The sequence below is a fragment of the Hemitrygon akajei genome, chromosome 2 (assembly GCF_048418815.1).
Source record: "Hemitrygon akajei chromosome 2, sHemAka1.3, whole genome shotgun sequence".
NCBI classification, from domain to species: Eukaryota; Metazoa; Chordata; class Chondrichthyes; order Myliobatiformes; family Dasyatidae; genus Hemitrygon; species Hemitrygon akajei.
In genome coordinates, this window is record NC_133125.1 from 185238706 (window position 1) to 185527063 (window position 288358).

Genomic DNA, 288358 nt, shown 5'->3' on the forward strand with positions numbered 1-288358 from the left:
TCTGCTATGGCCTAATTAAGGTACCGCTTTTTTTTGGCCTTTACTTAAATTTTTAAGCCATTTACAAGCTTATTGATCTGGTCAGTTAGAATGCGAGGATTCTCTTTTTTGGTTTGTACTGATAGATAGATAGATACTTTATTCATCCCCATGGGGAAATTCAACTTTTTTTCCAATGTCCCATACACTTGTTGTAGCAAAACTAATTACATACAATACTTAACTCAGTAAAAAAATATGATATGCATCTAAATCACTATCTCAAAAAGCATTAATAATAGCTTTTAAAAAGTTCTTAAGTCCTGGCGGTTGAATTGTAAAGCCTAATGGCATTGGGGATTATTGACCTCTTCATCCTGTCTGAGGAGCATTGCATCGATAGTAACCTGTCGCTGAAACTGCTTCTCTGTCTCTGGATGGTGCTATGTACAGGATGTTCAGAGTTTTCCATAATTGACCGTAGCCTACTCAGCGCCCTTCGCTCAGCTACCGATGTTAAACTCTCCAGTACTTTGCCCACAACAGAGCCCGCCTTCCTTACCAGCTTATTAAGACGTGAGGCATCCCTCTTCTTAATGCTTCCTCCCCAACACGCCACCACAAAGAAGAGGGCGCTCTCCACAACTGACCTATAGAACATCTTCAGCATCTCACTACAGACATTGAATGACGCCAACCTTCTAAGGAAGTACAGTCGACTCTGTGCCTTCCTGCACAAGGCATCTGTGTTGGCAGTCCAGTCTAGCTTCTCGTCTAACTGTACTCCCAGATACTTGTAGGTCTTAACCTGCTCCACACATTCTCCATTAATGATCACTGACTCCATATGAGGCCTAGATCTCCTAAAGTCCACCACCATCTCCTTGGTCTTGGTGATATTGAGACGCAGGTAGTTTGAGTTGCACCATATCACAAAGTCCTGTATCAGTTTCCTATACTCCTCCACCTGTCCATTCCTGACACACCCCACTGTGGGTATTTTTAGTATTTGTAGATTAACATTTCTGTTCCCTTTTGGGATTCTGCTTTTTTTATTTTGATGAACCTACTTAGTAGATGTTTTGGTGTTTGATTTTTTTTTGAATGAAGTTGCACTCGCTCTCTCCTTTTTTTACATTTTAGTATGTCATCCTGCTTTCTTCTTCCCATAAGACCTTATTTTCTTGCTGTGTCATTTTCAATCGTTTATGCGTGAAAATAACCAACAACATGAATTGGCATTTGCTTTCTGCTTTTTCTGAAATATTAGTATTTTAGTACTATGTTTTATGAATTCAACTTTTTTTTAAATCGCGGTAGTTTTTTTCTTGTTCTCTTTTTTGATAATTTTCTTCATATACTTTTTGGATTATGTGTGGCTTTTCTTTAAGAACTTTTATCTTTTGGGCTGCCATCAGGAGAGATGGGGGTAGATTTAACTTTAGCTTATCTCTTGGCCAATCTCTGGCCTATTTCCAGGTCTTTGTGGGTGGGGGGGAGGTGAGTATTTCTTTTTTTAGATTAGATATTTTCACCTGGGCTACCTATCCGATGTGTCGTAACTTACGGTTCCTCCTTGAACCTTTCTTCCTCTTCTAGGTTCATTAGTTTGTATTCTGGTTAACTCTTTACATACCATTTTACTGGTTTTACTATGATGATAATATTATTAATTTTTTTCGTGGAAAACAAACGGTTTAAACCATCCGATTAAATGGAATTTTTAAAAATGTATTCCATAGGAAGAATGCTCATATTAGCTTTGCAGAAGAAACTCATGTGAGGAAAGAGGATTCTTTCCTCACATTCTTTTAGGTTTTGGAAAGACCAACAATACCATTCAAATTCTGAGGCTAAAGTGAAGGGATATAGATTCTTCAATTTCATTTGTTCACTATGAAACGATTTTCTATCCGAATGGTAGATTTTTGTTAATTAATGGCCTTCTCTGTAACAAGAAAGTGGTTATGCATAATGTTTATGCTCCAAGTGTTGCCTACCCTGAATTTTTTAAACACTTATTCACATCCCTTCCCAATTAAATGATTATATGTTGATAATGGGTGGAGACTTTAATAGCTGTTTAAATCCTTCAATGGATAGACCTAAGTCTATTCAGGCACTTCCGAATAAATCGGCTACCTTTATTAATTCCTTTATGTTTGATTTTGTTATTTCAGAAATTTGGAGGTTTTAACATCCAAAGGATAAAGAGTTTTCATTCTTTTCCCATGTATACCACAGTTATTCTAGAATTGTCTACTTTTTTTAATTGACTCCCGTTTAATTCCCTCTGTCACTGACTGCAATTACAATTCCATTGCCATCTCTGACCATGCACCCCTGAAACTTTCTATTAAGTTAATGGATACCCCATCTAGCTTTGGACAATGGCGATTCAATTCTGTATTACTACAGGACTCGGACTTTGGGAATTTCATTAAGGAACAGATTGATTTCTTCTCTTCAACAAACTCTATGGAAGAAATTTCCAGTGGGGTTCTATGGGATACTTTTAAAGAATACATCCACGGGCAGATTATCTCATATTCTGCTGGACTGAATAAAATGAATTAATAAAGAGATTTGTATGTTGGTTGATCAGATTAAAACAATTGACAAGAAATATTGTATTGCTCCTAGTCAGGGAATTTATGAATAGAGGGTCGAACTTCAAATGGAGCATAGTTTATTTTTAACATCCTTGATTGAAAATCATTTATGCATGGTGATAAATCTGGTAAACTATTGGCTAGTCAATTGAAATCTGCTTCAGTTAAACGTAAGATTATTAAAATTCATAAACAAGATGGAACTATGACGGTTGAACATGATGAGATAAACAAATATTTTCAATAATTTTACACCATATATCAATCAGAATTTCCTGATGACCCCACTCTAATGCATGAATTCTTAAGGAAATTGAATGTTCCAAAATTGCCACCTAACGAACATTTAGTATCAGATGCTCCTATTATGGAACAAGAAATAAAAGATGCTATTTCTTCGATGAATTCGGGTAAAGCACCTGGGCCAGATGGCTATACAGTAGAATTTTTAAAATCCTTCTCAGCTATACTTTCTGCCTGGTTATGTAGAATCTTTAAGGATGCATTATTTATAGGTAAATTACCACAGTCTTTTTATGGTGCTGTAGCGGTGTGCTACACGCAGCGCTAAAATAACGACACGGAGTCAGTAAACTGCAGTCAAAGATAAAGTTTATTCCAACTTCACAGTCCTGCTTTAAAGCCTCCCTCCCCCTCCGGATGCCTCGAGAGGCACGTACTGACACCGCCTCAGGCTTTCTCCCTTTGTTCCGGACCTAGCCTTTGTGCCTGCATGCTGGCTAATTGTCAGCCGGTTCGAGTGTGCTAGTAATTGGGTCACCACAGTGCCTCTATTTCCTTAATTCTTCAAAAAGATAAAGATCTCACTGAATGAGCATCATATAGGCCTATATCCTTTTTGAATGTGGATTCTAAGATCTTTTCTAAAATATTGGCAACTAGATTGGAGAATTAAGTGCCTCAAATTATTTCGGTTGATCAGACCAGATATATTAAAAACCGATATTCGTCCTTTAGTATTAGGAGGTTAATGAATATTGTTCATACTCCCTCATCTAGAACTCCAGAATGTGTCATCTCATTGGATGCCAAGAAAGCATTCAATAGAGTTAAATGACCTCACATATTTAGAATGCTTGAGAAATTTAATTTTAGCCTGCAATTTATATCTTGGATTAAATTGATTTATATATATCCCTATGGTTTTGGTACTTACCAATGATATAAGATTGTGGTGACCCACTTCCCAGCGCACTCGAACTGGCTCACAAATCGGCGCGCACCGGCATTGCCAGTCCCAAAAAGGGCGCCAAGTCTGCTTCACCAGCAAGGGGAAAAACCTGCACGTGGGACGGGACTGTGAATACGTGCCCCCTACAGTATTCTCGCCCGGGGAGGGCGGGATCAGTAAGGCTTTAAAGCGAGGCCGTGAAGTTCGAATAAATCTCTTTTGCAACTGCAGCTCAACGACTGCGTGTCGTTATTTCAGCGCTGCGTGTAGCACACATGCTACAATTGGTGACCCCGACGGCCCAAATGATATTTGAGCCGAAGATGAACGACGCCGCATCTGTTCATGCAGTTTCATTAAAACTGCCAAGCTTCTGGACGCTGCGACCTCACCTATGGTTCCAGCAAGCAGAAGCCCAATTCCACATTCGGCAGATAACCTCGGAAGACACACGTTACTACTATGTGGTGTGCTCCCTCGACCAGGAAACAACGGCCCAGGTTGAGGAGTTCATACAGTCTCACCCAGCGGACGGTAAATACATGGAATTCAAAGCCCTGCTCATAAGGATTTTTGGACTCTCACGGCGCGAGCGAGCTGCCCGCTTACTGCACCTGGATGGTTTGGGGGACAGACCGCCATCGGCTTTGATGAACGAGATGCTGTCCCTGGCCGGAGAGCACAAGCCCTGCCTCACGTTTGAGCAGGCATTCCTGGAGCAGCTGCCCAAGGACACACGCCTGCTGCTGTCCAACGTGGATTTCAGCGACCCCCGGAAGGTGGCAGCCCGGGCGGACTTGCTGTGGAAAGCCAAGAAGGAGAGTGGGGCATCCGTCGCACAGATCACCAGGCCATGCTCCCAGCAGCAGACAAGACCAGACCCAGCAGCAGAGCCCACTAACCCCAGAGGGAGGTGTGAGGAGACCAACGAACAATGGTGCTTCTACCACCAGTGGTGGGGCACAGCAGCCCGCCGCTGTAGCCCGCCCTGCAAGTTCCTGGGAAACGCCAAGGCTGGCCATCAGGATAGCCTCCTGTATGTGTGGGACAAGCGGTCGGGATGCCGCTTTTTGGTCGACACCGGAGCCGAGATCAGCGTTTTACCTCCGACGAGTTATGACACACGCAACAGGGCACCGGGTCCCACCCTGAGGGCCACGAATGGCAGCACAATAAGGACCTACGGCACCCTTACGGTGCGGCTACAGTTCGGCTCCAGCCAGTTCACGTGGGACTTCACATTGGCCACAGTAGCCCAACCACTCCTCATTCGACAGATAACTTCGGATGACACACATTACTACTACGTGGTAAGCTCCCTCAACCAGGAAACAGCAGCCCAGGTTGAGGAGTTCATACAGTCTCACCCAGCGGACGGCAAATACACGGAATTCAAAGCCCTGCTCATAAGGACTTTCAGACTCTCACGGTGCGAGCAAGCTGCCTGCTTACTGCACCTGAATGGTTTGAGAGACAGACCGCCATTGGCTTTGATGAACGAGATGCTGTCCCTGGCCAGAGGACACAAGCCCTAACGTGTGTCCTCTGAGGTTATCTGCTGAATGTGGAATTGGGCTTCTGCTTGCTGGAACCATAGGTGAGGTCGCAGCGTCCAGAAGCTTGGCAGTTTTAACGAAACTGCATGAACAGATGTGACGTCGTTCATCCTTGGCCCAAATATCGTTTGGGGCATCGGGGTCACCAATTGTAGCAGTGTGCTACATGCAGCGCTGAAATAATGACACGTAGTCGATGAGCTGCAGTTGCAAAAAAGATTTATTCGAACTTCGTGGCCTCGCTTTAAAGCCTTCCTGATCCCGCCCTCCCCGGGCGGGAATGCTGTAGGGGGCGCGTATTCACAGTTCCGTCCCGCACGCGGGCTTTTCCCCTTGCTGGTGAAGCTGACTTGGCGCCCTTTTTGCGACCGGCCTCAATGCCGGCGCGCGCTGATTTGTGAGCCGGTTCGAGTGCGCTGGGAAGTGGGTCGCCACACCGCTCCAAATCTCCTTTTTTCCAGTTGTTTCGTGGCACTAGGCAAGGCCTTCCTCTAAGCCCATTGTTATTTGATATTGCCCTGGAACCTTTAGCTATCACTATTCATGACTCAACTCCTATACTTGGCATTTCCCATGGGAATGTGATACATAAGTTATCATTATATGCAAATGATTTGTTACTATAGATTTTGAATCCTGAGAAATCTATTCCTGCTCTAATATCCCTGCTCGCTCAGTTTAGTAACTTTTCTGGTTACAAACTGAATCTTCATAAGAGTGAACCTTTCCCTTTAAATATGCAAGTTCCAATTTACAGACATTTACCATTTAGATTGGTAATGGATCACTTTACTTATCTAGGTGTTAACGTTATGAAAAAAAAAGAATTTATTTAACGTCAATGTTTTACCTTTAATAGACCAGGTCAAACAATCACTTATTAAATGGTCCTCACTGTCTATATCACTGATTGGTCAAATTAATGCTTAGATGATTATTTTACCTAAATTTTTATATCTTTTCCAAGCGATACCAATCTTTATTCCCAAATCCTTTTTTGATACTATTGACTCTAAAATTTTGTCTTATATATGGCAGAATAAAAATCCTAGGTTAAGTTTAAAAAGTACTTTCAGAAACCCAAAAAGAACAGTGGCCTGGCACTGTCGAATTTAAGATTTTATTATTGGGCAATTAATATTAGATATTTAATATTTTGGACACAAGATGTTGATATTAATGTCAGTCCACAATGGGTTAACCTTGAATGTAATTCTGCACAAGGATTTTCATTAGTTTCCATCGTAGGGACTTCGCTTCACTTTGTTCTTTCTAAATTGAATAAACAAATGAATAATCCAATAATTAAACATACATTATGAATATGGTTTCAGTTTCGTAAATCTTTTGGCTTGAATAAATTTATTTTATCAAGTCCTATTATATCTAATTTTTTCTTTCAACCCTCTTTAATGGATCAAGCCTTTTTGGTATGGAAAATGAAGGGTATAATATGTTTTCGTGATTTATTTTTGGATAACTGTTTCATGTCTTTTGAACAGTTGTCTAACAAATATAATTTGCCCAGATCCCATTGTTTTTAGGTATTTTCAGATCAGATTTTTTGAATATGATGTTACCTACTTTTCTGATTTCATAACCAACCGATATCACAGAAAATTTTTTAGGCTTAAACCCTTATCAAATGGGTTTAATAGCAATCATTTATGATATGATTATGAAAATATAGTCAGATATATCCAATAAAATTAAAAATGAATGGGAGAAGGAATTTCAACTTCCTTTACCTATAGAGAAATGGGAGAAAATTTTTCAGTTAGTTAACTTTTCTTCCATTTGTGTGAAACATACGTTGATTCAATTTAAAGTGGTGCACAGGGCTCAAATGTCTGAAGATAAATTCGTTTGTTTTTACGCTCATGTAAATCCGATCTGCAATAGATGTCATTCTGAGACAGCCTCTTTGACTCCTATGTTTTGGTCTTGCCCTTTTTTGGAAAAATATTGGAAAGAGATTTTTGATACATTCTCTACAGTTTTTCACATTGATTTGCAACCTCACCCTATCACTGAAGTTTTTGGTTTGCCAATGATTGATCTGCCCTCTTCAGCTCGGCGGATGATTGCATTTGCTGCTTTCATGGTTAGAAGATCTATTTTATTGAATTGGAAAGAGGTGAATCCTCCAAATACTTCTCCATGGTTTTCCCAAACCATATCCTGTTTAAACTTAGAAAAAAATTAGAAGTGGTACTTTTGACCCCTTGGTTAAATTTGAAGGAACTTGGAGGCCATTTATCCAATACTTTCATAGAATGTAATTTGACCTTTTCCAATTCCTTTATATTATTTATCAATTTGATTAGAGGAGTGGAGTTGATGACATTAATGATTTTATCTGATATAACAGAATAGTCCAGCTTTGTTTAGTTTAGTTTTAGTTCTGTTTTGTTTAGTTTACTTTGTTTTTAATTTTTCAATTTGGGTTATTTTTCCATCTTTTTATTTCCTTGTATCTTGCCTATATTAAGAGTTTGTGAGGTCAATTATATAGGTGTTACCTATAGTTTCTACTCAAAAGTATTAATTGTCAGCAATGTAATCCCACTCCCTTTGTACTTTTATGACCACTATGTACTTGTCTAGAAAAATTCAATAAAAAGTTTGAAAAAGAAAAGAAAGTAGAGCAGTGGGCTAAGCACATACCCCTGAGGTGCACCAGTATTGATTGTCAGCAAAGAAGATATGTTATCACCAATCGGCACAGATTGTGGTCTTCCGGTTAGGAAATCAGGGTTCCAATTGCAGAGGGAGGTACAGAGAACCAGGTTCTGCAACTTTTGCTTCAGGATTGTGGGAATGATGGTATTAAATGCTGAACTACAGTTGGTGAACAGCATCCTGACATTGGTGTTTGTGTTGTCTAGGTGGTCTAAAGCTGCGTGAAGAGCCATGGAGATTGCGTCTGCCGTTGACCTATTGTGATGATAGGCAAATTGCAATGGGTCCAGGTCCTTGCTGATGCAGGAGTTCAGTCTAGTCATAACCAACCTCTCAAAGCATTTCATCACTGTAGATGTGAGTGTTTCCGGATGATGGTCGTTAAGGCAGCCCACAATATTTATTTTGGCACTGGTATAATTGTTGGCCTTTTGAAGCAAGTGGGAACTTCTGCCCATAGCAGTGGGAGGTTGAAAATGTCCTTGAATAATACCACTAGTTGTTTGGCACAGGTTTTCAAAGCCTTACCAGGTACTCCATCAGGACCTACTGCTTTGCAAGGGTTCACTTTCTTTAAAGATAGTCTAATGTTGGCCTCGGAGACAGAGATCACAGGGACATCAGGTGCAGCAGGGATCTTTACAGCTGTAGTTGTGTTCTCCCTTTCAAAGCGTGCATAGAAGACAATGAGTTCATCTGGTAGTGAAACATCGCTGCCATTCATACTACTGGGTTTTGCTTTGTAGGAAGTAATGTCTTGCCAGAGTTGCCGTGCATCTGATATCACCTCCAACCTCGTTCAAAATTGTCCTTTTGCCATTGAAATAGCCCCCCACATATCATATCTAGTTTTCTGGTACAGGCCTGGGTTGCCAGACTTGAATGCCACAGATTAGGCCTTCAGCAGACGATGTACCTCCTGGTTCATCCATGGCTTTTGGTTTGGGAATGTACAGTAAGTCTTTGTGGGCACACACCCATCCACACAGGTTTTAATGAAGCTGGTAACAACTGCAGCATACTCATCCAGGTTCAAAGATGAATCCCTGAACACAGCCCAGTCCACTGATTCAAAGCAGTCCTGTAGGTGCTCCTGTGCTTCCCTTGTCCAAACCTTCTAGGTCCTCACTACTGGTGCTGCAGTTTTCAGTCTCTGCCTATACTCAGGGAGTAGAAGTAAAGCCAGGTGATCAGACTTCCTGAAGTGAGGACGTGGAATAGCATGGTAGGCATCCTTGAAGGTGGTGTAACAGTGGTCCAGTGTGTTGTTTCCTCTGGTATTGCAAGTGGTTTTTTCAGACTGCCCTTGTTAAATTCTCCTAAAATGATGGTGTAGGCGTTAGGGTGTGCTGTTTCGTGCATGTTGATCCCTTTGCTCAGATCATCTAAAGCCTGATTGACATTGGCCTGAGGTGGAATGTAAACTGCTACCAGAATGACCCCAGAGAACTCCCGTGGTAGGTAAACAGAACGGCACTTTATTGCTAGATATTCCAGATCTGGTGAGCAGAATTAGGACGGCACTGATATATTTGTGCACCAAGAAGAGCTGATCATGAGGCATACTCCTCCACCTCTGCTTTTGAGAGACTCTATAGATCTATCCTGATGGTGTACAGTAAACCCGTCGATCTGAATTGCTGTATCCAGTGCGGAAGGGTTAACCAGGATTCCGTGAAAGAAAGGACAGACGCAGTCCTAATGTCCCTTTGATTCTGCACCCTGGCTCTGAGATCAATTTTAGTCACCAGAGACTGCACGTTCGCCAGCAAGACCATTGGTATAGAGAGTTTAAAAACCAGTTTCTTTAAACACACTTGTAATCCTGATCTTCGACTATGCTTTCTCCAAGGTTTTCTCCGTGGGCTCTTCCAACCACAGACTGGGTTGTTTCCATCGGTTTTAAGCATTAGTATGTTTAAATGCATTAAGACATCTTTGTTGACTGTTCTGACTTTGGAAGCAGTTGTGGTTTTTTAGCTGTAACAGGCTGAAATGGGAATATTTATTTCATTGAGAGTACTGCTGCTATTCGAGTCACACCTAGGCGCCCCAGAAGTACTCCACGTCCATGGTGGTTTGTCTCTGGAGAACATTTGCTGCTTTGCAGTCAAAGCTCCTTGCTTTAAAACAATTCTTATCAGTTCAAATGTTATGTTTCCATCTTGTTAGCATGAGGTCATCTGACCCACCTGACTCACCTTCTTATTGCCTCTAATCCAGGGCTACAACCAGCATTGATCTGTGGCTATTGCTCTGAGCCTTGTGGCATTTCATCTATATAACTCTTGACTGGTTCAAACCAGGTGACCCAGGCACTGAGCCTCCTCCTGCTCCTTCTGCAAGCCACCACCTTACATGATAAATAGCTGCTTGTCTGAGAATGGCGTCAGATTTAGCTGGTCATTAGCAGAAAGCGCCTTGTGTCCACATTTCATTGCTCTGATTAAATTATCCCAGAGCAAGAAATCAGTTCAAACAATTCACAAAATGAAGGCTGCAAGGACAGTCTCTCAAAGTGGCTGCCTCCATTCCTGATCACTGATTGTCACCCTCTCTGGCCAAAAACACTCATAATCAACTCCTACAGAATCAGACAGTCAGAAAGAGCACCCTTAGCACCTCAAGAGCATAACTGCAGGTGGAGAAACAACTTGTTCAAAGTTCAAAATAAAATTTATTTTCAGAGTACATACATGTCACCACATACAACCCTGAGATTCTTTTACTGTGAGCATTCCTAACAAATCTATAAAACGGTAACTGTAAACAGGAAAAATAAACAACAAACTGTGCAAATTATATAAATAGATAACAATAAATAATGAGCATGAAGTAACAAGATAAAGTCCTTAAATTGAGATGCTGGTTGAGGGAACACCAGAAGTAAAATGAGTGTAGTTAACACCTGTTCAAGAGTCTGATGCTTGGGGAGCAGTAACTGTTCTTGAACCTGGTGGTGTGAGTCCTGAGGCACTTGTACCTTCGTCCTGATGGCAGTAGCAAGAATAGAGCATGGCCTGAGAGTTGAGAATCTTTGATTATGGATGCTGTTTTTCTATGGCAGTGTTTCATGTAGATGTGCTTAGTGGTTGGGAGGGTATTACCCATGATGTCCTGGATTGAATCCACTACTTCTGTAGGATTTTCCAGTCAAAGGCATTGATATTCCCATACCAGGCCAGTCAGCCAGTCAGCAACCCTTCTCATCACACATCTGTAGAAGTTTGCCAAGGTTTTTGATGACATGCCAGATCTGCATAGACCCCTGAGAAAGTACAGATGTTGTGCTTTCTTCCCAATCATGTTTCTATGATGCATCCAGGACAGGTCCTCTGAGATAGTGACACCAAGGAATATAAGGTTACTGACCTTTTCCACCTCTGATCCTCCAATGATTACTGGCTCATGGACCTCTGGTTTCTCTCTCCTGAACTTACCAATCAGTTCCGTGGTCTTATTGACATTGAGTAAGAGGTTGTTGTTATTACACCACTCAGCCAAGTTTTCTATCTACCTCCTGTATGTGGATTCATCATCAGCAAATGTGGAGCTGTACTTAGCAACACAGTCATAGGTGTAAAGTGAGTAGAGCAGGGGGCTAAGCTCATATCCCTGTAGTGCTCTGTGCTGATAGAGATTGAGGAGGAGTTGTTTTTTTCCAGTCTGAACTAACTGGGGTCTACAAGTGAGGGAATCCAGGATCCAACTACACAAGGGGGTATTGAGGCCCAGGTCTTGGAGTTTACTGATTAGTTTTGAGGAGATGATGGTGTTAAATGCTGAACTGTAATTGATACAGAGCATTCTGATGTATGCACCTTTGCTGTCCAGATGTTCCAAGGTTGTTTGAAGAACCAATGAGATACTGTAGATCTGTTGCATCAGTCAGAGAATTGGAGCGGATCTAAGTTGCCACTCAGATAGAAGCGACTGAGTGGCAACTTGTATGCTTCAACACCAGCCTCTCCAAACATTTCATCCCTGTTGATGTAAGTGCTACTGGACAATTGTCATTGAGACAGGTTACCACACTCTTCTTTGGCACTGGTACAATTGAAGCCTGCTTGAAGCGTGTTGATACCACACACTGGCAGAGTGAGAGGTTAAAGATATCCATGAATACACCAGCCAGTTGATCAGCACAGGTCTTCTGTACTCGGGTAGCTACTCCTTCCAGACTGGATGCTTTTCTTGGATTCACTCTCTTGAAGGGAGTCCACATGTTGTTTTCAGATACTGAGACCAAAGTGCACGGCTTGTGCGCTTACTGTGGAGCTGCTGAGCTCTGATGCATCAAGTGTCCACTGTGCTCAGAAAATGGCATCACCAGGTAGAGACAAGGGGCATTCTGTATGATGAGCTCTCTCCAGCCCCTCAATCCAGCACCATAGCCCAACTCTCTCTGTCCTTCTCTGCACCATGATGGTTCTGCACACACAGGAGGCTCTGGTGCATTCTGTGCAGCAGGCAACTTTCTGGACTGGACTCTGTGTGTGCTGCTTGGACAGTTTACTGAACATTTGTCTCTCCCCTTTTGCATCACGGCCATTGACGAATATGCATCAGGATCTGAGATGGTCAAAGCGTCCACGTGGCCTGCACACAGGAGCTCTGGAAAATACCAGGAGTTCATCCATTTCCTCTTTGTTAATTAATCCACTACTCTCATCTTAGGTTATCCCTGGGTCTCCACGCATGATCCTCACTTCACCTGGTCATCTGGTTCACTGGTGAATTTGGGACCCACCTGCCTGCAACCTCAGGTCCTTTTACCCTATAAACCTGTGGTGATGGAGAAAAACTTTGCTCTCACCAAACTCCCTCAGGAATTCCACGACTTAGCCAGTTTTTACAGTAAAAGGGAGGCTAGCACTCTGCCACATCACAGATCACATGACTGCATGATCTACCTCCTCACGAGCAGCACCTCTTTCCAAGGTCATTTGTTCTCTGTCTACCCTCCTGAGAACCAAGCCATGAATGATTACATCGCTGAAGTGCTATAGCAAGGTTTCATTCGACCATCCTAGCCCTCAGCTGGAGCATGATTCTACTTTGTGACCCTCTGATGGGTCACGGTGATAATGACAGGAATAAACTGGTTCTCTAAGGTGCCTCACATCATTACCCTCCCCAAAATTCCATCAGCTGCTGAGACGGCAGACCTAGTTCCCCATACGTAGCACACCTCCACGTTTTCCTTCAGGACATTGCGTCAGACCAGAATCCACAATTTGTCTCCCAATTCTGTTGAGCCTTTTGCTCCCTCCTCCACACCTCAATGAGTTTGTCTTCTGGCTATCATTCCCAGACCAACGGTCAGTCAGAAATAGACAATCAGCAAACGAAGAAGTTTCTGTGACGCTTTGCCACATCTAACCCTTCCAGAGAAGTATTATCTGCTCTGGGACAAACCATCCCACAATCTATACACCTCCACTGCCACAGGTAAGTCACCATTTGAAGTGCTCCCTGGCTACCAAACCTATTGTTTCCTGTGGAGGATCCAATGGTGGAGGTCCTAGTGCTAGTGCTATGGTTCACCAATGTTGGAAGGCGTAGAAGAGGACACAGAGCTAGCTGTCAATTGTGCATATTGCTACTATGCTACCATGCCATCAGTTCCCAGCCAGACTACTCTGGGTTGTGGACTGCTTCTGGCTATCCACTCGAGAACCAACCCTGTACACCATCTCCTGCAGCTCTCACCCCAGTTCATTAGTCGCTTAAAGATAGTCCATCACATCTAGCCAGTCACTTACCATCTCCAGCCCCACAGATCACACCTAACTTCCGCATGTCCTGCCTCAAGCCCATTGTCCTGCCTCAAGCCCATTGTCCATGGACTACTTAATGTATCTGAGTCTGCACTTCCAGATCAAAGGATGGTGGATGATGGTCCACTGTACAGGGTATTTTGGACAGGGTATGCAGAACCTGGTCAAATAGGAAGAGTGCAGCCCAGAGGAAAGGTCTTGTGTTCTGACCAGTTTCATCTTGGTTTCAATGCACATGGAGGAGTTCCACTGGATCCATTTGGATCATCCTGTGCTTTTGGGTGTCAGCCAGAGGAGGGTGTCCTGTCAGGGCTGCACAGATATGCATCTTTCTGTTTTAATCCAGTCAACAGGTGACACCTGCCACTTATTTCCAACTCATCACCTGCAGCCTATTTAAACCCAGCTTTTATCCACAATCCTTGTTCGCTCATACAAACCAGATGCTCCTAGCCTTCTGTGGCTTTGTCATGTTGAGTTCCAGTTGTTTCTTGTTATTTTGCAGTTTATTATTAAAGTGATCACAACCGACTAAATTGTCTCAGCTGCTCTGCATTTGGGTCAAGTTCCTGACAGTCTCAGGGGTTGGTGGTAACTTTCTTGGGAAGTTGCATGATTACATCTTGAGTGTGTCTCTGCAGAGAGGGAAAGTGAAGGTCAAGTTTATTGTCATATGTACAAAAATAGATTAGCACAGGGGCAATGAAAAACTTGCAGTAAGAACATAAGAAATAGAAGCAGGAGTAGGCCATCTGGCCCGTCGAGCCTGCTCAGCCATTCAATAAGATCATGGCTGATCTGGCCATGGACATCCCAGGCAAGTGACATAAGCATCATTCACAAGTAAAGTGTAAGATAAACATGCTTTTTAACAGGGTGAACATAATTAGAACAGAAGAAAAGAACATTACAGGAAAAAGTCCATTTAGTGTTAGTTATAAAGTGACATTATTAAAAGATTAGAGGTCACTCATGAAAACTGGTGCACAGGAATTTCTTCTCACAGAAGGTAGTGATTCTCTGGAATACACTATCCCACAGAGTGCTGGAGACTGTATCATTTATGGTATTTAGAAAAGGAAGTAGATAATTTTCTGAATAATCAGAGAAATTGAGGAATATAAGGAAATGGCAGATGAGTCCTGGGGCATATCAGCTGTGGTTTAATTGAATGACGGCTTGTTTGAAGAGCTGACTTTACTTTTTTGTTTTGTAATTTTTTTTGTTGTAATGGTTGTTTTTTTTTCCGGTAAAAGTAGTTCAGTTTAATTGATGTTTATGTTAATGCTTCTGAGATGATCTGTGATGCTTCTGTTCATAATTCTATTTCTCATTGCACATGTCCGTACATTCACTTGTGTGCATGACAATAATGGGTGGGAATAAAGAGTGTGGATAAAGGTAAGAGAAATCAAAGGGCAGAGAACACCCCCCGGTAAACAAGATGGAATGGTGGAGCAGACTTGATGGGATGAATGGCCTCATTCTGCTCCTCTGTGTTATTCCAGGAAGTTCTCAGGGAACCAGCACATGCATGAAAACCACTTGTGTCTGTTGCCAGTTGCCACAGAGAACTTTCAAACAGAATCTCTGCCTTGTAGTGTGGTCACTTTTTCAGTGTTTGGAAAGGAGTCTGTGCTGACTTGGCTGAAATGAGGAGGAGCTTTGTGAAGTATTTAGCCTAGATAAGTTGGATAAATACAGGTGAAGAAGAGATGCTGGGAAATTAAGGTTGGTGATTGTAAATGGGTTGGAAAGTCAGTGGAGCAAGTGAACAGTTGAGGAGCAGAGGGCCATTCTCCAAGATCTCAAACTTGGTGACTGTAAAATATCCTTCTTTCTTTTGCACCATTCCTTACCCAAATTGATTGATTTCCTGTCAGATTTCTTTTTTTTGTAATTTATTTTTTTGTTGAAGTTCATCATCAAACAAACATTTCCATAAGATGTATTTCAGACATTGTACATTTATGTCATATAATTATATATATCACAAATCTCCACAAAGTATTTATCTGGGGTATACACTTATAGAAAAGAGTGGAAAGAAAAAAACAAGCAAAAGGAAAGAACTATGTACAAGTAGGGAGTGATCTTTATTTTAACAACATATTCATTAATTTGTGAGAATAAAATCAGGCCTATGGGGTGTTATGTCATTAAACCATTTTTCCCAGTATGAATCAAATTGTTCCAGCTTATGATTAACAGATGCTGTTATCTTCTCCATTTTGTAAATGTCCATTGTAATTTCCATCCATGTATTTAAAGTTGGGCTCACCTGTGATAACCATTTCCTAGTAAAGGTCTTTTTACCAGCCACCAACAGTATATTCATTAAATATTTATCTCTTTTCAACCATTCTTGAGGTATATATCCAAAATATATGGTCTTACTTTCTAAGGGTATTTCACATTTAAAGATGTCTTGTAGGGCATTGTGTATCCCCCTCCAATAGTTTTTGATAACAGGACAGTCCCAAAAAATATGATAATGATTTGCATTTTGATTTCTACAATTTCTCCAGCAAACAGGGAGGTTACTATCATAATGGGATTTCTGAGAGGGTGGAATAAAATATCTTATCAAGTTTTTCCATCCAAACTCCCTCCATTTCTGTGAACTGGTACACTTCCATTGATATCTCTATATTGTTGTCCATTCTTCCTCAGATGTAATTATCCCTCCTTCCTTCTCCCATTTTGTTTTAATGTATGAAGTCGAATGTGTTTTAAGATTTGACAACCCCTCATACATGCTTGAAATGATTCTACTACCATTATCTGAATTATATGCTTTTCTAGAGAGCTCTATCAAGCATGTATTTGCCTTGGTTACATTTTTAAGCGTCTTATTAACATATTGTTGCATCTGTAAATACCCATAAGACTACAGGGAATTAGGAAGGAAGTTGAAAAGCAGGAAGTTGAAAATACTACCTCAAGGGTAGTAATCTTGGGATTACTGCCTGTGCCACGCAACAGTGAGAATAGGAATAGAATGAGGTGGAGGATAAATGTGTGGTTGAGGGATTGGAGCAGGGGGCAGGGATTCAGTTTTCTGGGTCATTGAGACCTCTTTTGGGGCAGGTGTGACATGTACAAAAAGGACGGGTTGCACTTGAATCCCAGGGGGACCAATATCCTGGCGGGCAGGTTTGAATGAGCTGTTGGGGAGGGTTTAAACTAGTTTGGCAGGGTGTTGGGAATCAAAATGTGAGTGCAGGGATGATGGTAGAAGGACAAGGGCATGATGCTAAGAATTCTGAGTTGATAAGGAAGGACAGGCAGGGGACAGAACATAATTGTAGCCAGCTAAAGGGGTTGAAATGTTTCCATTTCAATGCTAGGAGTATTAGGAACAAGGAGGACGAACTTCGAGCATGGATTAGTATGTGGAACTACGATGTTGTGGCCGTTACTGAAACTTGGTTGGAGGAAGGGCAGGATTGGATGATGCAGGTCCCAGGGTTCAGGTGTTTTAAAAGGAATAGGATGGGAGGTAGAAAAGGGGTTGGGGGAGTGGCATTGCTGGTCAGGGATAGTATCACGGCTATAGAAAGGGAGGATGCTGCAGAAGGAGTGTCCACGGAGTCAGTCTGGGTGGAAGTCTTAAATAGGAAGGGGTCAATCACTGTGCTGGGAGTAATCTCTGAGCCCCCAAATAGCCCTTGAGACACCGAGGAGCAGATAAGCAGGCAGATTTTAGAATGGTGCTGGAAATACAGGGTTGTAGTTATGGGTGATTTCACCTTCCCTTCTATTGACTGGCACCTCCTGAGTACAAGGGGGATAAATGGGGCTGAATTTGTCAGGTGTGTTCAATAAGGATGTGGACCGGCTGATGAGAGGAGAGGCTACACTGGATCTAGTTCTGGATAATGAACCTGGTCAGGTGACAGACCTCTTGGTGGGGGAGCATTTTGGTGAGAGTGACCACAACTCCCTTAGCTTCAGCATAGCTATGGAAAGGGATAAAATCAGACGAAATGGTAAAGTGCTTAACTGGGAAAGGGTTAACTTTGAAGGGATGAGGCAGGAGCTAGCGAGAGTAAATTGGAAACAGATGTTCAAAGGGGAAAGCACAGAAGTAATTTGGGAGAAGTTTAGGGACCACTTGAGCTGGGTTCAGGATAGGGTTGTCCCACTGAGGCAAGGAAAAAATGGTAGGAAAAGGGAACCATGGCTGACGAAACATGTGAGGCAACTCGTCAAGAGGAAAAAGGAAGCATATGTTAGATATAAGAAGTAGGAAGGGCTTATGAGAAATATAAGGTAGCCAGGAAGGAGCTAAAGAAAGGACTTAGGAGAGCTCGAAAGGGGCATGAGAAGGCCTTGGCATGTAGGATTAAGGAGAAACCCAAGGCATTCTATGCGTATGTGAAGAATAGGAGGATGACGAGAACGAAGGTGGGACTGCTGAAGGATAAAGAGGGCAACATGTGCCTGGAAGCGGAGGAGGTTGGGGAGGTCCTAAATGAATACTTTGCTTCAGTATTCACAAGTGAAAAGGATCTTGATCTGGATGAGATCAAAGTAGAGCGGGCCTGTGTGCTGGACAATGTGGAGATTAAGGAAGAAGAAGTGCTGGATCTTCTTAAAAACATCAAGATTGATAAATCCCCAGGGCCGGATATGATACACCCCAGGTTGTTGTGGGAATTGAGAGAAGAGATTGCAGGAGCATTAGCAATGATCTTTGAATCCTCTTTTGCTGCAGGGGAAGTGCTGGAGGACTGGAGAATGGCAAATGTAGTTCCCCTGTTTAAAAAAGGTAATAGGGAGAAACCTGGGAATTATAGACCGGTGAGTCTTACATCGGTGGTATGCAAACCACTGGAAAGGATTCTTAAGGATAGGATCTATGAGCATTTGGAGAAGTACAGTCTACTCTTGGATAGTCAACATGGCTTTGGGAAAGGAAGATCGTGCCTCACGAGCCTGATTGAGTTTTTTGAAGAGGTAACAAAAGAAATTGATGAGGGTAGGGCAGTGGATGTGGTCTACACGGACTTTAGCAAAGCATTTGACAAGGTCCCTCATGAGATACTCATCCAGAAAGTCATGAGGCATGGGATGTGGAACCTTGGCTGTTTGGATAAAAAAATTGGCTTAAAGGAAGAAAGCAGAGGGTAGTTTTGGAAGTAAAGTATTCTGCCTGGAGGTCCGTGACTAGTGGAGTGCCTTAGGGATCTGTCCTGGGACCCCTGCTATTTGTGATTTTTGTAAATGACCTAGATGTAGAGACAGAAGAATGGGTGAGTAAGTTTGAAGGTGACACGAAGATTGGAGGAGTTGTGGATGGAGCTGTAGGTTGTTGAAGGTTACAAGAGGATATAGACAGGCTGCAGAGTTGGGCAGATAAATGGCAGATGGAGTTCAATCCGGACAAGTGTGAAGTAATGCATTTTGGAAGGACAAACCAGAAGACTGAATACAGGATTAATGGTCAGTTGCTTAAGAGTGTGGATGAACAAAGGGACTTTGGGGTTCAAATCCATACATCCCTCAATGTTGCTGCACAGTTTGATAGGGTAGTTAAGAAGGCCTATGGGATGATAGGCTTCATTAACAAGGGGATTGAGTTCAAGAGTAGAGAGGTCATGTTGCAACTCTACAAATCTCTGGTGAGACCGCACTTAGAGTTTTGTGTTCAATTCTGGTCACCTCATTATAGGAAGGATATGGAAGCTATGGAGAGGGTGCAGAGGAGATTTACCAGGATGTTGTACGGTTTGGAGAACAAGTCATATGAAGCATGGATAGCAGAGCTGGGACTTTTCTCTTTGGAGCGTAGAAGAATGAGAGGGGACTTGATAAAGGTCTACAAGATTATGAGAAGCATACATAGGGTGGATAGTGAGTACCTGTTTCCCAGGGCATCAATAGCAAACACCAGAGGGCATGTGTACAAAATTAAGGGAGGGAAGTTTAGGGGAGACATCAGAGGTAAGTTACATAGAGGGTTGTGAGTGCCTGGAATGACTTGCCAGGGATGGTGGTGAAGACTGAAACATTAGGGTTATTTAAGAGCCTCTTGGACAGGCACATGGATGAAAGAAAAATGGAGGGTTATGGGGTAGTGTGGGTTTAGTACTTTTTTTAAGGACTATATGGGTCAGCACAACATGGAGGGCTGAAGGGTCTGTACTGTGCTGTAGTGTTCTATGGTTCTCTGGTCTCTGGACTGTGGGAGGAAATCAGAGCACCTGGAAGAATTCCACGCAGTCACAGGAAGAATGTACAAATCCTCTGACAGACAGCGGCCAGAATTGAACCTGTGTCGCTGGTACTGTTAAGATTTTGTGAACCACAGCACTAGCATGCTGCCCCTACGTCAGTCAGGCAAAAAAATGAGTGAGGTAGTGTTCATGGGTTCAATGTCCATTCAGATATCTGATGGCAGAGGCGAAGAAACTGTTCCTGAATTGTTGAGTGTGTGCCTTCAAGCTCCCATACTCCTTTCCTGATGGTAGCAATAACAAGAAGGCATGTCCTGGATGATGGGGGTCCTTAACGACTGAGCTGAGCAGTGTGCTAAGCACTGTAGTCAAGAAACAACATCCTGACATAAGTATTAGTATTGTCCAGGTGATCAAGGCTGCAGATCAACTTGCCCTACACAGCTTGGTCTTGAAACTGAAGTAAATTGTCCAATAATATCTGTTCACGTAATATTTCTCCTGTGCTGTAGTTGTCTCACTTTCACCCACTCTACAGTTTAAATGATTATACTTTCTATTTATTTATTTCAGCTGAAAGGGAAGAAGTGGTTGGTGTTCTTGGTTCAACAGTTTTACTGGATCCTGAGATCACCATTGATTCCAGCAGTAATGAAATCCTTTGGACTTTCAAAGCCAGCAACAAAATCCATGATGTTATTTTGAAGCACATCTCAGGTGTCGCCACATTGGAACCAAGTGAACAGTTCAAAGGCCGTTTACAATTCAACGCTTTGAGTGGTGCACTGACGATAAGCAGATTAAATGCACATGACCAAGGAAATTACACCTTCACTGTTGATGGGAAAGAGTTGAAAATAATGAAATTGCTTGTTATTGGTAAGAAGTTTCAGATATTTGTGATGTGTGTGATTTATTAATGGCAGAATCTGCTGTAGAAACTATGATCTGTGATTTTCATTTCCATCAAAGTCTAAGTAAGATAATCTCTGTTGTGACTCATCAACTGAGTCATCGGAGAGACGTTGAAGCTGGTGATATAAAAACAGCAGAATTTCTGCAGAGAATCTGATTCTCCTCTCATCACACACAGTCTTACATTTTTTAAACAGAAATGCAACTATAGATGAATAACCACAATTTCAATTGCTGTAATTACCTACCAACCTCTAACATTTTGAATACTTTAAGAATTTGTAGAGTTACATATTTTCAATAGTAGTATATCCCAGCCAGTAGAATCCTTTTCAGACTCTGGTGCCTGGGCTGAAAGCTTCTGAGCACAAACTCCAGACACTCAAAATACATCTCTTTTGTTAAAATGCTGAAGGATGGTTCTCTGAATACAGAACTGGCCAGAATATTAACTAACAAAACAGACCTGTCCTGAGAAACATAGAAACTAGGTGCAGGATAGACCGTTCGGCCCTTCGAGCCTGCACCGCCATTCAGTATGATCATGGCTGATCATCCAACTCAGAACCCTGTACCTGCTTTCTCTCCATACCCCCTGATCCCTTTAGCCACTAGTGCCATATCTAACTTCCTCTTAAATATAGCCAATGAACCAGCCTCAGCTGTTTCCTGTGGCAGAGAATTCCACAGATTCACCACTCTCTGTGTGAAGAAGTTTCTCCTCATCTCGGTCCTAAAGGGCTTCCCCTTTATCCTTAAACTGTGACCCCTCATTCTGGACTTCCCCAACATCAGAAACAATCTTCCTACATCTAGCCTATCCAATCCCTATAGAATTTTATACGTTTCAATAAGATCCCCCCTCAATCTTCTAAATCCTAGTGAGTATAAACCTAGTCGATCCAGTCTTTCTTCATATGAAAGTCCTGCCATCCCAGGAATCAATCTGGTGAACCTACTTTGTACTCCCTCTATGGCAAGAATGTCTTTCCTCAGATTAGGGGACCAAAACTGCACACAATACTCTAGGTGTGCTTTGTAGAACTGTAGTAGAACCTCCCTGCTCCTGTACTCAAATCCTTTTGCTATGAATGCCAACATACCATTTGCCTTTTTCACCGCCTGCTGTACCTGCATGCCCACCTTCAATGACTGGTGTACAATGACACCCAGGTCTCGTTGCACCTCCACTTTTCCTCATCGGCCACCATTCAGATAATAATCTGTTTTCCTGTTCTTGCAACCAAAGTTGATAACCTCACATTTATCCACATTAAAATGCATCTGCCATGAATTTGCCCACTCACCTAACCTATCCAAGTCACCCTGCATCCTCTTAGCATCTTCCTCACAGCTAACACTACCGCCCAGCTTCATGTCATCCGCAAACTTGGAGATGCTGCATTTAATTCCCTCGTCTAAATCATTAATATATATTGTAAACAACTGGGTTCCCAGCACTGAGCCTTGCGGTACCCCACTAGTCACTACCTGCCATTCTGAGCTATGCATCATGACAGGGATACACTTTAACATTGTGGTAATGCAGACAATGGTTTCTAAACTACTTTCCTGATCACATCTTGAGATCTTAAATGGCGACCAATCAACATGAGCGTTCATGTATTGTCTTTCCCTGGTGCAGAAACAGAATGTCCCAAAAGCTCCAAAACCTGGGCCTCAGAACCTATCTCTGCAACTGGATTCTTGACTTTCTCACTGGGAGACCAGTCACCGTGGATCAGATGTAACATCTCCACCTTACTGACAATCAACACCAGCACCCTTCGAAGACTGCATGCTTAACCCACTACTCTACTCTCTCCACACCACCTCTGTTTGGCTAGGCACTGCTCAAGCTCCATCTGTAAATTTGCAGGTGACACAACAAATGTTGGCAGAATTTGAGATGATGACTAGGTAGCGTACAAGATTGAGATAGGTTAACTGGTTGAATGGTGTGACAACAACAATCTTACACTCAACATAGGACAGACCAAGGAATTGATTGTGGACTTCAGGAAGGCAAAATCAAGGGAGATCAAGCCCAGTCCTCATCAAGGGATCAGCTGTGGAATGGGTAAGCAGTTTCAAGTTCCTGTGTGTCAACACCACTGAAGATCTGTCCTGGCCCTACATATTGATGCAATTACAAAGGGGCACAACAGCAGCTATCTTTCTTTATGAGTTTGTGGAGTCTTGGTATGTCATCAAAGTCTGACGCAAATTTCTACAAATGTATGTGGAGAGCATTTTAAATGGTTGCATCACCTTCTGGTATGGAGGGGCCCAGGATCAGAAAAAGCAGCAGAATGTTGGAAACTCAGCCAGCTTCATCATGGGCACCAACTCAGTATCAACGACACCTTAAAAGGAGAAAGCTAAAGAAAAGTATAAGAATGGAGAGCCCCTGATGCCCTCCCCACAGTTCATCAAATCATACTTTAATTTATTTACTGAGGATATCATTTCACAGCTTTAATAATGGTATCCATCATTAAGGAGTCCCATCATCCAAGTCATGCCCTCTTCTCATTGCTACCATCAAGGAGGAGGTACAGGAGTCTGAAGACACACACTCAGCATTTCAGGAACAGCTTCTTCCCCTTTGGCATTACATTTATCAATGGACAATGAACCTATGAAGTCATTCTCACTTTATTTTGCTCTCTTTTTGCACTATTTATTTAATTTATTTTGGAGCCAATAAGAGTTTAACTTGCTGAGTAGAAGTGGATTGTCATCCTGATTGGAAAAACATCTTAACACCTCTTTCCAGCAATCAACGCCCAGTTAGAACGTCTGCACCTACCAGGGCCTTGAGGCAAAGGATATCTATTGTGTCCAAGACTTCACTGGTAATGATTTTCCTGTCGTCACATTCCAGTCCACAGTGGGATGGCAGAAGTTGCTGCAGGATTTCCGAGAGAAGGGGGATGAGGCACCGTTGTCACTGAACTTCAATTGTGAAAGTTTTCACCTTCCTTGCCCATTATGTCGAGGGCCAGGAAACTGTGTGGACATGAAAGATGTGTTTGGGATCTGGACAAGCAACTGACAGGTGAAGGTCAAGATTAGGATGGATGTGAATGGCTCCATCATCCACCCTCTCTCAGCCTTCACCATTGGAGGGAACCATAGTTAAATAGCGAAGCTGGTCAACCAAGGCTGTGCTGTAACAGTAACAAGTCTGGTCATGTCACAGCCCAAAGCAGTGCAGTGATCTGGAAGGCCACCAGACAAGAAGGCCACCAGACTAAGGGCTGCCAGGAGGTAAAATGCTATAATCTATGTGGAAAGGCAGGCCACCTCAGTGAAGTCAGACCAAAACATGCTGGTACTAAGGCACAGGTAATAAAACTGGGAGCTGTCACTGCAAATGCCCAGACAAATTTCATTGTGCCCAGCACCAGCACAGACGAATGAGGAGTCCGTGGAGGAGAGGAGGGAAGAGGGACAAGAAGAAGAATAGCAGATGTGACGAGGAAGAAATCTCAGAAGACATCATCCAAAAGACAATGGGTTGCTGACAATAAAAAGAATGGGATGGAAAGGGCAGGGAAGCAAACGGATACCAATGATCTCTCTGACGCAGGATGAAATAAGTGCAGGAAATCAGTGACCAGGCAGAGGAAGCACCAAACAGGAGAGGAAAAGGCAGAAAGTGGAACCATGGATGAGGAAGGAATTCTGCTGACCACTCACCAGACCCGGGACACTGAGGGTAGCACACAGACCATAAGCCCCCGGCTCCAAGAGAGTGGGAGTAACACAGTGCCTTGGAAACACCAGTTCTGGGAGCTGTACAATAACTTCTGACTCCCAGGCTCAGCAGATTTGGAGCCATCACCCCTCCCCTCCAGCTCCAGGAGTCCAGGAGCAGACCAATGTCCAGCACACCACAGCTCAGAGAGGTAGAGGGTGTGGGTTGACCAGTGTAGGATGGTGGAAAGTGAGCAGTGACTGCCTTACCCACAGGCACAGCACCAGCATTGTCACACTGGTAGGAGGATCATCCTCAGTTCCTGAGCCCACAGTGTGGCAACTCACCAAGTCCATGGGCGTGACAGCTCAGGCTGAGTGACCTGGACATGAAATGTGATTCAAGAACTAATCATAGATGTAAAATTGGCATTATTGAATGTGATCAATGTAAAGAGAATCATGTGATGCGTCAACACCTTACAATAACTGGTTAAATTCAAGGCCGATATGACTTTTTATACAGGAGTGTGGGCTAACATATTCTGCAACTACCAGAGTTGGTTGTGATGGTGGCCCCATGGTCTGTCGGTGTGGTTGGGGGCAACAATTGTCATCCTTCTGGCTGGGAATTCTGTTACAGGGTGACAACTTCTCAATCACCCAAGTCAGAGAGGTGGTTGGGGTGTGGCTCCTTGTGGCATACATAATGTACTGAAACACTCTGCTCTGGTTAATTAACACGTACACCTCACCTGTGCGGAGCGAGCGGCTGGCCATCCTCGAGCCGCACCCACCACTGCCGGTGACGTCACAGCTGGTCATTCTGGTTGGTGACATCATCGATGCAGCTGGTAGTGCCGACAACAGGCTGGACAGCACCTCCAGATTCCTGATGGAAACAGTTAAAATAGACAAGCTGCTCAATGCCTTCAGCACCCCTTCAGAAGGATGGACTGGTTTACTGACTGAGTTGTACTCCGCTACGTGGGACTGATGGGCCCAAACCTGCTGGGAGTGTACAATGCAATACTTCCAGCTGGCAGCATGTCAGACTCCATGAGGAAGGGCATCATTCCTCTCATACAAGCAAAAGGGGCAAAGGGATGACATCAGAAACTTCCTCAGGAGTTGGCAAAGATTTGGCATCACATCTAAAACTCTGACAAACCACTGTAGATGTGTGGTGGAGGGAATATTGACTGGTTGTGTCACAGTCTGGTATGGAAACACCAAAGGCTTTGAATGGAAAACCCTCCAGAAAGTATCGGACATGGTCCAGTCCATCGTCACTGATAAAGCCCTCCCAGCCATTGAGCATATCTACACTGAGTGCTGTACAGAAAGTAGCATTCATCATCAGGGACTCCCGCCACCCAGGTTGTGCCCTCTTCTCACTGCTGTCATCAGGAGGAATTACAGGAGCCTCAGGACTCACACCACCAGGTTCAGGAATAATTATTACCCCTCAGCCATCACCAGGCTCTTGAAACAAAGGGGATGATGTCACTCACCTTCACTTGCCCCATCATTGTAATGTTCCCACAACCAATGGACTCGCTTTCAAGGACTGTTCATCTCATGTTCTTGATATTTATTGCTTATTTATTACTATTATTATTTTTGTAGTTGCACAGTTTGTTGTCTTTTGCACATTGGATGGGGGTGGTCATTCTTTGATTCATTTGTGTTTCTTGTAGTTACTGTGAATGCCCACAAGAAAATAGATCTTATTTTTGTATATAGTTCCATATGTGTACTTTGATAATAAATTTACATTGTATTTTGAACTTTGAATAATTGTTTGGAATGGACTGACATGGTAAAAAATAAAAATTGAGGCTTGGGGACGACACTCCCTTTTGATATCTGGGAAGAACCTGGTCAGCAAGTGTGAGGTTCTCTCAGAGCAGCCGTAGTTGGTGCAAGTGTTGCCCATGGCCCGCTCCTCCAGCTTGAGAATCACCCGAGCTGTTTTCAGGTTCATCTGGGGGTCCGAGATGGAGTGGGTCAGATGCAGATCACAATGCACAAATCCCTGTACAACGGGAGCAAAAGTGTACCCAATGTGTCCCTCACCCTGATGACCAACTTCATGTGTGGCTGTATCAGACTGTGTGTGGAACCTAAATACGTGGGCACCAGGTACCACTACGTGCTGAGGTTCTGCCTGTCCCCTGTGTTGCCAAGGTGTTGAAACAGAGAGAGGTTTCTGAAAAGGGGATGAATGAACCCCAGAGGAATCTGAAGGTGAGGCAATTCAACTTTCTGAGAGATGGAGAAAAGAGAAATTTGAAGCCAGTGAATTGCCAGTTTTGGAGCCAGTGTAGATCAGAAGCACCAGGATCTGGCTTGTTTGGGTACAGTGTGAGAGTGTCGGATCAGTCAAAGTTGATGAGGGGTTTGAGGTGGGAGGTTGGACCAGAAAGAATTTTCACAGAGTGGCACAAGAGTGTCACAATATCTATTCAGTAGTATTTTCTCATTTGCTGTAGTTTCACAAAGCTCTCTGTTTAAGTGTTTCACAGCCACCACATTTTAAATAAGTACAAATATTTTTTATTAACAGATAAAGTTAAAGAAGAGGTTGGTCTCCTTGGCTCATCAGTTTTACTGGATCCTGAACTCAAAGTTGATCCCAGCAAGAGTGAAATAATTTGGACCTTCATCAGCAGAAGCATTTTGCATCATGTCCCAGGTCACAGCTTAGTGGAACCGAGTGACCAGTTCAAGTTTCGTCTGCACTTTAATACTTCTAATGGTGCTCTGACTGTGAATGGAGCAGAACATGGTGACCAAGGAGATTACACCTTCATTGTGGATGGACAAGAACTGAGAATAATTCAACTGCGCCTCCTTGGTAGGTAGCTTCATGTTTCATAGAATGTAGAGCAGTACAACACAGTTCAGCCCATTTGGCCCACAATGTTATGCTGACCTTTAAACCTATTCCAAGATAAATCTAACCCTTCCCTCCCATGTAGACATCCATTTTTCTTTCATCCGTGTGTTTATTCATGATGTGATTGGGTAACGAATTCACCATATGTTTTGCAGTTGTATTTTCCATTTGAGGCTAAGTTGGGCACCTCACCCGATAGAATAAACAATGAGGTGTCAGATATTGAATGCAGCCGTCATTCAACCCCCATCACTGTGATGTACCTGTCATCCCAGGGAGGAGCCCGTTCGGGATTTGATCCAACATTCATTGCTGCACTGATGGGATGAGAGAAGAAGAACTGTTTGTCAAACCTGAGGCTTGGGTTTTCTGTTGGAGAGAACAGAAGGAAATGGTTGTGAAGTGAAAGTGTGGATGGATGGAAAAGGTGGAGAAATGGAAAAAGTAGCAAGAGAAGGGATGGGAGGGGAGGGAGGTACAAAATGCATCAGATTAGTGTGGGAAATGGGGAAAGGGGCCTGACGTGTTGATGGCAGAAACTTCAATAACAATGATAATAATTATGAGAACTTCATTTATCGAGCACTTTTCACACAGATGATGCAGTTCAAAGTGCTTTGCAATGGGATAAAAGTACAAACATGAAAAAGAAACATACAAATAAAAGACAAAATGATGTTTGTTAAAAGCAAGGTTAAATAAATAGATTTTAAGCTATTCTTTTAAAACAACTGAGTCTGAATCCCTTACAGTTTTCGGTATTGAATTCCACTGTTTAGGAGTGTAGTTCAAGAAAGCTGACCTGCCTATTTTCTTCTGAGGGAGGTTTTTTATTTCATTTTAAGAGACTGATGGAAGAAAACCTGAGAGCCCGAGCAGGATTATGAAAGTGATTCTGTGACGTACTCTGGTCACAAACCATTAAGAGTTTTAAAAACAGGGAAGACAACATTAATATTAATTTAAAAAGATACAGAAAGCTCTTGGACCTGCCAAATTCCACCCCACCAAATTTTTATTGGCGTGCTTATGTGGGATAAAGCCATTCTCTGCACTATGAGGTCAGCAATGTATTGAAATAAACTTTTCCATTCTGTTTGATAATTCCAGCTACTGAGATAAGGACTAGAATTTTGTGAAACTGACCAGGGAGGAAGATGGAGGATATAAAAAGAATTAAGATTGGTGTCTCTGTTTATGTTTTTGAAATCCATACAATGCTCACAATGATCACATTTATCTTGTTGTTTAAACCCTGCTTCTGACATAATCATTCGGTCCCTGGAGAAGGTGATCAAAGAGAAATATTTTGAGCCTAGATGATAAAAAGGCAACAAACCTGAGAACGTTTTCTGAAATAACAAGAGCAGAATCTTATTGAAAAGACTGAGATGTCAGGGTAACGATGTTCCCTGTGCAGATGGGTCACTGGTCGGTCAAAATGCACTAATGGAGTGTGAGGGAGGGGGTAATTCCACAGCTTATGACATGTACATCTACATGTCTTTTCCACTAACGAGTTTGATGTGGGTTGTTCCAAGAACACTCATCACACTATCAGGGTGACTGAGGACACCCCGTTCAGAGAGAGGTTGTGGCGACTGGCCCCTGCAGAGGTGGAGGACGTTTGGCAGCATTTTCTTTAAGTTGAAAGAAGCTGGGGTCATCACCGAGTCCTAAAGCCCCTCTGTGTCCCCAGTGGTAGTGGCCTGAAAGGAGAATAGGAAAGATAGATAGATAGATAGATAGATACTTTATTCATCCCCATGGGGAAATTCAACTTTTTTCCAATGTCCCATACACTTGTTGTAGCAAAACTAATTACATACAATACTTAACTCAGTAAAAAAATATGATATGCATCTAAATCACTATCTCAAAAAGCATTAATAATAGCTTTTAAAAAGTTCTTAAGTCCTGGCGGTAGAATTGTAAAGCCTAATGGCATTGGGGAGTATTGACCTCTTCATCCTGTCTGAGGAGCATTGCATCGATAGTAACCTGTCGCTGAAACTGCTTCTCTGTCTCTGGATGGTGCTATGTAGAGGATGTTCAGAGTTATCCATAATTGACCATAGCCTACTCAGCGCCCTTCGCTCAGCTACCGATGTTAAACTCTCCAGTACTTTGCCCACGACAGAGCCCGCCTTCCTTACCAGCTTATTAAGATGTGAGGCGTCCCTCTTCTTAATGCTTCCTCCCCAACACGCCACCACAAAGAAGAGGGCGCTCTCCACAACTGACCTATAGAACATCTTCAGCATCTCACTACAGACATTGAATGACGCCAACCTTCTTAGGAAGTACAGTCGACTCTGTACCTTCCTGCACAAGGCATCTGTGTTGGCAGTCCAGTCTAGCTTCTCGTCTAACTGTACTCCCAGATACTTGTAGGTCTTAACCTGCTCCACACATTCTCCATTAATGATCACTGGCTCCATATGAGGCCTAGATCTCCTAAAGTCCACCACCATCTCCTTGGTCTTGGTGATATTGAGACGCAGGTAGTTTGAGTTGCACCATATCACAAAGTCCTGTTTCAGTTTCCTATACTCCTCCTCCTGTCCATTCCTGACACACCCCACTATGGCCGTGTCATCAGCGAACTTCTGCACATGGCAGGACTCCGAGTTATATTGGAAGTCTGATGTGTACAGGGTGAACAGGACCGGAGAGAGTACGGTTCCCTGCGGCGCCCCTGTGCTGCTGACCACTGTGTCAGACCTACAGTCTCCCAACCGCACATACTGAGGTCTATCTGTCAAGTAGTCCACTATCCAATCCACCATGTGAGAGTCTACTCCCATCTCCGTTAGTTTGTGCCTTAAGATCTTGGGCTGGATGGTGTTAAAGGCACTAGAGAAGTCAAGGAATGTAATCCTCACAGCACACAAAGTACGGATGTGTGTGGACTGTAGGACTCTGAACAGGCCCACCGTCCCTGACCAGTTTACGGTCCTGAGGATCAAAGACATGCTGGCCTGTCTGAGTGGTGCAAAATGGTTCCGTGTCCTGGACTTGAGGAGTGGAGCCACGTGAGTGAGGCTGTCAAAGAGAAGATGGCATTTATATGTCCCCGGGATTCTTCCAGCTTGAAAGGATGCCCCAGGGCATATCGGGAGCCCCTGAAACCTTCCAGCTGGTTATGGAGAAGACAGTGGGGGATATGAATTTGCCTGAGGTATTAGTGAATCTGGATGACCTCATAGTGTTTGGGTCCACCTTGGAAGAACATGTAGCAAGGCTACTGAAAGTACTGGGCTGCCTGAAAGCTGAAGGGTTAAAGGGTTTTCCCTGGACAAGTGTCAGTTCTGCAAGATGCCTGTTAGCTCTGTTGGGCACATAGTCTCACGGGATGAAATAGCTACAAATCCGGCTAAAACAGAGGCGGTGGCCTCCTGGCCAAAGCCCCCAGATGTGCAACTGTGAGTGCTCTGCGCTCATTCTTTGGGTTCTGTGGTAACTATCGGAGGTTCATGAAGGGCTACCTGGAAGTGAGTCACCCTTTGATTCAGCTTCTGTGGGGTTACCCTGCCTTGGAGAAGAAAGGGAGGGGGAAAAAAGGACAGGAGGGTGGAGAGTATCTTAGCCCTTTGGACTGAGGTGGGATGCAAAATGTGATGTGTCCTGAAGGAGATGCTGAGATGCAGTACCTCTGCTGGCTTTTGCGGACCCCTGATTGCCATGTGTACTGCAAACAGATGCCAGCTGAGAGGGCTTGAGGGGCATCCTGTATCAGGATAAGGGCACCGGGCTGAGACCCGTTCAGCCGAAGTCTGTCACTCTCCAAGAAAATCTATCCCATCCATAAGTTGGAGTTTCTGGCGTTGAAATGAGCTGTGGTGGATAAGCTGAGTGACTACCTCTGTGGTGCCAAGTTTGAGGTGAGGACGGACAATAATTCCCCAACTTGTATCCTGACCTCAGCGAAATTGGATGCCACAGGCCATCGGTGGTTAACGGCATTGTCTGCCTATGATTTCAGCCTGAAGTACCGATTGGGAGGCAGGAACATTAATGCTGATGCTTTGTCCCGATGTATACATGAAGGGCTGGACAGGGATGAAGAGTGGGAGAGCCATGTGTAAGTTTGCCATCACCGTGAAGGCAGAGGGAAAGAAGGGGCAGGATCAAGTGGTGCGTCAATTGGGAGCTTCTGATGATGCCATTCCACAAATCTACTGTAACCTGACTGCTCTGAAGACAAATCAGCTGCCGGAATTGAGTTCTGGGGAAGTGGCAGCTGCTCAGTGAGATGACCCGGACATCAGTATCATTTGGTCAGCAGTCAAAAAGGGAGATGTGGCTCAGGCGGAGAAGACGAAACACGCCGTGGTGCCTCCATTACTAAGAGAATGGCCCCGGTTAGAGTTGCGGAACCAGATCCTATACTGCATCACATCACCTCCAGACCGACCTCCGCCTTCCCAGCTGGTTCTGCTGAAGCAGTATCAGAGGATTGTGTTGAAGACACTTCATGATGATTCTGGATATTTTGGGGTTGAAAAGACCTATGGATTGCTCAGAGACTGGTATTTCTGGCCCCTAATGAAGCTGGAGGTCGAAGAATACTGCAAGTCATGCATTTGATGCATACGGCGGAAGACACTGCCTACGCGGGCAGCTCCCTTGTCCCACTTGCAGAGTGTAGGGCCTCTGGACCTGGTGTGTATGGATTTCCTGTCCATAGAACCCAATGGTAGCAACACAGCAAATGTCTTAGTCATGATGGACCACTACACCAGATATGCACAAGCTTTCCCTACCAAGGGCCAGAGGGTGTCCGCAGTGGCCAAAGTGTTATGGGAGAAAAATTTCATTTATTTTGCCCTCCCCAGGTGGATACATAGTGACCAGGGACAAGATTTTGAGAGCAGGCTCATCCATGATTTACTGGACATTCCTGAAGTCGAGAAGTCGAGGGCCACTCCTTATTATCTGCAGGGTGATCCTCAGCCCAGAGGTTTAACCAGACCTTGCTAGACATGCTCTCAGATCAGCAGGAAGAGCAGGTAGAGTCAACATATTGGACATCTGGTCCACAGTTACAACTATACCTGAAATGAAGCTACTGGGTACTTGCCATTCTATCTGGTGTTTGCGTGTGAAGTTGCCCATTGACCTTTGTTTTGGGAGTGACAAGGACGACTTGCTACCGAAGACTTATCTGAAATATGTGTCTGATATGAGAAAGGAGCTGTAAAGGGCTTAAGGGTTGTGGCTGCCAGGCAGAATCAAGGAAATAAGAAGAGTTATGATCAAAAGGTAAGGTTCTCCCAACTCCTGCCGAGAAACCGAGTCCTCATAAGGAATTTGGGGCTACTTGGGAAGCATCAGTTGGCTGACCGCTGGGCGGCTACGCCCTATGCGGTGGAGAGTCAGATGTGAAACCAGAGGATGGGAATGGGGCTGTTAAAATTCTCCATCGGAACCAACTTCGGCCTTTGTGACAAGAGGTGCAGGTTGACCCAGAGCCCAACCTGGAGCCTACACCTAGTAAGAGGACTCTGCAGTGATGCGGGGCGACTGCACGACCAACAGCAGGCTAGGTTAGGCTGAACCCCACCACTGAGACAGATATTGATACAGAGGATGAGGATCTGGAGATGTGGTATACGTTGCCTTTTGCTAACTCCCCACTGATTGAGAAAGAGACCCCCAACCCTTCTCCCACTGAGTCAGGTGAAATCGGTGGAGGTATCTCTGGACAGCCTGGGTTGCAGCAAGACCCTGCAAGGGATGAAGTGGGGCTTAGCCAAGGGACAGAGGGGTCTGAGTTGCAGGTGGGCATGAGGGATAGACCGGGGAGGCCTTGACAGGTAGACCAGAAGTATCTCCAGTAGTGCCAGAACATGAAAAGGTAGATGAGGTCTCACAGAGTCAGGAGACAACTGGATAGGTTGGCCTACGTAGCACTGGGGGAACAGAGTGTGGCCCCTACCGCTTTGGGGAGCTATGTCACTGCCTTTTACACCTGGGTTGGACTTTGTGTTTTGCAGGAAGTGTTGGTGAATAATCTCAACATCATGAGGACATGACTAAATTTGATGGGGAAAGTGTAACAGCCTGGGAAAGGTTTCACTGCTAATGCAATGGTTTCTCTGTAGCAGCAGTGTTTGAGTTATGACTAGAGATAACGGGGGCTTTGGAATGTGCAGCATCCAATGAGCGGAGTGGTTTTTCTTTCTTGTGTGTCCGAGAGTGAGGGATTCGCGGGTTTTTGTTCAGCAGTAGTTGGAGAGAGAAGATGCCAGGACAGGAAAGTCTTAGACTGCAGGACGGAGTGGACTTGGAATGGTCGGGAGTTGCCGACACTCGGGGGACATCAATGGAGAATGAACGGATGGGGAAAACTGAGCTCCAACATGTGCATTGATTCATTAAAATGGGCCCTTTTTCTTTTTGTTTTCTTTACTAAACCTATAGTCAAATTGAGAATTATATAGCTCAATCGTTTAATTGCACATGCGTACTGTTCGTTATTTTGTGGTACTGATTTGTAATGGGAACACATCACGCAACATCCACACAAACAAGATTTCTCAGGTTTGGATGCGCCAGAGGCTGTCTTCCCCTAGACTAGCACCACTGGCCAAACCTGAGAGTTACAGGAAGAATGGGCAAAGATGTGGCAGATGGAATACAGTGTTGTGAAATGCATTTTGGCAAAAGGAACAATAGTCTGGACTATTATCTAAATAGGGAAAAGGTTCAAACATTAGAGGTGCAGAGTCCTTCTGCAAGACTCCCAGAAGATTAATTTACAGTTTGAGTCGGGTAAAGAAGGCAAATGCATTGTTGGCATTTGTTTCAAGAGGAATCGAATATAAAAGCAAGGAGTTAATGCCGAGGCTTTATAAGACACAAGTCAGGTTGCACTTGGAGTATTGTCAACAGTTTTGGGCTCCATATCTCAGAAAGGATGTGTTGTCCTTGGATAGAGTCCAAAGGAGGTTTATGAGGATGATTCTGGGAATGAAGGGGTTTACATATGAGAGTGTTTGGCAGCTTTGGTCCAGTGCTCACTGGAATTTAGAAGAGTGTGGTCGTGGGGGGGGGGGGGGATCTCATTGAAATCTATTGAAAGTTAAAAGGACTAGATAGGGTGGATGTAGAGAGGATGTTTCCTCTGGTGGGGGTATCCAGAACTAGAGGTCACAATCTCAAAATTGAGGGGTGATCCTTTAGAACAGAGGTAAGGAGGATTTTTTTCTTTTAGCCAGAGAATATTAAGTCTGCAGTGAAGGCCAAGTCCGTGGGTATATTTAAGGCGGAAGGTGATCGGTTCCTGATTGGTCAGGGTATCAAAGGATAGGGCGAGCAGGCAGGCTTATGGGGTTGAGTGGGATCTGGGATCAGCCAGATCTGGGATGGCAGAGCAGAGAGGATGGGCTGAATGGGTTAATTCTGCTCCTATGTCTTATGGATACAGTCTGGGGCACCCTAGTGAAGAATGCTTTGCACTGTGGTCTGCAGTGGGCTAGTGGTCCGACACTGATCGGGATTCAACTGAAGACTACTGGACTCCTGGTCTGATGTTCAATATTGAGTGTGTTGTCTGCTTGTTTTTATCTGTTTGCGCAATCTGTTCTTCTTCGCACATTGGATGCTTGATGTTTTCTTGAACAGGTTCCATAGTGTTTCTTTGTTGTGTGACAGCCTGCAGGATGATGAATCTCAGAGTTGTACTCTGTATACACACATTGATCATAAAGGTACTTTGAGTCTTTGAATCTTTGAACTTGGTGGTGTGGGTCCTGAGGCTCCTGTACCACCTTCCTGATGGCAACAGCGAGAAGAAATAGTGGGGACCTTGATGATGGACGCTACTTTCCTTCAATAGCACACATTGTAGATTTTCTCAGTAATGGGGAGGGCTTCACTCATGTTGGACTGGGTCATATACATTGCTTTTTGTAGGATTTTCCATACAAGCGCATTGGTGTTTCCATTTGCTCTTGGCCAGTCAGTCAATATGCTCGCCAAAGCACATCTCTAGAAGTTTGTCAAAGTTTCAGATGACATGCTGAGTCTTCGCAAGCTTCTAAGAAATTAGAGGCACTGTTATGCTTTCTTTGTCTTTTACCCTGTCTTTAAACTTCCCTTGTCACCCACGGAGGCCTCATCTCCTTTTAAGCGTACTTCTTCATCTACGGGATATACCTATCTGACACCTGCCAAATTGCACCCAGAAGCTCCAGCCTTTGATGTTCTGCTGCTGTCCCAGATGGTGTCCTCTTCCAACCAACTTTGGCCTGTTTTTCTCTCAGGCCTCTGTAATTCCCTTTATTCCACTGCAATCGTGATATAGTTTCACCCTCTCAAACTGCAGAGTGAATTCTGTCATAGTATGATCACTGCCTCCCAAGAGTTCCTTTAACTTAAGCTCTCTAATCACATTTTCTTCATACACAACACCCATTCTAGAATTACCTGTCCCCTAGTGGGATCAACCATAAGTTGTTCTAAAAAGCTATCTCATATGCATTCTACAGATTCCCTCTCTTGGGATCCAGCACAAACCCGATTTTCCTACTCTGCCTACATATTGCAATCCCCCATGACTATTGTAACATTGCCCTTATTACAGTATTTTTCTGTTTTCCCCTTGAAATTTAAATACTACATCTTTTCTATTGTTTGCAGTCCTGTATGTAACTTCCATCTGGGTCTTTTTACCTTTGTAGTCTTTTCACTCTACCCACAAGGATTCTACCTCTTTAAATCCTATGTCACCTTTTTCTGATGATTTGATTTCATTCTTTTATCAACTGAGCCACCTCACTCACTCTGCTTACCTGCCTGTCCCTTCGATGCAAGGTGTATCCTTGGATGTTCAGCTCACAGCTATGACCTTCTTTCAGCCACATCTCAGTGATGACCACAAACTTGTATCTGCCAGTCTCTATCTGCATGACAAGATTATCTGCCTCATTCCGTATATTGTGTGTATTCAAATATGTCATCATCAGTCTTGTATTCATCACCCTTTTTGATTTTTTCCCCCATGGTACACTTCACCTCATCCCACTGACTGGAATTTTGCCCCATCCTCTGCCTGTCTTTCCTGCAGTTCGAGCAAACCTGACCACAGGGATATTGATCCCCCTTGGTTTCAGGTGCAAACTGATATTTTTCTACAGGTCATACCTTCCCCAGAAGAGGTCCCAATGATCCAGAAATCTGAAACCCTGACCACTTCCTGAGCCATTCATTCATCTGTACCATCATCCTATTCCTGCTCTGACTGGCACGTCTATGAACTTGCAAATGAACATCTAAAGCAGAGATGAAACAGTTTTGAGTTTTTGCTTCCACAGCTCTGAAGAAGATGGTTTGGAATCTTTGAATATTTTTCAGTCAGAGATAGACCGATCCTGGATAAGCAACAAGGTGAAAGGTTAACGTGGGAAATGGGAATATCTATCATCAGGTTAGTTGTGATCTTGTGCGATCGCAGAGCAGGGTTGAGGGGTTAAATGGATATTATTTCCATTGTTGTGTATGTATCTGATGTGTAGAACCGACTGTGCTTTCGTTCCTTTGTACGTATCTGGTGCAATGTCACATGGTAAAATTATGTTCTACATCAAGATAGGAATATCATGGTTTCATATTCTCTCCTTTAGATGAGCTGTCAGAAGGTTCCATATTTACCAACATCGAATCACTGGGTTCCACGGTCGAGCTCACCTGTGAAGTCTTTGGAGATTTGAATGTGTATCATTGGCAAAAGAATGGAGGGGAAATCTCCCAGCGTCACCAACTAACAGATGAAAACAGAACACTTGTTATCCCAAGTGCTTCATCTGAAGACTGTGGAGTGTACACCTGCATCACAACCAATCCTGTCAGCTCCATCCAGACAAACTACACCTTAATGTTGCGAGGTAAGCTTCATTTATGAATGACATTTTGCAGTTAACATTCAGACCATATTGGTGGGCTATTGAATGCAGTCGATGCAAATCAGTGTTGCAGCAGAGAGAGGCAAAAGCTGAATTAATTGGGTTCACAGAATCCCAGAATAGTTATTGTAGAGATGGAAGTCATTCGGTTTTTATAAATGGATTGGTTCTCTCAGAGAGCAATTATTGAGTCTTACTGTTCTGTTCAATTCGCACAGCTCTATCAATTTTCTCTTTCAGCTAATTATTTAGCCCACTTAAGAAGTTACTATTGAATATCCCTTCACAATTCCTACACACACACACTTGATCTTAGCCAAAAGGCCGAGAAGCGATCCTCCTTCACAATTCCTGATAATGAATTCTAGGTCCTATCCAACTGTTGTGTATTAAAAAAATCCCCAAGGTATTTTTTGTTCATCTCCCACTCTCGACTAGTTTTAGAAAGTTTCACAATGATTTTCTTCCTCTTTATATTTCTATCCATGAAGGCAAAGATCCTAACTTTGTTACTTCCTTAACCTTTTCTACAAATCTCCTGTTGGTGTAACCCTTTTGGAATTGATTCCTTGAGTTTGTATGCTCTTCTCGTTCTTCCTACTCTTGGGATGGATCAATCGGCAGATAATGCACTTCACCGATCAATGAGAACAAACTGCCCACATGTGCATTTGTGTAGCAGCCCCTGACATCAGGTGGAAAGTAGCACCAGAGTGTGTGGTGACACTTGCAGGCTGCCCTGCCCTCAGCACATCCTCAGCTTGTGTTGGTTGTTAATGCAAACAATACATTTCATTGTATGTTGTGATGTACATCTGATAAATAAATGAACCTGAATAATCCATTCTTGACTGGTATAATGATGCATTGTGATTAATGATTCTCAGAGTAGAGTCAGTTGGTGTCGGCCTGGGTCACAGATCGGTGAGATTAGACCGGGGTTGGAACATTCCCTTCTCGGCAGGAAATTATGGAACATTATGGTGGTTGCATCATTCATTATCCACTGCCCGTTAGATGTTTAATGATTTGAATTTAATTTTAATTTCAGGATTTTCCCTCAAGGATGTTGCAATGTTTGCTGTATTGACTGCAGGACAGGTGATTTCTGTACCAGCTCTTCATTCAGCGATGTTACCGGACCAGTGGAGGTGGAAAACCCTCGGAGGTATCTGTCATTGATTAATTTGCTCTTGCATGAACTTTCCAGTAAACATGAATGAACTTTATCTTAAACAAAGGAAAATGTGGATAATCAATTCACCATCGACAACTCCCCTCCCCCCACTTCCCCTCTGTCCCTGTGACCTGTGGGGTGAAATTGCCCATTCTTCCCAGTTTTGAGGTGCTTTGCAGTGAAACAGTCCTGGAGTCACCTCTGACCAAACTGCAGAAGATATTTGGGAGAAGTGGCCATGAGAGGAGCCGTCTTCATTCACTTGTTTTTGCTGCATTGTGTTGTCTCATCTCACTGTGTCACCAAGTCTGTTTAGAGGTGGGACTGAGGGAAAGATGCCCTTTCATCCTGATGGTGGCTGTGCCTTTGGAAACAGGGGCTCATTCACACAGAGGGCAGAGTTGTGAAGGGAGTTCTACTCCCCATCTCGTGTCAGGGGGTTTGAGCAGTTGTCTCTCAGACCTGCTGGTGAGCTACAGTACATGTGGCTCTTTCGTTCAGACTCGGTGGCAATTTCTCCTGGGTGTTTGCAAAAGTTTCTTTTGAGAAAACCTTTCATTCCTATGCATTTTGCCACATGGGACATCTCTGTCTCCCAAAACCAAAGAAGTTGCAACACCCGCTTTATTACCTCATTTTTCACCATTCCTGGCACACATATAACCCCTCCAGGTAAAGCAGTGAGTGACTTGTACTTCCAATTCTGTGTCCTCACAGCAGTTTCCTGCACATTGGAGAAGCCATTACAGATTGTATGGCTGTGTTGCAGAACACCAAGGATAGCAGTGAGCTTCAAGGTGCTTATCACTTTAGTTTTTCTCTCTGATTTCCCCATTATTAGAAGATAGAACACACAAATCTACCGTACATAACAGGCCCTTTGGCCCACAATGTGGTGCCAACCATGTAACTTCCTCTAGAAACTGCCTAGAATTTCCTTAGTGCATAGCCCTCTATTTTTTGAGCTCTGTGTGTCACCACAGTTCAGATATGGCCCAAGTGCAGAGTGAGAGACACCGAAAAGATCGATAGTTCACAGAATTTAATACGAACAGTGTTAAAGGGAAAATAAAACAATAAACGCTGGACCAAAGCAGGGCCGTTAACTAAAACTCTCAAAGAAAAATGAAGCATACACTGTGGCTGAAAAGACCATATAAACATTAAACGAATACCGTTAGTCTTCAGAATCATTGATTTGAAAGTCCAATATCTCAGGGAAGGCCGAATGCAAAACAGCAGCAAAGCGTTGTTATGCTCTGTCCAAGTCTCGACAGGCACTACGACGACAAGAATGGAGTTAAATACTAACATGATTAAATAATAATTATGTGACACATGCAAACTCACAAGCACAATTGCTGAATTCGTAGTTGTGACAGGGCCTCCCTCTCTAGGCGCAGCCCCTGAGGCGCCACAGACCTGTGTCTGCTGGAAGTCCCTGATCAGTGACTTGTCCAAGATGTTCTTCACTGGGATCCAAGTATGTTCTTCTGGGCCGTACCGTTCCCAGTCCACAAGGTACTGGACCTTACCACGTACCCGGTGAGATTCCAGGAGGCGCCGCACATTATAGATAAAGGAACCATCTACCAGGCAGGGAGGAGGGGGAAGTGGGGTGACTGGGGCCAGGGGAGAGGTAGTAACTGGCTTGAGCTGGGGAACATGGAATACTAGATGGATCTTCAGTGATGCTGACAGATGCAATATATAGGGCACCTTTCTGACGGCCTTTTCCACTACAAATGGTCCCACATACTGCGGTGCCAATTTCCAGTTATAAACTTTCAGGGGAAGATCCCTTGATGCCAACCAGACCACCTCTCCTGGCTTGAATGGCCTTACCTGTCGACTGAATCGATCAGCCTGCTGGGAAGGCACAGAGAAGCCCTGGCTCGTCTCCAGGTACACTTGTAGCCTGGATCAGCTGTTCAGCAGCAGGAACTCCTTCGTCGATCTCCTGATCAGGGAAGAGTGGGGGCTGGAATCCCTTCTGACATTCAAAGGGAGACAGACCGGTGGAGGACGACTGGAGGTTATTGTCGGCAATCTCTGCCCAAACCAATTGGGAGCTCCAGGACGTGGGGTTGGAAGAGGCAAGAGAGCGTAGGGTTATCTCCAACTCCTGGTTCACTCTCTCAGTCTGGCCATTAGATTGGGGGTGGAAGCCAGACGAGAGGCTGGCGATGGCTCCTACTAGAGAGCAGAAAGCCTTCCAAAAGTGAGAAGTGAACTGTGATCCACGGTCAGAGACTATGTCTTGAGGGAAGCCATGGAGCCTGAACACATGTTGAACCATGAGTGTGACAGTCTCATGAGCTGGTAGGAGCTTGGGGAGGGCAATGAAGTGGGCAGCCTTGAAAAATCGATCCACAACAACCAAAATGGTGCTGTTCCCATTAGACAGGGGCAGATCAGTGATGAAATCTACTGAGAGGTGGGACCAGGGGCGGTGGGGCACAGGCAGTGGACATAACAGACACGGAGGATGCTGGCGTGATGTCTTGTTCCGATGGCAGGTGGGACAGGCAGATACAAAGTCGTCGACATCCTGGGACATAGATGGCCACCAAAATTGTCTCTTTATAAACTCCTGAGTCCGTTGAATTCCTAGATGACCAGCCAGATCCCATTCCAACACTTTGGAATACCCCACAGCAGGGACAAACAGCTGGCTGGGAGGTCCCCCATCCAGGCTTGGATCTGATTGTTGGTTGGCCCTCACCTCTGCCTCCATTCACCAGTTCACCGGAGAAGCGATACACAAGCGAGGAAGAATGAGCTCCGAATTGGCGTTTTCCTCAGACTCTTCGAACTGCTGGGAGACAGCGTCGGCTTTTGTATTCTTGCTGCCGGGATGATAAGTGAGGACAAAATTGAAATGTGTGAAGAAGAGCCCAACAGGCTTGGCGAGAATTGAGTCTCTTATCATACTGAATATAGGAAAGGTTCTTGAGATCTGTCCAGATCAAGTATGGATGCTTTGCCCCCTCCATCCAGCATCACCATTCCTCCAGGGCCTCCTTGACAGCCAGAAGCTCCCAGTTTCCAATGTCGTAATTCCTTTTGGACGGAGTCAAGCGACAGGAAGGAAAAGCACAAGGATGCAGCAGGCAATCCGCAGACGAGTGCTGACAGAGGACAGCTCCAGTGCCTACACTGGATGCATCTACCTTGACAATGAATGGCTGAGATGGGTCTGGCTGTTGCAGCAGTGGGGCAGTGGTGAAACGTCACGTTAGCTCGGAAAATGCTTGGTTAGCATCATCCATCCAATAGAATCCTGCCAAGGTCTTCTTGGTGAGTGCATTCATGGGAGCCACAATAGAGCCGAAATTCCAGATGAAGCAGCAATAAAAGTTCGCATGAAGCGCTGTACCTGTTTGACTGTAGATGGTTTGGGCCACCCTGCAATTGCCTGAACTTTACTAGGGTCCATTTGAACCTGGATGGGGTAAGTATATGGCCCAAGAAATGACACCTGGTCTTTATTGAAATCACATTTTTCAGGCTTGGCGTACAGGTTATTTTCAAGAAGGCATCTGAGTGCTCTCTGGACATGCTGGACGTGCTCCTGATGAGAACGGGAATAGACAAGGATGTCCTCTAAATACCCAAACATAAACTGGTCCAACATGTCCCTGAGCACATCGTTAACCAAGGCCTGGAATACAGTAGGAACGTTAGGAAGACCAAAAGGCATCACCAGGTATTCATAGTGGCTATTGGAGGTGCTGCAAGCCATTTTCCACTCATCCACTTCTCTTATGCAAATCAGATTGTAAGCATTGGGCAGATCAATTTTGGAAAAGATTGTTGCTTCCTGGAGATGTTCAAAAGCAGAGGCCAGCCAGGGAAGAGGTTTCACAGTGTTGTTGTACAGGGGCCAATAATCGATGCAGGGATGGAGCTTGCCATCTCTCTTGCTCACAAAAAAGAAGAGAGGGAAAAGAGTCGGTCCGGGGAGAACAAGTGCCAACGAGGAGGTCCATGACACAGTCATATGGCTGGTGTGGGGGCAGGGTGGTGGCCTTTTTCTTTCATCAAGGATACCTGCATATTTAGCCAGAATCCCAGACAGGTCCACAGCCTTAGCTGACACAGGAGGGGATTCATGGTGTAGTGTTCTCGTGCAGGTGTAGAAACTCTGAACTAAACACCGAGTTAAACCATAGTCAATGAAGCAGGATCGCAGTTACATTAACCGTTTACTGTTCACTCCTCCACATTAACATATGATGAAAACTTGATAAAACAATACAAAATATATACAGTATTTGTTTTCTTCTTGGCATCACATTTACATCATAAACATTTGTAAAAGTAAAACTGCAACAAACTATATTACATTAAAGTACAACATACAGTCAGATTCTACCTATGCCATCAACTTTAAATACACTTCAACACGAACTATCCAGCAACACTTTCAATAACACAAGAAAATAAACTTTATCAACCGTCGTTCCTTTTAACAGAATCAGCATTAACATTTTTACTCCAACATATCGATTATCTTATGAACTTACGGCGTTGCTTCTATGATGTTAGTGCGTAGAATGAAACTTTTCTCGCGCTGATCCTGCACACACAAGTCCCCCGCCTTCCCGTCTCTCCAAACCGGTATTTACCCACAAGACGCGGTGAAACCGGGTGTGACGTCATCGCATGCCGCGATACAATACAGATAATGAATTTACTTTCAACAATCTTAACTTTAACTAGAAAATAATTACAAACAAATTACTAAAGCGAAAATGTAATAAAGCTGAACAAATGCCTTAAGGGCAACACACATGGGATGGAGCTTGAGCTGGACTCAGACAGGTAGAAAGGTATGCCGGTCCCCACTCTTGGAGTGCCTTCAGAGATCAATAGATCCATGGGTTATGTCGGGATTACCAAGGAAGAGCAGTACCAGTGACAGTTCAGGTGAATTAACCAGATAGAAAGATATTTCATCATGATGGTTGCTTTCAAGCACCAGTCAGAGAGGTTGGATGGAAAGGTGGATCTGGCCGAGCCCCAAAGGTCAACCATCCAGCACCTTGATGTTGATCTTTTCTCTTAATTCCTGAGTTGGAGCTCCCCATCTTTGAGTGAGAGAGATGTCCATAAGATTCCCAGCTGCACCGGAGTCAGTAAGCGCCTTAAGTTCATGGATCTGAGACCTCCACGACAAGGAAGCTGAGAGCATTACAGAATCAGGGGAAGCTGACTGAAGAGAGAACCGACCCATCAGGATTCCCCTCCCTGCTGACAGGTAATCTCTTTCACTGGACGCTTGGAACAAGCGGCCCGGAAGTGTTTCGGATCACCACAGTAAAGGCAGGAACCTGTCATCCAGCACTGCTCTCGTTCCTCCTGAGACAGGTGTATGCACCCCACTTGTATAGGCTCCTCTGTGGGCTGGGTGTTGAGGGAGGGGAACAGGGTGAGGAAAGACGGTGATCAGGTGAGGGACGGGGAGGGGGCAAGGAAAGACAGTAATCTGGCGGCGCGTAGGAAGTTTGAAACATTCTTTCCCTGCACCACTCAATTACCTGGTCATCAACTCGAATAGCCAGATTAATGTGGTCATCCAGACTATCCTGCTCGTCCTGGAGAGCGATTTCATGCCGGACCCCTGCATTCAGCCCACCTTGGAAGGCAGTGATGAGGGATCTTTCATTCCATCCCATCTCTAATGCAAGGGTACAGAATTTGACTACATAGACTCTCACAGTTCCTCTGCCTTGGTGCAGGTCCAAGAGTCAGTGAGCAGTCTCCTGACCCCGTACTAGAAGATCAAAAACCCTCCTTAACTCCGCCACAAAATGTCAGAATGACCGGGCCATGGAGTAGCTTTGCTCCCGTAAAGTGTTGAATAGGCTGAGTGGAGGACCATCAAGAAGATTGACCATGTATGCCAATTTTCGTGCATCATCACCAAAACATCCAGGCTGAGCTTGGAATGCCAGCTCGCATTGAGAAATAAAATTCCTGCAACCATCAGAATCAGCAGAATATCTGCCTGGTGGTAAAATACTCGGTTCTTGAACGATCATGTGAGTTGTCTCTGTTCTGGGTGCAGGAGTGGGAGCATTAGTAGTAGAGATTGTCGGGGCAGCAGAAAAGGAGGACATGTGAGATGCTGGGAGCGGGACTGAAGCGGCCTGAAGCTGCTGAATTGAGCTGGTGAGAACGTTAATGGCTGTCAGCTGATGCTGGCTGTTCACAGTAAGTTCGTGGATAATGTCCGTGAGTGCGGACCTGACTCCAATTGTCTGTGGTGAGCTGTTGTACAGCTGCAGCTAGGGACAACACCTGTTCCTCCAAGTGAGACTGGCTTGTTGGCATGAGGTTGTCTGCCTCATTGCCTCCATAACTTCACTGAGAACAGATTCCATTGCCTGTAGCTGATCTCCTACCTGACCAGTGATTCTCACAGCCAAGTTCAACTGTTCTCTCTCTGCTGGGCCCATCTTTCTGGTCAAGACGTGCTGTCACCATGGTTCGGATATGGCCCAAGTGCAGAGTGAGAGACACTGAAGCAAGTTGGTAGTTCACAGAATTTAATACAAACAGTGTTAAAGGGAAAAGAAAACAATAAATGCTAAGCCAAAACAGGGCTGATAGCTAAAACTCTCAAAGGAAAACGAAGCCTACACTGTGACTCAAAAGAACATTTAAACATTAAACGAATACTGCTAGTCTTCGGAGTCATTGATTTGAAAGTCCAATATCTGAAGGAAGGCCGAATACAAAACAGCAGCAAAGCATTGCTATGCTCTGTCCAAGTCTCAACAAGCATTATGATGGCAAGAATGGAGTTAAATACTGTCATGATTAAATAATAATTACCTGACGTGCAAATTCACAAGCACAATTGCCGTATCTACTGCACTGCCGAATCCGTGGTTGTGACACCGTGTACCTAAGAAGCACTTAAAATACCCTATTGTATCTGCTTCCACCACTGCTGCTGGTAGTGTATTCCACGCACCCACCACTTTCTGTGTGAGAAACTTGCCCCTGACATCCCCTCGGTACCTATTTTCAAGCACCTTAAAACTAGGCCCCCTCAGGTTAGCTAGTTTAGTTCTGGGAAAAAGTGTCTGGTTATCCACATGACAATGCCCCTCATCAACTTATACGCCTCAATCAGGTCACCTCTCATCCATCATCGCTCCAAGGAGAAAAGGCCAGGTTCACTCAACCCATTCTCATAAGATATGCCATCCAATCCAGGCAAATTCCTTGTAAATCTCCTCTGTACTCTCTCTATAGTGTCCACATCCTTCCTGCAATGAGGTGACTAGAACTGAGCACAGTATTCAAGTTAGGTCTGACCAAGGTCTTATATAGCTGTGACATTACCTCATGGCTCTTGAACTCAATCCCAATTGATGAATGCCAACACACCATACACCTTAACAACACTGTCAACCTGTGCAGCAGCTTTGAGTGTCCTATGGATATGAGCCACAAAATCTCTCAAAACCTCCACATTGCAAGAGTCTTACTGTTAATATTATATCTGTCTTCAAATTTGATCTACTTAAATGAAACACTTCACACATACCTGCATTGAAGTCCATCTGCCACTTCTCAGCCCAATTGTGCATCCTATCGATGTCCCACTGTTATCTCTGACAACTCTCAAGACTATCCATAACACTCCAACCTTTGTATCATCATCAGACTTACTAAAACACCCTTCCTCTTCTTTCTCCGGGACATTTATAAAAATCACAAAGAGGAGGGATCCCAGAACAGATCCCTGCGGAACACCACTGGTCACTGACCTCCATGCAGAATATGAACCATCTACAACCACCCTTTGCTTTCTGTGGGCAAGCCAGTTCTGGATCCACAAAGCAAGGTCTCCTTAGATCCCATGCTCCTTGCTTTCTGAAGGAGCCTTGCATGGGGAACCTTAATAAATGCCTTATTGAAATCCATATATACTACATCCACTGCTCTACCTTCATCAATGAGAATTCAGTCAGGCTCGTTAGACATGACCTGCCCTTGACAAAGCCATGCTGACTATCCTGAATCAGATTATGTCTCTCCAAATGCTCATAAATCCTGCCTCTCAGGATCTTTTCCAACAACTTAGCCACCACTGAAGTCAGACTCACTGGTCTATAAATTACTGGGTTATCTCTACTCCCTTTCTTGAACAATTGAACAACATTAGTAATCCTTCAATCCTCCAGAACCTCTCCTATCCCCATTGATGATGCAAAAATCATCACAAGAGGCTCAGCAATCTCCTCCCTCACTTCCCACTGTAGTCTCGGGTATGTCTCATCCAGTCCTGGTGACTTATCCATCTTGATGCCTTCTAAAAGCTCCAGCACATCCTCTTCTTTCTTAAAGTCTATATGCTCAAGCAGTTCAGTCTGCTATAAGTCATCCCCACAATTACCAAGGTCTTTTCCCCTGGAATACAGAAGTAAAGTACCTCCACTACCTCCTCCGACTCCACATGTTTCCACTATCATACTTGATTGGTCCTATTCTCACATGACTCATCATCTTGCTCTTCACATACTTGTAGAATGCCTTGGGGTTTTCCTTAATCCTGCTCACCAAGGCCTTTTCATGGTCCCTTCTGGCTCTCCTAGTTCCATTTTTAAACTCCTTCCTTGCAACCTTGTCATTTTCTAGAGCTCTAACAGTACCTAGTTTTGTGAATCTTTGTAAGCTTTTCTTTTCTACTTAACTAGATTTTTCTATATCCTTTGTACACCAAGGTTCTTGAACAATGCCATCCTTTCCCTGCCTCAATGGAACATACCCATGCAGAACACCATGCAGATGTCCCATGAATATTTGCCACGTTTCTGCCATGCATTTCCTTGAGAACATCTGCTCCCAATTTATGCTCCCAAGTCCCTGCCTAATAGCTTCATATTTCCCCCTACTTCAATTAAATGTTTTCCCAAATTGTCTGCTCCTATCCCTCTCCAGCACTATGATGAAAGAGATAGAATTGTGGTCACTACCTCCAAAATGCTCATCCCATCAAGAGATCTGACACCTGATCAGGTTCATTTCCCAATACCAGATCAAGCACAGTCCCTCCTCTAGTTGGCATATCTACGTATTGTGTCAGGAAACGTTGCTGAACCCACCTAACAAATTCCACCCCATCTAAACCCCTTGCGCTAAGGAGATGCCAATCAATATTAGGAAAGTTAAAATCTCCCATCACAACAACCATATTATTATTTCACTGTTCCAGAATCCGCCTCCGTATCTGCTCCTTGATATCCGTGTTACTATTGGGGATCTATAAAAAAGCACCCAGTAGAATTATTACCCCTTTCCTGTTTCTGACTTCCACCCACGCTGGCTCAGTAGACCATCCCTCCATGACTTCCTCCATTTCTGTAGTTGTGATACTATCCCTGATTAGCAATGCCACACCCCCACTTTTTTTGTCTACTTCCCTGTTCTTTTTAAAACATCCAAAGCTTGGCACACTCAGAAGCCATTCCTGGTCCTGAGACATCCAAGTCTCTGTAAAGGCCACAACGTCATAGTTCCACTTAATGATCCATGCTCTAAGTTCACCCGCCTTGTTTATGAAACTCCTTGCAAAAAAAGGAGACACATCTCAAACCATCAGGCTGAGTGCATCTTTGTTCTAACATCTGCCTGTGCTTCCTCACTATTTCCCTACAAGCTGTTTCTCCTTGTATTCCAACCTCCCCATCCTCTCACGCCCCTGCAAATCTAGATTAAACCCTCCCCAATGGCATTAGCAAACATCGCTAACAGGATATTGGTCCCCCTTTGACTCAAGTGCAACACGTCCTTTTTGTCACACCTGCCCCAGAAGAGGTGCCAATGATCGAAAAATCTGAATCCCTGCCCCCTGTTCTAATCTTTCAGCCACACATCTATCCTCCACCTCATTTTATTCCTATACTCAGTGCTGAGTAGCACAGGCAGCAATCCTGAGGTTACAGCATTTGAGGTCCTGCTTCTCAGCTTCTTTGCTAACTCTCTGTATTCTGCTTTCAAGACCTCCACCCTTTTTCTACCCGATGTTGTTGGTACCAATATGTATCACGACATCTGACTGCTCACCCTCCCTTACGGATATTGTGGATGCATTCAGAAACATCGTGAACCCTGGCACCTGGGAGGCAATCTACCATCCTTGTTTGTGCGCACAGAATCATCTTTCTGTCCCCCTAACTATGGAGTCCCCTATTACAGCTGTCATCCTCTTCCATTCCTACCCTTCTGAGCCACAGGGCCAGACTCAGTGCCAGAGGCATGGCCACTATTGCTTACCACAGGTAGGTTACCCCCCACCCCCCAACAGCACCCAAAATGGAGTACTTATTGTTAAAGGGGACAGCCACAGGGGTGCTCTCCACTACCTGATATCCTCCCTTCCCTCTCCTGACGGTCACCCACTTATCTGTGTCCTGTGGCCCTGGGGTAAATACCTGCCTATAGCTCCTTATTAACTCCTCACTCTCCCTAACAAGCCGAAAGTCATTGAGCTCCAGCTCCAGTTCACATAACTTGGTCTTTAAGGAGCTGCAGCTCAATGCACCTCGCACAGATGTGGCCATCAGGAAGTCTGGAAGTCTCCCGGATAACCCACATTTGGTACCCAGAACAGAAAACTGGCCTCACAGTCATACCAACTATTCTTGTTAGAGGGAAAAAAAAGTAACCTACCTCATCCAGGCCCATCCTCGCCACGGCTCCGATGAGCCAAAGCCCTTCTACTCTGACTTGTACTACTCTGATGACCACTCCTTCCATGACTGCTCCACTAGACAGTGTCTCTCTTTCATTTCGGGGCTTTCTCAGCATCCTTGCGCGTTGTTGAGCTACTGTGTCTGTGCACTTCTCCCCGACCTGGGCAAAGCTCTCTCTCTCTTTGAATTGATTGGTCCACTACTAATACTTCCTGCAGTTCCACCAAAATCTACTGAGGAGCAGTATTTCTTATTCCACATTGAGTCCCAAGAGCTGCAATAATGAATTCATCAATTTCAGATAACCAGCCATTGCAGTTTATGTTCGAACTGACCACTTCTGATACAAGATTAGAGTGTGTAACCATAACTCTGTTTTCCATTCTCCAGAGATGCAGAAATGGAAATCTAGAATTCTTTTTTATTCCAAATTTCCAGCAACTGCAGTGTATCGTACACCGTTGTTTTTCTTTCTCTCTTGTAATTCTCAGGATTTCTCTCACTCTTCTCTGTGACTAGAAGCATCAAATCTCTGCACAAATGCTGCTTCTACTGCTGAGTACCTCCAGCATTTTCTCTGATACACTCAGTGACCACTTTATCAGCTCCCTCCTGTACCTAATAAAGTGGCCACTGAGTGTGTGTTCATGGTCTTCTGCTGCTGTAGCCCATCCACTTCAAGGCTCGATATGTTGTCTGTCAAAGGTGTTCTTCTGCACACCACTGTTGTAACACGTGGTTATTTGAGTTATTGTCAGCTTCCTGTCAGCTTGATACAGTCTGGCAATCCACCTCCAACCTCTCTCATTAACAAAATGTTTTTGCCCACAGAACTGTCGCTCTTTTTTATTTCCATTTTGGACCATCCTCTGTAAACTCTACAGACTGTTATGCATGAAAATCTCAGTAGATCAGCAGTTTCTGCAGGTTCAAACCACCACATCTGGCACCAACAATCATTCCACAGTCAAAGTCACTCATTTCTGCCCCATTCTAGTGTTTGGTCTGAACAACAATTGAACCCCATGACAATGTTTGAATGCTATTATACATTGAGTTGCTCCCACATGATTGGCTGATTAGATATTCACATTAACGAGCAGGTGTACAGGTGTACCTAATAAAGTGGCCACTGAGCGGATTTCAGATTCTCAACACGTGGGGTTTTCCAGTCACTATATTGTTTTGGACACATTGTGTTCAGCTCCAGTCACCAGGCAACCGGATGGATTTGAATGACCAGACAGTGATGTTGCCATGGCTGAGCTGCAGGATTTTGCTTTTATTTAAATCCAAGGAGGTGACGATGGGAGATTTCAAAGTAGGAGGATCAATATCTGAGGAGAAGGAACCATTAACAATGTCAGTTAACATTTGCCCTGGAAGAGAAGTTGGCAGTGAAGAGGATCAATTGAACAAGAAGGAGCAGGTTTAGAACGGGGATGGTACATCAAAGTTCAAAGTACATTTCTTATCAAAGTATGTGTACGATATACAACATTGAGATCCGTCTCCTTACAGGCAGCCACAAAACAAGGACACACAATAGAACCCATTAAAAAGAGATTGTCAAACACCCGATGTGTAGAAAAAAATACAAACAATAAAATTAAACAGATAACATTCAGAACTGAAGTTGATGAAAGTGAGTCCACAGACACGAAGCCTGACACAGACACACGGTGGCTTTGTAGAGAAACTGAAATTAGAACTGAGATGGGATAGAATCCAGTGAGAGAGAGATGCAATTTCAACACCAGGGCAACAGGAACATTTGGGAACATTGATCCAGTGGGCAAAGGGATGGGAGGGAACCACAGAGACAGGTGGACAGTCTCAGTCACACCCATCGATGGGCATCGAACGTGTTGTTGGAAGCAAAATTACAGAGACAAGAGCAAATCAGGGATTATCCTTGCACTTCAGGTTAATCTTTGAACAAATAATTTAGTGATGGGGAGGAAGACTGATGATGCTGAATCAGGTGCAGCTGGATCTGATGGTTTAGAACAGAATGGCGCTGAGTAGGCTACGGTCAATAATGGAAAACTCTGAACATCCTCTACATAGCACCATCCAGAGACAGAGAAGCAGTTTCAGCGACAGGTTACTATCGATGCAATGCTCCTCAGACAGGATGAAGAGGTCAATACTCCCCAATGCCATTAGGCTTTACAATTCAACCGCCAGGACTTAAGAACTTTTTAAAAGCTATTATTAATGCTTTTTGAGATAGTGATTTAGATGCATATCATATTTTTTACTGAGTTAAGTATTGTATGTAATTAGTTTTGCTACAACAAGTGTATGGGACATTGGAAAAAAAAGTTGAATTTCCCCATGGGGATGAATAAAGTATCTATCTATCTATCTATCTATCTATCTATCTAGTTCTCACCAAGGACATTTACTGTTATGTCTTTTACATTTGGGGGAGATGAGATGGAGGATTTGCCATTGGTAATAACTGGGGTGAGAGAGTAACGGTTAAAGTGGGGTCAACGGTGGGATTGTGATTGCTTCCTGGGGAGCTAGCATTGATTAATGTCCAGAATGACCTCCGGCATCATAATCAGTCTGCATTTATTGTTAACGGCTTTCATATTCTTTTTTTATTTCTCCACAGGACGTCAGGGAGATGCATTTTATTTTCTAATCCTGTGGATCTGTAATACTTTGTCACTTACCGCCCTATACATTGCATTAATTTATTGGATTGTGGTTGAAGGTACGTGACCAATACTCTTATCATTCACAATTGTTTAATTCAAAATTCTTTAATGTAGTTTGCTTAAACACAAATGTTAAGGAGAACAAAATAATTCTAGAATGATGCAGCTAAATAATACAATTTAAATAATAATAATATTCACATCAGAACCCATGGTACTGAGGTGGAAACGGATCAACCCTAATCCTGAGGGGCTGCTGATGTGCCGGATTTGATTGAGGTTTAATTGTGTTCATACAATGATATCACAGTGTCAGCACACAGAGACCAGTAGTTTATTGTCTCTGGGTTAGTTTCCTGGAGTCTCTACCCAGTTCCCATCATGAGAGATTCCAGTGGGATGCTCAATATCAGCCTCTCAGGACAAGCTGAGGGGAGTAACTACAGGACCCACATCCCCCAAACCAGTGCGAGGGAAGTGTGGCATTTTCAGAAGTCTGGTCTTGGCCATTTAAACAAGTGATGGGGACTTCAGATGGTGTTACTGAGGCTACATTTACTCACTGAGAGGAGACCATGGCAGGTAGTCAGGAGCATCTCCAAGTTCCAGTCTAATGACACTGCAGTTTCCCGACAGGAGGATGTTGCACAGGAAATGACATCACCAGTGTTCCGGATGTGGAAACCCCATTAGGGTGTGAGGATGACCACTGTACACAGCACATTATTGAATTTCTGTGGAGAGCATTTCCACTCTGGAAAAAGTAAATCCCAACTGTAAAATACTGAATCAAAATGGTGCTTTGTAAGGAAATTTCTGTGGTAACGTTTCTCAGTCCCAACGTATGGAAATCGCTTCCATCTACCATTAATATCTTGAAAACTCCAATTACACCTGAGTAAACGGCAGGGAATGCAGTCCTGGTCTGTGTAATCTCTGATAATTTAACACTCCAGTACACCTCTGCCTTTGGATGAGACATGAAACCAAGGGACCATTTATGTTCCCTGGGAGAATGTAACGGATCACCTGGTGCTATTTCCTAAAGAGAAACAAAGTTCTCACTAGTATCCAAGAAAATAATTCTCCCAAGCAGCATCACTAAAGCAGATTTAGCTTGGTTGTCAGAGGCAGAGGTGGCAATGGATGACAAATAGTGTACTGCAGTGATTGGTGCCCTGTCCCCTGTTGTTTGTCATTGACGTTAACGATTGGGACAACAATGTAGGTGACATGATCAGTAAATCCACGGACAACAGCAAAATTGGTGTGATAGTGGACAGTGAAGAAAGTTGTCTAAGTATAGAACAAGACCAAGATCATCTGTGTAATTGGGCATAGGAATGGGAGATGGTAATTAACTTAGGACAAGTACATAGTTCCCTGGAAGTGGTGACACAGACAGACAGGATTGTAAAGAAGGTGCGTGGTGTGCTTGCCTTCATCGGTAGGGCATCAAGTACAAGGTTGAGACATCACGTTACAACTGTACTATCTTTAGTCAGGCCACACCTAACATTCCAACTACAAACATCTGGAGTGATGGAACTGGTGACAGTGACTGACATGTCTGAGTGTTCGATGAATGCCATGTACAGCTTTCTCTTCTCTGATGGACTGTTGACCACATCATGAAATAAGGGTAATTAGGTTGCAATCATGTAGAATGCCTCTGCTGAGAAATTTCCACCAGTGAAGAATTGGCATCGAGCTCCAGTTATGAACAGCAGATGCTACGGAAACTGGTCAGAATTGGAATGCATATTTCAGCAACTTTCCATGAAATTTATGTGGATGTTGGAAGAAAGGAACTATGGACCTTAATGAACTCCTTAAGGTCTGGCCATTGAAACCAGAAGGAGCAGCCAGTGCAGAAATTGGCAGCAGGTGACATATAAAGACTGGGCCGGAAACCCACATGGAAAATAGAGTGGGTACCATGAATTATTCACTCTGGCCTGGCACTGCAGTTCATTGTCTTGCTAATCTACTACAGGGTCTGATGGTATAGGTCTGGGTCACAGGTTAGCATACTGGGTGGGAATTGGCATGTTCCCTTCACTGGGACATCAGTGTAAGAGTTTGGTTGTTGCAACCACTGGAAGTTCTCTTGACATTTCTTTGGAGATTTGTTCCACGTTTGTTTATTTGATTTATTTTTAATTGCAGGCCTTTCCCCAATGGACTTTGTAGTGATTGGTGTGATGATCATTGGACAGCAGCTTTCTTCACTTTATACCAGAGCACTTCTGTATGTGAGGAAGATAAGGGAATTACTGAAAGGTATCTGTCATTGTTTAATACACGTGGGTATAAATTTGCAAGCAAGTGAAATGTGACATATTTTCAAAAAGAAAAAGAAATCAAGTTAAATCTTCTCTGAATTATCAACACCCTGTGCCAACTCCTGTCCTGTCCATTCCTCTACATTTGGGTGAAGTTGTCCTGTTCATTCCAGTTAGGAGCTGATGTTTTGCAGTGACATAGAATGTCTGGAAGTATTTGGGAATTGTCTCTGAACTGACTCCAGAGAGTCTTTAATAGAAAGGACCCTGAGAGGAGCTGACTCAATTCATTTGTGTTTCACATTGCGTTGAACTTCAATGTAACACAAAATCAGTTTGGAGCTGAGGATCGAGGGAAAGGCTCCCCCCATGATCCAGACAGTGGCAATGTTGGGAATGGGTAGGACACTTGTGTCTCACTTGGATACTTACAAGAACATTTTCATTCAAAAGCAGCTTTCAACTCTGTGGCTTTTACCCCCAAGTTCTTTTTCAGCTTATAAAACATCAAAGTTCAAAATATTGTTATTCCTTCCTCATGTCCTCATTCAGGAACTTCCTGGACAAGCCCACTTCACAAATAAACTTTCAACACAGATTATATTTCAAGATTTAGTAGCAAAATCTCCAGCTACTGGCATTAATATAATGAAAAGTACTGTGACACTTCAGAGGCAAATTGCAAAATAATATGTCGGCAAGTCACAGGGAACAATAATGATGCCGGTGACCCTGGACTGAACATAGAGTTCGGTTTGAAAGGAGGAGCACAAGTGCAGAGTTTCAGACAGGGAAACTCAGAGTTTGGTCTTTGTGTAAATCAAAGCACACACACCAGTGGTGGAGAGATGAATATCAGGAGTTCACAGGAGGAGAGAGCTTGAGAAGTGCAGAAATTTCAAATGCATCTGGATTAAACCGTTGCAGAACAGGGTCAGGGAAAATGAGGTATAAAGATTTAATGGGTTCTGAGAGCACAGATGAGATTTTAATCATTAGGCATGATAACAGGACACCTAAAACAAACATCCCTGAATCAGCAAAGATCAACATGGTTTAGTGAGAGGGATATCATGTTTGATCTATTTATTGGCCTCTTTTTACAGTGATAATATGCTGTGGGTAAAGGTGGATCAAATGCGTTTAGATTTCCAGTGAACGTTTACTATGGTGTCATATCAAAGGTTATTGTAGAAAATGTAAATTATGGTGCAGAATGTTGGCTGACAAACAAAAAGAAGGCAGTCAGCATAAATGGGTCATTTTTGGTTAGAAACATAGAAATATAGAAAACGTACAGCACGATAGAGGCCCTTCAGCTCACAAAGCTGTGCCGAACATGTCCTTACCTTAGAAATTACCTAGGTTTACCCATAGCCCATTACCCATACAGATACCCATAATTACCCATAGCCCTCTATTTTTCTAAGCTCCATTTACCATTGGAAAGCTGAGCCTACTGGGCCTGAACACCTCCCTCTGCAACTGGATCCTAGACTTGCTGACTGGGAGACCTCAGTCAGTCCGGATCGGGAGCAGCATCTCCAACACCATCACACTGAGCACGGGGGCTCCCCAGGGCTGCGTGCTCAGTCCACTGCTGTTCACTCTGCTGACCCACGACTGTGCTGCAACACACAGCTCAAACCATATCATCAAGTTCACCGATGACACGACCGTGGTGGGTCTCATCAGCAAGAACGACGAGTCAGCTTACAGAGAGGAGGTGCAATGACTAACGGACTGGTGCAGAGCCAACAACCTGTTTCTTAATGTGAACAAAACAAAAGAGATGGTTGTTGACTTCAGGACGGCACGGAGCGACCACTCCCCGCTGAACATCGACAGCTCCTCGGTAGAGATCGTTAAGAGCACCAAATTTATTGGTGTTCATCTGACAGAGAATCTCACCTGGTCCCTCAAGACCAGCTCCATAGCAAAGAAAGCCCAGCAGCCTCTCTACTTTCTGCGAAGGCTGAGGAAAGTCCATCTCCCACCCCCCATCCTCATCGCATTCTACAGGGGTTGTATTGAGAGTATCCTGAGCAGCTGCATCACTGCCTGGTTCGGAAATTGCACCATCTCGGATCGCAAGACCCTGCAGCGGATAGTGAGGTCAGCTGAGAAGATCATCGGGGTCTCTCTTCCTGCCATCACGGACATTTACACTACACGCTGCATCTGAAAAGGAAACAGCATTATGAAGGATCCCATGCACCCCTCATACAATCTCTTCTCCCTCCTGCCATCTGGGAAAAGGCTCCGAAGCATTCGGGCTCTCATGACCAGACAATGTAACAGTTTCTTCCCCCAAGCTATCAGACTCCTCAGTACCCGAATTCTGGACTGACACCTTGCCCTATTGTCCAGTTTATTATTTATTGTAATGCCTGCACTGTTTTTGTGCACTTTATGCAGTCCTGTGTAGGTCTGTAGTGTAGCTTTATCTGTGTTGTTTTCTTTTACGTAGTTCAGTCTAGTTTTTGTACTGTGTCGTGTAACATCATGGTCCTGAAAAACGTTGTCTCACTTTTACTATGTACTGTACCAGCAGTTATGGTCAAAATGACAATAGAAGTGACTTGACTTGACTTGACCTGACCTATCCAGGAGTCTCTTAAAAGACCGTATCACTTCCGCCTCCACCACCACCACCGGCAGCCCACTCCACGCACTCATCACTCTCTGCGTAAAAAAAAAACTTAATCCTGACATCTCCTCTGTACTAACATCCTGTTGTCAGGATGGAAAAGTGGATGCCATTGTGTTTAGTTCTGGGTACACAGATTTTTATAATTTTCTGTAATGTTCTTGCTGAGGCAAATGAAGTTTCCAATGATATGGTGGTTAAATTTGACACCAGCATGAAGAGGAAAGTAAATTGTGATATTCAGGTTTGCAGTTTCCAAAGGGATAGAGTCATGAGAATGGGCAAATCATCTGACAAATGGAGTGTAAGGTGGCAGAATGTGGAATTGTTCATTTTGTCAGGGAAAACGAAGGAGTGTATTATTGAAATGGGGAGAGGCTGCAGATGCAGAGGGAGCTGGGTTCACTGGGTATCTTTAGCAACTGGGACAATTTCAGCTTCAGCAAGTAATCAGAGAAGGTATCAGAATGTCACATTTATTGTAGAGTGAACTGACTATACAAGAGTTAAAATTATCTTCGGTTAAATAGGACACGTTCTAGTTTATTGTCATCTGACTGTACATAATACAACCAAACAAAACAACATTCCTTCAGACCACGGTGCATCCATAAAACACATCTCACTGCATAGAAAACAAAATATTACCACAAATACATTAATAAAACATAATTCAGAGTGCATGTAGTGTGCAGCACAGGTAAACAGTAAACAGCTTGCTGAGGGGGAGCAGTTTCAAGTTGCTGGGTGTCAACATCTCTGAGGATCTATCCTGGCCCAACATCTTGATACAATTACAAAGAAGGCATGACAGCGGCTATATTTCCTGAGGAACTTGAGGACAGCTGGGATGTCACCAAAGACACTCACAACTTCCTACAGATGCACTGTGAAGAGCTTTCTAACTGGTTGCATCACCGTCTGGTGTGAGGGTCACTGTACAGGATCGGAATAAGCTGCAGAAAGTTGTAAACTCAGTCAGCTCCATCATGGGCACCAGCCTTTCCAGCATCCAGGACACCTTAAAAAGGCAATGCCTCAGAAAGTTGGCATCAATCATTAAGGCCCCACCCCCCATCATTCAGGATATGTCCTCTTCTCATTGATAAGATCAAGGAAGAGGTAGAGGAGCCTGAAGACACACACTCAATGTTCCAGCTCTGACATGACAGTTCTGTCAGCCTTGTGTTCCCCTGATTTGGAATACCCAGCAGTCAAATGCTATCCCTTCTTTTTACCTCGGGAGTTCTCCTCTGTAATCCTTACCACAGCCTATATACCAGCAACGGCCAACTGTAATCACGTAATCATGACACTGCATGATGTCTCCTGCAAACTAGAAACAGCCCATTCCAAATCATTTCAAATGATAGAGATTTCAACAAGGCTTGTTTGAAGAAAAGCCTGCCAATGACATCCAGCATACTACCTGTATCACCAGAAGTCCCAAAATACTAGACCACTGCTGCACTGAGATAAGAAATGCCTACTGTTCCTTGCCCAGACCACTATTTGATAATCATATCACTTGGCTATACTTCTCCCATCTGCATACAGACAGCGGCTACAAAAGCAAAGCTCCAGAGATTAGAACAGCAAAGAGTTTGTCATGGGAGACTGAGGAGCGTTTATGGGATTACTCTGAAGCAGTAAAATGGGCCATGTTCAAGCGCTCATCTAGCGATCTGAATGAAAACACCATGGTTGTAATGGACTTTTGTGAATCAGCTGTAGATGAGTGTGTCTCCACAAAATCATTCAGAGTAGTCACAAGCAATCATTCAGTCACAAGCTCTGGATGAACCATGAGATCCAAAATTTGCTGAGGGCCAGATCAAAAGCATTCACGTCTGGAGACCAAGAAAGCAACACGAAGGACAGATATGATCTCTGAAAGTCATTTCACAGGCTAAGTTGAAGTTCCAAACCAAACTTCAATCAACGATACGATTCTCGACAGCTGTGGCAGTGTTTGAATGTTATCACCTCTATAAAGTTAAATCAAGTGACATGGGAGACAACAAAGCTTCACTTCCAGATGAGCTCAATGTTTTCTCTGCTCATGTTGACCATCAGAACATGGAGGAAACATCGCAAACTCCCACATCCCCCGATGATTTGAAGTGCGGTTTGTCTTCTGGAGGGTGAATCCCAGGAAAGCGTCTGGACTGGGTAACTGGCCACGTACTAAAGACCTGTGCTGATCAACTGTCTGGTGTGCTCACTGAGACCTTTAACCGCTTGCTTCGGCAGTGTGTGGTACATCAAGCAGGCTTCAATTATATTGGGGTGTTCAGGAAGAGCGTGGTAACCTGGTTCACTGACTGTCGCCCAGTTACACTGAGGTACATCGACAGTGATGACGTGTTTTGACAGGTTGGTGATGAAACATATCAGCTCCTGCCTGAGAGGTGACTTGGATCCTCTCCAATTTGCATCCGGAGCAACAGGTCTACAGCAGATGCCACCTCATTGGCTCCTCACTTAATCCTGGAACATCTGGACAGCCAAATGCATACATCAGAATGGTTATAAGAACAAAGAACAATACAGCACAGTACAGGCCATTTGGCCCACAATGTTGTGCCGACCCTTAAACACTGCCTCCCATATAATCCTCCACCTTAAATTCCACCATATACCTGTCTAGTAGTCTTTTAAATTTCACTAGTGTATCTGCCTCCACCACTGACTCAGGCAGTGCTTTCCACGCACCAACCACTCTCTGAGTAAAAAACCTTCCTCTAATATCCCCCTTGAACTTTCCTCCCCTTACCTTAAAGCCATGTCCTCTTGTACTGAGCAGTGGTGCCCTGGGGAAGAGGCGCTGGCTGTCCACTCTATCTGTTCCTCTTAATGTCTTGTGTACCTCTATCATGTCTCCTCTCATCCTCCTTCTCTCCAAAGAGTAAAGCCCTAGCTCCCTTAATATCTGATCATAATGCATACTCTGTAATCCAGGCAGTATCCTGGTAAATCTCCTCTGTACCCTTTCCAATGCTTCCACATCCTTCCTATACTGAGGCAACCAGAACTGGAGACAGTACTCCAAGTGTGGCCTAACCAGAGTTTTATAGAGCTGCATCATTACCGCGCAACTCTTAAACTCTATCCCTCGACTTATGAAAGCTAACACTCCATAAGCTTTCTTAACTACAGCTGTATTATTAACTACAGCTCAGCATTCAGTACCATCATCCTCTCAAATCTAATCAGTAAGCTACAAGACCTTGGCCTCACCCTGTGCAATTGGATCCTGAATTTCCTCACTTCTAAATTCCAGTCAGTTCAGGTTGGCAACAACATCTCCTCGACGACCTCCATCAGCACAGGTGACCACAGGGCTGTGAGCTTAGACCCTGCTCTACTTGCTTTACACTTATGACTGTGTGGCTGAGCACAGTTCCAATGCCACATTCAGGTTTTCTGACAACACCACTGTCACAGGCCAAATCAATGAATCTCAGGGCTGTATATGCTGATATTTATGTACTTTGAAAATAAAGTTGACTTTGAACTTTGAACAGTTGGCACTCTGTCAAGACCCTCAGGATTTTCACGTAGAACAGTACAGCACAGGAACCGGCCCTGAGGCAGAGTGTCTGTGCTGAACATGATACCAAATCAAACTCATCCCTTCTGTCTGAACACAATCCATATCCCTCCATTCCCTGCAGATTCTTCTGCCTGAACACGATCCATATCCCTCCATCCCCTGCAGATTCTTCTGCCTGATCATGATCCATATCCCTCCATCCCCTGCAGATTCTTCTGCCTGAACACGATCCATATCCCTCCATCCCCTGCAGATTCTTCTGCCTGAACACGATCCATATCCCTCCATCCCCTGCAGATTCTTCTGCCTGAACACGATCCATATCCCTCCATCCCCTGCAGATTCTTCTGCCTGAACACGATCCAAATTCCTCCATCCCCTGCAGATTCTTCTGTCTGAACACGATCCATATCCCTCCATCCCCTGCAGATTCTTCTGCCTGAACACGATCCATATCCCTCCATCCCCTGCAGATTCTTCTGTCTGAACACGATCCATATCCCTCCATCCCCTGCAGATTCTTCTGCCTGAACATGATCCAAATTCCTCCATTCCCTGCAGATTCTTCTGCCTGAACACGATCCATATCCCTCCATCCCCTGCAGATTCTTCTGCCTGAACATGATCCAAATTCCTCCATTCCCTGCAGATTCTTCTGCCTGAACACGATCCATATCCCTCCATCCCCTGCAGATTCTTCTGCCTGAACATGATCCAAATTCCTCCATCCCCTGCAGACTCTTCTGCCTGAACACGATCCATATCCCTCCATCCCCTGCAGATTCTTCTGCCTGAACACGATCCATATCCCTCCATCCCCTGCAGATTCTTCTGTCTGAACACCATCCATATCCCTCCATCCCCTGCAGATTCTTCTGCCTGAACATGATCCAAATTCCTCCATCCCCTGCAGATTCTTCTGAATGCCTTTTAAATGCCTTCCCCACCTCTGGCAGCCCGCTTCAGACACTTGGCACTCTGTAAAATAATTTGCGCTGGACATCTCCTTTAAACTTTTACCCATGGGAAAAAGACTGACTGTCTACCCTATCTATTCCTCTCATAATTTTATAAACTTCTGTCAGGTATCCCCCCACACCACTCAGCCTCTGACACTCCATGTTTACCCAACCTCGCTTTGTAGCTCATACCCACTAAACCAGGCAGCATCTTTGTAAAACTTTACTGCACCCTCTCTGAAGCCTCCACAGCCTTCCTACAACTGTGCAAAAAAAAAATGCACACAATATCTGTACAATGTCTGCAACTCTGCCAATATTCCTTTTGTCATCAGAAAAGTTACCATCTAAATTTCCATCCAAGTCACTTCTGCATTACAAACAACAGAGGTCCCAGCACAGATACCTACAAAACACCACGAGTCACAGACCCCCACCCAGAATAACAACTATACTGAAGAGCGTGGCCTCACTCTTCCCGTGGTTGACCCTGGACCCGATGCCAACTCAGACTGGTTGCAGGTGCTAATCAATCTGCAATCTGATCGTGAGTCTGAGCAGAAGATGACGACAACATCCTTGTACATAAACACCTCAATGCCGAGCAAAATCACCCCTGTTATGCTCTTCTTCGTCATCCTGATGGATTCAGCAAAACTTTTTTATGCAGCCCACAAACAGGAGATTCGGCAACTTTCTGATGGAGAAGCTGTCTGTTTCCTAACATTGATTGGGACTGCATTACATGTGGAGCAGATGGGTAACATTTCTGATTCCATCCCTAAAACCCACTTTGGAGCAGCACGAGATATTCCTGCCAGGTACAGCACAGGATCACCTGTCTCAACCCGACTTGACCCAGTTAGTGATGGCCTTGAAGAGGACCTTATAATCAATGGAGAAAGTGATCTCCAATTTCTGATGTCCTCCCTCTCCCTCTCCTGCCTGTTGATGAGGATAACATTACTCTTCCTCATGTATTCAGACCTGCTGCCAGTCAGAACCAGAGCGTTCTACACTTCAAGCAGGTCCAGACCCATCCAGTCCTACAGAGCCGAGTACAACTGAGACAGTAACCTGTCACTTCTGGGACTTTTATTTCAGCAAAGGAAGAGATGGAGCCAGTCAATTCCTCCAGGGACATCAGTTCATCCAGTCTTTCTTGCCTGCTGTTGTCTAAGACCTCTGTTCTAGAGAACAGGACATTCTGGGAGGCTGTGCTATCTGTGCCCTTTCTGTCATACAAATGAACCACTTTGAATGCATTAATCTATTCTCTTCAATAAGGAGTCCATTGTAGATTGCAGTGATCCAGATGTGGCTTCACAGGTAATCCAAACGTGGCTTCATATGACTCCATTAGAAGCTGCAGGGCCAGACAACAGACCTTAAGGGGTGCAGAGGGATCATCCAGCCTAGCTAACACAGGTCTTAACAGACATCTTTAACATCTCTCTGAAACAGTTCACTGTCCCTGCAGGTTTCCAGGCAGCCACCATCATTTCAGTGTCCGAGAGAGACAGTAATTGGCCGAATTGATTACCACTCAGTGGCATTGACCTCAACAATCATGAAGTGCTTTGAGCAGCTGGTAATGGATCGTATGAAATCCCACCTTCCAGCTACATTGGACCCTTCCCAGTTCACCCACCACTCAAACCACTCATGTCAGAGAGTTAACCATGAAACACACACCTTCTCCTTTTGCCTTCCCCGAGTCAGCAGTTGGGTCCATTCTGTGAATCGTGAATCCCTCTGGTCTGTCTGCTGCATCCGGCGTGTCTGGAGAAAGCCATGTTTCCATAAAGCATACAATTGAGCCGACTCTCAGCTGCCTCTGATGCAGCAGTCTTGCCCTCAGATCCGTGATTTTGTTCTCCAGTGACGGCACATTTGCCAACAGGATGCCGGGTAGAGGAGGCCTCATCCCCCTGTGTTTCAGCCTGGCTTGGATTCCCCTCTCCTGCCTCACTTTTGGTAAAGGCGATGAGCATTGATAGTGTGGATAGTCAGAGGCTTTTTCCCAGGGAAGAAATGGTTGCCACAAGAGGACACAGGTTTAAGGTGCTGGGGAGGAGGTACAGAGGAGATGTCAGGGGTAAGTTTTTTACTCAGGGAGTGGTGAGTGCGTGGAATGGGCTGCCGGCAATGGTAGTGGAGGCAGGTATGATAGGGTCTTTTAAGAGACTTTTTGGATAGGTACATGGAGCTTAGAAAAATAGAGGGCTATGGAGAATCTAGTAATTTCTAAGGTAGGGACATGTTCGTCACAACTTTGTGGGCTGAAGGGCCTGTATTGTGCTGTAGGTTTTCTATGTTTCTAACCAAAAATGATCCATTTAACAAAAGCAGCCCAGCAGCATCAGAGAATACCTGAATCAGCTGCTAAACAACAAACAATGGCAGGATTTCAGTCTCACCTCCGATGCCATGTTTTCATTAAAACGCTACAGCACACTGTATATGTACTTCAATTTTTTTTGGTTTTATTTAAGGTATAAAGCAATCAGCATTGTAAACTTGTTCTGGTGTTAGATTATCATTAATGACGATTTTCACAAACTTATCACTGAATCTCTCTGCTGCTTCGTGATCAGAAGATGCTTTATTATTAGAGATAGTCAGCTTGGCTTTGAGCGTGATAGTTCATGTGTAACTAATACTTTAAGAGCTTTTTGAGGAAGGTACCAGGAGAATGGGTGAAGGCAAGGCAGTGGATGTGGTCTACGTGGACTTTAGCAAGGCTTTTGACCTGGTCCCACTTGGGAGGTTGGTCAGGAAGGTTCAGTCTCTTGGCTTTGAATTTGTCGGAACCTCTCCCTAGTACCCGGGCCCCACTGCCAGTGATCACTGCGGGCCTAGATTTAGCTGCCGTAGAAGCCATTCTCGACCTCTCCAATTTGGCTCAGTGCTTAGAGTGATCCCTCCTCATACCCCGGTTAGCTGGATGGGCATCAGAACTCCTCTGTCCCGTCTCCTTCCTTCAAATCGTTCACTCCACGCAGCACGGCCCCAGCTCCAGCAGCGTTCCAGCAGGGCACATCCGGTGAATTCGCTTTGCCTTCACTCGCTTCATCATCGCTTGCAGAGGTGGTTTACCACAATTTATTGAAAATAAAGTGTTAGTAATAATGGTTTTAACCAAATTTCTTTGCTTACAAACTAGTAATAAGTTATCACATGCCTTCTGTAGTGCCATCTTAAACTGGAAGGTTGAAAGGTCGAAAGTGTAAGGTGAAAGTTTAAGAGGAAACTTGTTAGTTCATAGGTTTGTCCGAGACTGCAATGAAGTGCCAGGGCAAGTGGTGCATGAGAGGTCAATTTCAATGTTTAAGGGAAGTTCGGATAGGTACATGGATGGGAGGGATATGAGGGCTCTGGTCCGATGCAGGTCGATGGGAGTAGGCAGTTTAAATGGTTCAGCATAGACTAGATGGGACAAAGGGCCTGTTTCTGTGCTGTACTTTTCTATGACTCTGTAGGTCCTGGCAACATCCTTACACAAGTCTCCTGTGCACACTTTCCAGCTGATGGCATCTCTCCTGTAGGACGGTGACCAAAACTGTTTTACTACTGTAACAGGACAGGGAACCCAGACATTCAAACATCAAATTTCCCACTGACTTAGGAGATGCCAACAAGGATTTGTAACGAGGAAAGGTAGGCTGGTGATGGAGAAACTCAATTACAATGACAGTGGGAATCTTGAAGTTGGGTGTGGTGTTGGAGAGTGGTTAGTGGTTGGTCTATGAGAGGGGTAATGTTGGAGGTTTAATAGTCGGAAGATCAGTCCAGTCAAGTTTGTTCACATTCAGTGCTGGAAGGGAAATTCGTAATGAATGGAAGGTATGCTTCATGGGTAAGTTTAATGTGAGGAAGTAGTGGGACTGAGATAAAATTTCATGGTGGGGCAACAAGGACAAAGAGAAAGGAGAGAGGCTGATGAATAGTCTGACCCACAAGTCTCCATGGAGACAGGAGACTGATGACACTGGGATCAGGAACAGAAAACAAGTTGCTGGAGGAACTCGGTGGGTCAGCAGCATCTGTGAAGGTAAAGGGGTTGCACACACAAAATGGCCCTGCCGAAGGGTTTCGGCCCGAAACATCGACTCTGCTTTTTCCTGCCTGGCCTCCGAGCTCCTCCAGCATTTTGTGTGTATTCCTCGGATTTCCAGCATCTGCAGATTTTCTCTTGTCTGAGGTAAAGGGGTTGTGAACATTTCAGGTTGAGACCTGATGCAGCTTGTTTTATTTTTACACAAACATTCACGGTTTGGTTCATATTGTTGAAAAACATATTTGATTTGTTGTTAAGCACAGATGTTGCCTAATAATATGTTTTACTATATGTTAAGGATTTTTTCCTTTTTTTTAACTGGACAGCTGGTTTTTTTCTGGTAGTGGGTTTAGATTTTTTGTATAATAAAATTATTATTTTCAATTTTATGTTTAAATTTAATCTATATAGATCGGGGGTAATTATACCTCATCTGTGATTTCAATATATTGTAGTCGATATATTATATATCTTATATATTATATGCCTTACTGTACCCTGTATTCTTTTATGTAAGAAATTAATAAAAGTATTGAAAAAGAAAGAAAAACATCAAGGTGATGACCTGGGGGATAACTTTGGATTCTAGTTCATCTTTAAACTGTCAGAGGGCAAGAGCTGAATGTTGTGGTGGTTGGTTAAACCAGTTTATAAGACAATGTGTTCGGGGCTGTTAATCTTGAGTTTATAGTGATGGAAGTTGTGCCAATGGGCAGAGTCTCAGGTGAATAAGTTATAGTTATAATGGGGAAAGGGGATTTGGTGACGTAAAGAGGGTTTGATTCAACACCTCAGTAACTCTTGAGATGCGGACTATAAGGTTGAGAATTTGAAACTGCGTTTGTGAGGAATTTGAGAAAAAATATCTTTTTCAGTAATGTGGGGTCTGAAGAGGGTGGGAACTTTGGTGGCTGCAAATAAGAAACCAACTCCCCATCTCTATCTTGAGAGCAATTGGAAATGAACTAAAACCACTACAAGAGAGGTGTCCTTGGATCGTGTGCACTGCTCACCACTGGATGTCCTGGACAACCTCTCCCCTTATCTGTATTAAATATCCCAGCATTTGGACAGTTCAGCCTGTACCCTTGAGCTGTTTAGTTTCAATGTTGGAATAAGCCACTGCCTGATGCTGTGAGCAGCTGTTCCAGTCTTCGGCATCAGAACAGGATTCACAGTCAAACAGTGGAACCTCAGTGTTACAGCTGGGGTTGGTTTTTGTTAACACTGGCAACTTGATGTCAGTCTCAGCCCTTGAGGTCATGAGGGAATACAGCAGAGAATATCGACAGTGGGCTGTTGCCTTATCTGCTGGACATGTCCAGAGGGAAGCTGCAGTCTATCCGTTTCCACATTCACAGTCACTGATTGAGGGTTTATCTAAGTTATCAAATGTAAAACAAATCCTGGTAGCAGCCACAAACTGTGTTTTGTGTCTCTCTGAGCTCCCCATTTGCTGCAGTGGTGAGTGAACTCCTGAACCTCCTTCAATCCAAAGCTCTGACATCTGATCCATTTCAGAGTTGTTTGGGTTGCTTGATGTTTAGGACATGCAATATCATCACCAATCGAAACAACCTGAGTCAAGCTCTGTTACCGGGACATTTGTCCATTGATGCATGTGTTACATCATTTATGTTGTGTGGTTATCAAATGTTGTAAATTTCTTTTTATTTTTGAAAAGGTTCTCAGATGATCACAATTTGGTTGAAGTTCAAAGCCATCTGTGATATTGTCCTCTTCAATTGTTTCATCATTGCCTGGATTGTCAGCAGTTCAATTTTAGGTATGTGGTCAACTTGTATGAAAATGATGAACTCAGTTCTCTGCTGGGTGGTTGGAATGCATTGAGTATCTCAGTCAGTACATTGTAAGATGCTTTATCAGGACCACCAGCATCTGCAGTCCTCAGCCCCACAACTGGGTGCAGGGAAACCTGCTGGAGGTTCAGACAGTAATGGCCAAACATCAACAGTTCAGAACCACCAGAAACACAGCACAGGTCAGTTGAACACATACAGGTCAGATAAATCACTGGAGGGCACACAGTTAAACCGGACTGAGTGATGGAACTTCCAGAAAATATTTAATGAAACGCCTGATATTTCATATCATATCATATCATATCAGTCCCTGACATCATAAAATCCCAAGGAAGGGAAGGTATGGCGATAATTTGTGGCTGCTGGAATTCGCAGGAGGTGACCAATTGCATCCACAAGATCTGTGTGGAGGCTGTAACTTTTACAGAATCTGGGGCTTGTTCCTTGGGGATTAGACAGCTAAGAAGAGATATGATTAGAGCTTTGAAGATATTAGTGCTGAGTGATCTCCTGATCTCAAAATGTCCTTATACATTGCTCCATGTCCTTCTCCCTGATGAATACGATGCAAAGTATTCGTTCTGTACCTCACCTCCATCCTCTGACTCCAGGCACACATACACTCTTTTAATCTTGAGTGGTCTTACACACTCCCTCATTTTCCTCTTACGTCTAAAGTATGTATTAAATGTGTTAGGTTTCTCTTTACTCCTACTTGCTAATGACATTTCATGGCCTCTTTTAGCCGACCTTATCCCCTCCTGCAGCCTCCAGCCTCAGGGATCCTGTCTGATCTTTCCTTCCTAAATTGGACCTTTCCAGACTGCAAATTTTGTTGTTTATTCTGCATTTTCGGTGTTTGATGGTGTTTTGTTTTTAATAGGCTCCACTGGGTTTCTTTGTTTTGTGGCTGCCTGTTAGGAGATGATCTCAAAGTTCTATGTACTATACATACTTTGATAACAAATATACTTTGAACATTGATTTTTTTGAAATCTTAAATTAGCTTATTTTCTTTTTGACTAAATTCAAAACCCTCTGTCATCCAAGGTTCCATTACCCTGCCATCCTTGTCCTTTCTCCTGACTGGAACGTGCCAGTCCTGAGCTCTGATCATCTGGTCTTTAAACAACTGTCACATCATATGTGAACTTGTCCAATAACAGCTGCTCACAACTAACTTCCCCTAGCTCCTCTTTGTTAATGTCATCATTTGCCTTCACCCAAGTTCATACTTACCCACCAGATCCAGACTTATAAATAATTATAACTTAAAAGGTAAGTAGTTGTGAACACGAAAGCCAAAACGGCCTCCTATAAAAAAACAGTCACCTGTCCGGGCTCATTTCCCGTAACAAGGGTCAGTATGGTCCCTCCTCTGCTGGGTAAATCATGTACTGTTTCAAGAAACATTCCTGAATGTACTGAAGAAACTCTGTTCCATTTAATCCTCCTGTATGAAGAAAATTTAGTCTATGATGGGGAAGTTAAAGTCACTCACTGTTGCTTTCACATCTTTTTATAATCTGTCTGAGTATCTGTTCTTCCGTCTCTTGGTGACTATTGGAGGACTCATTGTGTAAGTAAAGATGGTGCCAGTGAGGCACAGTGATGCAGCAAACAAAACTACTAACTGTTCTATTAACTTCCCCAAGCTCCTCTCCAATTATGTGATAATTTGACTTCACTCAAGTTCATACATTTCCACAAGGTTCAGTGGATAAGCCCTCCAATGTTTCCTCTCTGAGTGCAGCTGTGACCCTCTCCCTGAGTATTAATGCAGACCATCCACTACTTTTACATCCCTTTCTATCTCAACTCAAACATCCAAACTCAGGAATGTTGAGCTACTGGGTCTGCCCCTCTTACTATCAAGTCCTGTAACAAACACAACACCAGAATTCCATGTACTGATCCAGGCTCTAAGTTCTTCAGCTGTACACATAAGACAAACTTCAGTCCATCAACCCCTCTGTGTTCATCATCCTGGCCATGTCTGTCCCTTTGCATAGACTTGCTCATCATAACATCTACCTTCCCCTCAACCCCTCCACTTACTGCCCTGCTATACTGTTTCCTCTCAACCCCACACACCCTAATTTATACCAAATTCAGTTTGAGACTGGTGTTTTGTTTGACTATTGGGAATTGCTTTCCCTGAAAGGAAATGCATGTTATTGTTTGTTAATTTAGTTGTGATAATACCACTTTGTGTGTTGAGTGTGAGCTATATGTACTGTGTTGTGCCGCTTGGTCCAGGGGAACATTGTTTTGTTTGCTGGTATACATGTACATGATTGAATGACCATAAACTTGAACTTAAACTTGGAAACACTGTCATGTTCACTAAGGAAATTGGACTCATTGCTGTGAGCACTGATCACCCTGTTTTTTGGACAGGATTTCCATGTTGGGGGTGTGTGGTAAAATCATTCCTTGTGTCACACCCTCCTACAGGGAACTGCATGGTAATTGTACCACACTGGGCAGTCCCAGAACCAGTGGGTTTTACCATCACTGCTCCTGCAGCTGTTAATTACCGACCTTTATCTTCAAGGCTCCCAAAGACCCTGACAGCAACTGTAGATTCTGCTGGTGCTGATTTCTGTTTCTTCTCCCCTCCAACCTCACAGACTCCTCATTGACTCTGCTGATGCCATCTCTTTCAGTTTGACTATTTGAGTGAGTGGGATGCAGATTTCCCAGATGTGTGTCTAGATCTGGGTGAATCTGGGTCCAACCCCCACAAAATCCCATTAAGTTTGGAGTGTAGAGTTGGGACATGATCCCATTGAAGAGCTTGAGGGGGTGAATTGTCAACTTCAGTTCCAGTACTCTGAGTATCTTCAGTAAAATCTGAATAAGCTGAGAATGCTCAGCAGGTCAGGCAGCATCTGGGGAGAAAGAGAGTAAATGTTTTAAATTGATGAGCTTCAATCAGACTGGGAAAACTTAAAATGTGAAAATCACTTCAGTGCTGAGAAAGGTGAGAGGAGCAGAGCAAAGGACAGTGTGTGATAGTTGAGAGATCAAGCGGACATTTGGAAATTAGTATCAGCCTGGCTGGTAATTGTAGCCCCAGTAACACAGTGATCTCTGTGAGTCTCAATGTCCATCATTTAATAACAGTGTTATAATGACTCACATACATTGACATCACAATGACGTCACAGTGTCAGCTGACGTTTGAGGCAGAAGTTTATTGTTTCTGGGTTCACATCGTCAAGCCCCAACCCAGCATCATCATGAGAATAGGAGGGGTTTCAGTGAGAGGCTCACCATCACCCTGTGAGGGCAGACAGATGAGGAATAACTGTGTCTTTAGTGCTGAGCAACTCTGAATGCTCACTTTCAGAGACTTCCACTTTTGGATAAGACCATAAGATATAGGAGCAGAATTAGGCCATTTAGCCCATCATGTCTGCTCCATTATTTCATCATGGCTGATCCAATTTTATTTGCAGCCAAAATCATCTGCTTTCTTCCTGTGTCCCTTCATGCCCTGACCAATCAAAAATCTGTCAACCTCTGCCTTTAATATACACAAAGGCATGGACTCCATAGTTGCTTGTGGCAAAGAATTCCACAGATTCACCACTCTCTGGCTAAAGAGGTTCCTCCTCATCTCCATTCTAAAAAGACAGCCTCTACTCTGAGGCTGTGTCCTCTGGCCTTAGACTCTCCCACCTGAGGAAACATCCTCTCTACATCCACCCTTTTCACCATTCGATAGGTTTCAATCAGGTCGCCCCTCATTCTTCTGAATGCTGGTGAAATCCAGTCCAGAGCTGTCAAACACTCTTCATATGACAAGCTATTCAATACTGGAATCATTTTCATGAACCTCCTTTGAACTTTCTCCAGTTTCAGCAGATCCCTTCTCAGATAAGTGGCCCAAACCTGTTCACAATACTCCAAGTGAGGCCTTACCAGTGCTATATAAAGCCTCAACATTACATCCTTGCTTTTAGTCAAGTCACTTTTATTGTCATTTTGACCATAACTGCTGGTACAGTACATAGTAAAAATGAGACAACGTTTTTCAGGACCATGGTGTTACATGACACAGTACAAAACCTAGACTGAACTACGTAATAAAGAAAACACTGAGAAAGCTATACTAGACTACAGACCTACACTGGACACAAAAACAGTGCAGGCATTACAATAAATAAGAAACAGGACAATAGGGCAAGGTGTTAGTCCAGGATTTGGGTATTGATGAGTCTGATAGCTTGGGGGAAGATACTGTTACATAGTCTGGTCGTGAGAGCCCAAATGCTTCGGAGCCTTTTCCCAGACAACAGGAAGGAGAAGAGATTGTATGAGGGGTGCATGGGGTCCTTCATAATGCTGTTCCCTTTGCGGATGTAGCATGTAGTGTAAATGTCCGTGATGACGGGAAGAGAGACCCCGATGATCTTCTCAGCTGACCTCACTATCCGCTGCAGGGTCTTGTAATCTGAGATGGTGCAATTTCCGAACCAGACAGTGATGCAGCTGCTCAGGATACTCTCAATACAACCCCTGTAGAATGTGATGAGGAATGGGGGGTGGGTGGAAGATGGACTTTCCTCAGCCTTTGCAGAAAGTAGAGACGCTGCTGGGCTTTCTTTGCTATGGAGCTGGTGTTGAGGGACCAGCTGAGATTCTCTGTCAGGTGAACACCAAGAAATTTGGTACTCTTAACGATCTCTACCGAGGAACCGTCGATGTTCAGCAGGGAGTGGTCGCTCCGTGCCCTCCTGAAGTCAACAACCATCTCTTTTGTTTTGTTCACATTAAGAGACAGGTTGTTGACTCTGCACCAGTCCATTAGCTGCTGCACCTCCCCTCTGTAAGCTGACTCGTCGTTTTTGCTAATGAGACCCACCACGGTCGTGTCATCGGTGAACTTGATGATATGGTTCGAGCTGTGTGTTGCAGCACAGTCGTGGGTCTCTTTTTGGTGCTCTTTTAGTCCTATATTTTAGTCCTCTTGAAATGAATATGAACATCGCAATAGCCTTTCTCACCACAGACTCAACCTATAAATTAACATTTAGGGAATCCTGACGAGGACTCCCAAGTCCCTTTGCACCTCCGGTTTTTGTATTTTCCCTTCATTTTGAAAACAGCCAAACCTTTTATGTCATCTGGCACACAAAGTATTCCATCTGAAATTCCTTTGCCCATTCTCCCAAGTTTGTCCTGTTTAAGTCTTTCTGTAGCCTCTCTATTTCCTCAAAACTACCTGCCCCTCCACCTATAACGTATCATTTGCAAACTTTGCAACAAAGATATCAATTCCGTCATCCAAATCTTTTTCTGGGAAGATAGAAGTGTTCTCTTGGTGTTATTTCCATAAGAGTGAAAAAGTTCTTGTCAGTTTTGGAAGAATTAATTCTGTGAACCAGCATCACCCAAACAGCCTGTCTGGTTTCTATCCCATACTGTTTGTTCAGTCTTTCTCAGTTCAGACTGGATACCTCATTCCCTCCAGCACGGTCTGCACTGAAAGTACTTCACTGGCTGAGACTTGCTCCTGGACCAGAGAGGGGTGAAAGGTGCAGTATTATTGGAGGTTCTTTTTTGAGTTGGAAAAAAATAATTGTGCCCACACACGCACAAACTGGCTGACTTTTTTAAAACAAATATGGGGTTTCATTGACTACATATTGAGAACACGAGAAACAGCCAAAAACACAATCCTGTTCCCAGCAATTTGCAACATGAGTCCCTGATATTAGACAAAAAGTAACTGGTGACAATGAGCATTATGCATCAAATAGCCATATGCACATCTATGTTCCCTCCAAAAAACATCATTGTCTCTTTGAATGTACCCCTACCACATCACTGATATCAGCCAGAAATCCCTCTTACAAAAGTAATAGGAAAAATTACTTGACGAAGTGTGGAATGGAGCCAGTAAGCAATTGCATCGACTCACCCCTGCAAGGGTTAATGACTGGCCTCGGTTATCAGTGGTAGCTGAGGCAGAAACTAATGACTTGAGATTGTTACGTACCATGTAATGGGTTAAAAAGGACCAGCAGAAATGGACACTCCTGTCGTCTGAGTCTTCCATTATAAACTATTTTATTAGTAACGATGTGATAAAGTAATATAAAACAAGATAAGGTAAACAGGTTAGCAGAGTATATGCATATATAAGTGAGTAAGTAAAGTTCCCAAGCTTCTCCCAGCTCAGGTGATTAGGTGATAGAGTCTTACAGTGGTATGGTAAGTAATCAGTTCTGGAATTTGATTTGATTAGAGTTGGAGAGGAAGTTGTTTTGTCTTCCCAGTGCCGATCCTCCATGTCGTTCTCCTGCTCCCGATACTTACAGTCACCAACTTGTGACCACAAAAAGAGGAATGCCGGTTTTCCACAGTAAGCTATCAACCCAGGTGAGGGTTAAACACACTGATAACTCCCCACCGGTCACTCCTTTGTCCACACCGTGAGCAAAAACCCCACCCTTGTCGTGGGCACACAAAGCTCACCGGTGTCTTCCTTGCCTCTGGCGTCGTGTGTCTCTGGTGTGTCTGATTAAAAAGCCAACTGACCTTGTATATGTCTCACAAGTGCTGAACACGAGCTGTCCATCATATAGCTCCGCCTTTCAGTTTCCAAGGCAACTCACAGACTTTCTGTTGCTCTCTCTCCCTGCTGAAATAGCACACAAGCTGTTTGCTCCCTCACTATCTTTTTAAAGGAACAGTCCACTTTAGAATAATCCTTCAGATCTTGTTACAAGATGAACTGAGATTGAAATTGGGTGATTCACTGACTTTCCAGTGAAACTTGGGACAGCTCCATAACCAGTTGTTGTGGATGTCAGGAGAGTCAAACCATGGACAATGTGGGATGTCTGGCTGCAGTGTCGTGCACTCCTCAAGGTGTGGCCATTGGAACACCAGAAGATGCAGCCAGTGAATTGAATTTCATTGACTTTATTACATACATCCTTCATAGATATGAGGAGTAAAAATATTTAAGTTACATCTTTGTCTAAATGTGCAATGTATAATTATAGTAATTTATAATAAATATTTTGTACAACAGGGTAGTCAATATAACATTGAAATACAATTGTATCAGCATGAATTAATCAGTCTGATGGCCTGGTGGACGAAGCTGTCCCAGAGTCTGTTGGTCCTGGCTTTTATACTGCAGTACCGTTTCCCGGATGGTAGCAGCTGGAACAGTTCATGGTTCCAGTTCAGCATTCAACACAATCATTCCTCAGCACCTGATTGGAAAGCTGAAACTACTGGGCCTGAACACCACCCTCTGCAACTGGATCCTAGACTTCCTGACTGGGAGACCTCAGTCAGTCCGGATCGGGAGCAGCATCTCCAACACCATCACACTGAGCACGGGGGCCCCCCAGGGCTGTGTGCTCAGTCCACTGTTGTTCACTCTGCTGACCCATGACTGTGCAGCAATATACAGCTCGAATCTCATCATCAAGTTGGCTGATAACACGACCGTGGTGGGTCTCATCAGCAAGAACGATGAATTAGCATACAGAGAGGAGGTGCAGCAGCTAACAGACTGGTGCAGAGCCAACAACCTGTCTCTGAATGTGAACAAAACAAAAGAGATGGATGTTGACTTCAGGAGAGCATGGAGCGACCACTCCCCATTGAACATCGATGGCTCCTCTGTTGAGACCATTAAGAGCACCAAATTTCTTGGTGTTCACCTGGTGGAGAAACTCACCTGGTCCCTCAACACCAGTTCCATAGCCAAGAAAGCCCAGCAGCGTCTCTACTTTCTGCGAAGGCTGAGAAAAGTCCATCTCCCACTCCCCATCCTCACCACATTCTACAGAGGATGTATTGAGAGCATCCTGAACAGCTGCATCACTGCCTGGTTCGGGAATTGCACCATCTCGGATCGCAAGACCCTGCAGCAGATAGTGAGGTCAGCTGAGAAGGTCATCAGGGTCTCTCTTCCCGCTATTACATTTACACCACACGCTGCACCTGCAAAGCTAACAGCATTGTGAAGGACCCCACACATCCCTCAGACAAACTCTTCTCCCTCCTGCCATCTGGCAAAAGATGCCGAAGCATTCGGGCTCTCACGACCAGGCTGTGTAACAGTTTCTTCCCCCAAGCTATCAGACTCCTCAACACCCAGAGTCTGAACTGACATCTTCATCATTTATTATTATATTGTAATTTGTCCTCCACTGTGCCTATTGTCTTGTTTATTATTTATTGTACTGCCCTGCACTGTTTTGTGCACGTTATGTAGTCCTGTGCAGGTCTGTAGTCTAGTGCAGTCTTTATGTTGTTTTACGTAGTCTAGTGTAGCCTTGTGCTGTCTCACAGAGTCTAGTGTAGTTTTTTGTTGTTTCATGTAGCACCAGGGTCCTGGAGGAATGTTGTTTCATTTTTACTGTGTAGTGTACCAGCAGTTTACGGTCAAAATGACAATAAACTTGACTTGACTTGGTTGGGGTGACTCGTGTCCCCAATGATCCTTAGGGCCTTTTTTACATGCCTATCTTTGTAAATGTCCAGAATAGTGGTAAGTTCACATCTGCAGTTGCGCTGGGCTATCCGCACCACTCTCTGCAGAGTCCTGCGATTGAGGGAAGTACAGTTCCCATACCAGGCAGTGATTCAGCCAGTCAACATCTAACCCAATGATTCTGGGGAACAGCTTTAAGTTCATTGGCATAAACATCACTGAGGATCTCACGGGGTCTGTACATACCGGCTGTGTGGTGAAAAATGCACAACAGCACTTCTTTCACCTCAGACTATTGAAGAAGTTTGGTATGGGCCCACAAGTCCTAAGATCTTTCTACAGTGGCACAATTGAGAGCATCTTGTACTTCCCTCAATCGCAGGACTCTTCAGAGAGCAGTGCTAACAGTCCAGTGCATCTGTAGATGTGAACTTCCCACTATTCAGGACATTTACAAAGACAGGTGTGCAAAAAGGGCCAAAGGATCATTGGGGATCTGAGTCACCCCAGTCACAAACTGTTCCAGCTGCTACCATCCGGGAAACGGTACCACAGCATAAAAGCCAGGACCAACAGGCACCGGGACAACTTCTTCGACCAGGCCATCTGACTCAACTGTATTTCTATGTTATATTGACTATCCTGTTGTACATAATATTTATTATAAATTGCCATAACTGCACACTACACATTTCAATGGAGACGTGACGTAAAGATTTTTACTCCTCCTGTATATGAAGGATATAAGTAATAATGTCAACATTTCCTACCCGGTGGAGATAAGTTTAATGGTTTGTTTAAGAGTTGTTTCGTTTATTTCTCTGGTGAATTATTACATGTTTACTTATTTGACTTTATTTTTTTAATTACAGGCCGTTCCACCACGGGAATAGTTACTATCATCTTGTCAATCGTACTGCCAGTTGTGTTCATTTTAATTCTGGTGGGTCGGTCCATAAAAATGGATTTGCATAAAGGTATCAGCCATTGTATTTTTACAGTTGTATATCAACTCCAGTCATATGTACAATTAATTTTAGGCTAATTTTTATCAAAACAATGGAAAAGAAAAAACGGAATAATCATCACCCCCACTGACCCATCTGGATTCCTGTGACCTGTGGGATGAAATTGTCCGACATTTTTCCCAGTTATGAAATTCTGATTTACAGTGTAACCACAGCTGGAATGATTCTGGAGTCATCTCTGATCTGACTCCAGAGGGTCTTTAGAAAAAGTAGTTTGGAGAGGAACGTGTCTCAGCTCACTGGTGTTTGATCATGGTGTTGTCAAATTTCAGCATCATATCAGGTTGGTGTAAAAGATCCCATTGATAGTGAGGGGAGTGAGTGAGTGTTTGGGGCCTTTCTCATCCTTGATACAGTTGGGTGTGGGAAGGCCTCTCCTGCAGGCTGTCAGTAAACCTTGCTTGGAAATTTGCATCAATTTTGTTTTCAACAGTATCTTCTAATGAATGAATGCAAGGGAACACCACCTTCTCCCTCTTCCTCCTCAAGTTATAAACCATTCAAAATATTGACATTTCTTCTTCCTGACCTAATTCTTGCCAGTCCTGAGTAAGTTCACTTTGAGAATAAATTAACCACGCAGATTATAGTTATCCAAGAACAGTACCAGTAGCTACTGGTGTTTGTAGTGTAAATGTTCTCTGCTGATTCACAGACTAATTACCAAATGAAGTCTGTCTCCGAGAGACAGGAATCAGGAAAAGGACCGATGTCCCCAGGTTTGGTCAGGGAGTTGTGTATTAAAGAAGAGTTTAATGGATCAGGGAGGGATAGAGAGCTTTATTGGGGGTAAATTGAAGATAAGGAACAAGACAGCTCAAAGCACAAAGTGATGACGATCAGGTTGTCTCAGGTGGACAGGAGGAAACGGATGCAGAAATACAGAAACTTGTAGACTGAGAGAGACGGGGAGTGAAATGTAAAGTCAGAGGGGTCTGAAAGAACAGATCAGCATTTTAATATTGAGCCATTGTCTGAGGGAGAACCATGTGGGACAGTAAACTGGGTACATTACCATCACCAGGGAAGAGGTACTGAGCACATTGTCAGAGCTTCCATCTGCCGAGTGTTACAAATGCAGCAGCAATGAATATGAAACTGAGACAGGGTTTAAAACAAACTCCAAGATTTATTAACCTCTGCACAATACTTAGAAAAGTAAACAAACTAGCTAAACCGGAGGTTAAGCATTATGCAGCTATCTCGAACAAACAGGCAAACTTAGAAATAAACACGAGGAAATCTGCAGATGCTGGAAATTCACACAACACACACAAAATGCTGGTGGAAACTTAGAAACTGTTCTTAACGAGTTCTCATCCAAGCACAGACTTAAAGTGATAAATTCAAAAGTCCGTGAGATTTTTACAGTCTTTGAGGAGAGACTTTACTGCAGCAACAATTCCTCCGAAGAAAATGATGAATCTATCGATTCCACAGCTGGGAGGTACCTTGTTCGCAGAAATCCCGAGGAAATAAAAGGAACTGACTTTTTGTCTGGAGGGTGGTCACTGCACAAACCTTCCCGACCTTGCAGGGGTTTCACTCAAAATGTGCATGCCACAATTCTTGAACAAAGTCAAAAGAAAAAGGTCGATCATTCCCAAGACGCTGAACACCATTAACTTTATCCAATCCTTTGAACTCGGATAACTCCGGTAATGCCTTCACTCTCTGATACTGGACTGTAAGGAAAAAATAAACGTGCAACAAATGAAAACTGGCAGCGATTGCCGAAACTGCCAGCAACAACATTACACAAAAATAAAAATGAGAACTGCGTCACAAACTGCGGCTTGGTTTAAATGTGGTTTGGAACATGCCATCATGTGACATAACACCACCCCACGGTCATAAGACAATTACATCATCCCACTCACAAGACCATTAGATCATCCCACTGTCACGTGTTCAAACTGTGGGTACGTAACATGAGTCCGAGTTCGAGATGGACTTCATCCTGGGGTGTAAGAGAACAAGCTGGAGATGCAGTTTATGAATCAGCATTAAGTTTCTCAAGTTCTCTTGATTGGGAGAATACTCCATTAGATTTGAAATCCATTTGACACTCCTCAGCCCTCTTCCCTAATTGGTCGAAATCCACCTGCATCACACGATAACCTACTTCACTACCAACAGCATCTAATTTTGTGTCATCCACAAACTTAATGATCAAGCCTTGTGCATTTGTATACAAATCACTGATAAAAATACCAAATAAAAAAATCCCAACACTGATATCTACATCACACCACTAATCACCAGCTTCTATAATGGAAAACAATTTTCAACCACTGCCCTCTGCTTTCTTCCTCTGAGCCATTTTTGAATCCCCCTGGAAGCCCCTGGATTCATGTCAGGATCATGTTAAAATAGATAACATTCAATTTCCTATCTACCCTTTTGCTTAGTTCTTCAAAAAAAAAACTGAACAATTAATCAAACGTGACTTCCTGTATATAAAGCTATGATGTCTCCTCCTAATCAGATTTTGTCTAATCAAATCCTGGTAGATCCTGTCCATCAGAATTCCCTCCAGTAACTTCCCCACTGTTGATATCAGGCTGTAGTTCCATGGCTTGTCCTTGCTGCCCCTCTTAAGCAACAGACCAACACCCAGCATCACCATGAGAACAACAGAGGTTCCAGTAGGAGGCTTCAGGGTAAATGGACAGGGAATATCTGTGGCTTTACCAGCATCACCCACATTCCCAGAACCAGTGCTGAGGAAGTTTTTCACGTTGAGAGATCTCCACTTTTGGATGACTCACTCAACCAGAGTCCTATTTGCTTTCTTTGGGAAGGTGTAAATGATCCTTCAGTGTTATTTCCAACAGAGCAAAGGATTTCTCCCCCGTATTGGAAATCAATAATTCTGTTAACTAACGTCACAAAGCCAGCTTTTACATGACTGTTTGTTCAGCCTTACTCAGTACAAACTGAGTCTCATTCCCTCCAACAGTGACTGCACTTAAAGTACTTCACTGTCTGGACCAGAGACTGGTAAAAGATGCTGTGAGATTACAGGTTCTGTTTCTCACGTGGAGAAGTTCACTCTGCCCCCGCTCACAGGAGTTGGCTGAATTTTTCAGTTCCTGTGTGATGTCATTGAAACAATATGAAGAATGTAAAGAGCTGTCAGACACACTCCTGTTCCTGGCACGATGCAATATCAGACCCTGATATCTGAAATAAAGTAGCTGGTGACAATAAGTGTGATGTGCAGGTGTCAGTCAGCTGTCTGGGCATCAACCTGCCCTTCACAAGGAGACTTTCTCTCCTCGAATGTGCCCCTGACCAGATTGTGGATATCAGCCTGAGCTCCTCTGGCTAAATGAGTGGGAGAACTTCTGTGACAAGGTGTGGAATCGAGCCAGAGTTGGAGTGGCTTTCCAGTGTAATTGTGGGACATCTCCATAAGAGTTGTTGTGGACATTGGGAGAATCAAATCCTGGATCATGTGGGTGCTGGTCACAGTGCAGTGAACTCCTAAAGGAGTGGCCATTGCAACACTCGGAGCAGCTGGTGCAGAATGTTTGCAGGAGGTGCTCGGGAAAGTTTGGACAACCGATCAGGATTGTTAATTCCCTGTTCTAGGTTGGAACAATAGTTAAGCATCTTGTTTTCCCACCTTCGAGAACATGCAGTCAATTGATTTAGAGTTTTGAATTTTTTTTCACTTGCAGGTGATTATATCAAGGACACATTAATTGATGCCTTGCAGTTTGTTGGCCTGATGTTGCCATTGGTGAATTTTATGATAATGGTGTACTTGGTGCACAAGCAGAATATTGCTGAAGGTATGTGTCTTTGTGTAATTTGCCTTTGTGTATAAGCTCCGGTCATCTTTCCAAGTAATTTATGACTAATTTTAACAAAGACATTAATGAAATGAAAAACTTGAAAAATCATCCCCACCCCATCACAGACACCACCCTTCTGACTCACTGTGACCTGTGGAATGAAACTGCATCATTTTCCACACAGTTGTGAAGTGTTGGTTCACAGTGATACCATCTCTTACCTGACTCCAGAGGGATCTTTAGAAGTCGGCTTGAGAGGAAGCTATCTCAGCTGTCTGGTGTTTGACACGTGCTGTTGTTCAACTTCAAAATGAAATCAGCTGAGGAATGAGGGACAGAATCCCCTTTATCCCAGTGATGGTGAGGTGTTTGCATGATAGGTATACCTCTGACCCTCGATAGAATTCAGTGTTGGGAGGCCTCTCACCGATCTTTCCTGGATATTTGCAATAGTTTTGTTTTCAACAGCACCTTCCAGACAGTCAGCACAAGGGAACACATTCCCCCTCTTCCTCTCCAAGTTGTAAACTATCCAGGGTTCAAAATATTGGCATTCCTTCCTCATGGCCGAATTCAAGCAAGTCCTGGCTAGGTTCACTTTGAGATCTACTTCATTATACAGACTAAAGTTGTCCAAGAATAGAATCAATGTTTGTACAGTAAACGCCCTCGGCTGTTTCACAGGCAAATTACCAAATGAAGTCTGTCACCAAGCCAAGTAAAGCAAGATGAGGGCAGATGACCCCAGGCTTGGTCAGACAGTGGGGTATCAGAGAAAATCTTGAAGGATTAAGGAAAGTTGGTGAGCTTTAGTGGGGTAAATTCAGAGATAAATAACAATTTGCTGAAAGCTCAAAGATCAAGCTTGCTGAGAAGGAGAGGATTAGAACAGAAATATAAAGGTTTATAGACTGCAGAGAGGAAGAGAAGAAGCAAGTTGTAAAGTCAAAGAGGTTTCTGAAAGTATTGATGGGCATTGAGCTGTAATCTGAGTGAGAACCAGTGTAGGGCAACAAATCTGAGAAAATGATAATCACCAGGGAAGAAATACTGAGTCAGTTGTTGGAGCTGCCATCTGACAAGTTGGATATCCAGATGGACTTCATCCTGGGGTCTGAAAGAGGCAGCTAATGACATACTTCCTGCAGCAATTTAAATGTTCTCCCTATTATGAAAAGCTTCCATTAAATTGGACAGTATCAATCATGAATGCTTTCTGCAAATGTAACACCCTGGAAAAGGTTTCACTGCTAATGTAATGATCTTCCTGTAGAAGCCGTGTTTGGGTTATGGTTAGAGATAACGGGTGATTTGGAATTTGAGCCTTCCAATGAGGGGAATTTGTTTTCGTGCTGTGTGCCTGACACTGAGGTGGTCTGGGTCTTTTGTTCGGCAGCTGATGCAGAGAAAAGATGCCAGAATGGAGAGGATAAAGACTCCAGAAAGGAGAGGACTTTGAGTAAGGCCGGGAATCGCCAAAGCCAGGAGAAATCGATGGAGAATGAGCGAAAGGAAAACCGTGAGCTCCAACTTATGCACATTAGACTGTTTCATTAAAATGGGCCCTTTCCTTTTTGTTTTTCTTTACTAACCATTTAGTCAAATTAACAATTATAAAGCTTAATAGTTTAATTACATATGGTGTACTGTCTGTTAGTTTGTGGTACTGATTTGTAACAGGGTTACAAATCACAAACAGGAGTTTGCCCTCAATTTCAAACACAAAGTATACTGCAGATGCTGTGGTCAAATCAAGATGTACAAAAAAGCTGGATGAACTCAGCAGGTCAGGCTGAAGTCCTGACAAAGGGTCTCGGCCCAAAACATTGACTGCTCCTTTCAACAGATGCTGCCCAACCTGCTGAGTTCATCCAGCTTTTTTGTATGCCCTCAATTTCACATGTTTGGTGGGGGCAAAGATTGTCTTCCCTAGACTTTCATTTTAAAATCTATTTTATTAATGTATTTTTGTTCATCTTCAATAACAATTAAGTCAATATGTCATATATACAATAAAGAATTAAATTAGCAAATAACTGATTAACAAAGCTAAGCAATATATCAATAATAATAAGAGAAAATAAAGTGTTAAGAATATTTTTTTGAAAGAAAAAGGAGAAAAAAACGAACCCCTACTAACTTTAAAAAAAACCCTAATAACTGAGAAAAAAAAAAAATAAATAAAAACATTGGGAGCACAACCCTGGAGCTATACATTGTACAAGCTTCGATAGAAAAAAATTATCAAACCGCCAACTCAAATCCACTTAAAAAAAATTGGAAGGAAACCATATTAATTAACTCAAATCAAATGATAGTAGTGGGCGAATGAACCCCACCTTTTCTCAAAATCAAATCGAGGATCGAAAGTTCAACTTCTGATTTTCTCCAAACTAAAACTTAACAGCACCTGAGAGAACCATTGTATCAAAGTAGGAGCAGAAATTTCTTTCCATTTCAACAAAATAGCCCTTCTGGCCAATGATGTAACAAATGCAATTGCATGTTGGTTAATAGAGAAATACCATGAATATATTGAGGGACTATACCAAATAAAACTGTCAATTTATTAGGTTGTAAACTAATTTTTAAAACTTCAGAAATTGTAGAGAAAATAGAATTCCAAACATATTTTATTACAGAACATGACCAAAACATATGTGTCAATGTAGCTGTCTCGGTTTTACATTTATCACACTGACTATCAACATTAGAAAACATTTTAGACAGTCTCTCCTTTGTTAAATAGTAAAGATGTACAATTTTAAATTGAATTAGAGAGTGACTGGCACAGATCGATAAAGGGTTAACCAAAAATCCGCAACCTATCTTCTGTTATCAGGGTCATGTTAAGCTCTCTCTCCCAATCTCACTTAATCTTAAGTGAAGGGTAATTGTGCTATTGTAACAATAAATTATAAATTTTTCCAATAAACACTTCACTAAAAGATTCATTTTTAAAATAGTACCTAACAGGTTAGAATCTTGTATATATGGACAATTACTTAAGTATTTTTGTAAGAAGTGTCTGACCTGAAGATATTGCAGGAAATGTGAATATGAGAGAGAGTATTTAGTTACTAATTTCTCAAAAGACATCAATTGGCCATCCTGGAACAGATCCATGAAGGAATAAACCCCTTTATTCCTCCACAAAAGAAAAGTGGGATCACTTAATAAAGGTTTAAATAAATAAGTTTGATAAATTAAACTAAAAAGTTTAAATATTTTAAGATAAAAAATGTTATGAAACTGGAACCGAATTCGTAATGACTGCTTAATCACCGGATATGAATTTAAAGTAGTAATTTTGGCCAGTTGTACAGGTAAAGAAGCTCCTAATAATGAGGTTAAGTGAAACTGTTTCACAGCATTCAATTCCAAATCAGCCCAAGGCAGTCGTTCATCTCTATCAGCCCATTATAACGAAAAACACCTATAACGTATATTGACAGCCCAATAATACATTCTTAAATTAGGCAAAGCAAGACCTCCATCTTTTCTTAATTTTTATAAGTGATATTTAACAATTCTTGGTCTTTTATTATTCCAAACAAATGATGAAATAATAGTCAACCTGATTGAGAAACTTAGTTTAAAAAAAGGGATATTTTGAAATACATATAAAAATTTTGGTAAAATCATCATTTTAACTGCATGAATTTGGCTGACTACCAACAGTGTAAGTAGATTCCATCTACAAAATAATTGCTTCATAAAATCCACTAAAGCAACCAAAATAGCTTCATAAAGGTCTTTATGATTGTTAGTAATAATGATACCTAAATATTTAAATGAGTCCGTAACTCTAAAAGGAATGTCATCATATATAGAAGCAAAATCATTTAGGAGAAATAATTCACTTTTATGAAGGTTTACTTTATATCCTAAAAACTTTCCAAAATCGTTTAATAGTTTCAATAAACTAGGAATGGATTCTTTGTGATTTGAAATATAAACTAAGAGATCGACAGCATAAAGAGAGATCTTATGAACAGTCCCATTTATGAAAATGCCATGAATATAGTAATAGGGCTTTTATATATCATTCTAATCCACCTATTAAAATTAATACCAAAGCCAGATTTCTCTAAAACACTAAATAAGTATTTCCATTCAACTCTGTCAAATGCCTTTTCAGCATCAAGAGAGACAACACATTGGGGAGTCTTAGAAAAGGATGAATATATAACATTTAACAGTCTCCAAACATTAGAGAAAGAATAACGTCCTTTACAAAACCTGTTGGATCTTGAGAGATAATTTTAACTAGGGGATTCTCCAGCTAATTAGCCATTATTTTTGAGAGAATTTTAGCATCCACATTTAATAATAAACTAAGTCTATATGAAGCACTGTCAGTAGAATCTTTAACTTTCTTGAGAATTAAAGACATAGAAGCTTCATAAAATGTGGGAGGTAACTCACAAAAAAGAATCTTTAAGCATTTCCAACATATATGGAGAGAGCAATTTTTCAAATTTTTTATAAAATCCTACAGAATAACCATCCAGTCCAGATTGCATTGAAAAAATACCTTTCTGAAATTCGCTTTCAATAATAGGAGCATCAAGAATTTGTTGATCTTCAACAGAAATTCCAGGAAAATCGATCTTTTGTAAAAAGGCATTCATTTTAGAGGAATCAACTGGAAACTGAGATTTATAAAGTTCAATATAAAATTTTTGACAATTTTAATTAATATCTTCATAATTACATGCTAAAGTACCATCTCCCTTATGAATTTTTAAAATTTGTCTTTTAGCTCTAGCAGATTTTAATTGAGATGCTAATAGCTTATTATTTTTATCTCCAAAGACATAAAATTGACTTTTCAATTTAAGCAAATTTCTTTCAATAGGATAAGTTAATAATAAATCATATTGTGATTGGAGTTCAACTCTTTGTTTGAATAAATCAATGTTAGGAGAGATTGCATAAATATTATCCAAGTTTTTAATTTGTTTGGAAATCTTAACTAACTCTGTTTTTGTCTGCTTCTTAAGCTTAGCTGAATAGGAGATTATTTGACCGCGCAAATATGGTCTTCCCTAGACTTACACAGCCCACAGAACCTGGGAGTTACAATTGTGGGGATATCATTCAGCATTGATTTCTTTGGCTGCTGTGTGATTGCCCTGAGCATTGAACCAGTGGGTGGTTTGTTTAAGTCTGTGCTAAACTATTGTCCGGAAAAGTGATAATGATACGTGGGTATGGATGCTGCCAGGTTTGAGTGGTAGAGTGCATCCACGGAGTTACTGGTAATGAATGCGTGTGTGTTAAGTGCAGTATGTATTCCTGATGAATTGTTATTTCAACTTTTAAGTACTTTTAATGCTGTAGGGAAAGTTACGATTGTGGGACAGAGATCTGATAAAATGGCAAGCACAGACACTGTTTTAGTTCAGACTAGTGCTGACGTAATGGCAGTGGGACTGCCTGGTACTATTGGGGCCCAGGAGAGGGGAGCTGTAGAGTGTCCATACTTTCCGGGAGGAGAAGAGTGCAGGGCAGCGGGCTGAATTCTAAGTTGCGTCTCCTGTAGCTGGGGGTGGAGACTTTAAAGACAGTGTTCTCTCATTTCTGAGGTGTGAGGGGAAGGAGTGTTCAGATTTGGCATGTCTAATGACTCCCCAGTGAAGAGTATTGGCAAGGGTGATGTGTGGGAGCATCGGTGGGTGTCAGACTTGGCAAAAAGATGGGGTGGAATGCAGAGACAGATGAATTGAGAGACAAATATAATCCTCAGTACTGGAATGATGGGTAACATTTCGAGGGGTTGATCTGGTTGGCAGACTGAAGGAGAGCGGCTGCAGACACAGATGTATGATCTCAATCACAACCATTATGGCATCATGATAAGTTGCTGCAAAGTTAAAGGATGGAACTAAGGCATTATTTTTATATTCAGGATGATCTTTCAATGGGCAATTTGGCCGAGATTAGAACCCGGGGTGATGTTCAATAGGAGACAGCCAGATCTGCTGTTAGTTCAGACAATTTTCAGGCAGATTAGATCTCTCAAACTTGAGTGACTGGAGCTGGAAGATGTGTCAATGGGGAATGACTTGGGTGAGAGAGATTTGAACAGGGTGGGAATATGGGAAGGGTGCAAAACAAGAGGTCAACTCAGCACCACTTTCTCAAGAGCAACTGAACATGAACAATAAATACATGACCCAACGGCAACACCTGAATGAATCACAATTAGGATTATGTAACCAACCATATAACAATTACAGCATGGAAACAGGCCATTTCGGACCTTCTAGTCCATGCCAAACACTTACTCTCACATAGTCCCACCGACCTGCACTCAGCCCATTACCCTCCATTCCTTTCCTGTCTTTATACCTATCCAATTTTACTTAAAATGACAATATCGAACCTGTCTCAACTACTTCTACTGGAAGCTCGTTCCACACAGCTACAACTCTCTAAGTAAAGAAATTCCCCCTCGTGTTACCCCTAAACTTGTGCCCCTAACTCTCAACTCATGTCCTCTTGTTTGAATCTCCCCTACTCTCGATGGAAAAAGCCTATCCACGTCAACTCTATCTATCCCCTCATAATTTTAAATACCTCTATCAAGTCCCCCCTCAACCTTCTACGCTCCAAAGAATAAAGACGTAACTTGTTCAACCTTTCTCTGTAACTTAGGTGCTGAAACCCAGGTAACATTCTAGTAAATCTTCTCTGTACTCTCTCTATTTTGTTGACATCTTTCCTATAACACAGTGACCAGAACTGTGCACAATACTGCAAATTTCTCCGACAAATGCCTTGTACAATTTTAACATTACATCCCAACTCCCATACTCAATGCTCTGATTTATAAAGGCCAGCATACCAAAAGCTTTCTTCACCACCCTATCCACATGAGATTCCACCTTCAGGGAACTATGTACCATTATTCCTAGATCACTCTGTTCTACTGCATTCCTCAATGCCCTACAATTTACCATGTATGTCCTACTTTGATTATTCCTACCAAAATGTAGCACCTCACACTTATCAGCATTAAACTCCATCTGCCATCGTTCAGCCCACTCTTCTAACTGGCCTAAATCTCTCTGCAAGCTTTGAAAACCTACTTCATTATCCACAATACCACCTACCTTAGTATCATCTGCATACTTACTAATCCAATTTACCACCCCATCATCCAGATCATTAATGTATATGACAAACGACATTGGACCTAATACAGATCCCTGACGTGTACCACTAGTCACCGGCCTCCAACCTGACTAACAGTTATCCACCACTGCTCTGTGGCATTTCCCATCCAGCCACTGTTGAATCCATTTTACTACTTCCATATTAATACCTAAAGATTGACCCTTCCTAACTAAACTTCCATGCGGAAGCTTTTCAAAGCCCTTACTGAAGTCCATATAGACCACAATCACTGCTTTACCCTAATCAACTTTCCTAGTAACCTCTTCAAAAACTTCAATAAGATTTGTCAAACATGACATTCCATGCACAAATCCATGTTGACTAATCCTAGTCAGACCCTGTCTATCCAGATAATTATATATACCATCTCTAAGAATTAATTAATTAATTCCATTAATTAATCCACCACTGATGTCAAACTTACAGGCCTATAATTGCTAGGTTTACTCTTAGAATCCTTTTTATACAATGGAACAACATGAGTAATACGCCAATCCTCCGGCACCATCCCTGTTTCTAATGACATTTGAAATATTTCTGTCAGACCCCTTGCTATTTCTACACTAACTTCCCTCAAGTTCCTAGGGAATATCCTGTCAGGACCTGGAGATTTATCCACTTTTATATTCCTTAAAAGCGCCAGTACTTCCTCCTCTTTAATCATCATAGTTTCCATAACTTCCCTTCTTGTTTCCCTTACGTTATGCAATTCAATATCCTTCTCCTTAGTGAATACTGAAGAAACGAAATTGTTCAAAATCTCCCCCATCTCTTTTGGCTCCACACATAGCTGTCCACTCTGATCCTCTAAGGGACCAATTTTATCCCTCACTATCCTTTTGCTATTAATATAACTGTAGAAATCTTTTGGATTTATTTTCACCTTACTTGCCAAAGCAACCTTGTATCTTCCTTTAGCTTTTCTAATTTCTTTCTTAAGATTCTTTTTACATTCTTTGTATTCCTCAAGCACCTCACTTACTCCATGCTGCCTATATTTATTGTTGTTGCCTCTCTTTTTCTGAACCAAGTTTCCAATATTCCTTGAAAACAATGGCTCTCTCAAACTTTTAAGCTTTCGGTTCAACCTAACAGGAACATAAAGGTTCTGTACCCTCAAAATCTCAGCTTTAAATTACCTCCATTTCTCTATTACATCCTTCCCATAAAACAAATTGTCCCAATCTGCTCCTTCTAAATCCTTTCATATCTCCTCAAAGTTAGCCTTTCTCCAATCAAAAATCTCAACCCTGGGTCCATTCCTATCCTTCTCCATAATTATATTGAAACTAATGGCATTGTGATCACTGGACACAAAGTGCTCCCCAACACATACCTCCCTCACCTGACCTATCTCATTCCGTAACAGGAGATCCAACACTGCCCCTTCTCTAGTTGGTGCCTCTATGTATTGCTGCAAAAAACTATCCTGCACACATTTTACAAACTCCAAGCCATCCATCCCTTTTACCAAATGGGCTTCCCAGTCTATGTGTGGAAAATTAAAATCTCCCACAATCACAACCCTGTGCTGACTACAAATATCTGCTATCTCCTTACAAATTTGCTCTTCCAATTCTCGCTCCCCATTAGGTAGTCTATAATGCACCCCTATAAGTGTTACTACACCTTTCCCATTCCTCAATTCCACCCAAATAGTCTCCCTAGACGAGCCCTCTAACCTATCCTGCCAGAGCACTGCTGTAATATTTTCTCTGACAAGCAATGCAACACCTCCCCCTCTTGTCCCTCCAATTCTATCACACCTGAAGCAACGAAATCCAGGAATATTTAGTTGCCAATCACACCCCTTCTGCAACCATGTTTCACTAATAGCTACAACATCATATTTCCAGGTATTAATCCATGCTCTAAGCTCATCCACCCTTCTTATATTACTCTTAGCTTTAAAATAAATCACTGACATATCGAGTGAAATTTGTCGATTTGTGGAAGCAGTACAGGACAAGACATAAAAATTGCTTTGAGTTATAAAAATAAATACAGACAGACAGACAGACATACTTTATTGATCCCGAGGGAAATTGGGTTTCGTTACAGTTGCACCAACCAAGAATAGAGTAGAAATATAGCAAAATAAAACCCGAAATAATTAAATAAACAGCGGAAGATGAATTAAAGGAGACACTGGATGAAGGCGAGGAATCCCGAGGATCTAAATCACCAATTAACAGTGATTCTCCCCAGCATCATCTGCCCACATCCACATAAAATGTTCCAGCATGTGGACTGTTCAGCCTGCAACCTCATGGAGTTCAGTTTTCAATTTGAACCAGAACACTGTCCGATGCCATTGAACAGCTGGAAACAGTGATGTTGTGATTCTCTGCATCAGAACAGGCTGTACTGTCAGACATGGAACTCAGTCACTGGCAAAATGTTTAATTGCAGTCCTCCAGGTCACTGGGATAATTCAGCAGAACTGATTTACAGTGGCCTGATATCCCATCCACTGGATGTACACACGGACAAACTACAGAGTACCTGTCATTTCCACATGTGATGCCTGTGGGTCAGTAAGTTATCAAATGTAGTGTTTCCAGAGGGAACCAGAAGATGCTTTTGGTCCCCCCCTGGTCTCTCCACTTGTTGCCAGTGTGTGAGAGCTCTCTGAACCTCCTTCAGTCCAATGCTTGAATGTCTGGTCCAGTTCTGAGCTGGTTGATTGCCTCATGTTCGGACACTGAATATCACAATGAACCTGACCAAGCCCGGGTTCATCTCTGTTCACTGCAGCACTTCATTGATGCAAGTTTTGAATAAGTTGTGTAGATTGTAACTCAGGGGGATTACTACCATCAGGGAGGAGGCTCAGGAGCCTAAAGACACACATTCAATGATTTAGGGACAGCTTCTTCCCCTTCTCAGCTTGCTCCTGCCCCACTGAACTCATTCCTGCATATCTGGACACTGTCTTATCCCCCCTTGTTCATTCTCTTCCTACCTATGTTCGTGACACTTCTCACGCTTTGAATTTTTTCAATGCTTTTAATGCTTTTAAGGCCCCCACCGCCTTATTTTCACCATGGACGTCCAGTCCCTATATACCTCCATCCCCCACCCGGACGGTCTCAAAGCTCTTCGCTTCTTTTTGGATTCCAGATGTAACCCCCTGGGTCACCTCAGGCTCGCTCAGCTCGTTCTCGTCTAGGGGGAGCAGCCTTCGGCCCCGCCAAACTGGGTAATCAGCTGGTGTGGATGCTGTGTGATGTCCCCGCCTCGCCAAAGAACAAACAGGACACCATATGCGATTAAATGATTACAGTTTATAAAGATTACTATAACTGATTAATAACCATACAGTATATATGAAGGAAATGAAAATAAAGAAAAGGCGCCAGACTTATCAAAGTCCAAACCACTTCGTGCACAACTGTTGGAGCTCAATTACTGAAGTCTTCTGGCCACCATTCGATCCCCTCCGAACTCCTCGACTCGCAGCTTAGGACCACCCGAAGTGGTCAACCAAGCACATCTATCTTCGTCTCCTCTCCTCGGGGTACCTCCTGACCTTGGACCCCTGCTTGGGGTCCATTCCTCACCCAGTTTACAGCATCACGTCGTCCCTCTCTCACCCCCTAGCGCCGATCTCCCCAAAAGTCCGCCAACAATAGCTTACGGACTCAGAAGAAAGAACAACATTAATCCCAATTGGTTTACAAAGGAATACAATTTTCGTTATCAGTAAATTTTAACCCAAGCAAGCTTCCAGCACTCTCTCGCAACAAAGAAGCATTCCTTCTTTTAACAAAACAAAGAAGCCATTTTGATTACATACACAGTAACAAAGAAAAAGAAGAAACCCCCTTTAAACAGACCTAACCAAGTCTCCCCTACCACCACTCTCCTCCATCTAGCGGAATTAGTTCTTAATCTCAATAACTTCTCCTTTGGCTCCTCCCACTTCCTCCAAACCAAGGGTGTAGCCATGGGCACCCGCATGGGTCCCAGTTATGCCTGCCTTTTTGTTGGCTTTGTGGAACAGTCCATGTTCCAATTCTATACGGGTATCAATCCCCCTCTTCTCCTTCGCTACATCGACGACTGCATTGGCGCTGCCTCCTGCACACATGCTGAGCTTGTTGACTTCATTAACTTTGCCTCCAACTTTCACCCTGCCCTCAAATTTACCTGGTCCATTTCTGAGACCTCCCTCCCCTTTCTTGATCTTTCTGTCTCCATCTCTGGAGATGGCTTATCTGCTGATATCTACAATAAGCCTACAGACTCTCACAGCTACCTGGACTATTCCTCTTCCCACCCTGTTTCTTGCAAAAATGCTATCCCCTTCTCACAGTTCCTCCGTCTCCGCCGCATCTGCTCTTAGGATGAGGCTTTTCATTCCAGGACGAAGGAGATGTCTTCCTTTTTTAAACAAAGGGGCTTCCCTTCGTCCACCATCAACTCTGCTCTCAAACGCATCTCTCCCATTTTCTGCACATCTGCCCTCACCCCATCCACCCGCCACCCCACTCGGGATAGGGTTCCCCTTGTCCTCACCTACCACCCCACCAGCCTCCAGGTCCAACGTATAATTCTCCGTAACTTCCGCCACCTCCAACGGGATCCCTCTACCAAACACATCTTTCCCTCCCCCCACTTTCTGCTTTCCGCAGGGATCGCTCCCTACGCGACTCCCTTGTCCACTCGTCCTCCACCATCCCTTCCCACCAATCTCCCTCCTGGCACCTGCCCTTACACTTCCTCCCTCACCACCATTCAGGGCCCCAGACAGTCCTTCCAGGTGAGGCGACACTTCACCTGTGAGTCGGCTGGTGTGGTATACTGCGTCTGGTGCTCCCGGTGTGGCCTTTTATATATTGGTGAGACCCGACGCAGACTGGGAGACAGTTTCACTGAGCACCTACGCTCGGTCCACCAGAGAAAGCAGGATCTCCCAGTGGCCACACATTTTAATTCCATGTCCCATTCCCATTCTGATATGTCTGTCCATGGCCTCCTCTACTGTCAAGATGAAGCCACACTCAGGTTGGAGGAACAACACCTTATATACCGGCTGGGTAGCCTCCAACCTGATGGCATGAACATTGACTTCTCTAACTTCCGTTAATGCCCCTCCTGCCCTTCTTACCCCATCCCTGACATATTTAGTTGTTTTTTTTCTCTTTCTCTCCGCCCTGTTCTCCATCTCCCTCTGGTACCCCCCCACTTTCTTTCTCCCGAGGCCTCCCGTCCCATGATCCTTTCCCTTCTCCAGCTCTGTATCACTTTGGCCAATCACCTTTCCAGCTTTTGGCTTCATCCCACCCCCTCCGGTCTTCTCCTATCATTTCACATTTCCCCCTCCCCCCACTACTTTCAAATCTCTTAGTATCTCTCTTTTCAGTTAGTCCTGACGAAGTGTCTCAGCCCGAAACATTGACAGTGCTTCTCCTATAGATGCTGCCTGGCCTGCTGTGTTCCACCAGCATTCTGTGTGTGTTGTTTGAATTTCCAGCATCCGTAGATTTCCTCGTGTTTGTTCTTCACCTCTGTCATCAGATTTCTGAACGGTCCATGAACCCATGAAGATGACCTCACTATTTTTGCTCTCTTTTTCACAACTACATATATCTCACAGTAATTTATAGTATATTTTATTTATTGCCCTGTACTATTGGCACAAAACAACAAATTTCATGACATATCTCAGTGACAATAAATCTGATTCTGAATTCTAATTCTGAGGATTTCAAATGGTTTTAATTTCTTTTTTTTTAGAATTGGTGTTCTTCCAAACAGGTATCTTTAATCTGGTATTCTTACTTGGCATGTCTGTCACCACTTCAATTGAAGGTAAGTGCTTGAACATTATTCTGTATTTACATGATATGATGGACTTGTTACTGAGCAGACTGATAGAATTAAGTGTCTCTGTCAGAACATTGTGAGCTGCTTTATCTTGATCACAAACAGATACAGTTCTTGTCCCTTCAGCTGAGGACTGGGAAACCTGCTGGAGGTTTGAAATATCTGAATTTCCATTTTAGTTTAAATCTCTGTTCAGAACAACTGGCCACACAAAATTTCAGACAATTACACACAAGTCATGGAAAGTGAGATTATATTTCTGAACATTAATCTCATTCTTGTCCACAGAACCTCCTTTCTGTACCCTAACTAATGAATCCCCTATCCCTACAGTTCACCCCTTCTCCCTCCTTCCCTCCTGAGTTACAGAGCCAGACTCAGTGCCAGAGACCTGACCGCTGTGTCTTTCCTCTGCTAGGTCATCCCCCCCAACAGTATCCAAGTGGTGTACCTGTTGTTGATGGGGATGGCCACAGTGGTACTCTGCACTGGCTGTTTAATCCCTTTCCCTGTCCTGACTGTCACCAAATTTCCCGTGTTCTCCACCTTGAGTGTAACTACTTCTCTCTATGTCCTATCTGTCAACCCCTCAGCCTCCCGAATGATCCAAAGTTCTTCCAATTCCAGCATCAACTCCGTAACTCAGAGTGTTAGAAGCTGCAGCTGGAATCATTTCTCACAGGTATAATCACCAGGGACACTTGAGGTCTCCCTGCCTTCCAACATCCCACAAGAGGAGCATTCTACTATCCTGCCTGGCATCTCTACTGTTCCTAACTGAGCAATGATAAAGAACAAAATAAAATGTTGTGGGAGAAGAAAACTCTGTCTACAGCTTTTTTTGCCCTCTTTCACTCTAGCCTTGAAGAGCTAAAGCCTCAAAATCTCCACTCTCTGACCACTCCAATGATGGTCGGTCCACTGGCCAGTTACCTTACTCTAATTTGTTCTTGTCAATCAATCCTGAATGCTGATGTGGCACTGCCCAAAGCACGGAACTACCATGAGACACTGCCTTCTCTGCACAATGGGTGAACGGGAGTGAACTATGTCTTCTCAGGCTTCCAGTCTCTCCGATAGGGCACCGCGCAAACGATTATCAAAACGTCATTCTCCCTATTCTGAGAGTGTCTAGGACCTGCAATATTAACTCTGTTTCACCTTCCACAGATGCTACCCAAACTGCTGAGTGCTTCCAACATTTTTATTTTTTATTAAACGCAGAGCTGACAGATTCTATGTACTTTGTAGTAAATATCTAAAAGCACCAGTGATCCAATACCCATGGGAGAGCAGAGTTTCTAATTATTGATTAATATAATGTAACAAACGGATATTGAAATTCATCTAAACTGGAGGAAAAGCAAGTTCCAATGAGGAAATTCAGACTGTACAATAGGATATTTATATATTCATTGAGTGGGTGACAACTCAGCACATGGAGTTTAATACAAGAAAGTGTGAGGTGGGGCCCTTGAGTAAGAGGAATCAGACTGTAATGTCAATGGAGAGGAATTGTAAATGAGTGACTTGCAGAGAGATCACCTTGTAAAGGAATCACAAAAGATTCAGAGCATTAAATAATTAGGAATAGGAGTGTTATATTAGCCTTAGTTGCAATGGATTTGGAGTTTAGAGATGGGGAAGTATTTTTATCGTTGTGGAGAGCATTGGAGAGTCCACTTGGTACTGTGCACAGTTCTGGTCCTCTTGTTTAAGAACAATTGCACGAACACAGCAGGCAGTCCAGGACTGGTCCATAAGGGTAATTCCTGGGATGAATGGCTTTTCCCACCACAAGCAGTTGGGAAGTATTTAAAGAAGAGATGGATAAATATTTGAAAGATTGGGGAATTCGGGAATGTGTGGGACTGGGACAGAAGAGGAGATGGGGCCTGAGGCAGATCAGCTCCAATTTTATTGAATGGTGGGGCAGGTTTAAGGAGCTGAGTGACCGACTCCCCTCTTATTTTCTTGTGTTTATTATCTTCTTGCAAAAGAACAATGGATTGTGGTCCTTAACACAAGAGATTCTGCAGATACTGGAAATCCAGAGAAACTCACACAAAATGCAGGAAGAACTCAGCAGGTCTGGCAGCATCTATGCAAAGGAATTAAGAGTTGATGTTTCAGTTAACCCTTCATCAGGACCAGATAGAAATGGGAAAGAGCCAGAATAAGACGGGGGTGACGGAAAGGAGTACAAGTTAGACAGGGAGTACAAAGGAGTAAAAGTGATAGGTGAAGCCATGAGAGGAGGAAAGTAGATGAGTGGGGGAGGGGTAAAGTGAGAAGCTGGAAGGTGATAGATGGAAAAGGCAAATGGCTGAAGAAGGAATCCAATCGGAGGGGAAAGTAGTCCATGAGAGGAAGAGGAGGAGGGCACCAGAGGGAAGTGATAGACTGGTAAGGAGAAGAAATAAGAGACGAGCCAGAATGGGGGGGGGGGGCGGTGTGGTGGGATGGAAGAAGAGAAAAGGAGGAGGGGGAGAAATTGCCAGAAGCTAAAGAAATTGATGTTCACGCCATCAGGTTGGAGACAGTATGAACATTAATTTCTCCAGCTTCTGATTATGTACTCATCAAGACTTGGCCATCTGAACACCAGAAGGAGCGCCCAGTGTAGCAGGTAACAGGGAAATACTGACTGGGAAGAGAGACTAAGTCAGTTTATTCATGGCCGGTGTAACAAATCAGTGGCTTGTTCACCCAGCACAGCCGGTAGAGTCAGTCGGTGCAGACCAGAAGTCAAGGTTGACAAGACTGGGCAGTGATGAGCACATCTCTTCCCTGCAGGAGATAAGGGGAACAAATTGGTTGTGGCAACAATTGGCAGCTCTCCTGCTCATTTTTCTGGTGTATTGTTGCATGTTTGCCGACTTGAATTTATTTGTAATTGCAGGTTTTTACAGCAAGGACACTGTCACATTTGTTACGTCAATCACAATGGTGGTGTTGTTTCCAGTGGTTTTTATTGCATTTCTGATTCTCTGGTGGGAAGTATTTTGGTACAAAGGTAATTATTATTATTATTATTGTTATTATTATTATTATCATCATCATCATCATCATTATTTACACTTGTGTTTAAACTTCAGGAATTTCTCCAAAGAAAATGCAGTTAATTTTAAAAGAAAAATCTCCCCCACCATTCTGGGTCCCTGAGACATGAGGGATGAAATTCCCCTGTATTTTTGCCCAGTTGTGGAGTGGTGTTTCACGGTGACACCACTGCTGGAACAATTCTGGAAACATCTCTGACCTGGTGTCAGAGATAGTACTTGAGGGTAAAATGTCTCAACACAATTGTGGTACACACATTATGTTGTCAAAGGTGATGTGTCTTGTGATGTAGAGGTGAGTAGTGCACGCATTTTGCTCCTCCGTGGAGAGAGTAAAGAGCACCAAGTTTCTGAGAATGCACAAAATTGATGATCTTACCTGGTCTGTTAACACCATTTCTTCGGTCAAGAAAGCACAGCAGCATCTCCATTCCTTGAGGAGATTGAGATTGATAACCAATTTTTACAGGACTACCATTGAGAGTGTCCTGACCAGCTGGATGACTGTTTGGTACAGGAACTGCAAGGCATCTGACCGCAAGTCCCTAGATAGAATAGCGAGTCTCACTTTCACCAATGAGAGGTGTCTATCCGGAGTGTTACATACGCAGGGCACTTAGCATTCTCAGTGATCCCTCCCATCTATCCAACAATCTTTTTGATACCCTACCATCAGGAAAGAGGTACCGTAGCATTAGGACCAGAACTGTTAGGATGAGAAACAGTTTCTTCGCCCAGTCCATAAGACTATTGAACTTCCTGACACCACCCAGGTCTCATCATGTATCGAGCACCAGTAGTGCTAAACTGTTTACTTTTTACTTGTATCACATATGTACCTTGATATTTGTTAATTTATCTGTGGTAATATTGCCTTATGTGTTATGTGTGTGAGTTATACGTACTGTATTGTGCACCTTTGTCTGGTGGAAAGGTGTTTCATTTGGCAGTATACACGTATACAGTTGAAATAAAATAAAGTTGATCTTGAACTTGAAAGTTGCCCCTTAATCCTGATGAAGGGGAGGTGAGAGAGTGGTAAAGCCCCTCCTCATGACATGGATTTTAGCAAAAGTTTAAGTTCCTCATGGCATACTCAAGAAACTAAATGACCATGGGATCCAAGAAAAGATGGTGTTGGAATAAAAATTGGTTGAGAGGGAGGAAGCAAACAGTGAGGATCAATGGGAGTTTCAGTGTCTGGAGGGCCATGTGTGGTGAGTTAAGCAGGGCTCAGTAACAGGTCCCTTGTTGTTTAAGGTTCATGTCAATGATTTGAACTTGAATTGAGGAACACGATCAGGAAGTTTCCTGTTGATCACAATATCAGCAGTTTGGTTGACTGGAAAGAAGAAAGGTCTGGGTCACAGGAAGTTATCACTGGTCTCCATGGATACACAAAAGAGGAAATGGAATTCAGTCTGGAAATGTTTACAGCAGTGCTTTTGGGGAGAGCAAACTAGGCATAGAAACAAACAGTAAACAGACGACTAACGCATGGAGAGGAACTGACAACTCTCAATGTTCACGTGCACAGATCCCAGAAAGGAGCAAGTTGGGTGGAAAAAGTAAAGAAGCCTCACTGTTTACTCTCGTTGGCCAGTGTAGAATACAAAATTACGTTCATGTAGCAGAACCATATGAAGCTTATTATTTAGGCTACATCTGGAGCAGTGCATGCAGTTCTGGTCACCACTCTGCAGAAAGGATCTGATTGTACTAAACAAGGTGCAGTGGAGAGTTATGACAATGTTACCGGGGCTGGAGAACTCTAGGTATGAGGAGAGGCAGTCCAGGCTGAGGTTAGCCATGAAGCAAATGAGACTGAAATGTATGAAAATGGATCATTCGATGTGGATAGCCATGATTGCCTAAGTGTGTAATGCGCAAGGCACGTGAAGAAGAAGGAGCACTGTGTGTAATAATGGTCTCACAGATATTGGAAGAATGTCTTGAAAATGGAGAGGGTGCAATAAAGTTTCTGATGATATTACGAGGACTGGTGGGGTTGGGTTATAAGAAGAGGCTGGATAGACTAGGATATTTATTCCTGTACAGTAGAGGCAAAGAGATGAGAGAGATTCAAGAATAATAAATTCACGAGGAGCACAGATAAGTGAATTGCTAAAATCTTTTCCTCAGGGTAAGAGAGTCCAGTACTAGAGGGCATAGGTTTAAAGTGAGAGGAGAAAGGTATAAAAATGACCTGAGGAACAACTTGTTTTACACAGACATGGTGATGAACTGCCAGAGATTGAGAGATACAGAAGTTACAATATTTAGAAGGCTTTTGAACAATTACATACAGAGGCAAGGTTTAGAGAGATGTGGGCCAAACACAGGTGAGGTCACTTTGAGAACCCTCTGGGGTGAAGTGCCATTTTCCATAGCTGTGTAGCTCTGACTCTGTTTCAATTAGCAGAAAGATTAAAGAAGAATTCAAATTTTTTGACCCATTGCTGTGAGACATGGAGCTGGAAGCATAAACCACCAGGGAAGGACAGGAGCACAGTTAGTCGAGATGGTGTCTCACAACTCCAGTGACCTGGGTTCAATCCTGACCTCTCGTCCTGTCCACATGGAGATTATCCACTTTCCCATGACTGCCTGGGTTTCCTCCCATATCCCAGAAAGGTGGGTTGCTAGGTTACCTGGTTTCTGTCAATTGCAGTAGCATATGTATGTGGATGTGGAGAGAAATGGTTTCAAGAAGTAATCAGGAATGGACAGCTGCGTGAACTGGAATAGATGGGCTGAATGGCCTCCTTCCATGTGGTAAGGAAAGTGGGGTCTTGCCTTTTGTTTTGTGCACAGAGCTGGTGATGGGAGATGTGAAAGGGTGAGGAACAATACCTGAGGAGAGGGAACTATTAGCAATGGCATTAACATTGGAACCAGGAGAGGAGGTTGGTGATGAACAGGATCTAACAGAAGGAGGGTTGAGCATGAAAAATAAATGGATAGAATCCAGACTCAATGCAATTTCAACACCAGGGCATCGAGGGACATTTGGGAGGGTTGGTCCAGTGTGCAAAGGGAAGTAGGGAAACTACAGGGGCAGATGCACAGTCTGAATCCCAGACATTCATGGGTTCAGTGCACATTGTTAGAATATTTCAGCATGGTGAATTGTGGGAACAGTGGTGAATTAGGGGTTCTCTTTGCATTTCTGCATAGTCTTTGAATAAACAATTGGTGAAGGAGAGCAGGACCTGATGATGCTGAATAGGGTGCAGCCAGATCTGACGATAGGGGTTTAAAGCCATTTTTCACTCAGGACACACCTCCACACTTGCATTTCTCATTTGAGGGAGGCTGTACCACAGCAGACACTCAGATGAGGGATTAATGTAGGTTTTCATAAATAAAATGAAGTGAGGCATTTTATGTTTAATGAAACCCGTAACACATTTTATTGAGCTCCCAAAGCAACACATAAAAATGTACTAGAACTCTTTACATAACAATGTCATCTCATCAGACCAGCCTCTTAAAGTGAAACCCCAACTCAATGTCGATGGTTCTGAATTATGTACATTTCTGCCAATCACGTTACCCTACACAGGCCCCTCTGGAATTAACTAAAACCAGCATTGTGAGCCTGTCTGAAGCTCGGATCAGCAGCCCGGCTCGGGTCCTGTGCTCGTCCAGAGGTGATGGCAGGGGCTTGGCAGTGGAATACTCCAAATCTCGGTGGGCTGGTTTAAGGCGATCTTCTGAAATATGTTCAGGTTTATCCCTCTTATCAATGATGAAAGTCTTTTCCCTCTGTTCCAAAATGCAGAATGGGCCATCGTAAGGGACCCTAAGGGGATGTTGGTTTACATCATGGCAGATGAAAACAAACAAGGTGGAATGTAGGTCAACAGGAAACCAAGAGTGATTTATTTTGTAGCCTGGGAAAAATACACAGTCAGGACAACAAATACCTTTTCGGGTCTTTCATTACTTTATTTGTTTCAGATATTTTAATGCAGAAAGAGGGTATCAAAATAAAAACAACAAAATTAATTTAAAGAAATGCACAGTTCCTGCTGTTACAATCTCAGCCTAACGTTGGTCCACACACTTGTGTGTCAACTAGTTACAGATGCAGTATGAAAATCCAGAACATCAATGCCATATCTGCACAAGGTGTGTCGAGCTGTAGTTACTATGGGTCCGAGTTAGGTAACTGGAGATCCAGCTCGATGACCTTCGCCTGGTCAGGGAGAGCGAGGAGGTGATAGAAAAGAGTTATAGGCAGGTGGTCACACCGGGACCACGGGACACAGACAAGTGGGTCATAGTCAGGAGAGGGAAGGGGAAGAGTCAGGTACTAGAGAGTACCCCTGTGGCTGTACCCCTTGACAATAAGTAGTCCTGTTTGAGTACCATTGAGTACCATTGGGGGAAGCAGCAGTGACCGTGCCTCTGGCACAGAGTCCAGCCCTGTGGCTCAGAAGGGTAGGAAAAGGAAGAGGAAGGCAGTAGTGATAAGGGACTCGGTAGTTAGGGGGTCAGACAGGCGATTCTGTGGACGCAGGAAAGAAACTCAGATGGTAGTTTGCCTCCCAGGTGCCAGGGTCCGGGATGTTTCTGATCGCGTCCAAGATATCCTGCAGTGGGAGGGAGAACAGCCAAAGGTTGTGGTACATATTGGTACCAATGACATAGGTAGGAAAAGGGAAGATGTCCTGAAAAAAGAGTACAGAGATTTAGGAAGGAAGTTCAGAAGCTCAGGATTACTGTCTGTGCCATGCAACAGTGAGAATAGGAATAGAATGAGGTGGAGGATATGGGTAGGAAAAGGGAAGAGGTCCTGAAAAAAGCCTACAGGGAGTTATGAAGGAAGTTGAGAAGCCGGACAGCAAAGGTAGTAATCTCAGGATTACTGCCTGTGCCACGCGACAGTGAGAATAGGAATAGAATGAGGTGGAGGATAAATGCGTGGCTGAGGGATTGGAGCGGGGGCAAGGATTCAGATTTCTGGATCACTGGGACCTCTTTTGGGGCACCTGTGACCTGTACAAAAAGGACGGGTTGCACTTGAATCCCAGGGGGACTAATATCCTGGCGGGGAGGTTTGCTAAGGCTACTGGAGAAATTTAAGCTAGAATTGCTGGGGGGTGGGAACTGAACTGAAGAGCCTGGGGAAGAGGAGGTTGGCTCACAAATAGAGAAAGCTTGTAGACAGTGCGAGAGGGAGGATAGGCAGGTGATAGAGAAGGGACACGCTCAGACAGAAGGTTTGAGATGTGTCTATTTTAATGCAAGGAGTGTTGTGAACAAAGCAGATGAGCCTAGGGTGTGGATCAGTACTTGGAGCTATGATGTGGTGGCCATTACAGCGACTTGGATGGCTCAGGGACAGGACTGGTTACTTCAAGTGCCGGGTTTTAGATGTTTCAGAAAGGACAGGGAGGGAGACAAAAGAGGTGGGAGTGAGGCACTATTGATCAGAGATAGTGTCACGGCTGCAGAAAAGGTGGCTGCCATTGAGAGATTGTCTACGGAGTCTCTGTGGGTGGAGGTTAGAAACAAGAGGGGGTCAATAACTTTACTGGGTGTTTTTTATAGGCCGCCCAATAGTAACAGTGATAACAAGGAACAGTGAGGGAAACAGATCCTGGATAGGTGTAATAATAATAGAGTTGTTGTAATGGAAGATTTTAATTTCCCAAATATCGATTCGCATCTCCCTACGGCAAGGGGTTTAGATGAGGTGGAGTTTGTTAGGTGTGTTCAGGAAGGTATCTTGACACAGTATCTAGATAGAGAGGCTGTACTTGATTTGGAATTGGGAAATGAACCTGGTCAGGTGTCAGATCTCTCAGTGTGAGTGCATTTTGGAGATAGTGATCATAATTCTATCTCCTTTACAATAGCATTGGAGAGAGATAGGAACAGACAAGTTAAAAAAGTGTTTAATTGGATTAAGTGGAATTTTGAGGCTATCAGGCAGGAAATCGGAAGCTTAAATTGGGAAGAGATGTTCTCAGGGTAAGTATGGAAGAAATGTGGCAAATATTCAGGGGATATTTGTGTGGATTTCTACATAGGTATGTTCCAATGAGACAGGGAAGTTATGGTAGGGTACAGGAACCGTGGTGTACAAAGGCTGTAATAAGTCTAGTCAAGAAGGAAAAAGCTTACAAAAGGTTCAGAGAGCTAGGTAATGTTAGAGATCTAGAAGATTATAAGGCTAATAGGAAAGAGCTTAAGAAGGAAATTAGGAGAGCCAGAAGGGGCCATGAGAAGGCCTTCACAGGCAGGATTCAGGAAAACCCCAAGGCATTCTACAAGTATATTAAGAGTAAGAGGATAAGCCGTGAAAGAATAGGACCCATCAAGTGTGACAGTAGGAAAGTATATATGGTACTGGAGGGAATAGCAGAGGTATTTAATGAATACTTTACTTCAGTATTCACTATGGAAAAGTATCTTGGTGATTGTAGTGATGACTTGCAGCGGACTGAAAAGCTTGAGCATGTAGATATTAAGAAAGAGGATGTGCTGGAGCTTTTGAAAAGCATCAAGTTGGATAAGTCGCCGGGACCTGATGAGGTGCACCCAGGCTAATGTGGAAGGTGAGGGAGGAGATTGCTGAGCCTCTAGTGATGATCTTTTGCATCATCAATGGGTTCGGGAGAGTTTCCGGAGGATTGGAGGGTTGTAAATGTTGTTCCTTTATTCAAGAAAGGGAGTAGAGATAGCCCAGGAAATTATAGACCAGTGAGTCTTACCTCAGTGCTTGGTAAGTTGATAGAGAAGATCCTGAGAGGCAGGATTTAGGAAGATTTGGAGAGGTATAATATGATTAGGAATAGTCTGCATGGCCTTGTCAAGGGCAGGTCGTGCCTTACGAGCCGATTCAATTTTTTGAGGATGTGACTAAACACATTGACGAAGGAAGAGCAGTAGATGGAGTGTATATGGATTTTAGCAAGGCACTTAATAAGATACCCCATGCAAGGCTTATTGAGAAAGTGAGGAGGCATGGGATCCAGGGGGCCATTGCTTTGTGGATCCAGAACTGGCTTCCCACAGAAGGCAAGTGGTTGTAGACGGGTCATATTCTGCATGATGGTCGGTGACCCCTACTCTTTGTGATTTTTATAAATGACCTGGATGATGAAGTGGAGGGATGGGTTAGTAAGTTTGCTGATGACACAAAGGTTGAAGGTGTTGTTGATAGTGTGGAGGGCTGCCAGAGGTCACAGCGGGACATTGATACGATGCAAAACTGGGCTGAGAAGTGGCAGATGGAGTTCAACCCAGATAAGTGTGAAGTGGTTCATTTTGGTTGGTTAAATATGATAGCAGAATATAGTATTAATATTAAGAGTCTTGGCAGTGTGCAGGATCAGAGGGATATTGGGGACAAAGTCCAAAGAATGCTCACAGCAGCTGCACAGGTTGACTGTGCTTAAGAAAGCATACGGTGTATTGGCCTTCATCAATCTTGGAATTGAATTTAGAGGTAATGTTGCAGCTATATAGAACCCTGGTCAGACCCCACTTGGAGTACTGTGCTCAGTTCTGGTCACCTCACTACAGGAAGGATGTGGAAGCCATAGATAGTGTGCAGAGGAGATTTACAAGGATGTTGCCTGGATTGGGGAGCATGCCATATGAGAATAGGTTGAGTGAACTCAGCCTTTTCTCCTTGGAGCAATGGAGGATGAGAGGTGACCTGATAGAGGTGTATAAGATGATGAGAGGCATTGATCGTGTGGATAGTCAGAGGCTTTTTTCCAGGGCTGAAATGGTTGCCACAAGATGACACAGGTTTAAGGTGCTGGGGAGTAGGTACAGATGAGATGTCAGGGGTAAGTTTTTTACTCAGAGAGTGGTGACTGTGTGGAATGGGTTGCCGTCAACGGTGGTGGAGGCGGATACGATAGGGTCCTTTAAGAGACTTTTGGGTAGGTACATGGAGCTTAGAAAAATAGAGGGTTATGGGTAAGCCTAGTAATTTCTAAGGTAGGGGCATGTTCGTCACAACTTAGTGGGCCAAAGGGCCTGTATTGTGCTGTAGGTTTTCTATGTTTCTGTGTTTCTAATATACAAAACCAATACAGTAGTGGCAATTCTGAAAAAACAATACAAACAACATTAGAATCGCACCAACACAAAACCTTGTACATAAGATCAAAATGTGAATAAATACGTCTCATCTTAATGAAGATCTATACTCACTTTGGCACACACGTGCTTAACTTCCAAGCATGTATAGGCTGGACCCTGAAACAAATTCTCATCGCTCACACTACTCAGGTAATAAGGAACTTCACACAACCACAGCAGTCAAAGAGCATGGGAATAACTACAGGACCACGCCATAGAGGGGGGGGGGGGGTTAATTGGCTCAGGTAACATCTTATGGTCACAACCAACATCTCCAGTGGCCTTCCTAGCCACAATGGTAACTACAGTTTCAGCAGGTATGTGCTCAGTATCTTTTCCTGATACTCGGACGACGGCTTTCTTTTCAGTAGTTCGCATCTGCACTTTCTGGAAATCATCTCTCCAGCCAGAATCCAACTTTCCTTCTAGAGTCGTGTCAAATCCTGCGTAGACAAGTTGACAAGTTGTCTACATTGGCATATAATGTTCATGCCTACAATGCATGGGACGGGTTGTTCAGTGTTAACAGGATCCCTGAATACTAGAAAGCCACAATTGGGTATTTTCATGCCCATCACTTGAACCTCCAGCTCTAGATGCCCAAGGTAAGGAATATCAAGACTGTCAGTGGCTGTTAACCTAAGCCAGCCGGCAGTGGACAACATTTCCTCATCCTCTCCATTCAAGTGTTCTCGAAGGAACTGCTCAGTCACGGTGCTCACTTGACTACCTGTGTCCAACAGACAACGGACAGAGACACCTGATATCTTAAGCTCAATGACAGTACATGGTCCTATGGCACATTGCAGCAACTGGTCACAGGATGGCTGTACATTATCTATGAGGTTGCCCCAAATTGCCCGACTCACAACAACTTGAGGGCTGGAAGATGCCGGCTGTACATCCCTCGCACTTCACTTCTGTGGGCAATTCTTGACCAAATGCCCCCCTCACCTGACACTTGAAACATACTGGTTGCCCATCCTCTGTGAATCTAGGCTGCAACTTGGGTCTACTGCTAATTGCATATGCAACACCTCTCTGTACGGTAAGATCTTTCACTGCTTGAGTCAATTCACTAGTGGCTTTGCCCTGCTCTGCAACTACTTTAAGGACATTGCCTAGAGTAACAGATTTGGATTCCTGAGCTTTCGGAGGGGAGCACTGTGCCTGGCTACTGACACACTTTGACTTTACAATCTTTTCATTTCCTGACGACCCTAAAAACCACAGATGAGCCTCCTCTTGCACTCCTAACTTTGAGGACCCAGGGTTATTCCGCACAAATCAGTGGAGCTCCCTTCCAGGGGAAGGATCTCTGATCCCATCTATAAATTGATCTCCGAGCACCACCCTTTCATTGGCCAGAGCATCAGGGGAACAGTTCAGTTGAAAGTTAAGAGCTTAGGCTAGGGCATGTGAAAACTCTATGTCTTCACCCTCACACTGTTTGTGACTATAGAAGCTATGCAACAGCTGGTGTGCACTATGCTTGTCTCTGAAAGCCTCCCTGAGACAGGTGAACAAGTCATCAGCCTGATCATCACTGCACATCAGTGCTTCTTCTAGAGCTGCACCCCTGAGCAGTGACATAACAAAATCATACTGATCCTGGTCAGTCTAATTTCCAGCATGAAGTACACAATCAATTTCTTCAATAAAGTCATCAGCAGACCTCCCATCTTTCTCAGCATCCCCCGTAAATGGAGCGATGTGTCTTTCCCTTGGAATGTATACATAGGACCTTTTGCTTAATTTATCAACAGTTGCCATGGCTTCCTCATGCTGACCATGCATCTCTCTAATTTGTTCATTGAAATCAGGTTCAGTTTGCTCATCCTCTGAATGTAACGTTATGAAAACTCAAGTCTTTAAAAAGTCTCTGTGACAAGCCTGGAAAAGGGGTTGCTGACATCTCCTGCAGAAAACACGATGACTTCACGGCCGCAGTTGCTCTGGATCACCGTCACAGTTCTACATCCTGGCTTCAGTCCCTGATGTCCCAACCCGGCATCAAGACTCTACCATGGTCTCCACGTGACACCGCCTCACGGGAACGACTGTCCTGTCCTTCACCACTACCCTATTATGTATTGTATATTGTACTGCATACAAACATCAAAAACCCTCTAAACTGGCTTGGAATTACCCCACTGCTGCTACCAAATTTTGTAGCCTGGGAAGAACACACACTCAGAACAACAAATACTTTTTCAAGTCTTTAATTCCTTTATCTATTTGAGATTTTTGAATGCAGAAAGAAACTATCAAAAGCTTAACTTTGGTCCACACACTTGTGTATCAATTAGTTATGTATGCAGTATGAAAATAAATAAAACAAAATATACAGAACCAATACAGTAGTTGCAAACACCAGAGGGCATATGTACAAAATTAAGGGAGGGAAGTTTAGGAGAGACATCAGGGGTAAGTTTTTTTACACAGAGGGTTGTGCGTGCCTGGAATGACTTACCAGGGATGGTGGTGGAGGCTAAAAAAGTGGTGGTGGGGTATTTAAGAGCCTCTTGGACAAGCACATGGATGAAAGAAAAATGGAGGGTTATTGGGGTAGTGTGGGTTTAGTACTTTTTTTTAAAGGATTATATGGGTCGGCACAACATGGAGGGCTGAAGGGCCTGTATTGTGCTGTAGTGTTCTATGGTTCTATGGTTAGTGGCAATTAGAAAAAACAATACAAACAACATTAGAATTCCACCAACCTGTACCTTGTACACAACATCAAGCATATGGATAAATACATGACATTTTACCTAAGAGGTATACTCACATTGGCGCACAAGTGCTTAACATCCAATCACGTACAGTCTAGACCAGCCTTTCTCAAAGTTTTTGCTCTGGAGGAACCCTTGAAATAGTTTTCAGGTCTCAGTGATCTCCTGATAAAAAATATTATATCTAGAGCTCACGGTACATTAGTATGCTCAGTAAGTTGTAGATATAACAATCCAAAAATAATTGTCAATGCTCTTTTGAGTAGAGAATGAATTTTTTAGCCAATCTTTCTTGAAAAAACAGGCAGTTAAGCTTAGCTTACCATTCTTGAAATTAAACTCTGTCATAAATTTTAAAAGTTCATAAGGCAAACAACAAATTTCTGCAGATGATTGGTAAAGGGTCTGGTTGTGTTGAGGAAAAAGGAAGGCTGCAGAAGGACTTAGACAGATGAGAATGGGCAAGAGAGTGGCAAATGAAACACAATGTTGGAAAATGCATGGTCAAGCACTTTGGTAGTAGAAATAAATGTGCTGGGACAAAGTCCAAAAATCTGAGATGCAAAGGCACTTGGGAATCCTTGTGCAGAACACCCTAAAGTTTACCTTGCAGTTTGAGTCAGTGGTGAGGAAGACAAATGCAATGTTAACATTCATTTCAGGAGGATTAAAATATAAGAGCAGGGATGTGATGCTGAGGCTTTATAAGGCACTGGGGAGGCCTCACCTTGAGTATTGTGAACAGTTCTGGGCTCATCTGAGAAAAGATGTGCTGGAATTTGAGAGGGTTCAAAGGAGGTTCACAAGGATGATTTCAGGAATGTCAGGGTTATCCTATGAGGAATGTTTGATAGCTCTGGGCCTGTACTCGCTAGAATTTAGAAGGATTTCAAATTTTGAAAGGCCTAAACAGAGTAGATGTGGAAAGGATATTTCCCATGGTGGGGAAGTCTAGAACAAGCGGGCACAACCTAGGGTAGAGGGACATCCATTTGAAACAGAGATGCGGAGAAATTTCTTTGGCCAGAAAATGATAAATTTGTGGAATTTGTTAACACAGGCAGCTGTGGAGGCCAGGTCACTGGTTGTATTTGAGGTAGAAATTGATAGGTTGTTGATTGGCATTAAAGTTTACAGGCATAAGGCCAGGGAGTGGGACTGTGGAGGGGTAAAAAAGAATTATCTATGATTGAATGTCAGAGTAGACTCAATGGGCCAAATAGCATAATTCTGCTCCTATCTTTTATGGTCTTGTAGCCTTCTAAACAATAATTACTGAACCCATCAGTCTGAATGAATTAAAAACTCTGGGTGAAGGAAAAGTGTCCCTTGGATCTTATGATGGACAATCCCTCAGACATGTATCACTGGTTACCAATGGACTTCCTGGACAACCACTATCCTTATCCATGTTAAATGTCTCAGCATTTGGACAGTTTAGTCTGCACTCACATTGAGTTCAGTTTTTTCTTGGACCAGAACACTGTTTGAAGCCTTGAACATCTGGGTGTGGTGATGGTTCAGTCCTCAACAACAGAACAGGCTTCACAGTGGAACTTCAGTGCTGTAGCTGGGGCTGGGTATTGTCACCACAGGCAGGACCACATCAACTGTAACCTTCACCATCTCTAGAATAATACAAAGCTGATTTGCAGTGGATTGTTACCTCATCTGCTGGATATGTACACAGGGAGACTGCAGTGTATCTGCCAATTCTGCATGTGCAGACACTCGATAAGGGAGTACAGAAGTTATCAAATATGCGTTTGTTTGGGTTTATCTGTTGTTTCCTGGATTCTCTGCTTGCTGCCAGTGTGAGAGAGATCCCTGGACTTTCTTCAGATTTCTGCTCCATTTCTGAACTGGTTGGGTTTCCTTCTGTTTAGGAAGCCTGACTGACTCAGGATCAATCTTCATTACCAAGAACATGTTGTAAATCGATGCTTATGTGAAATAATTTGTATAGATCTGTTACTATGGCTTTCAAACTGATTAATTTTCATTTATCCAAAGAGGGTGATAGATTGAGAAGATGGATGACTGCCTATAATATTGGTTTTCTCATTGTCATCATCATTGTTACAATTTCCTGGATGGCGTTTAAAGGTATGTGCTCAAATGTTATTCTGTATTTTCATGTAAATGATGAACTCGGTTCTCTGGAGTTTGGTTGGAACGAAGTGAGTTTCTCAGTCAGGATGTTGTGAACTGCTTTACCAGGACCACCAGCACCTGAAGTCCTCAGTCCCACAGCTGAAGTCCTTTCCCACAGGGGGATCTGCTGGAGGTTTAGACCTTAATGGCATTTCACTGATGCTCATGGAACTAAAGGCAAAATGTTGACCTGAACACACAGTTGCCTCAATGGGACAAGGCAGAGTGTGGGGATAATTTGCATGAGATCTGTGTTTGGATTACTACTTGTCTCAGATTGACGGAGGAACGACAAGTTGCATGACGAAATTTCCCAATGAAGCAAGGAGAAGTGGTAGCAGCTTTTTGGTCAACAGGGATTAATAGATGGGAATGAGCAACACCAGGGCTAAATGCCACTCCACAGCCAGACAAATTCATGTGGGCATCAGGATTCTGACAAGTCTTTAATAGATCTTGGAGACACAGAGGAATTATGTGTCTCAAATCACAGGAAGGAGAAATTGGTCTTTAAGAATTCTGGTGTAAGTTTGCTGAGCAGAATTTGCAGAAACTAGGGCTGTGCTGAATGAATCTGAGACAGCCAAAGGGTGAAGTAGTTAAATTTTACAAGAAGTCAGATTTTACAAGAAGAAGAGCTTTGACTAGCAGCCAATCCAGACATCAGAAGTTTGGAGAGGAGGGGACATCAATCTGGTTCATTTCTTGAGGATAAAAGGCAGCAGTGTGTCACAGTCTGAGGACCAGCCACCAATCAGCATTTAGGATTGATCAGTAAGAGTAAGTTAAAGAAAGGCTGGGGCAAGCACAGTGTCCATCATCTCAGTGGACATCGTCAGAGTGGTGATCATAAGACTTTAGCTCTTCAAAGGGAGGCTTCATTCAGAGAAAGCAATGAAAAGTCAACCTTATTTTTTTCCCTTCTCTTCTTTATATATGTCCAGTTAGAACAGTAGAGATGTTATATTAGAAATGCAATATTAGCATTTATTTCGGGAGTACTACAATAGAAAAACAAGGATGTAATGTTGAAACTTTATGAAGCACTGATGAGTACTGTGAGCAGGTTTGGGCCTCATATCTTAGAAAGGATGTGCTGAATCTGGAGAAATCAGAGCATTGAGTACAGAAGTTGGGATGTAATGTTAAAATTGTACAAGGCATTGGTAAGGCCAAATTTGGAATATTGTGTACAGTTCTGGTCACCGAATTATAGGAAAGATATCAATAAATTAGAGAGAGTGCAGAGACGATTTACTAGGATGTTACCAGGGTTTCAGCACTTAAGTTACAGAGAAAGGTTGAACAAGTTAGGTCTCTATTCATTGGAGCGTAGAAGGTTGAGGGGGGATTTGATCGAGGTATTTAAAATGTTGAGAGGGATAGATAGAGTTGACGTGAATAGGCTGTTTCCATTGAGAGTAGGGGAGATTCAAACGAGAGGACATGATTTGAGAGTTAGGGGGCAAAAGTTTAAGGGAAACACGAGGGGGTATTTCTTTACTCAGAGAGTGATAGCTGTGTGGAATGAGCTTCCTGTAGAAGTAGTAGAGGCCAGATCAGTTGTGTCATTTAAGGTAAAATTGGATAGGTATATGGATAGGAAAGGAGTGGAGGGTTATGGGCTGAGTGCGGGTAGGTGGGACTAGGTGAGATTAAGAGTTCGGCACGGACTAGGAGGGCCGGAATGGCCTGTTTCCGTGCTGTGATTGTTATATGGTTATATGGAGATTCATGGAAATAATTCCAGGATTGAATAGCTTGTCATATAAAGAACATTTGATGGCTCCAGGTCTGTATTCACTGGAATTCAGAAGAATGAGAGGTGACCTCATTGAAACCTATCGAATGGTGAAAGGCCTTGATGTAGTGGATGTGGAGAGGATGTTTCCTATGGTCAGAGAGTTGAAGACCAGAGAACACAGCCTCAGAATAGAGGGGCATCCTTTTAGAATGGAAATGAGGAGGAATTTCTTCAGACAGAGAGTGGTGAATCTGTGGAATTCTTTGCCACAGGCAGCTGTGGAGGCCAAGTCTTACGTATGGCATATTTAAGGAAGAGGTTGATAGATTCTTGATTGGTCAGAGCATGAAGGGATACAGGGAGAAGGCAGAGATTGAGGCCGAGGGGAAAATTGTATCAGCCAATATGAAATGGCAAAGCATACTCGATGGGCCAAATGCCTAATTCTGCTCTTATATCTTATGGTCTTACTAAAAGGTCACGGGGAGACAGAGAGCCCTGCTGCTGCTTGAGACTGGAACTGGGAAACTTAGGCAGGAAATTTAATTACAGAACATTGGATTGTTCCAGTATTTTACAACAAGGAATCCATTTTCCTGAGGTGAAAAAGGAGTAACACACACTGTACAAATGTAACTGGGTACTGTGGGTGCCAGTTACCCTCATGCCCCATCATTTTCATGTCCTGCCACGTGCAGAAGTTCGCTGATGACACGGCCATAGTGGGGTGTGTCAGGAATGGACAGGAGGAGGAGTATAGGAAACTGATACAGGACTTTGTGATATGGTGCAACTCAAACTACCTGCATCTCAATATCACCAAGACCAAGGAGATGGTGGTGGACTTTAGGAGATCTAGGCCTCATATGGAGCCAGTGATCATTAATGGAGAACGTGTGGAGCAGGTTAAGACCTACAAGTATTTGGGAGTACAGTTAGACGAGAAGCTAGACTGGACTGCCAACACAGATGCCTTGTGCAGGAAGGCACAAAGTCGACTGTACTTCCTTAGAAGGTTGGCGTCATTCAATGTCTGTAGTGAGATGCTGAGGATGTTCTATAGGTCAGTTGTGGAGAGTGCCCTCTTCTTTGTGGTGGCGTGTTGGGGAGGAAGCATTAAGAAGAGGGACGCCTCACGTCTTAATAAGCTGGTAAGGAAGGCGGGCTCTGTCGTGGGCAAAGTACTGGAGAGTTTAACATCGGTAGCTGAGCGAAGGGCGCTGAGTAGGCTACGGTCAATTATGGAAAACTCTGAACATCCTCTACATAGCACCATCCAGAGACAGAGAAGCAGTTTCAGCGACAGGTTACTATCGATGCAATGCTCCTCAGACAGGATGAAGAGGTCAATACTCCCCAATGCCATTAGGCTTTACAATTCAACCGCCAGGACTTTTTAAAAGCTATTATTAATGCTTTTTGAGATAGTGATTTAGATGCATATCATATTTTTTACTGAGTTAAGTATTGTATGTAATTAGTTTTGCTACAACAAGTGTATGGGACATTGGAAAAAAGTTGAATTTCCCCATGGGGATGAATAAAGTATCTATCTATCTATCTATCTAGGGGCACGTGATGTCATTCCCTGTGCAACACCCCCCTCTAGTGGAACCGCTGGGTAATTGCATCATGTGTTTTTTTTGGCCACCCCTGTAACAGTTGGCTTCACTACGACTTGTGTTGGCGTGTGGCATCGGTCTAGTGATCTGAAGGTCACTGGTTTGAGCCTCAGCTGAGGCAGCATGTTGTATCCTTGAGCAAGGCACTTAACAACTAATTGCTGTGCGACGACACCAGTGCGAAGCTGCTTGGGTCCTAGTGCATTTCCCTTGGACAACATCAGTGGAGAGGGGAAGGCTTGCAGCTTGGGCAACTGCCAGTCTCCCAAGGAGCAAATCCATGGTCTCGCAAGACTAACGGATGCCTTTACACGGCAGCTCTGAACTGGGACACCTGCAGCTATTAACTATTGACCTTCATCCCTCAGGGCTCCCAAACACCCTGACAACAACCATTTGTTGTGGTCGTGGTACATATTGGTATAAACAACATATGTAGGAAAAGGGAGGAGGTCCTGAAAACAGACTACAGGGAGTTAGGAAGGAAGTTGAGAAGCAGGACCGCAAAGGTAGCAATCTCGGGATTACTGCCTGTGCCACGTGACAGTGAGTATAGGAATAGAATGAGGTGGAGGATAAATGTGTGGCTGAGGGAGTGGAGCAGGGGGCAGGGATTCAGTTTTCAGGTTCATTGGGGCCTCTTTCGGGGCAGGTGAGACCTGTACAAAAAGGATGGGTTGCACTTGAATCCCAGGGGGACCAATATCCTGGTGAGGAGGTTTGCTAAGGCTGTTGGGGAGAGTTTAAACTAGAATTGCTGGGGGGTGGGAACTAAACTGAAGAGATGGAGGAAGGGGCAGTTGACTCACAAATAGAGAAAGCTTACAGACAGTGCGAGAGGGAGGATAGGCAGGTGATAGAGAAGAGACATGCTCAGACCGATGGTTTGAGATGTGTCTATTTTAATGCAAGGAGTATTATGAACTAAGTGGATGAGCTTAGAGCATAGATACTGGAAGTACTTGGAGCTATGATGTTGTGGCCATTACAGAGACTTGGGCTACGTCCACACTACACCGGATAAATCCTAACTGAAGCTTTTTCTCTTTGTTTTGACCTTCCATCCACACTAAAACAGCATTTTAGTCCACCAAAAATGGAGCTTTTCTAAAATGCTCTCCAGGACCTGTAATGTTGAAAACGCTGGATTGGCCGGAGCAGTGTGGATGGGGTAACTGGAGAAATCTAAAAATGCTGTCATAACGTGCCGGAACAGATTTTGACGGCAGCGCGCCATTTCATTGTTTTCTTGAATGCAACCTAACAATTTCAGAACAGACGGCAATGAGACTGAAGCCAGAAGTGTTAGAAACCTACTCACCAAATACTTTGACCCATAACTTACTGAATAAATAAGTATACTCACTTTGCCCTGTTTTCTGTCCTTGCTCATATGAAGGTGGTTTACCTATTTATGCAAGTACTTCTCTGACAATAGATATGTAACAGCCTAATGTAACATTGTATGGAAATACAAGATAATACTGATGCAGACAAGTTTTATACATTTAACAAGGGTCTTTATTAATGCAACAGGGTTGGTCAGTTTTTCAATGTTCATCGTCAGCCGGGTCATACTGTCCGTGAACTCCCTGTCGGTTGCTTCCATACACACCAGTACTTTTTTTTAGTTTAAAGTCCTCCTGTGTGAGAGCCAACAGCTGTCTGTCATTTAAGTTTATCTAGTCTGTAACTGAACAACTGCGCACCAACACTTTCACGGCGAGTTTCGACACAAAACATGCCACTTGTTTTTGGTAGATGTGTCCTACGCATGCGCAGGAGAAGATTCACTGAAATATCAGTTTCAACGTGGAGAGAGATATTTTTAAAAATGCATAGTGTGCCTATCATTTTTACGCGAAACTGGCGTTTTCAAAATTATCCGGTCTAGTGTGGATGTAGCCTCGGATGACTCAGGGGCAGAAATAGTTACTGAGAGTGCCAGGCTATAGATGTTTCAGAAAAGACAGGGAGGGAGGCAAAAGTGGTGGGGACGTGGTAATGAAGATCGGAGATAGTGTCACAGCTGCAGAAAAGGAGGAGGTGATGGAGGGATTGTCTATGGAGTCTCTGTGGGTAGAAGTTAGGAACAGCAAGTGGTCAATAACTCCACTGGGTGTTTTTTATAGACCACCTAATAGTAACAGGGACATTGAGGAGCAGGTAGGGAGACAAATTCTGGAAAGTTGTAATAATAACAGTGCTGTCGCGGTGGGAGATTTTAATTTCCCAGATGTTGATTGGCATCTTCCTTAAGCAAGGGGTTTAGATGCCGTGGAGGTTGTTAGGTGTGTTCAGGAAGGTTTCTTGTCACAATATGTAGATAAGCCTACAAGAGGAAAAGCTGTACTTGATTTGGTATTGGGAAATGAACCTGGTCAGGTGTCAGAACTCTCAGTGGGAGAGCATTTTGGAGATAGTGATAACAGTTCTATCTCCTTTACCTTATGAGGCAATCAGACAAGAAATTGGAAGCATAAATTGGAAACAGATGTTCTCAGGGTAATGTATGGGAGAAATGTGGCAAATGGTCAGGGGATGTTTGTGTGGTATGTTCCACTGAGGGTATGGGAACCGTGGTGTACAATGGCTGTCGTAAATCTAGTCAAGAAGGAAAGAGCTTACGAAAAGTTCAAAAAACTAGGTAATGATGGAGATCTTGAAGATAATAAGGCTGGCAGGATGGAGTTTAAGAATGAAATTAGGAGAGCCAAAGGGAGCCATGACAGGATTAAGGAAAACCCCAAGGCATTATACAAGCATTTGAAGAGCAAGATGATAAGATGTGAGAGAATAGAACCAATCAAGTGTGACAGTCGAAAAGTGTGTATGGAACTGGAAGAGATAGCAGAGGTACTTAGTGAATACTTGGCTTCAGTATTCACTTCGGTAAAGGATCTTGGTAATTGTAGGGATGACTTGCAGCGGACTGAAAAGCTTGAGCATGTAGATATTAAGAAAGAGGATGTGGAGGAGCTTTTGGAAAGCATCAAGTTGGATACATCACCGAGACCAGATGAGGTGTATCCCAGGCTACTGTGGGAGGCGAGGGAGGAGATTGCTGAGCCTCCAGCAATGATCTTTGCATTATCAGTGGGGATAGGAGAAGTTCCGGAGGATTGGAGGGTTGCGGATGTTGTTCCCTTATTCAAGAAAGGGAGAAGAGATAGCCCAGGAAATTATAGACCAGTGAGTCTTACTTCAGTGGTTGTTATGTTGATAGAAAAAATCCTGAGAGGCAGGAATTATGAACATTTGGAGAGGCATAATATGATTAGGAATAGTCAGCATGGCTTTGTCAAAGGCATATTGTGTCTTATGAGCCTGATTGAATTTATTGAGGATGTGACCAAACACATTGATGAGGGTAGAGCAGTAGATGTAGGGTATATTGATTTCATCGAGGTATTTGATAAGGTACCCCATGCAAGGCTTATTGAGAAAATAAGGAGGCACGGGATCCAAGAGGACTTTGCTTTGTCGATTCAGAATTGGCTTGCCCACAGAAGGTAATATGTGGTTGTAAATGGGTCATATTCTGCATGGAGGTCGGTGACCTGTGGAGTGCGTCAAGGACCTGTTCTGGGACACTTACTGTTCATCATAATTGATATAAATAGCCTCGATGTGGAAGTGGAGGGATGAATTAGTAAATTTGCTGATGACACTAAGGTTGGGGGTGTTGTGGATAGTGTGGAGGCCTGTCAGAGGTGGTTCAGTTTGGTAGGTCAAATATGATGGCAGAATATAGCATTAATGTTAAGACTCTTGGCAGTGTGGAGCATCGGAGGGATTGTGGGTTCCAAGTCCATAGGACACTCAAAGCTGCTGTGCAGGTTGACTCTATTAATTACTGACCTTCATCGCTCTGGGCTCCTGAACATGCTGACAACAACCATTTATTCTGCTGGTGCTGATTCCCCCCCCCCCCCCCCCCACTTCCCCGTCTCCATTCCTTCCCGTGACTCTGCTGATTCTCTGTTTTAGTTTTGCCATTTGAGTGAGCGTGGTGTAGATTTCCCAGATCTGTATCTGGATCCCGGGGGTTCTGGTCTCAATCCCCATCCCCACAAAGCCTTCGTAACACTGACCGTGTGGAGCTGGGTCATTTGTCAGCCATGAACAGTTCGAGGGACTAAATCACCTGCTCCTGGAATTAAAACCTGAATCTGCTGGGAATCCTCAGCAAGTAGCAGGTGAAGCACGGACAAGAAATGGGTTGCAGGGTGTTACATACCCCTTGGGTATCTTGTGACTGTCACATGACCATGATGTAATTGAGGCTCTGCTGGGCATGTTGTAATGGTCTTGTGATGGTGGAGTGATGTAATTTTCCCGCCAGTGAGAGGTCATGTGATGGCCTGTTTCAACAGGTATAAACGGAGCAAACCTCGCTGTGACGCAGGTCAGCTCATGGCTTAATTTATCAGTGACTCCGTTCTACCTATTTGGTTTCATGACACAGTTTCGTTTTAAAGTGGAGTTTTAATTTCTACCGTAAGAATCGTTGTGCCGGCAGAGATCTGCTCTTGAACAGAGTGTGATGAAAGGTGTGTGAAATTGGAGAAGGTCACTGCTGTCCCTCTTCACAGGAAATTAGCTGAGTTTTTCAGTTCATGAGGGCATCAGCCTTCTGTTCAAGAGGCAGCATTCTCTCCTCTTATCACCTTGATTTGGTTACAGATACAGTTATTCAACTGTTTTTAATTGCAGGCCTCAGACCAGAGGATGTAGGAGTTGCCATTACATCGATGGTGGGACTGGTGTTTTCTACAGCATATGCTATTATATTCATGTGCTGGTCAAGGAAAGGATCTCCAGGTACCTGTTATTGTCTAATTTGCATTTCAGCAGAAATACCAAGTGACTCATGTTGACAAAATGAACTCCTCCCACACCCCCACCCCCATCCCCACAGAGTCTCTGGATTCCTGTGGTACCCAGAATGCAATTGCCCTACATGATTGACAGGTTGAGATATGAAGTGGTGACACAGAATGTCTGGAGTTGTTCTGGAGTCAACTCTGACCCGACTGCAGAGGGGGTTTTGGGAGGAGTGACCCTGAGGAGGGAGGGTCATAGAAAAATACAACTGAGGAACAGGCCTGTCGGCACATCTAGTCCATGCCAAACCATTTAAACTCCCATCGCCCTGCACCAGGACCATAGCCCTCCGTACCCCTACCGTCCATGTACCGATCCAAACTTCTCTTCAACGTTGAAATCGAGCTTGCAAGCTCCACTTGTGCTCACAGTTTCTTCCATGTTCTCACAACTTTCATATTCCCCTTAAACTTTTCACCCTTCACCCTTTACCTGTGAACTCTTGATTGTAGTCCCACCCAACATCAGTGGAAAAGACCTTTTTTGCATTTACCCTGTCTCTACCTCTGATAATTGTGTGTGCCTCTGTCCAATCTCCTCTCAATATTCTACATTCCAGGGAATATAATCCTAACCTGATCAATCTTTCCATATCACTCAGGTCTCTCAGAGTGTAAATTTCCTCTGCACTCTTTCAATCTTGTTTACATCTTTCCTGTAGGTTGGTGACCAAAACTGCACGCAATACTCCAAATTAGTCCTCACCAACATCTTATACAACTTCAACATAGCATCCCATCTCCAATACGCAGCACATTTATTTATTAAAGCCAAAGTGCCAAAAACTTTATCATCCTAGCTACCTGTGACTCCACTTTCAACAAATTATGGACCTGTATTCCCAGATCCCTTTGTTCTACCACACTCCTCAGTGCCCGACCGTTCACTGTGTAAGACCTACCCTGGATGGTCCAACCGAAGTGCAATACCTCACACTTGTCTGCATCAAATTCCATCTGCCATTTTTCAGCTCAACTTACCCCTCCCTCATGCCACCCTACCAGGGATAGGGTCCCTCTTGTCCTCACCAACCACCCCGCCAGATTCCACATCCAGCACATAATTTCTAGAACTTCAGCCATCTCCAACAGGATCCCACCACCAAGTACATCTTCCCCACCCCCGCCCATTTTCTGCTTTCCACAGGGATCCCTATGCAACTCACTTGTCCATTCATCCCTCCCCACTGATCTCCCTCTTGACACTTATCCTTGCAAGTGGAACATGTGCTTCACCTGCCCCTACCCCTCCTTTCTAAAATTTAGAATCACAACTCGTGAACCAGTCCCATCTTTTTAGCATATTTGCTTTGAATCTAATGGCATTGTGATCACTGGATGCAAAGTGTTCACCTACACAAACTTCTGTCACCTGCCCTGTCTCATTCCCTAAAAGCAGATTAAGTATTGCACATTCCATTGTTGGGACATCTACCTACTGACTAAGGAAACTTTCCCGAACACATATGAAAAACTTTATCCCATCTAGTCCTTTTACACTATGGGAATCTCTGTCAATGTGTGGAAAGTTAAAACCACCTTCTTTGCAAAAGTCAACAATCTCTCTGCAACTTTGTTCCTCTAAACAAAGTTTCAGAGTTTGCATATGGTAACGTATACCACACCCCCATTTCCTCATCCTCTGAGTCTGTACAGCATTCAGTGGTTAGGTCCTTTTCAGCTCTTTCCGCTGATTGTCTCTCTGCTCTTCTCCTACCAGGTGTGGGGGCCATGTCAGGCTCTCAATCAACACGTACATCCTGCCCTGGAGGTAAAATGTGATTCCAGTGGAGAATTTTGACAGGGCCATTCCCGGCTTCTGGCTTCACCTGGAAAACTGGCAAATTTGGCATCTGGCTGTCCGCTATGTAAGGCGTAGACACCCAGTTAGCAGCCAACTTCTGCTTCCTCCAAATAGATCAAATGCAGGACTTACATTACTCTTCAACCTCAGGCTTCATTCAGGCCCAATAGAACTGATCTTGGACCAATCTGCAGGTCTTGTTGTAAAATAAAATACTACTTATAACGATGATTGGTGAGGCACAGGGAGATCTGTATTTAATGACAAGCACCTTTATTGTTTGAACTAACAAGTACGTGAATTCATACACTAAATAACTAAATAAGGTGAGCAGGAAGGAGCTTATGAAGGAAATTAGTAGAGCCAGAAGGGACCATAAGAAGGCCTTGGCGGACAGGATTAAGGAAAATCCAAAGGCATTCTACAAGTACTTGAAGAGCAAGAGGATAAGACGTAAGAGAATAGGACCAATCAAATGTGACAGTGGAAAAGTGAGATAGCAGAGCTACTTAATGAGTACTTCACTTCAGTATTCACTTCAGAAAAGGATCTTGGCGATTGTAGGGAAGACTTGCAACAGACCGTGAAGCTTGAGCTTGTAGATATTAAGGAAGAGGATGTGCTGGAGCTTTGGGAAAGCATCAAGTTAGATAAGTCACCGGGTCTGGATGGGATGTACCCAGGCTACTGTGGGAAGTGAGGGAAGAGATTGCTGAGCCTCTGGCGATGATCTTTGTATCATCAATGAGGACGGGAAAGGTTCCGGAGGATTGGAGGGTTGTGGATGTTGTTCCGTTACGCAAGAAAGTGAGTAGAGATAGTCCAGGAAATTATACACCTGTGAGTCTTTCTTCAGTGGTTGGTAAATTGTTGGACAAGATCCTGAGACGCAGGATTTCTGAACATTTGGAGAGGCATAATATGATTAGGAATAGTCAGCATGACTTTGTCAAAGGCAGGTCGTGCCTTGCGAGGCTGATTGAATTTTTTGAGGATGTGACTAAACTCATTGATGAAGGTAGAGCAGTAGGTGTAGTGTATATGGATTTTAACAAGGCATTTGATATGATACCCCATGCAAGGCTTATTGAGAAAGTAAGAAGGCATTGAATCCAAGGGGACATTGCTTTGTGGATCCAGAACTGGCTTGCCCACAGAAGGCAAAGAGTTGTTGTAGATCGGTCATATTCTGCATGGTGGTCAGTGACCAGTGGTGTGCCTCAGGGATCTGTTCTGGGACCCGTGTTCTTTGTGATTTTAATAATGACCTGGATGAGGAAGTGGAGGAATGTGTTCATAAATTTGCTGATGACACAAAGGTTGGGGGTGTTGTGGATAGTGTGGAGGGCTGTCAGAGGTTACAGCGGGACATTGATAGCATGCAAAACTGGGCTGAGAAGTGACAGATGGAGTCCAACCCAAATAAGTGTGAGGTGGTTCATTTTGGTAGGTCAAATATGATGGCAGAATATAGTATTAATAAGACTTTTGGCAGTGTGGAGGATCAGAGGGATCTTGGGGTCCAAGTCCATGGGACACTCAAAGCCGCTGCGCAAGTTGACTCAGTGGTTAAGAAGGTGTACTGTGTATTAGCCTTCATCAATCGTGGTATTGAGTTTAAGAGCCGAGAGGTAGTGTCGCACCTATATAGTACCCTGGTCAGACCCCACTTGTACTCCTGTGCTCAGTTCTGGTCGCCTCACTACAGGAAGGACATGGACAGGGTGCAGAGGAGATTTACAAGGATGTTGCCTGGATTGAGGAGCATGCCTTATGAGAATAGGTTGAGTGAACTTGGCCTTTTCTCCTTGGAGCAATGGAGGATGAGAGGTGAGCTGATAGAGGTGTACAAGATAATGAGATGCATTGATTGTGTGGATAGTCAGTCTTTTTCCCAGGGCTAAAAAGGCTGGCACGAGAGGGCATAGTTTTAAGGTGCTTGGAATTAGGTACAAGGAGATGTCAGTAGTAAGTTCTTTTTATGCAGAGAGTGGTGAATGTGTGGAATCGGCTGCCAGTGGTGGCGGTGAAGGCAGAAACAACAGGGTCTTTTAAGAGACTCCTGGATGGCTACATGGAGCTTAGAAAATAGAGGGCTGTGGGTAAGGCTAGGTAATTCTAAGGTAAGGACATGTTCGGCACAGCTTTTTGGGCTGAATGTCCTGTATTGTGCTGTATGTTTTCTATGTTTCCATGTTTATATGTGTGCACACCCACTAAGTATCCCTGACTCTCCTGAATAGTCAAAGAATCGCAAAGCTATTACCCGGACAAAGGAATTTCCGCTGGCCAGGCATTCCTCATAGTCCCGATTCATCAGTGTCATTGGCTGCAGGTCAAGTGTCTGACCTTTAACACCTTGTTATTGGCTCTGCTGCAAGCCAGCAGCAATTTATTGCCCTCTTCCCATCAAGTGACAGTTGATAATTTATGTTCTCAATCAGCAATGAGCTCGAATCACTTCAGGCAGGCATCAAACCTGCATGTCATATCCAACCAAAGAACATCTCACAAATAACTTTTTATTAGAAATGATCTCCAGTCCAGCAGATTACCTAAAGTATCATTGTGTCTTCTTTAAAACATTGATCAAGCCCAGCATGTCAAGCTCACAAAATGGAGAACAGAGTGTCTTCACAAAATGGCAGCCTCCATCCCCAAGCATGCGACAGGAACAAAGACAAATAGTCTGTCTGCTTCCACTGTCCTTGATTCATTTGAATTGACTGATTTGTAGATTGTCATTCTTTCTGGTCAACAGTCTTGTCAAACCCCAAATAAACAGAATCATCATGAAGTGACTTCAACACAATCCTCTGATGCTTCTCAGGCAAAACCAACTGGGAATGCTGAGTCCTGTCTGGAGGAGATGTGACCCTGTATAAAACCTGGTTCCTCAACTCCAGTTTGTTCCATTCCCTCATCAGTAGGGGTAGGGTAGGGTGTTTCATCTTTTCAACTTGGGTCATATCCCCTTCTTCAACAGATGACCAAATGGCACCTATACAAGGGTTGTCTCACTGGGCTACTGCCAATTCCACAGGACTCAATGCAGGCAACTGCTTTGTATCCAGAGCTGTCAAGGTGCAATAAACTTGTGGAATGGCACAACCCGAAGCTCCCAAATGATCCACAGCTCTATCCTGCCACAGCCTTGCTGCTGATTTCCCTGTGGTAGAAAGCTGGCACATTGCTTTAACACCAGAGGCAGGAACACTCTCCCACTCTCCGTCCATTTCCAGAACCTCATGTGACCATCAGGACAATGAATCCACATCAATGTTCTGATTCCCCAGCCGATATTTCAGGCTGAAATCATAAACAGACAATGCTGCTGACCAACGGTGACCTGTGGCATCCAACTTCACCAAGGTCAGGATTGTTGTCTGTCCTCACCTCCAACCTGGCACCATATAGATAGTCACCTAACTTATCCACCACAGCCCAATTTGTGCATAGGCTCTCAACCCTTTGCCATGGTCCTGATGAAGAACACCCCCTAAACCCTCGAGGCTGGCGTCGGTGTGCAGGACGTACGGCAACTGGAAGTTTGCAAAGCTCAACACAGGTGCTTCAGTCAGCAGCTCTTTCAGCAGCTGAAAGACTCTTCGCATTTTGCATCCCATCTTTCTCCAAAAGGCTCCAAAGGGCAAAAATAAACATTACCACCTTCTCCTTTCATTCTCCTCACTTTATACCCCGGGGGGGCAGGGGGAGGGGCAGGGTAACCACACAGAAGCTGATTCAAAGAGTGGCTTACTTTGGAGTAATGATTCACAAATCTCTGGTAGTACCCACAGAATCCATTGATTGAGTGTAGAGCTCTCACATTCTTGGGTCTTGGCCATGTGGTCACCGCCTCGACCTAGGACAGATACATAGCTATTCCATCCTGAGAGACTATGTGCCTGATGTAATTTACTGACATCTTGCAGAATTGACATTTGTCCAGTGATAGTTTTAACCCTTCAGTCTTCAGTTTTCAGGCGGTCTAGCATCTTCATTAGTCTCATCTTGTGCTCCTCCAGTGTGGAATCGAACACTATGAGGTTGTTCATGTACACCAGTACTTCAAGCAAGTTCATGTTTCCAACAGTCTTCTCCATGGCAGGCTGGAAAGCAGCTGTGCTCCTGATATGCCCTGGTCATTCTCTCAAACTGAAAGAATCCAAGTGGAGATATGAATGTTGTCTTCTCCTGGTCAGCTTCACTAATGGGGATCTGATAATACCCACTCCTTAGGTCCAGCATACTGAACCATTTTGCTCCACTCAGGCAGCCAGAGCATCCTCGATCCATGGAACAGTATATTGGTCAGGGACTGTACGTCACTTCAGTGTCCAATAGTCAACACATTTGTACCTTGGCACATGAGGACTCCTTGATAATTCCAGTTTCCTTCAGTTTCACCAGATGCTGAAATGTGCACAGTGTTGGAGATCATATTTTCCAAAATCTGGGTGCGTCCCTTACTCACGGCGCCAACTCCTCATCACCGATCTCCAGTAGAACTTCCCATCCTGCACTCCTCTGTATCATGCCTTCCCATCGGATTGAATCCTGCGGCTGCTCCTCTCCTCTCTCCATCTCCCACCAAAAGACCAATAATGCCAACAGTGTCCATCACAAGTGTCTCTCCACCCACATTTCTCCAGAACCTTCTCCCAATTCCACCATCCTGATTGGCTGACTGGTAGGACCATGTCAATTGCAGCACTTAATCATTGCGATAATACGACTGAGCTTATTTACAGTTGGGTCTTGTCTCATATTTCCAGAACTAACAACAAGGTATTTAGTCTCTCCAGGGATCTCCACACACTGACAGTGGAGTGAACTCTCTGAACCTCCCTCACTGCATTGCTCTGACACCTGGTCCTTTTCCAACCTGTTGGGATTGCCTCATGTTTAGGACATTCATTATCACAGCCAACCTGACCAATCCCAGTCCAAGTCTGTTATCTGGAACACTTGTCCACTGAAACATATGTAGAACTGTTTGTGTTGATCTGTTTTGAAACAGTTTGAAACAGTTCTAATGTTGTTGTTCATTTCTCCCTGTGGACTCTAGAAGACAAGCAGTGGTGGTGGTGCCTGAATATTTGTAACATTGTGGCTCTTGTCTTCATCCTCATTGCCTTCATTTGCAGGATTGCGTCTAAAGGTATGTGCACAAATATTCTTAAATTACATTAAAATGGTCGCTATGTTACTCAGTGCAGGAATGGAATGAGTATCTCAGTCAGTACGTTGTGAACTGCTTTTTATGGAACACCAGCACCTGCAGTCCTCAGCCCCACAGTCTACAGCTGGGGACTGGGAGACCTGCTGGAGGTTTGACCCAATATAGACACTGTAGGTTATACAGGGAGTGTCCAGACTTCCAGAAGCTGCTTGATAAACTCCCAAAGGTGAACCTGATGGAACTGAAAGCATACGACTGACCAGAGTGGAGAATTGATGGTGGCAAATCTGTTGTGACTGCAACTTTTCATTAGGTTGAGTCTGGTGTTGCTATTTTAAACAGTCAAAAACAAGTTTCCAATGATATTGTAACAGGGCAGCAATAAATCACAGAAATTTTCTGCAAATGGGGAAAAATTATGTCAATGGATTTTAAAGCAGGTGAATACAAAGTCTTTTTTTTATTTAATAAGAACAGAACAGATTAGTTTCTAAATGGTGATCCATTAACCCTGTGTGGTCTGTGTTCATCATGACTGACAGGTTGATTAGAAACTGTTTCTGCTGGTCAAGGTGTTCAGGATTTGGAAACTTCAGTACACCCAAGCAGCCCAACAACAACCATTGACTCTGCTGGTGTTGTTTTGTTCCCCTTCACCCAGCTCCTTCAGTTGACTCTGCTGATCTCCATTTCCGTGAGGTGTGGATTTCCCAGAGCTTCATCTGGACCCTGGGATTCCAGTCCCAGTCCCCACCCCACAAATATCAGTCACTTTATCCATGTGAAGTTGTCTCACAGATCACCCTTGGTCCTTTTGAACAGCTCAGGCTCTCAATCACCTGCTCCTGTTCCAGGTCTGTGATCATGTGCTGACCACGAGAGCCTTCTGAGTGTGTGTCACTGTCCAGCTATCACCAGTAAATGGAGAGTCAATCTCACCAATCACCATCTCCGTGACTTGTAAATGCCTGTCACTGGGTTACAGCTTAATAATGACCAGATAGTAATGATATCAGGTATCAGGTGAAGACAGGGAGGCAGTTTATTGTCACTGGGTCAGTATCCTGGAGTCCATACCAGTGTTACCATGAGAACAGCAGAGGTTCCTGAGGGAGACTCACCCTCACCATCTGAGGACAAGCAGATGTGGATCTGGTCTGACAGATCGAGAGAATATGGCCGGTATAAGAGGGTGGAGACAGAAGGTGCAGATCAAACTCTGGCAGGAGATGGGTGGATCCAGGTGAGGAGGGATAGTGGTCAGATATAGGAGGGGAGAGTGTGGTTCACACCAGAATGGGAAGGTGATGGGTGGATCCAGGTGAGGAGGGATAATGGTCAGATATAGGAGGGGAGAGTGGGGTTCACACCAGAACGGGAAGGTGATGGGTGAATCCAGGTGAGGAGGGATAATGGTCAGATATAGGAGGGGAGAGTGGGGTTCACGCCAGAATGGGAAGGTGATGGGTGGATCCAGGTGAGGAGGGATAATGGTCAGATATAGGAGGGGAGAGTGTGTGTGTGTGATGGATAGATGGAGGAGTGGGAGAGGGGAACCAGTCGGGGTGGTGTGTGTGTGTGATGGACAGATGGAGGAGTGGGAGAGGGGAATCAGTCGGGGTGGTGTGTGTGTGTGTGTGTGATGGACAGATGGAGGAGTGGGAGAGGGGAACCAGTCGGGGTGGTGTGTGTGTGTGATGGACAGATGGAGGAGTGGGAGAGGGGAACCAGTCAGAATGGTGTGTGTGTGTGATGGACAGATGGAGGAGTGGGTGAGGGGAACCAGTCGGGGTGGTGTGTGTGTGATGGACAGATGGAGGAGTGGGAGAGGGGAACCGGTCGGGGTGGTGTGTGTGTGTGATGGACAGATGGAGGAGTGGGAGAGGGGAACTAGTCGGGGTGGTGTGTGTGTGTGATGGACAGATGGAGGAGTGGGAGAGGGGAACCAGTCGGGGTGGTGTGTGTGTGTGTGTGTGTGTGTGATGGACAGATGGAGGAGTGGGAGAGGGGAACCAGTCAGGGTGGTGGTGTGTGTGTGTGTGTGTGTGTATGTGATGACAGATGCAGAGGGAGGAGAAGGGGATGGAGTTATCTAACTGATGGAGAATGAGGACAGAGGGAAGGACTATCATTGTTGGAGGAGAGGAGAGAAGGTGAGTCAGTAAAGGAGAGAGAAGGTAGTGTTAGCATTCGCCTTTTGCAGTGTAATTAGTGCTGACTGTAGCTGTTATATATGACATAACCTTGGATCTCGAAATGTGGGGAATTTTACAGGTTTCACATATTTACCTCTTTCTGTAATTAGTTTTGTTTTTGCATTTAATAAATTAATTACATTTAAATGAACAAGAGAAAATCTGCAGATTCTGGAAATCGAAGCAACACACGCAAAATACTGGAAGAACTCAGCAGGCCAGGCAACATCTGAGTACAGTCGACGTTTCAGCAGTCTTTTTGATTTGATTGTTTGTTTAGTCTTTGTGTGTAGTTATACAGTACATTGTCTCTATTGTATTTCTCTATTCTACTGTGAATTTCTGCAAGACAGTGAATCTTAAGTTAGTAAATGGTGATATATACATATTTTGATAATAAGTATACTTTGTCGTGTGATTAACTTGTTGCTTTGTCTCATAAATGCCATTGGACATTGAGGGTGTTAAATGTACTTTTAAACTGGGATTGGTGTGGACAATCAGTGTGAATTTACTCAGTGGGTTCACTTCTGTACATTTCAGATCAAAGCTGCAAGATCAACATTCCAGTCTGGATCATATTGATTATATCAGCGATCACATTTGTGACAGCATTATCCAGATTCTTTCCAGTTTGCAGTAAGTATCAAAATCAAAGCTTTTTCTAAAGAACTCTATCACTGTGAAAACTTTCCCCTGGTCTCACCATCACTTTAGCTTCTAAAGGGAGCAGTTGAGGGGAAATCTCCAGCACATTATCAAATCTGTCCTAGCTGACTGCTGTCAGTCGGGAACAGATCTGGCTCAGATTTTGCTGGATTCTGTTGGAGGTTCTGCACAGAGGTGCTGGGATCTCTGAATAGTTGAGCTGATGGGGTTTGGGACTCCTGCTGGATTGTGGAAGTCCAGAACTTTCGATTTGAGTTGGAGTGATTTCCATCTGTGCCTGCGTGGGAATTATTGGAGAGAATTCAAGTTATGGGAGTTGTGTATAATTGGAGAGATCAGGATTTGATTATGGATGGTCAGTAAGGCCCAGAGTCAGGAAAAACAAACTTTCTAATCTGAGGAGATGATGAAGAAGATTGCTGGAGGCAATGTGAAAGATGTTCTCCATTGGACTTTAGTAAGTCATTTGACATGGTCCCACATGAGAGGCTGATCCAGAAGGCTAACACACCTGGGATCCAAGGTGATCCAGCTAAAGGGATCCAAAATCAGCTTGGTGACAGAAGGCAGAGGTCGTGTTGGAAGAATGTTTTTTCTCTGATTTGAAGTCTGAACCTCCTTGTGTACAGTAGTGAATGGTTGTACAACTTCTGCACTTTGTGATATATATTAATGACTTAGTTGTGAGTGTAGGAGGTATGATTAGTAAGTTTACGGATGAATGAGAAATGGTGTTTTGGATGGTGAAGAAATTTGTCCAAGTCTACAATAGGATATGGATCAGATAGAACTTAATTCTGATAAATACAAGGTCATCCATTTTGCAGAGTTGAAATAGGACTCGGACATCTGCAGTACGGGGTAGAAATGTTGAACAGAGAGACTAAGGATTCCATGTTCAGAGCAAGACACACAAAATACTGTAGGAACTCAGCAAGTCAGGCAGCAACTATGGAAGTTAATAAACAGTCGATGTCTCGGGCTGAGACCTTTAATCAGAACTGGAAAGAAGGGGGAAGAAGCCAGAAAAAGGAAGAGGGGAAGGAGAAAAGCTCGAAGGTGACATGTGAAGCCAGGTGGGTGCAGGAGGGGGATGAAGGAAGATGCTGGGAGGTGCTAGGGAGAAAAGATAAAGGGCTGGAGAAGGAATATGATAGGAGAACAGAGTGGAATGTGGAAGAAAGGGAAAGAAGAAGGGTAATATGCAGGTGAGGAGAGGGGGACACAGTTGCAAATAGAAGAAGAAGAAGAAGCGGAGGGAGAAAAATTACTGGAAGTTGAAGAAATCAATATTTATCCCATCAAGTTGCAGGCCAACAGATGGAATATGAGAGTTGCCTCGAAATGGTTGGTGACCGGGATGGCGGATGGTGCAGAGAATGATGTGCTGGATGCATAGTCCCGTGGGTGGGAGGTGAAGACAAGAGGAACTCGGTCAGTGTTAAGGATACAGAGTCCCGTGGGTGGTAGGTGAAGACGAGAGGAACTCGGTCAGTGTTAAGGATACAGAGTCCCGTGGGTGGTAGGTGAAGACGAGAGGAACTCGGTCAGTGTTAAGGATACAGAGTCCCGTGGGTGGGAGGTGAAGACGAGAGGAACTCGGTCAGTGTTAAGGATACAGAGTCCCGTGGGTGGGAGGTGAAGACGAGAGGAACTCGGTCAGTGTTAAGGATACAGAGTCCCGTGGGTGGGAGGTGAAGACGAGAGGAACTCGGTCAGTGTTAAGGATACAGAATCCCGTGGGTGGGAGGTGAAGACGAGAGGAACTCGGTCAGTGTTAAGGATACAGAGTCCCGTGGGTGGGAGGTGAAGACGAGAGGAACTCGGTCAGTGTTAAGGATACAGAGTCCCGTGGGTGGGAGGTGAAGACGAGAGGAACTCGGTCAGTGTTAAGGATACAGAGTCCCGTGGGTGGTAGGTGAAGACGAGAGGAACTCGGTCAGTGTTAAGGATACAGAGTCCCGTGGGTGGGAGGTGAAGACGAGAGGAACTCGGTCAGTGTTAAGGATACAGAGTCCCGTGGGTGGTAGGTGAAGACGAGAGGAACTCGGTCAGTGTTAAGGATACAGAGTCCCGTGGGTGGTAGGTGAAGACGAGAGGAACTCGGTCAGTGTTAAGGATACAGAGTCCCGTGGGTGGGAGGTGAAGACGAGAGGAACTCGGTCAGTGTTAAGGATACAGAGTCCCGTGGGTGGGAGGTGAAGACGAGAGGAACTCGGTCAGTGTTAAGGATACAGAGTCCCGTGGGTGGGAGGTGAAGACGAGAGGAACTCGGTCAGTGTTAAGGATACAGAGTCCCGTGGGTGGGAGGTGAAGACGAGAGGAACTCGGTCAGTGTTAAGGATACAGAGTCCCGTGGGTGGGAGGTGAAGACGAGAGGAACTCGGTCAGTGTTAAGGATACAGAGTCCCGTGGGTGGGAGGTGAAGACGAGAGGAACTCGGTCAGTGTTAAGGATACAGAGTCCCGTGGGTGGTAGGTGAAGACGAGAGGAACTCGGTCAGTGTTAAGGATACAGAGTCCCGTGGGTGGTAGGTGAAGACGAGAGGAACTCGGTCAGTGTTAAGGATACAGAGTCCCGTGGGTGGTAGGTGAAGACGAGAGGAACTCGGTCAGTGTTAAGGATACAGAGTCCCGTGGGTGGGAGGTGAAGACGAGAGGAACTCGGTCAGTGTTAAGGCATCGGGATGATGTGTCAAGGGCAGACGCCTGCGAAATGGAGGAGATGTGAGTGAGGGAACCGTCAATTGTGGAGGAAGGGAAACCTTGTTCCTTGAAGAAGTATGACATCTCTGATTTCCCACAGAAAAAAAGCCTCACCCTGGAAACAGATGCGATGGATACAAAGGAACTGATAGAGGGAATGGCATTTTTACAGGAGACAGGTTGGGAGGAGGTACAGTCAAAGTAGATGTGGGATTTGGTAGGTTTACAAAAGATATCAATAGATAGCTTATTCCCAGACATGGAAACAAAGAGATCAAGAAAGGATAGAGAAAGATGTGTCAGAAATGGACCAAGTGAATTTAAGGGCAGGGTGGAACCTGGACTGTAGTTCCAAGTTCATAGATCTCTAAGAAGGAACATTGGTTGATAGTGTGGAGAACATACATGGAATGCTGATCTTTATACTTTGGGACAACAAGCAAGGTCATAAGTAGAAAGATAGGCCAGATGAATTCATGGCTGAGGTGCTGGAGCAGGGGGAGAGGTTCAGGTTCTTGGGATTTTTTCTGGGGATGGAAGCAACCTGTACAAGAGGGACAGGTTACACTCGAACCAGAGAGGGGCCAATATCGTCGCAAGAACGTTTGGGGGTGGGATGGAACTCTGAGCAGGAGCAACACATGGGATAAAGCAGTCATTTGCAAGAGCAAGTTTTGTATTCAGGATAGCCAGGATATCAGGATAAAGGGAAGGAAAAGAATACTCATCTAACTCACAGCGTGAGGATGAAGAGGTAACGTGAGTGAACTCAAAATGTGGATTGGCTCTGTGGACTGGGATGTCACAGCCATAACAGAAACTTGGCTGAGAGAAGGGTAGGATTGGCAGCTCACTGCTCCAGAATACAGATGCTACAGCCATGACAGTAGATAAAGGATTGGGAAGCTTTTAAAAACCTAAAGAGAGCAACTAACATAATTAATTAGGAAAAAATGAAATATGAAAGCAAGCTAGCAAATAATATCAAAGTGGATAGTGAAAGTTTCTCCAAGTATGTTAAAAATAAAAAAAGATAAGATTGGATATAGGGCTGCTACAAAATGAGGCAGGAGAAATAATAATGGGGGAACAAGGAAATGGATGATGAACTAAATGAGTGTTTTGCATCAGTCTTCACTGTGGAAGACACTAGCTGTATGCCTGATGTTGTAGTGTGTGAAGGAAGAGAAGTGGGTGCAGTTACTATTACAAGAGAGAAGCTGCTCAAAAAGCTGAGAGACCTAAAGGTACATAAGTCACCCGGACCAGATGAACTACACCCTAGGGCTCTGAAAGATAAGGCATTAGAGATTGTGGTGGCATTAGAAATTATCTTTCAAAAATCATTGGACTCTGGCATGGTGCCAGAGGACTGGAAAATTGCAAATGTCACTCCACTCTTTAAGAATGGAGGAAGGCAGCAGAAAGGAAATTATAGGCCAGTTAGCCTGACCTCAGTGGTTGGGAAGATGTCAATTGTTATGGATGATGTTAGGAAGTACTTGGTGACACAGGACAAGATGGGACAAAGTCAGCATGGTTTCCTTCTGGGAAAATCCTGCCTGATGAATCTGCTGGAATTCTTTGAGGAGCTCACAAGTAGGATAGATAAAGTAAATGCTGTGGAAGTTGTACACATGGACGTTTTGAAGGCCTTTGACAAGGTGCCACACATGAGGCTGCTTACCAAGTTAACAGCCTCACTAACATGGTTAGAGCATTGGCTGATTGGTAGGAGGCAGCGAGTGGGAAGAAAAAGATACTTTTCTGGTCGGCTGCCAGTGACTAGTGGTGTTCCACAGGTGTCAGTGTTTGGAGAACTTATTTTTATGCTGTATATAAATGATTTAGATGATGGAATAGATAGCTTTGTTGCCAAGTTTATAGATGATATAAGGATTAGTTTAGAGGCAAGTAGTTTTGAGCAAATATGTAGAATGCAGAAGGACTTAGACAGATTCGGAGAATGGGCAAGAAAGTGGCAAATGAAATATAATGTTGGAAAATGCACGGCCATGGACATTGGTAGTAGAAATAAATGTGCGGACTATTTTCTAAATGGGGAGAAAATCCCAAAATCTGAGATGCAAAAGGACTTGGGAGTTCTTGTGCAGAATACCCTGAAGGTTTACTTGCAGTTCAAGTCAGTGGTGAGGAAAGCAAATGCCATGTTAGCATTCATTTCAAGAGGTCTTGAATACTCACTGGAATTCAGAAGGATGAGGGGGATCTCATTGAAACCTTTGGAAGGCCTAGACGGAGTAGACATGGAAAGAATGTTTCCCATGGTGGGAGAGTCTATAATAAGAGGGCACAGCCTCAGGATAGAGGGGCGCCCTTTCAAAACTGAGATGCGGAGAAATTTCTTTAGCCAAAGCGTGGTGAGTTTGTGGAATTTGTTGTCACATGCAGCTGAGGGCCAGGTCATTGGGTGTATTTAAGGCAGATATTGATAGGTTCTTGATTGGACATGGCATCAAATGTTACGGGGAAAAGGCCGCGAACTGGGGTTGAGGAGGAGAAAAATAAAGGATCAGTCATGATTAAATGGCGGAGTAGACTCGATGGACCAGATGGCCGAATTCTTCTCCTATGTTTTATGGTCTTATGGGCAGAGGTACAGATAAATGAGGAGGAGATGTTACCTTTTGATCAAGAAGGACATAGCATCAGTGATTAGAGATGACATCCTTGGAGGTTCGTTGAGTGAAGCCGTATAGATAGAACATCATTTCAAACTCCTGGGAGTGCACATCACAAACACCCTCTCATGATCCCAGAACACATCCTACACGGGCAGGAGAGCTCACCAATTCCTCATTTTCCTGAGGAGTCTGAGAGAGCTGGACTTTGCACATCCATACTCACGTCATTCCACAGATGCACAGTAGGGGGCAGCCTAACAAGCTGCATCACTGCTTGGTACGGAAACTGCACTGCGGCGAACAGGAAGCTCCACAATGGAGAGTTAAAACTGACAAACCCATCACTGGCACCAGCCTACCTGCCATCAGTGACATATCGTTTGTAGAGTACGGTGTGGGAAAAGGATCAGTAACATCATGAAGGATCATACACACCCTGCTCATGGACTGTTTGTCCAACTCCCATCAGAGAGGAGGCTGCTTAACATTCACAGCAAAACACACAAAATTCTGGAGGAATTCAGCAGGTCAGGCAGTAGCTATGGAAATGAACGAACAGTCGACGTTTCGAGCTGAGAGCCTTCTTCTGGGTTGAGACGAAAGGGGGAAGATGCCAGAATAACAAAGTGGGGGAGGAGGAGGGGACGGAGGCTAGTTTGAAGGTGATAATTGAAGCTGGGTTGATAGGAATGATAAAGGGCTGGGAGGAAGGAATCTTATAGTAGAGGACAGTAGACCAGAGGAGAAAGGGAAGGAGGAGGGGACCCAGGGAGAAGTGATAGGCAGGTGAGAAGGTAAAAGGCCAGAGTGAAGAGGGCAGGGGAGGGAAAAATTACCAGAAGAAGAAATTGGTATTCATGCCATAAGGTTAGAGGCTACCCAGATATAAATTTGTCACTCCCCACTAATCCCCTTCCCAGCACTTAACCCTGCAAGCAGCCTACGTGTTCCACCTGCCCATTCACCTCCTCCCTGACCTCCATTCCCTCCAGTGAGGCAACACTACACCTGCCCATTCACTCCTCCCTCACCTCCATTCCCCCCGGTGAGGCAACACTACACCTGTCCATTCACCTCCTCCCTCACCTCCATTCCCTCCAGTGAGGCAACACTACACCTGTCCATTCACCTCCTCCCTCACCTCCATTCCTTCCAGTGAGGCAACACTACACCTGCCCATTCACCTCCTCCCTCACCTCCATTCCTTCCAGTGAGGCAACACTACACCTGCCCATTCACCTCCTCCCTCACCTCCATTCCCTCCAGTGTGGAAACACTACACCTGCCCATTCACCTCCTCCCTCACCTCCATTCCTTCCAGTGAGGCAACACTACACCTGCCCATTCACCTCCTCCCTCACCTCCATTCCCTCCAGTGAGGCAACACTACACCTGTCCATTCACCTCCTCCCTCACCTCCATTCCCTCTAGTGAGGCAACACTACACCTGCCCATTCACCTCCTCCCTCACCTCCATTCCCTCCAGTGAGGCAACACTACACCTGCCCATTCACCTCCTCCCTCACCTCCATTCCCTCCAGTGAGGCAACACTACACCTGCCCATTCACCTCCTCCCTCACCTCCATTCCCTCCAGTGAGGCAACACTACACCTGCCCATTCACCTCCTCCCTCACCTCCATTCCTTCCAGTGAGGCAACACTACACCTGCCCATTCACCTCCTCCCTCACCTCCATTCCCTCCAGTGAGGCAACACTACACCTGTCCATTCACCCCTCCCTCACCTCCATTCCTTCCAGTGAGGCAACACTATAACTGCCCATTCAATTTCTTCTTCTGGTAATATTTCCCTCCCCTCCCTTCTTCGTCTATTGCCCACTCTGACCTTTTATGTCTTCTCACCTGCCTATCACTTCCCCCCATTACCCCTCCTCCTTCCCTTTCTCCTGTGGTCCATTCTCCTCTCCTATCAGATTACTTCTTCTCCAGCCCTTTACCTTTCCTACCCACCTGGCTTCACCTGTCAACTTCCAGCTTCCCTCCTTCCCCTCCCCCCACCTTTATATTCTGACATCTTCCCCCTTCATTCTCAGTCCTGAAGGAGACTCTAAGCCTGAAACATCGACTGTTTATTCATTTCCAAAGATGCTGCCTGACCTACTTAGATCCTCCAGCATTGTGTGTATTTTGCTGTGAATGCTAAGCAGCCTCCTCTCTGATGGGAGTTATGTTTGTGTTGTTTTGGAATTTCAGCATCTGCAGACTTTCTCATGTTTACGTAGCATCCACGCCAGGACCACCAGACTCAAAAACAGTTACTCTCCCCAAGCTGACCAACACCTCCACCCGTTAACTCCACCACAGCATTATTATTTCCCATCACTGACATTATGTACAACCCAGTGTCACTTTATGGACAGACAATCAATCTATGTATATAAGCTGTCTTCTGTATTTATATTTATTTCATGATTTTTATTATTAATAATGTGTTCTTCATCTTCTGTATTTTTTGGTGCTGCATTGGATCCAGAGTAACAATCATTTTGTTCTCCTTACACTTGTGAATACGAAATGACATTGAGCAATCTCTCATCTTTGAAAAGTTTCCTGAGCAGAGACACCTAGACAGAGGGTGCAGTACCGGACCTCCTCTTGGAGAATGAGGCAGGGCAAGTAACTGAGGGGGCAGTCAGGGGGCACTTTGGCTCTGGTGACCACAGTCCTTGTAGTTTTAAGATGGTGATGGAAAAGCAAGCACTGGTCCCAAGTTAGGGTCCAAAACTCAGCTGGGCTAATTTTGTGGGAATTAGGCAGGATCAAACAGGGGATTAAATTGGATAAATTGCATTTTTATGTGGATAAATTCTCAGGGCTTGACTGTGTATATCATCAGATTGTATCGGAGGCTAGAGAATAAATTGTGGATGCCGTTGAAGAGATATTTGCTTCATTTTTAGCCACTGGTGAAATTCCCAAAGACTGGAAAGTTTAAGAAGAGTAACAAGGAGAAGCCAGGGAATTACTTGAAGAAGTAGCTAAAAATGTAGATGAGAGTCGGACAGTGGAATTTGTCGACTTTGACCTTTGCAAAGTGTTCACGGTCCCACATGGAAGTTTAAGTCCCATGGAATCCAGGGAGAGCGATTTGGGTGAATTCAACATGAGTTTTTAGGCAGGAATCAGAGGGTGTTTAAAGGTTGTTTCTGGGAATGGAGACCAGTGATTAATGGTGTGCTCTATGAGTCAGTGTTGGGAACCTTGTTACTTGTTATTAAGAGAATGATTTGGATGTGAATACACAGGGCTCGGTCAGCAAATATGCAGATGACATGAAATGACGAGATATTGATGACAGTGAAGAAAGTTATCCTAGATTGCACAGAGATCCTGATCATTTACAGAAGTGGGCTGAGGTGGCAAATAGATTTCAAGTCAGTTAAGTATAAGGTATTGGTTGCATTTTGGAAAGTCAAACAAGTGTGGGACTGGTACTCTGAATGGTCGGGCACGAGGGAGTGTAATGGAACAGAGAGACCTCGGAGTGCAAGTACATTGTTCACTGAAAGTTGTGTCACAGGTAGACAGGGTGGTGAAAGGGGCATTTAGCATGCTGACTATCTTCAATCAGGACATTGAGTAGAGGAGTTGGGACATTATGCTGCAGTTGTATAAGTCATTGGTAAGGCCACACTTGAAGTACTGTGTACAGTTTTGTTCAGCTTGTTATAAGAAAGATGTAATTAAACTAAAATAAGTGCAGAAAAGATTTATGAGGATATTGCCAAGACTAGAGATATAGAGAGAGGTTGGCCAGGCTAAGTCTTTATGGATTGGAACATGGGGGAATGAGGCCTTGTAGAAATTTTTTAAATAATGAGAAACATAGATAAGGTGGATGGAATCAGCCTTCCCCAGGGAGGGGAGCCCAAAACTAGGGGGGGGGGCAGAGATTTAGGGTAGAAGGGAAAGATTTAATAGGGACCTGAGGAGCAACTTTTTCACACAGAGGTTAGTGTGAACTGCCAGAGGAAGTGGTTGTGGGAAGTACAATCTTTTCATGTGGGAAATACTTGGATCGGTACATTCAGGGACAGTGCTTGGAGGGATATGGGACAAATACAGTAAATTGTTCCGAGCTGGGAGAACAATGTGGTCAGCATGGACTGGTTGGGCTGAAGGGCCTGTACCCATGCTGTATTCTCTATGATTCTACATTGCAACTTTACAAAACACTGGATAGGCCACACTGGGAGTACTGTGTGTAGTTCCGGTCACAACACTACAGGAAGGATGTGGTTGCACTGGAGAGAGTGCAGAGGAGATTCGCCAGGATGTTGCTGGATTGGAGGAGTTTGGTTCTGGGGAGAGATTGCATCGGCTGGGCTTGGTTTCCCTGGAGTGAAGGCAGCTGAGGAGTGACCTTTATAAGTATACAAGGTTGTGAAAGGCATAGATGGGGTAGAGAGTGAAAATCATTTCCCGTGGTATGGCAGGGGTATCAATAACTACTTTTGTGTTTAAGCTGAGAGGAAGTAGTTTTGAAGGAGATGTGTGAGATTAGTTTTTCAATCAGAGAGTGACATCTGGAACACATTCAGAGGAGGACACGTTATGTTTAATATTACAAGAAGGATTTAGAAAGGCATTTAAATAGACATGGTTTAGAAGGGTATGGACCTCGTGGACAAATGGGATTGGTGTCGATGGGCAAAATGCACAGCATGATGAGATGGGCCAAAGGGCCTGTTTCTGTGCTGTACAAATCTGTGACTCAGCTGTGAATAAATGGTCGTTTAAAATAGCACCAAATAATCTTCAACAATGTATATTATTCATCAGAATTTATAAGGGATTATTTCATTCATTACAGGCAGAAACGAAGGAACTAATGAGAATAACCATCCTGAAATTGAACAGGTATTTTGTTCATATAAATTCCTGCAGTTTTCTTGTGTTTAAACAGTTTGTAAATTCACTGTTATTTCTCCCTCTCTCAATTCAACATGTATAAACTCACTGGAATCTTCCTGCTGTATTTATAACACCACTCTCTCTCATTTATTGACACATGGGTCAGTGGGAATCATGACCTCTGTTACTGTCGATAATATCTGGTTAAATTTAATTTAATGGACAGTATCCCTTAGTGTTTCATTACATTTGTGTTTGGACACGATTATGGATATTTACCATTTCTCCCAGTCTGTGTCTGGTTCTGCAGAAAGTGGTTGTCTCTGTCTGACCCCTTTGTAACATCAGTTATGTCCAATTAGTCACCTCTGCCTCTCCCTCGTCCCACTCCCCTCCCTTGTCCTGTCCCACACCCCTCCCCCCACTCAGCCCATCACTCTGTCCCATCTTTATCTCAGTGAGCAAAGTGAAGATTTGTCATCATGTATAACAAACACATTCTGTCCATTTTAGGATCATGGAGAAGTTCAGGAATTACAAACTCTCAGCCCAGGTCACGAAGATGAACCTGAAAATCATCCGGTCAGTTAGAAGGGACACGGCAGCCTTCAGTTCCAGAGGTGACTGTGAGGGCAGGTTCTGTGTCCCTGCTGTAGACTGGAGCCTGGAAATTCCTTCCCTCCAACAGTGGGGAACATGGTGCTCTGCAGCTGTAACTTGTCTCACCCTGAGTGAGAACAACACTGCACTCATTTCAGCTCTCAGCTTCCGGTGAGAAATTCAATCGTTGATAATCTGGCAAAATTCTCATTGGCACCTTTGTGCTCATTGTGCTAACCACTACTCCACCCCACCTTTGTGTTGTTGTATCAGACTAAACCAGTGAATCCAAGCCCAGAAATCCTTTCCATTTTGTACAAGTATTAAAACTGCACATTAGTGATAAGGTGACTCCTGTGAAAGGAGTAGGTGAAGGCCTATTCCACACTGGTGAGCAAGCTAACCACGTGAGAGTTAAGTGGAAAAGGGACAAAGGTTGACCAAATGCCACTTTGAATAATAGGATCTGGTTTTGAGGGAATTCGACAAAGCATGTAAATAATAAAGGCAACACCATGGAAGATTGACTGTTTGAATGTTAAGTTTAAAAGTAAAATAGAGATTAGTATTTGCACAAACTTTTGTAATGTTCTATATTTTAATCACACATGCATTGGTTCACATTTTGTAATACACACTTAAGCTAAGATCACAACCCTTTGGTATTTTTGGCTAACATGAAAAATAAAAATAGGAGGTTACTAAGTTGGAGTCTGATGCTACAGGAATTTGATATTAAAATACAACATATTAAAGGGAGTGACAATGTAATTGCTGACTGTTTGTTTAGATGTTAATTTGAACATGTATCTGTATTATTTTTGTAGTTAAGACCACTTCTGTATTTTGTTAAATTCTGTAATTCTGTAAGATGGTGTATTAGTTAATTTTCACCTTGGTGAAAATTCCCAGAAGGATGGGGGTGTTACGAAGGATGAACAGCTCTGATGGGCAGAAGGGTGCAGAGTTGCCCATGTCCCCCCCCCCCGGGAGAATCACAAACTGTTACTGTTGCTATGCTGCTCATGAGAGAGAGAAATGAAGAGAAAACATGCCAGAACATCTGCTACAGATAAGAGAGGGGAGAGAGACTTGTTGATTCACCATATTATGACTTCTGAGAGGGTTATTTATCTTGTACCATTCTGTTCATTAACATTCCTCAGTGGACAGCTGGAGTGGGCTGGTTTGATGGACACAGCCATTCAAAATTGATTGACAACTGAGACCCCGTGAGTAGGGATAAAAGTGAGGTCTGGAGAGACACCCTTCAGACACACCAGGAGACACACTAGTGGACACTGATTGAGTGTTGGAACCCACGGGAAGGTGTGGGGCATCGGAGACCGAACAAAGAGATCAGTCAGTTAAACTCACAGTGTTATAGCTGGGCCGGTGGGGACTTGTGCATGTGTCCACTCATGCCAGAGTGACGAGTCCACCACAGAACAACGGTCTAGCTGAAGGACAGAGGGGTCATAACTGAGTGACCACAACGACACGATGGATCAAGAACGTAAAAGAAGGTTTGCCTGCCTGTAGCTGTTACTGCTCGCTCGCTCTCTCGCTCTCTCCAATGATTACAACACAACAACCATATCTACCTCAGTACGCATGAACTGAACTGAACTTTATACTTTTGTATGACAATGCATTATCCCCTAGACATCGATAGAGCTTGTTTATTATTGCTTATTATTATTCCCACACTTTTAGGTTTATTATTGCTAACGTGTATTATATATATATTTGCATTATTGATATTGATTTGCTTATTTTACTAATAAACACTTTTGAATATAGTACCACCAGACTCCAACGGATTCTTCTTTCTCTGCTGGTTAGACACCCAGTTACGGGATATGTAACAGGTGTGGTTGTTGGAGTTTAATCATCCCAGTCCCAGGACATTGCAACAGGAGTCCCTCAGGGCAGTGTTCAACACCCGGCCATCTTTAGGAGCTCTGTCAATGACCTTCACACTGTCAGAAGGTCAGTTCTGTTGGGCAATGAGGCAGTTTGTGCCCACACATACTAAACAGTGGACCAAACTGAGGCCAGGGATGGTAAGTAGGAAGTGCTGATGGAAGGAGCCATGAGGGAGCGATTGACGGAGTGTCTGTTGGTCAGGAAACCAATGTGATGAGAAAATAATAGTCGGGTGTGGGGGGTGGGAGTTGCTGGGCTGACTGGATCATAGAGCCAAAGGGCCTATTGCTGTATCTCAGCAAAGAAATAACGTGTAATTTTCAGGCTTTATAAGGCATGGGTGAGACTGTACTTGGACTATTGTGAGCAGTTCTGGGCCCCCTATCTAAGAAAGGATGAGCTGCATTGGAGAGGTTCCTGAGGAGGTTTATCAGAATTATCCCAGGAATGAAAGGGTTAATACACGAGGAGCTTTTGATGGCTCTGGGCCTGTACTCACTGGAGTTTAGAAGTATAAGGGAGGTATCTCTGAAACCTTTCAAGTTTTGAAAAACCGAAACAGAATGGATGTGGAGAGGATGTTTTCAATAGTGGTGAAGTCTAGGAACAGAGGGCACAGCCTCAGATACAAGGACACCACTTTGGAACAGAGATGAGGAGGAATTTCTTCAGCGACAGGGCGGTGAATCTGTGGAATTCATTGCCACGGATGCTATTGCGGCCAAGTCGTTGTGTGTATTTATGGGGGGGTGATGGGTTCTTGATTAGTAAGGGTGTCAAATGTTACAGGCAGGAGGCAGGAGGATGAGGTTCAGAGGGCAATTAAATCAGCCATGATAGAATGGTGGAGCAGAGCTGATGGGCTGAATGGCCTAATTCTGTTCCTATGTCTTTTCATCCTGAAATAAACAACATTTAGTGAAAGCATTTCAATGTTTCTCTACATGGACTGAGTTCATTAATGATCTGTTGTCCTGTTTGATATGAGGTTGAGGAGAGTGAGGTCTGAAAGCAATTCAATACAATATCCATCATAAAATCATTTGGGGAATTATTGAGTGAGCAGAGGCCAGCATTCAATACCATTTCCCTAACCTTGGTTTTTAACTGCTGGGCACAGGGGTCAGACCATCCCACCATTTGGTATTTATGAATCACCCAGACTTGGGTATGTTCGGTATCAGCTCAGTGTCTGCAGGTGAAGTGAAGCCAGGGATGAAGTCAGCAGTGAGGTGGGGGGGAAACACGATGTAATCCAAACCTGAGTGTGGTGTCATTGCGACAGGAGAGGAGGCCATGGTCTGACATGTTGGAATGGGAAGCGGAGTTAAAATGATTGATGTGAAATCAGGGATGAAGTCAACAGTGAGGTGGGGGGAAACAGACTCCTAGAGGCCGTGAACTAACTGGGGGGGCCTGGCTGGGATTGTCGGTGCAGAGAAGTGGAAAACTGCTCGTATTGGATAGAAGAATGAGAATCGATCTAAACTCAACGGTGTAAATGATATGGTCGTGATATCAGGGCAACTCAGTGCATCAGAGGGAACAGGGAAGAGCTGGTAGTGTTTGTATGGAAATCCTTTAAGTTTGTCAAACTAGTTGAAGTGGTAAAAAAATTAATGTGAAAAAGGACTATTGAACCATCTCCTTGTATAACAAGGGATTTTGACCTCATAATCTACCTCACCATAGTCTTGCAGTTATTGTCTGCCTACAATGCAGTTCCTATGTAATTCTGCATTGTTATTGTTCTACCTTGTACAACCTCAATGCACTGTTGTAATGAAATGATCCATTTGGATGACACCATACCAGCTTTCTGATTCTTTGATTTATTCAGTGACAGAGAATGGAACAATAAGGATATTAAGGGATGCTGACATATCTTATAGTACAGATTCAGCCTCAGCTGGAATATTGTGCTCAGTCATGTGTAGCTTACTGTATGAGGACATGGGAGATGATGAGAAGAGACTTACTTGAATGGTCACAAGGTTGGGGGACTTCATTTCCATGGGGATAATGAAAATTTGGGAACTGCTTCCATGGGGAGAGAGCATTTAATGGAGATGTTCCAACTCTTGAAGGATTTCATGTGAAGAAACAATATTCTGTAGGAAATATGAAGCTTCCAGGTCAAGACGTAAGAGTGGGTGAAGAGGGTGAATTGGAAACTGTTACCAAGCACAAATGAGAAGAACAGATTTCACAATTTTTGCCCTTTCCCAACTTCCCAAAGCATCTCCCATCGAGTGAAGAGTCTTTGGGTCTGTGGGAACTGATATAAGGAAGGACATGAAGGGTTACAGAGAGAAGGCAGGAGAGCCTCAGAGAGAAATGGATCTGCCATGATGAAATAGCAGAGCAGACTCAATGGGCCAAATGGCCTAATTCTGCTCCTATATTGTATGTGTCTTATGGTAATGTAGGAAGTACAGCAAGCAATGTCCAGTCAGCAAGCTCCCACACATGGCAACGTGACCACATCATCTGCTTTAGTGAAGTTGATCCAGGGATAGTTTGATTGCGTTGTTTTCCCAGAGGTGGCACCATTGGTTTCTCACATTGACTGGGTAGGCTGCAGAACCTCACGTTACATCGGATCTGAGAGGCAGCACGTCCAACACACCACACACCCTCACTGCTCCACTGGAACCACTCAGCCTGGACTTCACGCTCGTCCCTGGAGTGGGACTTCAACCCACAGCAATCTGACCCAAAGGTGTAACAAAAACACGTCAAAATTCACTGCTTGTTCTTTACTGATTCAGCAGCAAGAGGTATCCGCAAAGGAGGCCCTGTACATGTGTTAATGGTTCTAACAAATCACTTCATTACAGTTATAGAAAAATAAAATACAGAGATAAAGAAAAATGATTCATAAAGTAGTAAAAGAGACAAAATAATACTTAGCAACCAATCACTAAACCACTTCACACAATAGACTGCCAGAGGGAACAACAAATGTCTGATAGCTCTTCCAGTCTCTGTTTGAATGCTCTTTCTTAAAGGTTTGCATTGGTTCAGCATGTCGTCTAATTGACAAACTTCTATAGATGCACGGTGGAGAGTATCTTCACTGGCTGCACCGTGACCTGGTGTGGAAACACCAACGTCCAGGAATGGAAAGTTTACAGAAAGTAGAGAAAACAGCCCAGTCCATCACAGGCAAATCCCTCCCCACCACTGAACACATTTACAAGGAGCGCTATCACAAGAAAGCAGCATCCATCATCTAGAACCTCCCACCACCCAGGCCATGCTCTCCTCTCACTACCACCATCAGGCAAGAGGTACAGGAGCCTTTGGTCCCACGTCACCAGGTTCAGGAACAGTTATTACCCTGCAAATGGCAAGCTCCTGAATCAGTTAGTATATGGAGATATATATGTACTTTAATAATAAATTTACTATAACTTTGATATTGACATATATAACATGTGCGGCACAGCTTTGTGGGCCGAAGGGCCTGTATTGTGCTGTAGGTTTTCTCTGTTTCTAACAAATACATTATGTTCTTGTGAGTTTCTTATAAGCTAACTGGACAGGTGGCAACGAGGAGTAGATAGTCTCTTCTACAGCCATTAACATAGAACATAGAAGAGTACAGCACAGAAACAGGCCATTCGGCCCACAATGTTGTGCTGAACCAGATAAAAAACCAACCAAAAACACCTGAATACTAATCCCTACTATTGACACAATGTCCATATCCCTCCATCCTCCTTACATCCATGTGCCTATCCAAATGTCTCTTAAGAGCCTCCAATGCATTTGTCTCTGCCTCATTACCAGGCAGTGCATTCCAAACATCCTCCACTCTCTCAGTAAAAATCCTCACCCCTCACATCCCCCTTGAACCTACCCCCCTCACTTCCAATGCATGTCCTCTGGTATTAGACATTTCTACCCCAGGAAACAGATATTCCCTGTCTGCTCTATCTGTGCCTCTCATACTCTTATAAACCCCTATCAGATCTCCAGTGAGCCTCCGCCACTCCAGAGAAAACAACCCAAGTTTATCCAGCCTCTTATGATAGCACATGCCTCTAAACCAAGTAGCAGCCTTCTGAACCTCCTCTGGACCCTCTCCACAGCCTCAACATCCTTCATATAACGGGGCAACCAGAACTACAGGCAATAATCCAGATGAGGCCTAAAGTTTTATAAAGTTGCAACAAAACCTCCTGACTTTTGAACTCAGTGTCTCAACTAATAAAAGCAAGCATTCCAAAAACCTTCTCAACCTCCTTATTGACCTGTGTGGCCACTTCCACAGAGCTATGAAATTGGATCCCAAGATCTCTCTGCTCAGCAACACCTGGTAATCTTGCCCTTAACAGTGTACTCTCTCCTTGCATTTGCCCTACCACGGTGCAACAGCTCTCATTTATCTGGGTTAATCTCCATCTGCCAATCTTCTGCCCATATCTGCAACTGATCTATATCATGCTGTACTCTTTGCCAGTTTTCTACACTATCAACAACTCCACCAATCTTGGTATCATCTGCAAACTCACCAACCCACCCATCTACATTTTCATCCCGGTCATTTATATACATTACAAACAGCAGAGGTCCTAGCACAGATCCCTGAGAAGCAACACTAATTGCAGACCTCCAGTTCGAATAAGTCCCTTCAACCACTACCCTCTGTCTTCTCAGTGGTAAGCAAGATACTGGAGAGGAGTCTGAGAGATAAGATATACATGATTCTGGGAAAATTGGGGTTGTTTATGGGTGGTCAGCACAGCTTTGTGCCTGGGAGGTCATGTTTTATGAACCTGATTGAGATTTTTGATGATGTGACCATGAAGATCAATGAGGGCACAGCAGTAGACATCTATATGATCTGAAGTCAGGATAGTGAAGAAGGTTTATGGCATGCTGACCTTCATCAGTCAAGACACTGACTATAAAAGTTGGGAGGTAATGGTGCATTTGTACAAGATGCTGGTGAGGCTCCACTTGGACTGTTGTGTTCAGTTTTGGTTCCCCTGTTATAGGAAAATTGCTTTCAAACTGGAAAAATGCAGAAAAGATTTACAAGGATGTTGGCAAGACTTTAGAGGCTGAGTTAAGAATAGGACTTGGAGTGTATGAGACTGAGAGGTGATCTTTCATAGGTGGCTTTTATTGCTAGGGGGATGGAGTATAAGAACAGGGAGGTCTTACTGCAGTTGTACCGGGTATTGGTGAGACCACACCTGGAGTACTGCGTGCAGTTCTGGTGTCCATATTTAAGAAAGGACATACTGGCTCTCGAGGCAGTGCAGAGAAGGTTCACTAGGTTAATTCCGGGGATGGGTGGGTTGATGTATGATGAGAGGTTGAGTAGATTGGGACTCTACTCATTGGAGTTCCGAAGAATGAGAGGCGATCTTATTGAAATGTATAAGATTGTGAAGGGGCTTGATCGGGTGGATGCGGGGAGAATGTTCCCAATGATGGGTGAAACTGGGACTAGGGGGCATAATCTTAAAATAAGGGGATGCCGTTCCAGGACAGAGATGTGGAGAAATTTCTTCACTCAGAGGGTAGTGGGGCTGTGGACTTTACTGCCCCAGAGAGCTGTGGAAGCTACTACACTCAATAAATTCAAAACGGAGATAGGCATTTTCCTGGATAAAAATGGCATTAGGGGATACGGTAAGTGAGCAGGTAAGTGGACATGAGGCTAGGTTTAGATCAGCCATGTGATCTCCTGGACCAGTTTTCGATAGCCTGGATGGGTCGGAGAGGAATTTTCCAGATTTTTTCTCCTCAATTGGCAACTCGGTTTTTTTCCCCGGGTGATCACATGGGTTTGGGCGGGATGAATAATAAAATAAAATGGGCAGCATGGTGCCCTGTTGGTTGGCACTGTTGCCTTGTGGGATTCGGTGAAAACTAGAGTTAAGATTGGATCAGCCATGATCTTGTTGAATGGCGGAGCAGGCTTGAGGGGCCGATTGGCCTACTCCTGCTCCTATCTCCTATGTTCTTATGTATAAAATTGAGGAGCATTGACAGGGTGAATGCACGCAGTCTTTTTCCAAGGTCTGGGAATCAGGAATTAGAGGGTAGAGGTTTATGGAGAGAGGCGCGTGATTTAACAGGAACTTGAGGAGCAACCTTTTCACACAAAGGGTGGGTGGTATCTGTGGAATGAGGTTGCGGAGGAAATCGTTGAAGTGGGTACAATAACAAATTTTAAAAGCCAGTTGAACAGCTGCATGGATAGGAAGGGGTTAGAAGGCTATAGATTAGCTCTGAAGGGTTTTTTGATCAACATGGATCAGTTGGGCTGAAGGGCTGTTTCTGTGCTGCCCCAGTAAACATTGTTAATCTCCTTCCTTGGCTCCACCTATGTAACATGTTCAGCCAGTTAACTCTGGTCAGATTCCATATCTACATATTCCTTTCAAGATTGAGTCAAGATCTGATTTAATCTGTCCAAAAGGGGAAAGGGATTCATTTTTGACTTTGAGCTAAAAATTGTAACCCAGAGTGAGGGAGGCTAAGATCTAAAGATGAGATGACTGGTGACAATTGGAGAGGACGGTTTAACACGACGGTCACACTTTATTGTTCTCATTCTGCCGTTGAGCACATCTGGTCACATTAGTGGTTCCCTGTTTTCCTTACTGCTCATCCTTGTGCAGGAAGGCACAGAGTCGACTGTACTTCCTTAGAAGGTTGGCGTCATTCAATGTCTGTAGTGAGATGCTGAAGATGTTCTATAGGTCAGTTGTGGAGAGCGCCCTCTTCTTTGTGGTGGCGTGTTGGGGAGGAAGCATTAAGAAGAGGGACGCCTCACGTCTTAATAAGCTGGTAAGAAAGGCAGGCTCTGTCGTGGGCAAAGTACTGGAGAGTTTAACATCGGTAGCTGAGCGAAGGGCGCTGAGTAGGTTATGGTCAATTCTGGAAAACTCTGAACATCCTCTACATAGCACCATCCAGAGACAGAGAAGCAGTTTCAGCGACAGGTTACTATCGATGCAATGCTCCTCAGACAGGATGAAGAGGTCAATACTCCCCAATGCCATTGGGCTTTACAATTCAACCGCCAGGACTTAAGAACTTTTTAAAAGCTATTATTAATGCTTTTTGAGATAGTGATTTAGATGCATATCATATTTTTTACTGAGTTAAGTATTGTATGTAATTAGTTTTGATACAACAAGTGTATGGGACATTGGAAAAAAAGTTGAATTTCCCCATGGGGATGAATAAAATATCTATCTATCTATCTATTCTCTGCTTTGAGTTGTTGCTGTTCTACTGCACGTCATCACAAGGCTTTGGGAAACATAAATGGAAACGAAAGATACAGTCTGTGGCACATCAACCCAGTGCTTTCTGAAGCATATGTGTTTACTGAAAACCTACATGGAAAGAGGTTAGAAATTCATTGTCCCCAATAATCACTGAGTTTATTAAAGTGAAATCTAATATTGACCTGAGGTTGGGAGGGGGTGGGGGAGAATCTTCCTGCAAGTTGAGATCAGAGGGGAACCAGACCTTTGGGACAATGTCAGCACCAGCATGAGATCAGACCAGCTTTCCAGCAAGGTGTGATTGACAAGAGAGTGGCTGAGTCTACAGAGTGAAACATTGCCTCACCTGCACCATGACAGTTACTGACGCCTGTTGCACTGATCATCACCCAATCTGCTCAGTTATCGAGCCACAGAATCGGAGACTGAAACAGATCCTGAGCCTTCCAGGTGATGCAGTGATTAACATGAAATCCTCCAGTTCAGTGCACTGCATTCTGTGATCACTGTGCTCTCTGCCTCACTGGGAAATGAGTGAGGCTCTAAGGAAATTGTTGTAGGGTTTCTGGAGCCATGTACACTCTACTGACCTTGAAAACAAACCCAAGCTCAAACCCTGTGATTCTCCCACCGTGGGAATGGTGGGAGACTGCTCAGATTGTCAAGGCAAAGTCCTACGAGATGACCCAGTCTTACACATTGTAGACTCAGCCTGGCCACAAAACGGGGAGAATCCCGGACATTGGTGAGTCAAACCTGCCCAATGGGTTGCACAAGATGCATTTGGAGTTTTGTGTTCTATTTTGGCTGCTGTACTAAAGGAAAATTGTGATTAAACTGGATGGATCACCGAAAATATCTATAAGGATATTGCCAGGACTTGTGGGACTGAGTTACAGGATGGGACTTTATTCCTTGAGACTGAGAGGTGAACATATAGATGCCTAGAAAACCACGAGGGGCAGAGATCGGGTGAATGTCCTTAGTACTTCTCCCAGGGGTGTGTTATCATGAACTAGAGTGCAGAGGTTTAAAGAGAGAGGATAAAGATTTAATAGGAACTTGAGGGACAACGTTTCACATAATGGGTGATCTGTCAGTGGAATGAGCTGCCAGAGGAAGTGGTTGAGGCAGGTACAATAACAGCTTTTAAAAAACAAATGGACCATTACATGGATTGAAGATGTGAAAGGTTATGGGACAGAAGCTGGCAAAGGGGATGAACTTGCAGGGGGCACCATAGTCAGCATGGACCATATGGGGGGAGCAGGGAGGGGGTGAGGTGAACAGAAAACACACACTGTCAATAATGCTGACGGTCACAATCCTTGTTCACACATACAATCAGCCAGCCTCAACTAGTTACTCCTCACCTTCAGTTACCACGTTGCCTTGTGGTCAATGTTCCCTCCAACTTGTAATGACCCGTGCACAAAGATCCTGAGCTGTGTGATTTTTTGCCCAGTGACAACGTGTACACACTGAAATTTTTAAGTGGAAGTAAACCGGAAGCCATTCTAAGGATAATAAACAATCAAGTCCAGTTTGTTGTTCAATTTAAAAAAAAATAAAATAAAATAACTGTCAACACACATAGGGACTCAGCAGGCCAGGCAGCTTCTATGGAAAAGAGGAGAGTCGACGTTTCGGGCTGAAACCCTTTGGAGAGTCCTGTCGGATTTCAAAGATGCATTTAATGTCAAAGAAATGTATATGATATACATCCTGAAATTCTTTTTCTTTGCAACCATCCACGGAAACAGGAGTGTCCCAAAGATGTTAGAACTCCAAAGCCACCCCCCCCCCAATACAGACTTGCAGAATTCCAAAGACTACTCGTTCACCCGGTAATTCGACATACCACAGGCTCTCTCCCTCCCTAATAAGGGAAAAAGAGATGTCTCCGTTTCTCAGCGAGGGGGGAGACATAACAAACAACTCGCTGATTTATGATGTTAGAAGTCCGTTGCGTAGCCTTTTCCGAGCTCTGTGTCCAAAGAACTCGGGTCTTCAATCTCCAACGACACGCCGACTTCCTGCAGAGGCACCGACCTCGAATTCGCCCGCATCCAGGGCCAGGAAATCCCGCAACTCCGAAGGCGAGCTAATCTTCTAGGCTGCGTCCTTGGCATATCGAATAACGGCCAGTCGTGAGACCCCGAGGGCGGTTCCCATTCCCGCAAAGAACCGAAGTCAGCGTGTAAATCCAGGTCAGGGTCTTCAAAAGAACGCAGAAAGGGAAAAATAGAGACATTAAAGATAGAAATAGAGCTGTTTCCGAGATATCAAAGATAGAAATAGAGCTGATTCCGAAAGGAGTCGCCGTTAGACGCATTCTCTCCTAAGCTCCTCTTTCTGGATTTCCAGCATCTGCAGATTTTCTCCAGCTTGTGGTTTAAATAACAGTCAAGAACCTTGATCTCCTCTGGGTTTGATCTTTTTCGCTCTCGTCCATCTTAACTCTCAGAAAACATACAGTATCTATCAGGCCTGTAGCGGGTTCTGAAGGATTTTCTCGCCAGAGCTTTTGCAAACCCTCCTATGTGATTTGCTTGCTAAATGGCGCTTTAAAAAGTCAAGTTTACAAATATCAGTCCACTTGGAAATTCTCCAGCGACTTTTGCGCTTCACGCCTTTTGTTTCTTTGGAATTCGACAGAGTGAATCAATAAATTCTTCAATAAAAACCGTATACACACCAGTTCCAAAATCTGCAGACAAGTCATCACCATCTCCACGTTGTCAACAACGTCCACATCAGAAACCGGAAACGGAAATGTGATCATGAAATATATTTAACAGCCAATGAGGTACAGGATGACAACCTTCCGTGCACAGTTTAAATTTCTTTGTGCACGGGTAGTAGAAGATGTGAGTGCACACACACATCAGTGCGAACATTGCGCGGTGTTTAGATCTGTTCTCTTTTGTTTTGTGGACCTTGCAGTTTGTTAGTTTGCAGTTTTTAAATAAAATATCGGTTATTTTCCACTGCTCTGCATCTCCTGACAAAGGTGATTAGGAACACCGATACCCGCAGGTTCCTTCCATGTCGCTCCTGCCCTTCGTTCTGCAACTCCCTCGTAATCACTGGGTCTGAACTCTGGAATTACCGCCCCAAAAGCACCGTGAGGTCCCCTTCACCAGAAGAATTGCAATGGTTCAAGCAGGCGGCTCACTCCCGCCTTCTTAAAGGCATGAAATGCTGGTCTTGATGGTGACGCCCGGTCCAACAAAACCGAATCTTCCGAACTCAGTGAGTTCAAAGTGTTACGAAACACACACAACATGTGTGATGAACTCAGCAGGTCAGGCAGTATCTACCGAGAGAAATAAAACGACAAGTTGCGGAACGAGGTCCTGATGAAATATCTCGGCCAGAAACGTCGGGAATTTAGCTCCTAGTGTGATCACCCATAGCGGTGATGTCAAAGAGAAGGGTCTAGACAAAGAACGATCCAAGCAAGACCGCAATGGTGGAGCTGGCGGAAGATGATAACACAACGACAGTAAAACCGTGTGGTAGCTGCCCGTGGATCGACCTCCCCACTTTAAACAAAGTTACATGATGGGAATTAACCCTAACAGCCTGATGACAACCCCTCAGGGGAACATCATGTTCAAAGTTCAAAGTAAATAAACGAATTATTAAAGTACAGATAAACAATCCCGAGGTTCATTTCATTGCGGACACTGACAGTGAATACAATGAAGCACAATCGAATCGATGAAAAATCGCGCACAGCGAAGACGGACAGACAACCAGTGTGCAAAAGACAACTAATTGTGCAAATATAATAAATAACTAAACAATAAATATCGAGAACGTTAATTTAAAAATCCTTGAAAGTGAGTCCATAGGTTGTGGGAATAGTGTTGGGGGAGTGAAGTTGCATGAAATTATCCCGACTGTTTCACGAGCCTGATAGTTGAGGGGTAATAACTGTTCCTCATCCCGGTAATTTGGGACCCGGGGCTGCTTTACCTCCCTCCTGATGGCGACAGCGAGAAGAGTATGTGGCCTTTCCCTTCAACCTGATGGCATGATTTCTCCTCCCGGTAAACCAATTCCCCGCATTCCTATATTCCCCTGTCTGACCTTTAACCTCATCACCCTCCTATTGCTGGCCCGTGTGTTCCCTCCTCCTTTCCTTTCACCTTTGGTCCACTCTCCTCTGCTATCGGATTACTTCGTCCTTGACCTTTCCTGCCCACCTGGCTTCACCTATCACCTTCCAGCCAGACTCCTTCCCCTCCTTCCATCTTTTACTTCCGGCATCTTCTCCCTTCCGTCTCAGTCCTGAAGAACAATTTTGGCCCGAAACGTGGACAGTTTAATCATCTCTATGGATGCTGCCTGACCTGTTGAGTTCCTGCAGCATCTTGTGTGCGTTGCTGGTTAATGGAAGCTGCTTTCCTGCGACAGGCGGAGTTGCGAAGCCCCGTACATTTTACTCCTGGGGAAAGCTATTGCCTGAGTTGTAACAAATGGTTTTAGTTTCAACAAACCTGAGCACGTCTGTCCCACACTGACCCCGTCAGCTGTTCTCTCGGCACCTATTCAGTGAATGACGGGAACAAGGGACACTGCAGAGTCTCAGCCTTTTCCAACGATGCCGGATCATAGTAGACGGGGCCAAGGGTAAACACAAGAGATTGTGCAGATGCTGGAAATCCAGACAAAATGCTGGAGGAACTCAGCAGGCCAGGCAGCATTTATGGAGAGGAATAAGGAGCTGACGTTCCGGGCAGACGTTTTATTTTGATGGCTCTGGGCCTGTACTCACTGGAGTTTGGAAGAACGAGGAGAGATCTTATTGCGTAATTTTGAAAGGCGTGGATAGTGTGGATGGGGAGAGAAGGTTTCCTGTAGTGGGGGAGTCTACACAGCCTCAGAATACAAGGACCTCCTTTTAGAACAGAGATGAGGAGGAATTTCTTCAGCCGTGGATCTGAGATGTTGACCCACCGCCGGTCTTCAATCGGGAGTCTTCAGTGCGCCCGTCCCAAGGAAGTTAGTGTTGACAGATCCCGGTTGACAATGTCCGCTCCGAGATCTGGGAGCTTCGACTAGGGCAACTGGTCATTTCCACTATTCCGCCGAGACTGCGGTGCGGGGCCCGCAGATTGCGGAAGGTGGACATACCCCTGATTCCGGTTTTGTCCCGACACTCCTCACAGGTTAACACAATAACCATCAAAGGGTTAATGTTGGGTTGTTGAGGACGGTTGTGACGCTCCCGGGTGAGTATCACTGCGGAGTTGTGAAACTCACTGACAGTGGCCGAACATTCGCCCCGTGAACTCAACGTCCCTCAACAGTTTAACACAGCCCGCAACACCATGCGGTTTACAGAGGCTCCTAGAGTGTGCGGTCTCGCTATTTTCGCTTACCTCTCTGCAGTTACCGGTGAGAATGCCCGCGGTTAACCATCGCGATTCTGCATTGTAGCGTTTATTTGGGATGTAGGCGTGACGGAGGAATTATCTGGGATAATCCGTCCGTTCAGTGAACCAGATCCGTAACTCCCGCGTGTTCAGCACTTGGGTTCTGTTTGGAAATTGGGTTTGTGTCAATAACATAACCACAGGAAAGTTTTCCAAATAGGCTCCATGGGCCGATCGGCCTCCTGCGCTGTCTGATTCGAATCGGAATCGTTGTTGGCTGAATCAGAACTGTCCGGGTAATCCCGGGGCAGGAATGGAGCCGGTTCTCCCCGGGATGGACCCGCACCTGTTCCACAACCTCCCGACCCCGGCGCTGTCCACCTGTCAGTGTTTAACGGTGACGGGAAGGGACAGAATTATCGCGCCGCTGGTCCTTCCCCGGGGACCGGTGGATCGTAACACTGGATGTCCCGGACTGGGACTGTTGTTGGGGAACGGCTCAGACTCAATGGGCCGGAGAACAGAAAGATTCCACATTAAACCCAGCGGGTCCAAGATCATTACAGCGCGGTGGTGAGATGTGTGAAACACCGACAGGATTAGTTACACTCTGCAGCCCAAACAATCCTTGTGTTTATTGTTTAAATGTCGCCACTTTATATTATAACAATTCCCATCTCCACCTTCAGCTGCTCTAACACTGAGGGTGCATCAGGACAGAGTGAATGGAACCGCCGGCCAGTCCGTGCTCCTGCCGGTCTCTTACACAGTCCCGGACCCACACGGGTATCTGCGGATCACATGGACCAGAGGCGGGAACGCTAGTGTATGTGTGGAATATACCTGCTTCTCGGGGCAAGAATGTCACCTCAATGACGGTAGATCGCTCATCACTGTCTCCGAACCGTATAAACACCGGGCGCTGCTTTTCCCGGAGAACGCTTCACTGTTACTGAGAGACCTGCAGATCAACGACAGTGGGATTTATGAATTATCCATCAGCGACTCTACGGGGACGGAGAAGGGAAGCTCGGTGTTAACAGTTCGATCTGATGGAACAACTTCCCAGGGTCAGATCGTTCGTTCGTTTTGTGCCGTGCTGTATGGCGTGGGCGATCACGATCTCTCCCTGACCATGATTGTTCTTGGCAATTTTTTCAACAGAAGGGGTTTGCCATTGCCATCTTCTGGGCAGTGTCTTTACAAGAGGGTGACCCCAGCCATTATCAGTACTCTTCAGAGATTGTCTGCCTGCCGTCAGTGGTCGCATAACCAGGGCTTGTGATATGCACCGTCTGCTCGTACGGCCACCCACCACCTGCTCTCATGGCTCCACATGTCCCTGATCCGGGGTGAAGCAGGTGCTACACTTTGCCCAAGGGTGACCTGCAGGCGAGCGGGGGGAAGGAGCGCCTTACACCCCCTCTGGTAGAGACGTATCTCCACCCCGCCACCCTCGGGTTTTTAAAACTCCGGGTAAGATTGAGTTTTAAAAACAAAATGTTGGAAACGCTTGGCAGGTTAGGCAGCATCAGTGGAAAGAGAAACAGACGACGTTTCTGGTCAAAGACCCTTCGCCAGAAGTCAATATTAAGCCGCAGAGGAGGCGAGGGCGGGTTGGATGTGACAAAGGCCGTTCTAGAGTTCAAAACAGACCGCTCTCTGAGAAAGAAATGGACACGGAGGCACTGGCTGCAGACGAGGAGTTCAGCGGTTTATTGGGCTGGAATTATTAAATTAAAATGATGGGAAAAGATGTGGGTGAGGTCAGAAGCTGAGGACCGATCGCTCGGGAAAGGAGAGGGGACGATCAGTCTCGAATCCAGACTATAGATGGTGAGAATGCGGCGGAGGGAGGGGGTTTGGGGGGAGTTGGGACTTGTCAGTGTGGAAAGTGAAGAGGCAAAGGAAACCCAGGAGCGGCTTTGTTGAGGTTTACAGTCGTTCGCTTTAGAAAGGAGGGGACACGTTGTCTGTGTCGGCACCGAATGTTACAGAGGATAAAGTGGAATTGTGGATCACGACAGCGCTGAGACAGGTTGTTGTAGAGAGAGGTCAGGGTTATGCATGTTGAATTGAATTGACTTTATTTCTTACATCCTTCCCATACATGAGGAGTAAAAATCTTTACATTACGATTCCATCTAAACGTGCAATGTGCAATTATAGTAATTTGTAATAAATAGAACAGTCAATGTAATATAGAGTACACTCAAGTCAGCGTGAGTTCCTCAGTCTGATGGCCTGGTGGAAGAAGCTGTCCCCGAGCCTGTTGGTTCTGGCTTTTTTGCTGCGGTACCGCTTCCCGGATGGTAGCAGCTGGAATAGATTGTGGTTGGGATGACTCGGGTCCCCAATGATCCTACTCTCAACATGGGACAAAAGTATTGCAAGGAGAAATTTCAACGTAAATTTATTATCAAAGGACGTGAATGTTACCAGCTGCTACCCTGAGATTCGCTTCCTTAGACATTGGAACAAAGATATGGAATAGAATCAATGATAAACTGCACACAAAGACAAACAAACAACAGATTGCAGAAGAAGAAAAATTGCAAATAACTAAAAATATGTAAACACAAACAAATAAATAGCTAAATCAACAAACAAACACAACGCTGAGGCCATGAGTTGTGGAGTCCTTGAAAGTGAGTCCACAGGTCGCTGGGCAGTTGGAACCCACCCGTGATCCAGGGTGGTTCTGAAATGTAAATGGTGGATAGTCAGTTGGAATTCACGTGGGATCAGTTGGAGCTCAGTTTGCAGGAGAGAGATGTTACTGGGTGAAGACACGTGGCTTTGGTCAAAGACAAGAAAGGAAAGACGAATCACTGAGGGTGAACACAGTAAAGCCCATCGGAGAGTGAAGGGGAACGCCTTCAATTCCACATTACTGGAAGAGAAGTGACAGTGAACTCAACAGTGAATTTAAAATAAACTGCTTATACTGGACGTCCAGACAAGAAGAGAAAACTCTGGAAACTCTCTGAATGTCGGGCAGCGTCCGTGGAAAGAGGAGCAGTGTTGATATTCCAGGTTGAAGTTGCTTCAGCAAAACTCGGAGAGAAAATACATAAGAACATTAGAAAGCTTTTGAGAAGAACAGGCCATTCGGCCCAACAAAGCTTGCCAGATTCCTCTTCACACGGTGTGTTGAAATAACTATTGAGTTAATAACATTCAGCAGAATTTGGAAATTCAGAGCAACACACACAAAATGTGGAGGAACTCAGCAGGTCAGGCAGCATTTATGTAGATGAAAGATCAGCCAATGCTCCAGGTCGAGATCATTCTTCGGGACTCGTTATTCCTCTCCATAGGTGCAGTCCAACGTGTCGAGTTCCTCCAGCGTTACCTTGGTATTATGTTGGAGAGAGAGTGGAGGGGAGATGGACAGGACAGACAAAATATCTCTGATAGAGTGAGGCTAGGGTGGTCGTGGGGATAAATGGTGAAAACCCTCTGTAAGTGGAGTCACAGACACTCAGGAAAATTGTAACAAAAACTTTTTGAGATGGAGGCAGCTGACGACTGAGAGTAAAAAATAAAGAGGTTATGAAAAGTTGTGTAGTTTGAGTCTGGCAGCCCAGACTATGCTGACAAAGAGAGAAACTCTGAGCAAATATTGAGGCGAGCGACTTACCACCACGCTACCCAGTTCCGGGCAGGTTTTGTTCGGTTGCTGAGAAATTTTTAGTGCAGAAAACACGGACAGGAACTGGTGGCAGCGTGAGCATTCATTGGGGGGGATTATTGTTTAAAATTTTGCTGAGCCATTCCTCTCCAGCTCCAATGCTTGCTATTCCATAAGACCATAAGATATAGGAGCAGAATTAGGCCATTTGGCCCACAAAGGGCTGTGAAGTTCAACTTAGGAATGCTGTGTCAGCCAATCAGGATGGTGGAATTGGGAGAAAGTTCTAGAGAAGGCTGTGCACTGAGAGAAATGTGACAGACACTGGTGGGGTTCCTGCTCTTTTTGGCGGGACCTGAGAAAGGACAGGAGGAAAATTAGCTGAGGATGTTGTCCCTGTTGCACAACATGGTTTGTGCAGATAAAAAAATCTCCAAGAAGGAAGGGCCAATAGGGAGTCCATTTGTTCGAGATGGATGTCAAGGGACGTTGGTGATGTAGTGTGTGCTTTCATGCAGGCCGTGAGTCCAGGGCATGAGTTAAAGACAACTACAAGATGAGCTCCAATTGGACTGGGTTATCTGTAATGGGCTCTTTTATTTAATGTTTTCTTTTCTTTTTCCTACTATCTATTCGATAAAGCTGAAATTACCCTTCCTTTATAAACGTATGCTATGTACGATCTGTTATTTCTCACCAATGGAAAATTGTGTGTGAGCAGTATTTACACAGTATTCACTTAGATCGGGGTTTGGGTGATCAAAAGATCCCAACCTCCCAGTTTGGTGTGTCCCAAGTCATACTGACCCTAGACTTACAGAGTTCGAGAAAGGTGGTTTTCTCACTGCAGAGTCCAGGGCTGTTATTGTGGGGCTAACGAGGCATGTTTCTAGAGTCACCCGGTAAAGAACGGTTTCATATACATAAAACTTGACCTTCATAACTGCCTGTGCCAGAGAATTCCAGAGATTCACCACTCTCTGGCTGAAGAAGTTCCTCCTCATCTCCATTTACAAAGGATGCCCCTCTATTCTGAGTCTGTACCCTCTGATCTTAGAATGTCCCACAACAGGGATATTGCTGAGGATATAACATACACTACACCACTCGGGGTACAGCAGCTGAGGGATATTGCTGAGGATATAACATACACTACACCACTCGGGGTACAGCAGCTGAGGGATATTGCTGAGGATATAACATACACTACACCGCTCGGGGTACAGCAGCTGAGGGATATTGCTGAGGATATAACATACACTACACCGCTCGGGGTACAGCAGCTGAGGGATATTACTGAGGATATAACATACACTACACCGCTCAGGGTACAGCAGCTGAGGGATATTGCTGAGGGATATAACATACACTACACCGCTCGGGGTACAGCAGCTGAGGGATATTGCTGAGGATATAACATACACTACACCGCTCGGGGTACAGCAGCTGAGGGATATTGCTGAGGATATAACATACACTACACCGCTCAGGGTACAGCAGCTGAGGGATATTGCTGTGGATATTACATACACTACACCGCTCGGGGTACAGCAGCTGAGGGATATTGCTGAGGATATAACATACACTACACCGCTCGTGGTACAGCAGCTGAGGGATATTGCTGAGGATATAACATACACTACACCGCTCGTGGTACAGCAGCTGAGGGATATTGCTGAGGATATTACATACACTACACCGCTCGGGGTACAGCAGCTGAGGATATAACATACACTACACCGCTCGGGGTACAGCAGCTGAAGGATATAACATACACTACACCGCTCGGGGTACAGCAGCTGAGGGATATTGCTGAGGATATTACATACACTACACCGCTCGGGGTACAGCAGCTGAGCGATATTGCTGAGGATATAACATACACTACACCGATCAGGTTACAGCAGCTGAGGGATATTGCTGAGGATATAACATACACTACACCGCTCGGGGTACAGCAGCTGAGGGATATTACTGAGGATATAACATACACTACACCGCTCGGGTTACAGCAGCTGAGGGATATTGCTGAGGGATATAACATACACTACACCACTCGGGGTACAGCAGCTGAGGGATATTGCTGAGGATATTACATACACTACACCGCTCAGGGTACAGCAGCTGAGCGATATTGCTGAGGATATAACATACACTACACCGCTCGGGGTACAGCAGCTGAGGGATATTACTGAGGATATAACATACACTACACCGCTCGGGGTACAGCAGCTGAGCGATATTGCTGAGGATATAACATACACTACACCGCTCGGGGTTCAGCAGCTGAGGGATATTGCTGCGCATATAACATACACTACACCGCTCGGGGTACAGCAGCTGAGCGATATTGCTGAGGATATAACATACACTACACCGCTCGGGGTTCAGCAGCTGAGGGATATTGCTGAGGATATAACATACACTACACCGCTCGGGGTACAGCAGCTGAGGGATATTGCTGAGGATATAACATACACTACACCGCTCGGGGTACAGCAGCTGAGGGATATTGCTGAGGGTATAACATACACCACACCGCTCGGGGTACAGCAGCTGAGGGATATTACTGAGGATATAACATACACTACACCGCTCGGGGTACAGCAGCTGAGCGATATTGCTGAGGATATAACATACACTACACCGCTCGGGGTTCAGCAGCTGAGGGATATTACTGAGGATATAACATACACTACACCGCTCGGGGTACAGCAGCTGAGCGATATTGCTGAGGATATAACAGACACTACACCGCTCGGGGTACAGCAGCTGAGCGATATTGCTGAGGATATAACATACACTACACCGCTCGGGGTACAGCAGCTGAGGGATATTGCTGAGGATATCACATACACTACACCGCTCGGGGTACAGCAGCTGAGGGATATTGCTGAGGATATAACATACACTACACCGCTCGGGGTTCAGCAGCTGAGCGATATTGCTGAGGATATAACATACACTACACCACTCGGGGTTCAGCAGCTGAGCGATATTGCTGAGGATATAACAGACACTACACCGCTCGGGGTACAGCAGCTGAGGGATATTGCTGAGGATATAACATACACTACACCGCTCGGGGTTCAGCAGCTGAGCGATATTGCTGAGGATATAACATACACTACACCGCTCGGGGTTCAGCAGCTGAGGGATATTGCTGAGGATATAACATACACTACACCGCTCAGGGTACAGCAGCTGAGCGATATTGCTGAGGGATATAACATACACTACACCGCTCGCGGTACAGCAGCTGAGGATATAACATACACTACACCGCTCGGGGTACAGCAGTTGAGGGATATTGCTGAGGATATAACATACACTACACCGCTCGGGGTACAGCAGCTGAGGGATATTGCTGAGGATATAACATACACTACACCGCTCGGGGTACAGCAGCTGAGGGATATTGCTGAGGATATAACAGACACTACACCGCTCGGGGTACAGCAGCTGAGCGATATTGCTGAGGATATAACATACACTACACCGCTCGGGGTACAGCAGCTGAGGGATATTGCTGAGGATATAACATACACTACACCGCTCGGGGTACAGCAGCTGAGGGATATTGCTGAGGATATAACATACACTACACCGCTCGGGGTTCAGCAGCTGAGCGATATTGCTGAGGATATAACATACACTACACCGCTCGGGGTTCAGCAGCTGAGGGATATTGCTGAGGATATAACATACACTACACCGCTCAGGGTACAGCAGCTGAGCGATATTGCTGAGGGATATAACATACACTACACCGCTCGGGGTACAGCAGCTGAGGATATAACATACACTACACCGCTCGGGGTACAGCAGTTGAGGGATATTGCTGAGGATATAACATACACTACACCGCTCGGGGTACAGCAGCTGAGGGATATTGCTGAGGATATAACATACACTACACCGCTCGGGGTACAGCAGCTGAGGGATATTACTGAGGATATAACATACACTACACCGCTCGGGGTACAGCAGCTGAGGGATATTGCTGAGGATATAACATACACTACACCACTCGGGGTACAGCAGCTGAGGGATATTGCTGAGGATATAACATACACTACACCGCTCGGGGTACAGCAGCTGAGGGATATTGCTGAGGATATAACATACACTACACCGCTCGGGGTACAGCAGCTGAGGGATATTGCTGAGGATATAACATACACTACACCGCTCGGGGTACAGCAGCTGAGGGATATTGCTGAGGATATAACATACACTACACCGCTCGGGGTACAGCAGCTGAGGGATATTGCTGAGGATATAACATACACTACACCGCTCGGGGTACAGTAACTGAGGGATATTGCTGAGGATATAACATACACTACACCGCTCGGGGTACAGCAGCTGAGGGATATAACACACACTACACCGCTCGGGGTACAGCAGCTGAGGGATATTGCTGAGGATATAACATACACTACACCGCTCAGGGTACAGCAGCTGAGGGATATTGCTGAGGATATAACATACACTACACTGCTCAAGGTACAGCAGCTGAGGGATATTGCTGAGGATATAACATACACTACACCGCTCGGGGTACAGCAGCTGAGGGATATTGCTGAGGATATAACATACACTACACCGCTCGGGGTACAGCAGCTGAAGGATATAACATACACTACACTGCTCAAGGTACAGCAGCTGAGGGATATTGCTGAGGATATAACATACACTACACCGCTCGGGGTACAGCAGCTGAGGGATATTGCTGAGGATATAACATACACTACACCGCTCGGGGTACAGCAGCTGAGGGATATTGCTGAGGATATAACATACACTACACCGCTCAGGGTACAGCAGCTGAGGGATATTGCTGAGGATATAACATACACTACACTGCTCAAGGTACAGCAGCTGAGCGATATTGCTGAGGATATAACATACACTACACCGCTCGGGGTACAGCAGCTGAGGGATATTGCTGAGGATATAACATACACTACACCGCTCGGGGTACAGCAGCTGAGGGATATTGCTGAGGATATAACATACACTACACCGCTCGGGGTACAGCAGCTGAGGGATATTGCTGAGGATATAACATACACTACACCGCTCGGGGTACAGCAGCTGAGCGATATTGCTGAGGATATAACATACACTACACCGCTCGGGGTACAGCAGCTGAGGGAAATTGCTGAGGATATAACATACACTACACCGCTCGGGGTACAGCAGCTGAGGGATATTGCTGAGGATATAACATACACTACACCGCTCGGGGTACAGCAGCTGTGGGATATTGCTGAGGATATAACATACACTACACCACTCGGGGTACAGCAGCTGAGGGATATAACATACACTACACCGTTCGGGGTACAGCAGCTGAGGGATATTGCTGAGGATATAACATACACTACACCGCTCGGGGTACAGCAGCTGAGGATATAACATACACTACACCGCTCGGGGTACAGCAGCTGAGGGATATTGCTGAGGATATAACATACACTACACCGCTCGGGGTACAGCAGCTGAGGGATATTGCTGAGGATATAACATACACTACACTGCTCAAGGTACAGCAGCTGAGGGATATTGCTGAGGATATAACATACACTACACCGCTCGGGGTACAGCAGCTGAGGGATATTGCTGAGGATATAACATACACTACACCGCTCGGGGTACAGCAGCTGAAGGATATAACATACACTACACCGCTCGGGGTACAGCAGCTGAGCGATATTGCTGAGGATATAACATACACTACACCGCTCGGGGTACAGCAGCTGAGGGAAATTGCTGAGGATATAACATACACTACACCGCTCGGGGTACAGCAGCTGAGGGATATTGCTGAGGATATAACATACACTACACCGCTCGGGGTACAGCAGCTGTGGGATATTGCTGAGGATATAACATACACTACACCACTCGGGGTACAGCAGCTGAGGGATATAACATACACTACACCGTTCGGGGTACAGCAGCTGAGGGATATTGCTGAGGATATAACATACACTACACCGCTCGGGGTACAGCAGCTGAGGATATAACATACACTACACCGCTCGGGGTACAGCAGCTGAGGGATATTGCTGAGGATATAACATACACTACACCGCTCGGGGTACAGCAGCTGAGGGATATTGCTGAGGATATAACATACACTACACCGCTCGGGGTACAGCAGCTGAGGGATATTGCTGAGGATATAACATACACTACACCGCTCGGGGTACAGCAGCTGAGGGATATTACTGAGGATATAACATACACTACACCGCTCGGGGTACAGCAGCTGAGGGATATTACTGAGGATATAACATACACTACACCGCTCGGGGTACAGCAGCTGAGGGATATTGCTGAGGATATAACATACACTACACCGCTCGGGGTACAGCATCTGAGGGATATTGCTGAGGATATAACATACACTACACCGCTCGGGGTACAGCAGCTGAGGGATATTGCTGAGGATATAACATACACTACACCGCTCGGGGTACAGCAGCTGAGGGATATTACTGAGGATATAACATACACTACACCGCTCGGGGTACAGCAGCTGAGGGATATTACTGAGGATATAACATACACTACACCGCTCGGGGTACAGCAGCTGAGGGATATTACTGAGGATATAACATACACTACACCGCTCGGGGTACAGCAGCTGAGGGATATTGCTGAGGATATAACATACACTACACCGCTCGGGGTACAACAGCTGAGTGATATTGCTGAGGGATATAACATACACTACACCGCTCGGGGTACCGCAGCTGAGGGATATTGCTGAGGATATAACATACACTACACCACTCGGGGTACAGCAGCTGAGGGATATTGCTGAGGATATAACATACACTACACCGCTCGGGGTACAGCAGCTGAGGGATATTGCTGAGGATATAACATACACTACACCGCTCGGGGTACAGGAGCTGAGGGATATTGCTGAGGATATAACATACACTACACCGCTCGGGGTACAGCAGCTGAGGGATATTGCTGAGGATATAACATACACTACACCGCTCGGGGTACAGCAGCTGAGGGATATTGCTGAGGATATAACATACACTACACCGCTCGGGGTACAGCAGCTGAGGGATATTGCTGAGGATATAACATACACTACACCGCTCGGGGTACAGCAGCTGAGGGATATTGCTGAGGATATAACATACACTACACCGCTCGGGGTACAGCAGCTGAGGGATATTGCTGAGGATATAACATACACTACACCGCTCGGGGTACAGCAGCTGAGGGATATTGCTGAGGATATAACATACACTACACCGCTCGGGGTACAGCAGCTGAGGGATATAACATACACTACACCGCTCGGGGTACAGCAGCTGAGGGATATAACACACACTACACCGCTCGGGGTACAGCAGCTGAGGGATATTGCTGAGGATATAACATACACTGCACCGCTCAGGGTACAGCAGCTGAGGGATATTGCTGAGGATATAACATACACTACACTGCTCAAGGTACAGCAGCTGAGGGATATTGCTGAGGATATAACATACACTACACCGCTCGGGGTACAGCAGCTGAGGGATATTGCTGAGGATATAACATACACTACACCGCTCGGGGTACAGCAGCTGAAGGATATAACATACACTACACCGCTCGGGGTACAGCAGCTGAGCGATATTGCTGAGGATATAACATACACTACACCGCTCGGGGTACAGCAGCTGAAGGATATAACATACACTACACCGCTCGGGGTACAGCAGCTGAAGGATATAACAGACACTACACCGCTCAGGGTACAGCAGCTGAGCGATATTGCTGAGGATATAACATACACTACACCGCTCGGGGTACAGCAGCTGAGGGATATTGCTGAGGATATAACATACACTACACCGCTCGGGGTACAGCAGCTGAGGGATATTGCTGAGGATATAACATACACTACACCGCTCGGGGTACAGCAGCTGAGGGATATAACACACACTACACCGCTCGGGGTACAGCAGCTGAGGGATATTGCTGAGGATATAACATACACTACACCGCTCAGGGTACAGCAGCTGAGGGATATTGCTGAGGATATAACATACACTACACTGCTCAAGGTACAGCAGCTGAGGGATATTGCTGAGGATATAACATACACTACACCGCTCGGGGTACAGCAGCTGAGGGATATTGCTGAGGATATAACATACACTACACCGCTCGGGGTACAGCAGCTGAAGGATATAACATACACTACACCGCTTGGGGTACAGCAGCTGAGCGATATTGCTGAGGATATAACATACACTACACCGCTCGGGGTACAGCAGCTGAAGGATATAACATACACTACACCGCTCGGGGTACAGCAGCTGAAGGATATAACAGACACTACACCGCTCAGGGTACAGCAGCTGAGCGATATTGCTGAGGATATAACATACACTACACCGCTCGGGGTACAGCAGCTGAGGGATATTGCTGAGGATATAACATACACTACACCGCTCGGGGTACAGCAGCTGAGGGATATTGCTGAGGATATAACATACACTACACCGCTCGGGGTACAGCAGCTGAGGGATATTGCTGAGGATATAACATACACTACACCGCTCGGGGTACAGCAGCTGAGGGATATTGCTGAGGATATAACATACACTACACCGCTCGGGGTACAGCAGCTGAGGGATATTGCTGAGGATATAACAGACACTACACCGCTCGGGGTACAGCAGCTGAGGGATATTGCTGAGGATATAACATACACTACACCGCTCGGGGTACAGCAGCTGAGGGATATTACTGAGGATATAACATACAGTACATCGCTCGGCGTACAGCAGCTGAGGGATATTGCTGAGGATATAACATCCACTACACCGCTCGGGGTACAACAGCTGAGGGATATTACTGAGGATATAACATACACTACACCGCTCGGCGTACAGCAGCTGAGGGATATTGCTGAGGATATAACATACACTACACCGCTCGGGGTACAGCAGCTGAGGGATATAACATACACTACACCGCTCGGGGTACAGCAGCTGAGTGATATGGCTGAGGATATAACATACACTACACCGCTCGGGGTACAGCAGCTGAGGGATATTGCTGAGGATATAACATACACTACACCGCTCGGCGTACAGCAGCTGAGAGATATTGCTGAGGATATAACATACACTACACCGCTCGGGGTACAGCAGCTGAGGGATATTGCTGAGGATATAACATACACTACACTGCTCGGGGTACAGCAGCTGAGGGATATTGCTGAGGATATAACATACACTACACCGCTCGGGGTACAGCAGCTGAGGGATATTGGGAAAGATATCAGGACACATATTCAGAATTAGCATCAGAATCAGGTTTATTATCACTGATATGTGACATGAAATTTGTTAACTTAGCAGCAGCAGTTCAATGCAATACATAATCCAGCAGAGAGAGAAAAATATAAAACATAATAATAAAAAATAAAGTAAATCATTTATGTATATTTAATAGATTATTGAAAAATGTGCAAAAACTGAAATACTGTATATTAAAAAAAGTGAGGTAGTGTCCAAAGCTCCAATGTCCATTTAGGAATCGGATGGCAGAGTTGAAAAAAGCTGTTCCTGAATCGCTGAGTGAGTGCCTTCAGGCTTCTGTACCTCCTACCTGATGGTAACAGTGAGAAAAGGGCATGGCCTGAGTGCTGGAGGTCTTTAATAATAGACATTGCCTTTCTGAGACACCGCTCCCTAAAGATGTCCTGGGTACTGCTAGTACCCAAGATGGTGTTGACTAGATTTACAACCTTCTGCAGCTTCTTTTGGTCCTGTGCAGTAACCCCACCATACCAGACAGTGATGCAGCCTATCAAAATGCTCTCCACAGTACAACTATAGAAGGTTTTGAATGTATTTGTTGTCATACCAAATCTCTTCAACTCCTAATAAATTATAGCCGCTGTCTTGCCTTCTTTATGCCTACATTGACATGTTGGGACCAGGTTAGATCCTCAGAGATCTTGACACCCAGGAACTTGAAGCTGCTCACTCTCGCCACTTCTGATCCCTCTATGAGGATTGGTATGTGTTCTCTTGTCTTACCCTTCCTGAAGTCCACAATCAACTCTTTCGTCTTACTGATGTTGAGTGCCAGGTTGTTGCTGTGGCACCATTCCACTAGTTGGCATATCTCACTTCTGTACGCCCTCTTGATACCATCTGAGATTCTACCAACAATGGATGTATCATCAGCAAATTTATAGATGGTATTTGAGCTATGCCAAGCAAAACAGTCATGAGTACACAGAGAGTAGAGCAGTGGGCTAAGCACACACCCCTGAGGTGCACCAGTGTTGATCGTCAGTGAAGAGGATATGCTATCACCAATCCGCACAGACTCTACGGATCCCTGGGGATGATCCTAGGGAACTGTTCCATGAATTTAGTTACCAGAAAGCAATTCCTGGTCTCAGTAATGCCGAGGAAAGGTGATTGATTATAACGTGCTTGCATCTGAACATACACTCCACTTTGCCAGAAACACTGCGACATGCTGGGGGAACAAATAAGGAGTTAAATAATGTGGTTCTGACTGTTCTGGGTAATAACAATGGGGACCCAATAGATGAGTTGTGTAAATGTTCCCAGAGGAAAGGAGAACACACACTGCATTTGCGTCCTCTCTGTGGATGGTGTCCCGAGGGGTGTACGGATCAACATTAGATAGATAGATAGATAGATAGATAGATACTTTATTCATCCCCATGGGGAAATTCAACCTTTTTTCCAATGTCCCATACACTTGTTGTAGCAAAACTAATTACATACAATACTTAACTCAGTAAAAATATGATATGCATCTAAATCACTATCTCAAAAAGCATTAATAATAGCTTTTAAAAAGTTCTTAAGTCCTGGCGGTTGAATTGTAAAGCCTAATGGCATTGGGGAGTATTGACCTCTTCATCCTGTCTGAGGAGCATTGCATCGATAGTAACCTGTCGCTGAAACTGCTTCTCTGTCTCTGGATGGTGCTATGTAGAGGATGTTCAGGGTTTTCCATAATTGACCGTAGCCTACTCAGCGCCCTTCGCTCAGCTACCGATGTTAAACTCTCCAGTACTTTGCCCACGACAGAGCCTGCCTTCCTTACCAGCCTATTAAGACGTGAGGCGTCCCTCTTCTTAATGCTTCCTCCCCAACACACCACCACAAAGAAGAGGGCGCTCTCCACAACTGACCTATAGAACATCTTCAGCATCTCACTGCAGACATTGAATGACGCCAACCTTCTAAGGAAGTACAGTCGACTCTGTGCCTTCCTGCACAAGGCATCTGTGTTGGCAGTCCAGTCTAGCTTCTCGTCTAACTGTACTCCCAGATACTTGTAGGTCTTAACCTGCTCCACACATTCTCCATTAATGATCACTGGCTCCATATGAGGCCTAGATCGAGATCATTTCATACCAGAACCACAAACAGATGGATAAGTACATTAGTGTCTCATATCACCAACAAATCTAGAAAGATGTTGGAACTGTTTGATCCCAATGACCTTACACATACTGAGGCACGAGTACTGAGGAAAATGAATGGAGCATGGGAGAAGGAAGTACAGGAGTTCGATGTTAACTTTGGGAATAATTCAGAGGCTGCTAAAGTGTTTTCACTTCAAGAAAATACACAGGGTATCATGTGGGGAAACGCAGGTCAGGGTAGAAGCCAGCAGAGAGATTGTAAAAGGGAAGTAACACAGTGCTGGATTTCCTCTGTACCCAATTGGGGAAGCTGTTTTTGGTGGCAGGATATTGCTAAAATCTGCTGTTTAGCTGAGGTAATATGGGTCATTATGCTCAGAACTCTACAGCGGACAGTTCATATGATCAGAATCCCAACAATAATCAGTGATTGGTGTTACTGAAGGGTCAGAATATCTTGGAATTTTGCTTAATGTGGGGATTTCATGCTTTAGACTTGTTGAATGTTGTTTACCTGTGCATGATGAATAACTTTCAACATTTCTTTGTTTACAGTCTTAGAGTAACACAGTTCCTCAATATATTTGGATTATAACTCAATATGTTTGGTAATGATTTAACCCACAGGGAAAGATGATTTTCAGAAATGTTTTAATCTAGGAATGTTTTGCATGTTTTAATTATGTGTAGTGTGGCCACGTGTGAATTCACTTGTGAGGGAGGAAGAGTGAGAGAAAGAGTGAGCAAGTGTGTGTGTGTGTGTGTGTGTGTGTGTGTGTGTGTGTGTGTGTGTGTGTGTGTGTGTGTGTGTGTGTGTGTGTGTGTGTGTGTGTGTGTGTGTGTGTGTGTGAGAGAGAGAGAGAGAGAGAGAGAGAGAGAGAGAGAGAGAGAGAGAGAGAGAGAGAATGCAAAGGCTGTTTTTGCAAGTTTGCATCAATGTGGTATGTGACAGGGGCACCCAACCAGCAGTTTATCCCCCTTTCCTCTTTGGTCTTTTGAAAAATGTGTGAAAACTTTTCATGGAGAGGATTAACTGCTGATTTGCAGTCACTGGCAAAGATTCGCAGGGATGAACAGTACAAACATGAATTCTGGATATGAGATGCCCATATTTCAGAGGGAAATGGGCATTCAGGAAAACTGTTTTATGAGTGGACAGTTAAATCTGGAACTAGAATTTAACATCTTAGAAAGACTGGAATATTTGGGGAGCAATTCTATAAACAAGAGAACATTTGCAGACGCCAGAAATCAAAGCAACACACACAAAATGCTGGAGGAACTCAGCAGGTCAGGCAGCATCTATGGGAAAGAGTACAGTCGATGTTTCGGGCAGAGACCCTTCAGCAGGGCTGGAAAAAAGAGATGAGAAGTGTCAGAGTAAGAAGGTGAGGGGAGGGGAGGAAGAAATACAAGGTACTGTAGCAGGTGATGGGTGAAACAGGGAGGGGGGAAGGGTGACGTAAAGAGCTGGAAAGTCGATTGGTGAAAGAGATAAAGGGCTGGAGAAGGGAGAATCTGATGAGAGGATGGAAGATCATGGAAGAAAGAGAATGGGGAGGAGCCCCAGAGGAAGGTGATGGGGAGGTAAGGGGATCAGATGAGAGAGGGAAATGGGAATGGGGAATGGTGAATGGTGAGTGGTGAAGGAGGGTGGGGAGCAGTTACTGTAAGTTTGGGAAATTGATGTTCATGCCGTAAGGTTGGTTAGGAAGGTTTTCAAAGCTTGCAGAGGGATTTGGACCCGCTGGAAAAATGGGCTGAAAAATGGCAGATGGAGTTTAATACAGACAAGTGTGAGGTATTGCACTTTGGAAGGACAAACCATGGTAGAACATACAAGGTAAATGGTAGGACATTGAGAAGTGCAGTAGAACAGAGGGATCTGGGAATACAGATACAAAATTCCCTAAAAGTGGTGACACAGGTAGATAGGGTCGTAAAGAGAGCATTTTGTACATTGGCCTTTATAAATCAAAGTATTGAGTATAAGAGTTGGAATGTTATGGTGAGGTTGCATAAGGCATTGGTGAGGCTGAATTTGGAGTATTGTGTGCAGTTTTGGTCTCCAAATTACAGGAAGGAAATGAATAAAGTTGAAAGAGTACAGAAATGGTTTACAAGAATGTTCCCAGGATTGAGTGAATGCAAGCAGGCTTTTTCCATGGAGGCTAGGGGAGAAAAAAACAGAGGACATGGGTTAAGGGTGAAGGGGGAAAAGTTTAAAGGGAACATTAGGTGGGGCTTCACACAGAGAGTGGTGGGAGTGTGGAATGAGCTGCCAGAGGAAGTGGTAAATGTGGGCTCACTTTTAACATTTAAGAAAAACTTGGACAGGTATTTGGATGAGAGGGTTTTGGAGGGATATGGTCCAGGTGCAGGTCAGTGGAACTAGGCAGAAAAATGGTTCAGCACAGCCAAGAAGGGCCAAAAGGCCTGTTTCTGTGCTGTAATGTTCTACGGTTCTATGGCTACCCTGATGGAATATAAGTTGCTTCTCTGACCAGCGTGTCACCTCATCGCAGCTGTAGAGGAGGCCATGGATTGACATGTCAGAATGGGAGTGGGAAGTTGAATTGAAATGGGCGGCCACTGGGAGAAAACGCTTTTTATTGCAGACAGAGCAGAGGTGCTCGGCAAAATGATCTCCCAGTCTATGTCACGTCTCTCTGATATACAGGAGGCCCAACGGGTGCACCAAATACAGCAGATGACATCAGCAGACTCACAGGTGCAGTGTTGCCTCACCTGGAAGGACTGTTTGGGGCCCTGAATGGTAGTGATGGAGGTGGTGTAGGGGGAGCTGTGGCACTGGTTCCTCTTGCAAGGATAAGTGCTGGGAGGGAGCTCAGTGGGGAGGGATGAACGGGTGGAAAGCTCCCACCCATTCTGTGCTCTGTTACAGTATATATTTGCAGAAGAAAAGAGAAAAGAATATGGATTTATAAAGGTGAAATTGAATAAATTTGGAAATAATCATACAATATTGATTACCGGTTATATTTTAGGCCATTTTGCTGATAAGGAGGTGTTTAGTTGCTATTCTTAGACCAGAAAACAATAAAATAATTAAAATTCTTGTTTAGACCCTAAGAGCATAAAACATTGGAGCAGAATTAGGCCATTTGGCCATCAAGTCTGCTCTGCCAATTCATCCCGGCTGATCAATTTTGCTCTCAACCCCATTCTCCTGCCTTCTCCCCATAATCTTTTACACCCTGAGAAATCAAGAACCGATCCATATCTGCTTTAAATACACCCAATGACATGGCCTTCTGTGGCAACAAATTCCACAGATTCCCCACCATATGGCTAAAGGAATTCCTCATCTCCATTCTAAATGTTTGTCTTTTTATTCTGAGTCTGTGCCCTGTGCTCCCAGATTCCCCCTGACTCCTAGATAGGAAACATCCTCTCCACATTTGCTCTAACTCTGCCTTATTTACCATAAGTGAATCACTTTTATTTATGGTTTTAACAACTGTATCTATGAAAGTTGCAGCAAGGGAAGGGTTAAGATGAGGTGCTGACAGAACAGTGTGCAGACATTGTACAGTTACTGAGCTGAACATGGTTCCCCAAACAAAACTCAATCCCTGAGAGTCCAGCTCCTCTTTGCTCAGCTTCTTTGTCACACTGGGACCCAAGGCCACCGGGCATACCAAGACAAGATAAGAATGTAAACGAAGGCACACTAGCAATTGGACAGTGATTTTACTAATTCTAATGCATGATTGGCCTTTAACTCATACATTTTACTGGTTATTAGTACCTGAAATATGTATTATGATTGGAACTTAAATATGCAAGTAATGTGATTCAGAAGTACATTAACTTATTATTGGATCAATATCTGTATAAAAAGTGTGATTGACAAACGAGTGCAAGTTGTAAAATAACTGTCCAATAGCCCGTGTGTGGATGTCCGAATGAATTTAACATGGGATGTGTAATCATCCAATCGTTCATTATTGTCTACTCCTCAATGTGAATATTACATGCTATTTGTAAATCAATGAGATATTTTGTCATTCTATTTATTTCCTGTTTCACTGTCAGACATGAAGATTTCATTGGAATTGATTTTTCTTTTTGATAAAATAAATGCAATGTTTCACACAGATCCAATCAAAACATTGCACAGTTGTAACAAGACCACCCTACTTTTGTACTCCTTCCTTCTTATGTTAAAGGTAGCATTATTTTTGCTTTTCTAGTTGTTGTATTTGAAAATTCACTTTGTGTTTTGTTTCTGAAGGTGCCTGATCTCACTAATCCTGAATATTCATTAGCCTCACTCCATTTTAAATTCCAATGTGGCTGTTCTTCGATCATATTCCAATTACAGTACTACATTGTTCTCACTCTGCAACCATTCTTTATCCTGCCTTAGGATCCTTTCGTCTTCTTGCAATTTATTTTCCAACCTAATTCCTTTCATTGTGGTCATTCATACAACTCTAACCAAGACTAAATGGAAACACAAGAGATTCAGCAGTTGCTGGAAATCCAGAGCAACACATAGAAAACACTGGAGGAATTCAGCAGGTCAGGCAGAGTCTACAGACATAAGCAGTCAATGTTGGGGTGATTGTGGTCTTCAGGACTAATTGTGCCCCTTTACTCGTTCTTCATCCAGCAAAACTATAAAATGATGAATTATATCGTTTCCCTGTTTTGGCACAGTAACAAATCTTCTGTCTACGCTAATACATTTTTCTCAATTGGATGAGTTTATGGTGTGTGATTTGCCCTTAATGGGGTCAACATCCCTCTGGAGATAATGAGAAGAGGACGTGTTCCAGGTGGTGAGGATCCTTAATGATGGGTGTCATCCTCTTGAGACACTGCCGTTGGAAGTTGTCCTCGATGGTGGGGAGGGCTGTGACCATGATGGATCTGATTGAGTCTACAACTCTCTGCAGTCTCTTTCCCCTCATTCCCACTCACTCTTCCCATGCCTTCCCTGACATTCATAAGTTCATGGCTGGCATTTTACCTTCGTACCACTCTCCTGCACTAATCCCATCATTCTCTTCATATTTAAAATCTTCCTCTTTCTATTTTGAATGGATTATACTCAATGATGAAGCCCGTGTGTGAAGAAACTTGTCATTTCTGTACTGAGTAGCCAACTCCTTATTATGAGGCTGTGGACACCCTTGAAAACGTAATCCTATCTTTAGCAGATTTAGTAAATCTTATTTGGATTATATTTTGTTGTTTTGAACTCTGGCAAGTACAGACCCATTCTGGTTAACCTCTCCCCGTTCAACAAGCTTGAACAAACTTTCAAAAGAATGCACTCCAAAACTCAAGCCAACTGTCATAGCTCCACAACTGGTTTTTAAAACTTAATAAAAAATTTCATAATAATCTTGTTGCAAAAAGAGTATTGTAATTTATTTTTAAATGCTTAGTATCATCTATTCAATGCATTCAGTAGTTTTAACTTCTCTTAAACAATAGCACCATCACCACTGATGTTGTCCTCTAAGGTGATGGTCAATGTTCGAGGGGCTTCCCCACCCAACTCTGCCCCTCCACATGTGGTGGCAGAAGGAGCTTAGACTGTGATCTTTCCCCACAGAGCCTTTGCATTGTCTGCACTGAGCCTCAGCACAAACTCCCACAGCCTGGAATGTGTCAGTCAGAAGCATTCCCACACGGAGGCATTGTTGAGAATCCCTACCACCCATCCCACAATCTCTTTGACCCATTACTGTCAGGAAGGAGGTGCAAAAGCATCAGGACTACGACTGCCCGACTGGGTTAACAGTTTTGTGGAGGAAAGTTAAGCTTGAGAACTAAGAGTTAACAGAATCATGGGGATAACATAATAAGAAACAGAATGGGTCGAACTTCCTTGTACGAACTAACAATAGATCATGTCATCAGTGAGGCACCAATTGTATAGGCGCTAATCGTCTGAGAGACAACGTGATTACCGGTGTTTTTGGTACTCTGGTCAATGAGAAACCGATTGGATCGGTGCTAATCGTCTGAGAGACAACGTGATTACCGGTGTTTTTGGTACTCTGGTCAATGAGAAACCGATTGGATAGGCGCTAATCATCTGAGAGGCAACGTGATTACCGGTGTTTTGGGTACTCTGGTCAATGAGAAACCGATTGGATAGGCGCTAATCGTCTGAGAGGCAACGTGATTACCGGTGTTTTTGGTACTCTGGTCAATGAGAAACCGATTGGATAGGCGCTAATCGTCTGAGAGGCAACGTGATTACCGGTGTTTTTGGTACTCTGGTCAATGAGAAACCAATTGGATAGGTGCTAATTGTCTGAGAGACAACGTGATTACCGGTGTTTTTGGTACTCTGGTCAATGAGAAACCGATTGGATAGGTGCTCATCATCTGAGAGGCAACGTGGTTACCGGTGTTTTTGGTACTCTGGTCAATGAGAAACCGATTGGATCGGCGCTAATTGTCTGAGAGGCAACGTGATTACCGGTGTTTTTGGTACTCTGGTCAATGAGAAACTGTTTGGATAGCACTAATCGTCTGAGAGGCAACGTGATTACCGGTGTTTTTGGTACTCTGGTCAATGAGAAACCGATTGTATAGGTGCTCATCATCTGAGAGGCAACGTGATTACCGGTGTTTTTGGTACTCTGGTCAATGAGAAACCGATTGGATCGGCGCTAATTGTCTGAGAGGCAACGTGATTACCGGTGTTTTTGGTACTCTGGTCAATGAGAAACCGATTGGATTGGTGCTAATCGTCTGAGAGGCAACGTGATTACCGGTGTTTTTGGTACTCTGGTCAATGAGAAACTGTTTGGATAGCACTAATCGTCTGAGAGGCAACGTGATTACCGGTGTTTTTGGTACTCTGGTCAATGAGAAACCGATTGGATAGGTGCTCATCGTCTGAGAGGCAACGTGATTACCGGTGTTTTTGGTACTCTGGTCAATGAGAAACCGATTGGATAGGTGCTCATCATCTAAGAGACAACGTGATTACTGGTGTTTTTGGTACTCTGGTCAATGAGAAACCGATCGGATCGGTGCTAATTGTCTGAGAGACAACGTGATTACCGGTGTTTTTGGTACTCTGGTCAATGAGAAACCGATTGGATCAGTGCTAATTGTCTGAGAGGCAACGTGATTACCGGTGTTTTTGGTACTCTGGTCAATGAGAAACCGATTGGATCGGTGCTAATTTTGTGTAATTTTGTGGTGCTGGAGACCAACGTATTCCGTGCAGACCAAAGACAAGGATCCTTGCGTGGGTTTCTATATCACAGTCGTTACAGAGGTGGACGACCATCTCTTCCCCACCACAGCTGTTCTGAGGGCAGTGTCCCATGGGGTTTAGATTTCATGTACCAGCCAAGCGGTGTCTCAGTACGTGGGGAGTTCTGGTGATGAGGCATTCTGTGAGATGGTGCTTGGGAAACCGACCCACAAATCCCTGCCCTGTAGTGTCTGTAGGACATTCCATACTGACCACCGCCTGATGGACTTGTGCTCAGAAGTGTTTCCCTGGAAGAACTCTTTCACAAAGGACAGGCCGTGCGGCAACGTCCAGCTGACTTTGACGTTGTACGTCAACGGGACCAGACCAGTTCTCTGCAACATTATAGACAAATAAAACCTCAGCACCTGGTGTCCACGTACTTTGCTTCTACACGCACCCTGATGCAGCCACAGAAGGGAACAGGTTGCACCTCTGCCAAGTACCACAGAGCTGACAGAACATCCGACGTTGAAGGCTAATTTCTTTGAAGTTACTGACAGAGAGCGCCATTTCCACAAAGACAGTTTTTGTTTTACCGTCCCAGTCTGCTCCAGCCATTTTGTTACATGCTTCAGCAACTCCAAACAAGATGTCCGCCTCCTTCAGGTCGTCAGACCTGATGGTGATTGTGACATTAGATCGGTCCAGTGACCTCGCTCTGACCAATGATGGCGATTCAAATGGTCATAGATGCCGATGAGTTTGTGAACTGACCATGGGTCTGAGCACAATACAGTGACATCATGCATGTTGAATGAGGTTTAGACCTGGGTACCTCCATCGCCTGACAACACCACCTTTCTTTTCCCTTCGTTCTTCCTGACGGTTTGCCAAAGGTTTCTACACAGCACACAGACAGGGGAGAGTGAGCACCCGTGCCTGACACCAGAATCGATCGGGAAGCTCTCTGTTTCCCACCGATTGATTTGGACTGAACTACAGATGTCTGTGTGGAGCAGTTTGATGCAAATCCTGACTACCCCAAACCCGTTTTGGGGAGCATTTCTATTATGATCCACCCTGCGTGGTGAAGTCCTGAGTGATGGGCATTCAGAGTTTTTGATCAGGATTTCTCCCCTTCCATTGTGAACACCTGGGCTATCCTCCAGTTCATCTGGATATGCAGGATGGAGCGAGTCCGACAGGTCGCCGTGCACAATTCCCAGAGAAAATTGCACCAAATGTTCCCTTCATCCCGATGACCACCTTTGTGCGTGGCTGCATCTAGTTGTGCGTGGATCTGAAGCCAATTTTTTTAACTGATCGGGGAGAAGAGGCTAGACTGCACAGGCGTGTAACGTAGTGCGCCAAAGGTTTAAAAAAAGACCGCCATATACAGCGGCCATCGTTGTAGCGGCCATTGTCAGAATGGACTGAGTCGGAGTGGACTGAGTCAGAGTGGACTGAGTCAGAGTGGGACGGCTTTGGCTCAACAGGCTTCAGCATGAACAGGCAGAGACGAGGGTGGGTTCCGGTAAGTTTTGTTTTGTTTGTTTAGAGTAGAGAGAATGCCAGGCAGGATGTTGGAATGCTCCTCTTGCAGGATGTGGGAAGTCAGGGAGACCTCTGGTGTCCCTGACAACGACACCTGCAAGAAGTGCATCCAGCTGCAGCTCCTAACAAACCGCGTTAGGGAACTGGAGCAGAGCTGGATGACCTCCGGATCATTTGGGAGAATGAGTTTATAGATAGAAGCTACAGGGAGGCAGTTACGCCAAAGGAGCAGTGCACAGGTTACCGTCAGGCAAGGGAAGGGGAAAGGGCAGACAGAGCAGAGTTCCCCTGTGGTCATACCCCTCAACAACTAGATTTGCAGGGGGATGGGAACCAGAGTGCCAGAGCAGACAGTGGAGTGGGGCTGAAAATAAATGATGTTCAAGTTTCATGCAAAGTCACAAATAGAAGGGTTGTGTGTGGTGGTAATAATCTTCTGAGGTGTGTCTATTTCAATGCGAGGAGTATTGTGGGGAAGGCTGATGAGCTGAGGGCGTGGATTGGCATGTGGAATTATGACATTGTAGCCATTAGTGAAACTTGGCTACAGGAGGGACAGGACTGGCAGCTTTATGTTCCAGGGTTCTGATGTTTCAGACGTGATAGAGGCAGAGAGATGAAGGGTGGAGGTGGGTGTGGGGGGAGAGTTGCATTGCTAGTCAGGGAAAATGTTACAGCAGTGCTCAGGCAGGACAGATTAGAGGGCTTGTCTACTGAGGCCATATGGGTGGAACTGAGAAACTGGAAAGATATGACCACCTTAATGGGGTTGTATTATAGAGCACCCAATAGTCAGCGAGAATTGGAGGAGCAAATCTGCAGAGAGATAGCAGACAACTGCAGGAAACATAAAGTTGTGATAGTAGAGGATTTTAATTTTCCAAGTATTGATTGGGACTCCCATACTGTTAAAGGTCTAGATGGGTTAAAGTTTGTAAAATGTGTTCAGGAAAGTTTTCTAAATCAATATATAGAGGTACTGACTAGAGAGGATGCAATATTAGATCTCCTATTAGGAAACGAGTTAGGACAGGTGACAGAAGTGTGTGTAGGGGAACACTTTGGTTCCAGTAATCATGCCATTAGTTTCAACTTGATCATGGATAAAGATAGATCTGGTCCTCGGGTTGAGGTTCTAAACTGGAAAAAGGCTAATTTTGACGAAAGAGAAAGGATCTAAAAAGTGTGGATTGGGACAGGTCGTTCTCTGGCAAGGATGTCGTTGATAGGTGGGAGGCCTTCAACAGAGAAATTTTGAGAGTACATAGTATGTTAGTTCCTGTCAGGATTAAAGGCAAAGTGAATAAGGATAAGGAACCTTGGTTCTCTCGGGATATTGGAACTCTGATAAAGAAGAAGAGAGAGATGTATGACATGTGTAGGAAACAGGGAGCAAATAAGGTACTTGAGGAGTATAAAAAGTGCAAAAAATAGTTAAAGAAATCAGGAGAGCTAAAAGAAAACATGAGGTAGCTTTGGCAGTCAAAGTAAAGGATAATCCAAAGAGCTTCTACAGGTATGTTAAGAGCAAAAGGATAGTAAGGGATAAAATTTGTCCTCTTGAAGATCAGAGTGGTTGGCTGTGTATGGAGCCAATGGAAATGGGGAGATCTTAAATGAGTTTTTTGCATCTGTATTTACTAAGGAAACTGGCATAGAGTCAATGGAAATAAGGCAAACAGGTAGTAAGGTCATGGAACCTATACAGATTGAAGAGAAGGAAGTGCTTGCTATCTTGATGCAAATCAGAGTAGATAAATCCCAGGACCTGACAGGGTATTCCCTCAGACTTTGAAAGAGACTAGTGTTGAAATTGCAGGTGCCCTGGCATATATATTTAAAATGTTGGTGTCTACGGGTGAGGATTGGAGGATAGCTCATGGTCTATTGTTTGAAAAAGGCTCTAAAAGTAATCCCGGAAATTATAGGCCGGTAAGTTTGACATCGGTAGTAGGTAAATTATTGGAAGGAGTACTAAGAGAAAGGATCTACAAGTATTTAGATAGACAGGGATTTATTAGGGAGAGTCAACACGACTTTGTGCGTGGTAGGTCATGTTTAACCAATCTATTAGAGTTTTTCGAGGAGTTTACCAGGAAAGTGGATGAAGGGAAGGCAGTGGATGTTGTCTGCATGGATTTCAGTAAGGCCTTTGACAAGGTCCCGCATGGGAGGTCAGTTAGGAAGATTCAGTCACTAGGTATACATGGTGAGGTAGTAAATTGGATTAGACATTGGCTCAATGGGAGAAGTCAGAGAGTGGTAGTGGAGGATTGCTTCTCTGACTGGAGGCCTGTGACTTGTGGTGTGCCACAGGGATCAGTGCTGGGTCCATTGTTATTGGTCATCTCAATCAATGATCTGGATGATAATTTGATGAATTGGATCAGCAAATTTGCTGATGATACAAAGATTGCAGGTGTAGTGGACAGTGAGGAAGGTTTTCAAAGCTTGCAGAGGGATCTGGACCAGCTGGAAAAATGGGCTGACAAATGGCAGATAGAGTTTAATACAGACAAGTGTGAGGTACTGCACTTTGGAAGGAAAAACCAAGGTAGGACATACAAGGTAAATGGTAGGACACTGAGGAGTGCAGTAGAACAGAGGCATCTGGGAATAGATACAAAATTCCCTAAAAGTGGCATCACGGGTAGATAGGGTAGTAAAGAAAGCTTTTGGTACATTGGCCTTAATATAAATCAATGTATTGAGTATAAAAGTTGGAATGTTATGGTGAGGTTGTATAAGACATTGGTGAGACCGAATTTGGAGTATTGTGTGCAGTCTTGGTCACTGAATTACAAGAAGGATATTAATAAGGTTGAAAGAGTGCAGAGAAGGTTTACAAGGATGTTGCTGGGACTTGAGAAACTGAGTTACAGAGAAAGGTTGAATAGGTTAGGACTTTATTCTCTGGAGTGTAGAAGAATGAGAGGAGATTTGATAGAGGTATATAAAATTATGATGGGTATAGATAGAGTGAATGCAAGCAGGCTTTTTCCACTGAGGCTAGGGGAGAAAAAAACCAGAGGACATGGGTTAGGGGTGAAGGGGGAAAAGTTTAAAGGGAACATGGGGGGGGGCTTCTTCACACAGAGAGTAGTGGGAGTATGGAATGAACTGCCAGATGAAGTGGTAAATGTGGGCTCACTTTTAACATTTAAGAAAAACTTGGACAGGTACATGGATGAGAGGGGTTTGGAGGGATACGGGCCGGGTGCAGGTCAGTGGGACTAGGCTGAAAAATGGTTCGGCACAGCCAAGAAGGGCCGAAAGGCCTGTTTCTGTGCTGTAATGTTCTATGGTTCACAGTGAGGCGCCTGTAAGGGATGTGCCGGCACACTCAGGCTGTATGAGGTTGTGCCGGGGACACACTGAAGCTCAGTGCAGCCAGTGTAAAGACTCGGTGGGGAAGGACCACAGTCTGAGATCCTTCTGCTCCAGGAAGGGGAGGGCCTGAATCGGCTCGGCTCATAGTGTGTCATCCGAGGGAACACACGGATGGCAATTGTTTTTTTAACACTGCTGAATATATTGACCATATGATGAATAGGATGTAAATTGTTAAAAATCTTTTTGTGTCTATTTTATTATGAACAAAGATCATTTATGAAATTAAAAAAGAAACTCCTAAAACAAACAAGTTTTACTTGTCCGTGCAAACTCTGGCTCCTTCTCCTTCTCGATCACAAAGCAGGAAATTGAAACTGAAAGGAGCAAAGCAGGAACTTAAACTCATTAATGGACAGTTTAACTGTTGTCATGTTCAGTTTTATTTTTTACCAGTCGTTATGAGTTCACTCCACTTCCCGCTGGGGAGCTCCGTGACCCGGTGTGCGGACCCTCCTCTGCTCTCTGTCCGCCAGCGAACGGAGTCAGTATCCCAGAGCAGGTCCGGCACTGATCGGTCGGGAAGAGGCATGGATCAGATGAGCGTCGGACCCAAGAATTGTCAAGCCCGGGTTGAGAAGTTTATGTCGCTTCTCAGTCTCCGGATATTTTCACTCGTTCACCTTTTCTCGCTTCTGCTCCAGCTTGGTGTGGTCGGTGCCGAAGGTAAGGGAATGACTTCCGATGTGAATCCGAGAGCCACGGTCTCCATTTCCGCGCTCGGAGACTGTGGTGTCACCACAACAGATTGCTGACTGAACAAGCTTTTTCTTTTGGGGAACTGCAGCTTTGCAAGCTGAAGTCTGTTGTCCGAGGCATAAGTATACAGAGTATAAATAAATGACACGGCCGTTCGCTTTTTTAACAGCACAGTACATTACAAACATGACAAAGATCATTTGTTCACCTGACTGAAATTAAACACAATTTATATGAACAAATAAACACAACTCCCACAACATCAGTACATTGAGGTGGTACAAAGGAATATGTACAACAACGGAATGAGGTATGAAGTGTTACAGTTCCCCAGAAAGCTCAGTGCAAGCAGACTGTGAGGTGAAAGGGCATGATGAGGTCAATTGTCAGGTCAAATATCCATGTTATCACTAGGGAACCATTCGAGGATCTCGGAGGAAATCTAATCGCCATAAATATTGACACATGTTAGGAATTTGCTGTAAACACAAAAGCGTCCTAATGAAGAGTGTCAGCCTGAAGTGTTGACCGTTTATTCATTTCCACAGAGACTGCCTGACTTGCTGAGTTCTTCCAGTGTTTTGTGTGTGTTGCTAGGAATTTGCTGTTGGTGTGCTGGCGTGATATGCAATTAAATATTTAATAACGATAAAGAATTATATAAAATAAATTTAGAAGTTAAGGTACGGATATGGAAGGAAATGTGTATAAATACACAAATACCAGCATCTATTCACAATGTAATATACACTGGAATTTAGAAGGATGAGAGGGAATCTGATTGAAAAATATAAGATTATTAAGGGATTGGACACGCTAGAGGCAGGAAACATGTTCCCGATGTTGGGGGAGTCCAGAACCAGAGGCCACAGTTCAAGAATAAGGGGTAGGCCATTTAAAACAGAGTTCAGGAAAAACTTTTTCACCCAGAGAGTTGTGGATCTATGGAATGTTCTGCCTCAGAAGGCAGTGGAGGCCAATTCTCTGGATGTTTTCAAGAAAGATTTAGGTAGAGCTCTTAAAGATAGCGGAGTCAAGGGATATGGGGAGAAGGCAGGAACGGGGTACTGATTGTGGATGATCAGCCATGATCACATTGAATGGTGGTGCTGGCTCAAAGGGCCGAATGGCCTACTCCTGCACCTACTGTCTATTGTCTATATTGTAAACGGCATTCAAAAACGTAGTTCAAAGTATTTACAGTGCAGTATTGAGATAATGGATGGAGGTGCAGCTAACTCAAATGATTAATCAGATTGACTACCTAGGGAAGAAACTTAAATTGGTGTGAAGTTTTTGTTTCAATCATCTCAAACCAGTCGGTAAATTGAATTGACTTTATTACTTACATCCTTCATATACATGAGGAGTAAAAATCTTTATGTTGCACCTCTATTGCAATTTATAGTAATTTATAATAAACAGCACGTACAACAGGACAGTCAATATAACATAGAAATACAACTGTATCAGCATGAATTAATCAGACTGATATCCCGGAGGAAGAAGCTGTCCCGGAGCCTGTTGGTCCTGGCTTTAATGCTGTGGTACCGTTTCCTGGATGGTAGCAGCTGGAATAGTTTGTGTTTGGGGTGATTCAGGTCTCCAATGATCCCTCGGGCCCTTTTTACGCACCTTTCACTGTAAGTGTCCTGAATACTGGGATGTTCACATCTACAGATGCACTGGGCTGTCCACACCACTCTCTGCAGAGTCCTGCGATTGAGGGAAGTACAGTTCCTAAACCAGGCAGTGATGCAGCCAGTCAGGATGCTCTCAATCATACCCCTATAGAATTTTTTTAGTACTTGTGGGACCCATACCAAACTTCCTCAAGCATCTGAGGTGAAAGAGGCACTGTTGTGCTTTTTTTTAAACCACACAGCCTGTATGTACAGACCACGTGAGATCCTCGGTGGATGCAAGAAACTTAAAGCTGTTCACCCTCTCAACCCCAGATCCATTGATATCAATATGGGTTAGCCTGTCTCCATTCCTCCTGTGATCCACAACCAGCTCCTGTGTTTTTGTGACACGGAGGGAGAGGTTGTTTTCTTGACACCACTATGTCAGAGAGATGAGTTCTTTTCTGTAGGCTGCCTCATTATTATTTGAGATTAGGCCAATCAGTGTGGTATTGTCAGCAAATTTAATTAGCAGATTGGAGCTGTGGGTGGGGACACAGTCATGGGTATACAGAGAGTAAAGGAGGGGGCTTAGTACACATCCCTGAGGGCTCCTATGTTGAGTGTCAGAGGGTCAGAGGTGAGGGAGCCCACTCTTACCACCTGCTGGCAATCCGACAGGAAGTCTGGGATCCAGCTACACGAGGCAGGGTGAAGGCCGAGGACTCTGAGCTTCTTGTTGAGCCTGGAGGGAATTATGGTGTTGAATGCTGAACTGTAGTCCAGGAACAGCGATCTCATGTGTAACGCCCAGGCTATCGCTTGTGTATGTCTCGGGGAAAATCCGTCCACCCGCCAAACCGGGTCTCCCGTTTGCGTTAATGCTGTGAAATGCACACTGATACAAACTCACACTCACAATATCAGACAGCACACAGCGTACTTTTACAGAGTACACTTTATAAATCTTACTAGAACTAGGTAATTAATAGCGATACAATATAAAAAGAAAAGGTGTCAAAACTTAGCAGAGTTCAATCAATTCGTGCACACCCGTTGGAGCTCAATTATCGAAGTCTTTGGTCCACCGTTCGTCTTCTCCGACCTCCTCAACCCGCCGCCTGGGACCAGCCTCAGTGGTAAACCAGAGCATGGTTCTTCGGTTCTCCTCCCGAAAATCCCCACACTCACTCCAGATTCCCACACATACAGATAGGCCTGATTTTATTCTCACAAATCAATGAATCTGTTGTAAAAAAAAAGATCACTCCCTACTTGTACATAGTTCTTTCCTTTTGCTTGTTTTTTCTCTCCACTCTTTTCTCTAAGTGTATACCTCAGATAAATACTTTGTGGAGATTTGTGATATATATGATTATATGATATATTTGTACAATGTCTGAAATACATCTTATGGAAATGTTTGTTGGATGATGAACTTCAATAAAAAAATAAATTACAACAAAAGAAACATAGAAAATAGGTGCAGGAGTAGGCCATTTGGCCCTTCGAGACTGCACCGCCATTCAGTATGATCATGACTGATCATCCAACTCAGAACCCTGTACCTGCTTTCTCTCCATCCCCACTGATCCCTTTTGCCACAAGGGCCATATCTAACTTCCTCTTAAATTTAGCCAATGAACCAGCCTCAACTGTTTCCTGTGGCAGAGAATTCCACAGATTTACCACTCTCTGTGTGAAGAAGTTTTTCCTCATCTCGGTCCTAAAAGGCTTCCCCTTTATCCTTAAACTGTGACCCCTCGTTCTGGACTTCCTCAACATCGGAAATAATCTTCCTGCATCTAGCCTGTCCAATCCCTTTAGAATTTTATATGTTTCAATAAGATCTCCCATCAGTCTTCTAAATTCAAGGGAGTATAAGCCTAGTCGATCCAGTCTTTCTTCATATGAAAGTCCTGCCATCCCAGGAATCAATCTGGTGAACCTTCTTTGTATTCCCTCTATGGCAAGAATGTCTTTCCTCAGATTAGGAGACCAAAACTGCACACAATACTCTAGGTGCGGTCTCACCAAGGCCTTGTACAACTGCAGTAGAACCTCCATGCTCCTGTACTCAAATCCTTTTGCTATGAATGTCAACATACCATTTGCCTTTTTCACCGACTGCTGTACCTGCATGCTCACCTTCAATGACTGGTGTACAATGACACCCAGGTTTTGTTGCACCTCCCCTTTTCCTAATCGGCCACTATTCAGATAATAATCTGTTTTCCTGTTCTTGCAACCAAAGTGGATAACCTCACATTTATCCTCATTAAATTGCATCTGCCATGAATTTGCCCACTCACCTAACCTATCCAAGTCACCCTGCATCCTCTTAGCATCCTCCTCACAGCTAACACCGCCACCCAGCTTCGTGTCATCCGCAAACTTGGAGATGCTGCATATAATTCCCTCGTCTAAATCATTAATATATATTGTAAAAAACTGGGTTCCCAGCACTGAGCCTTGCGGTACCACACTAGTCACTGTCTGCCATTCTGAAAAGGTCCCGCTTACTCCCACTCTTTGCTTCCTGTCTGCCAACCAATTCTCTATCCACATCAATACCATATCCCCAATACCGTATGCTTTAAGTTTGCGCACTAATCTCCTGTATGGGACCTTGTCAGAAGCCCTTTGAAAATCTAAATATACAACATCCACTGGCTCTCCCCATCCACTCTACTAGTTACATCTTCAAAAAATTCTATAAGATTCGTCAGACATGATTTTCCTTTCACAAATCCATGCTGACTTTGTCCGATGATTTCACCTCTTTCCAAATGTGCTGTTATCACATTTTTGATAACTGACTCTAGCATTTTCCCCACCACCAATGTCAGACTAACATCCCCGGTTTTTCTCTCCCTCCTTTTTTAAAAAGTGGGGTTACATTAGCCACCCTCCAATCCTCAGGAACTAATCCAGAATCTAAAGAGTTTTGAAAAATTATCACTAATGCATCCACTATTTCTTGGGCTACTTCCTTAAGCACTCTGGGATGCAGACCATCTGGCCCTGGGGATTTATCTGCCTTTAATCCCTTCAATTTACCTAACACCATTTCCTTACTAACATGTATTTCCCTCAGTTCCTCCATCTCACTAGACCCTCGGTACCCTACTATTTCCGGAAGATTATTTATGTCCTCCTTAGTGAAGACAGAACCAAAGTAGTTATTCAATTGGTCTGCCATGTCCTTGTTCCCCATGATCAATTCACCTGTTTCTGACTGTAAGGGACATACATTTGTCTTAACCAATCTTTTTCTTTTCACATATCTATAAAAGCTTTTACAGTCAGTTTTTATGTTCCCTGCCAGCTTTCTCTCATAATCTTTTTTCCCTTTCCTAATTAAGCCCTTTGTCCTCCTCTGCTGGACTCTGAATTTCTCCCAATCCTCAGGTGTGCCGCTTTTTTTGGCTAATTTGTATGTTTCTTCTTTGGACTTGATACTATCCCTCATTTCCCTTGTCAGCCATGGGTGCACTACCTTCCCTGGTTTATTCTTTTGCCAAACTGGGATGAATAACTGTTGTAGTTCATCCATGTGATCATTAAATGCTTGCCATTGCATATCCACCGTCAACCCTTTAAGTGTTATTTGCCAGTCTATCTTAGCTAATTCACATCTCATACCTTCAAAGTTACCCTTCTTTAAGTTCAGAACCTTTGTTTCTGAATTAACTATGTCACTCTCCATCTTAATGAAGAATTCCACCATATTATGGTCACTCTTACCCAAAAGGCCTCGCACGACAAGATTGCTAACTAACCCTTCCTCATTGCTCAATACCCAATCTAGAATGGCCTGCTCTCTAGCTGGTTCCTCGACATGTTGGTTCAGAAAACCATCCCGCATACATTCCAAGAAATCCTCTTCCTCAGCACCCTTACCAATTTGGTTCACCCAATCTATCTGTAGATTGAAGTCACCCATTATAACTGCTGTTCCTTTATTGCACGCATTTCTAATTTCCTGTTTAATGCCATCCCCAACCTCACTACTACTGTTAGGTGGCCTGTACACAACTCCCACCAGTGTTTTCTGCCCCTTAGTGTTATGCAGCTCTACCCATATCGATTCCACATCCTCCAGGCTAATGTCCTTCCTTTCTATTGCATTAATCTCCTCTCTAACCAGCAAGGCTACCCCACCTCCTTTTCTTTCCTGTCTATCCCTCCTGAATATTGAATATCCCTGGATGTTGAGCTCCCATCCTTGGTCACCCTGGAGCCATGTTTCTGTGATCCCAACTATATCATATTCATTAATAACTATCTGCACATTCAATTCATCCACCTTGTTACGAATGCTCCTCGCATTGACACACAAAGCCTTCAGGCTTGTTTTTACAACACTCTTAGCCCTTATACAATTATGTTGAAAAGTGGCCCTTTTTGATTTTTGCCCTGGATTTGCCTGCCTGCCACTTTCACTTTTCACCTTACTACTTTTTGCTTCTACCCTCATTTTACACCCCTCTGTCTCTCTGCACTTGTTCCCATCCCCCTGCCACATTAGTTTAAATCCTCCTGAACAGCAGGACTTCCTTGACTTATTTCTATTTTCCTCTTCCTCGACCCTAACACCCTGGTTTCCTTCCCCTTGCCAACTCAGTTTAAACCCGCCCACCCCAACAGCTATATTAAACAATCCCGCCAGGATATTAGTACCCTTTGAGTTCAGGTGTAACCCATCGTTTCTGTATAAGTCATGCCTCCTCCAAAATAGATCCCAGTGATCTAAGAATTTGAAGCCCTGCCCCCTGAACCAGTTACTTAGCCACACATTCATCTGCTTAATTCTGCTATTCTTACCATCATTAGCGCGTGGCTCAGGCAGTAATCCTGAGATTATTACTCTGGAGGTCCGGCTTTTTAATTTTCTTCCTAGCCCCCAGTAATCTTCCTTCAGGACCTCCTCTCTTTTCTGTCTATGTCATTGGTACCAACATGTCCCAAGACTTCCGGTTGATCGTCCTCTCTCCTGAGAATACTCTGGACCCGATCTGAGATATCTCGTACCCTGGCACCAGGGAGGCAACACACCATCCGGGTATCCTTGTCCGACTCGCAGAATCTCTTGTCTGTTCCCCTCACGATGGAATCCCCTATAACGACGGCATTTCTCCTTGCTCTCTTGATCACGGTGCTGGGCAGAGTGTCAGAGTCCCGTTCGTTGTGGTCTTCCTCTGTCTGGTCAACCTCTCCAACAGTATCTAAAACTATATATTGATTCCTGAGGGGGACTGTCACGGAGGTGCTGTCAACTATTTCTCTATAGGTACTATCGATCACCTCCTCACTTTCTCTAATAAGCTGAAGGTCATCAAGTTGTTGCTCCAGATCCCTCACACGATCCCTAAGGAGCTTCATCTCATTGCATCTGGAGCAGATGTACTCCTGGGGGAGGCTGGGAGTCTCCCAAGGTCCCCACATCTGGCACTCCAGGCACAGCACTAATCCTAAATGCATACCTCTAATGCTACTGTTAGCTCTAAATAAATAAACCTGTAACCTACCACTTTACTTTAAGACTCAACCGTCGCAGGCCACTTTCTCAGTCAATATTGATAGATAGATAGATAGATAGATAGATACTTTATTCATCCCCATGGGGAAATTCAACATTTTTTCCAATGTCCCATACACTAGTTGTAGCAAAAACTAATTACATACAATACTTAACTCAGTAATAATATGAAATGCATCTAAATCACTAACTCAAAAAGCATTAATAATAGCTTTAAAAAAAGTTCTTAAGTCCTGGCAGTTGAATTGTAAAGCCTAATGGCATTGGGGAGTATTGACCTCTTCATCCTGTCTGAGGAGCATTGCATCGATAGTAACCTGTCGCTGAAACTGCTTCTCTGTCTCTGGATGGTGCTATGTAGAGGATGTTCAGGGTTTTCCAAACTTTCTGGCATCGCCAGACCCGGAGTTATTAGGGAAGGTGAAAAAGAGTGATGTATCTGAGATTGCTAGTAGGTTCGACCTTAAAGGTATTTCGAAGGCTACAACAAAGCCTGTAATTCAGAGAAAAATCGTGTCACACTATGTAGATTCGGGTGTTTTTGATGAAGCGATATTAGATATGTTTCCAATAAGTAAACTAGAAATTCAGTTACATATCGAACAAATGAAGTTAGAGCAATGTAAAGCTGACTTGGAACTAAGTTGGTTAGAAGCTGCAAATAATCAGAGGGAATTTGAAGAGAGAGAAGCAAATAAAAGGAGAGAATTTGAAGCCAAAGAAGCTGAGAGAAAGAGGGAGTTCGAGCTAGCGATGGAGAAATTAAGGTCCGAGAATCAGTCCTCTGGTCCTTGGAAACAGTTTGTTGCTAGCCGAGAAGTTATATTAACTCCTCCATTTAATGAAACAGAAGTGGATAAATATTTCCAACATTTCGAAACTTGCTCTGATTTCAGAGTGACCGACAGAGAAATGGCCAGTGATGTTACAGAGTGTAATTAAAGGCAAGGCACAACAAGTTTATACAGCTTTAACTGCTGAGCAAGCTCTTGATTATGATATTGTGAAGCAGCATATACTGAAAGTGTATGAACTGGCTCCAGAAGCTTATAGAGAAAGATTCAGAAATTTGAAGAAATCTGTGGAAAAAAACGTATGTGGAATTTGCCTACGATAAAGCTGTGTGTTTTGAGAGATGGGTTTCCTCTAAAAATGTAAATGGGGAGTATAATAAATTGAAAGAGTTGATTTTAATGGAGGAATTTAAAAGGAGCATCCCTATTGAAGTAAGAGCATATGTAAATGAGAGGGACACTGCTACATTGCAGGAGTCTGCTAAATTTGCTGATGAGTATGCCATAATCCATAAGAGTAAATTTCCTCAGGGTAGAACTTTTAAAAGGAAAAATAGCACAGAGAGTCAAGGTAAACTAGAAATTAAATCAGAAGTTAGTGAGAAAGGTAAGGAGGAAGGAAAACGTGAAGGAAGGACAGTTTGGTTCCATTTGTAATTATCGTGAGAAACCTGGTCACGTAATACTAACTGTTTCCGATTGAAGAAGAAGGAGAAGGAAGCAGTCCCAGATGCTTGTGTGCAACACATTGAAACACTTGTGAATCCACAGGGTTCAATAAATACAAATGAAACTTCGTCAGAGTCTGACCAGGTTAAGGAGAGATAAGATCATTTTATAACTGAAGTTATTTGTCTCCTTGAAAGAAATTAAGTATATGTTAGAAAATAATATTATTAGACCTTCTAATTGGATTTGGAGTTCACCTTGTGTTATGGTGCCTAAGTCAGACGGTAGTATTCGGTTTTGTACTGACTACAGGAAGGTGAACGCTGTAACGAAAACAGATGTGTGTCCAATCTCTAGAGTGGATGATTGTGTGGATAAAGTTGGAAAATCAAAGTTTCTTACAAAGATTGATTTGTTAAAAGGGTATTGGTGTGTTCCATTGATGGATAGAGGGAGAGAGATTTCTGCATTTTTAACCCCATCTGTGTTTTATGAATATAATGTTCTTCCATTTGGGATGAAGAATGCCCCAGGTACTTTCCAGCGGGTGATTAATTCTGTGATTCATGGGTTAAAAGATACAGATGCCTATATTGATTTAGTTACAGGAAATGATACTTGGGAAGCACATGTTACTGCGGTGGAGAAGCTATTTGAAAAGCTTTCAAAAGCTAACTTAACTATTAACTTAGCTAAAAGTGAATTTGGTCATGCCACTGTGACTTACCTTGGTTATGTTGTAGGTCCGGGCTTGGTTAAGGAAATAAATCAAACTCCAATTTAGCAACAAAGGTTTGATGTTACAGGAGAATAATATTTTGATAACTCTTATTAAAGGCAAAGATAATGTGATTGCTGACTGTTTAACTAGATGTTGAATGTACAATATAATGTTTTTATGGAGTAGTATGTCAACATTTGTAATACTCATATATTAATTAGTAAGGTGCTGTATGATAATACTATGTATATTGTGTAGATTATAGATTTTATACATTTGTTTTTTTTTGTAAATAATTGTTAAAATTTTGCTCTTGACAGATCAGTATTTTTAATTGAGTATCTGGTGAGCATGATGTAATGGTCTTGTGATGGTGGGGTGATGTAATTTTCCCACCAGTGTGAGGTCACGTGATGACATGTTCTCAACAGGTATAAAACTGGAAAGCCTGCTTTGACGCAGGAGTTTGTGTTGAGACCTCGTTTAAGTCGTCAGTTACCCTGTTATGCTGCGTATTTGGTTTCATGATATAGTTTTGTTTTAAAGTGGAGTTTTACTTTCTATCTTAAGTCTCAAAGGTTATTGCCGGCAGTTTCACCAAATGCTGCCTGTTTTGGTTTGATCTACCTTTGCAATTCAGTTGGAGAATGAAGAATTTATCGAAGTACGGCAACCTGAAGGATCGAGTAAAGTTGGTGTTGTCGATGGTTTAATACAGGATCAACCTTATTGGATCTTCATTCAAGGAAGTAGTAACCTGCATCCGAGATAACCCCTGCCTTGTGTTATGCTGTTGGCCCCCTCCTTTGTGAGAATCGCAAGAACCCTAGTTAAGGGGGGTCAACTGACCCAAAAAGAGAGAGAGACCATGTTCTCCCAAGAAGCAGAATGAAGGTGACTTTGACTATTGTCTCATGGAGACCACGTGAAAAGCCCTCGGGCAAAGTGGGCTGGTTGAGAGAGAGAGATCGCATTACCTGCAACTTGATTGACACCTGCGATCCCGTGAAGAAGTATAAAGGCGGGTCTGAGGGGAGGACCCTCAGACGCACCCAGGAGACACCTAGGAAACACGATATCGATTCCCGTGGGAGCGGGACGCCATTTTGAAGGAAACCACGTGCGTTAGATTCCGAATTTGAATCTGTGGCTAAAACCAACGAAAGACTGCTTTTAAATAACAACGGGGAAGTCTGCTCCCCTGATTCCAAGGATTTGCTCTGCCAAGACGACGGGCAAGTGTTTATCTTTTGTAAATCATCTCTTTCTCTCTACAACGTGAAAACCCCAGCGGTTCCCAAGAAGGAAAAGCCTGCAAACTTCTGAGTGACTCTTTATATTTCCCTTGGACTCAGTATTACCCCTAGACAACGATAGAGCTTATTTCTGATTGATTATGGTTACACCGGTGTTTTAGATTGAGTTTTGACGATGTATATGATCTGAATGTTTTGAATTAACCATACGTGTGCCCTTTTGGAATAAAACGCTTGAAAATAGTAGCATCCGACTCAGCTGATCCATCTATCTTTGCTGGTAAGTTACCTGGTTACGGGGTTTTCGTAACACTTGTAAGAGCAGAAATGGTTGGGGCAGTGTTATTGGCCAAGGAAAAGGTCAGTTACTTCAAGTCAATTTAATTTCATTCATCGTGATTCTTTTGGGCAAGGCATATTTCGGCTGGGATCAGCAGTAATGTCATGTTGTCGAGGAATTTGTTAGTTCAGGGAAGTCTCTCCTAATTGACTGTATAAATAATCTGGACTTTCACATTTACCACTTTAAGAACTGTGTTCGCATTTATTGCTTTAAGAACTGTTGGAGTTGCCATATAGCAGTTAACTTCCGGTTAAGTTAGTCGTTTGTTTACTTTTCATTTTTGTTGAGCAGAGTTTAATAAATTGTTTACCTGTTTGTAAAAAACCTGTCTCAGTTCTATATTCATTGTTGCCGGAGATGTACCGTGACACTTGGAGAAACTGGGAGAATGGAATGGAGTCAACAACAAGAAGTGGGGAGGGAAGTACAGACAAGATGGGTGTTTGAATCTTGGCTTGTAATGGATAGTGGTGATCAGTGTATCCCCTGAAATATGATGGAGAGATCCAGGAAGGGAAGAGAAGAGACAGATGCACCAAGGGAAGATAAAGGGAAGGTGGAAATTGGCAACTGTGGAACTTCTGCGTTGACGAAGTGCAGGAAACAGTACCAACAGATTTGTCAATGTACCAGAGAAGGTGTTGTGGGAATGAGACACTGATGTTCCAAACATTATACAGGAAGACGATGAATGTTTTGGCACAAGTGAGTGTCCATAATGAGGCCTTTGGTATGGAGAATGCAGCTGAAGGAGAAAGTGTTCAATGTTAGGATGAATCTGATCATCAGACCCCCTGATTTGAGACACCAGTGCAGATGGATTGCAAATCCATGGTGAAGATAAACTGACTGGGAACATGGAATTGTCAATATTCTGATAAAATTCAAAGATCATTTTTACTTTGCTCAGTTTATATTAACTGTCAAGCTGATTTATTTATTCAGTGATACAGTGCGGATTAGGCAACAACCAGTGTCCGTGGGTGGGCTTGTAAAAAAAAAAAAAAGTCGTTGGGTGATTAAAAATGAGTGAACATACCAATGAGGGAGCTCAACTGATACAGACACTCAGTGGCTACTTCTGGAGGTACCTCATAAAGTGGCATTGAGTGTGTGTTTGTGGTCTGTTGCTGATATCGCCAATCCACCGCTAGGTTTGATGTGTTGTGCTTTCTGAGATGCTCTTCTGCATACTGCTGTTGTCACAAGTGGTTATTTGAGTTACTGTCGCATTCTCGTCAGCGTGAACCAGTCTGGCCATTTTCCTCTGACCTCTCTCATTAACCCACAGAAATGCAACTCACTGGATATTTTTGTTTTTCACACCATTCTCTGTAAACTCCGGAGACTGTTGTGCATGAGAAAGCAGGAGATCAGCAGTTTCTGAGATAATCAAACCATCCCATCTGGCACCAACAATTTGTATGAATGGTCGGGTTTCGGGTCTATCTCATAAATGGCCACTGAGTGTATTAGACAAGATGGCATTCAGTAATCAGTGAAATATCGGAAAGATATTCTTCACAAATCATTCTTCAGAAGTATCCTCATTACTGTACTTGGTCAGGGATGACAGATAACAGGGATGAAAAGTTGGAGTAAAAACAAAATGATAAAAGAACGATAGAAATAAAATATTTAACATAATCAGTCCCACAAGCTGAGCTTTTGAAGAAATATGCATGAACAGTAGAAAGCAGAAAACCCTGAAGGAAAGCAGAGATAGAAAAACAGCAGCTGAAAGTACATTCGACCAAAACTTTGTGAAATGAGATGCATGCTAAAGAAATGTTTACAAAATCAGGAGCTCATCTAACCAGCCCTATCTCTGGGAAAGAAAACCTGTTGTTGATCCACTGCTTTCACCAGAATGGAAAGGGATTGAATCATCCCCCTTGTCTGATTTCACATTCTCTGAAACATTCCTACCTGGGGCGAGGTGGGAATTCCCCTGAGTGTGGCACAGGATGTACTGGTTGGTAAACAAAGTGTAGAAATACACAAATGCCATAATATAAGTAACAAATGTTTCAAACTTATCATTTGTCCCAAAACTATCCGGGAGATGTTCAGATTCAGGAAAACAGACCCTTTTAAAATGTTCCACAGATGGATGATCTGTGAAGTGGATAAGTGACCGGGATGAAAGAGTAGATGGGTGGGTTAATAAGTTTGCTGATGATATGAAGATTGGTACTGCTGTGGGTAGCGTAGAAGACTGTCAGAGATTACAATGGGACATAGATCAAACCCAGCCAAGCGTGAAGTGTTGTACCTTGGGAGATCAAATGTAAAGAGACAGAATACTGTTAAGGACAAGATCCTTGACATTTTTGATGAGCAGAGGGATCTTGGAGTCCAAGTTCATAGCTCATTGAAAACGACTCGACAGGTTGATGGGTGGTTAAGAAGGTGTGTGGCATGCTTGCCTTTATTAGTCGAGGCATTGAGTTCAAATGTCAGGAAGTTATGTTGCAGCTTTATAAAACTCTCGTTAGGCCGCATCTGGAGTAATGCAAATAGTTCTATAGGAAGGAAGTTCAGGCTTTGGAGACGGTACAGAGGAGGTTTACCGGGACGCTGTCTGGATTAGAGGGCATCTGCTGTAACGAGCGGCTGGTTAAACTTGGGTTGTTTTCTCTGGAGCAATGGAGGCCGAGGGGAAATCTGTTAGAGTTTATAAGAATATCAGAGGCTTAGATAGAGTAAACAGAGAGTATATGTTCCCCAGGGTAGGAATGTCTAATACCAGAGGGCATGCATTTATGGTGCAAGGGGATCATTTCAAAGGAGATGAAAGGGCAGGTTTTTACACAGAATGGTGGCTGCCTGGGGTGGTGGTAGAGGCAGAAACATTAAAGACTTTTAAGGGACATTTTGATAGGCTCATGAATGTGAGGAAAATGGAAGGATATGGACAGTGTATGGAGATTAGTTTAATTAGCCATTTGATTACAATTGTATTGGTTCAGTACAACATTGTGGGCCGAAGGGCCTGTTTCTGTACTGTACTGTTTCCATGTTCTATGGATCATCCATGGTGGAAGTTGAGAGGAAAATGGGGTTCAGTGTTTCTGTTGAGGATTCTTTATCAGTGTGTTGCACCAGACAGTCAGCCGTTCTTGTCTGGCGTGTGGTGTCAGGATTGGTCTCCTTTCGGATTAACCAGGTCACGATATGAACGTTCCTGGGTCGACCCTTTTTTCTTTAACAAGGCCGAGTGGCTAGCTCGACGCTCACCGGCACGGATGGAAACCGTGATCAGGGGGTGGCCTGACTAGGATTCGAACTCGGGAGCCTTCGCTCTGGAGTCCGGTGCTGATGCCATTGCGCCACCTGCTGGCCCCTGTTCAGGATGACAGCAGACCAGAGATTATGACAGCAGCTCAAACTATCAGAAACCACGAGTACAACACACTGAATTAGTGACTGTGACATGGGCAGTTAGTGATTCAGAATAATTGGGGAGTCATAGAATCATTGAGCACTACACCACAGAAACAGGATCTCCAGCACATCTAGTCTGTGCTGAACTGGTATTCTGTCCAGTCCCATTGACCTGCACCTAGAACACAGCCTTCCCTCCATACCCCTCCAATCCATGTACGTATCCAAACCTGTCTTAAACGTTCCAGTCAAACCCTCATCCACCACTTCTGCTGGCAGCTCGTCCCATGCTCACACCACCCACTGAGTGAAGAAGTTCCCTTTCAGGTTCCACTTCAATATTTCACCTTTCACCCTTAACCTATGACCTTGCTCCTTACTGTCTGCATCACCCAGGACATGTCCTCTTCTCATTGCTACCATCAGGGAGAAGGTACAGGAAACTGAAGGCTCACACTCAACGATTCAGGAACAGCTTCTTCCCCTCTGTCATCAGATTTCTGAATGGACATTGATCCCATGAACACAACCTCACTACACTTTTGCTCTTTTAGCACTATTTATTTAATTTAACTATATATACTGTAATGACTGTATATAGTTACTGTCATGTAGTTATTTTATTATTATATATTGCAATGTACTGCTGCTGCGTAACAAAAATTTCATGACAAATGCCAGTGATATTAAACCTGACTCTGATTCTGCTCTTCACTTTGTTTGTCACGGTAACAAGTTATTCTGCATTGTTATTGTGATGAATTGCTCTGGTGTTAAATCTGCTCTTCAGTGGGAGTTCAGTGAAACCCTCTGTCACTGCTTCTCCTCTGTGATCACAAAATACTCTGCAGATTCTGGGGTCAAAGTAACACGCACAACACGCTGGAGGAACTCAGCAGGTCGGGCAGCATCCGTGGAAACGAACAGTCAACGTTTCGGGCCGAGACCCTTCGTCAGGACTGAAGAGGGAGGGGGCAGGGGCCCTATAGAGAAGGTGGGGGGGGAGGGTGGGAAGGAAAAGGCTGGTAGGTGCCAGGTGAAAGACCAGTAAAGGGAAAGGTCAAGGGGTGAGGGAGGGGAAGCAGGGAGTGGATAGGCAGGAAAAGTGAAGAAGGAATGTACGGGGAAAGTACTATGGGTAGTAGAAGGAGGCGGAACCATGAGGGAGGTGATAGGTAGCTGGAGGAGGATACCGTCTGGGTAATCTCTAGCCCCTTGGTATGAACATCGAATTCTCCAACTTCCGGTAATTCCCTCCCTCCCCCTTTCCCCATCCCAGTTTCACTCTGCCTTTTCTTGCAGCTGCCTATCACCTCCCTCATGGTTCCGCCTCCTTCTACTACCCATACTGCTTTCCCCTTACATTCCTTCTTCACCTTTCCTGCCTGTCCCCTCCCCCACCCCTTGATCTTTCCTCTGATTGTAGGAGTGGGCCAGCGTTAGTGGTCCAGATTTGGCTCAACAGTCTTGGACAAACATATTTGGAAGTTCTAAGTAAGTAAGCAAGAAAGTGCTGAGAATGGGTCCGGAGTTAGTGTGTGTTACTTGTAGAGATGTGGGAACTCTGGGAGACCTGCAGTCTCACTGATAACTACATCTGCATGGAGTGCACAGAGTTACATCTCCTCAGAGACTGTGTTAAAGAACTGGAGCTGCAGCTGGATGACCTTCAGCTCATACGGGAGAATGAGGAGGTGACAGACAGGAGATACAGGGAGATAGACACCCCTCAGGTACAGGATGCAGGTACCTGGGTGACTGTCAGGAGAGGGAAAGGGAATAGGCAGCCAGTGCAGAGTACCCCTGTGGCCGTTTCCCACAATAATAAGTATAACACTTTGGATACTGTTGAGCAGCGGCTGGGTCTCTGTCACTGAGTCTGGCTCTGCAGCTTCGAAGGGAATGAGGAGAAGAGGAGTCCGTAATGACAGGGGATTCCATGATTAGAGGAGCAGAAAGCAGGTTCTGTGGATGTGAAAGAGAAACCCGGATGGTGTGTACCTCCCAGATCCCAGGGTTAGAATTGTCTTGGATCGAGTCCACGGCATTCTAAAGGGGAGGGTGAACAGCTGTAAGATGTGGCACATATTGGAACCAATGACATAGGTAGGAAAAGGAAGGAGCTCCTGAAGAGAGAATCTAGGGAGTTAGACAGTCAGCTGAAAAGCTGGACCATCAGGGTAGTAATCACTGGATTATCACCTGTACCACGTGCCAGTGAGGGTAAGAATAGGATGATCTGGCTGAGGAATTGGTGCAGGGGGCAGGGTTTCAGATTTCTGGATCACTGGGATCTCTTCTGGGGAAGGAACCACCCGTACAAAAGGACAGGTTACACCTGAACCTGAGGGTCCAATATTCTTGCAGGCATGTTTGCTAGAGTTGTTGGGGAGGGTTTAAAGTAATTTGGCAGCGGGATGGGAACCGCAGTGATAGGGCTGAGGATGGGCAGTTGGTATACAACTAGTTGCAGTGTGCAGTGAGGCTGTGAGGACAGACAGGGAAACGATAGGGCAAAATTGCAGTCAGTGGGATGAGTTAAATTGTAACAGGGGGCCAGAAACAAAAAGGGTGATGAAGGTGTTATATTTCAATGTGCACAGTAGATGGAATAAGATAGTTGATCCAGAGGCTCAGTTAGAGATTGGCAGGTATGATGTTGTGGGCATCTGAGTTGTGGCTGAAAGAAGATTAGAGTTGGGAGCTTAATATCCAAGTGTACACATTGTATGGAAAAGATAGGCAGGTAGGCAGAGGGGTTGGGGTGGCTCTATTGGTAAATATTCAATTAAATCCTTGGAAAGAGATCGACATCAGAAGATGTAGAAACTTTGTGGGTAGAGTTAAGAAACTACAAGGGTAAAAAGATCCTGATGGGAATTATATACAGGCCTCCAAACAGTAGGCAGAAAATGGGCTGCAAATTACAGAGGGAAATAGAACAGGCATCGGAAAAGGGTAATATTTTGATAATTATGGGGCATTTAACTATGCAGGGAGATTGGGAAAATCTGATTGGAAGTTAGGTTTCAGCAGAGTGGCCATTGTGTGAGTGGGCCAGTGTTAGAGTCGGATTTAAGGGTTTGGCTCATCGAGGCTTAGGGGAGGATTAGTCTGTAGGTAGATTTCTCTTTGTCATTTATTCTTTCATTCTTTCTTTTTGAAAATTTGGAGCAGTGGGGGTGCCAGACAGGGCAGTGGAATGCTCTTCTTGCAGGATGTGGGAAGGCAGGGACACCTTCAGTGTCCCTGACGACAAAACCTACAAGAAGTGCATCCAGCTGCAGCTTCTAATAGACTGTGTGAAGGAGTTGGAGCTGGAACTGGATGAACTCTGGATCATTCAGGAGGCTGAGATCATTTGATAGACAGCACACACAGTCAGGTAGTTCCACACACTGTGCAGGACACGGGTAAATGGGTGACTGTCAGGTGGAGAAGGTGAGAGGCAGCCAGTGCAGAGTACCCCTGTGGCCTTTCCCCTCAACAGCAGGTAGGATGTGTTCGATACTGTTGAGGCGGGGTATCACCTAGCAGAGGAAAGCCACAGCAGTCGGGTATCTGGTACTGAGTCTGGCTCTGTGCCTCAGAAGGGAAGAGGGAGAAAAGGCAAGCGGCAGTGACAGGGGATTCAGATTGATGAGGGTAACAGAAAGGAGTTTCTGTGGCTGAGAGTGAGATTCCCAGATGATATGTTGCCTCCTGGGTGCCAGGATCAGGGACATCTCAGATGAAGTCCACAGTATTGTTAAGTGGGTGGGTGAGCGGCCAGAGGTCGTGGCCTACGTCAGTACCAATGACGTGGGTAGGAGGGTGACGAGATCCAGCAAAGTGAGTCCAGGGAATTAGGTGCCCAGTTAAAGGACAGGATCTCCAGGGCTGTGATCTCAGGATTGCTACCCATACCATGTGCTAGTGAGGCCAGAAATAGGAAGATCATACAGTTTAACGTATGGCTGAGGAGATGGTGCAGGATGGAGGGTTTCAGATTTTTTGATCATTGTGATTTCTTTCTGGAAAGTGAGACTTGTACAACCTTTGGCTTCTCTCTTCTCCAGTGAAGCCAATGTCCAATCCAAATTACTGCCTCATTTTGAATGCCAAGCAACTGAACCTTCTTGAGCAGCCTCCCATGTGGGACCATTTCAAAGGCCTTGCTAAAGTCTATGTAAACAACATCCACGCCTGGTCTTCAACGTTCCTGGTGCAACAACAGCCACGTGACTCAGCGGTGAGAAGCCACCTTTCATAAACAACATACATCTGGGGTCGGTATGATTTTGGGTTCAAACCAAACAGGAATGTCATGATGTTCTCATTAAAGAAACCTCAATTTGAGCGAATGCTTTGTAAATTCTGCCCAAACCCCATTATCAATTGGCAAGAAATAATGGATTGTACACCACATAATATTATAAAGTATATTTACCAAATTCAGCTTTATCAAACAGTTAGTAAAAGAAGGCAAAAAAGATTAAAAAGGGCTTATTACAGTTAAACCTGTCTAAATATTGGAGCTCATCTTTTCCAAAGCTGGGTATAACCGTTACTCACGGTGCTGAACCCCCAGTCCCCCTGAAAGCACCCACCACAGTCCTAACTTCCCTTCAAGGCCATCTTCAGCAAGCTGGCTTTCTCTCATGAGTATTGGCACTTGTCCTGGAGATATCCACCTGCACAAAGCACCTCTTGCAATGGGGACTCTCCTTCCCATGGCATTCTGTGGTATCTTCCCTTCTGTCCAGCTCCACAGCTCCTGCTAAAATGACCCCAAACCAGACTACTGTCCATCACAAAGCTCCATCCACTACACTCTCTCAAGGACTTTCTCCAGATCCCACCATCCTGATTGGCTGATACAACATTCCTAAGTTGAACAACAGGGCTTCTTGTCTTAGCCAAAACAAAAACATTCTACCAGCAGGACACAATGCTTTTGCTAAAATGAAATACCTACAACATAGCACTGGAAATCTTAACCAGGGCATTACACTGGTAACTTCCTTCAAAAATACAGTAAAAATGGTTACACTTGACTTACCACGCACAAAGCCATGTCTTCTTATAGCCCTCCCTGATTTCCTTCTTCATTGTTCTCTTCCATTTCTTGTACTGCTTAAGTACCTCATTTGTTCCTACCTGCCTATACTGTTATGCATCTTCTACTTAACCAGGGCATCAATATCTCTCAAAAATCAAGATTACCAGAATCTATTATCCTTGTCTTAAATTCTGACAGGAATATACAAATTCTCTATTCTCAAAATTTTGCTTTTCAAGGCCTCCCACTTCCCAAGTATACCTTTCACAGAAATAGGAAGATCATATAGTTTAACATGTGGCTGAGGAGATGGTGCAGGATGGAGGGCTACAGATTTTTTGTTCATTGTGCTTTCTTTCTGGAAAGTGAGACTTGTAGAGAAGGTATGGTTTGCACCCAAACTGGGGGACTAGTATCCTAGTGGGAAGGGTTATTACTGCTGTACAGGTGGGGAGGGGGAGGGGGTTGAGTGGTGGTGGAGTTTAAACTCGAGTTGTAGGGGGATGTGAACCAGAGTGCCCAAACAGATCATGGAGTGGTTGTAGAGAAAGGTGTTGTTCAGCCCTTGTACAAAGTCAGGTAATTGAAAGATTGAGCATAGTGGGGCAAATGTCCTGAGCTGTGTATATTTCAATGTAAGGAGTATTGTAGGAGAGGTGGGTGAGCTTAGGGCAAGGATCAGCCTGTGGAATATGACATTGTAGCCATTACTGAGATTTGTTTGCAGGAGGGAGGACTGGCAGCTCAATGTTCTGGGGTTCCGTTGTTTTAGACATGATGGAGCAGGAGGGGTGGCATTACCAGTAAGGAAAAATGTCATGGCCGTGCTCAGTCAGGACAGATGGGAGAGCTCATCTCGTGAGGCTTTTTGGGTGGAACTGAGGAATAAGAAAGTTATGGCCAAGTTAATGGGATAATATCATCGACCATTAGCAGTCCACGGGATTTGGAGAAGCAAATTTGCAGAGATTGCAGACTGTAGCAAAAAGTCAACGTTGTGATAATAGTCGAATTTATCTTTCCGCATATTGAAAGGAACTCCGATGCTGTAAAAGAGCTGGATGGGAAAGAGTTTGTCAAATGTGTTCAGTAAAGTTTCCTTAATCAGTGTACTGTTATGAATGTACCACAGCTCTGCGGGGCCAAAGGGTGCGGGGTAGCCCCCTCCTTTGTGAGAACCGCAAGATCACTATTGAGTCCATTCAGGAGACCCAGGAAATGAGAGAAAGACATGCAGAATACACAAGTCATTGGAATGTGTCTTGGCCTCCGAGAGGTGGACCCATTGATGCCGGCTATTGTCTCTTGGAGACGGACTTGTGTATTGCATCCTGTACGATGCATCGACGCCCCGGGCAATGAAACGAGGGGGAGGTTGGTGGAGGGATTGCCTCATCCCAACCTGATTGACATCTGAGACCCTGTGAGTCAGGATAAAAAGAGGGTCTGTGGGAACAGCCCCTCAGACGCACCAGAAGAAACGCCAGCGATCCCGTAATAGATAGATAGATAGATAGATACTTTATTCATCCCCATGGGGAAATTCAACCTTTTTTCCAATGTCCCATACACTTGTAGTAGCAAAACTAATTACATACAATACTTAACTCAGTAAAAAATATGATATGCATCTAAATCACTATCTCAAAAAGCATTAATAATAGCTTTAAAAAAGTTCTTAAGTCCTGGCGGTTGAATTGTAAAGCCTAATGGCATTGGGGAGTATTGACCTCTTCATCCTGTCTGAGGAGCATTGCATCGATAGTAACCTGTCGCTGAAACTGCTTCTCTGTCTCTGGATGGTGCTATGTAGAGGATGTTCAGGGTTTTCCATAATTGACCGTAGCCTACTCAGCGCCCTTCGCTCAGCTACCGATGTTAAACTCTCCATTACTTTGCCCACGACAGAGCCCGCCTTCCTTACCAGCTTATTAAGACGTGAGGTGTCCCTTTTCTTAATGCTTCCTCCCCAACACGCCACCACAAAGAAGAGGGCGCTCTCCACAACTGACCTATAGAACATCTTCAGCATCTCACTACAGACATTGAATGACGCCAACCTTCTAAGGAAGTACAGTCGACTCTGTGCCTTCCTGCACAAGGCATCTGTGTTGGCAGTCCAGTCTAGCTTCTCGTCTAACTGTACTCCCAGATACTTGTAGGTCTTAACCTGCTCCACACATTCTCCATTAATGATCACTGGCTCCATATGAGCAAGAAACCAGGGGAAAGGCCACGTGCGTCCGGTTCCATGTGCCCTGGAATCGGTGGGCCCTTTTCCACGGCCAAAAGGTTTTTAGCTAACAACGGGGAAACCAACTCCCAACGACTCTCGAAGGATTGACATCATAAAAGGAATGGGCAAGTTTTAAACCCGTCTTTCTCTCCAACCCAAAAGCTGCAGCATGAATGAACTCAGTGACTTTTATATTTCCATCGGACAATACATTATCCCCTAGACAATGATAGAGCTATTTCTTATTGATTATTATTATACCCGTGCTCTTAGATTTAGTATTGACGACGTATATTATCTGCATGTTTGCATTGACATTATTTTGTGTATTTTTTGTTATCAATAAATACTGTTAAAAATAGTACCATCAGACTTCAATGGACCTCTCTATCTTTGCTGGTAAGTGACCCAGTTACGGGGTACATAACAGTACAGAAATCTCAACTAGAGAGAATGTGATACTACATCTCCTATTAGGAAACGAGACAGGGCAGGTGACAAAAGTATGTGATCATAATACCATTAGTTTTATGGTAATTATGGAAAAGGATTGATGTGGTCGGGTTAAGATGCTAAATTGCAGAAAGGCTAAATTTGACAGTATCAGCCAGGATATGGCAAATGTGGATTGGGACAGGTTGTTTTTTGGGAAAGGTATACTTGGGAAGTGGGAGTCCTTGAAAAGCAAAATTTTGAGAATAGAGAATTTGTATATTCCTGTCAGAATTTAAGACAAGGATAATAGATTTTGGTAATCTTGATTTTTGAGAGATATTGATGCCCTGGTTAAGTAGAAGATGCATAACAGTATAGGCAGGTAGGAACAAATGAGGTACTTAAGCAGTACAAGAAATGGAAGAGAACAATGAAGAAGGAAATCAGGAGGGCTAAAAGAAGACATGGCTTTGTGCGTGGTAAGTCAAGTCTAACCATTTTTACTGTATTTTTGAAGGAAGTTACCAGTGTAATGCCCTGGTTAAGATTTCCAGTGCTATGTTGTAGGTATTTAATTTTAGCAAAAGCATTGTGTCCTGCTGGTAGAATGTTTTTGTTTTGGCTAAGACAAGAAGCCCTGTTGTTCAACTTAGGAATGTTGTATCAGCCAATCGGGATGGTGGGATCTGGAGAAAGTCCTTGAGAGAGTGTAGTGGATGGAGCTTTGTGATGGACAGTAGTCTGGTTTGGGGTCATTTTAGCAGGAGCTGTGGAGCTGGATAGAAGGGAAGATACCACAGAATGTCATGGGAAGGAGAGTCCCCATTGCAAGAGGTGCTTTGTGCAGATGAATATCTCCAGGACAAGTGTCAATACTCGTGAGAGAAAGTCAGCTTGCTGAAAATGGCCTTGAAGGGAAGTTAGGACTGTGGTGGGTGCTTTCAGGCAGACCGGGGGTTCAGCACCGTGAGTAACGGTTATACCCAGCTTTGGAAAAGATGAACTCCAATATTTAGAGAGGTTTAACTGTAATAAGCCCTTTTTAATCTTCTTTTTTGCCTTCTTTTACTAACTGTTTGATAAAGCTGAATTTGGTAAATATACTTTATAATATTATGTGGTGTACAATCTGTTATTTCTTGCCAATTGATAATTGGGTTTGGGCAGAATTTACAAAGCATTCACTCAAATTGAGGTTTCTTTAATGAGAACATCATGACGTTCCTGTTTGGTTTGAACCCGAAATCATACCGACCCCAGATGTATATTGTTTATGAAAGGTGGCTTCTCACCGCTGAGTCACGTGGCTGTTGTTGCACCAGGAACGTTGAAGACAAGGCATGGATGTTGTTTAATAGACTTTAGCAAGGCCTTTGAAATGGTCCCACATGGGAGGCTGCTCAAGAAGGTTCAGTTGCTTGGCATTCAAAATGAGGCAGTAATTTGGATTGGACATTGGCTTCACTGGAGAAGAGAGAAGCCAAAGAGTGGAAGTAGACAGTTACCTCTCTGACTGGAGAGCCGTGACTAATGGTGTGCCACAGGGATCACTGCTGGGTCCATTATTTGTTTGTCATCTATATCAATGATCTGGATGATAATGTCGTATTCTGGATCAGCAGATTTGTGGATAACACTAAGATTGGGGGTCTGGTGGATAGTGAGGAAGACTTTCAAAGCTTGCAGCAGGATCTGGAGCAGCTGGAAAAATGGGCTCAAAAATGGCAGATGGAGTTTAGAGTAGACAAGTGTGATGTGTTGCACTTGGCAGGATCATCCAGGCTAGGGCTTGCAAGGTGAGGGGTAGAGCACAGAGGAGTGTTTGTAGAACAGTGTAAACTTGGAATGCAGATGCATAATTCCACGAATGTGACATGACATGTAGATATGGTCGTAAAGAAAGCTTTTGGCACATTTTGAGCACAGGCGTTGAGATTCTATATTGAAATTGTATAAACCATTGGTGGTCATAATTTGGAGTATTGTGTCCAGTTGTGGTGGTTCCCATAAGATATAGGAGCAGAATTTGGCCCATCAAGTCTGCTTCACCATTTCATCATGGCTGATCCAATTTTCCTCTCAGCCCCAATCTCTGCCTTCTCCCCATATCCCTTCATACTCTGTTCAATCAAGACTCTATCAACCACTTCCTTAAGTATACCGTACATGAATACTTGGCCTTCACAGCTTCCTAGAAGCATAGAAACATTGGAAAACTACAGCACCATACAGGCCCTTTGGCCCACAATGCTGTGCCTAACATGTCCTTACTTCAGAAGTTACCTAGAGTTACCCATAGCCCTCTATTTTTCTAAGCCCCTTGCACCTATACAGAGTCTCTTAAAAGACCCTATTGTATCCGCCTCCACCACCATCATCGGCAGCACATTCCACGCACTCACCACTCTCTGCATCAAAAAACGTACCGCTGACATCTCCTCTGTACCCACTTCCAAATACATTAAATCTGTGCCCTCTCAGGTTAGCCATTTCATCCCCATGAAAAAGCCTCTGACTATCCACATAATCAATGCCTCTCATCATCTTATACAGCTCTATCAGGTCACCTCTCATCCTCTGTCGCTCGTAGAAGAAAAGGCCGAGTTCACTCAACCTATTCTCATAAGGCATGCTCCGCAATCAACAACATCCTTGTAAACCTATTCTGTACCCTTTCAAGAGTTTCCACATCCTTCCTGTAGTGAGCTGACCATAACTGAGCACAGTACTCCAAGTGGGGTCTGACAAGGGTCCTATGTAGCTGTAACATTACCACTTGGCTCTTGAACACAATCCCACTGTTGATGGAGGCCAGTGCACCATATGCCTTCTTAACCACAGAGTCAACCTGCGCAGCAGCTTTGAGTGTCCTTTGGACTCAGTCCCCAAGATCCCTCTGATCCTCCACACTGCCAAGAGTCTCACCATTAATACTATATTCTGCCATCATATTTGGCCTACCAAAATGAACCACCTCACACTTATCTGGGTTGAACTCCGTCTGCCTCTTCTCAGCCCAGTTTTGCACCCTATCAATGTCCCGCTGTAACCTCTCACTGTCCTCCACAACACCCATAACCTTTGTGTCATCAGCAAATTTACTAACCCATCCCTCCACTTCCTCATCCAGGTAATTTATATAAACCACAAAGAGAAGGGGTCCCAGAACAGATCCCTGGGGCACTCCACTGGTCACTGACCCCCATGCAAAATATCACCCATCTACAACCACTCTTTGCCTTCTGTGTGCAGGCCAATTCTGGATCCACAAAGTGAGGTCCGTTTGCATCCCATGCCTCCTTACTTTCTCAATAAGCCTTACATGGGTTAACTTATCAAATGCTTAGTTATTATAGATGTGTTTAGTAGATAGATTGAAGCTTTTCCAACTACCAATAATACTGCTTGTGGTGAACTACATATACCTGTCTGGACATGCCCCCCCCCCCCCCCCGCTGACTGCTCCTGTGGCTCCTCCCACAGACCCCTGTATAAAGGCGATTGGAGGCACTGCTCCTCCCTCAGTCTCCAGGATGTCGTATGGTGATCTCTTGCCGCTGATTGCTCTCTTCCAGCGAATAAAAACCTATATCTCGCCTCACATCTCCGAGAGTTATTGATGGTTCATCACTGCTATTACTGTTGTGAAGGTATTATTACGGGATATAATTCCCAGGTATGGCCTGCCAGAAATGCTGAGCTCTGACAATGGCCCACACTTCGTGGTGAAAGTTAACGAAGAGATATGTAATGAACTAGCTATTCAGCAACAATTCCACTGTGTACACCACCCACGGGCCGCTGGAAAGAGCCAATGGTACTCTGAAGAGTAAATTGGGCAAACTAACAGCGGAGACTGGACTCACTTGGTTGAAGGTCCTACCGTTAGCCCCATTCTACATGAGGGTTACCCCACAGGGGAAAACAGAGTTGTCACCAGCTGAAATCATTTATGGACGGTGCATGAGGACACCCTGGGGACCAAGACCTTGTGTACCATTGCTCCCAGAAAGTCGACCAGCAAAATTGGATAGGCATACACTAGGGGAAGAGGTGGGGAAATATATATGCCAACTAACCAACTAATCTGACGCACCGAACAAACTCCACCCCATCTAAGCTCCTTGCTCTGGGGAGATTCCAATCAATATCTGGGAAATTAAAATCTCCCATCACGACAACCCTGTTAGTCCATAAGACCATAAGATATAGGAACAGAAGTAGGCCATTCATCCCATCGAGTCTGCTCTGCCATTCCTTCATGGGCTGATCCAATCCCCACTCCCCTGCCTTCTCCCCATACTCCTTGATGTCCTGGCTAATCAAGAACCTATCTATCTCTGTCTTAAATGCACCCAATGACTTGGCCTCCACAGCCGCTCGTGACAACAAATTCCACAGATTTACCATCCTCTGACCGAAGTAATTTCTCCACATCCCTGTTCTAAATAGACATCCTTCAATCCTGAAGTCGTGTCCTAGACTCCCCTACCATGGGAAATCACTTTGCCATATCTAATCTGTTCAGGACCTTTAACATTTGAAACTGTTATTACTGGATCGATCCAGAATCTGTCTCCCTATCAGCTCTTCGATGTTCCTGTTACTACTGGGTGGTTTATAAAAAACACCCAGTAGATTTATTGACCCCTTCCTGATTCTAAATCCCACCCGTGACCTCCTCCTTTTCTGCAGCCGTAACACTATCACTGATCAACTGTGCCACGTCCACACCTCTGTAGCCTCCTTCTCTGTTCTTTCTGAAACATCTAAAGCCTGGCATTCTAAGTAGCCATTCCTGCCCCTGAGCCATCCAAGTCTCTGTAATGGCCACAACATCATAGTAGTGATCCACGCTCCAAACTCATCCGCTTTGTTCATGATACTCCTTGCATTAAAATAGACGCATCTCAAACCATCAGTCTGAGCGCATCCCTTCTCTATCACCTGCCTATCCTCCCTCTCACACTGACTACAAGCTTTCTCAATTTCTGAGCTGCTTCCTCTGTCTCTTCAGTTCAGTTCCCACCCCCCAGCAATTCCAGTTTAAACTCTCCCCAATAGCCTTCGAAAACTTCCCAGCCAGGATATTGGTCCCCTTCAGATTCAAGTGCAACCTGTCCTTTTTGTACAGGTCACGCCTGCCCCAAAAGATGTCCTAATGATCCAGAAATCTGAATCCTTGTACCCTGCTCCAATCCCTGAGCCACGCATTTATCCTCCACCTCATTCTATTCCTATACTCACTGTCATGTGGCACAGGCAGTAATCCTGAGATTACTACCCTTGTGGTCCTGCTTCTCAACTTCTTTCAGACTCCCTGTAGTCTGTATTCAGGACCTCCTCCCAGGCAGGTCATTCCTGCCTGTGGCCATCAAACCTTACAACTTCTCCCTCGGAGTGTCAGACACTCTGAGCCAATAGGCTGGTCCTGGACTTATTTCCACTTGGCATAATTTACCTATTATTTAATTATTTATGGTTTATATTGCTATATTTCTACACTATTCTTGGTTGGTGCGACTGTAACAAAACCCAATTTCCCTCGGGATCAATAAAGTATGTCTGTCTGTCTGTTTTCCTACCTACGTCATTGGTACCAATATGTACCACGACCTCTGGCTGTTCACCATCCCACTTCAGGATATTGTGGATGCGATCAGAAACATCCTGGACCCTGGCACCTAGGAGGCAAATTACCATCTTTGTTTTTTTTTCCTGCATCCTGGGGCAAAGAATTCCTTGGATTCACCACTCTCTGGCTGAAGAACTTCCTCCTCATTTTCCTTCAATACATGGTTAAGTTTTTTTATGGATCCCAAAACCAAAGGACTTTCGACAGGGGCACAATTGAGAACATCCTGACTGGCTGCATCACTGCCTAGTTATGGGAACTGTACTTCCCTCAATCGCAGGACTCCGCAGTGAGTGATGCGGACAGTGGTGAGTGTAGATGTGGAGTGCAGGTAGTTTTGAGGAAATAAGGAGGCTGCAGAAAGACTTAGACAGGTTAGGGAAATGGGGAAAGAAATGGCAGATGGAATGTGGTGTCGGGAAGTGTATGGTCATGCACTTTAGTAGAAGAAATGAAAGGGTTGATGATTTTCTAAGTGGTTTTTAATGATTTTCTAAGATGTTCAATCTTTCTATGAAGCTTTTATTTCTCTTATTCTTAAAAAAATAAAAATCCAGCTGAATGTTCTTCATACAGACTGATTTCTTTATTAAATGTTGATGCAAAAATTTTACCCAAAATCTTAGCTTGAAGACTTGAAAATACTTTACCATCTATTATATCACATGACCAGACAGGATTTATTAAAAATTGTTACTCATATTTTTATATACGTCGGTTATTGAATGTGATATATTCACCATCCAAAAAGATATCAGAGTGTATATTATCCTTAGATGCAGAAAAAGCCTTCGATAGGATTGAGTGGAATTATCTTTTTAAGACCTTAGAAAAGTTTAATTTTGGGCCTAATTTTATTCGTTGGGTTAAATTAATTTACTTGTCTCCTACCGCTCAGGTTATTACTAACTCTCAAATTTCTAAGCCCTTTAAATTACAGCGGGGAACTAGACAAGGTTGCCCTCTTAGTCCTTTACTTTTTGCTTTAGCTATAGAACCCTTAGCAATAGCATTTCGAGAATCTAAGGACGTTTCTGGTATACTAAGGGAAGGTGTGACTCATAAAATTTCGTTATACGCTGATGATATTTTACTTTTTATCTCTAACACTGAAACTTCTTTACCTTAGGTTCTTTCTTTAATTTCCCAGTTTAGTTTTTTTTCAGGATATAAGCTGAACTTACATAAAAGTGAGCTATTTCCTTTAAATGACCTAATGTCATCAAATGCCAAATTTCCGTTCCAAGTTGTTACAAGTCATTTTGCATTTCTAGGTGTAACAATTACTAAAAACTTCAAGAATTTATTTAAAGAAAACTTAAACCCCTTATTGAATTATGTGAAAAAAATGCTTTCTAAATGGTCTCCTCTTTCTTTATCCCTAATTGGCCGAATTAATTCGATTAAAATGAAGATTCTTCCTAAATTTTTATATCTTTTTCAGGCCTTACCTATTTTTATTCCTAAAACCTACTTTGATTCTTTAGATTCAATTTTAACATCTTATATTTGGAATAATAAACAAGCTCATTTAAGTAAAGTTTACCTACAAAGAAATAAAGAGATGGGTGGATTAGCCCTACCCAATTTTAGGTTTTACTATTGGGCTGCCAATATAAGGAATATTACTTGCTGGTCCTATTATATTTATCATAAAGATTGCCCATCATGGGTTTCCTTAGAAGTTAATTCTATAAAAAATTCCTCTATTGTCTCTCTTCTTGGATCATACTCTTCTTTTTCAGTAAATAAAATAACAGATAACATAATTGTTAAGCAAACTTTAAGGATTTGGTCTCAATTTAGGAAATGTTTTGGTTTAGTGAATTTTTCATTATCATCTCCCATTCTCCTTAATTATTTTTTATCCCTTCCATGACTGACAAAGTCTTTAAGGATTGGGATGAACTAGGTATTAAGTGTTTTTGGGACCTGTTTACCTCAAGATCTCTTGCTTCATTTGACCAATTGTCAACTAAATTTGCACTCCCAAAAACACATTTTTACAGATACCTTCAAATTAGAGATTTCTTACGTTTCCAATTACCGGGTAACTATTTTTCCTATAGGTCCTGATAAAAATTTACTGGACGATCTTTTAAATTTAAAACCTTTTGTTAATGGTTCTATTACTGGTATCTATAACTTGTTGATTGATTCCAGACAAGACTTTTTAGATAAAATAAAAAAAAGCTTGAGAGGATGACCTAAATTGTCAGATTTCTGATGATAGATGGAATAAAATTCTTAAACGGGTTAATAAATCATCTTTCTGTGCTCGTCATTCTCTTCTACAATTTAAAGTGGTTCATAGAGCTTACATTTCTAAACAGAAGCTGTCCAGCTTTTATCCGAATGTTTCTCCACTTTGTAATAAATGCAACTGTGCTGATGCCTCTTTAATTCATATGTTTTGGTTTTGCCCTAAAATTGAAAAGTTTTGGCGGGAAGTATTCCATACCATCTCACAACTTTTTAGGGTCCAATTTGATCCAAATCCCCTTACTGCCTTGTTTGGTATTATTGAAAATGAAGATATAACTTTAAATTCTCCTGAACTACAGGTTTTAGTTTTTACCTCTCTTTTAGCAAGGAGAGCAATCTTGCTTAAATGGAAGGACTCTACCCCCCCTACACATCTTCAATGGCTATGTGATATTATGTCTTATTTAAATTTAGAAAAGATTGGCCAGGTGACCAAGGCTACAGCTTGGTCCTGAAACTGCAGTAAAATGTCCAATAACATCTGTTCATGTAATATTACTCCTGTGCTGTAGTTGTCTCACTTTCACCTGCTCTACAGTTTAAATGATTATATTTTCTTTTTATTCTAATCAGCTGAAAGGGAAGAAGTGGTTGGTGTCCTTGGTTCATCAGTTTTACTGGATCCTGAAATCACCGTTGATTCCAGCAAGAATGAAATCCTTTGGACTTTCAAAGCCAGAAACAAAAGCCATGATGTTATTTTGGATCACATCCCAGGTGTCGCCACATTGGAACCAAGTGAACAGTTCAAGGACCGTTTACAATTCAACGCTTTGAGTGGTGCATTGACGATAAGCAGATTAAATGCCTGTGACCAAGGAGATTACACCTTCACTGTTGATGAGAAAGAGTTGAAAATAATGGAGTTGCTTGTCATTGGTAAGAAGTTTCAGATATTTGTGATGTTGTGTATGATTTATTAATGGCAGAATCTGGCGTAGAAACTGTGATCTGTGATTTTTATTTCCATCAAAGTTTAAGCAGGATAACCTCTGCTGTGACTCATCAACTGAGTCATCGGAGAGACATTGAAGCTGGTGATATAAAAACAGCAGAATTTCTGCAGAGAATCTGATTCTCCTCTCATCACACACAGCCTTACATTTTTCAAACACAAATAAAGTGATAAATGAATAAACACAATTTCAATAGCTATAATTTCCTACCGACCTCTAACATTTTGAATATTTGTAGAATTACATATTTACAATAGTCATACATCCCAGCCAGTAGAATCCTTTTGAAAGCTTCAGAGCACAAACTCCAAACACCCAAAATACATCTCTTTTGTGAAAGTGCTGAAGGATGGCTCTCTGAATACAGAACTGTCCAGAATATTAACTATGTATTGCTGCTGCCAAGTTAACAAATTTCACGTCACATGCCGGTGATAATAAACCTGATTCTGATTCTGACAAAACAGACCTGTCCCATTGTGACAGGGATACACGTTGACATTGTACTAATGCAGACAATGACCACTTAACGACTTCCCTGATCACACCCTGAGGATTTAAATGACCACCAATCAACATGAACATTCATGTATTGTCTTCCCCTGGGGCCGAATCAGAATGTTCCAGAAGCTCCAAAACCTGGGCTCTGTACCTCCCTTCTTGACTTCCTCACTGGGAGACCAGTCAGGGCGGATCAGAAATAACATCTTCACCTTGCTGACAATCAACACTGGAAAACATCTTGGATGAATGCTCAGCCCACTGTTGGTGACAAGGAGGCATACAAGAGTAAGGTAGATCAGCTGGTTGAGTGGTGTGACAAGAACAACATTACACTCAACGTAAGTAAGGCCAAGGAATTGATTGTGGACTTCAGGAAGGCAAAGTCAATAGAGAATACTCCGCAGTCCTCATCAATGGATCAGCCATGGAAAAGGTGAGCAGTTTCAAGTTCCACAATGTCAACACCATTGAAGATGTCCTGGGTCCTACATATTGATGCAATTACAAAGAAGGCACAACATCGGCTATGTTTCATTACGATTTTATGGAGTCTTGGTATGTCATCAAAGACTCATGCAAGTTTCTACAAATGTACATGGAGAACACAGGATCAGAAAAAGCAGCAGAAAGTTGGAAGTTCAGCCAGCTCCATCATGGGCACTAACCTAGTATCAAGGACACCTTCAAAAGGTGATGCTCCAAAAAGATAGTATCCATCATTAAGGAGCCCCATCACCTAGGATATGCCCTCTTCTCAATGTTACCATCAAGGAGGAGGTACAGGAGGCTGAAGAAACACACCCAGCATTTCAGAAACTGTTGCTTCCCATCTGCCATTACATTTCTCAATGGACAATGAACCCATCAACACTACCTCACTTTCTTGCTCTCTTTTTGCACTATTTATTTAATTTTTTAATATACACTTATTGTAATTTATTGCATTTTATTATTATGCGTTACAATGTACTGCTGCTGCAAAAGAACAAATTTCATGACCTATGTTGGTGATATTAAACCTGATTCTGATTCTGATTCAATGATTAGTTTCAGTCACCTTAAACTGTCAGTTGATGGTGGAGGGGCCGGTCGTGTTGAGGAAGCAGAGAGGCTGCGGAAGGACTTTGACAGATTTGGAGAGGTGTCAGATGGAATACAGTGTCAGGAATTGTATGATCATGCGCTTCGGTAGAAGGATTAAAAACATAGATTATGTTCTAAACGGGAAAAAAAAATCAAAAATCTGAAGTGCAGAGGGATTTGGGAGTCCTTGAGGATTCCTGAAAGGTTAATTTGTAGGTTGAATTGGTGGTGAGGAAAGTGAATGAGATGTTCACATTCATTTCAAGAGGACTGGAACATAAACACAAGGATGTGATGCTGATGCTGTATAAATTACTGGTGAGGCCTCACTCAGAGTATTGTGATTAGTTTTGGGCCCCTTATTTAAGAAAGGATGTGCTGACACTGGAGAGGGTTCAGAGGAGGTTCACAGGGATGATTGCTGGAATGAAAGAGTTATCATATGAGTAGTGATTGAAGTTTCTGGGCCTGAACTCAGAGGAATTTAGAAGAATGAGGGCGATCTCATTGAAACCTTTTGAAAGTTGAAAGGCCAAGATGGAGAGGATGTGATGAGGATGTTTGCTTTCATGGGCGAATCAAGGACCAGGGGGCACAGACTCAACAGAGAGGGATGTGAATCACCTGAGCTGTTTTCAGGTTCATCTGGGGGTCCGAGATGGAGTAGGTGAGACGCAGATCACAACGCACAAATCCCTGTATAATGGGCGCAACAGTTTACCCAATGTGTCCCTCACCCTGATGACCGACTTCATGTGTGACTGTATCAGGCTGTGTGTGGAACCTAAATACATGGGCACCAGTTACCACTACGTGCTGAGGTTCTGCCTGTCCCCTGTGTTGCCAAGGTGTTGAAACTGAGGGATGTTCCTGAAAAGGGGATGAATGAACCCCAGAGAAATCTGAAGGTGAGGCAATTCAACTTTCTGAGAGATGGAGAATAGAGAAATCTGAAGCCAGTGAATTGCCAGTTTTGGAGCCAGTGTAGATCAGAAGCACTGGGATCTGGCTTGAACAGGTATAGTGTGAGAGTGTTGGATCAGCCAAAGTTGATGAGGGGTTTGAGGTGGGAGGCTGGGTCAGAAAGAATTTCCACAACATTCTTGTCTGAAAGACAAGTTCCTGTAACCCCAGTAAAGAGTGGCACAATATCTATTCAGTAGTACGTTCTCATTTGCTGTAGTTTCACAAAGTTCTCTGTTTAAGTGTTTCACAGCCACCACATTTTAAATGAGTACAAATATTTTTATTAACAGATAAAGTTAAAGAAGAGGTTGGTCTCCTTGGCTCATCAGTTTTACTGGATCCGGAACTCAAAGTTGATCCCAGCAAGAGTGAAATAGTTTGGACCTTCATCGGCAGGAGCATTTTGCGTCATGTCCCAGGTCACAGCTTAGTGGAACCGAGTGACCAGTTCAAGTTTCGTCTGCAGTTTAATACCTCTAATGGTGCTCTGACTGTGAATGGATCAGAACATGGCGACCAAGGAGATTACACCTTCATTGTGGATGGACAGGAGCTGAGAATAATACAACTACGCCTTGTCGGTAGGTAGCTTTATGTTTCATAGAACGTAGAATAGTACAGCATAGTTCCGGCCATTTGGCCCACATGCTGACCTTTTAACCTATTCCAAGATAAATCTAATCCTTCCTTCCCTCATAGACAACCATTTTTCTTTCATCCCTGTGTTTATACAGGATGTGATTGGGTACAGAACTCGCCATAGTTTTTGTGGTTGTATTTTCCAGCAGAGGCTAAGTTGGGTGACTCACCTGATAGAATAAACACTGAGGTGTCAGATATTGAATGCAGTCATCATTCAACCCCCATCTCTGTGAGTACCTGCCATCTCAAGGAGGAGCCCGTTCGGGATTTGATCCAACATTCATTGCTGCACTGGTGGGATGAGAGAAGAAGAACTGTTTGTCAAACCTGAGGCTTGGGTTTTCTGTTGGAGAGAACAGAAGGAAATGGTTGTGAAGTGAAAGTGTGGATGGATGGAAAAGGTGGAGAAATGGAAAAAGTAGCAAGAGAAGGGATGGGAGGGGAGGGAGGTACAAAATGCATTAGATTAGTGTGGGAAATGGGGAAAGGGGTGTGACATGATGGTGAAAGAAACATCAATAACAATGATAATAAATAAAAGATGAAATTTATTTATCGAGCACTTTTCACACATGTTGCAGTTCAAAGTTGTTTACAATGGGATAAAAGTACAAATATGGAAAAATAAAATAAAAATAAATGTAAATAAAAGAGAAAACGATGTTCATTGAAAACAAGATTAAATAAATAGATTTTAAGCTCTCATTTAAAGGTGTTAACTGAGTCTGCATCCCCTATGGTTTTAGTATTGAATTCAACAATTGAGGAGCGCAGTTCAGAAAAGCTGACCTGCCTATTTTCTTCTGAGGGAGATTTTTTTAAATATAAGAGACCGGTGGCAGAAAACCTGAGAGTCTGAGCAGGATTATGAAAGGAAAGTGATTCTGTGACGTACTCTGGTCACAAACCATTCAGAGTTTTAAAAACAGGGAAGTCAAGTTTAATATTAATTTTAAAAGATACAGAAAGCTCCTGGAGCTGCCAAATTCCACCCCACCAAATTTTTATTGGCGTGTTTATGTGGGATAAAGCCATTCTCTGCACTGTGAAGTCAGCAATGTATTGTAATAAACTTTTCCATTCTGTTTGGTAATTCCAGGTACTGAGATATGGACTAGAAATTTGGGAAACTGACCAGGGAGGAAGATGGAGGATATAAAAAGAATTAAGATTGGTGTCTGTTTATATTTTTGAAATCCATACACTGCTCACAATGATGAGATTAATCTTGTTGTTTAAACCCTGCTTCTGACATAAACATTCAGCCCCTGGTGATCTGTGAGAAATATTTTGAGCCTGTCTGACAAAAAGGCAACAAACCTGAGGATGTTCTCTGAAATAACAAGACCAGAATCTTATTGAAAAGGCTGAGATGTCAGGGTATCGAAGTTCCCTGTGCAGATGGGTCACTGGTGGGTCAAAATGCACTAATGGAGTGTGAGGGAGGGGTAATTCCACAGCCTATTAAATGTACACCTTCCCCTTCCTCCTGAGGTGCTGTGTCTGATGGTTTCCACGGCAGTGCCTGTTTCATTGATTTCAATGTCTGTTCCTCATGACAAAAGTCAGGAAAGCATTTCCATGTGTGAGGCTGCTCTGTCCCACTGGGAAAACAGCAAGAGTTCTTGGAGCTGGTGGTAATTCTGGGATGAAAGGTGGTGATGAATCAACATATAGGAGGGAGACTGAATACCTGTCTGAGTGGTGCCACAGCAATAACCTCTTCCTCAATGTCAGCAAGACCAAGGACCTGATTACTGACTTCAGGAGGAAACCAGAGGTCCATGAGCCATTCCCATCAGAGGATCAGAGTCGGAGAGGGTCGGCAACTTTAAATTCCTTGGTGTTATCATTACAGAGGACTTGTGCTGGGTCAGCAGTTAAGTGCAAAATGAAAAAAGCACAGCAGTGCCTCTACTTCCTTAAAAATTTGCAGAGATTCGGTGTGACACCTGAAAATCTGACAGACTTCTGTAGATGTGTGGTGGAGAGTATATTGACTGGCTGCATCATTGGAACCACCAATGCCCTTCAACAGAAAATCCTACAAGGAGTAGTGGATACGGCCCAGTCCATCATGGGTAAAGCCCTCCCCACCATTGAGCACATCTACATGGAGAGTTGTTGCAGCCTCCATCATCAGGGACCCCCACCACTCATTCAGAAACAAGTTTTGACCCTCAACCATCAGACAGTTGAATCAAAACAGAGTGAGTGGGAAGATGGGTGATTGGGAAGCTTTTAAAATCCAGCAAAAGGCAACTGAAAAGCTATATGAAGGGAAAAGATTAAATATGAGGGCAGATTGGCCAATAATATAAAGCAGGATACCAAAAGCTTTTTCAGTTATATAAGGAGTAAAAGGGAGGTGAGTGTTGATATTGGTCCACTGGAAAGTGATGCCGATGAAGTAGTAATGGGAGACAAAGGAATGGCAGATGAACTTAATCGGTACTTTGTATCTGTCTGCACTGTGGAAGACACTAGCAGTGTGCCAGAGGTCCGTGAGTGTCCCTGCTATTGCAAAGGAAAAAGTGTGTGGCAAAGTGAAAGGTCTTAAGGTGGATAAGTCATCTGGGCCAGATGGACTACATTCCAGAGCCCTGAGAGATGTTGCTGAAGAGATAACGGATGCATTGGTCATGATCTTTCAAGAATCACTTGATTCTGGCATGGTCCCAGAGGACCAGAAGATTGCAAATGTCACTCCACTCTCTAAGACCATAAGATATAGGAGCAGAAGTAGGCCATTTGGCCCTTCGAGTCTGCTCTGCCATTCAATTATGTGCTGATACAATTTATCCAATCATCCCCACTCCTCTGTCTTCTCACCATACCCTTTGATGTCCTGACTAATAAAGAACCTATCTATCTCTGCCTTAAATACACCCAGTGACTTGGCCTCCACAGTTGCTCGTGGCACAAAATTCCATAGATTTACCACCCTCTGACTCAAGTAATTTCTCCACATCTCTCTTCTACACGGACGTCCTTCAAACCAGAAGTCCTGCCCTTTGTCCTAGACTCTCCTACCATGGGAAATAACTTTGCAATATCTAATCTGTTCAGGTCTTTTAACATTTGGAATGTTTCTATGAGATCCCCCTTCATTCTCCTGAACTCCAGGGAATACAGCTCAAGAGCTGCCAAACGTTTCTCATACGGTAACCCTTTCATTCCTGGAATCATTCTCGTGAATCTTCTCTGAACCTTCTCCAATGTCAATATATCCTTTCTAAAATGAGCCCGAAACTGCTCACAATACTCCCAAGTGTCAAATCACGAGTGCCTTATAGAGCCTCAACATCAAATCCCTGCTCTTATATTCTATACCTCTAGAAATCAATGCCAATATTGCATTTGTTTTCTTCACCACCAACTCAACCTGGAGGTTAACCTTTAGGGTATCCTGCACAAGAACCCCAAAGTCCCTTTGTATCTTTGCATTTTGAATTCTCTCCCCATCTAAATAATAGTCTGTCTGTTTATTTCTTCCACCAAAATTGATGGTCATACACTTTCCAACATTGTATTTCATTTGCCACTTCCCCTAAACTATCTAAGTTTCTCTACAGGCTCTCTGTTTCCTAAACAGTACCCGCTCCTCCACCTATCTTTGTATCATCAGCAAATTTAACCACAAATTCATTATCCCATTGTCCAAATCATTGACGTACATCGTAAAAAGCAGCGGTCCCAACACTGACCCCTGTGGAACTCCACTGATAACCAGCAGCCAGTCAGAATAGGATCCCTTTATTCTCACTCTCTGTTTTCTGCTGATCAGCCAATGCTCCACCCATGCTAGTAAATCCCCTGTAATTCCATGGGATATAATCTTGCTCAGCAGCCTCATGTGCGGCACCTTGTCAAAGGCCTTCTGAAAATGCAAGTACACCACGTCCACTTCATCTGCTTTGTCTACCCTGCTTGTATTTTCCTCAAAAAATTGCAGCAGGTTTGTCAGGCAGAATTTTCCTTTCAGAAAACCATGCTGGCTTTTGCCTATCTTGTCATGTGCCTCCAGACACTCTGTAATCTCATCCGTAATGATGGATTCCATAACTTCCCAACCACTGATGTGAGACTAACAGGTCTATAGTTTCCTTTCTGTTGCCTGCCACCCTTCTTAAATAGCGGAGTAACATTTGCAATTTTTGAGTCATCTAGTACGATGCCAGAATCTATCGATTCCATCAGCTGCAGGAGTTCTATCCACCCTCAGACCATTAAGCTTCCTGAGCACCTTCTCAGTTGTAATTTTCACTGCACATACTTCACTTCCCTGACACTCTTGAATGTCCGGTATACTGCAGATGTCTTTCACTGTGAAGACTGATGCAAAATATTCATTTGGTTCCTTTGCCATCTCAGCGTCCCTCCCTACAATACCTCCAGGGTCATTTTCTATTGGTCCTTTCTCTCCCCTCGACTCCCCTTTACCCTTCTATATACTTTTTTTTTAAAAAAACAGCTTTTAGTATCTTCTTTGATATTAGTCCCCAGCTTCCTTTCATAATTTATCTTTTCCTTCCTAATGAACTTCTTGGTTTCCTTCTGCAAGTTTTTAAGAGCTTCCCAATCCTCTATCTTCCCACTAGCTTTGGCTTCCTTGTATGCCCTCTCTTTTGCTTTTACTTTGCCTCTGACGTCACTTGTCAGCTACGGTAGTGTCCTTCATCCATTCTGATTTGGAATGTATCTGCCTTGCACTTCCCTCATTTTTCACAGAAACTCCAGCCATTGCTGCTCTGCTGTCCTTCGTGCTAGTGTCCCTTTCCAGTCAATTTTGGCCAGTTCCCCTTAAGAAGGGAGGAAGAAGGCAAAAGAAAGGATATTGTAGTCCAGTTTGCCTAACCCCAGTGGTTGGGGACGTGTTGGAGTCTATTATTAAGGATGAGGTTTCAAGGTTTTTGGAGACTAATGGTAAAATAAGTCAAAGTCAGCATGGTTTCTGTGAAGGGAAATCTTCCCTGACAATTTTGTTAGAGTTCTTCGAGGAAGTAACAAGCAATGTGGGCAAATGAGAGGCAGTGGATGTCATTTGCTTGGATTTTCAGAAGGTATTTGATAAGCAACCACAACTGAGGCTGTTTAACACGATAAAATCCTATGGTGCTACAGGAAAGATTCAGCAATGGATAGCAGAACGGCTGGCAGGCAGGAGGCAGTGAGTGGGAATAGAAGAGCCACTCATTCATCTGTACCATCATCCTATTCCTGCTCTGACTGGCACGTCTATGAACTTGCAAATGAACATCTAAAACAGAGATGAAACAGTTTTGAGTTTTTGCTTCCACAGCTCTGAAGAAGATAGTTTGGAATCTGAATATTTTTGAGGCAGAGGTAGATAGATCCTGGATAAGCAGAGAGGTGAACTGTTATCGTGGGAGATGGGAATATCTACCATCAGGTTAGCTGTGATCTTGTGCAGTGACAGAGCAGTGTTGCGGGGTTAAATGGCTTTTATTTCCATTGTTGTGTATGTATTTGTTGTGTAGAACTGACTGTGCTTTCGTTCCTTTGTACATATCTGGTGCAATGTCACATGGTAAGATTGCATTCTACATCAAGGTAGGAATATCATGGTTTCATATTCTCTCCTTTAGATGAGCTGTCAGAAGGTTCCATATTTACCAACATCGAATCATTGGGTTTCACGGTCGAGCTCACCTGTGATGTCTTTGGAGATTCGAATGTGTATCAGTGGCAAAAGAATGGAGGGGAAATCTCCCAGCGTCACCAACTAACAGATGAAAACAGAACACTTGTTATCCCAAGCGCTTCATCTGAAGACTGTGGAGTGTACACCTGCATCACAACCAATCCTGTCAGCTCCATCCAGACAAACTACACCTTAATGTTGCGAGGTGAGCTTCATTTATGAATGACATTTTGCAGTTAACATTTAGACCATATTGGTGGCTATTGAATGCAGCCGATGCAAATCAGTGTTGCAGCAGAGAGAGGCAAAAGCTGAATTAATTGAGTTAACGGAATCCCAGAACAGTTATCGCAGAGAAGAAAGCCATTCAGCCCTTTAAGAATGGATTGGTTCTATCACTGAGCAAACAACTGAATCCTATTGTTCTGTCCTCTCCCCACAGCTCTGTAATTTCTTTCTTTAAGATAATTATCCAGCCCTCATAGGAAATTACAGTTGAATATCCCTTCACTATTCCTGACGATGAATTCTAGACCCTGTCCACTACTGTGCATAAAGAAAATCCCCAAGACGTTTTTTGTTGTTCTCCCAATCACCTTCATTCCCAATCACGACTGGTTTTAGAAAGTTTCACTATGATTTTCTTCCACTTTATGCTTCTATTCATGAAGGCAAAGATCCTAACTTTGTTAAACTACTTTCTTAACCCTTTCAACAAATGTCTTGTTGGTGTAACACTTTTAGAATTGGCTCCTTGAGTTTGTCTGCTCTTCTCATTCTTCCTACTCTTGGGATAGATCAATCGGCAGATAATGCACTTCGCCGATCAATTCGAACAAACTGCCCACATGTGCATTTGTGTAGCAGCCCCTGACATCAGGTGGAAAGTAGCACCAGAGTGTGTGGTGACACTTGCAGGCTGCCCTGCCCTCAGCACATCCTCAGCTTGTGTTGGTTGTTAAAGCAAACAATACATTTCATTGTATCTTGTGATGTACATCTGATAAATAAATGAATCTGAATAATCCATTCTTGCCGGGTATAACGATGCATTGTGATTAATGATTCTCAGAGTAGAGTCAGTTGGTGTCGGCCTGGGTCACAGATCGGTGAGATTAGACGGGGGTTGGAACATTCCCTTCTCGGCAGGAAATGATGGAACATTATGGTTGTTGCATCATTTGTCATCCACTGCCCGTGAGATGTTTAATGATTTGAATTTAATTTTAATTTCAGGGTTTTCCCTCAATGATGTTATACTGATTGCTGTATTGACTGCAGGAGAGGTGATTTCTGTAGCATCTCTTCATTCAGCTGTGTTACTGGACCAGTGGAGATGGAAAACCCTCAGAGGTATCTGTCATTGATTAATTTGCTCTTGCATGAACTTTCAGACACCACCCAGTAAACCTGAATGAACTTTAACATAATCAAGGGAAAATGTGGGAACTCAATTCACCACCACCCCCTCCCCACTTCCCCTCTGACCCTGTGACCTGTGGGGTGCAATTGTCCATTTTTTCCCAGTTTTGAGGTGCTTTGCAGTGACACGGAATACCTGAAACAGTCCTGGAGTCACCTCTGACCAAACTGCAGAAGATATTTGGGAGAAGTGGCCATGAGAGGAGCCATCTTCATTAACTCGTGTTTGCTGCATTGTGTTGTCTCATCTCACTGTGTCACCAAGTCTGTTTAGAGCTGGAACTGAGGGAAAGATGCCCTTTCATCCTGATGGTGGCTGTGCCTTTGGAAACAGGGACCTCATTCACATAGAGAGCAGAGTTGTGAAGGGAGTTCTACTCCCCATCTAGTGTCAGGGGATTTGAGCAGTTGTCTCTCAGACCTGCTGGTGAGCATACAGTACATGTGGCTCTTTCTTTCAGACTCGGTGGCAATTTCTCTTGGGTGTTTGCAAAAGTTTATTTTGAAAGAACCTCTTTTTCCAATGCAGTTTTCCACATGGGACACCTCTGTCTCCCAGAACCAAAGAAGATGCAACACCTGCTTTATTACCTCTTCCCTTTCCCCATTCCTGGCACACATATAACCCCTCCAGGTAAAGCAGTGAGTGACTTGTACTTCCAATTCTGTGTCCTCACAGCAGTTTCCTGCACATTGGAGAAACCATTACAGGTTGTGTGACCACTTTGCAGAACACCGAGGGTAACAGTGAGCTTCCAGTTGCCGATCACTTTAGTTTTCTCTCTGATTTCCCATCTTTAACCTCTTCCCCAGTTCCAGCAAAGCCCATTGAGGAGCAGCATCCCTTATTCCACACTGAGTCCCAGGAGCTGCAATAATGAATTCATCAATTTCAGATAACCAGCCATTCCAGTTTATGTTAGAACTGACCACTTCTGATACAAGTTCAGAGTGTGTGACCATAACTCTGTTTTCCACTCTCCACAGATGCAGAAATGGAAATCTAGGATTCTTTTTTATTGCCAATTTCCAGCAACTGCAGTGTATTGTACACCGTTGTTTTTCTTTCTCTTGTATTTCTCAGGATTTCTCTCTCTTCTCTGTGACTAGAAACATCAGATCTCTGCACAAATGCTGCTTCTACTGCAGTGTCCCTCCAGCATTTTCTCTGATACACTCAGTGACCACTTTATCAGCTGCCTCCTGTACCTAATAAAGTGGCCACTGAGTGGGTGTTCATGGTCTTCTGCTGCTGTAGCCCATCCACTTCAAGGTTCGATATGTTGTCTGTCAAAGATGTTCTGCTGCACACCACTGTTGTAACATGTGGTTATTTGAATTACTGTCACCTTCCTGTCAGCTTGATACAGTCTGGCCATTCTCTGACAAAACATTTTCAGCCACAGAACTGTCACTCACTGGATGTTTTATTTTGCTTTTTGAACCATTCTCTGTGAACTCTAGAGACTGTTGTGCATGACAATCTCAGTAGATCTGTTTCTGAGATCCTCAAACCACCACATCTGTCAGCAACGATCAGTGAGAGAGAGATGCAATTTCAACACCAGGGCAACAGGAACATTTGGGAACATTGATCCAGTGGGCAAAGGGATGGGAGGGAACCACAGAGACAGGTGGACAGTATCAGTCACACCCATCGATGGGCATCTAACATGTTGTTGGAGCAAAATTACAGAGACCAGCAAATCAGGGATTATTCTTGCACTTCAGGTTGATCTTTGAACAAATAATTTAGTGATGGGGAGGAAGACCGATGATGCTGAATCAGTTGCAGCTGGATCTGATGGTTTAGAACAGTTCTTACCAAGGACATTTACTGTTAACAACACACACAAAATGCTGGTGGAACACAGCAGGCCAGGCAGCATCTATAGGGAGAAGCGCTGTCGATGTTTCGTCAGTCTTGCAGATTTCCTCGTGTTTGACATTTACTGTTATGTCTTTTACATTTGGGGAGATGAGATGGAGGGTTTGTCATTGGTAACAACTGGGGTGAGAGAGTAACAGTTAAAGTGGGATCAACGGTGGGATTGTGATTGCTCCTGGGGTTCTAGTATTGTTTGATGTCCAGAATGGCCTCCAGTGTCATAATCCGTCTGCATTGATTGTTAAAGGCTTTCACATGCTTTTTTTATTTCTCCACAGGACATCTGGGATACAGATTTTATTTTCTAAGCCTGTGGATCTGTAATACTTTGTCACTTACCGCCACGTACATTGTGTTAGTGTATTGGTTTGTGGTTGGAGGTACGTGACCAATACTCTTATCATTCACAATTGTTTAATTCAAAATTGTTTAATGTAGTTTCCTTGTACACAAATGTTGAGGAGAACAAAATAGTTATTATTCTGGAATGATGCAGCTGAATCATAATATTTTAATAATATTCACTTCAGAACCCATGGTATTGAGGTGGAAACAGGTCAGCCCCAATCCTGAGGGGCTGCTGATGTGCCGGATTTGATTGAGGTTTAATTGTGTTCATACAATGATATCACAGTGTCAGCACACAGAGACCAGTCGTTTATTGTCTCTGGGTTAGTTTCCTGGAGTCTCTACCCAGTTCCCATCATGAGAGATTCCAGTGGGATGCTCAATATCAGCCTCTCAGGACAAGCTGAGGGGAGTAACTACAGGACCCACATCCCCCAAACCAGTGCGAGGGAAGTGTTGCATTTTCAGAAGTCTGGTCTTGGCCATTTAAACAAGTGATGGGGACTTCAGACGGTGTTACTGAGGCTACATTTACTCACTGAGAGGAGACCATGGCAGGTAGTCAGGAGTATCTCCAAGTTCCAGTCTAATGACACTGCAGTGTCCCGACAGGAGGATGTTGCACAGGAAATGACATCACCAGTGTTCCGGATGTGGAAACCCCATTAGGGTGTGAGGACGACCACTGTACACAGCACACTATTGAATTTCTGTGGAGGGCATTTCCACTCTGGAAAAAGTAAATCCCAACTGTAAAACACTGAATCAAAACGGTACTTTGTAAAGGAATTTCTGTGGTAACGTTTCTCAGTCCCAACGTGTGGAAATAGTTTCCATCTGCCATTAATATCTTGAAAACTCCAATTACACCTGAGTAAACTGCAGGGAATGCAGTCCTGGTCTGTGTAATCTCTGATAATTTAACACTCAGTACACCTCTGCCTTTGGATAAGACATGAATCCAAGGAACCATTTATATTCCCTGGGAGAATGTAACGGATCACCTGGTGCTATTTCCTAAAGAGAAACAAAGTTCTCACCAGTATCCAAGAAAATAATTCTCCCAAGCAGCATCACTAAAGCAGATTTAGCTTGGTTGTCAGAGGCAGAGGTGGCAATGGATGACAAATAGTGTACTGCAGTGATTGGTGCTCGGTCCCCTGTTGTTTGTCATTGACGTTAACGATTTGGACAAAAATGTAGGTGACATGATCAGTAAATCCATGGACAATAGCAAAATTGGTGTGATAGTGGACAGTGAAGAAAGTTGTCTCAGTGTACAACAAGACCAAGATCATCTGTGTCAGTGGGCATAGGAATGGCAGATGGTAATTAACTTAGGACAAGTACATAGTTCCCTGGAAGTGGTGACACAGACAGACAGGATTGTAAAGAAGGTGCGTGGTGTGCTTGCCTTCATCGGTAGGGCATCGAGTACAAGGTTAAGATGTCACGTTACAACTGTACCATCTTTAGTCAGGCCACACCTGGAGTATTCTGTTCCAATCTTGTAGACATAAATAAATATTACATAAATAAATGTAATCATAAATGAATAGTACATAATCAGAATTAGGTTTATTAGCACCAGCATGTGTCGTGCAATTTGTTGACTTAGCAGTGGTAGTTCAATGTGATACATAATATAGAAGAAAATAATAATAAATAACTAACTAAATCAATGACTATATGTATTTTGAATTGATTAAAAATTGTATAAAAACCAGAAATATTATGTTAAAAAGGTCAGGTCGTGCTCAAAGGCTCAATGTCCATTTAGGAATCGGATGGCAGAGGGGAAGAAGCTGTTCCTGAATCACTGAGTGTGCGCCTTCAGGCTTCTGTACCTCCTACCTGATGGTAACAGTGAGAAAAGGGCATGGACTGGGTGCTGGAGTTTGTTCGTAATAGACGCTGCCTTTCTGAGCCACTGCTCCATGAAGAAGGAGACTTTGTAGGCTGGTACCCAGGATGGAGCCGACTGAATTTGCAACCCTCTGCAGGTCCTGTGCAGTAGCCACCCACCCCATACCAGACAGTGCTGCAGCCTGTCAGAATGTGATTAGACTAGAAAGAGTGCAGAAAAGATTCACCAAGATGGTGGGCAGAGTTAAAGTAGATTTTCACTGTGGCTCCCATTCACAGAATTTGTCTGAATTTTTCAATCTACGTACATCAGTGAATAGATATGCAGAGTCAAAGCAGCTGTCAGAAACACTCCTGTTTCCTTCCTCTGTTCACCATCTGACATTCCAACACAAACATCTGGAGTGATGGAGCTGGTGACAGTGACTGACATGTCTGAGTGTTCGATGAATGCCATGTACAGCTTTTTCTTCTCTGAACTGTTGACCCCCATCATGAAATGAGGGAAATGGTATATGGAGGAATTTAAGGTGGGGGGTTATGTGGGAGGCAGGTTTTGAGGGTTGGCACAACATTGTGGACCGGAGGGCCTGTAATGTGCTGTACTGTTCTATGTTCTATGTTCTATGAAATTAGTTTGGAATCACATTGAATGCAGCCAGTGAGGAATTTCCACCAGTGAAGAATTGGCATCGAGCTCCAGTTATGAGCAGCAGATGCTATGGAAACTCGTCAGAATTGGAATGGAAATTTCAGCAACTTTCTGTGAAATTTATGGGTTTCTCCATAATCAGCTGTTGTGGAGGTTGGGAGAAAGAAACTATGGACCTTAATGAAATCCTTAAGGTCTGGCCATTGGAACCAGAAGGAGCAGCCAGTGCAGAAATTGGCAGCAGGTGACATGTAAAGACTGGGCTGGAGACCCACGTGGAAAATAGAGTGGGTACCGTGAATTATTCATTCTTGCCTGACATTGCAGTTCAGTGTCTTGTTAATCTACTACAGGGTCTGCTGGTGCTGGTCTGGGTCACAGGTTGGCACACTGGGTGGGAATTGGCCATGTGCAGAAGTTCGCTGATGACACGGCCATAGTGGGGTGTGTCAGGAATGGACAGGAGGAGGAGTATAGGAAACTGATACAGGACTTTGTGATATGGTGCAACTCAAACTACCTGCGTCTCAATATCACCAAGACCAAGGAGATGGTGGTGGACTTTAGGAGATCTAGGCCTCATATGGAGCCAGTGATCATTAATGGAGAATGTGTGGAGCAGGTTAAGACCTACAAGTATCTGGGAGTACAGTTAGACGAGAAGCTAGACTGGACTGCCAACACAGATGCCTTGTGCAGGAAGGCACAGAGTCGACTGTACTTCCTTAGAAGGTTGGCGTCATTCAATGTCTGCAGTGAGATGCTGAAGATGTTCTATAGGTCAGTTGTTGAGAGCGCCCTCTTCTTTGTGGTGGCGTGTTGGGGAGGAAGCATTAAGAAGAAGGACGCCTCACGTCTTAATAAGCTGGTAAGGAAGGCGGGCTCTGTCGTGGGCAAAGTACTGGAGAGTTTAACATCGGTAGCTGAGCGAAGGGCGCTGAGTAGGCTACGGTCAATTATGGAAAACCCTGAACATCCTCTACATAGCACCATCCAGAGACAGAGAAGCAGTTTCAGCGACAGGTTATTATCGATGCAATGCTCCTCAGACAGGATGAAGAGGTCAATACTCCCCAATGCCATTAGGCTTTACAATTCAACTGCCAGGACTTAAGAACTTTTTTTAAAGCTATTATTAATGCTTTTTGAGTTAGTGATTTAGATGCATATCATATTATTACTGAGTTAAGTATGTATGTAATTAGTTTTTGCTACAACAAGTGTATGGGACATTGGAAAAAATGTTGAATTTCCCCATGGGGATGAATAAAGTATCTATCTATCTATCTATCTATCTTCCCTTCACTGGGACATCAGTGTAAGAGCTTGGTTGTTGCAACCACTGGAAGTTTTCATTGACATTTCTCTGGAGCTTTGTTACATGTTTACTTATTTGATTTATTTTTAATTGCAGGCCTTTCCCCAATGGACTTTGTTCTGATTTGTGTGTTGATCGTAGGATTGCAGCTTTCTTCATTTTATATGAATGTACTTCCGTATGTGACCGAGATCTGGGAACTACTGAAAGGTATCTTTCATTGTTTAATACACACCTGCATATAAATTTGCAAGCAAGTGAAATGTCACATATTTTCAAAAAGAAAAATATATCAAATTAAATCTCGTCTGAATTACCAACACCCTATCGCAACTCTTCCAATCCTTTACATTTGGGTGAAGTTGTCCTGTTCATTCCAGTTACAAGCTGTTGTTTTGCAGTGACACAGAATGCCTGGAAATATTTGGGAATTGTCTCTGAACTGACTCCAGAGGGGTCTTTAACAGAAGGGGCCCTGAGAGGGGCTGACTCAATTCATTTGTGTTTCACATTGTGTTGAACTTAAATGTAACACAAAATCAGTTTGGAGCTGAGGATCGAGGGAAAGGTTCCCCCATGATCCTGATTGTGACATGGTTGGGAAGGGGTAGGACTGTCTCCCTTGTGTCTCACTTGGATACTTACAACAACATTTTCATTCAACAGCAGCTTTCAGCTCTGTGTCTTTTACCCCCAAGTTCCTTTCCAGCTTATAAAACAGAACAACACACACAAAATGCTGGTGGAACACAGCAGGCCAGGCAGCATCTATAAGGAGAAGTGCTGTCGACGTTTCGGGCCGAGACCCTTCCTCAGAATAAAACAGAATATTGTTATTCCTTCCTCATGTCCTCATTCAGGAACTTCCTGGACAAGTCCACTTCACAAATAAACTTTCAACACAGATTATAGTTCAAGATCAGTAGCAAAACCTCCAGCTCCTGGCATTAATATAATGAAAAGTTCTTTGAAGCTTCAGAGACAAATTGCACAATAATATGTCAGCAAGTCACAGGGAACAATAATGATGCAGGTGACCCTGGACAGAACATAGAGTTTGGTTTGAAAGGAGGAGCACAAGTGCAGAGTTTCAGGCAGGGAAATTCAGAGTTTGGTCTTTGTGGTAAATCAAAGCACACACACCAGTGGTGGAGTGATGAAGATCAGGAGTTCACAGGAGAAGAGAGTTAGAGAAGTGAAGAAATTTCAAATGGATCTGGACTAAACTGTTGTAGAACTGTGTCAGGGAATGTGAGGTATAAAGATTTAGCAGGTTCTGAGAGCACAGATGAGATTTTAATGATTAGGCATAATAACAGGACACCTAAAACAAACATCCCTGAATCAGTAAACATCAACATGGTTTTGTGAGAGGGATATCATGTTTGATCTATTTATTGGTCTCTTTTTACAGTGATAACGTGCTGTGGGTAAAGGTGGATCTGCTGTGTTTAGATTTCCAGTGAACATTTACTGTGGTGTCATATCAAAGGTTATTGTGGAGAATGTAAAACAGGAAGAAGACAGTTGGCATAAATGGGTCTTTTCTGGTTGTCAGGATGTAAAAGTGGATGCCGCTGTGTTTGGTTCTGGGAACAGAGATTTTCATGATTTTCTGTAATGTTCTTGCTGAGGGAGATGAAGGTACCAATGATATGGAGGTTAAATTTGACACCAGCATAAGGAGGAAAGTAAATTGTGATGAGGACGTATGGAGGGTCCAAAGCGATGAGAATGGGCCAATCATCTGACAAATGGAGTGTAAGGTGGCAGAATGTGGAATTGTTCATTTTGTCAGGGAAAACGAAGGAGTGTATTATTGAAATGGGGAGAGGCTGCAGATGCAGAGGGAGCTGGGTTCACTGGGCATCATTAGCAACTGGGACAATTTCAGCTTCAGCAAGTAATCAGAGAAGGTATCAGAATGTCACATTTATTGTAGAGTGAACTGACTATAGAAGAGCTAAAATTATCTTCAGTTAAATAGGACACGTTCAAGTTTATTGTCATCTGACTGTACATAATACAACCAAATGAAACAAATATTCCTCCAGACCACAGTGCACCCACAAAACACAGATCACTCACAGCACAGAAAACAAAATATTACCACAAATACATTAATAAAACATAATCCAGAGTGCATGTAGTGTGCAGCACAGGTAAACAGTAAACAGCTTGCTGAGGGGGAGCAGTTTCAAGTTGTTGATGTCAACATCTCTGAGGATCTATCCTGGCTCAACATCTTGATACAATTACAAAGAAGGCACAACAGTGGGTATATTTCCTGAGGAATTTGATGACAACTCGGATGTCACCACAGACACTCACAACTTTCTGCCGATGCACTGTGAAGAGCTTTCTAACTGGTTGCATCACCGTCTGGTGTGAGGGGTCACTGTACAGGATCGGAATAAGCTGCAGAAAGTTGTAAACTCAGTCAGCTCCATCACGGGCACCAGCCTCCCCAGCATCCAGGACATCTTTTAAAGGCGATGCCTCAGAAAGACGGCATTGACCCTTCAGGCCCCCCATCACCCAGGATATGCCCTCTTCTCATTGCAAAGATCAAGGAGGAGGTAGAAGATCTGAAGACACTGATGTGAAGTTCCAAACCAAACTTGAATCAACGATGGGATCCTCGACAGCTGAGGCAGGGTTTGAATGCTATCACCTCTTATAAAGTTAAATCAAGTGACATGGCAGACAGCAGAGCTTCACTTCCAGATGAGCTCAATGTTTTCTCTGCTCATGTTGACTATCAGAACATGGAGAAACCATCGCAAACTCCCACATCCCCCGATGATCCGATGATCTGAAGTGTGGGTTGTCTTCAGGAGGGTGAATCCCAGGAAAGCATCTGGTCCGGAACGGGTAACCGGCCACGTACTAAAATACTGATCAACTGTCTGGTGTGTTCACTGAGATCTTTAACCTCTTGCTTCGGCAGAGTGTGGTACCACCTGCATCAAGCAGGCTTCATTCATATTGGTGTTCAGGAAGAATGTGGTGACCTGCTTCAGTGACTATCGCCCAGTTACACTGAGGTACATCGACAGTGATGACGTGTTTTGACAGGTTGATGATGAAACATATCAGCTCCTGCCTGAGAGGCGACTTGGATCCTCTCCAATTTGCATCCGGAGCAACAAGTCTACAGCAGATGCCATCTCATTGGCTCCTCACTTAATCTGGGAACATCTGGACAGCAAAGATGCAAACATCAGGATGTTCGTTATTAACTACAGCTCAGAATTCAATACCATCATCCCCTCAAATTTAATCAATAAGCTACAAGACCTTAACCTCAATATCTCCCTGTGCAATTGGATTCTGAATTTCATCAGCTGTAAACCTCAGTCAGTTCGGATTGGCAACAACATCTCAGCTTACAGAGAGGAGGTGCAGTGGTTAATGGACTGGTGCAGAGCCAACAACCTGTCTCTGAATGTGAACAAAACAAAAGAGATGGTTGTTGACTTCAGGAGAGCACAGAGTGACTACTCCCCGCTGAACATCAACGGCTCCTCGGTAGAGATCGTTAAGAGCACCAAATTTCTTGGTGTTTACCTGGCGGAGAATCTCACCTGGTCCCCCAACACCAGCTCCATAGCAAAGAAAGCCTAGCAGCGTCTCTACTTTCTGCGAAGGCTGAGGAAAGCCCATCTCCCACCCCCATCCTCATCACATTCTACAGGGGTTGTTTTGAGAGCATCCTGAGCAGCTGTATCACTGCCTGATTCAGAAATTGCACCATCTCGGATCGCAAGACCCTGCAGCGGATAGTGAGGTCAGCTGAGAAGATCATCAGGGTCTCTCTTCCCACCATTACGGACATTTACACAACACACCACATCCGCAAACAGCATTATGAAGGACCCCATGCACCCCTCATACAAACTCTTCTCCCTCCTGCCATCTGGGAAAAGGCTCCAAAGCATTCGGGCTCTCACGACCAGACTAGGTAACAGTTTTTTCCCCTAAGTCATCAGACTCCTCAATACCCAGAGCCTGGACTGACACCTTACTGCCCTATTGTCCTGTTTATTATTTATTGTACTGCCTGCACTGTTTTGTTCACTTTAGATAGATAGATAGATAGATAGATAGATACTTTATTCATCCCCATGGGGAAATTCAACATTTTTTCCAATGTCCCATACACTTGTTGTAGCAAAAACTAATTACATACAATACTTAACTCAGTAATAATATGATATGCATCTAAATCACTAACTCAAAAAGCATTAATAATAGCTTTAAAAAAAAAGTTCTTAAGTCCTGGCAGTTGAATTGTAAAGCCTAATGGCATTGGGGAGTATTGACCTCTTCATCCTGTCTGAGGAGCATTGCATCGATAGTAACCTGTCGCTGAAACTGCTTCTCTGTCTCTGGATGGTGCTATGTAGAGGATGTTCAGGGTTTTCCATAATTGACCGTAGCCTACTCAGCGCCCTTCACTCAGCTACCGATGTTAAACTCTCCAGTACTTTGCCCACGACAGAGCCCGCCTTCCTTACCAGCTTATTAAGACGTGAGGCGTCCTTCTTCTTAATGCTTCCTCCCCAACACGCCACCACAAAGAAGAGGGCGCTCTCAACAACTGACCTATAGAACATCTTCAGCATCTCACTGCAGACATTGAATGACGCCAACCTTCTAAGGAAGTACAGTCGACTCTGTGCTTTCCTGCACAAGGCATCAGTGTTGGCAGTCCAGTCTAGCTTCTCGTCTAACTGTACTCCCAGATACTTGTAGGTCTTAACCTGCTCCACACATTCTCCATTAATGATCACTGGCTCCATATGAGGCCTAGATCTCCTAAAGTCCACCACTTTATGCAGTCCTGGGTCGGTCTGTAGTCTAGTGTAGTTGTTGTGTGTTTTTTTTCTCTCTGTGGTGATTTGTTTTTACGTAGTTCAGCCTAGATTTTGTACTGTGTCATGTAACACCATGGTCCTGAAAAAACATTGTCTCATTTTTACTATGAACTGTACCGGCAGTTATGGTCGAAATGACAATAAAAGTGACTTGATCATCTCCTCCATGATCTCCATCAGCACGGGTGTACCACCGGGCTGTGAGCTTATACCCTGCTCTACTTGCTTTACACTTATGACTGTGTGCTGAGCACAGTTCCAATGCCACGTTCAGGTTTGCTGATAACACCACTGTCACAGGGAAAATCAAAGTGTTGATGAATCAGCATACAGGAGGGAGATTGAAAATCTGTCTGAGTGGTGTCACAACAACAACCTCTCACTCAATGTCAGAAAGACCAAGGGGTTGATTACAGACTTCAGGAGAAGGAAACCAGAGGTCCATGAGCCAGTCCTCATCAGAGGATCAGAGGCGGAGAGGGTCAGCAGTTTTAAATTTCTGGGTGCTACTATTTCAGAGGACCTGTCCTGGGTCCAGCACGGAAATGCAATTCTGAAGAAAGCATGGCAGTGACTGTACCATTTCCTTAGAACTTGGCAGAGATTCGGCATGACATCTAAAACTTTGACAAATTTCTGTTTCTAACATCTACACTTCTATCGATGTGTAGTGGAGAGTATATTGACTAGCTGCATCATAGCCTGGTATGGAAATACTAATGACTTTGAATGGAAAACCTGACACAAAGTAACGGATTCATCCCAGTACATCACGGGTAAAGCCCTCTGAACCATTGAGCACATCTACATGAAACACTGTCGTAGGAAAGCAGCACCCATCATCAGGGATTCCCACCAACCAGGTCATGCTCTCTTCTCACTGTGGTCGTCAGGTAGAAGGTACAAGAGCCTCAGGACTCGCACCACCAGGTTCAAGAACAGTTACTACGCCTCAACCATCAGGCTCTTGAACAAAAGAGGATAATTACACTCAACTTCACTTGTCCCATCCTTGAAATGTTCCCACAACCAATGGTCTCACTTTCAAGGACTCTGTCTCATTATCTCATGTGCTTGTTATTCATTTGCATATGCGCAGTTGTTGTCTTCTCCACTCTGGTTGATCTTTCATTGATCCTGTTATCGTTACTATTCTAGAGATTTGCAGGGCAGCACACAAGAAAGTGAATCTCAGGGTTCTATATGATGATATTTGTGTACTTTGATAATAAAATTGACTTTGAACTTTGAACAATTGACACTCTGTCAAGATCCTCAGGATTTTCACGTAGAACAGTACAGCACAGGAACCGGCCCTGAGGCAGAGTGTCTGTGTTGAACATGGTACCAAATCAAACTCATCCCTTCTGCCTGAACACGATCCATATCCCTCCATCCCCTGAAGATTCTTCTGTCTGAACATGATCCATATCCCTCCATCCCCTGCAGATTCTTCTGCCTGAACACGATCCATATCCCTCCATCCCCTGCAGATTCTTCTGCCTGAACACGATCCATATCCCTCCATCCCCTGCAGATTCTTCTGTCTGAACACGATCCATATCCCTCCATCCCCTCAGATTCTTCTGTCTGAACACGATCCATATCCCTCCATCCCCTGCAGATTCTTCTGTCTGAACACGATCCATATCCCTCCATCCCCTGCAGATTCTTCTGTCTGAACACGATCCATATCCCTCCATCCCCTGAAGATTCTTCTGTCTGAACATGATCCATATCCCTCCATCCCCTGCAGATTCTTCTGCCTGAACACGATCCATATCCCTCCATCCCCTGCAGATTCTTCTGCCTGAACACGATCCATATCCCTCCATCCCCTGCAGATTCTTCTGCCTGTCTGATTGCCTTTTAAATGCCTCCCCCACCCCTGGCAGCCCACTCCAGACACTTGGCACTCTGTAAAATAATTTGCCTTGCACATCTCCTTTAAACTTTTTCCCATTGACCTTCAAGCTACAGCCTCTAGTATTCGACATTTCCACGCCGGAAAAAAGACTGACTGTCTACCCTGTCTATTCCTCTCATAATTTTATAAACTTCTGTCAGGTATCCCCCCCCCCCACACCCCTCAGCCTCTGACACTCCAGTTAAAACCATCCGAGTTTTCCCAACCTCTCTTTACAGCTCATACACTCTAATCCAGGCAGCATCTTGGTAAAGCTTTTCTGCACCCTCTCCAAAGCCTCCACATCCTTCCTACAACTGGGCAAACAAAACTACACACAATATCTGTACAATGTCTGCAACTCTGCCAATATTCTTTTTTTGTCATCAGGAAAGTTACCATCTAAATTTCCATCCAAGTCACTTCTGCATTACAAACAACAGAGGTCCCAGCACAGATACCTACAAAACACCACGAGTCACAGACCCCCACCCAGAATAACAACCATGCTGAAGAGCGTGGCCTCACTCTTCCCGTGGTCGACCCTGGTCCCCGATGCCAACTCAGACTGGTTGCAGATGCTCATCAATCTGTAATCTGACCAAATGTGGTTTCTCATTACCCATGCAAAGGTGCAGGGCCAGACAACAGACCTGGTGGGATGTAGAGGGATTGTCCAACCCAGCTAACACAGGTCTTTACAGACATCTTTAACATCTCTCTGAAACAGTTCACTGTCCCTGCAGGTTTCCAGGCAGCCACCATCATTTCAGTGTCCGAGAGAGACAGTAATTGGCCGAATTGATTACCACTCAGTGGCACTGAACTCAACAATCATGAAGTGCTTTGAGCAGCTGGTAATGGATCGTATGAAATCCCACCTTCCAGCTACATTGGACCCTTCCCAGATCACCCACCACTCAAACCACTCATGTCAGAGAGTTAACCATAAAACACACACCTTCTCCTTTTGCCTTCCCCGAGTCAGCAGTTGGGTCCATTCTGTGAATTGTGAATCCCTCTGGTCTGTCTGCTGCATCCGGCGTGTCTGGAGAAAGCCACGTTTCCATAAAGCATACAATTGAGCCGACTCTCAGCTGCCTCTGATGCAGCAGTCTTGCCCTCAGATCCGTGATTTTGTTCTCCAGTGACGGCACATTTGGTGCAGGATGCCGGGTAGAGGAGGCCTCATCCCCCTGTGTTTCAGCCTGGCTTGGATTCCCCTCTCCTGCCTCACTTTCAGACATGGCGATGAGCCTTAAAGGCCCCACACCTGACTGGTCCGGGACCTTTTAAGTGTTATTAATGTTCCTGCCTCAAGCACAATATACAGGTTGAGTAACCCTTCTCTGAAATGCTCGGGGCTAGAAGTGCTTCATATTTTGGAATATATAATGAGATAGTTTAGGATTGCCATCATTTCCAACTCTGAATTTATATGCTACCAGTAAGCAGTTTTTGTCTTACACTTGTTCATCACAAATCTGTACATCACAGTAAAAATTATTACATACACTAATATAATGAAAATATAATGTGTGCAGGGTAACAAAAGCAGCCCAGCAGCATCAGAGAATACCTGAATCAGCTGCTGAACAACAAACAACGGCAGGATTTCAGTCTCCAGCTACAACGTCGTGTTTTCATAAAAACATTACAGCATACTGTATTTTATTTTTTAGATTTTAAGGTATAAAACAGTCAGCATTATAAACTTGTTCTGGTGTTAGATTTTCATCAATAACAATCTTTGCAAACTTATCACTGAATTCCTCTGATCACAATATGCCTTTCATTGGGGATAGTCAGCTTGGCTTTGTGAGTGATAGTTCACGTCTAACCAATATTTTAGAGTTTTTTGAGGAAGTTGGTCAGAAAGGTTCAGACAATTGGCTTTCAGGATGAGATAGTAAATTGATTAGACATTTGGTTTGTGGGAGAAGCCAGACAGTGGTTGCCTCTCTGACTGGAGGCCTGTGACTAGTGGAGTGTCATAGGATCAACACTGGGTCTGTTGTTTCTCATCAATATCACTGATCTGGATGATAATGTGGTTAACAGGATCAGTAAATATGCAGATGACACCAGGATTAGGGGGGCATGTTAGGGCACCGAGGAGTGTGGTAGAACAAAGGGATCTGGGAATACAGGTCCAGAATTCATTGAAAGAGGTGTCACAGTGACAGAGGATCATAAAGAAACCTTTTGGCACATTGGTCCTCTTAAATCAATATACTGAGTACAGGAGTGGGGTGTTATGTTGAAGTTGTATACGAAATTGGTGAGGTCCAATTTGGAGTACTGTATGCAATTTTGGTCACCTACCAACAGGAAAGATGGAAATAAGATTGAAAGAATGCAGAGAAAATTTGCAAGGATTTTGGAGGACCTGAGTTATAAGGAAAGATTGAAAAGTTAGTCTGGGGGGAGATTTGACAGAGGTATACAAAACAATGGAGAGTATAGATAGGGTAAATACAAGCAGGTTTTTTCCACTGAGGCTGGGTGGATCGACAAATAGATGTCATGGGTTAAGTTTCAAAGATCAAAGTTTCAAAATGCATTTATTATCAAAGAATGTAGAAATTATACAACATTGAGATTTGTTTGCTTACAGGCAGTCACAAAGCAAGGAACTCGAAAGAACCCAATTGAAGAAAATGAGACCAACTCCCCAGTGCCCAGAGAGAAAGGAGAAGCCTGGAGTAGGCCCAAAGCCTCGGTATTCACTTCATCATTTTAACGGGGTAAACAGCTGCAAAGTTCACAGACACGAAGCACAGCAACCAGGGGCAGTCTCACAGCCTTAGCGTCACAGAGAGAGAAACCCCCAGACTATCTGAGCCGGTGTTTAAATTCAAAGTTCAAAGTACATTTTATTATCAAAGTATGTATACATTATACAACCCTGAGATTTGTCTCCTAACAGGCAGCCATGAAACAAACAAACATAAACACTGACTCCATATATCTGAAAAAAAGTCTGTCTAACACCCAATGTGCAGAGAATAAAAAAAACACGTGTCCATAAGAAAGTAAAAGAATAAATTAACCCAAATTAGGAGCCTTGAAAACACCGCCCAGTGATTCGGTTCAGACCCGGATTTCGCTGCTGAAGAAGCCGTTCTCGACCTCTCCAATTTGTCTCAGTGCTTAGAGTGATCCATCCTCATACCCGGTTAGTTGGACGGGCATCGGACTCCTCTGTCCCATCTTCTCCCCTCTGAACCATTCACTCCAAACAGCACGGCTCCAACTCCAAGTGCATTGATGTGGCAGCGCACCAGCAGGGCACATCCCGTGAATTTGCTTTGCCTTCCCTCGCTTCTTCATTGCTTGTGGTGGTAGTTTACCACAATTCATTTAAAATAAAGTGTTATTAATAACGGTTTTAATTGAATTCCTTTGCTTTTGAACTAGCAGTAAGCCCTCTCATGCCTTCGGTAGTGCTATCTTAAACTGGAAAGGTGAAAAGTGGAAAGTTTAAGAGGAAACTTGTTCATTCAGAGGGTCGTGAGATTCTGCATCGAAGTGCCAGCACAAGTGGTGCATGAGAGGTCAATTTCAATGTTTAGGGGAAGTTTGGATAGGTACATGGATGACAGGGTATGAGGGCTATGGTCCAGGTGCAGGTCGATGGGAGTAGGCAGTTTAAATGGTTCGGCATAGACTAGATGGGCCAAAGGGCCTGTTTCTGTGCTGTATTTTTCTATGACTCTATAGATCCTGGCAACATCCTTACACAAGTCTCCTGTGCACACTTTCCAGCTGATGGCTTCTCTCCTGAAGGAGGGTGACCAAAATCTAAGATCTAGGCCTCATATGGAGCCAGTGATCATTAATGGAGAATGTGTGGAGCAGGTTAAGACCTACAAGTATCTGGGAGTACAGTTAGACGAGAAGCTAGACTGGACTGCCAACACTGATGCCTTGTGCAGGAAGGCACAGAGTCGACTGTACTTCCTTAGAAGGTTGGCGTCATTCAATGTCTGCAGTGAGATGCTGAAGATGTTCTATAGGTCAGTTGTTGAGAGCGCCCTCTTCTTTGTGGTGGCGTGTTGGGGAGGAAGCAATAAGAAGAAGGACGCCTCACGTCTTAATAAGCTGGTAAGGAAGGCGGGCTCTGTCGTGGGCAAAGTACTGGAGAGTTTAACATCGGTAGCTGAGCGAAGGGCGCTGAGTAGGCTACGGTCAATTATGGAAAACCCTGAACATCCTCTACATAGCACCATCCAGAGACAGAGAAGCAGCTTCAGCGACAGGTTACTATCGATGCAATGCTCCTCAGACAGGATGAAGAGGTCAATACTCCCCAATGCCATTAGGCTTTACAATTCAACTGCCAGGACTTAAGAACTTTTTTTTTAAAGCTATTATTAATGCTTTTTGAGTTAGTGATTTAGATGCATATCATATTATTACTGAGTTAAGTATTGTATGTAATTAGTTTTTGCTACTACAAGTGTATGGGACATTGGAAAAAAATGTTGAATTTCCCCATGGGGATGAATAAAATATCTATCTATCTATCTATCTATCTAAAACTGCTTCACTCCTGTAACAGGACTGGGAACCCAGACATTCAAACATCAAATTTCCTACTGATTTAGGAGATGCCAACAAGGATTTGTAACTAGTAAAGGTAGGCTGGTGATGGAGAAACTCAATTACAATGACAATGGGAATTTTGAAATTGGGTGTGGGGTGGGGGAGTGGTTAGTGGTTGGTCTATGAGAGGGGAAATGTTGGAGGGTTAATAGGTGGAAGATCATTGAGTGATTTAGATGCATATCATATTTTTACTGAGTTAAGTATTGTTTGTAATTAGTTTTGCTACAACAAGTGTATAGGACATTGGAAAAAAATGTTGAATTTCCCCATGGGGATGAATAAAGTATCTATCTATCTATCTATCTATCTATCTATCTATCTATCTATCTATCTATCTATCTATCTATCTATCTATCTATCTATCTATCTATCAGTCTTGTCAAATTTGTTAACATTCAGTGCTGGAAGGGAAATTGGTAATGAATGGAAGATATGCTTCATGGGTAAGTTTAATGCGGGGAGATAGTGGGATAAAATCTAGACTGAGATAAAATTTCATGATGGGCAACAAAGACAAAGAGAAAGGAGAGAGGCTGATGAATAATCTGACCCACAAGTCTCCATGGAGACGGGAGACTGATGACACTGGGATCAGGAACAGAAAACAAGTTGCTGGAGGAACTCGGTGGGTCAGCAGCATCTGTGAAGGTAAAGGGGTTTCACACACAAAATGGTCCTGCCGAAGGGTTTCGGCCTGAAACATCGACTCTGCTTTTTCCTGCCTGGCCTGCCGAGTTCCTCCAGCATTTTGTGTGTATTCCTCGGATTTCCAGCATCTGCAGATTTTCTCTTGTCTGAGGTAAAGGGGTTGTGAACATTTCAGGTTGAGACCTGATGCAGCTTGTTTTATTTTTACACAAACATTCACGGTTTGGTTCATATTGTTGAAAAACATCAAGGTGATGACCTGGGGGATGACTTTGGATTCCAGTTCATCTTCAAACAGTTCAGTGAGCAAGAACTGAATCTTTTTGTAATTAGTTAAACCAGTTTATCAGACAGGCTGTTCAGGCCTGTTAATCTTGAGTGTATAGTGATGGAAGTTGTGCCAATGGGCAGAGTCTCAGGTGAATGAGTTATAGTTATAATGGGGAAAGGGGATTTGGTGATGTGAAGAGGGTTTGATTCAACAACTCAGTAACTCCTGCAATGTGGACTATAAGTTTGGGAATGTGAAAGAGCATTTGTGAGGGAATTGAGAGGAATTCTTTTTCAGTAATGTGGGGTCTGAAGAGGGTGGGAATTTAGGTGGTGGGTGCAAAATAAGAAACCAGCTCTTCCATCCCCCCTTTCTTGACAGCAATGGGAAATGAACAAAAACCACTACAAGAGGGGTGTCCTTGGATCATGTGCACTGCTCACCACTGGATGTCCTGGACAACGTCTCCCCTTATCTGTATTAAATATCCCAGCATTTGGACAGTTCAGCCTGTACCCTTGAGCTGTTTAGTTTCAATGTTGGAATAAGCCACTGCCTGATGCTGTGAGCAGCTGTTCCAGTCCTCGGCATCAGAACAGGATTCACAGTCAAACAGTGGAACCTCAGTGGTACAGCTGGGGTTGGTTTTTGTTAACACTGGCAACTTGATGTCAGTCTCAGCCCTTGAGATCATGAGGGAATACAGCAGAGAATATCGACAGTGGCTGTTGCCTTATCTGCTGGACATGTCCAGAGGGAAGCTGCAGTCTATCTGTTTCCACATGCACAGTTACTGGCTGAGGGTTTATCTAAGTTATCAAATGTAAAACAAATGCTGGTAGCAGCCACAAACTGCGTTTTGTGTCTCTCTGAGCTCTCCATTTGCTGCAGTGGTGAGTGAACTCCTGAACCTCCTTCAATCCAAAGCTCTGATATCTGATCCATTTCAGAGTTGTTTGGGTTGCTTGATGTTTAGGACATGCAATATCATCACCAATCGAAACAACCCTGAGTCAAGCTCTGTTACCGGGACATTTGTCCATTGATGCATGTGTTACATCATTCAGATTGTGTGGTTATCAAATGTTGTAAATTTCTTTTTATTTTTGAAAAGGTTCTCAGATGATCACTATCTGGTGGAAATTGAAAGCCGTCTGTGATACTGTCTTCATCAATTGTTTCATCATTGCCTGGATCGTCAGCGCTACGACTTTTGGTATGTGGTCAAATAAACCTGTATGAAAGTGATGAACTCAGTTCTCTGCAGGGTGGTTGGAATGCATTGAGTATCTCAGTCAGTACATTGTCAGATGCTTTATCAGGACCACCAGCATCTGCAGTCCTCAGCCCGACAACTGGGTGCAGGGAAACCTGCTGGAGGTTCAGACAGTAATGGCCAAACATCAACAGTTCAGAACCACCAGAAACACAGCACAGGCCAGTTGAACACATACAGGTCAGATAAATCACTGGAGGGCACACAGGTATACCGGACTGAGTGATGGAACTTGGGTGATTCGGTGACTTTCCAGTGAAATTGTTGGACAGCCGCATAACCAATTGTTGTGGATGTCAGGAGAGTCAAACCATGGACCATGTGGGATGTCTGGCTGCAGTGTTGTGCACTCCTCAAGGTGTGGCCATTGGAACACCAGAAGATGCAGCCAGTGCAGAATATTGACAGCAAGTGACCAGGATAGATTAGACTGCAGGGAATAATTCAGGTCTGGAATAACAGGTCAGCGTGTTGTTATCCCACATCGGAGGCCATGCAGAGTCAGTTGGTTCAGTCACGTAGACAAAGTTTTGCCCTGTGGAGATAAGTGGAATAGTTTGGTTCTTTGCATCAATAGGCAGCTGTTATGGTCATTTACTTGATGAATTGTTCCAGGTTTACTCATTTGAATTTGTTTTTAATTGCAGGCCTTTCAACCGCGGGAATTGTCAGTATTGTCTTGTCAATCGTACTGCCAATTGTGTTCATTTTAACACTGATGTGCCTGGTCATTAAAAAGGCTTTGGATGAAGGTATCTGTCATTGTATTTTCGCTCTTCTGTATCAACTCCAGTCACATCTCCAAGTAATTTTAGACTCATTTTAATAAAAAGATAGAAAAGAAAAAAAGCTGAATAATCCTCACCCCCACCGACCCCTCTGGATTCCTGTGATCTGTGGGATGAAATTGTCTGACATTTTTCCCAGTTATGAAATTCTGATTTACAGTGTCACCACAGCTGGAATGATTCTGGAGTCGCCTCTGATCTGACTCCAGAGGGTCTTTAGAAAAAGTAGTCTGGAGAGGAACGTGTCTCAGCTCACTGGTGTTTGATCATGGTGTTGTCAAATTTCAGCATCATATCAGGTTAGTGTAAAGGATCCCAATGATGGTGAGGGGAGTGAGTGAGTGTTTGGGGCCTTTCTCATCCTTGATACAGTTGGGTGTCGGAAGGCCTCTCCTTCAGGCTGTTAATAATCTTGCTGGGATATTTGCATCAATTTCGTTTTCAACAGCACCTTCTAATCAATGAATGCAAGGGAACACCACGTTCTCCCTCTTCCTCCTCAGGATATAAACTATTCAAAATTCAAAATATTGACATTCCTTCCTCATGGCCTAACTTTTGCAAGTCCTGGCTAAGTTCACTTTGAGAATAACTGAACCACACAGACTATAGTTATCCAAGAACAGTACCAGTAGCTACTGGTGTTTGTAGTGTAAATGTTCTCTGCTGATTCACAGACTAATTACCAAATGAAGTCTGTCACCGAGAGACAGGAATCAGGAAAAGGGCTGATGACCCCAGGTTTGGTCAGGGAGTTGTGTATTAAAGAAGAGTTTAATGGATTAGGGAGGGATAGAGAGCTTTATTGGGGGTAAATTCAAGATAAGGAACAAGACAGCTCAAAGCACAAAGTGATGACGATCAGGTTGTCTCAGGTGGACGGGAGGAAAGGGATGCAGAAATACAGAAACTTGTAGACTGAGAGAGACGGGAAGAGAAATGTAAAGTCAGAGGGTCTGAAAGAACAGATCAGCATTTTAATATTGAGCCATTGTCTGAGGGAGAACCATGTGGGACAGTAAACTGGGTACATTACCATCACCAGGGAAGAGGTACTGAGCACATTGTCAGAGCTTCCATCTGCCAATGGAAAAAATAATTCTGTTAACCAACATCACAAAGCCAGCTTTTACGTGACTGTTTGTTCAGCCTTAGTCAGTACAAACTGAGTCTCATTCCCTCCAACAGTGACTGCACTTAAAGTACTTCACTGTCTGGACCAGAGACTGGTAAAAGATGCTGTGAGATTACAGGTTCTGTTTCTCACGTGGAGAAGTTCACTCTGCCCCCGCTCACAGGAGTTGGCTGAATTTTTCAGTTCCTGTGTGACGTCATTGAAACGATATGAAGAATGTAAAGAGCTGTCAGACACACTCCTGTTCCTGGCACGATGCAACATCAGACCCTGATATCTGAAATAAAGTCGCTGGTGACAATAAGTCTGATGTGCAGGTGTCAGTCAGCTGTCTGGGCATCAACCTGCCCTTCACAAGGAGACTTTCTCTCCTCGAATGTGCCCCTGACCAGATTGTGGATATCAGCCTGAGCTCCACTGGCTAAATGAGTGGGAGAACTTCTGTGACAAAATGTGGAATCGAGCCAGAGGTTGAGAGTTTCAGTGACTTTCCAGTGAAATTGTGGGGTAACTCCATAACCAATTGTTGTGGAAGTTGGGAAAATCAAACCCTGGATCATGTGGGTCAGTGTAGTGCACTCCCAGAGGAGTGGCCATTGCAACACCAGAAGGAGCAGCTGGTGCAGAATATTGGCAGGAGGTGACCTGGAAAGATTGGACTGGAGACCTCTGAGGACAACTGATCAGGCTCGGGAATTGTCTGTTCCAGGTTTCCCACCGTACAGGACATGCAGTCGATAAGACTGGGCAGAGGTTGGCACATGCCCATCCCTGCAGGGTGAAAGTGGAACAGTTTGGTTGTTTGCAACATTGTGCAGCTGTTACGGTCATTTCTCTGGTGAATTGTTACATGTTTTCTTATTTGAATTTATTTTCACTTGCAGGTTATTCCATCAAGGACACTTTAATTGAAGCCTTGCGATTCATTGGCCTGATGTTGCCATTGGTGAATGTTCTGCTTCTGTTTTACTTGATCTACAAGAAGATTTTTGATGAAGGTATGTGACTTTGTGTAATTTACCTTTGTGTATAAGCTCCAGTCGTCTCTCCGAGTAATTTGTGACTAATAAAGACATTAATGAAGTGGAAAACTTGAAAAATCACCCCCATTCTCCCACAGAACCCCCCCCCCCCCACCCGCAACACACTGTGACCTGTGGGATGAAACTGCATCATTTTTCACCCAGTTGTGAAGTGTTGGTCACAGTGATACCATCTCTTACCTGACTCCAGAGGGATCTTTAGAAGACATTGGGTTGAGAGGAAGCTATCTCAGCTGTCTGGTGTTTGACACGTGGTGTTGTTCAACTTCAAAATGAAATCAGCTGAGGAATGAGGGACAGAATCCCCTTTATCCCAGTGATGGTGAGGTGTTTGCATGATAGGTATCCCTCTGACCCTCGATAGAATTCAGTGTTGGGAGGCCTCTCTCTGATCTTTCCTGGATATTTGCAATAGTTTTGTTTTCAACAGCACCTTCCAGATAGTCAGCACAAGGGAACACATTCCCCCTCTTCCTCTCCAAGTTGTAAACTATCCAGGGTTTAAAATATTGACATTCCTTCCTCATGGCCGAATTCAAGCAAAGCCTGGCTAAGTTCACTTTGAGATCTACTTCACCGTAGAGGCTAAAGTTGTCCAAGAATAGAATCAATGTTTGTACAGTAAATGCCCCCGGCTGTTTCACAGGCAAATGACCAAATGAAGTCTGTCACCAAGCCAAGTAAAGCAAGATGAGGGCAGATGACCCCAGGCTCGGTCAGACAGTGGGGTATCAAAGAAAAGCTTGAAGGATTAAGGAAATGTGGTGAGCTTTAGTGGGGTAAATTCAGAGATAAAGAACAATTTGCTGAAAGCACAAAGATCAAGCTTGCTGAGAAGGAGGGGATTAGAACAGAAATATAAAGGTTTATAGACTGCAGAGAGGAAGGGGGAAGTGAGTTGTAAAGTCAAAGAGGTTTCTGAAAGCATTGATGAGCATTGAGCTGTAATCTGAGTGAGAACCAGTGTAGGGCAACAAATCTGAGAAAATGACAATCACCAGGGAAGAAATACTGAGTCAGTTGTTGGAGCTGCCATCTGACAAGTTGGATATCCAGATGGACCTCATCCTGGGGTCTAAAAGAGGCAGCTAATGACATACTTCATGCAGCAATTTAAATGTCTCCCTGTTCTGAAAAGTTTCCATTAAATTGGACAACAGCAAACGTGATTGCTTTATACAAAGATGCCAAGAAACGGCAGGAGAGTATGGGTGAGGGTGATGTGTGGATGTGAAACTTGGCAAGGAGATGGGGTAGAATATAGAGACAGATGAATCTGGAGACAGATACAATTTTCAGTACTGGAGTGATGTGTAACATTTCGAAGGGTTGATCCTGTGGGCAGGTTGAAGGAGCAGAGACAGATGTACGATCTCGATCACAACCATCATGGCATCCTGATAAGTTGCTACAAAAGTTAAAGGATGGAACTAAGGCATTATTTTTACATTCAGGATAATCTTTCAACACGTCTACATAAAATGTTCCAGCATGTGGATTGTTCAGCCTGCACCCTCGTGGAGTTCAGTTTTCAATTTGAACCAGAACACTGTCCGATGCCATTGAACAGCTGGAAACAGTGATGTTGTGATTCTCTGCATCAGAACAGACTGTACTGTCAGACATGGAACTCAGTCACTGGCAAAATGTTTAATTGCTGTCCTCCAGGTCACTGGGATAATTCAGCAGAACTGATTTACAGTGGCCTGATATCCCATCCACTGGATGTACACACAGACAAACTACAGAGTGCCTGTCATTTCCACATGTGATGCCTGTGGGTCAGTAAGTTATCAAATGTAGTGTTTCCAGAGGGAGTCAGAAGATGCTTTTGGTCCCTCCCTGGTCTCTCCACTTGTTGCCAGTGTGTGAGAGCTCTCTGAACCTCCTTCAGTCCAATGCTTGAATGTCTGGTCCAGTTCTGAGCTGGTTGATTGCCTCATGTTAGGACACTGAATATCACAATGAACCTGACCAAGTCCGGGTTCATCTCTGTTCACTGCAGCACTTCATTGATGCAAGTTTTGAATAAGTTGTGTAGATTGTAACTCAGGGGGATTACTACCATCAGGGAGGAGGCACAGGAGCCTGAAGACACACATTCAATGATTTAGGGACAGCTTCTTCCCCTTTGTCATCAGATTTCTGAACTATGAAGACGATCTCACTATATTTGCTCTCTTTTCACAACTATATATCTCAGTCTAATTTATAGTCTATTTTATTTATTGCTCTGTACTGTTGCCACAAAACAACAAATTTCATGACACATGTCAGTGATGATTATCCTGAGTCTGAATTCTGATTCTGAGAATTTCAAATGGTTTTAATTTCATTTTTTAGGTTGGGTTTTCTTCCAAACTGGTTTCTTTAACCTGGTATTCTTACTTGGCATTTCTGTCAGCAATTCGATTCCAGGTAAGTGCTCGAACATAATTCTGTATTTACATGAAATGATGTACTTGGTACTGAGCAGAGGGATAGAATGAAGTGTCTCTGTCAGAACATTGTGAGCTGCTTCATCTGGACCACAAACACATACAGTCCTTGGCCCCACAGCTGAGGACTGGGAAACCTGCTGGAGGTTTAAAATATCTGAATGTCCATTTTAGTGTAAATCTCTGTTCAGAACAACTGGCCACACAAAATTTCAGACAATTATAGACAAATTATGGAAAGTCAGATTTTGTTTCTGTACATAATCTCAGGGCATGTCATTCCTTTCTGGACTCGGTATTGAATTCAGTAACATTAGGTAACTTGCTTTCTCTGTTTATCTTTGTCAGAACTAGCCAGATAGATGATATAGATGACAAACAATGGACCCAACACCAGTCCCTCGGCACTTCACTGGTCACAGGCTTCCAGTCAGACAGGCAACTATCCACTGCCTGTAGACTGTATAGAGTCCATGAAGTTGATGCCATTTTGCCTTGCTTCTATTGCCTCTGTGTCTGTCTGCTGAGTAAATACAGATGTAAAATATGCATTTAAGATCTCCTCGATCACTTTTGGCTCCACACATGTACTACCATTCTGATCTTCCAGAGGAGCAATTTTGTCACTTGAAATCCTTTTGCTCTGAACATATCTGTACAGTCCCTCAGGATTCTCCTTCACCTCGTCTGCTAAAGCAACCTCAAGCCTTCTTTTATCCCTCCTGATTTCTTTCGTAACTGTTCTCTCATTTCTTATACTGCATAAGCAACCATTTGTTCTTACCTGCCTGTACCTGCAATGTACCTCTTTCTTTTTCTTCAACAAGGCCAGAATATCTCTTGAAAACCAAAGTTCCCCACACCTCTTGTCTTTACCTTTTATTCAGACAGGCACATACAAGCTCTGTATTCTCACAATTTTATTTTTGAAGGCCTCCCACTTACCGTACACATTTGCCAGAAAAAATCCTGTCTGAATCCACACTTACTAGATCTTCTCCTATATCATCAAAATTGACCTGTCTCCAATTTAGAATCTTAACTTGCAGACCAGACCTAGCTTCTCGCAGATTTTCTTCAAAACTAATGATATTGCGATCACGAGATGCAAAGTGTTCTCCTACACACACTTCTGTCACCTTTCTTATCTCATTCCCTAACAGCAGATCAAGTATCACACACTGTTTTGTTGGGACTTCTAATACTGATTAAGAAAATTTTCTGAACACATTTGACAAACTCTATCCAGTATGGTCCTTTGACACTATGGGAGTCCAAGTCAATATATTGAAAGCTAAAATCAGCAACTATAACAACCTTATATTTCTTGCAACACTCTGCGATCTGTCCATAAATTTGTTCCTCTAAATCCCACGGACTTTCACCACATGTCCCACCGCGGCCAATGTGAGAAGAACCCTGTGCAGGGTCAACCCATGGAAGGCTGCTGGACCAAACAACATCCCTGGTAGAGTGCTTAGAGGATGTGCAGACCAGCTAGCAGATGTTCTTACTGACATCTTCAACTTCTCCCTGAGCAGCGCCACCATTCCAACGTGCTTCAAGGCTGCCGGCTTCAGTGTCCTGCCTAAATGACTACCTTCCCGGTGTACTTAAATCCATCATCATGAAGTGTTTCGAGAGGCTCGTCATGAGGCATATCAAGACCCTACTGCCCCCCTCACTGGACCTCCTGTGGTTTGTGTACTGTCCCAACCGCTCAACAGATGACGCCATTGCCACCACCCTCCACCTGACCCTAACCCACCTGGACAAAAAGGACACATACGTTCGGATGCTGTTCATAGACTTCAGTTCAGCATTCAACACAATCACCCCTCAGAAACTGATTGGAAAGCTGAGCCTACTGGGCCTGAACACCTCCCTCTGCAACTGGATCCTAGACTTCCTGACTGGGGGACCTCAGTCAGTCCGGATCGGAAGCAGCATCTCCAACACCATCACACTGAGCATGGGGGCTCCCCAGGGCTGCGTGCTCAGTCCACTGCTGTTCACTCTGCTGACCCACGACTGTGCTGCAACACACAGCTCGAACCATATCATCAAGTTCGCTGATGACACGACCGTGGTGGGTCTCATCAGCAAGAACGACGAGTCAGCTTACAGAGAGGAGGTGCAGCGGCTAACAGACTGGTGCAGAGCCAACAGCCTGTCTCTTAATGTGAACAAAACAAAAGAGATGGTTGTTGACTTCAGGAGGGCACGGAGCGACCACTCCCTGCTGAACATTGACGGCTTCTCGGTAGAGATCGTAAAGAGCACCAAATTTCTTGGTGTTCACCTGAAGGAGAATCTCACCTGGTCCCTCAACACCAGCTCCATAGCAAAGAAAGACCAGCAGTGTCTCTACTTTCTGCAAAGACTGAGGAAAGTCCATCTCCCACCCCCCATCCTCATCACATTCTACAGGGGTTGTATTGAGAGCATCCTGAGCAGCTGCATCACTGCCTGGTTCGGAAATTGCACCATCTCGGATCGCAAGACCCTGCAGCGGATAGTGAGGTCAGCTGAGAAGATCATTTTGGTCTCTCTTCCAGCCATCACAGACATTTACACCACACGCTGCATCCGCAAAGCAAACAGCATTATGAAGGACCCCATGCACACCTCATACAATCTCTTCTCCCTCCTGCCATCTGGGAAAAGACTCCGAAGCATCCAGGCTCTCACGACCAGACGAGACTGTGTAACAGTTTCTTCCCCCAAGCTATCAGACTCCTCAATACCCAGAGCCTGGACTGACACCTTGCCCTGTTGTCCTGTTTATTATTTATTGTAATGCCTGCACTGTTTTTGTGCACTTTACACAGTCCAGTGTAGGTCTGTAATCTAGTGTAGCTTTCTCTGTGTTTTTTTATTACGTAGTTCAGTCTAGTTTTTTGTACTGTGTCATGTAAACCATGGTCCTGAAAAACGTTGTCTCATTTTTACTATGTACTGTACCAGCAGTTATGGTCGAAATGACAATAAAAGTGACTTGACTTGAATTTCGTATAATCTGTAATGTGCCCCATTAACATGTTCACACTTTTCTTATTCCTCAGTTCCACCATAATGCCTCACTAGATGAGTTCTCCAGTCTGGCCTGGCTGAACACTGCCAGGATATCATCCTTGAATAGTAAAATATCCCCTCCTCCTTTAATCCCTCCCGCTCTGTTGTGTCTAAAACAACGGAACCCCAGAATATTGAGCTGCCAGTCCTGCCCCTCCTGCAACCAAGTCTCCCTAATGGCTACAATACCATATTCCCAGGTGTTGATCCATGCTGTGAGCTCATCTGCCTTTCCTATGATACTTCTTACATTGAGGTATACACAGTTCAGGACATCAGTCGCACCATGCTCAACCTTCTGATTCCCGTCTGTCCCCACAACCTCTCCACTATCTGTTCTGACACTCTGGTTCCCATCCAGATGCAACTCCAGTTTAACAACTCCTCCCCAACCCCGTGCAGCACTCACAAAACTTTCCACTCGGATATTAGTCTCCCTCCAGTTCAGGTGCAAACTGTGACTTCTGTACAGGTTCTATTTTCCCTGGAAGAGAGCCCAATGTTCCAAGAACCTGACGCCCTCCCTCCTACACCAACTCCTTAGCCATGTGTTAAAATGTATAATCTTCCTATTTCTGGCCTCACTCACACGTGGCCTGAGTAGCAATCCTGAGATCAAAACCTGGAAGTTCTGCCCTTCAACTTAGCTCCGAACTCCTGAACTCACTTTGCAGAATCTCGTCACTCTTCCTACCTACACGGACCACGACTTCTGGCTCTTCACCCTCCCACTTAAGAATGCTGAGGATTTAATCCAAGATCTCCTGGACCCAGGCAGCCAGGAGGTAGCACAACATCTGGAAATCTCATTCTTGTCCACAGAACCTCCTTTCTGTTCCCTAATGAATGAATCCCCTGTCACCACAGTTCACTCCTTCTCCCCCCTTCCCTCCTGAGTTACAGAGCCAGACTCAGTGCCAGAGACCTGACTGCTGTGACTTTCCTCTGCTAGGTCATCCCCCCCAACAGTATCCAAGTGGTGTACCTGTTGTTGATGGGGATGGCCACAGTGGTACTCTGCACTGGCTGTTTAATCCCTTCCCCCGTCCTGACTGTCACTCAATTTCTCGTGTTCTCTGCCTTGGGTGTAACTACTTCTCGATATGTCCTATCTATCAACCCCTCAGCCTCCCGAATGATCCGGAGTTCTTCCAGTTTCAGCTCCAAATCCTTAACACAGAGTGTGGGAAGCTGTAGCTGGAAGCATTTCTCACAGGTGTAGTCATCAGGGACACTGGAGGTCTCCCTGACTTCCCACGTCCCACAAGAGGAGCATTCCACTATCCTGCCTGGCATCTCTACTGTTCCTAACTGAACAACCATAAAGAAGGAAAAACAATAAAAAGTGGGGCAAAAGAAAACTCTACCTACAGCTTTGTTTTTGCCATTTTCGACTGAAGCCTCTCCTCACTGAAGCCTTGAAGAGCTAAAGCCTCAAAATCTCCACTCTAACTCTGACCACTCCAGTGATGGCTGTTCCACTAGCCACTGCCTCACTCTAATTTGTTCATGCCAATCGATCCTGAATTCTGGTTGGGCGCTGCCCAAAGCACCAAACTGCCAAAAGACACTGCATTTTCTGCGCAATGGGCGAACGGGAGTGAACTATGTCTTCTCAAGCGTCCAATCTCTCCGATAGAGCACTGCTCAAATGAATATCTAAAGTCATTCTCCCTATTCTGAGAGTGTCTAGAAGCTGCAATATTACTCTTTCACCTTCCACAGATGCTACACAAACTGCTGTGTGTTTCCAACATTTTTATTTATTATTAAACACAGAGCTGATAGATTCTAAATATTAAATATCTAAAAGCATCTTTGATCCAATACCCATGGGAGAGCAGAGTTTCTAATTATTGACTAATATAATGTGATGAACGGATATTGAAAATCATCAAAACTGGAGGAAAAGCAAGTTCCAATGAGGAAATTCGGACTGTACAATAGGATATCGATAGATTCAATGAGTGGGTGATAACTCAGCACATGGAGTTTAATACAGGAAAGTGTGAGGTGGGGCCCTTGAGTAAGTGGAATCAGACTGTAATGATAGATAGATAGATAGATAGATAGATAGATAGATAGATAGATAGATAGATAGATACTTTATTCATCCCCATGGGGAAATTCAACATTTTTTCCAATGTCCCATACACTTGTTGTAGCAAAAACTAATTACATACAATACTTAACTCAGTAATAATATGATATGCATCTAAATCACTAACTCAAAAAGCATTAATAATAGCTTTAAAAAAAAAAGTTCTTAAGTCCTGGCAGTTGAATTGTAAAGCCTAATGGCATTGGGGAGTATTGACCTCTTCATCCTGTCTGAGGAGCATTGCATCGATAGTAACCTGTCGCTGAAACTGCTTCTCTGTCTCTGGATGGTGCTATGTAGAGGATGTTCAGGGTTTTCCATAATTGACCGTAGCCTACTCAGCGCCCTTCGCTCAGCTACCGATGTTAAACTCTCCAGTACTTTGCCCACGACAGAGCCCGCCTTCCTTACCAGCTTATTAAGACGTGAGGCGTCCCTCTTCTTAATGCTTCCTCCCCAACATGCCACCACAAAGAAGAGGGCGCTCTCAACAACTGACCTATAGAACATCTTCAGCATCTCACTGCTGACATTGAATGACGCCAACCTTCTAAGGAAGTACAGTCGACTCTGTGCCTTCCTGCACAAGGCATCTGTGTTGGCAGTCAATGTCAATGACAAGTAATGTCAATGGAGAGGAATTGTAAATGAGTGAATTGCAGAGGGATCAAGATGTTCTTGTAAAGGAATCAAAAAAGATCTGCTGCAGCAAGTAATTAGGAACAGGAGTGACATATAAACCTTAATTCAAGGGATTTGGAGTTTAGAACTGAGGAAGTGTTGTTACAGTTGTCCAGAGTGTTGGAGACCCGCTTGGTACTGTGCACAGTTCTGGTCCCCTTGTTTAAACACAATTGCACTGACACTGCAGGCAGTCCAAAAGTGATCCATGTGAGTAATTCCTGGGATGAGTGGCTTTTCCCACCACAAGCAGTTGGGAGGTATTTAATGAAGACACGGTTAAATGTTTGACAGATTGGGGAATTCAGGATTGTGTGGGACTGGGACAGAAGAGGAGATGGATAAATATTTGAAAGATTGGGGAATTCGGGATTGTGTGGGACTGGGACAGAAGAGGAGATGGATAAATATTTGAAAGATTGGGGAATTCGGGATTGTGTGGGACTGGGACAGAAGAGGAGATGGGGCCTGAGGCAGATCAGCTCCAATTGTACTGAATGGTGGGGCAGGTTTAAGGAGCTAAGTGGCCGACTCCCCTCTTATTTTCTTGTGTTTAATTATCATCATCGAGATGGCGGCACGATGCAGTGTGCAGCGGCCTCTCCGGAGTTGATATTTGTTATTTGTCAAGCGGGGTGTCGTGCACAATCCTAATCTGATGAAACACGGATGTGGGAACACGGAGGAACATCTGGAAATCTCTAGGAAGGCCTTTTTCAGTGCTGCAGTTGTTGTGAGGTCCAGGTCTCTGCTGGAAAGGACAGGCCCCCCAGTCCTCGGGGTTGCATTGCCGGTGGCGGGGGCATCATAGTGCGCTCGGCAGAGGATGGTGCTCAGAGAGGCTGTGCCGAAGGGGGTGGTCGGAGGCTCGGAGGTTCGATGGACTCGGAGTCCGCTGCAGTTGGGGTGCTTTCCCTGTGTGCTGCGTCTGTGAGGCTGAGTCCGGCGAGGCGAGGCGGCGCAGTGAAAGTCCATAGCGGGGGTATTCCCTTCTGCCGCCTACGTGGGATGATGAGTTTATCAGGACCCTGAGGACTTGTGGAAACTGTACTGTGGATTTTTTTGAACTTATAGTCTTTTAACATCTTTGGACTATTTTTACTGTGTCCATGGTCTGGTTTTTTTTTATCAATTATGGTATTGTTTGCACTGTTGTAACTATGTGATTTTGTGTAGATCTTGTAGCTTTAGTTTTTGGTTTGTTGGGTGGTAAAGTTGGTCTCCTGACTTGGTGTGTCTGGGTAGTCTTATTTTGTCTGGTGGGTTTGGAGCTTCTTTCTGAGGAACGCACTAAGATGGTAGCGCGATATTAATACGCAGCAGCCTCTCCGGACTCTGGTTTTGGGGATTGCCAAACGTTATGTGGATTTTCTGGTGTAGACTGTTTTGTCGTGTGCTTTTGTGATATCATTCTGGAGTAACATTGTTTCATGTTTTAGCTGCATTGCAGTTGTGGTTTCTAAATGACAATAAATCAAATTTCAATTTAATTCAATTCAATTCAATATTTATTATCTTCTTGCAAAAGAACAATGGATTATGGTCCTTAACACAAGAGATTCTGCAGATACTGGAAATCCAGAGAAACTCACACAAAATGCAGGATGAACTCAGGAGGTCTGACAACACCTATGGAAAGGAATAAAGAGTTGCTGTTTCAGGCTACCCTTCGTCAGGACCAGAAAGAAAGGGGAAAGAGCCAGAATAGGAATGTGGGGGAGGGGGAAGAGTACAAGGTGAAAGGTGAAGCCATGTGGAGGGGGAGGTAGGTGGGTGGGGGAGGGGGTGAAGTGAGAAGCTGGGAGGTAATAGGTAGGAAAGGCAAATGGCTGACAAATGAATCCAATCGGACAGGAATCGCCCATGAGAAGAAGGGATGGAGGAGGGGCAGGGGCTTCTGATAATGAACTCATCTGATAGTGTATTGTTGCATGTTTGCTGATTTGAATGTATTTGTAATTGCAGGTTTTTACAGTGAGGACACTGTCACATTTGCTGCGTCAATCACAATGGTGGTGTTTCTTGTAGTGGCTTTTATTTCATTTGTGATTCTTTGGTGGAAAACATTTGGGTATATAGGTAAGTGTTATTGTCTACACTTGGGTTTAAACTTCAGGCATCTCTCCAAGGAAATTGCAGTTCATTTTAAAAGAAAAATCACCCCCCCACTCTGTGTCCCTGAGTCATGAGGGATGAAATTCCTCTGTATTTTTGCCCAGTTGTGGAGAGGTGTTTCACAGTGACACCACTGCTGGAACGATTCCAGAGTCACCTCTGACCTGGCGTCAGAGATGGTACTTGAAGGTAAAATGTCTCAACTCAATTGTGTTACACACATTATGTTGTCAAAGGTGCTGTGACTCGTGATGTAGAGGTGAGGAGTGAGGGACCACTCCTCACTGCACACACGTGGCTCCTCCATGGAGAGAGTTAAATGCACCAAGTTTCTGAGAGTGCACATAACAGATGATCTCACATCATCCCTCATCACCACCTCTTTGGTTAAGGAAGCAGAGCAGCATCTCCATTCCTTGAGAAGATTAAGGCTAACCCCCACCCCCATCCCCCATGATAACCAGTTTTTACAGGACCCCAATCGAGAGTGTCCTGACCGGCTGCATCTCTGTCTGGTACGGGAATTGCAAGGCATCTGACCACAAACCCAACAAAGGATCACAAGTGTTGCTGAGAGGATCACTGGGGTCTTTCTTTCACCCAGAAGATATATTTATCAGGAGTGTTACATACACGGGGCACTTAGCATTGTCAGTGATTCCTCCCAATCTTTGTGATCTCCTACCATCAGGCAGGAGATACCGTAGCGTTAGGACTGGAACTGTTAGGATGAGAAAAAGTTTCTTCCCTCCAGGCCATAAGATTATTGAACTTCCTGCCACCACCCAGGTCTCATCGTGTATGGAGCACCAGTAGTATTATACTGTTTACTTTTCAGTTGTATTATATATGCACCTTGTTATTGGTAAATTTATTTGTGGTGATATTACTCTGTGTTATGCACGTGAGTTACATGTACTGTGTTGTGAACATTAATCTAGAGGAAAGTAGTCTCATTTGATGGTATACATGTATACGGTTGAATGACAATAACTTGAAAGTTGCTCATTAATCCTGATGAAGGGGAGGTGAGAGAGTGGTAAAGCCCCTCCTCATGACATGGATTTTAGCAAAGTTTTGTTAAAGTTCCTCATGGCGTACTCAAGAAACTAAATGTCCATGGGATCCAAGAAAAGATAGTGTTGGAATAAAAATTGGTTCAGAAGGAGGAAGCAAACAGTGAGGATCAATGGGAGTTTCAGTGTCTGGAGGGCCATGTGTGGTGAGTTAAGCAGGGCTCAGTAACAGGTCCCTTGTTGTTTAAGGTTCATGTCAATGATTTGAACTTGAATTGAGGAACACGATCAGGAAGTTTCCTGTTGATCACAATATCAGCAGTTTGGTTGACAGTGAAGAAGAAAGGTCTGGGTCACAGGAAGATATCACCGGTCTCCTTGGATACACAAAAGAGGAAATGGAATTCAGTCTGGAAATGTTTACAGCAGTGCTTTTGGAGAGGGCAAACTAGGCAAAGGAACAAACAGTAATCAGAAGACTAAGGCATGGAGAGGAACTGACAACTCTCAATGTTCATGGGCACAGATCCCAGAAAGATGGGTTGCTAGGTTACCTGGTTTCTGTCAATCGCAGTAGCATAAGTGTGGTAGACTTGATGTGGATGTGGAGAGAAATGGGTTCAAGGAGAAGTAATCAGGAATGGACAGCTGAGTGAACTGGCATAGATGGGCTGAATGGCCTCCTTCCATGTGGTAAGGAATGTGGGGTCTTGCCTTTTGTTTTGTGCACAGAGCTGGTGATGGGAGATGTGAAAGGGTGAGGAACAATACCTGAGGAGAGGGAACTATTAGCAATGGCATTAACATTGGAACCAGGAGAGGAGGTTGGTGATGAACAGGATCTAACAGAAGGAGGGTTGAGCATGAAAAAGAAATGGACAGAATCCAGACTCAATGCAATTTCAACACCAGGGCATCGAGGGACATTTGGGAGGGTTGGTCCAGTGGGCAAAGGGAAGTGGGGAAACTACAGGGGCAGATGCACAGTCTGAATCCCAGCCATTCATGGGTTCAGTGCACATTGTTAGAATATTTCAGCATGGTGAATTGTGGAAACTGTGGTGAATTAGGGGTTCTCTTTGCATTTCCGCATAGTCTTTGAATAAACATTTGGTGAAGGAGAGCAGGACCTGATGATGCTGAATAGGGTGCAGCCAGATCTGACGATGGGCGTTTAAAGCCATTTTTCACTGAGGACACACCCACACTTGCATCTCTCATTTGAGGGAGTGCAGATGGAGGCTCCACCACAGCAGACACTCAGATGAGAGATTAATGTAGGTTTTCACAAGTAAAATGAAGTGAGACGTTTTAAGTTTAATGAAACCCATAACACATTTTATTGAACTTCCAAACCAACACACAAAAACGTGCTAAAATTCTTTACATAATAATGTCATCTGGTCAGACCAGCCAATTAAAGTGAAACCCCAACTCAATGTGGATGGTTCTGAATTATGTACATTTCTGCCAATCACGTTACCCTACACAGGCCCCTCTGGAATTAACTGAAACCAGCATTGTGAGCCTGTCTGAAGCTCGGATCAGCAGCCCGGCTCGGGTCCTGTGCTCGTCCAGAGGTGATGGCAGGGGCATGGCAGTGGAATACTCCAAATCTCGGTGGGCTGGTTTAAGGCGATCTTCTGAAATATGTTCAGGTTTATGCCTCTTATCAAAGATAAAAGTCTTTTCCCTCCATTCCAAAACGCAGAATGGGCCCTCGTAAGGGAGGCTAAGGGGATGTTGGTGTGCATCATGGCGGACAGAAACAAACGAGGTGGAATGTAAAGGCACTTGGGAATCCTTGTGCAGAACACCCTAAAGTTTATTTTGCAGGTTGAGTCAGTGGTGAGGAAGACAAATGCAATGTTAACATTAATTTCAAGAGGTCTAGAATACAAGAGCAGGGATGTGATGCTGAGGCTTTATAAGGCACTGGTGAGGCCTCACCTTGAGTATTGTGAACAGTTTTGGGCTCCTCCGCTAAGAAAAGATGTGCTGGCATTTGAGAGGGTTCAGAGGAGGTTCACAGGGAGGATTCCGGGAATGAAAGGGTTATCATATGAGGAAGGTTTGATGGCTCTGGGCCTGTAATCACTGGAATTTAGAAGGATATTGAATTTTGAAAGGCCTAGACAGAGTAGATGTGGAAAGGATGTTTCCCAAGTTGGGGAAGTCTAGAATAAGTGGGCACAACCCCAGGATAGAGGGGCGTCCATTTGAAACAGAGATGCTGAGAAATTTCTTTGGCCAGAAGATGGTAAATTTGTGGAATTTGTTAACACAGGCAGCTGTGGGGGCCAGGTCGTTGGTTGTATTTGAGGTGGAAATTGATAGATTGTTGATTGACCACGGCATTAAAGGTTACGGTGAGAAGGTCAGGGAGTGGGACTGAGGTGGGGTAAAAAAGAATTAGCCATGATTGAATGGCAGAGCAGACTCGATGGGCCGACTGGCCTAATTCTTCTCCTATGTCTTATGGTCTTGTAGCCTTCTAAACAACAATTACTGAACCCATCAAGGTGAATAAATTAAAAATCTAGGTGAAGGAAAAGTGTCCCTTGGATCTTATGGTGAACAATTCCTCAGACACGTATCACTGGTTACCGATGGACTTCCTGGACAACCACTATCCTTATCCATGTTAAATGTCCCAGCATCTGGACAGTTTAGTCTGCACTCACAATGAGTTCAGTTTTTTCTTGGACCAGAACACTGTTTGAAGCCTTGAGCATCTGGGTGTGGTGATGGTTCAGTCCTCAACAACAGAACAGGCTTCACAGTGGAACTTCAGTGCTGTAGCTGGGGCTGGGTATTGTCACCACAGGCAGGACCACATCAACTGAAACCTTCACCATCTCTAGAATAATACAAAGCTGATTTGCAGTGGATTGTTACCTCATCTGCTGGATATGTACACAGGGAGACTGCAGTGTATCTGCCAATTCTGCATGTGCAGACACTCGATAAGGGATTACAGAAGTTATCAAATATGTGTTTGTTTGTGTTTATCTGTTGTTTCCGGGATTCTCTGCTTGCTGCCAGTGTGAGAGAGATCCCTGGACTTTCTTCAGTCCGGTGTTCGGATTTCTGCTCCATTTCTGAACTGGTTGGGTTTCCCTGAGTTTAAGAAACTTGACTGACTCAGGGTTCATCTTCATTACCAAGAACACATTGTTAATCGACGCTTATGTGAAATAATTTGTGTAGATCTGTTACTATGGCTTTCAAACTGATCAATTTTCATTTATCCAAAGACTCTGATAAAATTGGAAGACGGATATCTGTCTATAATGTTGGTTTTCTCATTGTCGTCATCATTGCTACAATTTCCTGGATGGCGTTTAAAGGTATGTGCTGAAATATTATTCTGTATTTTCATGTAAATGATGAACTCGGTTCTCTGGAGTTTGGTTGGAATGAAGTGAGTATCTCAGTCAGGATGTTGTGAACTGCTTTACCAGGACCACCAGCACCTGAAGTCCTCAGTCCCACAGCTGAAGTCCTTTCCCACAGGGGGATCTGCTGAAGGTTTAGACTTTAATGGCATTTCACTGATGCTCATGGAACTGAAGGCAAAATGTTGACCTGAGCAGACAGTTGCCTCAATGGGACAAGGCAGAGTGTGGGGATAATTTGCAGGAGATTACGTGGCTCATTTTGGGAGAATGTGACTAATGGTGTCCTGCAAGGATTTGTGTTTGCGTTACAACTTGTCTCAGATTGACGGATGGGTGACAGGTTGCATGTCCACAATTCCCAGTGAAGCAAGGAGAAGTGGGAGCAGCCTTGTGGTCAACAGGGATTAATAGATGGGAATGAGCAAAACCAGGGATAAATGCCACTCTGCAGCCAGACAAATTCATGTGGGTATCAGGATTCTGACAAGTCCTTAATAGATCTTGGAGACAGACAGGAATTTTGTGTCCCAAATCACAGGAGGGAGAAGTTGGTCTTTAAGAATTCTGGTGTACATTTACTGAGCAGAATTTGCAGAAACTAGGGCTGTGCTGAATGGATCTGAGACAGTTAAAGGGTGATGCAGTTATATTTTACAAGAAGGCAAATTTTACAAGATAAATGCTTTGACCAGCATCAGAATCTAGACATCAGAAGTTTGGAGAGGAGGGTACATCAATCTGGTTAATTTCTCGAGCATAAAAGGCAAGCAGCAGGTAACGGCTTAGTGACAAGTCGCCAATCAGTGTTTGGGATTGATTAGCGAGAGCAAGTTAAAGGAAGGCAGGGACAAGCACAGTGTCCATCGTCTCAGTGGACATCATCAGAGTGGTGATCTCGAGGCTTTAGCTCTTCGAGGCTTCACTCAGAGAAAGCAATGGAAAGAAAAACTTGAGTTTTTTTCCCCCTTCTCTTCTTTATATTTGCCCAGTTAGAACAGCAGAGATGCCAGGCAGGATAGTGAAATGCTCCCATTGTGTGATGTGGGAAGGCAGGGAGACCTCCAGTGTCCCTGATGACTACAACTGGGAGAAGTGCATCCAGCTGCAGCTTCTAACAAACAGCCTTAAGGAATTGGAGCTGGAACTGGATGAATTCCAGATCTTTCGTGAGGCTGAGCGGGAGATAGATAGGACATATCGAGTGGTAGTTACACCCAAGGTGCAGGACACAGGAAACTGTGAAAGTCAGGAAGGGGAAAGAGGTTAAGGAACCAGTGTAGAGTACCCCTGTGGCCATCCTCTTCAACAACAGGAATATCACTTTGGTGAGACCAATACAGAAGGGACAGTTTGTACCTGAACTGGAGAGGGAGGTTTTGTTAATGCTTCATGGTGGGATTTAAACTGGAGTTGCAGGGAGATGGGAACCAGAGTGCCAGAACAGTTAGTGGAAAGGTTGTGTTGGCAGATGTTTGTACAACCACAGATAAAGATAGAAATCAAAAGATTGTGTATGGTGTGACTAGTGTCCTGAGCTTCATATATTTCAATGCAAGAAGTATTGTATGAAAGGAGGATAATGGTGACCAGAGTTGTCCCACAGGGGTCTGTGTTGGGACCAATTCCTTTTACGTTATATGTCAATAATTTGGATGATGGAATTGATGGTTTTGTTGCAAAGTTTGCAGATGATATGAAAACAGATGGATTGGCAGGTCGTTTTGAGGAAGTAGAGAGGATACAGAGGGTCTTAAACAGATTAGGAGAATGGGCAAAGAAATGACGAATGGAATACAGAGTTGGGAAGTGTATCGTCATGCTCTTTGCTGGAAGAAGGGAAAGGGTTGACTATTTTCTAAATGGAGAGAAAATACAAAACAATGAGGTGCAGTGGGGCTTGAGAGTCCTTGTGCAGGATTCCCTAAAGGTTAATTTGCAGGTGGAGTCTGTGATGAGGAAGGCTAGTGCAATGTTAGCATTTATTTCAAGAGGACTAGTATAGAATCAGAATCAGGTTTATTATCACCGGCATGTGACGTGAATTTGTTAACTTAGCAGCAGCAGTTCAATGCAATACGTAATCTCGCAGAGAGAAAAAAATTAAAACATAATAATAGATAAACACATTTCATGTCACATGTCAGTGATAATAAACCTGATTCTGATTCTGAATAGAGATGAGGAGGAATTGTTCAGACAGAGAGTGGTGAATCTGTGGAATTCTTTTCCACATGTAGCTGTGGAGGCCAAGTCTTTGTGTACGGCATATTTAAGGAAGAGTTTGATAGATTCTTGATTGGTCAGAGCATGAAGGGATACAGGGAGAAGTCAGAGATTGGAGCTGAGAGGAAAATTGGATCAGCCATGATGAAATGGCAGATCAGACTCGATGGGCCAAATGCCTAATTCTGCTCCTCTATCTTAAGATCTTATGGTCTGAATAAAAGGTCACGGGGAGATAGAGAGTCCTGCTGCTGCTTGAGGGCATCTGGGACTGGGAAACTTGGGGCAGGAAATTTAATTGCAGAACATTGGTTTGTTCCAGTGTTTTACAACTGGGAATCCCTTTTCCTGGGGTGAAGAAGGAGTAACACACACTATACAAATGTAACCAGGAACTGTGGGTGCCGGTTACCGCACCCTCATGCCCCATCATTTCCACATCCCCTCCCACACTGACTGCACGAGATCATTGGCAGAGATCTGCTCTTGAACAGAGTGTGAAAGGTGTGTGAAATTGGAGAAGGTCACTGCTGTCCCTCTTCACAGGAAATTAGCTGAGTTTTTCAGTTCATGTGGGCATCAGCCTTCTGTTCAAGAGGCAGCATTCTCTCCTCTTATCACCTTGATTTGGTTACAGATACAGTTATTCAACTGTTTTAATTGCAGGCATCAGACCAGAGGATGTAGGAGTTGCCATTACATCGATGGTGGGACTGGTGTTTTCTACAGCATATGCTATTATATTCATGTGCTGGTCAAGGAAAGGATACCCAGGTACCTGTTATTGTCTAATTTGCATTTCAGCAGAAATACCAAGTGACTCATGTTGACAAAATGAACTCCTCCCACACCTCCCCCCCCCCCATCCCCACAGAGTCTCTGGATTCCTGTGGTACCCAGAATGCAATTGTCCCACATGATTGATGGGTTGAGATATGAAGTGGTGACACAGAATGTCTGGAGTTGTTCTGGAGTCAACTCTGACCCGACTGCAGAGGGGGTTTTGGAAGGAGTGACCCTGAGGAGGGAGTGTCATTGAAAAATACAGCACCGAAACAGTCTTGTCAACCCATCTAGTCCGTGTCAAACCATGTAAACTCCCGTCGACCTCCAGCAGGACCATAGCCCTCCCTACCCCCACCATCCATGTACCGATCCAAACTTCTCTTCAATGTTGAAATCGAGCTTGCAAGCTCCACTTGTGCTGACAGCTTCTTCCATGTTCTCACAACTTTCATGTTCCCCTTAAACTTTTCACTTTCACCCTTAACCTGTGAACTCTTGATTGTTGTCCCACCCAACATCAGTGAAAAGACTTGTTTGCATTTACCCTGTCTATACCCCTGATAATTGTGTGTGCCTCTGTCCAATCTCCTCTCAATATTCTACATTCCAGGGAATATAATCCTAACCTGATCAATCTTTCCATATCACTCGGGTCTCTCAGAGTGTAAATTTCCTCTGCACTCTCTCAACCTTGTTTACATCTTTCCTGTAGGTAGGTGACCAAAACTGCACACAATACTCCAAATTAGTCCTCACCAACGTCTTGTACAACTTCAACACAACATCCCATCTCCAGTACTCAGCACTTTGATTTATGAAGGCCAAAGTGCCCAAAGCTGTCTTTATGACTCTACCTACCTGTGACTCCACTTGTCTGCATCAAATTCCATCTGCCATTTTTCAGCCCATCTTACCCCTTCCTCATGCCACCCTGCCAGGGATAGGGTCCCTCTTGTCCTCACCTACCACCCCGCCAGACATCACATCCAGCACATAATTCTCTGGAACTTCTGCCATCTCCAACAGGATCCCACCACCAAGTACATCTTTCCCTTCCCCCCCCCCCGCCCATTTTCTGCTTTCCACAGGGATCAGTTCCTATGCAACTCCCTTGTCCGTTCATACCTCCCCACTGATCTCCCCTTGGCACTTATCCTTGCAAGTGGAACAAGTGCTTCACCTGCCCCTACCCGTCCTCCCTCACTACTATTTAGGGCCCCAAACAGTCTTTCCAGGTGAGGAGAGACTTCACCCGTGAGTCTGTTGGGGTCATATACTGTATCCAGTGCTCCCGGTGTGGCCTCCTTTGTATCGGTGAGACCTGATGTAGATTCGGAGCCCGTTTCACTGAGCATCTACGCTCCATCTGCCAGAAGAAGCGGGATCTCCCAGTGGCCACCCATTTAATTCCACTTCCCATTCCCATTCTGATATGTCAATCCATGGCCTCCTCTAGTCACGCTGAGGCCACACTCAGGTTGGAGGAACAACACCTTATGTCCGGTCTGGATAGCCTCCAACCTGATGTCATGAACATCGATCTCTCAAACTTACGGTAATGTTCTCCACTCTCCTTCACCATTCCCCATCCCCTTTTCCCTCTCTCACCTTATCTCACTGCCGGCCCATCGCCTCCCTCCAGTGCTCCTCCCCCCTTTTCTTTCTTCCCTGGCCTTCTGTTCTCTCCTATCAGACTCCCCCCTTCTCCAGCCCTGTATCTCTTTCACCAATCAACTTCCCAGCTCTCTACGTCATATCTCCCCCTCCTGGTTTCACCAGTCACCTTGTGCTTCTATCTCCCCTCCCCCACACCTTTTAACTCTACTCCTCATCTTTTTTTCTCCAGCCCTGCTGAAGGGTCTCGGCACGAAACACTGACTGTACTTTTTCCATAGATGCTGCCTGGCTGCTGAGTTCCTCCAGCATTTTGTGTGTTGCTCGGACTTCCAGCATCTGCAACTTCTCTCTTGTTTGTGCCTGGAATAACCCTCCTTTTTTTCATAATCAGGCCTCAATATCTCTGGAAAACCAAGGTTCCCTACACCTGTTACCTTTACCTTTTAATTCCGACAGTCACATACAAGGTCAGCACTTTCAAAGTTTCATTTTTGAAGGTCTCCCACTTCCCATGTATGCTTTTGCCAGGAAACAGCCTGTCCAGTCCATACTTTCCAGATCCTTTCTGATACCTTCAAAGTTGGCCCTTCTCCAATTTAGAATCACAACCCGTGGACCAGTCCCATCTTTTGGTAAATTTGCTTTGAATCGAATGGCATTGTGATCACTCGATGCGAAGTGTTCACCTACACAAACTCCTGTCACCTGCCCTGTCTCATTCCCCAACAACAGATTAAGTATCGCACATTCCCACATTGGGACTTCTACGTACTGACGAAGGAAACTTTCCTGAACACAGATGACAAACTCTATCCCATCTAGTCCTTTTACACTCTGGGAGTCTCTGTCAATGTGTGGAAAGTTAAAACCACCTTCTTTGCAAAAGTCAGCAGTCTCTCTGCAACTTTGTTCCTCTAAACAAAGTTTCAGAGTTTGCATATGGTAACGTATACCACACCCCCATTTCCTCATCCTCTGAGTCCGTACAGCATTCAGTGGTTGGGTCCTTTTCAGCTCTTTTCGCTGATTGCCTCTCTGCTCTTCTCCTACTAGGTGTAGGGTCCATGTCAGGCTCTCAGTCAACATGTACCTTGTGCCCTGGAGGTAAAATGTGATTCCAATGGAGAATTTTGACAAGGCCATTCCCAGCTTCTGGCTTCACCCAGGAAACTGGCGCATTTGACATCTGGCTGTCCGCTATGTAAGGCGTAGACACCCAGTTATCAGCCAACTTCTGCTTCCTCCAAATAGATCAAATGCAGGACTTACAGTACTCTCAAACCTCAGGCTTCATTTGGGGCCAATAGAACCGATCTCAGACCGATCTGTAGGTCTTGTAAAAAAAATATTGCTTATAAGGATGATTAGTAAGGGCAGTGAGATCTGTATTTACTGACAAGTACCTTTATTGTTTAAACTAACAAGTATGTGAATTCGTACACTAAATAACTCGTGTTCACCCCCGCTAAGTATCCCTGACTGTCCTGAACAGTGAAAGAATAGCCAAGGTATTACCCGGGCAAAGGAGCTTACGCTGGCCAGGTGTTCCTCGTTGCCCTGATTCACTCACCACGTGTTTCACACAGAGTTCCTCACGCTTGTATCTGTGATGGTTATTCTTCAAAGTTACCACTACCAACACACACAAAGCATCCACTTTTATATCCATTCCTTATCAATTCAAATATCACATTCCAGTGTCATTGGACACAGGTCTTGTGTCTGTCCTTCAACACCTTGTTATTGGCTCTGCTCCAAGCCAGCATCCATTTATTACCCTCTTCCCATCAAGTGACAGTCGATAATTTATGTTCTCAATCAGCAATGAACTCGAATCACTTCAGGCAGGCATCAACTCTAACATTCACAAACCTGCATATTATATCCAACCAAACAACACCTCACAAATAACTTCTTATTGGAAATGATCTCCAGTCCAGCAGATTACCTGAAGTATCATTGTGGCTTCTTTAAAACATTGATCAAGCCCAGCATGTCAAGCTCACAAAATGGAGAATAGAGTGTCTTCACAAAATGGCAGCCTCCATCACCAAGCATGCGGCGGGAACAAAGACAAATAGTCTGTCTGCTTCCACTGTCCTTGATTCATTTGAATTGACTGATTTGTAGATTGGCATTCTCTCTGGCCAACAGTCTTGTCAAACCCCAAATAACCAGAATCATCATGAAGTGACTTCAACACAATCCTCTGATGCTTCTCAGGCAAAAACAACTAGGAATGCCAAGTCCTGTCTGGAGACGTGACCCTGTATAAAACCTGGTTCCTCAACTCCAGTTTGTTCCATTCCCTCATCAGTAGGAGTATGGTAGGGTGTTTCATCTTTTCAACTTGGGTCATATCCCCTTCTTCAACAGATGACCAAATGGCACCTATACAAGGGTTGTCTCACTGGGCTACTGCCAATTCCACAGGACTCAAGGCAGGCAACTGCTTTGTATCCAGAGCTGTCAAGTTGCAATAAACTTGTGGAATGACACAACCCGAAGCTCCCAAATGATCCACAGCTCTATCCTGCCACAGCCTTGCTGCAGATTTCCTTGTGGTAGAAAGCTGGCACATTGCTTTAACACCAGAGGCAGGAACACTCTCCCACTCTCCGTCCATTTCCAGAACCTCATGTGACCATCAGGACAATGAATCCACATCAATGTTCTGATTCCCCAGCCAATATTTCAGGCTGAAATCATAAACAGACAATGCTGTTGACCAACGGTGACCTGTGGCACCCAACTTCACCAAGGTAAGGATTGTTGTCTGTCCTCACCTCCAACTTGGCACCGTATCGATAGTCACCTAACCTATGCACCACAACCATTGTCAATGCCAGAAACACCAATTTGTGCATAGGGTAGTTTCGTTCAGAGGGTGACAGACTCCAGCTGATGAAACCCTCGGGGCTGGTGTCGGTGTGCAGGACGTACGGCAACTGGGAGTTTGCAAAGCTCAACACAGGTGCTTCAGTCAGCAGCTCTTTCAGCAGCTGAAAGACTCTTCACATTTGGAATCCCATCTTTCTCCAAAATACTCTGAAGGACTAAGATAAACATTACCTTCTTCTCCTTTTGTTCTCCCTTTATTCCCCAAGGGAGGGTAACCACACAGAAGCTGATTCAAAGGGTGGCTTACTTTGGAGTAATCCTTCACAAATCTCTGGTAGTACCCACAGAATCCATGGAATGAGAGTAGAGTTCTCAAATTCTTGGGCCTTGGCCATGTGGTCAGATACATAGATATTCCATCCTGAGACACTATGTGTCTGACGTAATTGACTGACGTTGTGCAGAACTGGCATTTGTCCAGTGACAGTTTTAATCCTTCAGTTTTCACACAGCCTAGCACCTTCATTAGTCTCATCTTGTGCTCCTCCATTGTGGACTTGAACACTATGAGATCATTCCTGTACACCAGTACCTCAAGCAAGTTCATGTCCCAACAGTCCTCTCCATGAAATGTGCACAGTGTTGGAGATCATATCTTCCAAAATTTGGGTGTGTCCCTTACTCACAGCGCCAGCTCCTCATCACCGATCTCCAGTAGAACTTCCCATCCTGGACTCCTTTGAATCACGCCTTCCCATCGGATCAAATCCTGCAGCTGCCTCTCCTGATCCTCTCCTCTCTCCATCTCCCACCAAAAGACCAAGATCACCACCAGTGTCCGTCACAAATGTCCCTCCACCCAGCTTTCTCCAGAACCTTCTCCCAATTCCACCATCCTGATTGGCTGACTGGTAGTCCATGTCAATTGCAGCACTGGATCACTGGGGTAATACGACTGAGCTTATTTACAGTGGGGTCTTGTCACATTTGCTCAGTGTGTACACAGAGAGACTGCAGTCTTCCTGCCATTTCCATCTTCACGGCCTGAGGATAATGGATACCCAGGATTTACAATATATTTCCAGAACTAACGACAAGGTCTTTAGTCTCTCCGGGGATCTCCACACACTGACAGTGGAGTGAACTCTCTGAACCTCCCTCACTGCATTGCTCTGACACCTGGTCCTTTTCCAACCTGGTGGGATTGTCTCATGTTTAGGACATTCATTATCACAGCCAACCTGACCAATCCCAGTCCATGTCTGTTATCTGGAACATTTGTCCACTGAAGCATATGTAGAACTGTTTGTGTTGATCAGTTTTGAAACAGTTTGAAACAGTTCTAATGTTGTTGTTCATTTCTCCCTGTGGACTCTAGGAGACAAGCAGTGGTGGTGGTGCCTGAATATTTGTAACATTGTGGCTCTTGTCTTCATCCTCATTGCCCTCATTTGCTGGATTGTGTCTGAAGGTATGTGCACAAATATTCTTAAATTACATTAAAATGGTCGCTGTGTTACTCAGTGCAGGAATGGAATGAGTATCTCAGTCAGTACGTTGTGAACTGCTTTATATGGAACACCAGCACCTGCCGTCCTCAGCCCCACAGTCTACAGCTGGGGACTGGGAGACCTGCTGGAGGTTTGACCCAATATAGATCGGTTACAGACAGTGTGTCAGGGAGTTAGCTACCTAGTTGAAAGCAAGAATTTGAGCTTTGTCGTATCGGGATTATCCCCCAACGTGCAGGGAAGCAGACAGGTCAGAAGAATTAGGGAAAAGGGGAGCTTTTCATAGATACTGGCGCCAATGCTGGGATGGCAAGAACTGTGCCAACTGGATAGAGTCCACCTGAGGTAGGACCTGTGTTGTAATGAGAGGGAGGGTGGTAAATGGGGGAGCTGGCAAAGTCCATAATCGGTAAGAAGGGGGAAGGATCTACAAGAAAGTAAGTGTTCTAAATATAAACAGAACAGAAGTGAAAGGATTACTGGAGTTCAGAAATGGTTAATGTTAAAATGAGAGGAAATCCTGTTCCAAATGAGTCAAACATTCTCTTCAGCAATGCAGTGCTTGGGGAAATTCTGTAGTGGGGGAAACCAGACACGGTAGTAAAGGGAAGGGGACAGGGAATTGAGCTTTGCAGAGTACAGCAAGGGTAGAGAAGGTGAAGATGCAGAGTGGTGCTGTTTCTCAGGAACAGTATGAAGGGAAGATGAAAAAGTGATATCAGTGTTGGTGATGAGTCCAATTCCTCCCTCCTCACCAGACCCTCCCCTCAACAGTAGGTGGGACTGGAGCAGGAAGGGACGTCTCCATCTCCTGCAGTGGTGGATATCGGAAGAAGTCTGGACCCAGTTGGTGCTTTCTCTGCTTCTGTCCATTGATCACTGTGGGTGGTGTGAAGGATTAGGGGGAGAGAGGTCTGATGGCAGGGGGAGTGTTTCCATACATCGTCACATTGTGTCAGGTTGGATGTGGCCAAACAAAGTTATTGAAGATCTATGTTAATTGGCTCTGCAATTAATCACACTGGTGATAAATTGAGAGCCTGAAGTGTGTCCTCACATTTAGAGTGGGAATTCCGGACCAAACTTGAATCGCAGAAGGATGCTTGACAAATAGGAGAAAATCTGCAGACGCTGGACATCCAAAGCAATGCAGACAAAATGCTGGAGGAGCTTCAACTTGCCGACAGACACAACAGATCAACAGCAGATGCCACTTCATTGGCTCTTCACTCAGCCCTGGAACATGTGGACATTGAAGAAGCTCACTTTGACCAACAGAACATGTTGGCACCTTCATGAGCTCCCTCAGCCTCTGCCGACCCTGTGATTTTAGTGTCTGTGGCTGATGTCAGAGCATCCTTCAGACGGGTGAAACCGGTGTTAGTATCTGGCCAGACAATGTACCAGGTCAAGTAGAGAAGACCTGTTCTGATCAACTGGCAGGAGTGTTTCTGACATATTTAACCTCTTACTTCAACAGTCTGAGATACTGCCTCAAGCAGAACTTCAATCTCACCGATGCCCAACGAGAACGTGGTGACCTGCCTCAGCGACTATCATCCAGTTGCATTTCTATCCACGGTGATGGAGTGCTTTGAGAGTTGTTTATGAAGCATATAAACCCCTGCCTAAGAAGTGACTTGAATTGACTTCAATTTGCCTACAGTCACAACAGGTCAACAGCAGATGCCGTTTCATTGGTTTTCCACTCAGCCCTGGAACATCTGGACATTGAAGATGCAAACATCAGGATGCTCTTCATTGACCACAACTCAGCATTCATCACTATCATCCTCTCGAAGATAATCACTAAGTTCCAAGACCTAGGCCTTAATACGTCTTGTACAACTGGATCCTCAATTTCCTCAGTTGTAGACTCTAGTCAGTTCGGATTGGGAGCAACATCTCCTCTGCAATCACATCTGTACAGCTGTGCCACAAGGCTGTGTGCTTCGCCCACTGCTCCACTCGCTTTATTGAATTGAATTGACTTTATTTCTTACATCCTCCACATACATGAGGAGTAAAAATCTTTACGTTACGTCTCCATCTAAATGTGCAATGTGCAATCATATTAATTTATTATCATTGATAATAAATAGAACAGACAATGTAATATAGAGTACACTCAATTCAATGTGAGTTCATCAGTCTGATGCCCGGTGGAAGAAGCTGTCCGGAGACTCTTGGTCCTGGCTTTTATGCTGCGGTACCGCTTCCCGGATGGTAGCAGCTGGAATAGATTGTGGTTGGGATGGCTTGGGTCCCCAATGATCCTTCGGGCTCTTTTTACATACCTGTCCTTGTAAATATCCTGAATAGTGGGAAGTTTACACCTACAGATGTGCTGGACTGTCCGCACCACTCACTTGTGACTTTGAGGATAAGCACAGATCCAATGGTATTTTAAAGTTTAAAGTGGACAGATTGGCACAGGGTACAATTCTTCCTCAGTCAACATCTTCTGGTAAGCCCACAAAAATGTCTATTTTACTTATTTTACATCTGTTCATATTTAATGTGCTTCTGGAACAGTTTGAGCCTGCAGTTTACAGTCAGGAGATCGTTTGTGTGATCCAGCACTTCACTCTCTTCAAGAAGATTCCAGGAAGCAAGCATGTACTCGGAAGGCCTCAAGATGAAGAAACTTTGAGACGGGATGTGAGCCAATGTTCAACTCCATTTCACCGATTAAAGCGTCCACTAATTGTTGATGAAAGCGCGAGGAAGATTGAGATATAGAGATGAATGCTGAAGGAGCGCGAGAGCTCAGTGCCGACTACCTTCCTTTTGATCGCAGTCGGGAAGGAGTCTGTGAGCGGCCTATCACTGTGTGGCTCACAGAGGCAGGCGGGGAGGCCTCTGCACTCACGGGGTGTCTCCCTCTTCGTTGTAGAAGGAAGATGCCCACGAGCCAGTCCTCCTGAGAGTGGATAGAGTCAGTAACTTTAAATTCCTGGTTTTGTCACATCAGGACCAGCATGTAGGTGCCATCACAAAGAAGGCATGACAACTCCTTGACTTTCATAGGAGTTTGCAAAGATCCAGCATGTCATTTACAACTTTCACAAACTTCTATAGATACACAGTGGAGAGTATCCTGACTGTTTGCATCATGGTCTGGTATGGAAATGCAAGAGTCCAGAAAAAGTGGTGGACACAGCCCGGTCCATCACCGGCAAAGTCCTTCCCACCAGTGAGCACATCTTCGAGTAGTGAAACAAGAAAGCAGCATCCATCACCAAGAACCGCCACCGTACAGGACAAGCTCTCTTCCGACTGCTGCCATCGGGCAGGAGGTACAGGAGCCTTAGGTCCCACACCACCAGCTCCAGGAACAGTTACCCTCAACCATCAGGCTCCTGAACCAGTGTGGATAACTTCACTCACCTCAGTACCGAACTGATCCACAAACTATGGACTCACTTTCAAGGACCCCACAACTCGTGCTTCTTTTAGTTTCACAGTTTGTCTTCTGTTGAACTGGCTGTTTGTCTGTCTCTGTGTGTAGTTATTCACTGATTCTATTGAACTTCCCTGTTCTACTGTGAATGCCTGCAAGAAAGTGAATCTTAAATTAGTAAACAGTGACGTATACACACTTGGATAATGAATTTACTTTGAACTAACTTGTTGCTTTGTCTCATAAATGCCATTGGACATATGACTGTGTTAAATGTACGTTTAAACTGGGAGTGGGTGTGGAGAATCAGTGTGAATTTACTCAATGGGTTCACTTTTGTACATTTCAGATCAAAGCTGCAAGATCAACATTCCAATCTGGATCCTGTTCGCTCTATTAGGGGTCACAGTTGTGATAGCATTGTCCAGATCCTTTCCAGTTTGCAGTAAGTATCAATATCAAAGCATTTTCTGAAGATCTCAATCACTGTGACAACTTTCCCCTGGTCTCACCATCACTTCAGCTTCTAAAGGGAGCCTTTGTGGGGAAATCTCCAGCACATTATCAACTCTGTCCCAGCTGGCTGCTGTCACTCGGGAACAGATCTGGCCCGAATTTTACTGTTTCTGTTGGAAGTTCTGCTCAGAGATGCTGGAATCTCACAGTCGGTGAGCTGATGGGGTTTCGGTCTCCTGCTGGAGTGTGGAAGTCTGGAACTTTTGGGTTGAGTTCAGTTGATTTCCTTCTGTGCCTGCTGGGAAATTATTGGAGAGAATTCGAAGGCATTGAAGTTGTGTACAGTTGAAAAGGTCGGGATCTGATTATGGATTTGTCAGTAAGTCCCAGAGTCAGGGAAACCCAATCTCTCTAATCTGAGGAGACAGCAAAGAAAATTGCTGGAGGCAATGTGAAAGATGTTCTCCATGTGGACTTCAGTAAGTCATTTGACATGGTCACACATGAGAGACTGATCCAGAAGCCTAACACACCCGGGATCCAAGTTGACAGAAGGCAGAGGTCATGTTGGAAGAATGTTTTTTTTCAGATTTGAAGTCTGCACCTGCTAGTGTACAGTAGTGAATGGTTGTAGGGCTTCTGCACTTTGTGATATATATTAATGACTTAGTTGTGAGTGTAGGAGGTATGATCAGTAAGCTTGCAGATGAATGAGAATTGGGGGTGTTGTGGATGGTGAGGAATGTTATCCAAGTCTGCAATAGGATATGGAGCAGATGGAAATTTGGGTAGAGGATTATCAACTGGAACTTAATCCTGACAAGTACAAGGCTGTGCATTTTGTCAAATCAAAACAGGGCTTGCACAACTGTGTAACATGGTAGAAATGTTGAACAGAGAGACTGAGGATTCCAAGTTCATAGCAACACACACAAAATGCTGGAGGAACTCAGCAAGTCAGGCAGCATCTACGGAAATGAATGAATAGTTGACGTCTCAGGCTGAGATGCTTCTTCAGGACTGGAAAGGAAGGTGAAGAAGCCAGATAAGGTGCTGGGGAAGGGGAAGGAGTACAAGCTACAATGTGATATGTGAAGCCAGCTGGGTGGGGGAGTGGGATGAAGTAAGAAACTGGGAGGTGATAGTTGGAAAAGGCCAAGGGCTGGAGAGGAATCTGACAGGAGAGGAGAGTGCACCATGGGGAAAAGGGGAAGTAGGAGGGACACCAGGGAAGGTGATAGGCAGGCGAGGAGAAGAGAAGGGGTGGGGTGGTGCCAGAGTGGGTATAGCAGAAGAGGGAAGGGGAGGGGAAAAATTACTGGAAGTTGCAGAAATCATTATTCATGCCATCAGGTTGGAGACTACCAGATGGAATAATGGGTTTTGCTCCTCCAGCCTGAGAGTGGCCTCACATTGCAGTGGAGGAGGCCTTGGACCAACATGTCAGAATGGGGAATAGAATTTAAATGGTTGGCCACTGGAAAACTCTGCTTGTTTGCAGATGGAGGGAAGGTGCTCAACAAAATGTTTCCTGATCTGCATCGTGTCTCAGTAACGTAGAGGAGGCTGCATCAGGACACCAGTTACAGTAGACAAGCCCAATAGAGGGGGAGATAAAAAAGTCATTTGGTGGTTGGGTCCCATTGAAGATGGCAGAGGTTGTGCAGAATGATCTGCTGGATGTTCATGAGTGGTAGGTGAGGACAAGGAGAACTTTACCCCTGTTAAGGGGCTGAGATGATGTGGTGAGGGTGGATGTCCAGGAAATGGAGAGGATGCAGGTGAGGGTAGCATCAATTGTAGGGGAAGGAAAACCCTGTTCCTTGAAGTAGGACTTCTCTGATGTCCTGGCAAGGGAAACCTCATCCTGGGAATAGATGTGGTGGCATTTTTACAGGAGACTGGGTGGGAGGAGCTGCAGTCAAAATAGCCAAGGGAGTCAGTAGGATTATGAAAGATGTCAGTAGATAGTTTATTCCTCGAGATGGAGACAGATAGATCGAGAAAGGAGAGAGAGGTGTCAGAAATGGATGAAGTGAATTTAAGGGCAGGATGGAAGTTGGAGACAACTATCCAAGTTCATAGTTCCCTTAGTGTGGAGAAGATCGTACACGGCATGCTTGTCTTCAGAGTTTGGGCCACAGAATAAAAGAATTGGGACACCAAGTAAGGTCAGAAATAGAAAGATGGGCCAATGATTTCATGGCGGAGGAGCTGAGGCAGAGGCAGAGGTTCAGGTTGTTGGGTAGTTGGGATTTCTTCTGGGGCTGGAGGCAACCTGTAGAAGAGGGATAGTTTACACTTGAACCAGAGAGGGGCAATATCCTTGCAAGAAAGTTTGGGAGTGGGATGGGACTCTGAGCTGGAGCAAGACATGGGGATAAAGCAGTAACTTGCAAGAGCAAGTTTAGTCATCTGGATAGCCAGGGTGGTCTGTTACAGCACAGAGGCAAAATTCATCAGGGCAAAGAATGCAGGACTGAAGGTGCTGTATTTAAATGCACGTATCTCTCAAAATAAGATGCATGAACTCATGGCAGAATGAGAGATTACTCGATATGACATTGTGGGCATCACTGAGTCATGGCTGAAAGAAGGCTCTAGTTGGGAGCTTAACATCCAAGGATATACTTTGTATTGAAATGTAAAGCAGGAAGACAAAGGCAGTAGTGTGGCTCCGTTGGTAAGAGATGGAATTACATCTTTAGAAAGAGGTGACATGGGGTTAGAGAATGTTGAATCTTTGTGGGTGGAGATAAGAAATTGCAACGGGTAAAAGAAACCATTATGGGAATCATATATAGACCTCCAAATAATAGCCGAGATGTTGAACTAAGAGTGCAAAGAGAGCTGAAAAAGACATGTAGTAAGGGTAGTGACACAATTGTAAGGATTGAATTCATACTGCAGTTTGACAGTGAGAAGCATAACTCACATGTATCTGTATCACAATGGAATAAAGGGAATTAGCGAGGCATGAGAGAGGAGCTTGCCCAGGTGGATTGGATGATGATACAGGCGGGGATGACGGCAGAGTAGAGATGGCTGAAGTTTCTGGGAATAGTTCACAAGGCGCAGGATAGATACGTTCCACAGAGGAAGAAGTTCTCAAATGGCGGGTAGGCAGCTGTGGCCAACAAAGGAAGTTAAGAACTGCATAAAAGCCAGGGAAGGGGCATATAATGTAGCAAAAGTGAGTGGGAAGTTGGATGATTGGGAAGCTTTTAAAATCCAACAAAAGGCAAATCAAAAAGCTATAAGAAGGGAAAAGATGAAATATCAGGGCAGACTAGCCAATAGTATAAAGCAGAATACCAAAAGGGTTTTTAGTTATATAAAGTAAAAGGGAGGTGAGAGTTGATATGGGACCACTGGGAAATGATGCTGGGGAGGTAGTAACTGTGGAGAATGAATTGGCAGATGAACCTATTGGGTACTTTGCATCTGTCTTCACTGTGAAGACTCTAGCAGTGTGCCAGAGTGTCGGGGAACAGGAGTGAGTGCCATTGCTATTACAAAGGAACAGTGCTTGGCAAACTGAAAAGTCTCAAGGTGGATAAGTCACCTGGACCAAACTGACAACATCCCAGAGTCCTGAGAGAGGTTGCCGAAGAGATTACGAATGCATTGATCATTATCTTTGAAGAATCTCTTGATTCTGGCATGGTCCCAGAGGACTGGAAGATTGCAAGGTGTTTAAAGGTTGTTTCTTGGAAAGGGGACCAGTGATCAGTGCTGTGCTCTATGGGTCAGTGTTGGGACCCTTGTTATTTGTTATTTACAGAATGATTTGGATGTGAATACACAAGGCTTGGTCAGCGAATAAGCAGATGACACAAAATGAGGAGATGATGATAGTGAAGAAGGTATTCGTAGATTACACAGTGATCCTGATCATTTACAGAAGTGGGCTGAGAAGTGGCAAATAGATGTCAATACAGGTAAGTATAAGGTACTGGATGTATTTTGGAAAGTCAAGCCAGTGTGGGACTGGTATTCTGAATGGTCGGGCGCCAGGGAGTGTAATGGAACAGAGAGACCTCGGAGTACAAGTACATCGTTCACTGAAAGTGGTGTCACAGGTAGACAGGGTGGTGAAAAGGGCATTTAGCATGCTGACCATCTTCAGTCAGGACATTGAGTAGAGGAGTTGGGACATTATGCTGCAGTTGTATAAGTCATTGGTAAGGCCACACTCGGAGTACTGTGCACAGTTTTGTTCAGCCTGTTATAGGAAAGATGTAATGAAACTAAAACGAGTGCAGAAAAGATCTATGAGGATATTGCCAAGACTAGAGTTATAGGGAGAGGTAGGCCAGGCTAAGTCTTTATGGATTGGAACATGGGGGAATGAGGCCTTGTAGAAATGTTTAAAATAAAGAGAAACATAGATAAAGTGGATGGAATCAGCCTTCCCCATGGAGGGGAGCCCAAAACTAGAGGGGGGAAGAGATTTTGAGTGAGAGTAGAAAGATTTAACAGGGGTCTGAGGAGCAACATTTTCACACAGAGGTTGGTGAGTAGATGGAATGAACTGCCAGAGGAAGTGGTTGTGGGAAGTACAATCTTTTCATGTGGGAAATACGTGGATCGGTACATTCAGGGACAGTGCTTGGCGGGATATGGGACAAATACAGTAAATTGTTACGAGCTGGGAGAACAATGTGGTCAGCATGGACTGGTTGGGCTGAAGGGCCTGTACCCGTGCTGTATTCTCTATGATTCTACATTGCAACTTTACAAAACACTGGATAGGCCACACTGGGAGTACTGTGTGTAGTTCTGGTAACAACACTACAGGAAGGACGTGGTTGCACTGGAGAGAGTGCAGAGGAGATTCGCCAGGATGTTGCTGGATTGGAGGAGTTTGGTTCTGGGGAGAGATTGCATCAGCTGGGCTTGGTTTCCCTGGAGTGAAGGCAGCTGAGGAGTGATCTTTATAAGTATACAAGGTTGTGAAAGGCATAGATGGGGTAGAGAGTGAAAATCATTTCCTGTGGTATGGCAGGGGTATCAGAAACAACTTCAGGGTTTAAACTGAGAGGAAGAAGTTTTGAAGGAGATCTGTAAGTTTTTTAAACAGAGAATAATTGACATCTGGAACACACTGTCGAAGGAGGACATGTTATGTTTAATATTACAAGAAGGATTTAGAAAGGCATTTAAATAGACAGGGTTTAGAAGGGTATGGACCTCATGTGGACAAATGGGATTGGTGTCGGTGAGCAAAATGCACAGCATGATGAGATGGACCAAAGGGCCTGTTTCTGTGCTGTACAAATCTGTGACTCAGCTGTGAATAAATGGTCAGTTAAAATAACAAAAAATAATCTTCAAAAAAGTATATAACTCATTCGAACTTACAAAGGATAATTTCATTCATTACAGGCAGAAACGAAGGAACTAATGAGAACAACACTGATAAAAAAACAGGTATTTCGTTCATATAAATTCCTGCAGTTTTCTTGTGTTTAAACAGTTTGTAAATTCACTGTTATTTCTCCCTCTCTCAATTCACACCTGTATAAACTCACTGCAATCTTCCTGCTGTATTTATAACATCACTTTCTCTCATTTATTGACATATAGGTCAGTGGGAATCATGACCTCTGTTACTGTCGATAATATCAGGTTAAATTTAATTTAATGGACAGGATCCCTTAGTGTTTCATTACATTCTTGTTTGGACACGATTATGGATATTTACCATTTCTCCCAGTCTGTGTCTGGTTCTGTAGAAAGTGGTTGTCTCTGTCTGACCCCTTTGTAACATCAGTTATGTCCAATTAGTCACCTCTGCCTCTCCCTCGTCCCACTCCCCTCCCCTGTCCTGTCCCACACCCCTCCCCCCACTCTGCCCGTCACTCTGTCCCATCTTTATCTCAGTGAACAAGTGAAGATTTGTCATCATGTATAACAAACAAATTCTGTCCATTTTAGGATCGTGGAGAAATGCAGAAATTACAAACTCTCAGCCCAGGTCATGAAGCTGAACCTGAAAATCATCCAGTCAGTTAGAAGGGACACGGCAGCCTTCAGTTCCAGAGTTGACTGTGAGGGCAGGTTCTGTGTCCCTGCTGTAGACTGGAGCCTGGAAAATCCTTCCCTCCAACAGTGGGAACATGATGCTCTGCAGCTGTAACTTGTCTCACCCTGAGTGAGAATAACACTGCACTCATTTCAGCTCTCAGCTTCTGGTGAGAAATTCAATCCTTCATCATCTGGCAAAATTCCCATTGGCACCGGAATCATCCTAAGGAACGATGAAAGAGGAGCCCAGAGGGGCTCGGCCCACAAGACCTTATGGGTTTGTCTCTGATTTAGATCTCTGGAAGGAGCAATAACTACATAATATGTGCTTCAGAAGACAGTCCTGACTGCAATCTGGGACATCAAACGCAGGCTCCCACACACAGCTGAACTGCTTTGCCTGATGAAGACAACCACAATCAGGTTTATTGTCACTGTGTTATGAGATGAAATTTGTTGTTTTGGGACAAGATCACTGCCTCTCAGATTCCTCGCCTCGGGATCATTCATTGCTGATCTCTACCACATCTCACACTTTACTCCTTGCTGCTGCCTGGCTGGAGCCCTGGAGGGTCACCAAGGCCCCCTTGTACAACAAGCACCTCTTGTGGTTAATGTTCCCCACCAGAATGACAAGGTCTCTCTGAGTCCCTCTCCTTTCCCATCATTTCCAATCTGTTTGTGAAGCAGCAGCACTTCCTATTGCTTGTATTTGTTTGTGCCATCGAGGCTGACTTCCCCTGTCGTAGCAGAGAGGTGAAGTGCTGGCAGCTGAGAGAGATCAAACTGAACATCCCGATGTCACCATTTTCACTCTCGGCCATGGCATTGCTCTTCCATCACGTCGGTGTTACAGGAGTTACCCTTTGTACCCTCGCAGGAGTCAGTTGGAACTGGAGTTCCTCTGTTCACCTGTTTACTGGAATCTGTGCAATGAAATCACCCGGCTACAGTTTCAGGACAATAATCCCCATTCATACACGGATCGTTAACCCTGAGTATAATAATGAGGCCGGCATCATCCAACTCGGAGTGACACATCAGTGATGAGCATTTTCTTCATCAATCGACAAACATCCAACTATTACTCCTGGGCCATCCTGAGAAGGGTCACAGAGTCACACAGCACAGAAACAGGCCCTTCGGCCCACCAAGTGCATGCTGACCTTGTTGCCCATCTACACTGATCCCATTTGCAATCATTGTGGGATCTACATCAAATTTGTCATTTTCCTGCCCAGATTGTCTGCTGTCAGTCAAACTGAGGACAGTGTGTAGACTCCACCCCACCTTTGTGTTGTTGTATCAGACTAAACCAGTGAATCCAAGCCCAGAAATCCTTTCCATTTTGTACAAGTATTAAAACTGCTCTGGCTGTTACACTGATGCTGTCATCAGAAATCCCATAAAGATTGTGATTTTCCCCAGTACCAATACCAGGTACAGCACTTCCTCACAAAGTCCCTCCCATTTCTGTACAGTGAGCAGTGAAACTGCAATAAAACTCTATGAGTTTGAATGTTATATTGGAGGGTGATTTTGGGATATTTTAATCCTATACTGTGTGTACATGTGTACATTTGTATTTTAAACATGTTGCCTGATGCCTCTTCATGATCATTGCTGATTAAATAAACCACTTCTGTTTTGCTGTTGGTGATAATTCTTTAATGGGATCAGTCTAACTATGGGATAATTTACAATGTCCGATTAACCTCCCACCTTTGGACTGTGGGAGGACAGTGGAGCATCCAAGGAAATCCACACAGTCACAGGGAGTGTGTACGAACTCCTTATCGACAGTGGTGGGAATTGAACCCGGGTTGCTGGTACCATAAAGCGTTGTGCTGACCAATACGCTACCATGGTACAGAAAATGCTAGAAACACTCAGATGTTCAGGCAGAAAAATGGAAAGAGAAACAGAATTAATGTTTCAGGTTGAGGACATCAGAACTGGGAAAGATTGACAACAGGTTGGTTTTAAATTACACGGAGGAAGGAGGGGTCGGTAAAACAAAGGGTCAGAGCTCTCGTGGGGTACGTTGTAGATGAGGTCACCGGGTTTGTAATGAATGAAGTTATTAGGGAGCTGGAACATGAAGAAAGGAACATAAAACTCTGCAGTGAGGGAGAGGAGCACACACAAAGGGAAGTAAAAGTTGTGAAACGCAGAGCTGTAGGAAATGCCCAGCCAGCCTGTTAATGGAGAGAGAAAAACTGAGTCAATGTTACAAATGGATGAGCTGCAGCAGAACTGACGGTTCTGAGAGAATTAGAGACAACAGGCTGTCTGATGTTGAATATCGAGTCTGGGAGGCTGCAGTGTGGTCAGGAGGAAGATTTTCATTTACAGTTGAGTCAAAGTGAATTGAACCCACTGACTGGAACCACACTTTACACAAAGGGAGGTGGGTGTGGTTGTTGGAGTTTAATCATCCCAGTCCCTGGACATTGCCCTCATTCGCAGGGACCAATAAAACATCATATTACAAATATCCCAGAAAATATTCACATTATTCTCATGGGGCTGAACTGAGCCCACTTTGAACAGAAATCTGCATACCTGCCCGGTGGGACACAGGAAAATAAAACAACAAGTCTAACAGATCAAACTATAACTACAGCTCATTGTATTCCGGCCCATGTCCGTGTAACAAGGAGGGATTTAGCCATTTTCCTGGAATGGAATGGACACTCAACGTTTTCGAATCGTTCCAGTCCATCCGCCCACTGCTCCAGCTCACCGCAGTTTACTGCCATTCGCCTGACTGTCAGCTGTTTCTAACTGTGCAGTCGGCAGCTTTAAGTTTAGTTGTTAAAAGCCAAATTTTAAAAGAAAGCACCAAGTAGATTCCTTCTCCTGTCGCCCAGAGTGTAAAGGCAAAGTTGATATTTAGAGTTTTTATCACGAGGTCTATATCTCATTGAACATTTATAATGACCCACAAGTTACAAACAGGGCATCCTCTTAGTGTTGAAGGTGCTGTATAAGTGCAGTCCATTTCGTTGGACTCTGAGGAGTGTTGAAGGCCAAGTCTCTGGGCAATTTGCACCTCTTCCTTTTTTCATAGAGGGTCGTGAGATCTTTGGCAGTCCCACGTGTGAGGGAGAGGCAAGCGGCTCGTTAGTACAACATCCTTCTCTGAGGATCGTCACCTTGTCATGGAGAGGCTGGTGATGGAGATCCCAAGAGCGATGCCATCTGGAATTTATCTCCTGGTATGGTCACCACAGTGATGATGACAAAGGGAAGGTTCCAGATAAAGAATGATACAACTAAGACCTCAATGGTGGAGCTGGCAGAAGATCAAACTCCACAAAGACAGTGAAAGCTGCAGCAGTGAAGGGTCCCAGTCACTGGGCCCTGACCCTGATCTGTCAACGAACCTGTGGTAGCTGCCCGTGCATCTGAACCCAAAGGGGTCCAATATCCAGCAGGCAGGTTTAATAGAGCTGTTAGGGAGGGTTTAAACTAATCTGGCAGGGGGATGGGAACCGGACTGATAGGGCTGAGGAAGGTGAAAACAGAAATAAGTCAAAGATAGTGTGCAACAGAGATAATAGAAAGGACAGGCAGGAGATGAGGCACAATCACAGCCAGTGGCATGAGTTACAGGGCAATAGAGGCGTGGTGCAGTTAAAACAGAAAGCAGCAAATACTGGACTGAAAGTGTTGTATTTGAATGCAGGCAGCATATGAAATAAAATGGACGATCTTGAAATTCAGCTACAGATTGGCAAGTATGACGTTGTGGCCCTCTCTGAAACTTGACTGAAGGATGGCTGCCATTGGCAGTTGAATGTCCAAGGATATACAGTGCATCTGAAAGATAGGCTGTAGGCAGAGCGGGTGGTGTGGCCCTGTATATAAATAATATTAAATCATTAGAAAGAGATGATGTAGGTTCGGAAGGTGTAGAGTCTCTATGGGTTATGTTAAGTAATGGCAAGTGTAAAAGGTAGATAGATAGATACTTTATTCATCCCCATGGGGAAATTCAACATTTTTTCCAATGTCCCATACACTTCTTGTAGCAAAACTAATTACATACAATACTTAACTCAGTAAAAATATGATATGCATCTAAATCACTCTCTCCAAAAGCATTAATAATAGCTTTTAAAAAGTTCTTAAGTAGGTTACTTAAATACATTAAATACAATCAACCCCGGCACTTTAACATATCTTACTCCTGGTGGTTGGATTGTAAAGCCTAATGGCATTGGGGAGTATTGACCTCTTCATCCTGTCTGAGGAGCATTGCATTGATAGCAGCCTGTCGCTGAAACTGCTTCTCTGTCTCTGGATGGTGCTATGTAGAGGATGTTCAGTGTTTTCCATAATTGACCGTAGCCTACTCAGCGCCCTTCGCTCAGCTACCGATGTTAAACTCTCCAGTACTTTGCCCACGACAGAGCCCGCCTTCCTTACCAGCTTATTAAGACGTGAGGCGTCCCTCTTCTTAATGCTTCCTCCCCAACACGCCACCACAAAGAAGAGGGCGCTCTCCACAACTGACCTATAGAACATCTTCAGCATCTCACTGCAGACATTGAATGACGCCAACCTTCTAAGGAAGTACAGTCGACTCTGTGCCTTCCTGCACAAGGCATCTGTGTTGGCAGTCCAGTCTAGCTTCTCGTCTAACTGTACTCCCAGATACTTGTAGGTCTTAACCTGCTCCACACATTCTCCATTAATGATCACTGGCTCCATATGAGGCCTAGATCTCCTAAAGTCCACCACCATCTCCTTGGTCTTGGTGATATTGAGATGTAGGTAGTTTGAGTTGCACCATATCACAAAGTTCTGTATCAGTTTCCTATACTCCTCCTCCTGTCCATTCCTGACACACCCCACTATGGCCGTGTCGTCAGCGAACTTCTGCACATGGCAGGACTCCGAGTTATATTGGAAATCTGATGTGTACAGGGTGAACAGGACTGGAGAGAGCACGGTCCCCTGCGGCGCTCCTGTGCTGCTGACCACCGTGTCAGACCCTAATGGCAGTTTCATACAGGCCTCCAAACAGCAGCCGGGATGTGGATTACAAATTAGAGCAGGAGATAGAAAAGGCGTGTCAGAATGGCAATCTCATGATTATCGTTGGGGATTTGAACATGAAATTGGATTGGGAAAACCAGGCCGGTACTGGACCGTAGCAGAGAGAATTTGTAGAATGTCTTACGGATAGCTTTTTAGAACAGCTTGTTGTTGAGGCCACTGGGGGATCAGCTGTGCTGGATTGGGTGTTGTGCAATGATCAGGAGCTGAAAAAGGAGCTTAAGGTTAAGGAGACCTTAGGGAACAGTGATCACAATATGATCAAGTTCACTTTGAAATGTGAAGAGAAACTAAATTCCAATGTGTCGGTACTTCAGTTGAATAAAGGAAATTACAATGGCATGAGAAGGGAAGTGGCCAAAGTTGACTGGAAAGGGACACTAGCAAGAAGGACAGCAGAGCAGGAATAGCTGGAGTTTCTGTGAAAAATGAGGGAAGTGCAAGAAAGATATATTCCAAATAAAATAATTTTTTGAATGGAAGGAGGACACTACCATGGCTGACAAGTGAAGTCAGAGCCAAATTAAAGGCAAAAGAGAGGGCATACAAGGAAGCCAAAGCTAGTGGGAAGATAGAGGATTGGGAAGCTTTTAACAACTTGCAGAAGGAAACTAAGAAAGTTATTAGAAATAAAAACATGAATTATGAAAGGAAGCTGGCAACTAATATACTAAAAGCTTTATTAAGTATATAAAGGGTAAAAAAGAGTTGAGGGTAGTTGACCAATAGAAAATGACACTGGAGATATTGTATTGAGAGATGCAGTGATGGCAGAGGAACTGAGTGCGTATTTTGCATCAGTCTTCACAGTGGAAGACACCTGATGCATATCAGACATTCAAGAGTGTCAGGGAAGTGAAGTATGTGCAGTGAAAATTATGACTGGGAAGGTGCTCAGGAAGTTTAATGGTCTGAGGGTGGATAAATCTCCTAGACGTGATGGAATGCACCATTGGGTTCTGAAGGAATTAGCTAGAGAGACTGTGGAGGCAGTGACAATGATTTTTCCAGAATCAGTTGATTCTGGCGTTGTCCTGGATGACTGGAAAATTGCAAAAGTTACTCCGCTATTTAAGCAGGGTGGGAGGCAGCAGAATGGAAACTATAGACCTGTTAGCCTGACATGAGTGGTTGGGAAGTTGTTGGAATTGATTGTTAGGGTTGAGATAATGGAATACATGGAGGCATATGACAAGATAGCCCAAAGCCAGCATGGCTTCCTGAAAGGAAAATCCTGCCTGACTAACCTACTGCAACTTTTTGAGGAAATTACAAGCAGGGTAGACAAAGGAGATACAGTAGATGTAGTATACTTGGATTTTTAGAATGCCCTTGACAAGGTGCTGCACATGAGGTTGCTTAGCAAAATAAGAGCCCATGGAATTACAGGGGATTTACTAGCATGGCTGGAGCATTGGCTGATCGGTAGAAAACAGCGAGTGGGAATAAAGGGATTCTATTCTGGCTGGCTGCCAGTTACCAGTGGAGTTCCATAGGGATCAGTGTTGGGACCACTGCTTTTCACGATGTATGAGGAAACAAGGAGCCTGCGGAGAGACTTTGATAGTTCAGGGGAATAGGCAAAAAAAGTGGCAAATGAAATACAATGTTGAAAAGTGTATGCTCATGCACTTTGGTGGAACAAATAAACAGGCAGACCATTATTTAGATGGGGAGAGAATTAAAAATGCAGAGATGCAAAGGGACTTGGGAATCCTTGTGCAGGATACTCTAAAAGTTAATCTCCAGGTTGAATCAGTGGTGAAGAAGGCATATGCAATGTTGGCATTAATTTCTACAGGTATAGAATACTGTATAAGAGCAGGGATGTGATGTCAAGGCACCATAATGCACTCATGAAACCACACTTGTGTCAGAAGGGGACAGGAGGTTGGTCCCAACTGCAGGACACAGACACTGAAGTACTAGGGGCAGGACAGGAATAACTAAAGGATAGAATCAGATAGGGAGACCAGGGCATGTGAAAGAGACAGGGCATGCTAGGTCATCCTGGGGTTCAGAGAGAGTTCGTGGCTTGGTTGGGTCCCAGAGTCCATAGCTTGGCAGGAGAGCCCCCTGGGCAGCCACATAACTCCTGGGCAGGGCCACCTCCCAGGCAGGAACACAGAGGCCCAGGCAAGACACTGGACACCTGGGCAGGTAGCAGGCACCACCCAATCAGAGGTGAGGGGTAGGAAGGGGGCAGAGTCCCCCACCAGGCAACAGCAGTCCAGCCAGCTACCCAACAGAGGCAAGGGATCAGAAGGGAACTTGGTCCAGGGTAACTCCAAGGCTGACTCACAGAACTTGAGGATGAAGCCATGGGTCCTCCAAGCCAGGACAACTGGAACAAACAGAGCCAATCAGACAAAACACCTCAGAACATTGCAAACCAGCCCATACAGGACAACCCTCCAACTAGGCTCAGTCCCACAGTCCCTTATATCCACCTGCCAGCTGATAGGCAACAGGTGCACCTTCTTAAGCCACGATGGTCCTATTTGGCTTAAGGGTGTCAGGAGGGATGACTGCAAGACCCGGAGTCCGGAATCCATGGACCGGATCAAGGCCCGGAATGCGGGCTCTGGACCGGACCATAACAAGTTGGAGTATTGTGTGCAGTTTTGGCCTCCTTATTTTAGAAAGCATATACTGACATTGGAGAGGGTTCAAGGAAGATTCACGAGAATGATTCCAGGAGTGAAATGGTTACCATATGAGGAACATCTAGAATCTCTTGGGCTGTATTCCCTGGAGTTCAGGAGAATGAGGGGATCTCATAGAAGCATTCTGAATGTTAAAAGGCATTGACAGATTAGATATGCCAAAGTTATTTCCCCTTGGTAGGGGAGTCTAGGACAAGAGGGCACAACTTCAGGATTGAGTGACGTCCATTTAGAACAGAGATGTGGAGAAATCTGTGAAATTTGTTACCAAGTGGCTGTGGAGGCTAAGTCATTGGGTGCATTTAAGACAAAGATAGATAGGTTCTGGATTAGCCAGGGCATCAAAGGGTAGGTAGAGAAGTCAGGGGAGTGGGGATGACAAAGAATTGGATCAGCCCTTGATTGAATGGCAGACCAGACTCGATGGGCCGAAAGGCCTACTTCTGCTCCTGTATCTTATGGTCTTATGTTCTTCTGCATCAGCCTTCCCATGTTAAACAAACTCAGACACAGGCGTTTTCCATGATGGGAATTAACCCTAACATCCCGGAGATCACCACTTATGGGAGCTTCATATTCAAAGTTCAAAGTAAATTCATTATCAAAGTACATATATGTCACCGTAAACAATCCCGAGATTCATTTTCTTACGATCATTCGCAGCAAATGCCAAGAAACACGATGGAATCAATGAAAAGTCGCTCACAACAAAGCAGGACAAACAACCAATGTGCAAAAGACAAAATTAATTGGTCAAATAGAAAAATTAAAAAAGCCAAAATAAAAATAAGTCATAAATATCGAGAACATGATTTGAAGAGTCCACAGGTTTCAGGATCAGTGTTGGGGTGAGTGAAGTTGAGTGAAGTCATCATCACTGGTCCAAGAGCCTGATGGTTGAGGGAAATAACTGTCCCTAAACCTGGTGATCTGGGACCTGAGGCTCCTGTACCTCCCTCCTGATGGCAGCAGCGAGAAGAGAGCACGGCCTGTACGGTGGGGTCCATACTGATGGAAACTATTTTTCAGCGACAGGCGGAGTTGCGAAGCCCCGTACATTTCACTCCGGGGAAAGCTATTGCCTGAGTTGTAACAAATGGTTTTAGTTTCAACAAACCTGAGCACGTCTGTCCCACACTGACACCGTCAGCTGTTCTCTCGGCACCTATTCAGTGAATGACGGGAACAAGGGACACTGCAGAGTCTCAGCCTTTTCCAACGATGCCGGATCATAGTAGACGGGGCCAAGGGTAAACACAAGAGATTGTGCAGATGCTGGAAATCCAGAGTAACGCAGACAAAATGCTGGAGGAACTCAGCCGGTCAGGCAGCATTTATGGAGAGGAATAAGGAGCTGACGTTTCGGGCAGACGTTTTATTTTGATGGCTCTGGGCCTGTCCTCACTGGAGTTTGGAAGAACGAGGAGAGATCTCATTGTGTAATGTTGAAAGGCGTGGACAGTGTGAATGAGGAGATAATGTTTCCTGTAGTGGGGGAGTTTACACAGCCTCAGAATACAAGGACCTCCTTTTAAAACAGAGATGAGGAGGAATTTCTTCAACCGTGGATCTGAGATGTTGACCCACCGCCGGTCTTCAATCGGGAGCCACCGTGTCGGCTGTCCTAAGGAAGTTAGTGTTGACAGATCCCCGAGAAATGTCCCCTCCGAGATCTGGGAGCTTCGACTAGGGCAAATGGTCATTTCCACTATTCCGCCGAGCCTGCGGTGCAGGGCCCGATATTTCCGCTTACCTCTCTGCTGTTGCCGGTGAGAATCCCCACGGCTAACCATCGCGATTCTGCCTTGTAGCGTTTATTTGGGATGTAGACGTGTCTGAGGAATTATCTGGGATCATCCGCCCGTTCAGTGAACCAGATCCGTAACTCCCGCGTGTTCAGCACTTGGGTTCTGTTTGGAAATTGGGTTTGTGTCAATAGCATAACGACAGGAAAGTTTTCCAAATAGGCTCCATGGGCCGATCGGCCTCCTGCGCTG

The 288358-nt window shown here is 44.1% G+C and overlaps 1 protein-coding gene across 1 annotated transcript; it reads left to right on the top strand.

Annotated features, from left to right (window-relative positions):
* The first annotated feature begins 14590 nt into the window (after positions 1 to 14590).
* Positions 14591 to 138603, top strand: LOC140738425 (uncharacterized). The gene is made up of 19 exons (XM_073065700.1): positions 14591 to 14618; positions 20557 to 20862; positions 27170 to 27460; positions 37132 to 37392; positions 38462 to 38578; positions 51929 to 52030; positions 54144 to 54257; positions 67169 to 67270; positions 76650 to 76754; positions 80492 to 80605; positions 82005 to 82127; positions 93536 to 93610; positions 96528 to 96641; positions 109542 to 109634; positions 117765 to 117872; positions 124810 to 124902; positions 127662 to 127757; positions 137972 to 138018; positions 138526 to 138603. The coding sequence occupies exons 1-19, from the start codon at positions 14591 to 14593 to the stop codon at positions 138601 to 138603; spliced, it is 2367 nt and encodes a 788-aa protein (XP_072921801.1).
* Positions 138604 to 288358: the final 149755 nt, after the last annotated feature.

Bases quoted from the DNA above. Each gene is read 5' to 3' on its own strand.
- LOC140738425 (XM_073065700.1), top strand. From the start codon at position 14,591: ATGGCTGATCTGGCCATGGACATCCCAG. The intron at 37,393-38,461 runs GTAAGCTTCATT...TTTTAATTTCAG, and splicing joins CTACACCTTAATGTTGCGAG to GATTTTCCCTCAAGGATGTT. The intron at 96,642-109,541 runs GTAATTATTATT...ATTTATCCAAAG, and splicing joins GGAAGTATTTTGGTACAAAG to AGGGTGATAGATTGAGAAGA.